We start from the raw sequence: 224,815 nt of genomic DNA on the forward strand, positions 1-224,815 counted from the left end.
CTCAATGACGTCATCCATCAAGGCCCAGATCTAACAAACAAATTAATAAATGTGCTGATTCGCTTCCGACAAGGTCCTGTTGCTATAATGGCCGGACATCGGGGACTTTTATGGCAGACTAAGAAGTAGTCAGACCATAACATATTTCTACCATCTACAATTAATACAGTCTCAAAATTTGAACCGCTGTGAAAGTGATTTTTTTAAAAGGTTTAAAATGTAATCAGATTTGGATTAGATGGTTTGATACATGGAAATTATAACCACACATTCACACACATATTATTAAAGTACTCATATCATCTGATCGTAATATAAAATCCACTGGGATTTTTGTAATAAACCAATACAAATTGAGAGCAACTATATTGAAAAGTTTAAGGAAAATTAATGCCAAAGAAGTCTTGGTATTTAGCTCTTTATTCTGATAATAAATAAAATTCAGGGCAGCCATTGTCCTGGGAAGTCAACCTATCCCTGACCACAGTTCATCTGAGTGAAATTTGAACTCAAAATAAATAAATGTTAAGGATTTTCATCTAAGTCACTGCTTGCTATCACACTAGACAATTAAATCTTAATTGTTTTCAATCAGTGCACGAAGAGATATATTTAATCTCATCTCTTATAAAAATGTCATCAACTGGTTCAAAAAAACCCTCCATCAAAATACGATCCAGGTGTTAGAATTTCGGTAATTGGCTGGGAGATGTTGAATTAGATTATTTTATTAATTCCTTTCTTCTCCATGTTCTACTCTACAGAAAAAATAAGTCATGCAATTTCTCTAGTTGTGGGGCATAAACAACGTTCTGAACAACCTATTCGCCTTATTCTGGTTTCAAAGATTAGGTGTGGATGAATCTCGTAACTTTAAATGGACTCCAAAGTAAAACAATGTGAGGAGTAATTAAGTCGTCTTTCTGAAGTCCCCAGGGTTCGTTTTCCACGCTAATCCGTACAGCTTGTTCAACAGTAGGATACAATGTTCCACTTAATGTTATGTTGTCCTTAAGGCAGTATGAATAATAAATTCAGAGCAGCTCATGAGAAGAAAAAGAAAAACAAGCCGATTTTGCTTTTAAATAGAGTAAAATACACATATATACCCATGAACTGTGCACTGCTCAGAATCAGAATGTTGTTGCCTGTACCGGATCTCTTTTTATTGTAAAAATTAGTTACTAATTTTAGCTAATTTCAATTTCTCTTTAAATACAATTTGAATCAAAAATATGTATTAAACATGTTTTTTTTTCTATCCTTGCTGTAAGTGGTCAAGAAACATAAATATTATGAGGAGAGGTGATGCCACGTCCATGACAAAGCAGTAAAATAGGGCTTCACTACTATTTAAAACAAAGACGTCTTCTATTCAAAATCTAACATATTTCAGTCAAATCTTAGTGACAAAATGTCTAGTACACCTCAACCCTAACTGAACTTATGTTTAATTATAAAGAAAATGTGATTTATTGGTTTTTCCAACAAGTGTGAAGTCGATGCTGCATGTTGGAGAAAATGCTTTAAACTGTTAGGACCAATTGCAATGAAGTGATCGTTTGTACAAAACTGAGGTATAAACAAATGCACTGTCTGTGAGCTGATGAGTAATTTGATAGACCATAGGCACTGATAACACTCATTGTGTTTAACAAAGTTCATAACCATTGGTTATGACAGAGATATAAAGGTTGGATGATCCTCCGAAACTGTAAGTAGTTTTGCGCCTAAGAAAGATGTTTAAATTTAGACATTTTGAAATCCTGTTTTCTGAGTTGCTTTATATACCATTTACCTTTTCGCTTGACTCTTCAGTGAAACCTTCTCCCTAGATAACTGAGATTAATCTGACCTTTGCAACAAGTTGAGATGTGTTTCCTCTACAGAAATATTCCTCAGTTAACAAGGTAGCTTAGATAAGATAAAATAAACATTAAATGTGTGTGGTACAGTCACTGGCCCCTGCATAATCCAAAGAACACAACAATCATATAACATTCACACTTAAAATCCATTGTATAGTAAATCATCACACACACAGCAATAGAGCTACCCTAGGGCAAAGTTTTTTGATGATAATTTACTTTAATGTTAAATTATTCAGCAAGAGTAATTGGTACATCGTATGAAACCCAGTGAAAAATCTGTTTCACACGGTTTACATTTAAATACACTTATGAAATAAGCTAAACTTTGTGGAAATACCTCAATTCAACCATGTATCTTTGCTTTCAGTGCACACCAAAGTCATTTCTGGAAACTAAACTGGATGTGATAAAAAAAAGAAAATTTATATAAATTTATATTTATGTAAATGTAAATTAAAACAATCCTAGCTCCCCAGGATTTTTTGCTGTTTTTAACGAATTTGAAAATTGGAAAAGCAATCATGTAGCTGTTCCCATGCTGCCAGCCGCTTGATGAGTGTGTCCTTCAGGCTTTAGCAAGTGCAAATATGTGAATGTATCAAACTTTCTTTTACAGAGTGTAACCTCTGTTGAATAATAAAAATATAAGTGCAGGATTATAATGTCAGCTGGAGATCTTTCTGTTGTCATCTGATGTGCTAAAATGACAAGTAGCCAGGAGAAAAATAAATATTTAAATCATATAAGTAATGTGAGAGAGTCATTGTTTATAGATTTATTGCTCAGATCATGTGAGCATTAAAAAGAGCCTTTTTTCTGTGTCTTAGACACTCCTCAACTGAACAAGATATTGTGATTTTGGTAGTTTGTTTAAAATCCTTTCCAGTTAAATATATTTACATAGTGCAGGCATGTACAGTACTTAAGTATCTTTTGAAATACAGAAAGTATTTCAAAAGATACTTAAGGTATCTTTTTCGTGTAACCAACATGAGACTATTCCCTCTCCTACTTTTGATAGTTTTACAAAGCAGCTACGCTCCTGCAGTGGAAGACAGGTTTTAATTGGATTCATTACACTCAGTTTGAAAATAGCACGACTCTGATGTTCAGGTTCCTGAAAAATAAGACTGCTGCTTAAAGTTATTTGAATCTGGGACATTTGGTGGTTAAAATATCCCACTCTTTAATTTGTGATAATAAAAAGCAAATGATCTGTATTTCTACATGTTTGGAAGAATGGTCCTCCACAAAATCTCACATCTTACTCAGTCGTAGTTTAATTTTATTTTAGGTTTTTTTATTATCAATTATGATAATTATGATTCATTATTACAATTGACTATCCATCTTTTATCCATCCATGTTCTAACACCCTTTGTGAGTTCGGGAGGTCTGTCGCCAGGTCGCCAGTCTGTCGCAGACAATTGACTATTAATTTAATATTAATCTAGTTATATTGGTGGTGTAGTTATTTCTTTTTGCTTTCAGACTTTTTCTTTTGAGAATAGAAAATCTAAACCGCGTATAAAAGGCTTGATGCTGCAGTAGAGATAAGCTTTGTGGCTTAGCTGTGTTTGCTGTTTGCCTGCTGCTACCACCTCAAGTCTTTTTCATGCCGACTCACTGCTGTTTGGCCTCAGACAGAACAACAAAAGCAGATTTTATATTTCATATTGTGTGTGTTTATTTGTGTTTCCTGCATATATGGTGGTCTAGAACGGCCCGATTACCTGAGATGTTCTGGGTTTCCTGGTAAATGCAAAGCAAAACGTGTAACTTTTGACATGAGAAATACCATTTTAGCTTAGGTTACAGTTTCTGCCTCAAGGAGAACCTGGTGGCAAATCATCACTGTGACTTTGCTGCCTTGTAATTTTGTCGTAAACAGAGACATTATTGTTTCTACGGTAATAATAGTGGCTGCCTTTGCCCAAAGAAGTTCATGAATCTTGTTCTGTCAGCAGTTAGAAATCACTGATGGCATCTTTGTGATGAATTGCCCTTCTGTTTCACCATCAGGTAGCCTTTTTGTGGATTCTCACTGCAACGAAACAGTCGTCATCAACCTGCAAGCTTCCTCTCAGATTTTCTGACAGTGAGCTGCTATACTGACACCTGGGCTCAATCAGACATTATTACCTTCATAACTGAGAGTTGGCTGGGTAAATGTGGAACACTGCCTGATGGCTGTCGATTCAGACAATGCACCGAGGCAAGGTTTTATGGCTTAGTTGGCTGTGTTGAAGTGAAAGTCTGAGTTTTCTGTATCACAAAGGAGAATCTCTTTGAGCCTGGCTAGATCACCAGGGAAACACAAGATGAACTCCTAACCTGCCTTGTGGCGGGTTAGGAGTTCACTCTCTTTTTAAATTGTCTGGAAGAAGATAAAATAGATGTTTTTAGACAGGTGAATAAGATCCTATCAACGCACAACAAATAAAACAGTAAATATAAAAGCTTTTTTTGTTTGTTTATTAAACGAGAGATTATAAGTCTTCAATTTAAACATAATTTCCATCACCAATGTAATTCAAAGATATATTTCTTTATAATCTGTTGCTCTGATATAACTTACACCTTGCATGATTTTAATTGTCCTTATCTACTTCTTTGAACTAGCTGTCGTTCTCAAACAAATGTTTAGACAAATAAACTTGATTGATTCTCAAAATTTGCAGTATGTCAGACTAAATTGGACTCATAAATAGAGTAGGCTGTGTTTTTTTACACCATCTCCAGATCGGACAAAAATTTCCAAAACCTGTTTTTGTTTGATCTGTGGATCCTCAGATGAGACGACATTAAGTCATTCCAGTCTGTAGAAGTTGCTCTAAATGTTGTTGTTCCCTGACCTCTTCCTCCACTTTGTCTTCCCCTTGTCAAGCAGTCTATTGCACATTTAATTGAATAAAATCAATTATGGAACAGGCAATATTTCACCCCTCCCGCCCCCCGTTATTGCTGGGGCAGAAAAAATAATGTCTTTCTGTTTGTTTTAATCCTGAATTAACAAATTGATCTAAACTTTATAAAGGAAAAATAAATCAAACACTTAGTGAGGAAAATAAAAAGTTAGCAATTTTACTTTATTCAATTTAACCTTTATTTTCCTAGGATAAAAACCACATCAAGATTAAAAACCTCCTTTTTTTTAAGGGAATCTATTTAACAAGTTTTTCCAACAAACATTTTTCTTCAGCATTTCTACATTCTCCTAATTGTATCTGTAGTATTTTAAACATCTCTTTCCACTCATTACAGATAGGGAAAGTGAAGTGTCTAGTTGAATTGCTTTTTTTTTTTAAATTTAAAAATATTGGTGATATTTACACACTTTGAACAGAAAGATTAATATGAACAAGCACGGTTCTTACTTACATTTGTATATTTCAGAAATGTATATTTCAGCTAAACTGTATATTAATTATTTCCACAATTTGTCTAAATAAACTGATTCATATGGGTTATGTCCATAAGTTCAAAGTGGATGCCGAGGGAAAGAAAACAGCAGCCAGTGTGCATGAAATACAGTTTAAAACCAGCAGACCTGCAAGGATTTAATAAGTATGTTGGTTTGGACCCAATTCTTAGGCCATTAAAATTATACTTTAGTTTTTCCCAGTTTCATCTTATTCTTAAAATGCTTTTTATGAGGCTAGGTGAGAGTGCTGATTTGAGGTTTCTTTGAATATTTAATCAAAGTGTTACAGAGTCACAGTGAATGGTTGAAACTATCCAGGCTTGGATGAAACAAGTTATTTATTTCATCATTAAGGAAGGCACCTCAGCAATAGGATGATCAAGGAGAATCCAACTTACTGACAAAGGACATTAAATTGGAGGAATCGCTGGGAAACCTCCAGGAAGAGAGACAAGGAAAAATATAAATAAGAAGAAAATGGACTTCTTGGCACAAAGGCGGTTAGAAAACCAGTTCATCTTCAAGAAGTATAAATAAAACTGAATATTAACAGGACTTAGTAAAATAAGAAAACAACTGAAAATATCACCATGACATCAGGTCAGTTTTCCCTTGTGTTAATAATATCTGTCTGCTAATGTGGTCATACTTCGCTCAGGTTCAAGTTTATCAAACTCACAGCATTTCTCACCTTTTGCCCTTGTTTATTTATTTACTGTGTGAGATTTTGATTCACACGCAAAGCTGGCAGAAACTCAGACTGAGCTTTCCGGGGGAAGCAGAGGTGAAATCCACCTTTTGTGTCTCCTGTGTGTCCTCACTAGAAGACATTAACTGTGTTTCTTGTGTAAACAGTGGCGATGCAGTCGGCCTTGTGGACTGCGCTGTGCGTGATTTGCTTCCAACCAGCAGGAAGTGTGAGCCAGAGCAGGATATAGAAGAAACCTTTCATTAAAACACCAATAACAATGTATCCTTTCTTTAAAATGAGTTTTAGATGTGAAATACACATTTGAAGAAGACCTCTTCCTTTTTCTTTGTCTGTGCTTCATTGAGTCTAAACAGTGTATTATTTTTTTTATTCAAGCGGTAACTTTACATGAATAAATGTAACATATCACAGTCCGATCTAATAATGGGGAAAGTCTTGCATTGATTCATGTAAAATGTGGTTAATTTAGCTGAGTGTGTGTAATAAATTGACAGCAGTGCATGCATGCTTGCTTCTTTCTCTGCTTCCTGGCCCAGTAATGGTCTAGCTGCCTGTCTAGAATGTGTCCCATTTCTCAGTCTAGCCCAGATCCGTCTCAGCTATCATGATGGGATATGATAGCTGAGAGAAATGTCTCTGGATGAGACATTTACCCAGGTGGGATAATCTCTTTCATGTCCAGTACAGATGTTTGATTTGTTTTCAGTTTATTTTTCTTTTTAATCCAGAATGTAGCTCCATGAAAAATATTGCAAATGTATGACAGACTCAATGACTCACCTTAATCCACAAGATTTGAGCCTGCAGAACAAGTGCAGTGCTGTGAAAGAGGTTGTTTTTTGTTTTTGTTTTTGTTGTCAATTTTTTTTTTTGTCACACTGAAATGTATCAGATCGCCAAATGAATTTTAATGTCAGACAAAATACAACTTGGATGAGGGTTTCATCATCTTTTTAATTTATTATTTGGTTCATAAAGGGTAAAGCTATCCAGCCCCCTAAACCTAATGCTTGGTTGGACAACTTGTGTAGAAACAAAGCAGCACCAGACAATTCACACAACCACCACCATGTCTGACTGCTGGTCTTCTGAAGTCTTCATTACATGCTGTTCAGTCCAGTATCTTCAATTTGTTAAATCTTGAACACTGACCCTATCTAAGGCAAGTGAAGCTTGCAGTGCATTAGCTGATGATCATGTTTCTTCATGACCTCTTACACTAGTTATTCATGCCTTCTTGGAGTGATGTTGGTTGGCCAGCCATCCAATGGAAGGTTCATCAGTGTTTGATGTTTTCTCCATTTGTGGATAAAAGCTCTTTCTGTGGTTCCCTGGAGTCCCAAAGTCACAGAAATGGCTTTGTAACCTTTTCCAGACTGATGGATGTCAGAGACTTTGTTTTTCATCTCATCTCCACTGACAAGAATTCAATTATGTTCGACTTGACTGGTAACCAGATTCAGATTCTTGGCCTCGTGGTTCTGGTTGTTCTGCTATCTGCTCTCTCTCTCTCACTGCTGCATTCTGGAAAAACACTTTTAGAGTCTCACTTTTCTTTTCCATGAGAGAAACCTTCAGTTTCATGCCCGCCTTTCAACCAGACCAGCCTGCAGTAATATTTAGAAACTGCTTCTGTGAGTGTCTCCCTCTGTACTGGCGCTCCTGGTAAAGTCCCAGTGCATCTTGGTCTTCCACCCACACTATCATCTCTACTGATGCTACAGAATAATTTACCAGATACCTGGAAAAGTACTTATCTACCCCCAGGAGAAGTGCCTTTAAAAATGTAACTTCCAACTCACCTTCTCGTTGATGCTGTCCGCCTCTTGGAAATCCTGCTGGATCGCTGCTCAAATCTCAGCTTCAGAAGAGACACTTCTGTGTTCACTGCTGCAACATAAAGCTATTATTAACACTGAAACCACTTTGAGGCGTGTTTCATTTATTAATTTCTACACAAAACTGATTAAATCCTGACAGTTACATATTGCACCAAACTGTTGGATGTTTAGGAAATTGTTTTTTGTTTTTTTTTTAAAATCCTTTTCTGTTTTCAGTAAATACGTAACCTGTCTGGTACAAGTCAGTTTATGTTCAGATTCATCAAATTATTCAGAACCAGACAAACCTTAGGAAAATGGAAACAAGACTCCTTTCACTGTCATCAAACATTAGAATCATTTTTCGTTTTCCCCCATTAAAATGTATCAGAAATTTCATTCATTTCAATGGAGAATATGAGTCAATTTAGATACATTCGCAGGGATTTTTTTGTTGTTACTGTTGTGCTTACAAAGAATAAATCAATATGTTGCTTTCCTGGTTTTGCTTTATTGACACGCAATGCTTGTGCACTACTGAACTTGTGCGAACCAATACTGAGGTTAATGCAACATATCAACCCCTAAGATGGGATTCATTGGGGACCCAAGTTGTCTAGATTATTTTCCAACACAGCACAAATTGAGTGCGACCTTAAGGTTACCATAATCCACACTCGATGCACACACTCACGCACTTCTATGATTTATCACACATTAGTGCTGATACATTTATTTTTGCTTTTAGTCTAAGGTTGAATGGTGTGATACGATGGTCACAAATGGACGTAAATGAGGATGATAACGCTGCGCCGTTTCCTGTCTAACCCAAGAACTAATGACACAATTTGTAAATGTGGTAAAAAAAAAAAAAAAAAAGGAATGAGATATCACTGCATTACCTGGCATTCAGCAAAAACGTAAACAGCCTTAACATCCGGCCTGCTCACAACAACAGCTGCAACACAGACGGCATTAACGTGTGTGATTCAAATCAACCACCCACCATGCCCTGCAGGTAGAGAGACAGCTTCATTCCCACAACTCCATATTTATCGCTCGCTTTCTTTCAACTGGGAGATGTAGAAGCAAAGGTCTCTGGTGATTCTGGTTTTTTGGTGCTAGTTATTATCAAAAGCTTTTTTGGGTGTGGTGTGCAGGGAAATCCGTGTCGGTGCAATAAGTCACTTTATTCATCCGAGTGGCTCAGACTCTGTGATTTCTGTGCTACAGAAGCAGTGGGGGATTTGTTTCCTCCATCGACAATAAAGTTCTTTGATCTCCTGTCATGCTATTCCTAAATCCAGTTCAGTAAAGGGTTTACTTAATAAAATAAAATAAAACAGTAATGGACAAAAGTATTTTTAGGTAGCCTGTAAGTGGACACATGTTTGTATTCACTGACCTGTTGCAGGGCAATACTTCAGCTTAAGTGGGTCAAATTGGAAAAACTCCTGATAGGAATGTTGGAGCACATCTACAAGGTGTAATTTTACCTTACAAAATAAAAAAGTTGGCATGTGAAAGCTCTCACTGATGCTCACTGGAGCCGCAGCCTCAGAAATGACTTTGCAAACATTTCCAAGGCTGATAGATTTCACTGACTTTGTTTCTCTTCTATTCTTCCATTTTGAGATCTGTAACAATCAGGCCTTGGTGTGACTTTTGAAATTAAACTGGAAAACATTTTAAAAGTTCATTTTAAGCAAACTTAAGAAGGTCAAAGTTAATTTATAATCATACTAGTGGGATAAGAGTTTTGTTCCCTCGATGAATGCTTTTCATATTTAGTCAAATATTAGTAAAAATAATTTTCATGAACTGAAAAATTTAGATGTGACAAAATTGTACGTGTGGGCACGCATATGTGTGTGTAGATGTGTGCGCTTGTGTGCAGGTGCGTGTGTGTGCGTGTGTGTGTGTGATGAACCAGTTTTGGCCCATCTGTTGTGCACCAACTGCTGCAGCTAGACACCAGCACTGGGACACAAACTGCAGACTGAAGTTTTTGTTTCCCTTCACTCTTTGTGAAAGTGGCAGGGCAAAACCGAAGCAGAAAGGAACTGAAAAACAGCTCCACCATTCAGAAATCACCAGCTGGTCCATTCTGACATTATTTCAACATCCCTACTTTGTGGATAAGGTTTCAACGTATATTTCTTTTCTTTCCCAATTGTTTTTTTTTTTTGTTGTTAAATATCTGTGTTGGTAGATGTCAGGGTTCCTTGCTCAAAAGGGGAAAATTAACAACCAACTCTGTACTTGTGATGTTTTAGTATGAATATTAAATAACTGAAAGTGTTTTCAAAAGGTGGTTTTAATCTGTTTTACAACTTCAACACATCTCAAAGATCTTAGACAGTCATAAGAAAATGTCACATTTGGTGAAGCTACTTTTTCTGGTTCAGGTAAATTTAGTTCATACTGCTCTGAAAAGAAGCACAAGCAGTTAAAAATTGTTCTGTATTATATAAAGTTATAATTTCATATTTAACTACTTTTTGAAGTGATTTACCTCATGAGAACGCTCCAGTCTTAATGAATAATTTCTCAACTCATAATGAGCTGCATGGTATGACCTTCCTTCAAAGTGTGTGCTTTTCCACATTTATGCACAGAAAAACATGAACAGCTCTCACAATAATGGCGTTATTTAAAACATCACTGTATGGAAGGTTAAAGTGGTGATTAAGTCCCCATGCATGGGTTTGATTTAAATTCAAGAAAACCTCTGACACTCATTATAATTCCCAGTAGCAGAGGACATGAGAGGTGACCCCAAATGCAGTATGACACTTTCTCCTGCATTCTTCATGTCTCTCTCAGGCTCTAGCTGTTTAGGTAACTCTCTGCCACATTTTAAAAGGCTTTTAGTCACTCTTCCATGGTCAGTGAGGTCTGATTCTCTGTTAGTATGTGTAGGCATGCAGATCAAAATTCTGAAAAGCTAAGAGACTGAGCTGCATCTCATTCAGATGCAGCTTCACGACTCAATTTAGCATGGCCACACCTCAGTTGTTGGAGAAATCAACTAATTTAGAAGAATGCAGAGGATAAACCAACTGTTTTAGCTGCATATTTGATCCATGATGGAGTTATAAATTCACATTTTTACGATCATTATTGGAAGTCGAACCTGCCTGAAATGAGATAATCCAGAGGGATTTTACTGCATATTCCCATTTAATGATGGTAGATGGACCCAAAATATTTCACGACAGAGCTTTTCTGTTTCAGTAATAGCTTCTCTGGATGATCATTTAGATTAAGAATCTTGCAGTCTCTCAAAGAATCTGTCCCGAAGCTAGCACAGCAAGAAATAAAGTCATTAATACAGGATAGAATATTGCTGAGTCAGTCCAGGGGTAGTGAACATGAAAATGCTTCCCAGGCAAAAATCTGTTGGTGTTGAAAGGGTTTATAAAATTTGTATGTGAAGAATGTGGCTTTACTAAAACCTTGTTCAAATCAGACTTTGCCTCAAATGGCAGGGAAAAGAATGGTTACTCTTTATGGGGAAAAAGAAACTGATGAGATTGCACGCACTAATGCTCGGAGACGGAGGCTGGATGTGACGAATTACAGGCTCACAGGAAGCACATCAACATCTGAAAAAAAAAATTTAAACATTTCCATCTATTAAAGAAACTGTTGCATTTAATAAGTGAGGATAAAATGTAAAAAGTAACATCAATTAGCTAAAAATAGTTTCTAGGCATTTCAGTCATTGGGACTCATTCATTGCTCAGTCATTGTTGTATTTATCAGTATATCAGTATCTATTACTTTCCCCACAGGAGAAAAAATATAAACCCAGAGACAATCACACTACTACATTGACAAAAGAGTAAAGAGAAATTGTATAATCATCTGTGTAAAACAATCAGACTAAATGACAATCAAGTCCAATTACATTTTATATTTATCTGAGGAACAAAGTTTTATCGATCTGTAGGTTCTTCATTTAGGCCATCTGGATATCTTTCTAGATGGTAAGAGCTCAAGTTCCCCATCAAAAATATGATTTGGAAAGCAGAGAATAGAATGATCCACTGGAAAAATGTAAAGAGGAAACAAAATCAACCTAAAGATGGACCCATGAGGAACTCCAAGACTAAGAGGGGCTGCTGAAGAGAACTTGACCATTCAAACACAGTAGGAGATAATAGATAATAGAAAGTGAATCACTGAAAGATAACACACTTTCCCTCGACCAGATCTCACAGATGACATATAAGGATGGTATGACCAACCTTCTCAAAACCTGCTGTGAGGTCTAACAAAATCTCAGCTGCAGATGTGCCACTGTTTGAGGACAGGAAAAGGTTCCTGCAGATTCGTATTAAATCAGTCGCTGCAGTGACAGGTACAGTTTCCACACAATTTCTCCATAAAGATATCGCGCTCAAAAAATACAGATATGTGCATAAACATTTTTCTTACTGATTTTAGAAAAATGGCAGCTTAGAGACTGACACAATTTTTTGACAAGTATAATGTTTGTGTTGTTCTGTATTATCCTTTTAGTGTAGAGCCAGTGATTACTAGCTGACTGTGCACAGTGACATTGCGCAATTATTATAATGAAGTCCCAAAAACACAACCATCTACCGTGAGACAAAAGTAATGCAAAAATCCACAACATAGACATCATTTTTGTTTGTTTTGTAAATTTAGACAATTTTATGTCATAAAATTGAGCTCTTTTTCTACATGTTATCTGCTTTTATTTACCATATTAATAATCTTCTATCTGCTGCAGGTGTGACACTAATCATTCATATGTATTTTACACAACCCATTGAACATCATTTTGGAGTAAAATATGAAGCTTTCATAAAAAGATACATTTAAGAAGCATAAAGGAAATAAGAGGGAAAAATCTGATGTGAAGAAACTTAAAAAAACAGTCATCGATCTTCCAACTTTAATTTGCAGTCAGCATGACAAGACAAACTGAAGTACTTAGAGAGGTGAAAAGTCTCACAAAAAAAGAAAGAATTATGTTCATGTAGGCAGATGTTGTCAGTTTAGTTTTTTTTTTTTTTTTATGTATTTCCCTAATTTCACCAAGCCATTTATTAATCAAAAGTAAAAGTGAGTTTGACTCAGGTCTGTCATTATTTTTACAGACTGCTCCTGAGCTGCTGAAATTCAAGTGACTAGTGATATGAGAATCTTGCTGCAGCAGCGTATCCTGCAGATCATTCTCTGGGATGGGAATCTGCTGCATATGCAATCCTAATGGTGATCAGTTCCTACTCTAAAATAGAATGTGGTGCATTCAGTATCAACAGCAGCAAGCCTGTGTCGATCAGTGATAAACCGTTCCACACAACTTGAACTTTCCTCCTTTTTTTCATTTGCTCACAGTACAACAAACTGAATTGCTTTTAATATGAACTTCAGGCGAACAATGAAGAGCATTACTGTGCAGTGGAAGACAGTTTTCAGAATTCTCTCCAAGCGAATATCAGGTGAGCTCATGCTGAAATTAAATTACACCAAGGTGGATTTTGTTTGCCAGGTTCAACTGGTCACACAAAATTTTTATTAAAGGGCATTTACACTCATCAATTATCCACTGTTTTTGTGTTGTCTCCAACACATGACCCAAAAAAGCACATTTAAGTTTGTGGTTGCATTTTTGGCAAACTGTGAAAAAGGCGTATGAATACTTTTGCAAGGTGCTATAACCTTTGATGACAATTTCTTAACAGTCCTGGTGTTGAAATATCCAAAACATGTTTGAAGAAAATTTGTATATCTTTTAGTCCCTTCAGTGTTCATAAAGGCAGTGCAATGTTGACGATCAGATTGCTATAAATAAAAATTGCATGCTTTCAACTATTGCCTGCATTGTTTATTTATGTATTCTAGCTTTGAAAGAAAAATGCTTTTGAAATCTAATTTTCTCTCTGGTCAGTGTGTTTTTTTTTTTTTCTTGTGAAATGTTTTGCTATGAAAATTTCAATAGATCAATATAAATATTTCATCAGCCTCTTGCTAGAACTGTACATCACTCCACCGGTTCCTAATATCTGGACATTGTCGTTGAATTTTCACACAGACAATTTGGTCGCCAGTCGTAAAGCAACACCTGTCTGTGGGAAATGATTTGCGTCAACATTAACATTTTGCTGTATAGTTAACGATTGTCACTGGACCAGTTGGAGCAGCTTCACGGCTGAAGAGTCACTGCAAACTACGAGTTGTCGACTTTTCTGAAACACATGATCAATTGTTAGTCTGCAAACAAGAACAAAGCACAAATTCACACATTCTGCAACACCTCCCAAATGAAATGTGAACACTCACCCACTTAGTGAGCACACACAAGCGCAGACAAAGACACGGACTGCACAGGACACACAGACGGGTCGCTGAAGACATCATTCATGTGAGGACACTCTTCAGTTCCTTTTAGCAGCTGTGTAAATTCATTCACCCAGAAACAACCTCAGATGCAGATCAAATTTTAACAGGCAGCTTACATCATAGCAGCCTTTCATTAGCTCTGTATTATATCAACCGCACCTAGTTTTTTTTCCTCGACAGATCTAGAGCTGAACTGTTGTAGATAAAAAAAATTTAAAAATTAGGAGAAAAATTACAGAGCGATTCAGAACCCTTATGAATAAAATAACTTGTGAACATCACTCACGCATACGGAAAACAGAAAAATAAATTATATATTTTTTTAATTGCAATATGTTGATGTTTAACTGCAGTAATAAAAAACATAGCATAATGCCCATGTTTTTTATGGCCATTATGCCAAAATGGGCAAGCAGCCAAGGCATGTAACATGAAGATCTTTTTTGCAGCCGTCCCTAATTTGCATCCTGGCCTCATCACCCTTTGATGGACGTCACTTCTGTCTCTTTGAAGTTGCATGTCTCTCACCTCTCAAATGAAATCCATAGAGGCTGCTAACTTCTTGGAAAAATAGCGTACCTTTGCTGTTGTGTACTCATTTAGAAGAAATCTTTGTAACTTTTCAGGTCTACGTAAAAAAAATAATTGCAAAAATATTGTTCATTTAAAGTTGTGCTTTATTTGATCATGAAAACTGAAAGTGCCTCGGTACTCAGTTCTTTATTGAGAAATGTTGACATTTCTAAGTCTGATCTATACTTATCTCTGAAAAAATTGCTATAATTAAAAGGTAAAGATTCTAATGTTTTACTCATTTGTTTCACCAAAAGATAAACAAAACGTGTTTTCTTCAGGGGGGAATGTTAGGACACTATACACCCTATTAGGAAGCGTTGCCCCCTGGAGGAAGTGAAAAGAATTGCACACCAGTTCTTAAATAAATAAAATCTGTGGAAATTGTACAGATTTTTGTCATATTGTGATTATTAATGGATATTTTGATGGCTTTAATCCTCCTAAAACATGCTGAGAAAGCATAGAAAAGGCAGCTTTAGCATCTGTCAAAATAACAGTTTAATGTGGTTGAAAAGATGTCTCTTGATGTCTAAATGTGGTTGAAAAATTTGTTAGCTAAATTTAGATTGAACACAATGGTCAAGCAGAGTCTATTATTCTTGACAGCTTTATGACTGAAGAGGACATTTAAACATAATAATATGCATTTGGATAGATTGAAGGCTACACCTTATGACAGCTGAAACAAGCTGAGCCGAGATAGCATTACATATTGACTATTATTTGACTTCAGAAAAACACAAAAGCTTCTCTTTTTTCTCCTGGTTTGTTACAAATTTCAGATTTTCAAAGGACAGTACAAAATCCAGTTTGTTGTTAGTCCAACTACAGTGGAGTACTGTTGCACCTCTCCAAGCCTTTTAATTTAAAAACCGGCACACCTGGTCTGATCTCTTCCAAGCAGTCCAGAACCGGGTTATTGTAAGCCAGCTGTTCTTTCTTCTGGGACGACCCGGACTCATCCTGCGTTCTGACAGACATTGTGTGTGGTGAGATTGGGTCTTCATCTTCCTTGTCTTGGTTCTGACCCGCCTCGCAAGTGAAACTGCAGCAGACAGTTGCCTTCACTATCAAGCGGTCAAGAGGTTTGAGAGAATGCATCCACTTGGGCAGGAAGTCCCAGGTTTGGAGTTTGGTGGGCAGATGCCGGGGGCTGTGAGCCTGCATCGTGTTTACTACAGCAATGAAGAGAATGATACCCACAAAAGGACCCCCAACTCCAGCCATCACCTGCCAGCCAGCCAGAGAAAGGCCCAACACGAGGGATGGAAGGAGCAGGAAACACAAGAGAAGGTAGAGGATGGCAAACCAGCGGTATTTGGCCGTGCGTTCCCCCAGAACATAAGCCATCCTGATGGGCAGCCGCATGAACGGAACAGGATACCACAGCAGGATGCCAAAAACATTGAAGAGGAGGTGACACAACGCAATCTAGGTGGAATAAAGGCAAACAGTTGAAAAGCAAGGACCAGATGTTTCCTCTTTTTTCACAGACATGTAAAACAAAATCCTACCATCGTAACATTTTTGTTTTGTTTTGTTGTCTCTAATAAAACAGAAGCAAACCTGAATGGAAGCTACTATTTTGTTCCCAGGACTGGCCAGAGCTGCCAGTAAGGCGGTGGCAGTGGTGCCGATGTTGGAGCCCAGCGTGAGCGGATAGGCCCGCTCCAGACTGATGACACCAATTCCTAGCAGATAGGATAATAAAACATGTTGTGGAAATACAGAAAAAAAAAAAAATTGCAGAAATTGTGTCAGTGATGTCTCATTGCTCTTCATTTGGTTTTATTACATATTTCTGCATCGTGTTAGACAATGATGTCACTGGGAGCCAGAGCTGAAATCCAATATGCAGGACAAGCAGAAATCTATTTTTGTATTAAAAGCTGTTTTTGCCTTTTCAGTTTAAGCTTAGTTAATTACCTCTGTTGGATGTGGGGATTATTCTGATCTCCCATTTATCACTATGTAGCAGGCTGATGACTCAGTCGTCACCGATTTTATATGCTTCCTTTAGCCGTCCACTGACTGTGCTGGTGACGAAAGGGGCTCTTACAGACTTCATAAGACTCTGTCAGTGGATTTATGCAGTCATATGTGTTTATATTTATCTAAGAATCAAACATAAAATAAAAAAATATGATATTTTCTTATTCAGGACAACCTCTGAGTCTTATTATTCCCAGTAGCAGAGGACAAAATAAATAATAAATAAATAAATATTTCATAAGTAGCAAATACAATATACCTGTATGTTGGCAATTTATTTCTTTTGTAGTAAATGTCCTTTTAGAGGCCATGGTGTTAAAATTTATTTATGTACAGGAAGCTATGGCAAAAGCTCAGTTTATGGGCTGGCATGTTTCAGTACATACTTCAAATCCAAATTACTTTAGGAACCTGTGTGCCTTTATGTTGTTGATGTTCTACCTATTTAACCTCTCAAACTGAGCTATGTTGTTTTTGACTCTTACAGGAGAGACTCAAAAACTGCTCAACAAGTTATATGACTTTACGTTCTTTAATTAATGTATTACTACTATAGTAACGTACTCAGAAAATACTGAGTAGGAAATCAAGATGTATTTAATAATAATAATAATAATAATAATAATAATAATAATAATAATAATAATAATAATAATAATAATAATAATAATAATAATAATAATAATAATAATAATAATAATAATAAAGATTAAAAAGATATAATAATCTTGACTCCAGGTCCAGTCCAGCCCTGATGTAAGTGTGAACAATTCTAGTCAAAAACAGCTTCACTTGGGGGCAGGGTAGCTCCAGTTTTGAGGTTTACGTGGGAGGAATATGAAAACAAATCATATGCTCTAATATCTTACGGGTTAGGAGCAAATATGCAGCAGGGCAAAAGAAAAAACAGAGGAGCGTGAAGAATAAGAGTGAAAAACATATTTCTGACAGACTTAGGCTCATAGAAACAGTTTTTTGCCGTATGAGTGGGAAAATTATTGTTTATGTCAGGGGTACATAAGGTAAAATGTGTGGTGTGAGTCTTGGTTTACTCAGTTCTTTGGAAAGTAAAGAGGAGTTTGGTGTAGAAGCGATAATATTCCAGCCCCACCTTCTAAAAAAGCCTACTTAGGTTCTCTCTCAGGTCTTTTTTGTTGCATCACATGGAGATTTGCTGCATTTCTTATCTCATGCTCCAAATTCAATTTCCATGCTTCCACTAAATTATAAAATCATATAATTTTGATTGTATGTAATCGCAGCAAAAGCAATACTGTTTTCTTGCAAAAGGTTTTTGATTATTAGCCTTCCAATAAATATCTGTCATTTCTTTTGGCATATATTCATTTCTGATTCATGATGTGCAGATGTCTCACTTTAAGTCCTGCGTTGCTAAGCACATCACACGTCCGTTTCCATAATTTCTATCATTTCACATTCCCAGTAAATTTATACTAGTCTCACTTAGTGCTATGACTACTCCAACACACCATACTGAATCAGGCAAGCAGCAGCTCAAACACAGATGTTTGCATGTGACAGATAACTTTTTATAGAGATTAATAGTGAACTACCTTCAACTTCAACTTGTAACTTCAAATGAATCATACGGCCAGCAGATTTAAATTTAAACTTATTTTTACTCAGTGAAGGAGTTTGTTTCTCCAGGGTTCAGTGGCTTAGGAATCAGCAACTCTTTCTTTCCAAAAGATGTTTTAGGCAAAAAAAAACAAAACAAAACAAAAAAAAGACAAAAACAATAAATCACTTTTGGCAAAAAAATGACTCAGAGCTGTATTTTAGGCAGGTGGCCTAAAATAAAGATATTTACAATGTCTTCAAAGAGTAGCCAAAGTCAAATTATTTTATTCAACTGACAATTTTATTCATAAAGGGACAAAACCCTTTTCCAAGCTGGCCTGTACGTCTGGGACAAGTTTTTAAAAAAAATCAGACCTCAGACTTTGGGACTCCAGTGAACCACAGTGTGAGTCTTTGTCCACTAATGGAGAAACCGTGATACCGTGGTGAACCTTCTCCAAGAGGCTCCGGCCAACTGAAATTACTCCAAGATCCAGACAAATCGTCCAGAAAACTGCCAAATAGCCGAAACACTGACTTCCTTTAAATCAGGCTAAAAGTCCACCTGCTTAGAGCTGCCTTTGATGAATTGTAAGTTTAACATTGTTCAACGTATTGGATGTGTATTTGCTTGATGATTCATTATATAATGCTTCTTGCCTACTTCATAATTAGTGACTGCATGATGTTTTTACTGATGTAGGATTTTCCTCAGAGTATTATAAGCCTGGCGGGTCACCAGGCTTTACGTGGACCCCCACAAGGCTAACTATCACCTACTTCCTTTAGTTTTTATTTTAATGTTTGCATTTTTTAAGACTTTATTAATCTTCCAATAACACATAGTTATCCAGGGATATTTTCAAATTTCCTGTCAACTTTTAACAGCTTTTAACTCAAAAACATGGCAGTTTATCTGGGGGAAACCCTGTAACGTAAAGCAGTCGTCCCCAACCCCAGGGCCATGGACCAGTTGGTACCGGCCCGCACAAGAAATAATGAAATATTTCCGTTTAACGTATTATCCGAGTCTGGAGGATCTTTTATTTTGAAAATCCTTCAACCGGATTCTCTCAGTTACGTCTTGCGCACAAGCGTGGAGCCATATAAGCAGCAAAATGAGTAAGAAACAGATCAGATGTCTTTGGAAAGTTTCTTTATGAAGGGAAAAGGCCCAGAGAAGAGCACCACAATGGAGCACCCTGCCACATTATAACTATGAACTTCAGTATGCCCTATTTTAGTGCATAACTTAGCATAATTTTTCACATCTTTTGGAAATAAAAATGATTTCCGATTGTTTTCAGCTCCCTCGCTGCAAAAACACTAAATCTTACCAAGTAGTTTTAGTCTAGTTTATTGTGCAAACATCTTAGTACACTTAAGATAAGCCACAACTAACTCATGAGTAACTTTTCAGGAGGATATAGGAGCTTGTTTTAAGTCAGTGATTCCTTAATATTGATGAAAAAATACTAGTTCCATTGGCAGATTATTTCACTTATAACTGGGGAAAAAACGTTTTGTTTTAAGTATCATATTCTGTCAATCGAACTAATAATTCTTCAGCAATTTTAAGGAATTATTTACTTAAACAAGCTTCTATATCTTGCTTAAAAGTTGCTTATTGGTCAGTTTTTGTCTTCTTATTAAGTTATTTTCACTAGAAACTGTACAAAAAGAGGAAAAAAAATTGCTAAAATTTTGCCTTAAAAATTCAACTTTACTGATCCCAAAGGGAAATTAAATGTTGTTGTAACTCATATAGTTTTGGTAAATGATAACATTACCCAAACCACGAATTTCAGTAATTACCATTGGCCAGAAAGGGAGTCGGAATTAGTGGCTTCCTTGGCATCATCTGGGTCAACAGGCCTGCCCGTTTCCCCTTTTTCTGTTTTCGGGCGCAATGTTTCCTTTTCACCATTGGTACCCTGCTGTGCCAGTCCATTGTCCTCAAGAGTCGCTGTCTCTCAAGTGCGTATTTTAGCCTTGGAGATATGTTACCAGCTCAACTGTCTCCAATAGCCATCAGATAATCCGCGCTGCATTCAGCCATAAAGTTTGTTTTGATTCAAACTTCAGCAGTTTTCTAGTTGTTCTGCTGAGGTGGTGACATCAATTTGTGACATCACACGAAATGATGTCACAAAGAGTGATGCACTGGAGTGCATCAAAAAGCTGCACTCTTGAAATCTACCGTCATAACCATTTCAGACGAGAGAGCGAGAGGAAATAGAAGGATTGTCTCCGAACTAAAGATTGAAACGGAAAGCTTTCAAGTCAACTCTTAACAAACCAATAAAGAAAAACATTTAGAAGTTTTTGGAATTGTCAAGAAAAAAAACAACAAACAATGAGTGAAAGCGGTATGCCGTCGACTTCTGCTTGTGAACAACAAGCCTTAGAAAGAGAGACCCTAAAGCTCCAACGGATCCTGAAAGAAGTCAATAGGATGTCAATAGAGAGACAGACTCTAATAAAATCAAATGAGGAGTTGAGGATCAAACTTACAAACATACAAAAAGCCACGGTTGAGAAAGACATGCTGCTTAGCGAGAAAGAGGAGGACTTTAAAAAGGTGTTCGACCTCAACAAAATTTTAAAAGAGGAAAACAACAAACTGGAGCAGAAAACTACCGACTTGGGCCAGAAAAACACTGCCCTGGAGAAAGAAAAAACTGCTGTAGGGCAGAAAAGCACCACCCTTGAACAAGTAAACGCTGCTCTGGAAAACGAAAAGACCAATCTGGAACAGAAAATCGCCACCCTGGAGCAGAAGAATAGTGCCTTGGAGCAAATAATCACCACGCTGAAGGAGGAAAACACCGCCCTTCAGGGTCTGGAAAACACTGCCCCAGAGAAGGACAAGACCACCCTGGAGAAAACAAACAGCGCCTTAGAAAAGGAAAAACATACCCTGACGCAGAAAAACAGCACCCTGGAGACAGAAAAAACTGCTCTGAAGCAGAAAATCACTGCCTTGGAAATGGAAAAAAATACCCTGGAGCAGGAAAAAACTGCCTTAGAGCAAAAGAATACTGCCCTGGAGCAGGAAAACACCACACTGGAGGAGAAAATTACTGCCTTAGAAAAGGAAAAACATACTCTGGAGAATAAAAGAAATTATATAAAACATAAAAATATCACCCTTGAGCAAGTAAAGTTCGCCCTGGAGAAGGAAAACTACGCCCTGGTGGATGAAAACAGGACCTTGGAGAAGAGAATGGCCACCCGGAAGGAGGAATGTATCGCACTGTCGGAGAACAACGCCACCTTGGAGCAGGAAATATGTGACTTAGAGAAAAGAATTGAAGCCCTGGAGCAGGAAAACTCCAGACAGTGGCACAAAAACACCTCTCTGGAGCAGGAAAAAACTGCTCTGGAACAGAAAACCACCACAATGGAGCAAATTACCACTGCCTTGGAGCAGAAAATCGCCGCCCTGGGTCAAAAAAACACTGAACTGGAGCACGAAAACACTGCCCTTCAGGCTCTGAAAAACGCTTCCCTGGAGAAGGAAATGACCAACCTGGAGCAGAAAATCACTGCCTTAGAAAAGGAGAGAAAAACACTGGAGCAGGAAAAAACTGCCTTAAAGCAAAAGAATAGAGCCCTGGAGCAGGAAAACACCACACTGGAGCAGGAAAACACCACACTGGAGCAGAAAATCACTTCCTTAGAAGAGGAAATCAATACTCTGGGGCATAAAAAAAATTATATAAAACATAAAAATATCATCCTTGAGCAAGCAAAGTTCGGCCTGGAGAAGGAAAACCTCGCCCTAATGGATGAAAACAACACCTTGGAGAAGAGAATGGCCACCCGGAAGGAGGAATGTACCGCACTGTTGGAGAACAACGCCACCTTGGAGCAGGAAATATGTGACTTAGAGAAAAGAATTGAAGCCCTGGAGCAGGAAAACTCCAGACAGTGGCACAAAAACACCACTCTGGAGCAGGAAAAAACTGCTCTGGAACAGAAAACCACCACAATGGAGCAAATTACCACTGCCTTGGAGCAGAAAATCGCCGCCCTGGGTCAGAAAAACACTGAACTGGAGCAGGAAAACACTGCCCTTCAGGATCTGAAAAACGCTTCCCTGGAGAAGGAAATTACCAACCTGGAGCAGAAAATCACTGCCTTAGAAAAGGAGAGAAATACACTGGAGCAGGAAAACAATAAACTTGAACAGGAAAAAACTGCTCTCGGACAGAAAAGCAACACCCTTGAGCAAGTAAACACTGCCCTGGAGAAGGAAAACACCGCCCTGAAGCAGAAAAACACTGCCCTGAAGCAGGAAAACAACGCCCACGGTCAGAAAAACAACTCCTTGGAGCAGGAAAAAACTGCTCTAGGGCAGAGAAACACCACCCTGGAGCAGAGAAACACCACCCTGGAGCAGAGAAACACCGACATGGCACAGAAAATCACTGTCTTGGAAAAGGAAAGAATTACCCTGAAGCAGGAAATCTTTACTTTAAACCAGGTAAACGACATCTTGGAAGAGGAAGGCAACTTTTTTGAGCGTGAAAAAATCTCTTTTGAAGAGAAATACCTCTTTTTGGAGCAAATAAACGCGGCCCAGAAGCAGAAATGCGCTGCTCTGGAGCAAAAAAGCTCAGCATTGGAGAAAATAATCGACGCCTTGGAGCAGGAAAAGGCTGCCGTGGAGGAGAAAAGCGCTGCCTCGGAGCATATGCGCACTGAGCTGCAGCTTGAATTAGAAAATCTGAACCATTGTACGAGGAAAAAAATGGAACAGCTGAACCAGGAGACATCAGAAGAAGAAACCCAGGAAAACATCCAGCCAGTTTCAGAACAGCCACAAGAGCAGGTGCCTATATTGAAACGTGCGATCGGAGGCTGTATTGACACTCTCAGATACTGGACTGAAATATTCTACTTTTAAGTAAAGAAGTGTCATAAGGGCTCCAGGCTTCACACTTGATTATCGGTGGCAGTGGAATGGACAACAGGAGGACAACAGGACTGCGGTGTCAGGGGAAGCTTGACACTAGGGGGCTGATAGCGGAAGAGCTTAATGCTTGAAAGATGTTGGCAGGAGAGCTTGAGGCCCGCAGGACTGCCGAGTCCATACCGAGTCCTGTTGGTCTCCAGGCTGACCTCCAGGGCTTTGTAGCGAGTCCTGTCGGTCTCCTGGCTGACCTCCAGGGCTTTGTAGCGAGTCCTGTCGGTCTCCTGGCTGACCTCCAGGGCTTTGTAGCGAGTCCTGTCGGTCTCCTGGCTGACCTCCAGAGATTCGTAGCGAGTCCTGTCGGTCTCCTGGCTGACCTCCAGGGCTTCGTAGCGAGTCCTGTCGGTCTCCAGGCTGACCTCCAGGGCTTTGTAGCGAGTCCTGTCGGTCTCCTGGCTGACCTCCAGAGATTCGTAGCGAGTCCTGTTGGTCTCCAGGCTGACAGTCCTGTCGGTCTCCAGGCTGACCTCCAGAGATTCTGAGTCCTGTCGGTCTCCAGGCTGACCTCCAGAGATTCGTAGCGAGTCCTGTAGGTCTCCAGGCTGACCTCCAGAGATTAAATGGCAGTCCTGTCGGTCTCCAGGCTGACCTCCAGAGATGAGTCCTGTTGGTCTCAGGCTGACCTCCAGGGATTCAGAAGCGAGTCCTGTTGGTCTCCAGGCTGACCTCCAGGGCTTCGTAGCGAGTCCTGTTGGTCTCCAGGCTGACCTCCAGTGAGTCCTGTTGATCTCCAGGCTGACCTCCAGAGATTCGTGGTAGCGAGTCCTGTTGATCTCCAGGCTGACCTCCAGAGATTCAGTGCAGTCCTGTTGATCTCCTGGCTGACCTCCAGGGCTTGAAGAGTCCTGTTGATCTCCAGGCTGACCTCCAGGGCTTTAGGCGAGTCCTGTTGATCTCCAGGCTGACCTCCAGAGATTCGTGGCAGTCCTATTGATCTCCAGGCTGACCTCCAGAGATTCGTAGCGAGTCCTGTTGATCTCCAGGCTGACCTCCAGAGATTGTGGCGAGTCCTGTTGATCTCCAGGCTGAGGTCTCCAGGCTGACCTCCAGAGATTCGTAGCGAGTCCTGTCAGTCTCCAGGCTGACCTCCAGGGCTTCGTAGCGAGTCCTGTTGGTCTCTCGGCCACTGCCAATGTTCCCCGAGGTTTCTACTATGTCGCGCATCCTCCTAGGCTCTCCAGCCATCGTCCTCCAGGCTGCTGTTCCCACTGTCCTCCTCAGATTCTTTTGGTGATCCTTAGTTGTTTCCATCTAATTCTGCCTTGTTTTCCACATCTGTTCTTCATTAGTGATTCTAATTATGTTTATTACTTGTTTCTAGTTATTTTTCTTTGTTCTATTTAGGTTCCTTTAGTCTACTTACTCATTTGATTTTGGTTATTTCCTTGTGTTCCTCCAGCAGTTGGAAAATAAGGGAATCTAAAATGATTGATTGTATATTGTAATTGTAAAGACATGCAATTTTACTGCGGGTGGGTGGGACAAATATGTCTGGAGAGACATATTTGGCCTGTCTCTCCAGGGCAAATATATTTATAAATAAAATATTTATATATAAATATTTTATTTATAAATAAAATATTTATATATAAATATTTTATTTATAAATAAAATATTTATAAATAAATATTTTATTTATAAATAAATAAAGAAGGTATCTATTTTAAATAAATAATTTTTTTTATTTATAAATAAATTTGATTATTTATTTTAAATAAATAAATAAATACATTTATTTTATATAAATAAATTTGCTTATTTTACATGAATAAAATAAATTTATTCATTTAAATAAATAACCTTTTGGCGACCATAAATAAATTAATTAAATTAATTAATTAATGTAATTTATTATTTATTTATTGATAAATAAATAATAAATGTATTTATTTTAAATAAATAAAATAAATTTATTTATAAATAAATTTAAATATTTATTTAAAATAAATAAATTAATTAATTTTAAAAAATCAACCAATCTCTACTTTGGAGTGGATGCTGGAAACGTCTGCATTGATTTAAACTATCAATATTTGAAAACTTTCTAAAGATTTGATTACTTATTTAATTTTTAAAAGTATAATTTCTCCAAGTTAGTAGTTGTTAAGATTAGACAGTGACACTGTGTCATTTTAGGGCTCATGCAAACCGATTTTGGACTTTTTGGTGACCATCTTCATTTTATTCCTGGGTCAGCTGGACCACAGTGTTCCACTCGTTGGCATGCAGTTCTCCCTCTGTCTCTATAAATGGAAACAATGTCCTCGTTTGTCAACTGTCCATTCAAAAGGAAAGAGGAGGAGAAAAATGCTGATCGACTTACAATGCAATGTAGTTTGTTTGTTTTTAGTCTATGGTTATATCTGCTCAAGTTGTGGGCAAGTCCAGTGCAGATTGAATGACGAACATACACTCACTACATGCTGTGATTTTTATTTGCTACCGCACCTATTCACGGATTTAATTTGTGCAACATAACTATCAAATCATTCAAAGAAAATCTGCCTATTTGCAGATGCAGCATATCTAAAATATTAGAAAGAAAAGGCATCTTGGGAAACGGAAACACAAAGCTCCTTGACATTGTATTGGCTGGCACCTTTGTAAAGCAGCCAATCCAGGAGCGCCATTCATTTTTCTTGGTGTTTATTGGATGTAACCCAACAGTGGAGAGAAGGAAGACTGTTGACATTAACTTCATGACCTCCAGTAGTGCTAAGACAGTTTCCACTGTGAATACTAATGTATATTGTAATATATATGGTGCTTAAACTATTAAAATGAAACATTGCAAGCATTTTTAGATGGGGTCTCAAGTACTTGCATATTGCAGATATTTGCAGGTGGTTGTGCTCGCTAACCTCTGTGAATTCAGGCTGTCCAACTCCACAGTAATGCGTTTTGTTATCTTTGTTAGAGAGGAACCGTGAAATGGTCTGGCAACCTGAAAGTGACAGTTCTATGCTTGGTGGCGGACATTTTTCGACGGCTGAATTCTAATTGATGGAACCAACTGCAACACTCTTCAGTGTGGATGGTTTTACTACATGAAGTTACCTGTATGAAAAAAATGACCTTCTGATATCAAGAAGGCCCTATCTGGAGAGAAAAATCATAAAGATCAATTTTGTGCAGAAACGTCACAGGTGATAAAGACATGCAATTTTACAAACCGCTGCTACTGAGACATGAAAACGTCCTTTATCTCTTAAACAATCGAACAATTTGGAAGGGAATTCACAGAAGGGTGAGGTCAAGCTGTGAGGCAACGATATTCTTTATCACATGTTAAAGATTAATTAGAAGCTTAACAATATGCTCATAACGTTCCTGCAAAGACAGGACATAAGGATAAATCACATTAGAAAACTATTTATAAACTGTACCAATCACTAATGAATTCGTGGGGAGAATAACACACTGCATATAAAAGCAGGATTGGAAAACGAAGACAATCTAACATTAACAACAGATGAAGGGGAGTTAATCTGTACACAATAGTGGACTACAACATGCGCCCCCTGGTGGAAGAATATGAATTGTGCTTTTTTTTTGAACACCAAGCCGAAAGACTAAATATTGACTTTGGACCGACTGTTGGAGACCGTGTGGACCAAAGTCATTATAATTAACTAAAAAGTAACCAAAACTGAAATTGGGAAAACATTTTCGTTAACTGAAATAAATAAAACGGTAATTAATTAACAGGAACTACAGTGTGCATTTATAAAACTAACTAACATACTGAAATTGTAGATATAATATGTTTTGCTTCCGTGTTTATGAATCCATTTATTAGCCTTCAAATCTTTCCTGGTGGCAATTATGTCAACTAGCCCATATAAAAAGACACCAGAGTCAGTCGGTTGATCAATAATAATTGAAGAATATTTTGAAAATAGTATCCTCTGTTGCATATTCATTACCCAAAGGATGAATATACAATCACAATATTCTATGTAGCCTAAGCTATAAAAAAATTAACCAAAGTATAAAAGAACAAACTATAATTAATAAAAAATAAACTAATTCTAATCAATATTTAACTAATAATAACAAATAAGAACAAGCAAACACACGTGAAAACTATTTAAAACTAGCTGAAGAAACAAAAAGGGGGAAAAAAGGGAACTGTTTTTCAAAATTATCTATACAAAATAAAAATCTGAATATTGTGGTATGCATTTGTATTCAGGCTCCGTTGAAAAATTCTTTGTAGAACCACTTTTTAATGCATTCTAGTTCTAACACCTGCGACAGACTGGCTACCTGTCCAGGGTGTACCCCGCCTCTCGCCCGGAACGCAGATAGGCACCTGCAACCCTCCCGACCCCATTAGGGACGAAGGGTGTATAGAAAATGGATGGATGGATGGATGGATAGTTCTAACACTTTCATATTATTATATGGATTTCGTTACTGTACTTAAGTACAATCTTAGTGTATCTGTACTTTACTTAAGTATATTTAATAATGGATACTCTTTTACTCCACTACATTTTACAGTAAGTATCTGTACTTTCTACTTACTACATTTCTACAAACCGTCCGTTACTCGTTACATCAAGTGCGCTTTTTTCCCCGTTAAAATATGAAGTTCAGGGACTTAACAAGGCGCTGTAAATCCAAGCAATAACGTGACCTACTAATTACTGTTTTCAGTCCTCCCAGACATGCGCAGTGGTTTCCACTAAGCGGGAGATGATGTCTGTCTAATCGTCAGTAATAGAATTTCGCAACATAAATCATAAGATTTGGCGACATGTAAAATCAGCAGCGCTTCACTTTCACAGACGGTGGAAACTTCGTCCGACTTTTAGCGTCACTTGGAAAGAAGCTTAAAGAAAGGTAAGCTATGTGGACGTGATGTTAGCAAAACTAGCTGTACAGAGACACATATGGTGCATCTGCGATGACAAAACGTTGTCAGCCATGCGTTTAATTATTGTGTGGAAGTGTTGTTTTATGTGTCGCATAAATGGGACAACGCTGTGACCAAAATCTGCTACATAGTGATAGTGATGAACGATCCGATTCTTCTGGACGGATTTTTACTAAGTCCTATAGGACTGAAGCCTCACTGAGAGCCGTTCTTTGTTCTTGTAACGCTCTGCATACACTGCAGTAGCTATTCTTATTTTATTTAATTAAGAAATAGATAGATTTATTTAATTGGCCAATAAACAAAACAAGAACGTGTAGCAGAGCTGCTCTTTGATTGTGTTGGTAACCTGTCATGGTGGCATACAGGGTGAGAACAGTCATTGTCCTTCTGCCTGGTTACTTCTTGCACCTTGGACAGTATTCATAGTTGAGTGTTGTTTACCATTGGGGCATTGCCTTAATTTCTATGTTTAATGGAGCAGACAGTTGTGGTTTGTGATATGGGTGATATATCTTTTAGGGATGGTAGGAAACCACTGCGGATTGTGCCACAGAGATGGAAGCAAAGCAGAATGAAGAAGAGTTTGAATTGATAATGATACTGGTTAAATTTATTTCAGCTCTCAGTATTTAATATCTAGGTGTTTTTATGGGAATGTGGATTTAAGATGTTTCCATCCCTGAAATTATGATGCATAGAATCACAAATCTAAATCTAAACTGTCACAGAGAGTAAACACACTAAAAACATGCTCTATCTGTGGTATTGTTAATTAAAATGGCACATATTTTATGTATTAAAATTAAATATGATAGGTACGCTTAATTATATTGTATTCGAGATTAAGTAATGCATTCAGGAAGTACTTTTACTTTTAATACTTAAGTATTTTTAAAAGCCAGTACTTTTTTACTTTTACTCAAGTAAAAGTGTTAATGTGGTACTTTTACTTTTACTAGAGTACATTTTTGTCCATGTATTTGTACTTTTACTTAAGTACATTTTTTTAGTACTTTCTACAACACTGTGCAAAAGTAACCTCGGGGGATTGAGTGACTTCAGTTCTTGAACTGAAATAGACTGCGCGTTTTCTTTTTATATGTAATGCAAAGTCGTTCCAGTTCACAAAAGAAGATACAATAATTTGATGTCCCCTTGATAAGAGCGTGAAAATAAAGCGCGATACTCACCAACTAGAGGAGTCATAGCTGAGGTGAAAACCGAGCTGCTCTGGACGACAAACGTAACCCCTGCGCCTACAAACATGGCGATGTACCCCGCCAGCCACCCAAATGGATACGGCAGGTCTGGTCGGAGAAAAGTGGGAGAAATTAAATGCACAAAAATGTACAGCCATCTAATGGATCAATTACACTCAAATCTGCCTGTAGGTCAACACGGCCTATTGATCAACAATGAAGCCAAACTGGAATAGAAAACCCAATCCACCTTGTATCCTTAGAAAAATGTCATTGTTTTTTCCAGGATTGTTAATAACAGCATGAATATAACAACATATGAAAGCCTGCAGAGTGAGCCCACCTGTATTAATGACTTTATGGATGACCTTTGCCATTTGACCTTGAAGCAGAGAATTGAGCAGTTTGACCAGAAGCAGCAGACATGTGCAGAGGACGGCCAGAGAGGCTGCCAGGAGAATTAGCCCCACTGTGAGGTCTGACAGTTCTGTAGAGGCAAACAAATGTCGGCCTACAGAGACAGATCCCACAAACTGTTTTATTGTACTGAATTTCATTTTTTAAAATACATATTAAAGAAATAATAATGTGTCACAGCAAAACTGCAAACCCACACTTGACATGTGTTGAGGATAAGTGAGAACCGAGACCACAGCCTCCAGCACTTTTATTGGCAGCAGACTACAGAAAGAAAGATGGAGCTTCATGAGAGCCACGTTTAAACCACAGAGTGTGTGTGTTTCAAACTAGCTATTACCAAGTCTGTGTTATTCCAGCACCACTGTTTCACCAGGCTCTGGTTCCTCATGACCTCATTTCCCATGGCGATCCCTGTGATCACACATTTGTCCAGCTGATGGGAAAAGGATGCATTTTTTTCAGCACATTTCAGGGCAGTAAGGTTAAAGAATGAAAAAAAATATATAGTTTTTTTTAAAACATTTACTGTCAGTTTGAGTTCATGTTGCTGTCAATGAAAACTTTGATCATCTTTTCCTCTTTGGGAATATCCAACAATTAATTCCAAAATTTGGAATTTGTATGTTAGTTTGGGATACTAAACATTGATCTAACAAAGTCCAATCTTGATAGAAAAGATTGTTTTTTTATTATTTCAATGGTTATTTGGTACAACTATTCAATACCTTTTGAAAAATTAGAGCAAATTCCTGTCTGGAAAACATGTTACAGTCTCAGTATATGGATTGATAGAGTTGGGATAACGTGTTTATTTGTATTTTTAGGGGTTTGTATCAGATAAATATAATGTCCATCCATCTACTCTCTGTTTGCTGGTTTGAATAAATCATGATCTCTTTAGTCTGGCTTTTTGTTTTTATATTCCATGTATTTGCAGAAAAACAGGGGAGAACTCAGATAAATTTTGTATGAAATTTTGGCAGAGAAAATTTGGTATAAACCTGCAAGCCAAATTTTCTTCTGGCAGTGAGTGACTTGATGAAAGGTTTTTTATTAGTAATGTGTAACGACGTAGCGAGATAAAACAATGGAAATCATTTTACCAAAGAAAGATGTCATTAATAATCATTTCCCTGCACTCCGTTTCTCTGGTGATTCATTGCAGCTACCCAGGAGTGAAGAACATCCTGATGCTTATTTGTGACTATCAGGATGTTCCCTACCTTTGTCCTCTTAATATCTCAACACTTTTGGCAAAAAAAAAAAAAAAAAAAAAAAAAAAACGACAACAAAGTACTCAACTAATGAAGGATGACGTGGCACCAACTGTTTTACTGAGCGGTTTATTGGACAGGATATTTACAAACACGACCAAGCGAAGGTTTTTACCTGTATAATGAGCTTGGTGACTGGCTCAGTGATGACCTTCAGTAGCTCAGGTGCTTCCTCCCCAGGCTGCAGTCTGAAGACACTGACCAGCCACTGGGACAGATGGGTAATGACCCCGCTCGCTACCTCCAAGGGCAACAGCACCAGCACCGACAGCCAGTTGAAGCAGTCGTGGACTGTTGCTCCGGCGAAGGCCCTGCAGAGGGTCACAGTCATTAACTCTGGTCACTCAAGGTCACTCGGCATCAGGCTGATCATCTACTTTGAACAATAGCTTGTTAAACTGATTTTTACAGTTGCGGTCTTCTAGACAAGAGTGATATAATGAGTGTTTGACTGTGATGTTGTTTATTGCAAAATGTTGGCATAAATAATTATTTAATAACGCAGATAAAATAATATGCCATCTGTTCAGTATGTTATCATTTCATGGCAGATTTTTGCCGGGGTAGAATTAGACTGGATGCGTGCCATTATTGTCACTTTCACACTGAAATAGAGCTTAGAAAGCAGCAAGCAGCTGCCAGTGCTTCCTCTTCCACCTCTTCTGCTTTCAGAAGAGGTGGAAAGAAGAGTTTTCCTCTTTATCCCCCTCCCCACATAGTCATTACTTGTCTTTTTCAGTTTCCTCTTTCCTGCTCCTGTGTTTCCTTCACTCTTTGACTCACTACGTTTGCTCGCTCACCGTTGAAACTCGTTTCTTTCCGCGGCCTGCATCATGGCTACGATGGTGTTTGTGACAGAGGTTCCGATATTTGTGCCCATGATAACTGGAACGGCCAACTTCACTTTCAACACTGCGAGAGAGGAGAGACAGAAAAGAGGGTTGTTGTTTTTTTTTTCACAGTCTGCATCAAAGTGATTACGATGCAGCACCTCACATGTACAAAAGGAGCTCTTTTGCCGTGAAACGTCCAAGTTATCAAGAAGAGCCATTTATGGCAGCAGTAATTGCGACACATGACCCACTCTTTTAATGGTGATGAGAGATGGCTGTGATTTCCAAGTGAGAGGAGGCAGCTTTACGGGAGAGGTTAATGTGGAGAGCATCTTTAATGGGGAGAACCGAGAGGACATACATCATGCAGGCGAGCATCCTTACCATCCTCTAAGTTTGGTAATTATCAGCAATCTAATTTTACTTAATTTTTTATCTTTTAAAAGGGGCAGAGAGCCAACTTCTGTAGTATGATGTCAGATTTTTACAGACTGATTGTGGAGCCCGAGAGCAAGAAACCCTGGACTGAATGAAAGAGAGAAAACTCACAGTTGGCATAGTGTGACATGACATCATGCAGAGCCACTTTTTCACATTCTCTCACCTTGTAATCACAAGCAACATGTCATTTGGGGACTGGTAGACCAACACAAAATAGTATATTTTTATGATGCAGTAGTAAAACGATACATTTAGTATTTTTTTCAAAGGTTTTTAATAATAAAATTGAGGCACGCTGTATTGATGCAATACTTTTTGCTATATTTACATCAGAAGATTTTTTTTTATATACATATATATATCTCTGCACCTTTGCACTTCTACTCAAATGCTTGATTTGAGACATCAGTGAGCAACAGTTTTCGGATTTTTAAATTGATTTAGGTCTGAACTTTAACTAGGCCATTAGAACACATGAATAGTCATGAATATGCCTTGATGCAAATCACTCCAGCTGCAAGGCAAATCTACGCCCTGGTCATTTGTAACCTCCAACAGGTTTACTTCCAGGATGGTCAGCATGATGCTGCCACCAGCATATTTCACAGTTGAAATGGTGTGTTCAGGAAGATGTTCTGCGTTAATTTTGGTGTCCACACACTCCGAAGAACGTCCTTCAAAACGTTCTGAAATCCTTGGTCTTTATCTCCGTCCTCCCTGACAAACCTTTTATCTGGTCTTTATGTTTTTCATAGAGAGCAGAATTTTATTCCTCCCACTTCTCTTCTGTTGTATCATTGTTGTCATACAGGAGTTCACCTCCAGCTACTGCGTTCAGCAGCAGAGAGCCTGGTGGAGGTCCTGTTATGACATTTTATGGATTTTGGAGACTTTTAGTATTTGGCCGTTTTCTTTCAGGGTGGATTTGCTTTGACAGCCAAACCCATGTATTGTGACAGCTGTGAACTATTTTCTAAACAGAGGGATGACTGATTTCAAATCCTTTAGAGGCATCTTTAAACCCCTCTTACTTTGCTATTCACTTTCACTTCAAAAGTCAAGAAAATACAAAACTAAGGTTTAAAAAGGGTAAACCTCATTTTTTTTATTATTACAGAAGATTTTAGAGATTTTATTTTTATTGTTTATTTACATTGCTTCCTCAACATTGCTAAAATTAATCTTAAATATTCATTATGTCCAAACTTGCAAGAAAAACACGTAACTATAAATGTTACTGGTAGAAATAAGTTTCTGCTGTCAGACCAATTTTCACATTTTATTTTTTTCTCTGAGTTTTAATACATAAACTAATTTATTTTTTTTTCTCTGTATGAGGTTACTGGATTTGTTACGACATATTTCTTGGAGTGAACCAACGTACATAAACATATATTTTGGTACAAGTACACTTTTACATTCACATAGCTTAAACTCAGACAACACTAATTTGGTCAAACTAATCAAAGCTTAATAAAGGTGCTAATAATGTTCATAACTAGAGATTTACTTGCCAGTTTATTTCCTCAGTTATTTTTCAAGATAGAAAATGTAATTGGCTCTGCATCTGCTTAACACCTACTTGTCCCACTGCATTCATGTAAATGTGCACAGAATCTAATCTACCTGTTTTACCTCATACATATTTTAACACGGGCTGATTTCGTTAAATTAATCTAGATTCCATTATCTATGCCAAAAGCAAATCAAACAACATAATGCTGTGTCGCCTGCAGTCAGTTGGGTTTCGAAGCCAATTTCTGAGAAGCTCTATTGTCGAAAATGTGCAAAGGGAGTTTTCAATTCCCAGGGTTCTTTGCTGTCTGAATATTGGTCCATTTATTGTAATATGTATGTATGCAAAGTATTTGCCTGGAGATAAGTGCACAATGCAGTAAACATGCAAAATATATACCAGGCTGGTTATCTTTCTCTGTTCCTTCCATTTCAAAAATCTTATTTACAGTTAAAACCAGCTCATCTTCCAACACACAAACATTTGCACAGGTTTTCATGCGCCCACTCACATCCTGAGGCCACCAGACTGACAACAATGGAGGTGGAGGTGGATGAGCTCTGAACGAGGACGGTGACCAGGATCCCCACCACCAGTCCTGCCACGGGGTTGGACAGCACGGCATTGTCCTGGAAAATGTCCCCTGCCACTTTACCTGGTTAAATATTGCACCCATGTACACAGAGGGAAACATACAAACACAGACAAAACACAAAATTGATTACTCTGAGGAATGGCAACACTCACACTGCTCATTTCCTCTTCTTCAAGAAGGTCACCAGATGATGGCTTGGCAGTAAATGATACAGTAGGATGGTGAATTGTCCCTCACTGAGTCACTCTTTTGTCACACATCAGCTAGCTGAGTCACACTCAGCACGCAGTGAGGGCTATACTTACCCCCTGCTAACTGGAAGGCAGAGCTCAGCGTGTCCAACGAGCAAATGAAGAGGAAGAGGAGGATGAAAAGGAGAGGGATCTTTGATAGATTGATAAGATGCTGCTTGATCTTGCCTGGACTCACAGCTGTAGTGTGCGGAGAGTTTTCTGTTGGAAACAAAGACCAAGAGAAAGGTTTAGGTTTGCATCAGGGCATAGATAGCTTAAGACTGGCCTATTTTCCCCATAAGAAAAAACAGAAAAATAGCAAGCTTCAAGTTAGAGTTTCTCTTTTTCATGTGAAATCTGGCTTCTGAATATAAAAATGTTGTACTTGTATGAGAACAAAGCGTTCACATGTACAACATACACAGTGAAGCACCTGCTGAGTTACCAGGGAGCCAGAAAAGCCCATTGGGATTTTGCCTCTTTCTTGTACATGTTCCTTATCTACAAGAATTCCCCTTTCTAAGGAAATCAAGCCAGCTGCCACACCAAGAGAGGAAAGTGTGAATCTCCTCTTGATGCCTATACCTTTTTCTGTGTGTACACTGCCTGCATTTATTGACAGTGCAGTAGAGAAGCGATTGGGACGTTCATTGTAGCACTCAGAGCTGCCAGTGAGGTCAAGAGTGGATCCGATGCCAGACTCCCTGTCCTCCTCCAGTGAGAGTTTGGGCTGGGAGGAGAGCTGAACCACATGCATCTTCAGGCCTGAGAGAACACGGGGTTCACATTTAGGTTGCTAGTGGTGACATTAAAGCTTTTCAAATACGTACCAATCAGATTCAAATACACATGCACATGAACATGGATGTTGTGTTGAATTTAGAGCGTTTTTTTATTATTTGAACCATTCTTTTTTCTCCGAAGGAAAGTAAACAGATTGCATTTCAAGTAATTTTTGAGAACAATAATTGGGCACATAGGTTTTAATTTATACATTTTTGTTTTCTTTCAATCCAGACACGGCCCAAATTAAACATATATCCTTAAATACAGAAAGTAATCTGCATCTTGATGACACACTTTTTGCAGTCATGAAAGTAAATCTGATAAATAACTAAAGCCAAAAATCCCCTCCACCATGAAAATATATTATCCTGTCCATGATGAGTGTATGTAAAACTGTAAAAGGCTGAAAGTTTCCACAGTAAGTGAGACCTGTGCCCCGTCCACAGGGCTCTGCAGCTGAGCAGGGAGAAAACATGTGGCACTCTGAGTGCTGTGCAAAGATGCTCAAGTAATTAAAATCACAGGATGGCACCACTGTAGAGGAAACAGATGAGAGTGAATGTGTTTATCAGCCACCTGCAGCAGTAAAAAGAAATCAGTGGAGACCAGCATTTCTTGTATATGAGCCCATCTCTCACAGAGGCGCCGAGACCGGCAGCAGACAAGCAATTACAAAAGAACAAAAGCCACCCACATTGTTTCTAAGTGGCACCTTTTCTTGATTTGAGGTCAGATTGAGTGCCACATCTCCTGGCAAATGAAAGCGTTTTCAGAATCAGTGAGATCAACATCGGTATCAGTGTAACTTGTCCCCCATTTCTACTTTCTCAAAGGCACCCTTCACCTCTCAAAGAGCTATGACTGCCTTTAAAGAATTTTCTATTTTAAGCATAGAGTGCCTACTTTTCCCTTTTTGCATATCAGCTTTATTTTAGAGCCTTCAAGGCAGGAAAAAAAAACAAAAAAAAAAACGTGTCCCTTAAAAGCAAAGAGGATGGAAGTAATTACAGCAGGCAAAATCACAGTAATTACAGTCACTGCATCATTAGCATTGAATGCAACATCTTCCAGCAGTTCCTAATGGGTGGAGATTAATTGTTAGCATATGTACATGTATATCTGTATGTGGGAGTGGGTGAAGCAGCTTCTACAGAGCACAGCTAAAATAGTCTCTGGTCATATTTTGTGTTGGTAACACTCAATGTTGTCTGAGTGTTGCTGGTTGTCTGGCAGTTCGACACTCAATCTTTTTCATCCATTGGCAAGTTTTTCTTTAAATCTGGTCAGAGAAAAGCGTAGAAATTTCAAACGTCTTCCTGCGGCAGGGATGCTACAGATTTGCTTGTCGAAAGACAAATAATGAGATACGACAAGTTTTATTCCCATACAAGTGTTATTATAAAACATAACAATTTATCTGAACTGATGGGACACGAGTCGTAAAACTGTCACCAGCAACAAAAAGCATCGTATGAACACTGTATCACAACTTTGCTCCTTCTGGACCTTGGACAACCACATATCTTGCTCTGAACCAGAAAGTCCTAAAGAAGAACGTCTGCTCATCACTCACTGACCTCGAGTTCAAGCACACTTGGATTATTCTGCAAGACAATGATTAAAAGCACCCCAGCAAATCCACCTTTGAATGGTTTCCACAAAGGAACTAGTTGTCTTGTCTAACTCTGAACTAAAGTTCAAATAAGATGTTGTGTCATTGCCTTAAATAGGCCATCAATGCACTCACTACTGGGCCTTAAATCCTCCTCGATGATAAAGAACTCATTGCTGATTACTCCAAATGTTTGATGGCACAATAAGTTATTATTTATAACGTCAAATATATTTTCACATAGGCCCAGATTGGTTGGAGTAGATATTTCCTTTAGTAAGTGAAATCATTTGAAAACCTCATTTGCATTTGCATTCAAATCTGCACATTTAAGTGCAACCAAAACAGCAAACACAAGGAACATGTAAGGAAGCAAACCTTTTCTTTCACACCGCTCCACATGAAAAAAAAAATATATAGATAAATCAAACTTGACACAAAGATCAGATTTATTGATATTGTTTCTCAAGTGCAGCCTCTTACCTGGTGTCAAACAGCATCTGTGTGAGACCTGGAAAGCAACGCATCAAGTTGGGGAGAAAATCATCTTTAAATACGCTCTCAGACCTGAAAGTGTTGAGAGGGGCACCTGTTCCTTTGGTGATTAACTTGAGACAACACTGTTAATCAATAGCACAAAGAGATAAGTTAATGATGCATTAGTTAAAAGGGTATGTAGTGCACTCGGTAATGATTGATGCTCTCTCAGACGGTGTAATTTTCACTTGATTTGGTGCCAGATAAGGGGATTTAAAGACGAAGCTGCCAGTTTGATTTGATCCAACATGAGAACACTGAGAGAAACCTGACACCTAGTGGTGAATCTGGAGGAATGCCGCTGACTGTTTTGGTCCTCGTTTTCTCACGCAGCCGTTTTCATCCTGCTGTGGAACATAGCAAAGATTAGCTGACTATTTCTTTTTCAAGATAAGCCAGTGAAAGTAATAAAATATTTTGGAGAGTAATCTGCTCTCAGCTGGTACAGGTACTCCCCTCAACTCCGGCCGCTTACGTTTAAGTATGTTTTGATTGGACAAGAGCTATCAGGGGAATTTTTTTGACAGCCTCACACAGAGATGCACATTTACCCTTACACTCCACTGCTCACACACGGTGTTCTTCTCAGAAACAGAGTTGGCCTGAGTAACTGGGTGATATAATTATTAATAATTAGTTCAGCTTGAGTTTTTCCCTGTCAGCAGTTCCCCTAACCAGATCTGGCGAACCTGCTGACCTCATGCCTGCATCCACAAACCCAGTGGAGCAGAATTCAATAACACCCTCAGCAACACTTTTACTCGCCAAATGATAATGAGAGCTGGGACAAAAAGGAAGGAGACGCAGAGGCAAGCTCTGTTGTTGGTGTTTTTCAGCCATTTGTTGACTACAGAGATGAATTCTTTCAGATTTGGTAACACTGCAGGCAGAGAAGGAGTGAAACATGGATATCCACACACATGCAGTCACTTCTAAATGCAGACACACAGCTAAAGCTGTGGAACATCTCTGAGGCCCTTAAAAAGCCCTCCATACTGCAGTTAATCCCCTCTCCAAATGCAGAAGTCGTTGAGAGGATGCCGCCACCTGTCATCCTGGGGATAAAGAAACCGAAGTGACGGTGTCTTCATCCTGCCATTCTGCACACACCTGTCGGTCAGCCATCAGTCCAGCTCCGCTCCTCTTCAGCTGTGGTCTAAGCTCACTCTAAGGAAGGTCAGATAAGGCTTTAGCAAAGAACACACCCTTTAGTGATTTGCTGTGTGTGATACTTTGCAGCATTACAAGACATGACATTGCTTTGGCTAATAAGTCATTGTGGATTGAGGAAGCTAAACAGTTTGCTCAAGTGCTCCATTTTTTTTTTTTTTATCCTGAAAAATAACTCAAGGTTAATAACAAATGAGACCCATTAATCAGAAGCAATACTGTGCAAAAGTTTTGCTCTAAACTGTTAACATTTGCATTGCATAATAAGCTGGAATTACTGTAATATTTTAAGTACGGTATTCTTAATCAAAGTTTATCATCTTCCAACTATACAATGTTTCAAAAAATAACAATCTTGAAAGTCTTGCATGCATTTTTATTGAGCTCCTCTTCTTCAATACCCTTAAATAGAATCCATCATAATTATTTGTCTTCAGAAATCATGTAATTTCACTTTAAAGTAAAGGTTGAAACAACAAAAAGGTGATAAAGTTCTGTCTTGTCTTAGACTTCCAATAGGATTTGAGCCTGGGCTTTGACAGGGCCATTCTAGCACATAAAATTAGTCCATTATAGTTCTGGCTTCATGTTCAGAGTCGCTGTACTGCTGGGAGGAGAACCACCTTCTCATAACCAATTGTTTTGAATAAAAGGATTCCCACAGCATGATGCTGCCATCTCCATACTTCATGTGAGGATGGTATGTTCATGGTAATGTGAGGTGTTGGTTTTCTGACACATAAGGAATTTTGCTTTCTAAAAAGTTTAGCTTTGGACTCACCTGTTGAGATTCCCTTCTTCTGTGTTTTTCTTGTCCCATGTATGGCCTTCCCTTCATCTTATTTGCAGATTTTCCAGCTGATCACATACCACTTTTATTTACGCACAGAAAGTTCACGGTTCTTGCCCAGCCCCCATAACACTGCACCAAGAGTTTTATCACATCAAGTCTGGAAAAGAGGCTTTAAGATAAAAGGTTGAGTCCCTAAATCGTTAAATTCAAATGTATTTGTACCCTGCAAGACTGTTGCAGTGAATAAAAACAGAAAAAAGCATTTATCCAACAACATCACTTTACTTTTACTACACATATATATCAGTCACAGCACAATGACACAGCTTCATCTTCCGATAAGGTTGATTCAGCATGAAATTCACAGCTTGAGTAGATTCTAGTCATCTATGATCATAAGTGTTCAGCATTTTCTTTGTTGACATATGTACATTTTATATGCGTAACTTTGTGGCTCGATGTTGATGCCATTTGTCACTTCAGCTCTTCTGTGGAGGACGAAGGCGTGTCAGAGCCATCGAGACACTCCTGCAAAACCAACTGAGAATTAACGCCTTGTCAGAATAAATGTTAATTACCACTGCAGTGGTAATTAGGCTACTGTAATGGTTAAAAAAAAAAGAGCAAGTGAACAATTACCAAATAGGAAAACAAAACCTACCTTCACTTTTTCCAGATCAGGCCTGCCTGGCAGTGACTTTTGTGAGGAAAATGCCTGTTAAAGAAGATTAAAAAAAGTAAGATCAGCTCTAACCAGGGAACAAACGTTAAGGCGTCCAGCTGCTGCTCACCTTCCTGGACTGTTGCATCTCCTCCGTGGATTTAGACCTGTTCTTCATGTGCTTCTGAGGAGAGGTAGAGGTGGGACACTATAGAGAGGAAGGATCTAGTTAAGACCAGGTCTGAATAACAAAATGCTGTAAGAGTCAAATTTTTTTTGCACACCTCATTTGTCTTCTGCTCCATGGCTGAGTGGAGATTTTTTCCACTTCAGTGCTAAAGAGTGGCCTTGTGCTTTCGAAAACAGTAAACAGTGAAGCTGGAAAAAAAGACAAATACTTTTTTATTCATCTATTCATTTAATTTTATTTGATTAATTTACTGTAAGAAGTGATTAAATGCTCAATCAAAAGATCTATAAGCGAGATGCTGAGTGTGTAGTTGCAGGTTCTTGCCACTAGATGGTCTTTCTGACTCAGTTTTTTATTGTCACTCATTTTAATCACTGAAGCATTACCAAATGAATTATTTCTGGTGGGGGGGTTTAATGCTCACAGTCACGACAGGAAGCAAACAGTTTTTTGCCTATATTCTTAATTTCACTTCAGTTTTGTAAGTAAAATTAATGCACACTTTATTCTTCATTGAAGTATGTTTTCAATTTAAGAAGACATCTTGCATTATTCTAAGTCTCCACGATGTCTTTTGAGTGAAGCTTATGGCTTGTGGTATGTGAAATGTATAAACAGCAGCACTTGAAAACACAGATCAAAATTTAACCCAAATGCTGTATTGAATGGAAATCTTCATTTTGAGAGGGAACAGTCACCATCCTGACTACAGAAAATAATTAAATTCATACATTTTATATACCAATCCAGCCTTTTCAGGACAGTGAATTCTGCCCTGACTTTAACATTCTGCAGAGGAACAGTAAACAACATGCACATGCTGCAGTTCCTCTTGACGTTTCAGCAGGGAATGCCGACCTTGATGATACAAGTCCAGCTTCGCGTGGAAGCTTCACAGCTGCATAAATGAAATAATGTAAACCTTTACACTCAGATGTCACCATTCATCATTTCCAGGGCTCTCCACAACTACTGGCACAAGTTAAGATGTGTAAAATAAACAAAACAAAACAAAAAAAACTCAAAATAAATTTGTTTTGCAGGAGCAAAATCTGGCACAGAAAAATCAAAACATCTATTTGAAGCATGTGAGTGAAAGATCTGCGAAGCAAAAACAAGTTTTAATAAAAACTGAATTGTCTACAGATGGATGGAAGGGGAGGTTTGTGCAGATGATCGTCTCCTTCAGCTTGTAGAAACTTTTCACAAAGCTTTCCTCACCACATTGAATAATGTTCCCTCCCAGCTCACTGGAACAACTCGCCTCCAGCATGTCTGAACACATTTTTTTTTTTAAGTAATCATCCAAAGCCTTGGGGCGGCTCGCTAACTAGGACCTTTTCCTGACACTTTTAATACTGCTTTGGATGTTTGTTCACTTTGTTAACAGCCTGCATGAGTTTAAATGTTTTCAATAAATGTTCTTTTGTCTCTTGCTCCTCTTCCTTCTACTTTTTATGTAATGATTTCATCAACATAAGATACAAAGAACTAGGCATGCAAGCCCCATATTGTTTTCTCAGTAAATATGCTGCTGCTTGTTGTTTTTGGCTCAGAATGAATTAGTTTTTCCAAACACATGACAGAAGACCAGCTGGAGCAGAACCTGAAAGTCCATGGTACCAAGGAAATGGAATCATCTGACCCCGTTTAATTTACTCCTCACTCTTTTAAAAAGTTTCAAACTGTCTTGTTTAGTAAGATTTTTCTTGGGAATCTTATTGATTTGCATCTCTTAAAACCCATTAGCTTTTTATTGTGTCCTACGTTGCCTTCTCTCTCGTTCATTATGACACTTTTGTTTTAATTTATTGCTACAGTGATTTGTGACAAATTTCTCTGTGAAAAACATGCAATAATAATTGTGTTGCTTAACTTATTTTTGCATTCTGAAGTTGTACTCAGAACCAGTTTTCTACACAGCAGCATGAATTGCAAACACTTGTATTTTTTCCCTTAGAATATTTTCCTCTGTAGCTTACAATGATCCTTTCTTTTATGCCAGATGTGCATCAAGCGTTTGTTTAAAAAAATAAAAAAATAAAAAATTAATCTTAGTCTCATAACTGAACCACATCGTTCCAGTAAAAGTATCAGCAACATTTAGTATCATCCCCAAATGTCTAATTGGCATGTTGTATCTGGAGACTTGGTGAATTTAAGATTGCCCTCCTAGCTGGAACTCTCTGCAAAAGTTTAGGGTTTTGTGTTTTTCCTTCTTTGCCATCTTTGTGCATAGTGGACAGAGACACATGAATCCTGGTTCCCTCTGGTTTGTCACACTTCCAGTTGTTTTAATTATTTCTCTGACTGCAGTTATGGGCACGTTTATACATGCAACATTTTTTTTTTTTCTTGTATTAGCTCTTGACTTATAAAGATTAACACATTTGTGTCAAAAAGCTGTTGTCTTTCTTTAGAGAATTCATTTGTAAGTCAATATCGTTGGTTGCCAATTAAAATTTCCTGGACACTGACCAGGTTATAAACAATTAATTGCAAAAATACCTTAGTCTTTCCCGGGTTCTGAATTTACTCTGGTTAAAGTTTGTATTTTTCAAAACGTTTCAATTCCTACTTTTACTACAGCAATGAAATATGACTTGGCTTTAAAGCTTTAAAAAAAATTGCAGGGGTTTTAACAATTGTAATAAGTTTCTGTAATAATTCACAGACAGCTTAAAACTTTATTTTATATTTTATTTTATCCTTTCACTTTTATTTTTTTGATTCACTTTTAGCTACATGACAATTTAATACGTTCAGACATTACTTCTTCTGTGTTTTTCTGTGAGCTCATGAATGCTAATAAACCGTCTGTGAACATTGCGCCAACAAAAGTTTTTGAACTGTTGAGCAGATTAAAAGGTTTCTGAGGGAGAACATTTAAAAGAGTCAACGCACTGCACAAAAACAAGCTGAACAGTGGCTGTAACAACGTAAAGCACAGTAATTTATTCCAAAGTTACCGAGGAGAGAATGTAATGAATGGATTAATCACACATTCAACTTTCCAATTGTATCTGTAAAAGAAAGTTTAAAATAACGCTCACATTTAGTTTAATTACCTCATTAAGAACCTGAAGTCATTATGCAAATAGGGAATGGAAATTCTTGAGATGCAGATTATAATTATTTTATTTGCTTTGGAGACATTTGAAAGGAGGAAAGGTTTTCTAAAGGGGAAAAAACAAAAAAGAACATTCGCTCATGCATACCAATGCAGCACAAACAATGAGTCACAGAAAAGCCAAAGTCTACAGTGAATACAAAGCAACAGTCACAGCCAGAGGCACAGCTGGCATCAGGAACCCTGCTGCCAAGGGACTAAACACCTTGGGGTTTAGGTCACGGTGTGAGAGACGGTTTCTTTATTTAAAAAGAAAAATAACAAAATATCAAACCGACAGTTTCTGTTGTCTCTGTCGGTTCTCGCATAGACCATCAAAGATGCATGAGTGAAATGTTATTGGCAGGTCTGAGTTCACATTTGAAGATGTGGTTGATTGCAGCCGTCTACAGCATATAGATCTGTCTTACTGATTAAAAAAAACTGTCAAAGTAAAAAAAAAAAAAAAAAAACTTCCAGTAAGTCTGTATTTCCACAGCTTTTCGTTGCAACTTATGACCAATATTAGCAGATGAAGAATAGCTTCTAAGCTCAGGTTCTCTGCTAAGCTGCTTCGGTGGAAAAAAAAAGCAAGCACTTTAGCATTCCTAAAAAGTACAAATAATGGCTTTTTCATCAAAGCAAACTACTGTGTTTTATGAGAAATGAGCTCAATTTGTGCACACAATTAGAGCATTTAAATCAGCCTTTTATTAGGTGCATAAAGTTTTACAGATGAGATGCATCTCTTTAAGAGAGACCTCATAAGAACATTATCGGAATAAAAGGAAAGGATTCGACTAAAACCCAACTATCACCCTGCTGCTCTGTTCAGGAGCTTATAAAAAATGAATGGCAACCAAACGACAGGAGTTCCTTCACCCACTGTGACGACTGACGTCAGTGGTCACAGCCGGTTAACATTCGATGCTGCAGGGAACCCCGACACAAAGGCATTTTTGAAGTGGAATATATACGGACTGGACCTGCCTGCCATCTAAAACATGCCAACACAAGTGACTCAGTGGAGTGCTCCGACTCTTTCTTTCATACGGGCTTCAGTTGGCACACCCAGGGGTAAGAAACCAGCAGCTGAGCTCTGCACACTTCCTCTAAATGTGCATTACGGGGCTTTGAAGGAGGCAGAGGAGAATCGTTTCAGCCTTGATGGAAGGGGAGGCATTCAGTAGGTCCTAAGTGCCGTCTCTGGCCAGCTCGCTCAGGGAGATGACCTAAATAAAAACGATTTGTTGGCTCGTTTCACTCTCCGTTTGGCTCAATAAAGAAATTCTCCATTGTATGTAAAGCAAACCTACACAGAGGTGAAACTGAGGGAAGGAAAGTTCTAATTTTTTTTTTTTTTTTTTTTTTAATAAATACAGAGAAAACATGTCACTGATGAAAGCATTTGAGCAAAGTACAAACATTTAATAATCTCTGTTAGCTTGTGAAGGGTTAAAAATTTAAGCAATGCTCTGCAGAAGTAAATAAGCATCTAATAATGTCACATTATAGACATACTTCTTCCAGAGATTATTTACATTGTTAGACTTTTATGTGACATCAGAGCATAATTTCGAAGTGGAAAGAAGAAATGACACTGTTTTTGAAGATTTGTTATAGTTACAGTCTAAAAACTATTTATTTCTATTGTGCCCCATTTATTCTGATTACTCTAGAAAGAAAATTCCCTTTATAAGTCACCTAATCCACCATCTAGTTCTGTGTTAAGTACCACAAGTTTCATGCATCATATATTTTAAACCAATCGAATATTTAAAGTGGCAACACAAAGGTGCAATTGGTAGCAACGGTGCTTTGCAGCTTTAAGGTAAGGAGTTTGAATCCCAGTCTGTGGTCTTTCTGCATGGAGTTTGCATGTTCTCCTCTTGCATACATTGGTTCTGTCTGGCTTCCTCCCACTCTCCAGACACATGCCTTAGCTTAATTGGTGTGTGTGGAGGGATGAGTTTGTGTCGCCCTAGCATGCACCCTGGCTCCTGTCTGATGAAGGAGACCCTACAAGGACAAGCGAATATAGACGATGGCTGGAAGGAATATTTACAGCTCACCCTTTGATAAAAATGCTTTACAAGTTTTGCACAGAAGCTTTGTGACAAGCTGCGGATGAACTGTGAGAATATGGAAACCTTACTGCCTCTGAGAGCCAAATATCTGAAATCAAACATCACTTTGATGTATTGCACTCTGCTGTCCAAGACAAACTCAGAAAACTTGATGCTGTCTTTGTCCTTGGTGTGTCTTTTCTGAGAATTAATCAGAAAGTTTTTCTCAGTCAAGAAATGTTTCCAAAATTTGACTTCTGCTTTCAAAAGCTGAAGATTATCATCAATGTCTCTTTATGACTGTGTTGCAACAACCTCTTTAAGGATCGTAACCATCTCCAATGACTACAGATTGCAACCGTGAGGCTTTTAACTAATAAAATAGAGAGGCAGCCCATTAGTCCTATTAAACTTGTCTCACATTGGCTATCATTTCATTTTAAAACTTATTTTATAATCTTAGTTCTCACTTTTAGAGTGAATCTAAAGCTAATATCTCTTGCTTTTTAGAGCTCCACACCTCTGAGATGTTCTGGGGAGAGGATCTAAGTGGTTCCACACATATTTTGAGACAAGAGGAGATAAATCTTGTAGAGCGGTGGCTCCAAGGTTGTGGAATGAATTGCATTCATCTTTCTGCCTGTGAAGAAGCAGCTAAAGACTCATTTATTCAGACTGGCTTTTAAGCAGATTGGGGTTGTATCCTTGTCCTGTTTTTGTGTATGCTGATTTACCTTTGGAACCTTCTGTTTTATTTTCCTTGTCATGTTTCCCTTGCTTTTTATTGTTATTTTTAAGGATGCGATGCTAACTACTATTCTACGATGGCCTCAAAGGTTTATTTTCCACAGTTTGTGGATTACTGTTCAATCCATCATAAAATAAAAAGAGTATGGCACAAATGCCATCCAGGTCATTACCGTCGACCTTTACTGACGAGGTGTCCAAGGAAAGCGTTAATTAGAGAAGCAGCCAGGAGGAGAAAATGTGTTAACAGGATATTTTGAAAATTGGCAAGACATGCAGCCACAAAGAACAGCAAACCAACAAGGTGCCCTGGTTAGATAAGACGGAAAGATTCAAAACTTTGTGTTGAAAAACCCCCGCACATCACCTTGAACACATCATTTCCACAGTGAAAGATGGTGGTGACGGCATCGTGCTGCAGGGATGCTCTTGGGCAGAGATATTGTTGGTGGGGATGGAATGATGGAAGGGTTTGCATTAAAATTTATATTCAGAAAAAAAAAAATCTATTTGAGCTTGAAATATCTCAGAGAAGAATTAAAATGTTTTTATGCTGAGCCCGTATATCCTTTTCCTCCCACTTCGAAATTCTGCACAAAAAAAATCGTGTTTCGTTACATAAAATCCCAATAGTCTACTTTGAATTTTATGGTCTTGACAGGTCAAATTTGTAAATGTTCAGAGAGCGAACATTTCTTTAGTGGCACCAAATGTTAGAAAATAGCAGTCTTTCAGGTTAAACACTTCCTCCTACCACCAGCCCTTCTTCACAGACGCTTTGAGGAAGTTAAAACTAAAAACAAAGTAAAAGCTTTAAGACTCTTAATAAAATTCTCGTAGGATGAAAACCTAAGCTGTTCCAGAGAAACCGTCCTATTTTTTAAAAGAGTAAGGTCAGCAGTAATTAACTCCCTGGCCACAAATTAAAATATGAAAGGAAGAGGTTGAGCTTAAAATGCATGATTAGCTTCCTGTAGTCATAAAACTCTATATTAAAGATCCTGGCGGCATGGAGTAACTTTGCCTTAAATAATTTTTCTTATGGGGGCTATAAGAAAATCAGCAAGAGTTCATTTTATTAATCAAAAATGAGCTTTAGAGGAAATTATCAAGAGAAAGAGCTCCCAACCTCAGTCTGATATTATTACTTCACGACGAACAGAGATGATGGAGCTCCAAGGTCAGAAGGTGGCCAGTAATTCTGGTAACATTGGAGTCATGAGAAGATAGAAACTGATCGTAACTAGACATCTGTTTTCCCACGTTCAGGTGAACACTCAGCACCCTGACCTCGCACCCCAACAGGACGAATTTAGTCAGTCGCCCAGCACAGCTGCTCCTTGTCCGACTAACAGCTGGGCCACGTGTCTGTCACCCGAGAACTGCTAAAAAGAATGTGAAATGATTTTAATCAGTTAGGCGTCCGTCACTAAGCGCAGAACAGATTTGTTTTCTTTGAAAGCCCTTCTGCAGCCGTCATTAATATTTTTAAGTGCTAACTGTTTTAAATTCAATCAAATAAAGCATGCAATAAACTCCATCCAAATAAAGCAGTGAAAAGAAAAGAAAAAAAAAAGAAATGACAAACCATGAGGGTCATCAGACAGGATAAATGCATTTCATCAAGCTCAGTTATGTGCTGTCTGACAGACAGGCAAGAAGGATGAAAGACGGGAGTGACAAGGACAAACAAATACACTCTTAAAGCAGCCTTTAAAAATCCTGTTGGAAATTAACAACAACAAAAAATGTCTGGGGAAAAAACTCAAAACGCTCACCTCTTTCTCTTCCCCTTTGTCTTCTTTCCTCTCAGCAGCACAGCAGACGTGCAGTAGAGTAGATGGCACTCCTCATCCCAGAGCTGTGACGGTGTGTGTGAGAGAACACCCCTCTCTGCCCATTCATAGCTCCACCGACGCACCACTCACGCACAATTAGACGTCCAAACACACAAACACGCAAATGCCAGGTGTGCTACGGTGTCTGAACCCTCTGCACATTAATGCAGTGCCGTTCATTCTCCCACGTTTAATTATAACCATAACAATTGCATGTAATGGTCTGAACAAGCGTGTTAGATGGGATGCATTTCAAAACCACGTGCTGCCACATACTATGAAATATATACACTGCTGACGTCATTCAGGGGGATGAGATCATCCATGAGTCATCTAATAGGTTTTGTAACTCACATAATGCCTAGCCGTCACGGAAACATGGCAAACCCCCATCCAGCAACAAGTCCTGGAAAATATAAAGCAGTTCATTGGCTACCAACCTATCCAAGGAACCAATCATAACTCTGCAAAGATCATCATCACTGACGTTACATGTAGGAGGAAGTTTTCCTTTATCAAGATAAACCAAAAAAAATAATAAAAAATGGATGTATAAAAAGAGTTTGCAGGTACTCAGACGGATCAGTCTTGTATTGTTGAGCATGACTCATCCAGTCACCCCACTGAGCTCTAGTCATCTTACAGTATGCTGAACGTATTAAACCAAATCACGAACCATTTCTTTCAGGCAGAAACCGACCTCAGATTTATTGAAAAATAAAATGCCTTTCATAGCAAACAAATTAACAGAGTCGGTTAAAAGTTTTGCTAGGTAACGTAACACTGAATCTGTCACCCTGTAACACTTTAGGGATCTTGAAACGCAATCGGAAGTGGCAGGGAACAAGGCATGACCAGAGCTTCACAAAGTGCCTTCACAACAAACCATGCAGAACATACATTACAAATAAACAAGTGCCCACACAAGAAAACATATTTCAAGTAACAAAAGCTCATCTTCATAAAATATTTAGAAATCATAAACACACAGACATGCAAGGCACATTTAAAAGGGCTACTCAGAACAGTCCCTGCTTCCTCTGCAGACATACACTTATGCTTTAGAGTTAACATTAAGACAGGACTGCAGGATCAAGGGTGAATTAATCTGTACATGTTTCAGGGTGCAATTTTAAGGTCAAACGTTTTATGCATTTATGGGTGCAGTATAGATCCATAGCAAACATTCTCCAATGAAGATCTGTAGTGTTTTAAAAATTACACAAATGTTTGCCAGAATGTTTTCACCCTTCAAAAACCCATTTGATCAAAGGCTGAGGCCAAAGAAAATACTGCCAAGTGTGAGCTTATTCATTAAAGAAAGTGCATCTGGACCAACAACTATCTTTTTTACAAAAATCAGATCACATTTCTGTTACATATTCAATGGGTTTTAATACTTTGTCTTTCCTCGCAATTCTGCGTCAAACTGTTGTTTCCCTCAAGTCTTTAGATTCAGATTTAGGAGCATCAGAACTTTCCTCAGATTTATTGGCTGGAGCCGGAGCATCTGCATTGTCCCCTGACTCTGTTTTGGAGCCGGTAGTGGAAGAGCTGGTTGCACTGGAGTCATCTGTATTCTGTCCCTGGTCTGAAGAAAGCTGCAGGAATGAAGGGATCTCTAGCTGTTCTTTGGTCAGAAGGCCTCGCTGGTCATCTACTCTGCAGCACTGAGCTCTGGTCAGCATGTCCAGAAATCCTGATGCAAATCAAGACAATCGTGTTATTTTTGCAAGTTATTTTTCAAATGCAAACAGTGTTGAGCAATGTGCATCAGAATCATCATTTGGTAAGATGTAAGTGATGCGAGTGGTAAAGCAATCTGCAAAAGTGTTCTGATGATAGCTTAGGCAATGGACAAACACAGCATAGTGCAAGATTTTGAATTGGGGAAAAAATTTATAAAAAAAAATATTTTGCAAATAAAATTCCAAAGTGTGCTTAATTGTATTTGCTTTCTAAAATGGCTGCTTTAATTACACCAGCAACACTTTGCCAACTTTCATGACAAGAGGAGATTTTTTTAATGCTACACATCACCTGAACACATCATCCATACAGTAAAAAGCTGGTAGAGAAATCAGCTCTACCAGCAGGAATCATTTATTCCAGAAAAACGATGGGATGTACTGCACACCACACCGTTCTCATTTCTAGTTGCACTAGACTTGGACAAAACATAGTTTGCCTTCAGCTTTAAAACACGCTCTATGTTATGTCGATAGATGTTTTTATCTGTAATGAGAAATAAGACTTCTGTAATCCACCGTACAATTTTTTTTTCAATGGATCTAATGTTGGTCTGACTTTGATTTAATAAAGACAGTAAAAATCACTAGCATAACACACTTGTCTATAAATGAGCTCCCGCGATCCAGGTGTGAAATCCTCTAACAGCATGTGGTGTAATACCCAGCTACACCAGACACTGGTGAGGTGCCCTACCGTCCATGTCGCTTAGATGTAGAAAATTTTATATCAAAGAAGAATCTTTAGAACATGCTGATATGTTACTACTATACTAAATATTATAAAAACAACTACAGCTTTGTGTGTGGTGGACAGAAGGACCTGGGTCTACTTTTAATCATCAGCGAGGAAGAAGATAGAGGATTGCTTTTTATTTATTGTTTTAAAGCTCGCTGTTAGTGAACTGCTGAACAGCATTGTGGGTCTCCAAACAACAGTCTGTGTTGTTTAGAGACAGCTTGACCCATATTTCCTGGGATGTTCAATAATTGTGAAGGAAACAAATGATTGCTCCATCAGTCAGCAGCCATGGTTCCTAAAACTAATCAGAACTTTTACCCACAACAAAGTAATAATCGGAAGTGGAGGAGAAAAAGTGGTTTATCCTTGTAATTCACAAAAAACGTGAAATGCATTAAAGCTCTGATAAAATTGTAATTACATTAATGGCAGTCTGACCTGTGCATTAGAAGAAGAACTCCCTCCTCTGGGAATAATGGTCTGCTCTTTACCTATTTTCAAAGAAAGATAAAAACTTGTAACACCACTTTGACGTAAAATCTCTTTGCTCTCCCTGAACGCGGGGAAAGACGCTGAAGCACAGATCGCGGCTCTGCTGTGATGTTGGGAAATGAGATGAGAAAACTGACAATGACACAGCGTTAAACAAACCAAATTCACTGCGACACATCAAACCCATAGAAAAGAGCAGCAGAGAAAAATCTCAGCATGTAGTCAGAATAAAGAGAAAGGGACATGTATAAAGGGATTTAGAGAAACCAGGACAGTAAATTACTCTACTATACTCAGAGAGTGAGAGGCAGAAAAAACACCAGAGAAATATAAGAAAAATAAAGAATCACAAGTTAGAGGAAAGAACATAACATGATGTGTGTTACCAATAACAAATGGAAACCAGTGATTCATTATCACTTTGAAGTAAGGTTCCTCGACTACACAGGCTTGTTTCTTTACCATTTTTCAGAAAGCTTAGTAGTGTACCCTTTAAATTATTGTAAACAGTCAATTTTGAAGCAAAATGATTGGATTTTCTGAAAGTAAAGTCCAGCATGTTTACCTTTGGCTTTTTCCAGCCGCAGCGTCTTATTGGCTAGTCCGTACACAGAGCAGTTCAGGCTCACAGGCTCGTCACTTCCAACCTGAAACAGACAGCAAAAAAGAAAGAGATCTTGTTGAACTTCCTCTGACAGTCAGCACTAGCAACCTCAACTAGTTAGTCAGTAAATTAGAATGTCAATGAAAGGTGGAGTCATTTCAGTAACTCAATTCATTAAATAGAAGATACTTAAGAAGATAATTACATTTTTAGTTAGGGTGATTAAAGATATCACTTTATTCATCCTAACTAAATGGCTGAAGATACCACTTTTAAAATTAGAATATTACACCAGACAAAAAAAAATTTATAAAAATATTTGAAAACGCAGAAATATGAACTAATAAAAATAAATTACTTATAAATTTGTTAAAATTCTAAATACATAATTTATAAAATAAACAAAAGAAAAATTATTACTATTATGAGTTAAATCTACAATTCAATTTTAACTCTAGGAATTAAAACTGAATAAAAAAATATAATTTATTTCAAGATTTATTCAGTTATTTGCTTCACTTTTTATTTACTCATTTCATTTAGTGACACTTATTTTGTAAAGCTACTTCATGTATTTCATGGACTTATTTCTTAGCTCCGTTTTTATTTCAGGCTCTTTCTATTTAACATTCTTATAGTTAAATCAGAGGCCGGACTTTGCTCAGGCTCAGGTCAGAGTAAAGCGAGTTGAGAGACAGCAAACTTCACCGTAACTGCATGAGGCTGAAAATTTCTCCTTCCATTACTGCACCGCTCACCAAAATAGAAGTGGCTTCTTTCGACAAGACAGAACGAAATATGCTGATGGACTGACTGTATAAATCTTTACTGTATGAGCTAAAATTAGATCTTGAACCTTTGGCATTATTACTTCTGTTTTGGTTTCCCATAGCACTAGAATATTATGCCAGAGTTCAATGTATAATGAATAACACTCAGTCTTTGGGAAAATGTTGGCTGCTTTGTGACTTTTTGAATGAATCAGTAATGGGGTTAAATTTGACAAAACATCTCAATAAAGGGACAGTCGTTACAAGAATGTTTCTTTGCATCTTATCAAAAAATACCCTCTTTTGAGATCTGAAGTAAGACAGGCATGAAATATGTTGAACAATTATTTGTCGCAAAAAAAAAAAAGTTTTAAAGAAATACATTATTGTAAATGTTCTTTTGACGTTTAAGTTTATTATGTATATGTAAGCTTCCAACGTCAAGCTGGACACTGCTGAAAGAGCAGACTAAACAAATGCATCTGTCAGAGCCAGGACTGCGTCATATGAGAGAAATTGCGATACTGATTCAGTATCGCACCATTTCCAGATGCGACACAGATCTGGAAATGGTGATGACAATATTTAGTACAATTAATAAAAATTTTCCAAGTTTTTTTCTTTGTCTTTTCACATATACAATGTTCCGACCTCTCCACAAGTTTTTGCATTTTCACCACTATAACTGTAGACCCAGTGGGGCCAGTAAGGGCAATTTATCACATATTCATAGTATGAAATTTTAAGTAGTACATACTACCAAACAGTGTAGTGTATTGCAAAGCACTGCTTATATTTCAGTGGCAGTTATGTTCTGACAACTGCAGAATTAGGGGAAACTAATTCTAGTAGATATCTATTTATGGATTTTTTTTATAACATTTAAAACTAATTGGTGAGACTGTTAAGCATAAGTAACCATTCCTAAATAAGACTGATTTATATATATATATTAAGGTGTCAGACATAACCACTTACCATGGTTACCGCTGTCTCTTGCGGCTTCAGATGGTGCTTTTGCATCACTGAACAGAGGGCGTCCTGCAGTGTTTTACTGGACTTCACCATGATTCCCACTGTTTTACCAGTAAAGGCATTCTCCAACCTGTGACATGTTTGCATTTTCAAAAATAACCCACACAAATCCTACTGAAAGCAATGCTGATAGATAAAATGAAAGTCAACACGTTACGACCTCTTCACATGGAGTGGAAATTTGACCTAATTTGGTCATGTGTCTGAAGAAATCCTAACTAGAAGGCAGATGATGCGTCCCAACAACATGAGGATTTCCCCCAAATATGGTGATATGCGACATGTTGTAGTGGTGGTGTAGTGGGTGTAAATGTCTGCTCATGGTGACTCAAACGGCAGACAAAAAAAGGAATAAAAAGGAAGTGACTGAGATGACTCACGCAAACGTCACCCTGAGTTCAAGAGAGACCTGTTGATCTCTCAGCACGGAGCAGTCCTGGTCCAGCGACAGGGGCTGCCAAAGAAAGAGAACAGTACATGAGACAGAAAGAAATGCCAGTGATTTTATTTGTAAACAACAGCACCAGTTTCAACAAAAGGTTTCGGAAACGAAAGGCCGAGATGAGACTGAGAGGATGTTGGAACAGGAAGAGGTTAATCGTCTCACATGTTACCAAACATGGTTAAAGATTGGCACTGCAGCGGGTAGCTTTATCTGAAACAGCAAGTGCTGCAGCACACAGAGGAGAAGCTCTCACCTTGTCCTTGCCATGAAGGTAAATCATGACATCTTTTAATGGGAAGCCCCTCTTCTCACACAGGCTGGCCAGCATGTCCTTGATGGGCTGCCCGTTACGTGTAGGGGCCAGGGAAGCACTGCCGTCGGGCAGGTAGACACAGCAGTAGCCCCCCTCCACCCCAATACGGCTCCCGATGCTAGCAGCCTGATCGCGGGAAGTGGGACCTGGCCGCCCGTTCTACACAACAGATGGAGAGCAAAAAGAGAAAATTCAGATGGATTTCCCAGCTTCAGGTCTACATTTTATTATTGTGTTCGTTCAACCACACGATAATACAAACACAAAGTAGAAGACTTTGTGTTTGTTTAACCATAATCTTACATAATTAATCATTTATATGATCTGCAACATTCCCAGAATGTTTGTCACAAATGTACTGACCTCCATCTGTCTGCAGAGGGAGACAAGCTCCACACTGCTGGTTGATTTGGTCGACATATTTGACTGCTTCAGAGGACCCGAGTCATTTGATGCATCTATAGTCAAGACAAAGAGAGAAAAACTCAACATACTGAATTTTTTTTTTTTTTTAAAGAAAAGATTTGACATATGATCACTACTACCTCCCCAGGATCCTCTTTTCTGTCGCTGTTTCTCCGAGATACTAGTACCACTTGGTAGACTATTGGAGTCAGACTTCCTGTTCTGTTTGACAGATTTAAAGAGATAAATCAAGGTTCAAAAGGAATAATGGGTTGTTGCCTTGATCTTTATGCTATTCACCTTCTTGTCACTTGATGGACTCTTGCTGGCCATGTTGTCCAATGACCCCAAGCGGACGGGTTCCGTCAAGAGCTGAGGTAGATGTTTACCTTCTACACTTGTCAAAGTGCATTGCTGATAGAGCGGAGAGCGCACAAAGCGCCGGTAGCTGTCCATCTTCATCAGTTTAAAAATCTGATACAAGAGACGCAATAGAGCTGAACTCAGAGTAAAGCAATAAATACATGTACCAGTGATTATATGGGAGTGTAAACGTTCTGCTAACCTGAGCCTGAGCTCTGTTAAACATCTCGGGAGTGGGTTGCTCCAGATCCTTCTCCTCCGTCTTGGCAGTGTCATCGATGTTCACGCTGTAGGGAGCGCTGTCAGACAGGTAAGTGTCATAGATGGAGCGAGCTGCTGCTTTCAGCTAAAAAAAACAGATAAACCACAATGAATCAATGGAGAATACACACACACCATTTCTCATTTACTGTATCCAAGCTGTTGAATATGAAAATAAATGTCTATGTAACGTGTTGTCTACTTTGTCAAATACAGTAAAACCAAAACATTTTCAGTGGTTTTACCTGGTAGAGAAACAGTAGAGATTAATAAACTGCAAAGAAAGTGTCATTTTCAAAGTTTTCACAAATAAAAATCAGAAAACAAGCATGACGTGCATTTGTAGAATGCTTCCTTTACTTTAATATCCCAAAGGATCTGCCAGTCTAACCAGCTGCCTTCAGAAGTAATTAGTAATTAGTATACAGTGCAGCTGTGCATAATGTAACATGTGTATAAACAGAGGTGTTCTGTGAAGGCCTCAGAGGTTTGTTCATGTATTATGAATGTTACGGCACACAACAGTTCAGGGAGACATTATGGAGAAGTATTAAGAATATTAATTGCAGAAACAAACCCATGATAAGGTCTGTTTGTCGTGTTTCACAAACTATATATAGGACACAGTAAACATGATGAGGAAAGTTGGAGATCAAAAGCTTAATTTTGGTCTCATCCTCTCATCAAGGGCACCATCTTACTGTGGGGATGCTTTTCCTTAGGAGTGACATAGAAACTGGAAGGGTGGATGAGGAGGTGGGCGGAGCTAAATGAAGGACTGATGGAGGTTCAACTTCCAGCAGGATATCAACCCTAAACATTTAGCTGTGTGTCTGAGTCCAGTCCTCGAGAACTACCATTTTGCAATGCATCACTTCTCCCTGAATCAAATGAATGGTGTACTACCAGGCCTCTGTGGAATTCAGCTATTTGACATTTGACTCAGGTGGGTTGGAGAAGAGATTCATCAAAAAATTGCAGAGTTGTAGCTCTGGAGGACTGTATTTGTGCATTCCTGGCCTAAATGATGTAGCAAATTTCTAAAAAAAGATGTTTACCGTCCATCTTTGCTATATTTGACAAATCATGACCATTGTTTTGTGAGAAGAATTGAGGATTAGATTCCTCTGTGGATGTGAAAAGTTGGTAAAAACATACTTTAAAAGGGCATGTGGTAAGTAAAGTGAAATGTGATCATGTAAACTATTTACATGATCACAGAAGGACTGAATACAACAACCACACACTTCTGATTTTTTGGTATATATTCTTTTAACCTAATCATTTTTTTTCCCCAAGGCAGTAATTATAGATTACTTTAAAACAGTCAATCACACAAACACTGAATAAAAATGAAAAGTTTGTGGTTATCAACTGATAAGGTTGGAAAAAATACTTAAGGGTTATAACTACTTTTGCAATGCACTGCCACAGCCGAAGGCCATTTCCTGTGTGAATTTTAAAATTAACCACCCTTCTATAAATAAGATGTGCTTTACTAAGAGACTTAAGCTTCCACAAAAGCAAAAACTTGCAATTTTGCTTACCAATTCAATAAATGCATTTCTCCTTGTGAGTTGGTTTTATCTGATTAATCCCTCTTAAACCTGAACTATGTGATTTTCTTTATTATAGTAGAGGCTCTGCTTTAACCAAACCGTTTTATTAAAGTGAAAGTAAAAGACAGATATTAGAAAACAGAGCAGTACACGCCAAAAGAAATTAGTAAAATAAATATAGGAGCTAAAGAGTGGCACCATACTTGATCCAAAGATGTGGCTGGAATCTTCCTGAACTTTTGACAATCTTGCCAGAATAAAATGTTCTCTGCACTCACTTCGGACTTCAAAAAGGCCTGTAGAGAAGCGAGCAAGAAACATGAACAAACATGCCTACCTTAGCAGGAATGCCTTCAACAAAACACCAGTGAATAGCCAAAGCGTTATTATCCAAACAGTCTGTCTCACCGTAAAGTAACAGACTCCATGGGGGTCTTCCAACAGCTTCTCAAAAGAGACGGCCCAGCTCAGGACACTGTTGGCGGAGTTGACGTCCCCTCCTGGGGTCCCTGGAAGGCTGGAGCTGCTGCCTCCGCAGCCCCGCGCAGTCATGTTCAGCTCTAAAAACACAATCACACCTACTTTATGAGAGCTAAACAGAAAGCTGGAGCTTGACGCTTAATCAGATCTTTTCATGCTCAAACATGTAGAGATATGTAAAAGGTTGGTCATGTGCATCCTTACCTCCATCTGACACTGCCTGACTCTGTGAACAAATAGAGAAGTAAGTCAGGAGACGTTATAAAGCAAACAAAATGTAGGACAGAATATGTTACTGTCTTAGACATCAACATCAACCAGTGTTAGACTTACGATCTGTTCAAAAACAATTTCTGAAACAAGCCTTTAAAAAATGTGGCTCCAATTACGGTACTATTATACTTATTTTCTTGCTTAGACAAAAATTAGCATTTCTGCAACACCTATAAAGTGATTTCAACTACATACAATAGACACATTTACAAAAGGAAATGTGAACAACAGCTGCATGGTTTTTCTGCATGTTCTGTCAGTGTAGCGCAATCAGCCAGGACAGTTTTCACAGGAAGTGGTTGCAACACTGATGACAACAGCTCTCATTCAGCTTTCAGAGCACACAAAAAATTCATATCTTGCAAAAGTTCTCCCACAGTAGCTGACAGACAAGAGTTTTGTGAAACTCTAGAATCAAGAAAACAAAGATTTGGCTAAGAAGTTACTTTTCAATTTTAAAGAAATAGTATTTCTATAAAAAAAAAAAAAAGAGAGATGAGGTGGATTTGTGAGGCATTTGTGTTCTCCCGTCTGGGTTTCCTAATGTGGGGTCTCTGCTTCCTCCCACAATCTACACATGTACAGGCTGGTAAATTAAAATTACTCAGAGGTGTGAATGTAGCCATGTCTACTCGTCTGTACAGGATACCACTCTAACAAAATTTAAAAAAAACAAACAAACTTCCCCACCGACTATAAAGGTTGATGTTCTAATTTATAAATACACTGATATAATTACCACATATTACATCTCACTCTCAGTTCCCCATCATCGTTTGCTAGTAGTCCAAGCTAAAAATCTCAAACTGTACATTCTCAAGAAAAAAAATATTCCGTTTGTAGTTTTTTAACATTTGCTTTAGTTTATCATATCACTTTAATTTTTAGTCTCCCGAGCAGCCACTTTTGTAAAAACACCTTGGTAGTTACAAACTAGATTTTAGACATTTAAAAGTGCCTTAATTCTTCAAGAAAACAATTCACCATGACATCTCAGATGAGATGTCATGGTGGTGAATAGATTTCAAATTACTCCTCTGAGAATTTGCTTAATCTTGAAATCATAGCATCATGCAAATGCTGGAGAGTCCACACCAATTTGCGATATTTTTTGTGTCATTTTGCATTTCATGGAAGTAGACATCATAAGATACCTACACTGTGGTAATGAAGGGATGTACCTCCCCAGCAAAGCGATCCTAATGCTGTGCTATTAGCATTAGTGACACTCGTCCTAAAACATTCAAAACTCTGAGCCCATCATCTGAATGTTGCAACCAAAACAGACCCTTGCTGAACCAGGTTTTTCAATATATTATTATTTAGTTTTGATGAGCTTGTTGTGTATGTTGCAGCCTGAGTTTTCTGTCCTTAGCTGCCAGGAGTGTCTGCTGCTGTACATCCTCTGTTCCAAGGTTTGATTCGTTGTATGTTCAGACCTGGACTTCGATATACGTTGATTGTACCGAATGGTAATGTGAGCTACAACTCCCAATATTCTTGTCATCCAAAAACTAATTACATAGTAGACATTTTCTTCTTTTTCCTGACCAGTGTGTGTGTGTGAAAAATTCCCATAGATCAGCAGTTTGTAAAATTCTAGAAATTCATTGTCACCTAAATTCATCTATTAACCAACAGGCTCCTCCTTGTGGGATTGCGAGATGTGCTGGTCCCTATCTCCAGCAGTCAAAGGGCGAGAAGCGAGGCACACCATAGAAAGGCCACCATTGAAGGGCAACACAGAGTCAAACAACCATGCACACACACACATTCACATCTAAGGAAAATTCAGAGAGACCACAGTCATGCTTTTGGACTGCGGGAGCAAGAAGGAGTACCCAGAGAGATGCAGAAAGAACTGTTGTAAATGTTTCATTCACACAGTGGTCACATAAAATGACCACAGTGTATTTTTTCCTTAAAAAGACATTTTAAACATTAGTGTTACTGTAATTTAGCAGCCTTAGTTCATGATGAATGAAGCTGGTTGAACACGGTGGTGTTTAATTTGAATCATTATCAGTCATTGTCCTGATAGTAAAAGATTAACCGAGGTGTGGGAGGATTTCCTTAAATTACAGCATTGTGTATTTTGTCTGCATCCTCGGTTGTTTTTATTTCAATAAAACAAAAAGCAGCTTTTTATATTAGTCTAAATTAAGTCTCTTGTCAATAAATAAAAGGCTAGAAAAAGCAGAAGGATTGAAACCAGTTTCAAGCCAATGAATTTAACAGGACATATTGCATGCAAGATGTGATCTAAATCACTTTTTGTGTCAAAGATCAAATTACCAATAGAACTGATCACAATGTGTCTGAGCTATTAAACTGCTTTTAAGAGCATTTTTCAAGAGTAACATGCTGACTTTTGCTCCTCATTGACTTCCCCATTTAAATTGTTGTCCTTTTTAGTCCGTTTGATCTGAAAAGCCATCAGTCATGTCAGAAGGAAGTCAAAAAGAAAAGTCAAACAAACGTAAATAAATTCAATCAAATAAAGTGACATTATCTGGCTCGCACACATCGTGTTTTCTGTACTTAAGCAGAAACAGAAATGTAAACATAGAAGGTGGTTGCCAAATTCTTACATTTAATGCAAAGCAGTAATTTGTGCTAAGCATCCAAGACATTCGAGAGCATCTACAAAAATACATTTATTTAAGAGCTGAGCCATTTCAGGAAATGGAGAGTGAATTCAAGCCAACTCGGCCTACACAGGACAGATTGGACCACATGCATGACTCGCTTTATGCTTCTGGCTCATAAACACCGGCCTGTCTTCAGCGGCAACCAACTGTAGCCACACAGCCTGATTGGTGCTGGCTTTGCAGGGAAGGGAAGTCAGGCAACACAAGCCACCATGGGACAACTGTTCATCAACCCGCTAAATGTCGACTGACTCTTGTATCAGAAAGTACTAAAATGAAGGCTAGCACTTAAACCGATAAAACCTTCAAATTAATCGGTGCAAAACACAAAAAGAACGAGGCACAGATAAAATCTACAGAAACCTGTTCAAACCTTAAAAGAGTTGTACGCGCTTACCATGTGGGCAAGAGGAATCCCTAAAGAATTGCAGTTCTTCGCCATTACAGCCTGGATAGCAGATTAAAAAAACACCAAAAACCTCTGTCCTCTCCGTCAAAGGGATACAGCGAAGTGCTCCACCCAAACTTGATGAGCACTCTTCATAACAATCACTCAGACATCACTTGGGTCTTCCTGTCACTTCCTGCCTGGAAGGGAAGTCTCGCCATAGCAACAAGCCACAGAAGAGGAAGTATGGTTACTATGATCAAACTGTTCTCAACCTACATCTTGAGAAACTCTGTGACGTGGCCTCATAAGCAGACTCACTATGCTTTTGGTGCAGTTCAGCTGCTGTGCACTTTGAGATGCATGCAGCTAATTTTTGGTTTTGACGTATGTCACAGTTATAGTTCCCCACAAGGCTGTTGTGTGTTTTGAGGAACTATTTCACTTCGAAAAGTCTGCATATCAATGTAAATACAAACAACTGTACACAAGCAAACGATCCCAGTTAAAATTAAAATATGTAGTTTATATTATCCAGGTATATTTTTATCCAAATATCAAATTTGTTTTAGAATAAGAGACCCTAGAACATTTTTATGACAAGTTTCATTTAAGTGGTCAAATTTCACCTGCTTTCTGGGTTCTTCTAATAAAGCTAAACTCACATAAGGAAAGTTGTGAGTACAAATAATGCTGAGGCAATTTGTATTTATATGGGGACACCTGTAATTAACTCACCTTTCTCCCCTCTCTGTTACAACAAACTAAAACACGCAATTTCTTGTACGTCCTGTGTTGCTTCAGAGAAACGCTTTTTGCCAGGCGGGAAAATTTGTGAAAAAGTCCACTGAGAGCCACCATTTTTAGTGAGAGGAAGAGGAAAATGTTTAACGAAACAACAAAAATGACAACATCCAGCACCTCCTCGGGACAACACCTATTCTCAAGTGCGCAACAAAACTACGCAGGTGACACTGACTAGTATTAATTAATGGCAGCCAATTTAGTCATTTAGTCAGTTTATTTATTTTTCTTTCCACAACACTGGAGTCTATGCTGTAAATATGTGGTACTATAAGATAAACTTATTTTCAATTATGCTTAATATTTCAGCAGTATCTGTTCTTAAAACTGAAACCTGGAAAATTAATGCCTGCACACGCTGAGCTGCGATCCCATTACCCCTGGAATCAGAACTCGGAGTTGGGTTTAGCGTCACACCACCGGTGGCAGCCTAACAGAGACGGAGAAGTAGGAATTTCAACATGGCGACGCCCATGTTGAAATTGTGGAATCTCATGGAACGTAATTTTGAGATTTAATTTCCATGAAGAAACACCACTTTTAATTTATTCTGTTTAGACTTGTAGGTGGTGCAAGTAATTTTGATTTTAGACAAACAAGACATGTGTGTCTTGTGAAATAAATACCTTTAACTGGGGTTAGTTAGTCAGAGTTGCTCTCGCTTTCCCAGTGGGAAATTCCAGTTCGGAGGACATTACAATTAATTTTTCCAACTGGAACTCAGCAATAGGAGTGGGCCTCTGTGTTACCAAATATAAACAAAACGTTGTCTAAATAATTAAAATTATGCATTTTATTTATTGTTTTTAAGGCAAAAGACAGAAATGTCTTCAAACTAAAAAGATTGGCTATAGAGAACTTTTGGACTGATACAGGCAAAAAGCTCAATGTAATGAAGCAGATAATGCCCCAAAGAATAAAATGAACACAAACTGTTGGGTTTGTTTTACATCTGTGACTCATTTGGGATCATGCAAATCTGCCAAAACAACTAAGAAAAGAACAGGAATGAAACTTCAAAATATAAATGGACACAGCACAATTACCTTCAAAGATTCTCAGTGACACAAAATGAAATGCTTACACAATAAACCCAAAAACAACATGCATAGTAAGAAAGGTCCTGGCAGCTAACCTTTTCCCTATGCACTGTGTCAGAACTAACTCCCAAATGGGGCACTTAGATCACTGTAATGAGTGAAATGAGCAGGATTAAAGGTCCCTCACAAGCAGCTGAAATGATTGTAATTAACAGAAAGCTATTTCAAAGCTTCTTGAGGCCTGTGCTGTCTCGATTTACTTCGTAAAGACTGACAGCAGCTCTTGATGTAGTTATTCCTTAACGCCGCTCATTATTTCAGCACTTTATTGTTCCCTGTTGCAGCATGGAAGATGATCATGAAATCTGACAGAGAAGTTTCTTTTTAATCAGCTTCGATGTAGAAAGAAGTAAAGCATCACACTTTCGTAAAACCATGTTCCCTCTTTTCTGTGCTTCCTTATATTGTGGGCTTTTTGCTGGTGAAACGACATGGATCGTGTTGGTGTCTTGACACGAGTTGTCACTTGAGTAGATTTTTGCTTTCATTTTAAAATGTCAGAGCACATAAACTAAAGAGGAAATGGCAACAGAGTGCAGGATGTATTCGACATGATTTTCATCAGATGGACCAAAGTGTGGAGATGTGGCTCACATGCAAATTGCAACACACAAATAAATGTCTGTTAGTTTCTGTGTGGTCACCTTCTCTGTGTTGTTTCTTTAAAACAATCTGGTGCTTAAATTGCATGTCAGTGAATTTTTGCTTCATTTCCACTCTTTTGAAGCTGTCTCTGTCTCTATTGTGCATACTTAAAAGAGCTCCAGAATCCTGTCCACTCAAAGAAGTAACAAGGAAACAAAAGATAATCTACAGCACTCTCTAGTGGCCACTCTATGAATAGATGTCTCACTATGAAGACCAAGTATGTCTTTGTTGAATGTGTACTTAAAATTAAGTTATCTTTTGTATTTCTAAGTAGGAGTATCCTTGATGTGAGTCTTTTTGTATGCTATGTGCTCAAGGGAACAGGCCTTTGCATAGAAAACCTTTTTTTCTGATAACAGGCTGTGCGTAAGTAATGCTTTGTGAGTGCATGTCTCACTTGACCTCACATTTGTCAAATTTTTTTTTTGTAAAAAAGAATACCGGATGAAACGTGAAATATTTGAACATATTTGCATTAATCAGCACCCATACTGCGATGGCTGGCTATCAGCTCCACCTTCGAAACAGATAAACAGTGGCAGTGTTTGTGATGGCAAGTTCCAGGAATGAAATAATTTGCATCCCTATCTGTGCTTATAATAAGTTCTTCCAAGCTTTTTCTATTGCAGAGACCTTTAGGCTAAGCAAAGCAGAGCAGGTCGCGAAAAAACCAGGTAAAATCAAGACATTTAAGCCTTATAATAATGTAATCTTGGGCAATATTTAATTATTTATGTCAATGTATCATAACATTTGCTAGATGTTCTTTGCACTTAAGTCTTAAATTGTTCACTTTTGGTTGACAGAGAATGATCAGAACAGGGAGAGAGCTTTTGCTTGGACTTCTTCTGGGTAAAAACTTATGATATTTGGTTATTCACTATTTTGGCAGTCTGGGTACCATGTATTTCTATTTGATTCTGTTTAATCTCCTCTGTATTCTATTTATTTTTTATTTTTTGTAGTTTGTGTCCTCTCTTCTTCTGTTGCTGAGGGATGTAATATCACAAAAGGTAAAAATAAAAGTTAATTATGGCCAGAATTTCATTAAAATATGACAGAAGTGTTCTAAATAAGTGTTTTTGATTTATTATTTCTCTGTAGATTGCTGTGAGAGGAAACTTAACGTCACTGAGTGTTCTAATGGTATATACACTCTTTCTTACTTGTTTATTTTAAGATAAGAGCTGGGAATTTTACATATGATTGGAAATGCTGTAGTCTTAATGTCAAGTTTAGTAAAGTCAGAGGTCAGCACAAACGTGGTAAACACAGGAGACTCAAAATATTAACTAAAAATGTGTAACTGTTGATATTCCTTATAAATATTGACCGCATAGACAAGGAATGAGCTGAATACGTTGGAATAGTAACTTTTTAGATCTTACTATAAACTGCTAATCAGAAGTAATATCATTAACATCCAGAAGTAAGTCAAACAGCATACCTATCTCTTACAGATCACTGGAAGTTATAAACTTTTCAGATCCTCCAAGACTATCACTGCTAAACTCTTTTTCTCCCCAACAGCCTTCTCTGCAAAGGTCAATAGTTCTGCAGCCACCATAAAGGAGGGTGATGACGTAACTCTAGAATGCTCCCACAACATCCCTGCTCTGAACCTGACCTATCAATGGTTCAAGGACAACAAAAATATTGATGGCAATAACAAAACAATTATTTTGAAACGTGTCCTTTCAAGCAGCAATGGCAAATATAAATGCGGTGTGATGACCTCATGTGGCAACTGTGAATCTGATGCATTTGATGTCAATGTACAGAGTAAGTAAATGTCACAATTCTACAATGACTCTCAATTTATTTATTTATTTTTTTTTTTTTAAGGAAAACAAAGTTAAAGGTTTTAACTTTTGATATTTTTCTTGTTTTTGTTCCCTGTTACTCTCCATGGGCTGTCATTCAGACGACTCAATGGTTATCTTAATTGTCTGTGGAGTTTCAGCTTTGGCCCTTGTCCTAGTAATGGGGGTGGGTATGAAGATTAAACTTAAAATGGACAAAGGTAAGAGCTTTATTTGGATTGTTTAAGTATTTAATTCTCTTTTCTTTTCTTTTTAAACGTTAAACTGACTGAAGGAGCTGTAGTCTTATTTATAGAAACATGGCTGTAGTCAGCAGTTGCTTAGCATAACTGCGCAAAGGCTAAAACATGGGTAAACACCTACCCCCCCTCTATGCAAACATAGTAAAATTCCCAGAGGCTTGCTAACAAAGATGTTTTAATACATTTCCCATGAATGGTGTGTCTTGGATTTACAGAGCCGTGTGGATTCAGCCATGCAAATCTGAAAACAACCCGTACACTCTGAAATTATTTAGAACTTTATCTAAAATAAATTCTTTGTGCTGGCCAGCAGAGACTAAATTAGGTGGACTTTGAATACTGCACAAAAATGTATGCAAATTTAGATGTTAACCAATTAGCAACATCAGTGGTAAAATAATGGATAATGATTTTAAAAACAGACATGAATAATGTTACTGATGATGCTATTGTTGCTACACAGACCTTTTAAACTGATCTACAACATCTTCCTCTTTTTTTTCTTTTTTTTTTTTTACAATTCATTCTGGTTCATAACAGGATTTCAAATATAGTTTTAGAATAGAAATCCACAACTGAGAGATGTTCAGACTCTGACCACTAGATGGCAAGAGTTTCTATTATGATCCAGTGTTGACCCGGTTCATCGTTAGCAAGAACTACAGTAGTTCTTAACGTTGGCTAAAATACACACATCGTAAAAAACACCTAGATTTTTGGACCTGAGCTCCTACACAAACTAGTTATTGTTCATTTGTCATATTCTATCTGATGCGTTGAAAAAATATAGGCAGATTATGACATCATTAAGAAATAAGCATATGGGTTATTCCACTGTCTCACACCTATTTTATTACGTCTTATTTTATTTGCTCACCTCAGTATTGCTTTATAATTGCTGCATTTCCAATATGGCTGACACCACGCACAAAAATAGAGCTATACCCACGTTCCACCAATTTAAAATAATACTGCTTGTTTTGCTTGTTTACCTTGGCTTTGTTTACCTTGGCTTTGGGAAGCCAAGGTAAACAAGCAAAGTTGATGTTTTTTTTCATGACCAAAGATTTTCTTTTTATGCTTCAGATTATTTATTTTACTGTTAATGTTGCTTTTTTTTATTACATTGTGTGATTGCATTTAAATCAAATACCTGCTAGCCATACCTCAGACTCCTTAAAACATTCCCTGTAAACACTATTTCTCAATGCACAGTGTTTCATCTGTGTTGTTTTTCATCATTATCAGTTGGTGAGCAAACATGTTTTTTATCAAAAGCAGCGTGAGAAGATTTATGACATTTTGGAGTTAACACTCATTTCTCTTTTCGCCTAGAGCTTAATTGCAAGATAAGGGTTTCAATCAGATTAGCACATGTTTTAAACATTAAACTGGAACAAGACCAAACAAACCAGATATGATGTGACAGTCTGATGCTTTTAAATGTCTGGTTGATTAATTCCTTTAGTTTTGGTCTCACTTAGCTTTGCTGTTTCCTGCACTTGTGAGCATTTGTATTTATTTAGAAGAGATGGCTATAATAATGATGCTTGGAGATCTAAAGCTACATATCATGAACTTACTCAGTGCTTATTAATCAGTGTTACCCTATGCCTATTGGCAGCTCAACACCAGGAGAGGATGAAGCAAAGGGCAGAGCAGAGGGCACAAGATGCACAGAATGCTGGTCCAACGTCAATTCCCCGAGGATACTGAAGAAAATGGCCTATTGCGCATAACTGTGATGGATTCTAAGCTTCCTGTCCTAATGTATTTCTACTATTTCCTTTTGTAAATAAAAAGTCTCCAGTTTCAGTCTGTGTCACTGTTGTCAGATAAGAAATTAAAAGTTGATCAGTTTTGGTATTTTTTTGTTTTGTTTCTCAGATTCTATATTTACTGTCAACATTCCCACTAGATGTTTGCAAAAACCCCAGTAGTGAACTAAAAATTGGTTTACGATGTTAATTGTTATGTATTTCTTATATTGTGTGTAAACTGTTAGACAGTTGTTTTAAGCATATGCACTGACTGATGGCACTTTTTAAATTTCATTGTTCTTGTGACAGTGACAATAAAGATTTATCTTATCTTAATGTACATTAAAATAGCATGTTGTTCAAATATTGAATGCAAGAGGTGCAAATATAAACAAAAAGCAAAAACTCTAACTGAAATCTGTCAAAAATTATTTTGATTTGTGTAACGTAATGTCAACTGGGTTAGTCCAAAAAATGGTGTCTCATTATCATGGTATGCCCCACAAGGAACCATGTCACTGATAGTAATAACAGGCTCTCAACACCCTCACAATATTAAGAGTTGCAAAACATTCTGATGTCTTTTGTTAGACACACTTCTGAACTTCTGATTGTTTCAGTCAGTACTGTCGTGGTCATAATCTAGATGTGGGAATATCTTTTCACCATAACCTGGCCCCAACCAGTTGATCTTGCAACGTTTCTCTTCAGACAAGAGAATCAAAATAATGTTTTCAAAGTTGTTGAGTTTTTTTCCTCAAAGCATACAATTAGTTCACTCAACCACAATGTCGTGGATGTGGAATAATTGTGCAAAAAAATCCACTGATTAAGAAAATGTATCCTGTTTAAATCTTGTTTAAAGTTAACAGTCGAAGATTTGGACAAACCAGTAAACTACAGAAAAAGTAGCACATCAAAACTGTCAAACCATCAGTGATGTTTGGAGGTGGAAGCATCATGTTCTGGGGTTATTTTTCAGTAAATGGTACTGTCAGACTTCTAATAGAAGGGAGAAACGCAATTAAACATTTATGACAAAAATTTGTTGCCATATACAAAGTGATGAAGACAATAATCCCAAATACTCTGCAAAGGAAACAGCCAGTTAGCATCAGAGAAAGAAAATAAAGCTGCCAGATTGATTGAGTCAGTCGACCAACTTGAATCTTCTTGAAAGTCTGTGGATAAAGGCAAAAATCGGCTTATTGGCGAGTTGTCCACAAAATGCTTAAGATTTGAATACAGCTTGTGTGGAAAAAATGGACAAAATAACTCCTGACCATTACATCCCAAATAGTCTGCTTTTTTTTAAAAACAGTTTACATCTTGAAACCATCATTGCTAAAAAAAAAAAAAGTAAAAATGATGGATAATAATTGTGTTTCACTAAGGTTGTTCAATATTTCTAACATCATTCCACTGTTCCAATATATATTTTGATGTCTGCAGGTTACATGTTTTTTTTTTTTTATCATACTTCTGTGGGCCCATTTGAAACACATAAAAAGTGTTAAATACTTATTTTCCCCACTGTATGAATATTTTTCATGATGTAACGCGCCTTCCACATTGCCCTGTTTGGTTGAGGAAAACGAGTCTAGAAATGTTTTAATCCAAATACAGGATAGAGATTCCCACTAATCCTCCTGGATGCTCTATTCACAGAAGCGCACTCTACACAGAGCAGCTTAACAGTGGCTAGCCTGTAATGGATATATTGAACAATAAATCCATCCAGCCCCCCTCTAAAAGGCAACCATGTGAGGAATCAGACTAATGAAAGCAAAAACAGTCTCCTGGTTCGACGCTCCGGTTTCACCCTTGAATATTTACATGTTAACCTTGTCCACACTAAGACCACAGAGTGTCTTGCATTGACAGCAGTCATATGAGTGATTTTTTTTTTTCTTCCAATCTGTGTATGTGAATGGGTCGGGAAGAGCTGTTTATTTAGCTGCCTCCTATAGCAGGTGGCAAACGGATAATCCAGGTAAAGCCACTGCAAAGTGGAGAGGGAGGGATGGACCAAGGTGCGGGGGGAAGGGAGGAGGATGGAGCGGCCTTTGCTTGGACGGGTAGGGCTAATTCTGGCCTCCTAATCCTAGTCCCCATCCACCCTCCCCCCTCTTCCTGTGGCACTAAGGAGCTGTTGACGCCCAGGTAGACATTATCGCTTACACACATAACACTTTACCTAGACAAGTTTTCAGAGAAGGGGAGAGGGTAAAAAAAAAAGCAGTATTTGCAGGTTAATTATCTGGATAGATACTCTGCGTGATCTGGATTGCTTACACACCTGTGTGAGTGTCACTGGAGAATGTAGCTGCAGCCTGTTAGCCAGGCCACAGGACACACAGCAACATGGGAGAAGCTCAGAAGGTAGGTGATCTGATTTGCCAGAGCAGGACATAGAAAGTCAAATGTGAGCTTATATGCATTGGTTTCTTTAGGTTGGTTATAACTCGTAGAAGATGAATCATTCAGGATATACAATTTTTTCTCACTCAGTGTTATTCTCAGTCAGAATGGATTATCCAAATTCCTCAGGTTGTCAGTTCAACTCTAATTATACCGTTACATTTGTCTCTGTGATGTGGAGTAAATCACAAGCGTCGTTATACTTACAATCAAGTGTTGAACTCTTGGTGCAAATTGTCAGCAATGTGGTGGTTCCTGCTACGCCAAATAAACTGTTGTGCAACCTTTCAGACTGATCACATTAAGCAAGGTTCTATTATATGAATGGAGCGTCTGATGCCAGCGCTTTTCTAAACGTAGCATCAGATTAATTTGTATCAGAATAGGGGTTGGGGGGGGACTGGTAGTCACAACAAAACCATGAACATGAGCTGGAAGAAAAGCTTTAACCACAAATCAGAGAGGATTTATTAGTTTACTGATAGAAGTCATGTTTGTTTTCTCATTAGCTGTTCAAGCAGTTTCTGCTCCTTGACTCCCATTACAAGTATTAAAAAGATGCGTTGCTGTATTACAGGTGTAAACACAATTCACTCCTTGCCATATCTTTTTCTGTCTGACCTCCTGCCCCTGTCACTCACCACCTTGCAGGGCTTACTCTCTGTCATAGAGAAACTGAAAGGATCCACGGAGCAGGAGGTCAGGATAGTGCTGCTGGGTTTGGACAACGCAGGCAAGACAACACTGTTGAAAAGCCTGGCCTCGGAAGACGTGAACACCATCACACCAACGCAGGTAGGAGGAAATGATTCAGAGCTAATAACATGCAGACTGCATGGCCTACTTTCATTAAACTAGGGGTGGGCAGTCCTGGTCCTCGAGGCCCGGTGACCTGCAACCCTTAGATATCTCCCTGGTCCAACACACCTGAATCCAATAGCTGAACCACCTCCTAAGTGCAGTCAGGTTCTCAAGAGTCCTGCTAATGACCTCATTATTTGACTTAGGTGTGTTGAAGTAGAGATACATCTAAAAGTTGCAGGACAACTCGAGGACCAGGATTGCCCACCCCTGCGTTAAACAGTCAGACTTTTTTGTGTATGTAGTAAAAGTATGACATGGATGTCATCTTCCCATCCTTTAATTAACCTTTCATAAGAACATAAACCATGTTTTGATTTGTATCTCCCCAGCACGCTTTCTTGCCAGATATACAAGACTGAAGCCGAGTTCTTTTTTTCTTTTTTTTTTCCTTTTTCCTTATCGTTTCGCTCTGATGCAATTATCTAATCTCTAATGTCATTATCTGATGCCCTTATCTGGCTTTCCCAAGAAAATATTTGATGTACTGCCAGGTCCTGGACCAGTGTGACAGCTCTTCAGGCAGGGAGGATGTCATCCAGTAAGACGCGGAGACAGTGGCCGTAGAAGTAAATCAGACTTGACACATCAGCCCATACTCTTGGCTTGATCCTTCTGGTCTTATCCTCAGATTTGCTCCTCGGCTGCCCCTCGGGATAACGTTGTTATACAACGTTGCCAAGTGAAACACGGGCGAGATGTTATGAAAATCAGCTGCGGATTAACTCGCCTGCTGTGTCTTTCTAAAGCACACGTCACTCTCTCACCGATGCATAACATGTTTGCAGCTAAGAACGACAAAGCAAAGGATACTTTATTAGTGATGTATATTAGGAAGCTTCCGCTCCGCTTTGCATATATTTTGAGTTATAGGCTGTGACACATTGCTTTCTGTGGTTTCTTCCAGGGCTTCAACATAAAGAGTGTGGCCTCTCATGGCATGAAACTCAATGTTTGGGACATTGGAGGACAGAGGAAGATCAGACCATTTTGGAAGAAGTATTTGGAAAACACAGACCTCTTGGTGAGCAATGTTGATTTAACTAATTTAACCCATTCTTACGTTTCCAACACCAAACAGTTTTTACATTATTACTTACAAAGGATCATGATGTCCAAATGAAAAAGAGTACATGCTTTGTTCCTGTGTGATTTTAGGATTTATGGTAAAGCTTGCAGTTTTGTAGATATTATCATGAAAGGGCGATCCACCAGCAGTTGCAGATTGAAATATTTCAGCAATGAATGCCGCATATAACACATTCTAGTTTCTTAGAGATTGCATATTTTTGACAATAAAATTCATGGTGATACTATTGAGAGAAAATACAACTTTTTATGTTTTCTTTTTTTTTTAGATTTATGTTATTGATAGCGCAGACAAGAAGAGGTTTGAGGAGACGGGATTGGTGAGCTTGGAAATTCATTTTGATTCCCACCCCACAAAAAAGAAGCGTCACAGTGTTTTATCATGTTTGACCTTTTCTGTGTATTTAAAATTCCTTGTTGATTTTCAAGCAGTTTCTGCAAAACCCGAGTAAGATAATCATCTCAGTTTGCTTAGTGAGTGGCCCACTTTTGAATTGAAATCTTGAGAAACCTGAAATACAGGAAAGAATATCACAACAACAATAATACATGTATTGTCTTGTCTTAATGTATGATGTCCTCATAATTTATTGATTAGGATGATAAGAAATAATAATTTTTTTAAAAATCTAAAGTTTACTGTTAGAAAACTGCAGCAAAATTGTTTATTGTGAGATCTTGCTACTGCATTGAATGGCGAAAGGTGGAAGATGCTGGTATCGTAATTACACCGACTTGAAAGGATCTGTTGGGTTGTTTTGAACTCTTAAAACTTACAATGACAGAACAGTTTCTGAAAGCAATATTTCAGTCATTTTCTGACTACAATACTATGTCATGTCTGATTATATAAAATTAACTTGTCATTTTCATGCATACCCTGTTCTGTTTGCTATCTTATAATACAAATCCTGAGTAATCCATCATTGAAAACTGTATATTTATTCTGACAGTTCAAGGTATTTTTGTAATTATTTACCAGGATGAAAGCTAACATAACTCTCATCCCTAACCAAGGAACTAAAGATAGTTATCTGTGTTTAATTTACCGCTTTGGTATTGGTGAAGTATTCTACATCAAACGTTTGACTTTGACAGTCTGCATGACTCACAAAAGCTGTTCGTGCAGGAGCTGTCCGAGCTGATCGATGAAGAAAATTTAAAGGGCGTTCCAGTGCTCATCTTCGCTAATAAGCAAGATCTGGCCACAGCGTCACCAGCCAGTGAGATTGCTGAGGGGCTCAACCTGCACACATACCGGGACCGCGAGTGGCAAATTCAGGCATGCTCGGCTGTTTCTGGGGAGGGAGTTCAGGTAAGGATCAGCAGTCACTTATTTAGTTACTCTTGTCACATTACAACCACAAACGTCTCTTATCTCAAAACATAAAGAAGTGAATATTTGTGAAGTGGAGTTAAAATAGTACATTGTTTTCATGATTGCTCACAAATTCAAATCAGGGATCAATATCAATAGCATTGAACATACTACTGAGTTCTTTTCAACCTATCATATGAAAAAGTGAAGAATATCTGCAAAAGCACAAACACATGAAATATCGCCTAGAGCCACAGACTGGACAGGAAGGGCATTAATTAGAGAAACATTTAGGGAAGAGAGCCAAGAACACTCAATTGACTGTAAGTCGTCTATAGAAGAAGAAAGTGTTGTGCTCAGATGAGACCAAAGTAGAACTTTTTCAACATGAAACATGGGGGAGGGTGCATCATAATGTGGGGGATACTTCAGCAGAGTTTTTTAGAGGATAACAGGGCAACTCTAGAAGAAACCCTGATACTGGAAAATGAGATGAAACTTTCCTTTCTAGCAACAGCAATTTTAAACTGGTAGGATTAAAGCACACTCATTACTTCAAACTTTAGACTTCAGTAATATTAGAAGTTTGTGATTAGACATGAACCTTTATGTTGACAGCGGCTTTCTGCCACATCTGACAGCAAATCTTAATTTGCAAAGCATAATGACCAAAAAAATATATATTTTTAGATGTGCAAAGTGGGTTAACACATTCCTTAAAAGACGTTTAGCTGATCGTAGTAACAGATGGTTCTGCAAAGAATTGACTAAAACAAGAATGAAATCAAATATATGCCACAGTTTTCAAGTTGCTATTGGTAAAACAATTTTGTTTCGTAAACTGTTTTATTTTCCTTCCACATCCCAATTTTGAACCACTTTCTATTGGGCAGTTATATAATATTCATGCAAGATATATCAAAGTTTGTGGTTGCAATGTTGCAAATGTATGAAAGTTTTACTGGTGTGACTACTTTTGCAAATAATTTTAGAATAAATATCTACTGAAAAATCAGGACAACTCTGTTCAGAGACTTGCATAAAAATAATTTGCACACACAATTACTGTCTTCATTTTACCAACAGGATGGCATGAACTGGATTTGCAACAACATTGTGAACAAGAAGAAGTGAAGACCAATCCCAAAATAACACTGACCAGAATGAATCAGCGCATCGGCATCACAGAATGTGATTTGTATCTTTCACTTCATTTAATTATGATGCATTCAGCTGATTTCATAGATTGGAATAACTCTGTTTTTATGAATTTTTATTTTTATGAATGTTTTACAAAGGTAGTCAATATAAAGATGTACCTAATTCTAATAAGTATCAGTATTTTAAGTATTAACATTGTTTTGAAATGAAACATTTTGGCTTCATCCCAAAAGATTCTGTTGAATCTGTCTGCGTTCCTTAATGGTGCAATGACCAAGGAAAGTGTGTAGCATTGCAGTAGCAATGTGGGTGTGTGTAACGTGCACATTTTGACAATAAAATTAGCAATTTCTGCTGTGTTGTTACTTGTTTTCAGATTAAATCCGTCCCTACAAAATCAACGTGTCTTTACTTTTCACTTAGCACAAAACGGAGACAGGAGCTACAATCCCGTTAAAAAACAACTGTCACTGATGGACAGAAACTGCATTAATGTCAATGTGCATACTTCATTGTGAGACAATTACAAGCTAATCTGACAAGTGCTAACATTTTGCTGTGAGATGGAGACAAACTGAGCAACAAGACTTGCAGAAAAGACGGGTTAAAATTACACACTTCAATGGCATAGCAAACAAGATATCAAATCTTAATGGCATAGCAGAACAAACAGTGCAGGAAATTACACACAGAGCGAGACTGAGTAATTTTGGCATAGGCTCTTTTCCATGAAACGTTTTATATGTTAATTTTGGAGCTATTTCGTCTCAGCACCATTTCTGTCTGTCGTCACCGGCTTTCACAGAGACAGTTTGCCACATGACACCTCCCACTTCTAGCTGTGAATGCTTTGTTCCTCAAGCAGAAATGCAAATCTTCTTACAAAATCTGAGCAACTGGGAAGGAGAAAACCTGTTTTTACGTTCTTTGTAAGATGCGGTCAGACCATTGATTTTTTTTTTTTTTTTTTACAGAGCTCTGTCTTTGTCAGCTGTCTCTCCTGGGAGGATAGTTGTCAGAGACCCTCCAGGCATTAGGGCCCACACACTCCTGTGATTATTCCTCATGTTGTGTTTTGTTTGACTGACCTCAGTGTGCTAAATCCTTCATTCATGCTCCCTTTTTTGGCTCTTCCTAACTGCATTTGGATGTAATGGATCCTTTGTTTCTATTGTGTAAAGCTGCAATTAACCACCTGAAACCACTCTGAAATTAGCGGCGTCCATTCTGTGCTTTTACACATTAAATTGTGCTAATGAATACTTTTATCTTTTTGTTGATTAAAATGATAAACGTTATTTCTTGAATCTTTTGATGAAGAGCTTTAGGTTTCTCAATAGATGTTCACAAATTTAATGATTTTCTTCTCGCAGATTTTAATCTGAGGCAAGACTGAACATTTTCAGTCCTCAGTTGCCTTTGAGCACCCCCTGGTACTTCACCGGGGGGTGCCGCACCAATTACAAGTTGTGAAAAATGGATCATTATGGTAGTCTGAAGGAGGCTGACAGCGAAGGCACTGGGGGGAGGGCAAGGGAGGTAAGCTGGTATTTTGCAATGTGCATTGAGAATTTTTTTTAAACTAACAGGTGGCTGCACCAAAGGGTCTGAATAATCTCTTAGCCACCAAGGAATCTGTTTGCTTTAATCCTGGACCTTCTGGTTAGGCAAAGCTTTAATTCCTGACAGTGTCAATAAATTATAGGCTTCACTGAAGGCCACATTGTTTTACCTTTCACTTTGTTTGTGCTTTAACTATACTCTTCTTTCTTTTGCTAAAAATAATATATATAACTGTATATCATGAATAGCAGCATGTTGAGGGGTTGTGATGTCACAGTCATACAGGCGGCCCCTAAGTCTGCGTTGCCATGGCAGCCCTATCTATTATTCTTGGTCCTCCAGCCACCTCTCATCTCTCCGTTGATCTCCAGCCCTCCCTCTCGTTTTTTCCTTCGTTTCTGATACTTCCCGACCTGTGCTCACCAAAAGAAAACCTCGAATCCTTTAACGGAAAGATTGAGTACGGCAGTACGGCTTCTGAACGCAACAGGTAAGCACAAAAGACAAAGTCAGTGCAGTGTTTTACGCAATAAATAAAAAACATTCTAAAATGAATAGTGTCACGTGTTAAGCTTAACATAATAAAATATGTCAAAGAGCTAAGGGGGTATAAAATTGTTTTATGCAGATTCTCAGCACTTTAACATGCGTCACTTAATACTAAAGTTAATGTTAATGTTAATGGTGTTTTTGCTTGAAGCTGCACATTCCTTGGGCTTCATCCTTTTCTCTGGTGTGTGAAGGATCGAGCAACTGAGCAAATGTGGCAACTAAAGTTACTGCCCACTTAGCTACCAGCTAGCATTAGCAATGAAGCTCAGCTAGCTTTAACCAGAAGTTAGAAAAGTATCAATTAAAAAGTGTTAATGAGTCATTTCTTCATACATCATGGTGTTGTTTATAATTGTTTATATTGTTTTGTGTCAATCATTACTTGGATTATTGTTGTAGTAACGGTGACTCTAATACTTGCACTATACTCAGTGCAACTAATAGTCCGTATTTAAAGGCAATACAAAAAGTAACTGTAATTCTGTACAACCATCTAAAGACTGTGTGCAGGGCTATGTCATTGTTCCTAATTTAGTGTCCAAAGTGGGTTTCTTATTGCCAAATTAAACCAGCACCCTTCTGTAGCAACCAGACTCTTCGCTGCCCTGTCCACTTTAAAATAGACTCTTAGTTCATCCAATCTTTCTCGATGTTTGTCTCTGAAAATATTGAACGTTTTTCTGACGTTTCAGACTGCATTATTTTGTTTGTACAAAACCCGTCTGCAGCTGTGCTGGACTAAAGCACTGCATAAAGAGTGATGATCATTGGGTTTCTGTTTGATTAACACTATCCATAATTAAGTTAGGTGCAATACTGAATTAAATGCCTTTTTGTCAATAAATAATCTTCTTTTCCTCCTTTGTGAATGCAGTTTTTTAACTTCCTTAAAACGTCAATAATTAATCTTCAGCTAAATTAACCTTATTGATAATCAATGTGATTGACTGGGTTTTGGACAGACAGTGAGACTGGTTGGTGTCTGGATATTGAAGCCATTTGAAGAACCTGATAGTTGCTACAGTCCACACTCCACTGAGTTACTTTCTAATGTGTCTGTTTGAAAGTGACTTCAGGTAATCGGGCCTTGATTCTGCACATAATTCTGTAAACTGAATTATGTGTGTTTTCTTCCTTAAGGTATCATCTACAGTAAGCCTGCCCAGCCTACAAAAGAAGCACCCCTTCTCATCATGACGTCTGTGAAGTCGTGGTTTCCCAGTTTCAATTCTACCCCAAAAGCGTTGAGCCTCGTGACCCCAGCCACACTCCTCCCTGAGGAAGGGCACCACCTGGAAATACAGACCATTGTGGTTATTTTCATTTTCTGTGTTGTCTGCTTGCTTCTCCTGGTGGCCTTCTTTTATGCCTCCTGCTTCCACTTTTCCATCGGTTCATCTCGGAAGGAGTCACATTCGGCTAACAGAAGCAGCCTAGAGCCAGAGGACACCACATATAGGCTCAGCTCATTTGAAATCCAGTCAGTACAAGACTGACTGATAAGAACAATAAAAGTAAGAACTATAGGCTTTCTTGTCATTTTGACTATAATCTACACCAAAGGAAAAACCTTGCGATAACTGAAAGGCACAGGTTTGACGTATTATAGAGCTGAAAGAAAATTACACACAGAGTTGTTGTGAAAATTTTCAAGGAAATTAACTTCACTTTGTTCCTGTGTACATATACAGCAATTATTTAACATTAATCTATAGCCGAATAGAAAAATGCAAAATAAAAGATATAAATCATATGAAAATGTAAACATGAGTGAATTATGTTGTTGCTGAGGATCAAGAAAAATGAATGCATCTATACAGAGATTCATTTCACCCTCCAATATCCTCAGCGAAGTGACAAATGATTTCCTTTTATGAGTGGATGAGCTTTTGAATAACACAGACATATGAAAGACAAGCAATGGAGATGGAGAGGAGAGATCCATAATGACGAAATGATAGCATCCACAAGGTGCAACAGAGCAAACAATAACATATTATTATTTGTGCTGTGCAGCTACATTACAAGGACATATAAGGAACATGTATCTAGGTACAGCCCTTTAAGAAAATAAATTATATAGGAATTAGTCCAGGTATCATAAAGCCCAGTGTCGCAGCAAACAAGTCAACGATTCTTTAAAAAGTTCACGTTGCTTTCATCACGATTCTGCAAATTGCCATCTTACTGTCTGGTAGTTTTTCAGGGTAATTTTTTTTCCCCCATATAAATTGAAGCCAATCACACAACAGCTGCTCATAAATGGTTTGACCCATTTGACCAAACAATTTCCGAGGGTTGAGGCTGGGGTACAGGGTTGGCCGTGACAACGGTAGGAGCACGCCATCACTCTCTTTCATTGCTAAGTGGGTTTCTCCTGTCCTTGGCGATTGTTGAGGTCCATTTTAATCAAGCAAGGCATGTTTGAGAATTACTTCCTGAAGTTTTTTTGTTTTTTTTGTGACACTGCAGGATGTGAAACTTTATTAATTTTGCTTGAAGTGATTAATCTACAATACATACGCTATTTATTCCACATGCTGTAGCTCACAGGTTGTAAAGTAATGATTTATTTGATGAGTCGAGTCTGATGCTAAACATCAGCAACCTCTTCTGTGAGGAGTTCATTTGATGTTCGTGAAGCTGAAGTCAAATGCCTTGAAGCCTTTGTTCTAGTTTTCAGCTGAATTTCTCCAGGTCCCCTTGTGTGGACTTTCATCCAGGCCTCCTCTAGGTGTATCTGGACTGCTTTTACAGAAACTATGTTAAGTCAAAGGTGTTTTATTAATATAAACAGTCTGGAGGGGGAAAATTTACCATCTATTACCCAGACTAGATGAGGAAGTTTACCCTTTCTAGGAGGTTTCTCTGGGTTTCACATCATACAACATCTTAAACTGTATATATAAGGCGATCCAAGTGACAGACAAAGTGCTGCGAAAAAGTATATGCCCTCTTACATATTTTGGTATCATTTTATTTGACGGGGTGTGCATAAGACTGACATGATTGTCATACACATGACATAACATTTGTCATTAATATGAAGGAGTCTTTATGAATGTTGTCATAAAGTGTCATTCGGTAAATGACAATTTAATGCAAAATTGGCATTTTTAGTAAACTTTTTGTTTCTTTTTCCCCCCACCACGTAAATATTTGTGAGCGTCAAACAAATTTCAATTTCAGACAAAGGTAACCTATATCCACCAAGCAGATTTCAAAATGTAATTTAATTTATTGAAGAGGAAAAGCACTTCAATTCAATCATCATTGGCTGGCAACAACTGCCATGTAGCATTTGTAAGCAGACAATGACTTTTTACAACACCGTCAGAGGTTTTGACCTATTCTTTTTGTCTTTTTTCATTTTTCTAAGTTTTCTGAATTTGTGAGTAATGGTTCTCCCTTTAGTTCTCACCATGTCATTCCAGACCATTAAAACCACTAAAACCACATTTTGTACTTATTCAGTTTGTCTTTGTCTGGTATGTAAATAGATCTAAAGCATTTTAAAACAATGAAGCTCGGGTGAACACTTTTTGACGGTATGCATATGAACATAAATTATCAGTAATAATTTAATATACAAAATAATATTCAATTAAATTGAATGACACATCAGATTTTAAGATTTCCTTTATTGACCTCCTAATAAAAATACATTTTCACCAAGATAAATATAAATTGCTGTGCACACTTCATTATAGGGCAATGAAATGGATTGCTTAGAGGAGCAAAGAAGACCAGGTTGAAAAACAAAACACCTGGATAGAAAATGAAGACTAGAACTGTCCAAGGGGGAAAGTGACCTGAAGCCAAAGCCAGCTGTTGTGAGTTAGAGCATAATAAGCTCATTATGAAACTGGTACTCAAAGCAGCAATCACCAGATCCAGTCATGGAGACTGTCCAAATTTTGGTGGGATTTGTGGAAGCAAAAGATGCAAAGATGTGTCATCTTGCCACAGTAATTTGTTAAGAGTGACAATAAAAGTTGCAATGTGGAAATGCTACGAGACTTCTCTATAAAAAGAGATTTCTTTCACATGGAATAAAATCTAAATTTTTAATACGATATGTTTCTCTTTTCTGGTGTCTTTCTCATACAGAGGGAACCTCTAGCAATCAAAAACTTTAAAAAGTTGATTTTAGGTCAAATGATACAAGGGATATCTCACTTGTAGCAATCATCTACATCATGTGGTGGCAGGACCTCGGAAAAATATATTGTTGATGAACTAGGTTTAGAGACTGAAAGTTATTTGGACAATATTTTTACTTCTGTTCCTCACAAGCCACACAACATGCAGTAGATATAAATACACAAGCTTAGATGCAAAATGCTGTGTTCGCTTTTCTATTCCCTGATGACAGATGGATCACTCAGGTGTTTCCTAAGATTGGCACCTGCAATCAGCTTCCTCCAACACCTTCGGGAGTCTCTTGGCGGTTATCGCTGAATGTACAGTCACAGGCAGAGTCAGGTCTGCTGATAAAATGTCACACTGACAACCAAGCTGCTCACACAAGCAAAGACTTTTAAGTCTACCAGGCCAAAAGATATCTAAATATTGACTTTAAAGATTTGGTTAGATTATGTCTGCAGATATGAAGAAAAAAAACAATGTAAAGTCTGAGTCATGGAATCATCCTGAAAATGTTGTGTGATTCAAAAATGTTACTAGCAGCTGTCCATGTTTTAAATGTGTCCAAGTACGCATAGGGTTTAATGTGTGTTGTCCCACAAAATGTTTCTAACCCTACATCTGTAAAAATGAAAAAATCTGCATACAAAATAAAGCACAATATATAAAAATATCACCCATGTTAAACAATTAATTCAAAATCTTAAGTCAGAGATCATTGATTGTAGTTAAAAGCATGAATCAATATCTTTGATTAATCATGGCTCTTTTTCAAGGATGTACTGCCTTCCTTGGGAGTGCTGCTGAGCAAAATATTCGTCGGGATAAGATCAGGTCTGTCGCAACTATTCACTTTAGAAACACATGTCACTAAATTAGAATTTCATCAAAAAGTTAAATTATTTCATCAATATAGTTGAAAAAGACAAACGTAAATTCACTAAACGGGGTGACATCCCAAGCTTTTATCTTAGCAAATGTTGATGCTTGTGGCTATGCTCATAAAAATGCAAACATTCCACTTCTCAGAAAGTTACAATATAGCCTCAAACCAACAAAAAAATCATTTTAATACATAAATTGTATGCTATGGTCTTACACAGTCCTGGGGAAGACTGCTGATTTCTCAGCTGTCTTGCAGACAGTCACTGACTCCCCCCAACAAAGAGAGCACTTCATTTCATTTTTAAAACTTTCTCAATTCACAGTTTATTTATTTATTTATTTATTTATTTATTTATTTATTCTTTTTCTTATGCTCATTTTTAGGATTGTTTCTTCATTCCTATATCTCTCTGCGATCCTCCAGTATTGTTTCTGTATAATAAGGATAAAGATACAATGCAAAACATTTAGATGATCAGATGATTTGGCACTGTAGGCAAAATTTAGCAGATACAAACAACAAAAGTGTCATCATGGCAACAACGTTCCTGTCTTCACGACAGACATGCCTTGTCTTTGATCTGGCTTTCTGTTAGAATTAATTTGGGCCAATTAAAGTCAACCATAAGGGTTGGCGATGTGCCTTTAATATTTTAGGCAAGAAAACTTGAGTCCAATGAAGACGACATGAGAAGAATGTTAGAAATTGTAACTTTGATCCAGAGTATCTATTATTAATAACTGCAGACTTCTGAAAAAAAAAATCTTCAAGAACACTGCACAATAGATATACTTAAAAAAAAATAATCCAAGGAACTTGGTTTGGAAAAAATTGCAGCAAGAGTATAAAAAACGCACAGCGTGCAATTCAGACCGTACAAACGTTGACAGAGAGTCAACGCATGACTTTTTATCCAATTTCACAGAAATCATCCTGGACTGGATTTTAACCAGATCTTTATGTCTTTCATTTCAACAGTTATGTTATTCACCCAGAATGAATGGTGAAACAACAAATCATTAACTTGGCTCTACAGGATTTTGGACTGCAAACAATCACAGACACACATGGCATTAAAAGCAAATCTAGACTGCCAAATGGGCTGGTCAGACTTCAGACACTGCACACGGTGTGTGGACACGCAGTTTAGCCACTTTTCTTTTTACGTCTCCCCTGAAGCCATGTATGAGCAGGTTATTGATGTTCAGGCTGGTCTTTAACACTTCAGAGAGCATTGACCCTACTATCTCACATCAGAGAGCACAACGAGATGAATCGATCATAAGTAACTCAGTTTTATAAGAAAGAATAAGGCAAGTAGAAATCTAATATAACAACAGAAGCTCTGCCCACAGCATGCCACGTATAAAAAGACAGATATGACTGACCACATCCCGTTTGGTGTGCTGCAGCATCGATAATGTAAAAAAAAAAAATAATGCATGCCTCTGTTAACATTTCTGTAGTCTGGTCCATAATAACCTTCAGAGCTGCAGAGATTTTTGCTTGCATGAGAAAATGTTTTCAAAGAGGAAGGAGATGTTTTGGTAATGTACTCTGAGGAAAACACTCTCACTTGCAAATGGGTTCCCATTAGGCTCACAAGAGCTGCACTGTTTGATTACAAGCTAATTAGCAGCTCATTTCATGCATGGTAAGTGCTGCTAGAATGGGCCCCTGATTTGATTCACTGCCCGGGCTTTTATTTCCCTGCTCCTAATTCACTTTAGCTCTTGCTGCATTTTTAGAATGTTTTACTTTTCATCCATAGCCTTTTTAATAAAGATCCGTATCACTATAGTGTTTGCGTGTGTGTGTGTGTGATTGTGCGCGCACGCGTATGTGTGTGTGTGTTGGGGTGGAGCGTACATACACAGCCGTTTCCAAGAAGATGATGGGTTCCCACTCTGGTATGTATCTCATTTGTCCTTTTCGTTTGAAGCCGTGGCTCCACTCGTTCCAGCTCTTCTAGATTAGGAGCTTTTACAGAAGCAAGCGAATGGAACCAGGACAATACTTTATGAAGTGTGCTTTTTAGATTTTAGCAGGTCATGATAATTGGATTGTGTTAAGAGAGCTTTTGTAGTGGATCTAGCTTTTTAAAATGAATGAACTGTGCTCAGTAGCTTGGAGCAGCTGCTCATTGGGATAGTTTAGCATAAAAATATATATATTTAAATAGCTGGACAGGCTAAATCAAACTGTGATAAATATCTTACAATATCTGAAACTTACCAAGCAAATGTATGCAATGGATTAAAAGAGAGTTTGATCAATTTTGGGATGTGGTCGATTTTCATAATGAGTGTGAAGCGTGTAAAATTAGGATCAAGTGTTTAAGATGGGTTAAATAGATACTGAGTACAGGGAATACAGATATGCAATCAGTTGTGCTGAAATTGATTTCTATACATCGTAGAAAAAAAGAGATCCAGCTACCTATTGTAGCCCCACACACGCACACCCAAAATTATCAGGTGCACCCAGTGGAATACTGTCATTCTATTGGCTGGAACGGTTGCTAGGCGACGGTACTCCTTGATCCATGAAGGGGTAGAAAATACTTTGCAACCAAGCAGTGAGCTTTGCGAGCGCAGATTTAATCCATGCAGAGAGAAAGTTTGTGCATGAGGAGAAAATCTGAGGGAGACCAACAGAGAATATTTGAAAGAAAGCAGAAGCTTGTAGTGCAACAAGCATTACAAGTTTTGAGAGCAGAGATGAAATCCTACTTTCAAACTGAAAAGGTAAGTAAAATTTCCCCGTAAATATGGGGTCGAATTGCGTCGAATCTATGTCATTAAGAATTAAATTAACTGTAAATGCAAAAGAGAATCAAAACCCAACAGCAGCAGAAACACGGCAGGTAAGTTAACCTTAATGCTTTCGTGGACATCTTTGCCAGGGATGCCAATAGTCATGTGCTGCAGATCCTTTGACCACCTAATGTCCAGGGGTTAGGGTTAGAGAACCATAACAATTTTCACTTAGTGAGTGAACTAAATGAAGTCAACTGAATCCTTCAACCCAGGAGGGTAAACAGTTCGAATGGTCGGTAGAAATAAAAATCTGGAGGGAAACAAACTTGAACTGTCTCCTCCTGTGACAGCAGCTCCACATCATTTTGTTTGGAAGAAAAAAATCCTTTAGCTCCTCATCAAATATTTTTTTTAAATGCATTTATATACATACTTTCTTCATGGTTTCTTTACACTTCTCATGTTAAATTAATTCTGAAAAGATTAGAAACAAGGAGCCCTTTTGCAGAATCACCTGCTGTACAACCATTCGACGTTTTTATTCATATTGACTTATTTTTTTTTATCTATGTAGCACACGCTTGGAAAGCACTGAATATTTTCCTTTTTCAACCCTATGAATCATTTTATAAGCAAACTTTCCTTTTAACCTGAGTAACCCGATTCAGCGGGAGTTCATTAGCTCATTGCAGAGTCTCTCTCGTGGCTGTCTTCGTGTTGCTGGAAATCAAACAGTTTCTGTACACCTACAGAGGAAAACACTTTGAATACCAGGGTCTTTCATTGAAAGAGTAAAATGAAAGTTAAGACGTTGCGTTGCCATACGGGGTTGTAGACACACATCAAAGAGATTCATATTCCATGCATGTACATTATATCATTTCTCATTGTGAACATTTTACCTGGTCGGTACCTACCTGTCTCTGACAAGCATGCAGACATCATCTCTGTGTGACTCCTTGATGAGACTCTCACACAGCAGTTCGCACATCATTCGGCTCCAAATTGAAGCTCAAACTGAGCACCGCCAAGCCGACTCCCCATCTGATTGACTTCCAGCCGTTCTCCCAAAGGCAGTGAGGAAAAGTTCAGAGTATGATGACTTCTTCAGTGCTGCAAAATGAATTTTAATGAGTTTAGCTCTCAATGCGAAGAGATAAAAGGCCCACTTAATTTTTCAGCTTTTGCTCTCTCCTGCTCTCAAAGCAGCCAATAAGGTCTTATCTCGTGGCCAGCAGGGCAAATCCTTTTGAAGGTGGTCTTATTGCAGACGCTTCAGTCTCATTGTTCTTGTGTCAGATGTCGGTGCCCGGTGGCTTTTCACTGCTCGCTGTGGGACATGAACACAGAGTCCTATTCATTTTCTATATGCTTATTCTCTGACATCAAACACATTGGCTTTCTCCACTAAATGCTGAATGTGTTCGGGTTTTTCTTTTGCTGGTACAGAGATAAACTGAAAAGCATAAGCTCTTTATTCTTTTTGTGAATAAATGCTATGCTAAACAGATGCAAATTTATTCAGGAACAAACTCTGTTTTATTTATTTTATCCTCTTGTGACAAAACATTGCAAACTCTCATCTATTGCAATTACGACCATATTTAGATGTCAGCCAAGTAAAGGCCAATGCTTCACAGAGCCTTGCTGAAGTATTCTGTGTGAATTTTGTCTCGTTGTCTCATTACAACCTCAACTGTCAATGGATTTTATTTGCAATTTATGTGATTATACAAAACAAAACAAAAAAAGTGGGAAGAGAAGAATTTTCTTCTTATTTTCTATCCGTCCACCCAACAGCTCCATTGTCTAAACTTGCAGGCCCAGGCAGGTTGCAGGGGGGCTGGTGCCTCTCGCCAGCCCATCACTTGACAACATAGAGACCCAAACTCATAGACACACATAAATATGTTTAACCATAAGGTGATTTTATCCGTTTTTATTTGAGGTTTTCATATTAAATGTGGGGTTTAAATAAAAAACCCAAAATATAGATTTTATTTGCAAAAAAATAACTAAACCTGATTCATTTACCATCTGTTTTACAATGGGGCTGCTTTGTGTTGGTCTGTCACATAACATTCCAATAGAAGGCACTACAAAATCCACAATCTCTTCTCAGCCGGTTATTTTTTTTGGTGCTGTCTCCGCAGTTACTCCAAACGTCAACCTTGAGTTTCTGCCAATTGCGTTCCAAGAGCTATGTTGGCTCCAGTGTCAACAAAGTACCTTTTTATAGCGTGCAGCGCGATGGTCAAGCTACATGTCTGTTAGAGGCTGTCAGTAAGCTGCCCCTCATTCGGGGAAATAGGGAACCTCCTCTGTCATATTTAGCATGACTGGCATGGGAATGTCTATAAAGCCGGCACTCATCGCCGTCAGTAAAGATCATCTTGGTTATCCCATGCTTCACTGAGGCCCCATGCAATATCTAGCTAGAATGTGATCATAAATATTTTAGTTTATAAATACAGAAGGAAATATCTTTTGAAGCAACTCGTCCTATTTTGTTTAAGTGTTACTTTGTGTTAGTATTGGCAATTATTAAGGCCTAATGAAATCATAATTGAAGGTGTAAAGAATAGCGGCATGCTAGACATCAAAGTTAATTTCTTAATAGCATGTATTGAATGTTCAATTTAGAACGGAGTCAGTGATTTTGTTCAAAACAGCTAATTTTAAGTGTTGATTTCTTCCTGTGTTAGTCAAAAAATAAAGTCAGTGTGGGATTATATCATTACAATAAAATGTTAATTTATTTTAAGGCTTCACAAATTTATCAGGAATGGGAACGAAATTTTTATATGCCCAATTTATGACGCCTGAGGTCAGTAACCTCAGGCAGTAACATTGGTGACACCAATGTTTTCAATTAATATTTTATCAAATACTTTGCTTTCTAGAGCCTTATAAATGCATTGGAACCCTTGCAGTGATTGGAAGAATGTGTGTTTTATTTTCCTCTGACTATCCCCTCACTGTCCTTCTAAGAAGTCGTTTTCTCAGACATTGAAAATTCAACAGTGATTTGTCGTGAACACAATAACTCCATGTGTCACGAACTGCTAAACAATGAGTCTGAATAAGCTGAAGAGGAAGTGACTGGTTCAGTCAAAGGCAGAGCTGCACAGAAGCTGGAATGTTCTTTGTCAAAATGCTTTCCCTACTAAACAATTCTCCTTAATAAACCATTAAAGAGCAGCCGCCTCTCTGCCTCGTTTGTGCATCAGCAGATGAACGTTTGTGACTGAGGATGACTTAACATTTACTTTCCAAGGCCAGGAGGCTTCCCACTGGGAGATAGAGGTAGGGAAGGACAAAATCAATTTCCAATCTCAGCAGAGATAAAGACAAAGTTGTTTTTTTTCCCCCACAAGGCTTCTGTTGAGTTCAGGGAATCAATTTGTGAGAAAATACAATGTGATGAAAAAAAACCTCACTTGAGTTAAACAAGGCAACCAAATGTAAAAGTCATTACTTAAAAGGTGAAGCTAAAGCAAACTTGGAGTTAATCTGCATTTGTTACATAGTGGCCTGTTCTGCTGCTTGACACCCACTGAACAACTGAGAGCTGCGTAATCCCAATAACTCACGGTAGGAAAGGTCAGAAAATGGAGGACCAACCTGCTGCTTAGTTCAACTTCTGGTCCTAAACAAGAAAACACAACAATGATGAAGATGATGATGATAGCTACTTCATCAGTTTCAAAGGTCCCTCCACAAAAATACTTGTCTGTTTGTTTGCATCTGTTTGCAGTGGGCATGCGAGATGCTTGGCCTTCCTTTGATAGGGTCCGGACAACTGCTGCAAACTCACACAAGCACGCGCACAGAGGAGATCCGGTTTTTACAATCAAAGCAGCCCGAGGTCAGGATGTAAATCTTTGCACTTGCCCCCACCCCCTAATCACCTTTTTATAACCCCACAAAAACACCCCCTCATTTTGTCCTTACAGCCTTAGCTATCTGCTAAAATAAACCCAGTGAGGTAAGCGCCAGAGGCATCCTGAGATGAGTTTTATACAGTCTGTTCCTTCAGGGTTGAGGAGTGTCCGAGTTGAGAGGAGAAGCATCCCAGACCCGTAGTGGGGCGAGGAACAAAACCAGAAGAAAACGAGAAGGAAACACGGGTAAGGCTGGAAATAAAGACTTTCTAATCATTTATACGCTTTGACATGAGACACGATTAGACTTCACAGAGTGTACTGTAGCAAGGGACACCATGTGTAATTTTTGACGCTATCTGATCAGAGAGATGATAGCTAACAACATGCATATGTCATTAAATAAAATTAAAACTGACATTTAACTTCATACCAGAGGCAAGTTTTTAGCACCAACAATGTCATTCTTCTTGAAACTGTTAAAAAGATTTGCTCTATTACTCATTATTTATGTAACACAAATTCCATTTTAAACATTTTAATTTGTGTGGGTATGTATATACATATATATATAATTATGTTTAAGGCATCAAATAAACTGTTACCTGAGCACATGCAGACCATGTTTTTGTAAGAGAAGGAGGTTATAATTTAAGGGGTTCCTCAAACTTAAGGATTTGTAACATGCACACAAGAAGGAGCTTTTGTATTTCAATTCATGGTGTAAAATCATGGAACAATTTAAATGAGGAGTTAAAACAAAGTCAAAAATTTAATACAATTTAAAAGGAAATATAAGGAGGTCATTTTTACAGGATATAGTAATTAGTACCAATGTGTGTATGTGAATTGAGGCATATGAGTATTTATATATATATATATATATATATATATATTTACATATATATATATGTATATATATATATATTTATATAGATATATATTTACATATAGAAATATATTTAGATACATACCTACACACATATATATATATATATATATCTATATATATATATATATATTTAGACATATGTAAACACTGGAAAAATGGAAAATTAATTAACCTATGTTTATTTTTATTTTTTTATTATTCAATTTATTAATGAGGGTCCATCTGAAAATATAGTATGAGTTTAAGGAGTAGGAATTCATAAGTTTCTTACGTCTTCCTTCTCCTTTCCGAGCATGTTCGGCTTATTGTGGTAGAAAAATATGTCTTTTGCGTTCTTTGTTCATGTGTGATTTTGTACTTCTATCATGTTCAAAATACGTAAATAAACAAATGAATATTTATTATATAGCTGATCATGATTAAGGGAAAACCATTGGAGATGCATTCCGGAGTGGATGGCTTGACCAGGCAGAGGATGTTGCAAGCCAAAGCTCTGTCTCAGGAGGCCAGAGGAGGTAAGAACTTAAAGGAGCGACACAAGGGGTTTATGTTCACTGTTGGGTTTTGGGACAATATGGCCAGGAGAGCAGCAGAAGCACACAAACACAAAGAAGTCCTCTCTCTGTTGCAGCTCAAACAACTTTTTAAGACCTTATGTCCACATCAGGTCAGTAGAAATATGTTATGCAGTTTAAAAACTTTCCCAACTGAGGATACATGGCTGTACATCATAGCTGGCTAAGATGATGTTGCTACTGGAGCTTAATTAATGGAAAATTACTTATTTTTTATAGAGACTGAACTGCCTATGATCATCGCTAATTCAAAAGTAAAAAAAAAAAAAAAATCTAAAAAACCAAAACTGAACAGGTCAACACTTTCAGTGCACGTAACGAGGGACTTGAAGCACAGCTGCCTGTGAGCACATACAACAACCTAACACTAAAAAGGCTACAATTTATTTAACTCTGTGTTCGGCCAGACATAAAGTGAGATCACAGCTGGGTGTGTCAGGTGCAACTGAACCAAACATCAAAGTGTGTAGCTTGTCTTCTTGGAAACAAGTGGACACTGATACTCTGAAATCCTTGGAGTGGTAATGTGTGGATAGCCAGCTGGGACTATCCCAGCTGGCTGCTTGCTACTCCCGTCCCGTCCGCTTGTAAGGCTTTGAAAATTATTCTCCTAAACTCAGCAAAACGTGACTCCCACTGCTGAATTACACACAGGCTGATCAAAGGCAGCTCCTCTAGGGTGGCATGGGCCCAGACTTCGCCCAACACTTATCATGAGCGAGTAAAAAGGACCATCTGCTCTGACACAAGTATTTCATCCAAAGATCCTATTTATATGCCTAGTTTCCCATTTAACTCTGGAGCACAACAAACATTGCACACCACTTGACATCATCTCCAGGCTATTTCAGGCCATCCATCATGCCGCAATACAACCTAAGAAGGGACCCCCTGAGCAAAAACTGCATGGATACTTAGTGACGGCACAAACGCTTTAGCTTTTAAATATCAGTCCCGCTCAGCTGTTTCATGGTGACAGACACAAGAAGAGCACTTGGGACTTCATGACTTGCCAAGTGTCTTTTTTTTTTCTTTTCTTTTTTTTCCTTTCTGCTTTCCTTCCCTTTGTAAATTATTGGAGTTAAAGCTGATTCAAATTTATGAATTTAAATTTGGAAGTACTGGTGATATGAGAAAAGTCTGACTTTTTCAAAGCTTTAAATGATTTCAGACAGCAGAAAAAAAAAGCATTTTTAATCCTGTCGTTTGATTTGTAACTTAAAAAAAAAAACAGTTTTGCTCATAAGACAAGCAACACCCTCCGAGAAAGGAAGTGGCAAAAAAATATACTACTCACATGGCTTATTGAGTAGTAAAAAAAAATCTGTGGACAGGGAATCTTCAACATATGAGTGAATAAATAAATAATGATACAAAAACATGAATCAAAAAAAATGAACAGGATTTCTACATATGTATTACTGTACAATGGCTATAAGTAAAACACTGAAGGAATCTGGAGGCACAAATAGAGCATGACTAAACTTAAAACCATTAGTTTTCAGCCCCATAACAAATAATGCATTACAATTATCATATGGACAAAGGATTAACAGGAAAACTCTTTATAAAAGGCAACAATAAAGACATAGATTTACATTAACTACCATAGATTTAATTTTGAAAAGCACATGTTCACCTTAGCCAAAGAATTAATTCTGATACATGAGGGATGGATGGACCATTAGATGAAGTTTAAAATATACCATGCTTGTTGTTAAGAGTTATGTGCCCACTTACTGTTTGAGTTCAGTGTTGGTTTAGGGGAAAACACATTACAGATTACTCTGAACATGATCATTTCTATTTATTTGGGGCAACCTAAGAGCTACAAATAAATTAATGTATGTATTTCACACACCGAATGAGTCAGTGAATCACTTACTACTGTGTTCCCTTCTGACAGGTCTGAACCTGGGGAAGAAGATCAGTGTACCAAAGGACGTGATGATGGAAGAGCTGAACCTTTCCTCCAATCGAGGCTCTCGCATGTTTCAGGAGAGACAGAGGAGAGCCGAGAAGTTTACATTAGAGAACGTTGCCAATGGACCTTATAATCCCAATGTAAGAACTAGAAAAGAACAGACACATTGTAAAATGCTAAAGAATACTTTTTTTTCCTGAGAGTAAATGTGATAAACTACACAAAGAGCATTATTATTGTGATTTGAGAGAAAAATAACACATAGTTTTCAGTCTTTTTGCTCAGAATAAAACAATTTTAAGTTAGTCGTTTACTCCATAAATCTGGTCTTTGTGGGAGAGGAGAAAGAAGACTAAAAGAATGGCTAAAATATGTATTTCCTTTACACAGAGAAAAATTTAAGAAATATATAAAATAGAAATAATAGTCAAACATAAAATAAAACTTTCTTATTCAGCTTGAAAAGAAGCAGGGAGAAGCCAATGCTTGCTAAATTCTGACTCATTCAGTATAAATGATGCATTCAGGGCAGGAATATCTCAGTATTTTCTACATTATTTACACTTACATTTGTCCTTCTTTTCACCATTATCCAGTCTACACTATCCACAACTGAACCCATTCAATTAATTCCTTTTTATATAGACTACATCTTCTCCACACAGTCTCCTAACAGATTGCCATCTAAAATCTAGCTCTGCCCTTGACTAGTCACCTGCCTCAGTGTAAAGATTTTGAGCTCCCTTCGGCCAAGAGGTAAGGTATAAATAAAGTTGCCTTGCCATTATTTCAAAAACATTTTTATATTTTTTGGTAGATTTCTTGTTCTATACACTATGTGACCAGTTTTGAATTTGACTTGAATTTCAAAATTCAAGTGGAAGATGTGTTTCTCCAAATCTCCACCCATTTAAAGTTAAGTATGATGAAACCAGTGAACAGTATAGAATAGAGCTGATGCATGGCTCAGGAGAAAACCATTACTCCTTTCTCAGCTTGTAGCTCGCTACGTCAGGACACAGCGAGCCCCAGTACTCCGGTCAAATTAGACCAAAATTGAACATTGTGGTCAAAATGCTATTTATGGTAGAAAACTAAGTCTGTCCATCACCCCCACCATGGTGATGGCTACGTCACACTGTGGGTATTTTTTGTCACAGTAGGGACAGTGAAGCTGATCAGAGTTGATGGAAAATGGGTGGAAGCAAGAGGCTGCAAATGATTTAAGGGTAGAGGTTTGCCTGAAAATGATTAGATCAAAGCTTAACCGTGTGTTAGTTTAGTCCAGTCAAGTCCGGACATAAATCCAATAGAGAATCTGCTCAAATCTTCAGAAGTGTGGCTTGCACTGGAGTGAAAATCATGTGTTATTTTCCTTTTACTTCACAATTGCAAACTACTTTGCATTGCTTTATCCCATGTAGCTCTAAATGTTGTTTGGTAGCTTATTATTAACAAAGCCGATTTTTTTTTTTTTAGCTATGTTCCAATCAATTATTCAAATAATACAAAAATCATACAAATACACATTAGACTGTATTCCCGAAATTAAACTTTTGATAAGCTTTCCCACAATTGCTGTCTCAGGCAGAATAGCATCACTGTCACAGTCAAAGTATAAAGCCGGTCTTGTATTGCCATTTGAGGGCTAGATACATTTAAAGGAACCTTAATCAGTGTGTATCCTGCAGGCTCATCTTGAACTCAGTCCCCCCCTGCAGTCAGTCTCCGTGCCGCAGGGAGGAAAAGAGAACCAGGTTTTCTCCATCCCCGGTAAGCACAGCCTGGTCATGAACCTTCAGAAGACTGTAGCAAAGAAGGGCAATCCCAATGTCCTGGCTCCAGGTAAATGGTAATACACTGCGAAGAAAGGACTGCCACAAGCTCAGACTGGCTTTCAGCATTGCCAGCGCTTGAGGAATGCATGGACACAGTTGCACCAGGATATGCCAGAACTCACCTTTCCAATCGCACTCCCAGCACATTAATTTGTTTTATTATAATCAGAGCCAGGGGAGCTGGCAGTTTGTGGAAAGCAATTATCTTGTGAGCATCTTTGCTGAGGGCTGTTGTATATTTGGCCTGGCAGAAAGCACTGCTTCCAGTCTGACTGATGAGCAACTAAGCTCCGTTTGTTATCAGGGATTCACACTGAGATCTCATTACTGTCATTCCTATTGCTGACAGGAGTGACATCAGAGAGATTTGTATGTAAATTTCTATCCCTATGCGCTTCAAAACAGCATGTTATTTTTATTCAGAGGGAGGGGGTTGAATTTAATTGAACAGTTTCTCAACTGGAAAGTACTGAGAATTACTCAAACACATCCTTAACTTTGCTTTGGGTTGGATCCTGCTTCATTGCTATCACGTTTTTTCTTGGCAAGGCTACTCTGGGCCCCTAAAGGAAATTCCACATGAGAAGTTCAACACAACGGTAATCCCCAAATCCTACTGCTCCCCATGGAGGGAAGCTTTGGGAGGCAGCGAGGAGCTTCTGAATACGCTCAACACCCAGCTGCCACAACCCCCACAGAGACTACAGCCTGCTAACTACAGGTGCTTCAACAGGTAAATCCTTTCCTCCATCACCTGATAGGTCTCTGCAAGTGAATCAAACACATAAGTTTTTAAGCATGGATGCTGAGGCCCTTCTATCTCCAAATAGACCCACAGATGACCTAACCAAAGAGATCCATTATCATCTGTTCCCCTGGCTCCGGTCCATGTTTCCACAGGTTGAAAATGAATCCAGTATCTGGCTTTCAGCTCCTTGGACTGTGGCAGCATGATGGTTATTTTCATCTCTGGGCCTTGACAGATGATCCACAGGAAGGAGGGGAGAGGGGCCTACAAGCTTTCTTGACCCAATAAGACATATAGCACATGAACAGGGAGTCGTCTTTCACATGACATACGTGCAAGACAGAGCAAATGTGAAGTCATGGCAGATGGGGAGATGAGGCCGGCAGGCGAGACAAACTGAAAGAAACGCTGTCAGTCAAACTGATTCAGTCCGCCTGTAAGGACCCCCCTGTGGAGAGATCCTCTTACATTTATAAGATTATTATGAAATTACAGCGTCTTAAAGCTGAACTCTAATCATTGGGAAGAGAGGTTGAGTTCAGGGCACACCCAGTTTTAATAGTGTTAAACCCTGGTGGGTTTAAAAAAGAAATAAAAACCTTGTCTGAAGCAGTGCATATCATGTGTCATGTAAAAGATTTTCCCTGTTACATCAAGGAGAGCTACTTGATATAACCCTCTTTTTTCCCCCCACCCATTTAACAGAACTCCGATGCCATTTGGCGGCACAATGGCCAGCAAGAGAGTCATCCCACTTATTGGCTTTGAGGCCGTGGAGCCCCAGAAGCTTCCCGGCGTCGCCCTAGACCGTATGTGTCGACGGCCAAACTTCAACAGAGCGCCAAGAGGATGGGGGATAGACTACAGCCCTGAATCTAATGAGCTATGAGAGTGACTTTATGAGATAAAACCTGAAGCACAAACCCTCTCTCCTTCAAACGGTCCCTCTGTTGATTGCAACAATCGAAAGGAGAAGTTGGAAAAAAAAATAAGACTCCAGCATAATAGTGCTTTGCTACTAATGAGTGTTGTGAGCATACAGAGGCAGGCAATGATGTGCAGAATCACAGGTTCACAATGCCTTGCAGAAGTATTCACCTCCATTAGGGACAGTTTGTGAAACTAAATCCCAAGTTTTTGTACGTCCAACAAAGCTCTGATCAACCCACCTTCTGAAAATGTAAGAGGTGATCTATCAAGACACGGCCGTCTACCTAACCCAACAGGCCATAAGAGAGAAGTACAATTCTGGGAAGCAGCAAGGAGTCTCATAGTGACTCTGGAAGGGCTGCAGAGGTGATGGCTCAGGTGGAAGAAACTATTCACGGTATAACTATAGGTCATGCACTGCACATCTGGCCTGGTCTTTAAAGAAGACCAGCAGGAAGGGGAGCTAAAGAAGCCAAGAATACATAAGAAACGTGTGGAGGAACATGCTCTGGTCAGATCAGGCATGGAATATTTTTTCACCTAGTCAAAAAGCTATTTTTGGTGGAAACCTAACCACTAATCCCATGCTGAGATAAAGCTATTTTTATCTGGGATATAGAAACCAGATAGATCCTGAATATTTAGCTTTAATGGTTTAGATTAAAGCGTATTCATGTGGGTATAACAGTCCAGTCAATGCTCAGGCCTGAATCTAGTCGACACTCTGTGGTAAAATTTAAATATTGCCATCTGCAGATAGTTTCCAGCTACTTTGACTGAGCTAGAAAGAGTAGGCAAAGTATCAGTATCAAGATGTGCAAAGCTAGTTTCTGTCATTGCACTACAAGGTGGTCGATCAGAAACACATGCTCCATTTTTCAGATTTTATTTGTAAAAAGAGCTTAAAACCATTTATCAACTTCCTTCCATCTCACACATATGAAGTGTTGTGTTGGTGTATAAAAATTGCATTACAATAAAGTTCAAGGTTCTGACAAAATGTAAACATGTTCAACCGAAATGAATACTTTTGCAAGGTACTGTATGAAGTGATCCCAACATATTTTTAACTCATCAAAACCCATCTGTCCTCGCTTGTTTTTACTTTGTGAATTTAATTCTGTGAATAGTCATAAACATGTAGTAATAAATGTACGAGAAGATAATTATTGACAAGGGTGTCATTTTAATGAGAAGTGAAAATATATAAAGAAAATTTTACAATAAAGTCATTATGATGTTCAAAATTGAGATGGTGTCCAATAAAAAAAAAATAAAATAACTCAAACTAAATGAAAATGAACAGATTTAAAAATGCTTCTCAACTCCAGGTGAAAAAAAAGCTAACAGACAGAAACAAATTTACTCCAAAGACTAAGTTCTTATATGTACAATAGTTCCATGTGGTCCTGGTCATATCGGCCTCATGCCCAGAGGCTCTTTTAACTGTTTGCTATTAGTTAATATTCCCTAGTACGACCAGAGTCATTGAGTTAAACTCTGACTGTCACTTCTCGTGGCACAGAATTCATTTGCAACTCTGTAGGTTGTATTAACAGGAGATAACCAATTCCTGTGCAGCGTGGGGTTTTTTTGGAAGCAGTCCTCTGGCCCATAGAAGCCTTGAACATGCACACAACCAACCAGGTTTGACATGAGAAAGCCAGAGAAATCTAATCACAGCCTAACGTCACTCCTCTCTCGCAGCTATTCGGTGTGGCGTGAGCCGTGTGCCGAGTGGGCACCCATGCGCTGGGGATCCTGGGACGGGTAATGGATTGTACCAGGGGGTCTCATTGTCATGGGAGGGGGGACAGGTGGGGCCATGGGACCCATGGGGTGAAACATCGGAGGGCCATAACCTGAAGAAGAATAAACAGTTCACCATCTTAGCCATCTGCATTCACTCTGCGTCAGCAAAACCATTCATGAACTTTTTCTACCTGGTGGAGGGGGGTTTATGCCTGGAGGTGGCGGTAAAGCAATGTTCATGATGGCAGGTGAGGAGCTTGGGTCTAGGTTGAAGTAGTTTGCTGGAACCTCTTCATCGAGAGCTGGTGGTGGAGGAAGTGCTGATAGAAAGAGGGGAAACAAGGGCTGTCACGGTCTACATGTATTAGGACTATATCTAACGATTACTTCAGTAATTGAGTGTTAATGATTAATCTGGAAAGAAAATTGCCACATTTTGTACAATATTAGAAATGTATTAAAAGATCCAAATAAAAAAACTCCTTATTTAAACAAGATGCCCAAAACGCTGTAAAACAACCTTCTACAGGCGTATGCTAGCAAAGGATGCATCTGAAGCTAAATAAATACTTCTACCATCAATGTGAAAATTTCAGCCCTTTTTGCTTGATTTATTAATACAGTGATGGGCAAATCTAATGAGTATTTTTGGATTAACTTGACAATCTCAAAGGGAAAAATGATTAAGATTTTTATTTTTTACAGAATTTGAACCAGATAAAGCAGAACCTGTGCCACTTGTTCTGGGTAGAACATATTTACCGACAAAGGTTTTATTTTTCATCTCAATTACAAAATTTGCATATTTTTGTAGTTTTTACTTAGTTACTGCTCTGACTATGTTGCTTTTTCAGCAAATGGCCTTTTTTAGAGTTTGTATACTTTAATGATTCATTTATTACTAAATTAGTGGACGATTACTTAAATAATCGATTCATCACAAGTAATCGTTTGAATCGTACGTATGTATTCAAATTCTTCCGGTGGCTGCACTCACCTCCAGGTAGGCCAGGCACAGGATCCAGTCTGGTTCCCATTTCACTCACTCCCTCCTTTACGCCGTCCTTCCCTCTGGCTGCCTGAGACCTAAAGAGTCACACCATCTGCATTAGACGCCCTTTTATTAAACACAGCGTGGCAGCTGAAAGCAGCATTCGCCATAGACAATCTTTGTCTCCAGCCAACTCTCACTGCGTCAGTAATAGTCACCTTTTAACAGCCCTGTAGTTACCAATTTACTGACACTTGTAACAGCAATGTCGGGATTAGCTTAGGCTCCTGCACTCATTCTCCTTGAAAAGCACCTGGCATTTAACAAGCACATTATAGCCCATCCCTCAAAGTGGCTCTGCTTGGTGCGGCTGCACGGGAGTTCAGAAGCGACTTACCTTCCCCACTTGACAGTGAGCCTCCGTCCGTTAATGATTAGTTTGTTAAAGGACTTTTCTGCAGCCATCTCTGCTGCCTGCCGAGTAGCGAATTGGATGAAGGCACACTGCTGCCTTTGGACTATAGTAATGGTGCGAATTTCTCCAAATTGGTAGAAGTGACCCCTGTAGTGATAAAGAAACAGTTTGCTTAACAAAAGACAATATAAGCTAAAGTCTATGAATATAAAATCCACTATTTGAAGTTGCAACAGCGCTTGCAATAAAATACTCACTTGAGATCTCCGTCTGTTACTGTATCTCCCAGGCCGCCTATGTAAAGAGTGCTAATGGACTTGTCCTCTGGTGGGTCCAGTCGGGGCATAGTTGAAGCCCGCTTCAATAACTTGTCAGCAACTGGGTCATTGATGCCGTAGTAACGATCTTTAATGTTCTGGTCAGCCAGAGGGTCATCGGGATCTGTAGGCTTCTCGTGCCTGCAGGTGAAAAAAAACAAAACAAAACAATGTACCACAAAGATAGAAAATAAATGTCAGACTGAACACTACACACAACAAAAAAAACAAAAAAACATTTATATTAAACCTTATATACAATGCTAACACAACAAAAAATCTTATAAACAAAACAGGACACAGATCGCTCAAATGAGTGATCAAGTTAAAAATAAAACAAAAAAAATGTACAAAAATTACTTAAAAGTGATAATGTAGATGATAAAAGTAGTGTACTTATCTATGCTGATCATTTTATAAGTGAACATGGTTGAAAATAATCAACATAGGATTGCTATAAAAAGACCAACTAAAAATGTGAATAGCACTATTATAAAGTGAAAATATAGAAATAAAAGTTATTTGTATAACAAAATAAATCAAAAGACTAGTTTCAAATTGACTAAGAAATACAGATCTAGAGAAAAAAGTAAAGCAATAAATGCATGTTATTTTATTTAGAAAATACTACAATGCTTCAATTTATTCTTATGTCTTCAGGAAGGTCATGCAAGCCCCTAGGTCAACAAATGCTAAACAAATGTCTCCCTGTCTGTATTAGTTTGAACTTTTGAAATGTTTAAAAACATGCTACCTGAAGAAAAGATTGTTTTGGCTATTTTAGTCCAAAAAAAAAAAAAAAAAGAAAAACATAAGATTATGCCATAAAGCCCACCTGTAGGGACACTCTTCTCCTCTCTTACACTCCCCCTTTACCCAGAAGGAGCAAATGTGAGGCCGGTTCCTCTTGTAATACGGTGTAGTTCGGGCCAATTTGAGCAACATATCACTGGAGCTTGGAGCCTTACCAAGCTGGCCTACTGGTCGGGTGCCATCAGAATTGGCTATCTGTAAACACATATTTAAACAGAATCAATCACTGGAAACTGAAAAGTCAGCAAAACAAATGATAAATTGTAGAATAAAGCAATTTTGACAAATTACAGTAACAGGAAAATCATTACTGAACAGATACTCCAAAGTGTCAGAATGTTTGCTTTTATATTTTTGCTTTTTTATAATTACTGCATTTATAAAAACTTGTTTTAAAGAGCAGTTATTTTGCAAGGCTACCTCTCTCTCCATGTTCTGTGTGTAGTATTCTTTGTTCACATCAGATCTGGGAATCTCGTCTTTAACAGTGAGGCCAGTGTCTCTGACCTGGATAGGCAAACCTGCCAGCCACAAGATAAAACAGAAGGGTTAAAACCAGCTTATTTTGTGTAAAGCATGTCACACTGGTCAAACTTAGAGCAGATAATCAAAAACTCACCATACTCCAGGTCAAGAAGGCATGTCTGACAAACGTTCTTCATTTTACTGCAGGTCTGACAGACCTCCGTCTTCTTAAAACGCATCCGTGTGCCTGGGCACCATCTGAACACGGTGAAGGGCCGAGCACAGATCTGATGGTCGAAAATGAAAACCTCAGGCATGTTCTTACAATCCGAATGTTGGTTTATGAAAATGTCTCCTTACATAGTGTAATACAAGGTCAGAGTTGCAAAACATACCTTGCATTCTTTTCCATATTTCTCCTTGGTCTGTAAAATGAAGCACAAACATGTTTACACCTCTAGAGCTATAAGCATGAGTTCAGTTAGCGCAACATCCAGAACATAAAATCTTACCATACGGATGTAAGGATTTTCCCCTAAACATGTCTGGCACAGAATTGGGAAATCCTGTAACAGAACAATCACAGTGGATCTTCTTTGTGCAAGAAAACAACCACATTTTCTATCTTTATCTCTACTATGGACCAGGATTCTGTCTTTAGCAAAGCTAGAATTAATGTGTACGTTGCACCTGTTGATCTATTCATACTTTGTAAATACTCTCGAGCTCATTTTTTTTGCTTCAGTATTGAGGCGTATTCAAATGTGTGAACAGAACGAGTCCTGATTCAAGCTCTCTCCCACTTTGCCATCTGTTGAAGGATGCTGTTTCAGTCAAAGTGCTTGCAGCTGAACATGACCAGGATTTAATCCATCCATTTCACACCATCAGTCAAACATCTAAATATAAGCGGCTCTAGTGATTTAAAACGTCAACTACATATTCTAAAGTTACACCCTTAATAGTCTGGTGTTTTTAAAAAAACTAAGATATCAAACACCTGGTCGTAAACAACGTATTTACTGCTGTATCGAGTACTGCAACAAGCGGGAAACAGGGTGTTGTTGTGTTTTATGCCCTAAACTGGCTTTAACAGACTTAAACTCTAGATCTTGCTTAGCTGCTTTTTCTGAAAAGTTGGTGCTAAAGCCAAACTGTTAGCTTAGGTATTTCCCTCTGAGGGCCACGCGGATATTATATTTACATTTCTATGTTTAAATTATTAATTCATCTAACTAAATTGTAATACCACTGCAAAGTTGTGAGGTCATTATTTCAAATACAATTTCTGAATGTAAGATTTTACCGGATTGCGGTTATTTTAGCCCTGTCAGCCTCTTAGCACTAACCTTTTTAGCTTAAGTAGCTAGCTCTAATACAGCCCGCGTTCATATGAATTCCCAAGATATTTCTTTAGAGATCGATCTGGGAAGTTATTGCTTTGCTTGTTTATCACTGAGACAAGTGACTCGTTTTCATCTCTATTCAGTTAACATTCACATAGCAGCCAACCGCGCGACATACAGATAGATGCTAAACATGATAGCAGCCACGCTACAATAGCTAGCCGACAATGGCTAGCGAAAACTAATACTCAAACTGAGGTGGTTTTAAGAGCTACTAAGTGTTGAGTTTTGGCTGCTACATATTTCATTCATTCCTACTCACTGTTGTAGAAAAACATGACATTGATTGAACATACCGCGTCTTCCCAGTTCTGTCTGTTGTAGGTGTTAGAGCCTAGGGAGGTCGCCATTTTGGAAAGTGTAAGCCAAACTTCACAGCTAACAGCTCAAAGCTAAAGAAATCACAGTACCTGACATTACCTTCAGGTGTCGCTCTGGTTCCAAAAGAATTGTACAAATATGGCTATTTGAAACGTTGAATTAAAATCACATTACATGTCAATTTTTATAAGCACGAATTTATAAACGTAACCGTATCCATTGTTATAAAAATGTAATACAAATAGGAGAGATGACTAATTCTAATAATTTTTCCTATCTGTCTGTCTGCATATTTGTATTTTGAAAAAGAGAGAACAAATGAGTGAGAGAAAAACCTTCTGCTACATTATCAGAGCAGTGTGTTCATAGGAGCTTATTTTTTTATTAGACCTCTTCTTTGTCTGATAGTGTACAACATTGCAGCAGAATTAACAGATAAAAATGACAAGCTGTCCATTGGAGACAAGTTATATTAGCTAACTTTAGATATTAGAGAGAAATCGGGCTAGTTTTAAATGCTTTTCTCAACTTATAGTTTAGCACTCACATGTTAACATCTTAATAAACAATTTATTGGTATATGTTGTTGCGTTAGTCAAATAAACATTTCACAACAAACACAAATAACTAAAATATAACATGACAGGAGTAATTCACATTGACACAACAGTTTACTTAGACAAAGAACGTGAAAGTTATTCTCACCATATGATTACATTGTTTTTCAGTTGCAATATTACAAGTATATATTTTACGTAATTTTAATGGGTTACTGTTAGGTAAATACAGGAGAAATACATTTAGCAAAGCCAAAACTAACATCCTGTTGTACAATTTCACATATCATTTGAGGCTTCTTTTTCCTTTCTTTCATCATGAAACTATTGATTCAACTTTCATGCAAGTGACAAGAGATGAAGATGAAGAGGAAGAGATGGATTCACAGATCCCTCAGAGGTAATGTCGTCTATTTTTAATATATCCATCCACTTGCCATTGATCCGTCCACTTGGCTTAATTCAGGTCAGAGTGTCTTTATTGTGTAAACCTCAGATTAGAGGGACAAATGATGTCAAAGATTACAGCCGCAGGGCATTAAATCCTGGAGGTTTACTTAAGTTTAGAGGAAGGTTGTCGAGTCAAGGGGCAGAGATTATTAGATACAAGCCCAGAGAGCTGTCAAAGTCTTCTCTCTGTCAAAATAGTTTGCAAAAGAGACTTGACAACTGTCGGTTTTACTGTAATAACACTATAATGACACAGAATAAATAGAAAAACAATTTTGGTCTCATTTTATCATGGCACCAAAAGAAAGGTCCTGGGAATTGCCTTCTCCAAAAGTCATGTGATGCTCTCCAAAGTGTCATGTGACATGGATGAGACAACCAGAGCTATTTTCAAGGAAGACTTTGTCTGGGATTTAATCTCTTCATAATGAAAAACACACTCCTCTTTAGTCACAAGGTTTGTTGTTTAGGTATGTTAGAACCTTGTGTTCATCTTCTGTAAATGAGGTTTATTTATATAACTCATTTCAGCAATGGGGCTTGATCTATAAAAACATTAGACCATGTACAAACCAAAAAAAATCATTACATTACAGTACCAAAATAAGGAAGAGCGATAAATTGTAAGTAGCTGCTATTTAGAGGAATTCAGGGTTCAGCAATTTTGCAGTTTTTTTTTAGTTTGTTCCAGAATATTGGACCTTCTTTGTGTATAGCTCTGATTCTGGGGATGCAGATTAGACTTGAATAAGAAGGCCTGAGTTATCTGGAATGACAATACAATGACAACAGGTCTTTATTGTATTTTGGTCATAAACCATTCAGTGATTTTAAAGTCTATTTTCCGAGCCACAGGGAGCCAGTGTAAGGACCTTAGAACTGGGGCAGTGTTCTGGATCAGCTGCAGCTGTCCGATTGACTTTTCAGGCAGACTTATGAAGACACAGGGTTTGGGCCTGTTAAGTAGTAGCTGTAATAACTGCAACTGTGCACTGACTCTTGCTTGTTCCTCTTTACGTCCAAAAATAATCATGCCATTTTTGTTTCTGTTCATAGGAAAGTTGCTATGACTTGAAGAAAAAAAAGGGTATTTTTTTCTTTTCTCTTTTTGAATCAGAATATTCTCTGTCATTGTTTCCGACCCTTTAACTGTCACCTATACTGTGAATTAATATTCTGCAGTCATGAACATAAACTTTCAGCTGAATAAAAGCACTGTTCATTGTAATTAAATGACATTCATTCTAACCTTATGAAAATGGACCAAAACCCACTTTCTGAGGTGGTCTCGGTCCGCTTCCAAATAAACTCTGGTGCGGTATGCAGTGAATACACACTGAACCATCGACAAGAAAAATAAAACTATGGTGAAAAAGGAGCCCTTCAGTGTTGCTAGCACTGCTACCGCATGACCTGGTTGTGCTGAAATCGTACCTCATCCTTGGTTTTCTGCTTAGCGATGCTGCTGCCAGCATGTTGTGGGTCAGGGCAGGCAGAGCATCTCCTCTCATTCAGCTAGCAGAACACATTTGCTGGCACTGTTCCAACATTAGATATATCACATTGCAAAACCTGCACTCAATGAGCTGCTCTTGACATTCAACATGGCAATGCAGTTGTAATTACAGCACAAATGTGGACAACAGAAATTAGGCAGTAGTACGTCCAGAATTTATGTTTTTTCCAGGTTTGTGCTCTCTCCCGCACCAATGGTCATCACCTCGCATGACTTTGTTTACAAATTATAGTCTGCTTGCAAAAAAGCACATTGTGAAAACAAAACAAACAAAAACAAATAAACAAACAAACAAAATAACAGATATAAAGTTACATCGATAAACTAGCTTTATAAATATTTTGCTGACATACAAAGTATTGGTAGCCCCCTTTGAAACTTTCTGGTGGCGCCCCTGACTTAGTCTGTATATTAACGCACTTTCAAGAGAAACACAAATGTAAAAAAAAAAAAAGCAAAGCAAAAAAAAAAAAAACCCGTTTGGGGTAATTCCAGCATTCATTTACGATAAATGCTTTCCCACAATAGTAGGACACACACCACGTCCAGGCCCCAATAATGTGAGCAGAGACGAGGAGCGGATGCAGATAAGCCAATGCTCCTGAGGACTTCAGTGTGCTTGCATGCGCATATGAAAGGAAAAATGTGCCGCGCTGGCGCCTCCTGAAGACAGTTATGGGCTACTGCCGGTGCTCAGAGCTGCAGAAAGACTGGGGCTTTCTCACATTTCCCGATCTCTCCCGGCCGAGATCGCCACTGTGCCGCTTCCACAACACAGCCGACAGCGAACCGAAGCGACGTCCTGCTCCCAGCGTTCTCTAAAGCCGTATTCAACCAAGCCAGCTCCCGCCCGGAGTAAAATCTACTTAAACAAGGTGAGTACATCGACACACAAGATGAGCCCTATCGGGGTTGCTCCTGTTTGGCTGCTACAGCACGGAGAAGCTCCGCCGCTCGGTCTCAGAGGCCGGGGCTCGTGTCTGGCGCAGACGGAGATGAGGCCAGCTTTTTTCGGCCCGACTCTCCCGGCTGCAAACACAAAGCCCCGGCGGCACGGTGGAGGCTCGGCGCGGCTTTCGGTTTGCCTCGACGGGCAGCGTGATCCGGTGGAAGCTAGCGTTATTGTTGACGCTTTCGTCGAGTCGAAGTGTCTGTGCCCCGGGATAGAGCTGCGTGTCCGGCTGCTGTGCTCTGTGATTTATCGTCGGAATTCCTCTATGGAGTCGAGTCCCCGTAGTGCAGCCCGGGCAAGGCAAAGCAAAGCAAAGCGACACCCGAGCAACTTGTTTTTGCAACTTTGTTGCAGCCTGGACCTGTACAGCGTTATCTGCTCGACTCAAGTTAGTGCTAGGAATCCGAGACATAGTATAACCATATAGGTGGAGAAACTGCTTTGTGTTCATATTAACATCCAGTTAGCCTGCAAATGAAAGAGGTGGACAAAAGATTAGAAAAGGAATGCAATGAGTGCTGTAACTTTCCATTAGGCTGGGATTGATCTGGAGGACTTGGCTCAATTATCAACTATGATAACAGAAGGGATGTTGGCTGCATTTTTAACAAGGTCTTATGTCAGAACACAATATTTAATTCAAAGGATTATCATAACTCCCAAATAATACTAAGATCATACAGTCCAACACTTAAAGATAATCATTAATTTGCAGTATTGCCTTTCAAATTTGTGTTTGCTTGTTTGCGTTGTAGAACAGCATCGTTTATAAATCAATTGGTTTTCTTCTTCTAAGGATTGTGACATCTACAAGGAGAAAAAAAAAATATCCTGTAGATTATGTGACATGAGATAGTTCTTGTTTTTACCACACAGAAAAATAAATAAATAGACAGATATTGCGGTATTGTTGGTGGTGGATGCTTTTATTGACTAAAAATACCGAAGTTTTTAATGCATTTAATGAAAGTAAAAAAGAAACAGGATTAGAGCTAAAATTTGCTCACATATCAAATTTTTTTTTCTTTTTTGTGGAGATGCATTGATTCGAGTTTCCCGATACCATATATAGATTTTTTTTTAAAACTGATAAATAAATGGGAGAAGAATGTGCTCCGGATTTTTTGAGGTTTCGATCCCGCAGAAAAGGAAGGAATTACAAGCATGAGAGCATGTGTCTCTAATCTTCATCGGGTCTCGGCTGCATCAGGTCACACGGGGTTGATTAATGTATTCATTAACCGAAAATGCCTCCAGTTGTTAGTTTTGAGGCATTTAATGAATAGAAAGCAAAGTGTCAGATTTTTCAGAACCTGATTTATTATCTAGGATTGTGTGGGGATACAAGACAAGGAATTTCTGATTTCCGTTTCATTTATAAGAGACATTAGTTATAAATACATACACTAAAAATATAAAAGAAAAAGCAGACTGATTGGTGTATCTCTAATTTCTATTAGTACAAGATTGAACAAACTATCTGATTACTCCTGGAAAAACGTGAACTACAGTGTACCTGAAGACCAACTCTGTGCTGCTGAATAATCTTATAGATGAATTATGAACTTTGAGAACTTTCACACATTTGTTACTTAGAATGATTGAGTTAAATTCCCTGTATATGAGCAAGGCAAAATAAGACATAAATGCTGTTTTTAGGACATAATTCCCCTTCATGAGTTTTTCATTTTCTTTTTTTTTAAAGTAGTGTTTCTCAAAAAAAAAAAAAAATCCAGTTTTAATATGTTTATTGCAATCTCTTTATGTCTGTGTCTCTACAGGTTGATAAATATCTGCAGCATGGCTTTTTTTGTGGTCTAAAATAGGAGCAAATGTTTGCCTCCGCTTAGAGCTGCATCTGTTAAACACTACAAACACTTGACTCTGCTCTGTAGGAGGGGAAAAAAAGGGCCGTCCAGACCTGCTTGAAATCTTTTGCCTTGGGGGTGTATGCGCATGCAAACGCGCGCACCCAAGTGAGTAAGAGATTACTGAGGAAGAATGACTCGCACTCAAAATGTATTTGGCAAAGTCACAAGGACTTTTCCCTGCATTTTTGCCCTCAGCTGCAGAGCAAATTTTTGCAACCGCAACGTGCTCGTCCCTCTGGTTTCATAAGATTTATTATTTGATCAGTGTTTCACATTATTGTTATCCTCCAGCCATGTGTCGTATATCACATGCTCCTCCCTGTATTTGTTAGTGTTGGGGCTGGAGGCGATTGAGTGGGAGGGAGGGGGGGCCGTGTGGGCTTATTCCATTTGGAGATTACTGTCATTCGTTTGTCAAATTTGCAGAGAGCCGAATCTCAAGTTGTGGTCTGTTTATTCGTGCCAACTGTTTGTCTGGTCGTTCTAAACCTCCATCTGACTGCACCCTCTGGCTGCCAAGCATGCTGTGGTCTGGCGCTATTAGTTGATGAAGGCTGCCACTGCTGCTGCTGCAAGCATTCGATCATATATCGGCATGTTCTTTACTTGGACAGACCCGCGATGTGATGCAATTGAGTTGCACCGTCTTACCTAAACATACAGGTTGTCAAACTCTATAGGCTTGTAAAGAAATTGATGTTTTGTTGCAGCTGAAAGGGAAGCAGAATAATGATTAAAAAAAAAAGCCTGTCATTGTTATCTCCACATCAGGATGTCAGTTTAATCGCGTGCAGGTGCAGTAATTCTACCATCACATTTAATGCTAAGCAGAGTAATTGTTGGGAGCTACAGGGCCCACAACATGCCAGCTCTTGTATTTTTCCATGTCACTGCCCCTTGTAGGCACTCTCAGTGTGTGGGGAGCAGACCTCTCTACAGAGTGTGGCTAAAGCCAGGCATCTTTCCAAAACTTGAACCCCCTCCTCCGTCTTCTCTGCTGGGTATAAGCGCGGCTTTGTGCCTCGCTACTCCTCTCCGATGGGCCGTATTCATATACTACTACAACACTACTTGCTCTGCTAGATAGTAGTATCTACAACTGGAAGCTCTCCCAAAATATCCCGCTGTTTGTCAGACAAACTCAGATGTTTCCTCATTAAAAATCAAACTCTTGGATTAATCTACCAGAATGCAAGAGGCAGGCTGTAATATTGTTCCCTGTGAAGCAGCTTGTATTTCAGTTCCTGAGCACGGGCTTAACAGTCGTGAGGGGTGCAGAGGAGTAAATACATTTCAAACAGCTCAGCAAAACCCAGTATTAGCCAATGATCCGATAGCATCTGTAATCCTCAGGAAAACCTGGAGAGTTGTCTTTTTTTTTTTTTTTTGAATGGTGCTAGTCTCCACTAGACAGTTGGCAGGCACTAAGGGGGGTGTCCACATGTGTGACCGGCTGGCCAGGCTAACGGCGAGGCTGAACGCCGCAGTATGCGGGCAGATCAGATTACTGAACGATTAGCTGTGGCCTCCTATCCGTGGCCCAGGGAAATGATTTTCCACTGTCATAATTCCCTAGACTGAATTACGCAGGCCAGTGACTCACAGATACTCCATACTATGGGCCAGAGTACAGCGTGGCATAACTGTTGCTCTCTGGAGAAGGAGAAATATGCACTGCCATTGTGGCACCAGAGAGCAAAGTAGTTTTCAGTCATTGTGAGCTTCCTTCAGCAGATGAGCAAAGGGTACATTTTAGAGCTGGAGCAACTAATCACAACTTTAAGTAAAAATGCAATTAAGATGTTATATTGATATTTACACTAAGGCATAAAACAGGAAGGTGTTATATTGTGTGATTAAATTTAATTGAAAAATAAAGTCTACAATTTTTCATGTTGTTAATCAGAGATGCTCTGTTCAGAATCCTGTTGCCATTTTCTGATGATCTGGTTTCTCGTAAAGCTTTGACCTGCTGTTACAGATTTTAGCCGATTCAGGAGCTGTAAGAAAATTTGCATTTAGAATATTTTTTTCCCCCGTAGCCTTCATGCTGTGAGTGCTCATTAATTATTTGCGTTAGCAGCAAAGGCATTCTCACATTGCGTGTGTGTATTTCTGAAATATGATTTATCATTACAGCGGTTGCTGAGTTGACTTGTTAAACTGTCTTTGGTGTCTAATCGTTGTGATTATTTCAGTTTTGATTGCTAGATCAACAATCTCTGTGTGCAGATGCTGGAGGACGCAGCTCCTTAACTGGAAATCCAGCATTCTTCATGACAGTAGTTAAAAAGTCAAAAGAATAAAATAACAAAGCAACTTTGCTGTGCTTAGGTCTGTCACAATTGTGATAAATAGTGATGTTGTTATTTTGAGATCAATTTCAAGTAGCGTAATGGTAATGGCATGTTAATACACGCACACCCTGTCAAAGGTCAATACAGTTTAATTTCCAATGAAAATTCAACATTGGAACTGGAAGATATTTTAATCATCCAAAATGAATAAATCAAACAACACAAAAAATGGATACTGAAATCTCTGTAAACAAACATGGACTAGTTGAGATCAATGCACCAGACTTAAACTTTTTGTCATCCAGTCTTTGATAGAAAGACACTCAAGAAAAACAGTCATGAAAATGGAAATTATTGGGCTGGTTTTAATTTATCATTTGATCAGTTGAGTTATTGCTTATTGTGACAGACTTAGCTGTACTCTCCTTAGCCTTCCTGTTATCTACTCGAAAGTTATGCTTGCTCTCATTCTCTCAAAGCTTGTATAAACTAAACTTTTCATCATGTCTTAGAAAATTCATTTTAGTTTAGCTTCTTCTTCCAAGCTTGCATTTCTTTTTCTCTTCCTGCCAGCTCACCGGCAGTGCGCAGCAAGATCCGGGAAAGCGACAACAATGTGGTGAAAACTCTGGCCACTCCACCAGTTTTTGTGGCATCATATTAAAGGGACTTTTAAATCAAATGAAAGGCATAGTATAACGTTTTAGCAGCTTTGCCGTAACATTAAGGATGGAGATGAAGAACGGGGGGGGGGGCATGACAACTGGGCGATGAGGCAGATTAAATCTAGCTGCTCTGTGGTGTTGTTTTGGTGAATGGAAGTGAGACAGAAAGAGGTGTGGATTTTGACAGGCTAGATGTTGGAGATGGGACCATGTTTCCAAGGTGCATATCCCCTCCCCGAGGCAGGAATCTGATACTTTCCACGGGCTCCTGTATCCAGACCAATAATGGTGACCGGGGTGTAGCGTTTCATCAGGTGCCATATGACTGGAGCTTAAGTGCTGGGAAAGTAAGCACTAAGTCATGGGGCTCACAGTTGGCCAGCTCTGGTTGCTTCAGAGATCAGGAAATGTGTCAGGAGAGGTTATGTGAGATATGGATTCATGTTTGTCAGAAGAGGATCTGGTGAATACAGCAGCTCAGCTTATCACATCCACTCCCCCTCAGCATTGTTAGGTGCATTATGTCACCCATTAAGGTGCTCTATTTTCAATATTTCTCTACCGCATTAGCCTCCATTTTGTTTTAATGAGGCCCTTAGTGGCAGCCACATTGATCAGTAATTCTCCAGCCAGTGATGTCAGGTGAATAACAAAAAGAAACCACATCACTGCACTTTATAGCTTCACCTGGTTTTATGTCACCATTTTCCATATAATTCTGTGCTTTGAGCAAAGTTTTCTTTGCTCCCAAGCTCTTGAGCTAAAGGCTATTTTTAAAGCGAGACAAGGAAAAAAAAGAAGAAAAAAAAAACGCCCCATTTTATTTAGCGGTCAAAAAAACAAGCTGTCGGGTGTTAATGGACTTCACCTCAGCCATTCCAACAGACCCTCGGGCTACTGCGCGTTCATGGGCTCGGCTAGGGAGCTCTCGGCTGTGAGCCCTGTTAATGAAGCCATTTTCAGAGATGGAGAGATGCGGTAATGGGAACACACCACTCCACTGCAGGATATTCTAACCCCGTCCTCATCGTAAGTGCCATCATTCAATGGATCCGATTAGATTCTTTTTTTTCTCCCCCTTTGTCTTTTAGCTGTTTGGAAGGGTCCTTTTTTCAGACCCAGACTAGGACATGCTTATCTGAGAGATGCTTGAATAAAGAATAAAGATTTCCCTAGCTTATATTTTGGCGAGCGTTAAACAAGTCGGATATTGGGTGCAGATTTTCCACTTTGTGGGAAAGGAAGCTATGATAATGTTGTTGTATCAGTGGATGAGTAAATATTTTCCACCACTGCGTGTTGGACTTGAACCTCGTATTATCAGACCTAAAGTTCAGTGAACTGAACATGGGGAGAAGATCAGTGGAGGGGCCTTTGTGTGTTTATGCAGTTGTTTGGTGGCCTCGGCCGAGTGCAAATACCACATGTGTTCTTACCTAGCTTCAAACTGTGTGCAACCTTTCCTGTCCATGCCTCAAGCTGGTGCAGTGTTATTCCAAATAGGATGTCCTGCACACACAAGATTAAAGTTTAAAAACAAGTGAGTTTTAACTAAACTAAAGTAATCTGGATGTAGTTTTTAATTTTATTAATGTTGATCCACTGATCAGCTGGCAACCAGTTGAGGTTGTTAATCATTGTTTCGGCTCTTGTTTGATTGCAGAAAATACAAAAATTAGAGATGTACTGAGAAATGGGCTGGTGACTGAAAGCAGATGATTTTGCAGGTTCTTTTTTCCAATTGGCGAATAAACCAATCATTTCCTGGTTCTGACAACACTCTTCAGTGTGGAACATATTACTGGGAGGAAAAAGACTCAGTGTTAGTTGACTCTGTCTTAGGTGTTTTAAAATAAAACTGTATGTAAAAAGAAACTATTTTAGAACATGTCAAGATATTCAGGCCATAAAGAGAGAACAAGACTTTCCACAGATAACATCAAGGCTGATGTAGATACAGCAAAGTTGCTCTGTTTGTGACTTTTGAGGGCTTTTCTTTTTAGTTGATGTTTTAACCTGTCTGTTGTGAAAAATGCATGGTTTGAAAATTTTGGCAGATATTTGAAATCTCAGAAGAATCTACATTCTCTAACGGATACATGTGAAAAGTGCAATTTTAATTATTGTTGCTGCACAGATCGGTAAGATAAGATGACTAACAGTGTCAAATGTCAATAATTTTGTCTTCTTTGAAAAACATATCTGTAAAACCTGGGAGGCAAGGCGTTTGAAAGTGCAGTAACATCCTTAGAATTTTACATCGGTGCACCCTTTAATGCTTTCAGTGTCCCAGACAGTTAGTTCATGAGCCATTCCTCTTGTATCCGAAAAAAAGAGGGTCTCACATGTTCAATGAGCAACTGGCCATAAAAGTGATCAAAGGCACACTGTAGAGTATGTGATACAATATTTACAATGCTTTTATTTTACATGGTTCTTTGAATTAAATCAATAACGAACAATGTGTTGTGTCCAAGGTTGGACTTCATCAGGTTCTTTATCCGCTGCGGCATACACACTCTGTTACACCTTGAGACTTACTAGAGAATTAACCCTTCAACAAATATCACATTTGATAATGGTCTGGAGGGGAAAAAAAACAAAAACAAATAAAAAATCAGAAAAGGTAACAAAAATGAAAACTTTCCTCACACAAATTTGGTGAAGTCAGCTCTGCTCTCGATAAAATAATAAATAAATAAATAATTATGGCAGGAAGGCTCATCTCGAATTTAAGTACAAAAAATATGTACATTGGCCAGGAAGAGCCAATACACAGTTTGATGATTGATGCAGTTTTAAAATATTTGTAGTAGTCATTTTTTGCTTTATAATGTGTTTTTTAGGTTGACCTAAAGATGTGAAATACATGTTTTATTTAAAGGGGAAGAAATCTGGTTCACTGTTACTCGACTGTTCATTGTAGAGTATACCAATGGATTTTTTTAGATGAAATATTTTCTAGTAAGGAGGAAATAAATCCTGTCTATATTTAGAGATTCTCTACTAGAGACATGAAAAAAAATGGTGTCTCAATATGCCACAAAAAATGAAAGCTGCAAAAAAAAAATACAGTTTCTGTTTCAGGAAATTCAACTTTTATGGCTTAATCAATAAAGAAAATGTATGAAGAACTACCAGCACATCTTATTACAATATTCATGTTTACATGTCTTTATCAATAAGCAAAATAGATTTTTTTCTTAATAACTTGTAATGAGGCATGTTTTTGAACTAAACTCTTGTATTGTATTCTTGTACACCAAGAAGTGCTTTATTACACTGTTTTAACCTCTGTGATTTTAATGAATTGGGTCAAACATTGTTCTTAGGGATTACACAGCACCACAAAAAGCAGCTGCTGAATGTAACCTTTTGTTATAGTCGTCAATAGCCTCAAAGGCACACTGTCGAGTATGTGATAAAAGGATGCAGTTCAGTGTTTGTAAAGTTATTGGATTCCAAGAACTGTACCTGATTTAGTTAGAAGTGAGAGTGTGACCAGTCCTCCTGTTTTGCAGTTTTGCATTGTTTGACTCTTTATCCTGAGGTTTTAAAGAGCTCTCTGATATGAACGAATGCTGCCTTGGTGGAAATTGACGCTCATTGTTTACCTGGCGGTTAGTTCGCAGTCATACTCAGAAGAAAGCCAGGAGCGGACGCCTACGCAAAGGTCAAGCAGGGTTTTCGGATTTCCTTTGTTAGCCTGCGATGACAGAAACTGATTGTCTGCAGGACAACTGCGCTTGTTTAAAAACATGCATGTCTCTGACCTCACTCAGTTTCTCATATGCGAGTGTTTTTACGGTCCCACCAGGGCTGTAAATATGTAGCTGAATTTCTCTCGCTCACCCTTTCTTCCCCTCTCTCCTGCCTCCTTGGGCCAAAGCACCGGCTAGCTGCTTGATGTCCAGTCAGCTGCCGTTTCTGAGTGAGGTTGGTTTGTGAACAGTGGGAGTCATCCTGGGATGCAAATGGACATTAATACATATGAAGAGCTCAGCCTTCAATCTAACCTAATTGTTGTGTTGCAAAGATAAGTGCTTAGCCAGAGATATGGATCATCTCCATTTTAGATTAGTGTATTTCATGAGCAAATGGACCTAAGCTGATGACTTACCCGCTTTCTAACTTGAGTTACTGGGGTGGAAAGAAGTGCAGATCCCAGGATGGAGGTTCTGGCAGCTTCCAGTGGACCCCTCCAGTAATCCGCAACAATGCTGTCTCATCCAGCCTGGGTGGTACTGGTGTGAGTGTGTGTGCGCTAATGTTTGTGCAGTGCTTGCGGGACAGGTGGCAACCTGGAGGTCAGTACAGGCACAGATGGGGGAGAAGGAAGACTGGAGACTTTGAAAGACAACAGCAGGATGAATGAGAATCGCTTTGCCAAGTTTTGAACACTTTTATTCAGAGGCGCGACTACAAGTGGGGTCCGTCGTGACAGTCGGGTAGTTTGACAGCCGGCTGCCCTGAGCGGAAGAACCCAACAGCAGAACCTTTCTGTCCTTACAGAGGAGTTCTTAGGCCGTGCAAAGCTTAACTAGAGGATCTTCAGTGAGCAGTACAAGCCTGCAAACACAAACAGCAGTCTACCCCCTCTGTGAAGTGTTAAGTGGCCGGATATAAGCGGTGAATGGAACACAGGTGTCTGGACCAGGCTGTGTGAGCCCAGCCAAAGGTCTGTGTTTGTTTTCTCTTGGTAATGGCCCCCCAACTCTCTGCTGCAGCCCAACCTGGGCTTATTGGATCTCAATGGGCTAAGGTGAAGTTGTGGAAGTGATTCAGAGATCTGACAAACTAATTCATTCTGTAATCCCACAGTCTACCTCTGTGGCTATTTGAGCTGTGTAATTTTTAGATTGTTTATTGTTACAGGAGGGAAAAATAACTTTTGTGATTACATTTTTACCAATACCAATTTAGATGGTTTTCATTCAAGTTTAAGAACAATGAGAAAGTAGCTACGGGTGACGCAGTTGGAACTAAAAAAGTTGAGTTCTGGCTGCATGGAACTTGCATGTTCTCCCCTGTACATGCGTTGGTTCTCTCCAGATTCCACACACAGTCCAAAAACACTACTGTTGGGCACCGCGCCTCTGACGCAATGACCACTGCAGATAGACACCAGCAAATGTGCAGCTCTGTTCTCAAGTCTAAACCCCGACACTGAAATTCATGCTAATATTCCACGACACATTGCTATAGCGATAGCATTTTTTTCTTTTAACATTCCTCTTTCTTTTCTTCCTTTATTCTGCTTTGCTGCTCATCTACCACAGTAAAGCAGCCTTTTGAAGTCGGAAAGACTGTGGCTTTACTGTTTTAGTTCTCCGAGTGCTTGTGTGACAGGTAGTGAAAAGCTAGAGGCGAGTAATGGGACTCGAATATAATCCACGACTGTCTCTATAGTCAACGCCCTTACTTCTTTCTTTTCTCCCCAACAGAGGCCTCTGTGCTGCCGTCCATCCACTAAGCTCCTCTTTGTCAACTAACAGCCCGAAGGTGCGCTGTGGGGTTTGAAGAACCAACAGAGCTCCATCCTGCGCCTCCCCCCCTGGGAGAGCAACAGGGTGAAGTAATGGCTTGTTAACCCCCCAGCTACCTCTCAGTTTGATCGTTGCATTGTGAGGAGCGGCGACTGTCCTCCACGCTGATGTGATTGTTTGAACAACCCCATGGCCTCCCCAGATGGCCGGGCCTCAGGGCCGGTTTATGATAACCACGCAGTTAATATCTGGCCTACATAACCGTCCTCCTACCTACTTACCCCCCACCCCTCTTAAACGCCGCTCTCATTTCTCCCAGCCACCCTCTGCGCCATTGTCTCCAAATGCCCCTGTTTTTATTTCCCTATTTCGCTCAACTTTTTCTTTCTCTTAAATTCCAGAATCTATTTCTTTTCGGGCCCCCAGGCATAGTGGGTGATAGCTAGAGACAGTGTAGCAAATTAAATTTCGTCTCACCCCCCTTCCTATTTTCTTTCACTCCCTACACAGTAAAAATGCCAGTGTTGAAATCTCAGGTGTAGTGTCAAATAAAGAGTGTGAGTGTTGTTTTCACACCACACAGCTTTAAAATAACACTGCCAGTGTAAATTCCGTAAAATTCGCGTTGTTAAATTCCAGTGTTAATTGGTTGGTGTTGCTTAAGCCCCGCCTTCGCGTAACGGCTGCAGAGTTCGTTCTACTTTCTGTCGTCACGCCAGCAGTCAGTCGATCGGTACGGCTTCATTTCGCCACGAAAGACACAATTCTTTCCTAAAGGTAAGCTAAATATTCATATATGACCATTGTTTCGTTGTAAATGTGCTTTTTAGTTTGAGACTTCAAAGAGTGCACGATATTTAACTAATTTTGCATGGAAAATCCACCAAATTCAAGGTCCCGCCGTTTTGCCTAATCTTGTCGAAAGGTAAATTTGAATTCTGTTATATTTGGTAAGTTCTAGTTGTCGTTTTAAACCATGGATAATACTTGTATATCTGTATTATTTGAAATATTGGCGATGTGTGTATCTAAAAAGCTAACTTTGCAAACGGCTAGCCTCTGAGAGGATATGGGGATGTTTTTTTAAATTCCTTGGCGAGGTTGTTCCTTACTGTTAAGGAAGCAGTTAATTTTCCGTAAAATAATAAGTTTTTAATCCAACATAAATGTCGAATGTTTTCAACTCTTTATATAATTTATGGACTCATTGTGGGTGTTGTCTGGTTCGTCAACTTTGCAATACACTTTTGAGAGGGGACGCAAAAGAGAGCGAAAAAAAAAATCCCCATGTCCACTAGAGGGCTCCGTAGACTGTACCAGTAGCAAAGCAAAAGTATAAAATGCCACGTTAGGGCTAGCTGATATGGTAGCAGATTCTGACTAGCTAGCTAGCTCAACACTCTAGCTTGGATGAAGTTTATATAGTTGACAGAGCTGATGTGTTCAAAGTGATAGTGGAAGTGATATATCTGAAAAAACATAATTATTAACATAATGATCATTCAAATAATTAGTAATTGCTGAGAATGGGTTTTCTGTTCATAACCTCTCCTTAATTGGTGTGAGTTTGTTTAACCCCTATGTGAAACAGGTATATTCTTTTTGAATTGTGTTTTAGGAGAGTCCCTCCTGTCAATGTCCGCATCACCTGTGCCCTGGGAATTGTCACCCGCTTTCCCAGTTTGAAAAATAATTGCTCACCAACTGGCTATGTGAGTACCTGAAGATCTTTTTCACAATGTGGATTAACCATGTAACTGTCCTTTTGAATACAATGTAATTGATATTTTGTGGTTTCTGTTCTGGGATAGGAACATTTCTACGATCCTCAAAGTGGACAGGGCTACCTGGCCTATCGATTGAAAAACGCTCAGCGTAACACTGCAAGTGACTTTAAGAGGAACTCCCTGACTGCTCAAGAACTACAAGGCAGACCTCAACATCTGAACAGCTGTTTGGTGATGGATGCAAAGAAGCAATGTCCATAATGAAGCATGCATCAGACCAGGACGTTGTTAAGGGGAAAATGAAGGCAACATTCAAGCATAGACAGAATATGCTACATGATCTGGACCAGTCATCACTCATCTTGGATCACTTCCCAAGATTCTTGGATACACCAGGCTTGGTGAGAAACTCCCAGATTTGATTAACTGAACTTTTGAATTGAGTTTTTTGATGGTATTTTTTCTTCTGTTAGATTGAGCAGGACTTCATCATGCTCTTTGGAGAAGACATCTTGGGGAAGTTTGTTGCAAGATGGCCAACGTTCTACAAACCAAAGGTCATCACTGTCAGCAAAAGCCTTGGACAGAGCGTTCACCTGGATGACCTTCTGTCTGCTCAGGAGGAATCAAGTGATTATGGTATGTATTGATAGATAAATATGTTCAACAGTCTTTTCTATGTATATGCATTCTAAGCATGGCTTGTTATGATTTTATCAGAATGGGACAGTGACTTGGCAGCCATTCTCCTGCTGGTTCATCTCTTGCCTCCAACCGTCAAAGGGAAGAAACATGTAAAAGTTAGTGCAGCTGAGGCAGCTGATCGTGTTGTGAAGTTCATGAAGGTATGTTTTTGACATGAATTATTGTGCTTCACTTACTGTAAATTGATCTAATTTTTACAAGACTGTAAAATGTAAAGTCATTATTTCGCGTTATTTGTATTGTAAATCTATAGTTATTTTTGGAGGGGATGGAAGAGATCAGGGTTAATTTTATGACAAAATGGAACAAAAAATTGGTTATGGGAAAATAATGGCACAAAGAATTGTATGAGCCCATTAGAAATTATCTTTTCACTTAAGCTCACAGGAGTTTCCTTGCAAGTCATATCCCCTTTTGTGGCATGTTCACAGCTAAAGGAAGGTGGAAAATGTTCTTAATTTGTTGCTAGTGAGGGACTAAAATCATTATTTCTAAAGTGCTGTCTTTTAATCTTAGGTTGGAACAAGCATGGCAACATTCCTTGGCAAAGTTGGATCTGCACAGCCCTTCCTCCTCTGCGTTGGAGAGAAGAAGAGCAGTTTTCTGAAGTTCTACATCATCCTGGATCAGAAGCCCATTCCTTGTGCGCACAGACTGCAGTGGCTGCCTTCGATGAACTTTTAAGGCACACTTTGTGTTTGCTGTGTCCTACAATGCAACCCTCCTCAACTTCTACACATTCATCCAAACAACAGTTTATGGGATTGATGCGGCAACAGCAAAGGAGAGCCTCAGAGTCACAAGGTTCAGCACAGAAATTCTTCAACTCTTTTTCAGCGTTTGAAATTTAGTCATGCTTTGTATCCAGGGCACAAATTGCATTTTAAACGTGGGGAACATAGCTGTTCATATGTTTTTTTACACATATTCTGGGTTCAAAAAGCACTAGATTCTGCTATAGATTCTTTTTATGTGGACAATGTTGGAGCAGATAATGCTGAGACTGATGATGTTTGTGCTGATGATGCATTGAGTAGTACTTCTGTTAGTCAACAAGGACTTCCTAAAAAGAGGCAGTTAATGGACATGTGTTGCTCTGTTATTGCCCAAGTTCAAACATCTGGACTTTCTGGAAATCTTGTGCAATCTTTAACTTGTTCAATGGAAGAGGTTGTTAATGATGTTCATATTCAAGCACAGGATGCTGTTCTTGCATATCTTTCATCTGAAGTGAATGAGCAAACCTTAAACAAAGTCAGAGAATGTTTTGAGAACATGGAAAATCTATTCACACACCTTAACACTGTTTTGTATGAGCTGTGCATTGAAGGTCTGTAATACTGAAATGGGTTTAATAAAAGTTTAACTTTCCATTTCTGTGTATTGTTTTGAATATTTTTTTACCACTGGATTTGGTTGATATTGACACCTTGTGGGGTCAATTATTTACCTTTTTAACACGATATTATATTTGAGGTTAACACTACACTAGTGTTACTTTTGACATTATATTTTAACACCAACACCGTTGTAATGTTAATGTGACACTCCATATTGTTGAATATTAACAATATCTGGTGTTAATTTAACAAAAAAATGGGTGTCAAACTTTTAACACTTTGAAAAGTGTTACTTTAACACCAGCTGACTTGGACACATATAGACACTTTGTGGGTGTTAAAATTAACACTGTTGGTGTTAATTCACCACCGCCATTTTTACTGTGTATGGACTTTGGCACGATGGATCAGTGGAAGGAGAATGGGAGTGTGCAAAGAAAGAGGAAAAAGCCCATTTCCACTGCATTACTGTCTCATTCCTCAGGGTCTAGATTCGAGCTACACTAACACTTCTATTGCTTTTCTCTCCCTCTTTAATTTTCCTTTACTAGCTCTATCTTGCTGCTTCTGTTCTTCACACGGGGCCCTAACCTGAAGGTCTCTGCGCACTCGCTACCACTGCCAACACACAGTCTGACCCACTTTATTAGTTTGGCTCTAGTGAATCATTAATCGAGGTTATCTAACTGTTCCTGTAATGATTCTGCGGCGACTCCCGTGTCAGCTGCTCTGTGTTCTTAACCAATCAAGCCGTACCCCGGCATGCTTCCCCCTCTACACATTTGTACTCCATCATAATATCTCGCAGGAAAAAGGCGGGAGAAAAGCATTGTTCCTCATGCTAGACTATATGTTTAATAGGTGTGCCATGCACTGTAATATGTCATTGTGTCAGAACACAATACGAGGACTAAGTGCCCTGAATGCAAATTAATCTTGCGGGATGGCAGCGGCTGAATGGAGTGTGGTTTTTGGGGGCGATGAGGAGAGAGAGAGAAGGGAGGGACAGAAGGAGGGCTAATAGTGGTGACAGGGAAGCGAGGAAGAGAAAAGAGCATGTGAGGAGGAGGAGGAGGAGGAGGAGGTAGGTGGAGGAGGAAGGGTGATGTGTGGGATGTAGTCATGCCAGGCCCATTCATCATGCAATGCCTGCTGGGATGCGCTGGGGTCAGTCCCGCACAACACAATTACAGCCTGTTCTGGTGTGTTGTGCTCAGCACCGCTGTGTTCTCACTGTGTTCTATTGCCTTTGTCAGGGATTTCTCTCTTCTTCTCTTGTTCCCCCCATTTGCATGTTTTCTTCTCTGCTCCACTTTGTTTGCGACCATTATTCTACCTTCTCATGTTTTCCTGAGCTCAAGTTATCGCTGAAGCATGTCTTTGAACTAAACGTCTCAATTAGCTGTGCGTTTGTTTTTTTCTCTTCAGTGTCCCTCATGCTCCACTTTCTTCTCGAAGAAAGTTAGTTTTTCTTTTGGTTCATGTACTTCCTGCAACTTGCACCATGCAACGCTTGGTCCTCTTTGATCCACAACCACAACCTTGTGATTTATGCATTACACGGGCTCTGGTTATGAAGGTTTGGGATGCTTGTAAGCATGTTGTTTATCCTTCCTCCCTGACAATCCTCCACAAATCCACAGATGTTTCCAGAAGGCTGTATATGTTTGTTGTGCGCTTTAATGTCAGTTGACAGCGTATCGCGATCATGAGGATGTCTCTCCTTTCCCCTCTATGTCAGTTATGAGAGCAGTGAAAGGGTTTTCTCCTGGTGGTAGCCTTCAGGTGGTCTGGAGGTCTGAATGAAAACATCCCTGAAAGGTCCAAAAGAGAAAATAAAAATCTTGAACAAAGATGTGTTACACGTCTTTGTTAACGCTGTGTGGAGCAGAACTTTGTTTTACTGCACTGTCAGTCTTCGTTTGCTGAAAACAAAAGCAGAAAAGAGCACAGACTTGGTGTGACAGGTAGATCATGTGGCTGTGTTTTTTCTTAAAGCATGTCTGTACATAATTGGTTACATAATACAGTTGCATTCATTCAGGGTTTTTTTTTTAGTATTCATGACTTGTTAGTTTTGAATGCTTGTTGTAGCCTCAGCTTGAAGATTTCAGGTCAATTATTTTTCCACTGATGCTCTTTTAATCCCCAGTACTGTTTCCCAATTGTCCTACAGTGACGTTTGCTCCGGCTTAGTATCGCACAAACAAAACAAGTCAATGCTAGAAAATTCTAGACCGATATAAAGCTACACAAATTTCTTTGACTGATTTTCCCGTCATGCATTCTGTAAAGCTCCGACCCCCTGATAATGATTTTTAGCAAATTCAGTCATTCATTCTTTAAACTTTCTTGACAAGTTGAGAATGTAACTGCTATAACAATGAGATGTTTTTTCAGATAAAACAATTTTCCTCCAAACAGCCCAAGGTTACAGAGCTGTCTCTGCATCACTGAAAATCTACTGCTATACTAAAACCCTCCAGGTTGTGGAACAGAGGGATCTGTGCAAATAAAACTCAGCAAAGAGAATTCTAGTAAATCTCCTTTTCTCTTAAACATTTTTTTTTCCCCCATAAACATGGACCAATTCCTACAAGTGTTGTTCATAGTAATGTGTGTTTCAAACAATATTTGAAAGGAAGAAGAGCTCCGATTTTTACAGGAGCCTGAAGAACTCTTTTTGTGATAAATTATTATTTTTTTCTAGAAGCAGAAGAGACATCCTATCTTGTGCGAGAGCAGTCAGTGTTGCACATTTCTTCATTTTATCATGATTTCATTTTTATTTCAAAATAAAGATGCAATGATTATAAGACAGATGGTTTAAACTATCTCTAGCATCTTATAGTACACATTTCTATGTGTATTTTGTAGAAAATGTGCCCTGTGTCCACCCACCATTACTGGTAGATTTTGTAAAGACTACCAACATTTCCACATCCAGCATGTCCCATTGGACTCCATTACAGCTGTCTGTATCAATGTGCAGCATGTGAACTGCATTTCAGGGTGCAAGTCCATCACCACACTCTGCTGAGGTTTTGTACAAAACTTCTATGACGTTTGTTGAACAGCTGTAGGGATGAAACTATTCACAACATACCTTGGATCCTGTTTGGATTCTCAGCCTCATGTGTAATTGAATTACCGTGAAATTACAAAAATTCTCACTCTGGAGATGTGTTCACTGTCTTTGAAGAAACAGCCAGGTTTTGCTATAAAGTTGAGCAGTGTGAAGATTGTATTTTATTGTTGGTGTTTTTTCAGGCATTTGATGCAGAGCATAAACTGTGATTCAACTGTGCTTTTTTTTTTATTTTTATTTTTTAAATAAATGACAAAAGTACCCAAAGTTTCCAGTGGTGCAGTCAGTCCCAGAAATGCATTGGGTGGTGGCTTGGCAGATGAGAACTAATAGGAAGCCCAAAGATTGAAAGAATGGCAAAATAGGGCCAAAATATGCAAGGCAACTGAGCATCTGGAAGCAATTTTAAACTATGGATTGTTTTCAGCGGGATCCGTATCAAACTACATTATTGCCTCTCCTTTCTGACTCTTTTAGGTTTTGCCCTACTCCTTCAAACATTGGAAAGTCTTCAAGTCTTCAGGCTATTACTTATTTTAATTAGAAGATGAATAAAAGGCAAATCATTGAGTCTTAGTCGTAGTTAAACTTGATTGGGTCATAGATGTGGCTGTAACCATTTTTCTATAAGCTGCTGAATCTTCCTAAAGTACTACAGCAGTCTAAGGTATTCAATAACTCCCTGGAGAGCCGTCGATTGTTACATTAAAGATGCACCACATGCTTCCCCAAACCCCCACTCAAATTCCATCAGAGAACATGTTGATCTAAGCAAACGATAAAAAGGTAAAGGCTTGGTTTTGAGATTCATGATATTGGAGTAAAAGGGTTCTTGTTCCATATTGACCTACCAGTGCATTAGACTCATCAGATGCCAGCTGGGGTCACAGCTGGTGGCAAACTTTCCAGCTACTGATCCAATCCAGAGATGGTTTTGTAGCAGAAGTGGAGGGAAGCTGGTGATGAAACACAATTCATTGTTTTTCCTTTCTTCTGTGTAATTTACCACTTCTGCCACATTTATTATTATTATGATTTTTTTTTTTTTACATTTTGCTAACATATTCAGGCTTTTGCTTGCACTGTAATCCTTTAATTTTAAACCTCTGATGGTAAGTTTGTAATGGTGATAAAAGCTTCATTGTGATCTTGTAATGAAGAATTAGGCTTGCACAATTTACTGAGGTTCTGTTATTAAAATTACTTTAAAGGGATAGAGTAGAAATGTTGATGTGAAGCTATGTGAAGTAACCATTGCCTGTTTCCTCGCCTTTTAGTAAAAATAGGTGAGTTTGTAGAAAAGTAAAGAAATCCTCAGAACAGTAGGCTTTTTAGCCAAATGGACTCCCTTTTTAAGCCGTTTTGCCAGCTTATAGCAACTAACCACAAATGCTTTGGCAAAAGACTGTTGGTAAGCTGGAAGCTGTTTCCTGAGCCCCAATCATCTGATTGTTAGTCAGTTTGGATAATTACCAAAGAACTATGAGATTATGCCTCAGCAAGAATGACAGCCTGGCACAAAATTTAAATGTTTATTCTGTTCGACTTGAAAGTATTTGGATGTGGAGACATTTGGATGTGTATTTTTGACTTTCATATCCTTGATTGAGGCAAGACATGACAGAACCTGCTCTCAACCTACAGTTTGTGCTCTTGTATGTAACTGTGTTTTTGTGGAGACAAAACCAGTGAGTGTAAAACCAGTTGTTAAGGTGGCCTGATGAGTTGCAGCTGATTATGTAGATTCATACAGCCAGCAGCGTAATGTTGTGCAATAATACCGACCTTGTGTGGTTGGAAAAAGTAGACACAAACTTAAATGTTTAATATTCAATAATATAGCAGTTTGCCTCACAAATTGGAATAATTTCACATTGAGTAGGTTTAAATGCCTAAAATTAACCACCTAGGTAGCACCTAGTCTTCCTCTGCTCTGAATACTTGTTTCTTTGACTAATTTGTTTCTCAATTCCTGTCCTCACACCATCTGCCTGCATGTTTTAGGTGTTTCCCTTCTGCCACACACCTGGATTGTATCTGTGGGTGATTATCAGGCTTCTGCAGCACTTAATGGTCATGCAATCATTTGAATCAGCTGTTCTGGAATAGAGGTACATATAAAACATGCAGAGCAGGGGCGCCTGAGGACTGGAATTGAGAAGCACTGCATATAGCCTAACTGTGACATGATGTCTTTCTGTTACAAGTAAGGAATCTTTTGCTGACTAAAGACTTCCTAGAAACTATTGAAACAATCTGAGTGTTTGGATACCAGGAAATAGTTGTGCAATGGCAGCTAACTAGACTAACTGGAGAGCCAACATGGTGTTGACTATACTTAACCATTACTAACTGGAGTCTCATCTTTTGAGGTTAGGCTGATACTTGAAAAAGTAACACACCTTCACAGCAGGAATGGGTTCATAGTGAATTTTGACCAGGAAGTTAACACAAATTTATCGTAATTGTAAATTGCTTCCTTAAGTTTAACAACAAATTTGATGCAATTTTTAAAGACTGTACATAAAGCACTAATGTTGCATTGTCGGGACACCCTATCTAAACTCTATTATTGTCCAGACCCTACTGGAGGAAAAAACCTTTCGTTTATGGTGGTAGACATTATGATGCCACTGAGGTCAAACCACTGGTAAACAAAGCCAAACATTGTCTGCATCTGACATTAACAGGTCATCCTGCTCCTTTTTGTAAGTCAACAATAAGCCCAGTGATATTGTATTATCTAGGACAAGCTTTACCTAGGTTCCATAGTAACTGGTTTGTCAAGTACACCTGCTCAGGCTCCTCCCAAATCTGCACACACAGTGTTCCATCTGTCATTTTCTTGTCCTTTTGCGAGGCCTGTTGAAGCTCTTGAGATGTGACAACGTGCCTCACATTTCTCTCTATGCCTAATTGCATTGATTTAGAAGTAAACTTTCTTTTTTTTTCTTTTTCCTACGATGGTGGCTCACCTATATTTGAAGAAACAATAGTTTTTGATGAGTAGAACACTGATAAGAGGTGACTGGGATTGCTGTCTTCAAAGGTATGGTTGGGGTGTGGTGATATCTTTGAAAAAAAAAAATGCAGTGAAAGAAATGACTTTTTTTCTTTATGTACAATTTTTGTAAAGTGGTACAGAAAGTAATTTCAGATTCTAGTCTCGAATGTGCCATGTGTTTAATCAAACCATCCATTTCTGACAGAAAGCACAATGGAAAACGGCAGCATTCATTACCACCCTACATGCTCCCTTCTCAGCAAATCATCCTTCTGAATAGTCTGAAATTAAACTTGAGCTAATTACCTTATAACTCCTTTTTTTTATTATTATTTCAACATCCTCCAAAAGAAAGCTGTTTTTGGGCTTCCACTGATCTTGAGTGCTCTGGTTCACAGTTCAGCTAAAAACAATAGCTCCAACCCTTGCTTCTGGAAATTTCTTGGCAATGAATTAATGATAAAGGTTTTAAAGGCAAACACCATTAGAGAAGCTGTTAGCAGTGGGCAGGCTGCTTCTTCATTGCATTTTGCAGAGCAGGTAATTTGATGTGCCAAAAAAAGTGAAATGCATTGCACTCACTCTCCGTCCTCTCACTTTCTTCTTTCTCCTTCCCTCTGGCTACCAGTAACAGTAATATTAACCTCATCACCGCTTCACTGTCCTCACATGACCTGAATGTCATTTCATATGAGAAGTGGTCAAATGTTTTACTGCTCAGGGTCTTCAGCCTCACTGGAGTTCTTAATGCATTATGGCTCCATTACTCGAGGGCGCGTGGATCAAATAATATATTAATATCGTGTTGCGAGCTGTCGCACCCCACTTGGGTTGAAAAGTACTCTGCCAGCAAAATTTTCTGCAGAGTAATACCCTGATAGACTTTTTTTTTTTTTTTTTCAAAGTCAGCCCTAGGGCTTGTTTGATTTTATTTCAGATTCCACTCCATTGCCAGCGACATCCACACCACTCATCCCAAACGCTGACCGCCATCAGCACACACAGTTCCCATACTCATCCATCTGACAGAGCCATCCTGACGGCCTGCGCTCATCTCTGTCGCCGAGTGGAGCGCGGACTTGTCACCTGAGGGATAAACTGTATGATGGAAACTTGTATCCTCTGCGGTATGCGGGCGATGCTTAGGCCCCACGTTGCCTCGGCTGACGGCTCCTGTGCAGACAATAAACCCGAAGCATGTCTCTGTTACTGGAGGAGTTATGTGGCTGGGAAGGACGCTTACTGTTTGCACAGAGCTTTTTATACCTCTTTAAATCTAAATTTGGTTTCTGGTGGTTCGCTCACAGTGGCAGTTTAATGTCACTGTATGTAAATGTGTTTGCATGTACAATTATCCAATTTAAATCCAGAGCTTCTATCTCCTGTGGAAAAAAAAAAAGAAGGGGGGGACGGCAGGGAGCTCATCTTCAAACTCTTGCTTTTTTTTTTAAAGACGCTGGTTAGTGGTCATGGTTTTAATGACTATGGCAGCTTGTCTGAGGTCAGCCTCTTTGTAATGTTTATGGCTGGGTGTCAGTTTTTTTTTTCCCCTCACTCCCTGAAACTCTAGGCTTGAATTTCTTCAGTGCAGAATCCAGTCGAGTGCATTGCAGTTGACACAAAACATCATATAAATATACATTCTGTTTGTTGTGCCAGCATTTTCTTTGGCCAGTATCCACGACGGGGGGAACTGCCAATAAGTGTCATTTATGATCGCACAGATGTAGATACAATTATGTTAGTCAGATTTACAAACTAACCACAAAGTAGTTACATCATATGCACAGTCAGACAGGCTGCAGCCTACCAGCCAAAGACTACTGGCAGCATTAGCCCCCAGACAGAGAAAAGACAGTCAATATATGCTTTTACAGTAGGTTTTATGAGCCAATAAATTGTTTACCTTCATGCATCTACAGCTTAGATCAGGTATTAAGTATAACCAGGGGCGCTGCCAGTAATCTTGGCGCCAATTAAATTGGGCCCCCCCACACACCTGCTGTTACAATTTTATGAGTCTGTTTGACCTATCAAAAGCGTCACAATTTTAAAGGCTTTCAACGGCCTTGCTTTTTTTGGTCCAATACTGATAACTAGCACAATATTTACACAATATTTTACACCCAACAGTCTACATACAGTATGCAGGAAGGTTGCTTAAATTCTTTCTATTAGTTTTAGCGTACTGACATGTCTCTCCCCACGAGCAACAGTCAAAAGCAACGTGCAACATTCACATACAGGAATCCAGACGTCTCAAAAAATGCTATGTAGTTGCATTTTATTCAAGCTGCAGTATGTAATTTTAATAAAAAAATATGTTTTCTCCATATTTGTTAAAGCTGTCACCATGTCGTGACAGTTTGTTATAAAACAGATAATCTGTGAAAACAATCAATCTCCTCCACCTCCTCCCTGAACTACTATTGGTAGGTAAAGTAATGCAACATTCTGGCCAAAACAGGCAATCGGAACCAGGAGGAGGGACTTAGCGCTGTCAATCAACTTCATTCTCTCACTGCTAAATGTGCTAATGGTGGAGAAACAAATTATTATTACTGGAAAAATGTTTATCTGCCGTCACTGGTAGCTATACTTACTAGACTAAGCATTTACAACAGGCTATGCTAGCTGCAGCCTAGCACAGAGCAAGGGGGAGGAAGGATGAGCAGCCACATGAGATTGTGATTGAAAGCACTAAAACTCTCCTGCCACTGACTGGTTGTTTGTAGCACTTTGAGAAAGCAGAGGAAATATTTTTCACAGATTATCTGTTATACCATACTGTCACAACATAATGACAGTTTTATCAAATATGTAAAAAAAAGTTACATACTGAAGCTTTAATTTCACTTAGGAGAGGACGGGTCAGGAGGGACATGGGTTAGAGCTGCTGACTGACTCATCTGTTGCTAAGTGTGGTAAGAGGTACAAGGATAGGTTACATATATAAATATCTTGGTAATTTCTTTCCTTCATTCATAGAATGCTAGTGAAATGGAGGCAAACGGTAGTCTGTAGCTAAGCTAACTATGCTAAATGGTTGATAATCTCACACAGTCTACCCACCTCTCTTGGACAAAAACTGGGTTATAAATTGACACTCTTACTTTTTTTCTCTCTCTCCTCTCTCTATTTTTTTTTTTTTTTTGAAAACCTAATTTTATAATTTTTCTTAGCTGCATAGCAACAACCACTGGGGCTCTTGTCTTCCACTGACTGCTGCTGAACACCGTTGCCATCAAGCAGGAACGAACCGTGTCATGAAAATCCAGGGGGGTTCATTGCAAATATGGATGTGTGTTTTTTGGTCTGGGAGTGGGAACATAAACTTTTTATTGCTAAAAAATAGTCTTCAAAAATACAATATGATTAATTTTTTAATTGACAGGGCCCCCAATTTTTTTTTTTTTTTGTGGAAGGCCCCTGTTGGGGCCCTTAGAATTGTCATAACACCCCCATCTCCCTCCCCCCATAGGCGCCCCTGAGTAAAACCTGTCCTGAAGCATGCAGATTTACTATCACTGAACAATAATCTGCAATTGTAGGTTTGGTTGAAAATCAAACAATCACTGAAATACAGCTGGGGGCTCAACTACAAATCCCCATTTTTTTAATTTTATAAATTGAATAATTTCTCAAAAATTAGAAACTGTGTTTTAAAGAATCTGCTATGGAAAAATCTAATTCCAGTTTGAGTTAGACATAATTTTCTTCTTATAATCTCTTTCTAAGAAGCTGGATCTCTGGCACACCTGCCAGAGAAAAAGAAAAGAACATTTCTTAATCTTTCCAATTAGTTCTTAAAGGAGCAGATTTATAAGTTGCAAGTCAGAATTTCTATATATAGTAATAAAGTTGCAAATGTTATTATTATTTTTTTTTTAAGATTTGGAAGATATGTCCTGGAATTGAGTCTAAAACGTTTTGGTTATTAGTGGAACGTCACAGCCTGACCAGTATGTTGCACTTCTGTCTGTGTAGGTCATGATGATCTTCAATTTGCAGTTTTACCAATCACTGTGGCAGTGAAAGTCTTGTTCCTCATTTAGAACAAATCCCTGTGACGAGACATGCATACTTATCTTGAACTCTCTGCCCAACTGTGCAAAGCTTACTGTTGGAATTACAGGGCAGTAAGTACAGTTGACGATAAGGTGATGATTAGGTCCACTGGCACGCATACGGTCCATGCTAGTGGACACACTGCAAAGGCGTGTGCTCATTACAAATTAGAGATCTGTTGTTCATACAAGAGCAAAATCAAAAATTAATAAACATACAACTTGTCTTGCATAAGTTATTTGCCAGTTAAAATTGGTGTTAAATGTTTTGTTTCTTGCTACATTTTGTGATATTTTATGTCTTGACAAACTTCCACGTTTAGGTGAATTCAGCTTATAGCAGACGTTCCTTCTGAACGTCTGCTATAATTATATTCCTACTGAAACTGTTGATGACTTGAATATGAATACTTTGCAGTCTCTTAAAAATTTCAGGCATTGCCATTAATTTACTTTAATTATAACACAATCACCTTACCTGACCTTCTTGTTCCTGACCTTTCAAATTAAAAGATGTTAAAAAGAGAAAAATGAATTGGAGAAATGATTCTTAAAATTTATTTTGGATTTTCAGGAGCTAGGAATTAGGCAGTGTAAAATATGATACATCATGCAAAGACACTCATTTTTCATACTTAAAGAAATCCGACATGTTAAACAACAAGCTTGATAATATTTTAGGTTTGCAAGCTGGCTTTGAGTGCATGAAAATGGCTTTTTAAAGCTTGATTCCATATTTAAATGCTTCATCTTTCAGAAACAGTGAACATGGCAAGATGTTCTCAGTAAATAAATGAAGTCTGGCTAATTTGTTGCGTCTCACTGGAGTGCAAAATACAATTAAGATGAGTGAAATGTCAGAGCAAGGCATTCATGGTACAGATTTTAGAGTACTTATCTTCTTCTGGGAGAAGGAGTGACAGTGAGACAAATGGTGAGACGCAAGGTCTCTCCAGCCACTCTGCGCAAGCAAAGTGTCACAGATGGACGGTGAACATCACCCTGTCACTTCCCTCCACCTTTCCGCAGCCTCGCCCGTTCAGCAGATATGACTGTGACATCGCCTCCGCCATCCTCCATCTCAGCTCTCCGCTCTCATCAGCTGCTCAGCTTTAATTAGATGAGGATGATTTCAATAAAGTTACTGCCGTCTTCACTCCCATTAGTTATATTAACAGTCGGATTGCAGCTTCTGGAGTCTCCTATCCTCCGCATTTCACCGGGGGGCCGATCCTGCTCTTTTCATGGATCTGTGTAACCTAGTTACTGAGGCCCAGCAGGGGAGGCCAATCAATTAATGAACAAAAGGAGCCCGCTCAGTGAGCAGCAGCACAAGTCTGGATCTATAAACAGGGCACTCCCAAAACATGGTTGCTGTCAATTCAGTGCTCATCTGATGGATGTTGTTTTGCTTTGTTATGTTCCCTATGTGGGTGTGAGGCACTGTTTCACCAGTGTCGAATAAAACTGGAGAATATATGTGATTTGAGTGCAGTGCAAAAATGAGATAAATGTGGCTCTGCTCAGTTATGTAAAGAAATTAGAATCACAATTATATTGATTAGTATTGAAATCATTGTTGTCCAGAATGGTCACACAAAACAATGAACAGTCAGTTGTCTTTAAGCATATTGAAGCATGTTATGCAAAATTATAAAACATAAGGTTATTTCGATATATAACATTTTAAAAATATATAATAAACAGTAAATCAATTGTGCTTGCATATATTAAGTAACTGCTGGAGAAGAACATTATACTTGTTAATCCTTATAGAGCAGGTGTCAAACTCCAGTCCTGGAGGGCCGCAGTCCTGCAACTTTTAGATGTGCCTCTGCTGCACCACACCTGAATAGAATAATTAGGTCATTAGCAAGGACTCTGGCGAACTGATCTACACAAGAAGGAGGTAATTAAGCCATTTCATTCCAGTGTTTTGTACCTGTGGCACATCTAAAAACTGCACTACAGCGGCCCTCGAGGACTGGAGTTTGAGACCCCTGTTGTAGAGTAACCTTACAAACCCTTTGTTACTAGTACCGCTACAGCACAGCTCGACTTGACTCAACTTTGTGGTTCGAGTGGTTTTTCATTACAATTGAGTAACAACACTCGGAGGTGGGGTCATGATATAGTGGGCGGCAGCTGACTCCGAAAAGTAGCTCAACTTAACCTGTACGCGACACAAGCGCAGCACAACAATGGCTACTTGGAAGCTACGTTGAACCGTCTGTGGCTTTTTGTCTGACTCAAAACAGAAGAGAGCCAGAAAAGACTCAGAAGTACAGGAAAGTGTGAGAGTGGCTCTTATGGCAATACCACCGACTCCACCTCCCAGCCAATTGGTGACCAACAGCCTCTGAAGTATTCAGCCCATCTTGACTGAACTCCAGTGAAATAGGTTCTCAAAAGAGGCTGATATCTTGTAGTGGTACCACATAGTAGGAAACCTTTACAGCCAAGTAGAGTCAAGTCGAGCCTTGCTGAGAAGGCACTATTTTGTTCCTTTCTTTTTATCTGCAGGCAATCCTTTAGTAGTAAATTTGGAAAGAATCACTGTGATTAAACCTTCAAGCTTCTTCTTTCAAATTGATCCTGAATATAATAGGAGCTTATGCTATTTGTATGAAAAGCCAGTCTGCAGCCTGACTCCTTTTGTTGTTTTCTATAATTAGAAAAAATTACAAACAGTTGAATTTGTCCGTTTCATATTAGTGATAACTGCTAATGGTATTACTGAAAGTGTAGGCTCCCTTCTTGCTGTATGCAGAGCATACAGCAATTTTCCCAAAATTTTTTTGAAGAATTTTCAAAAGACTCCCAACATCCAGATCTTCACGCCCGACTGAGACCTTTCCAAACAGACTCCATGCTGTGAAGCCCAGGGTGCTTCTACTAAACACTGACTTGAAGGGCTGAACGTTTATGTAATCTTATTTAAGATTCACATATTTTATTTTGTAAAAATCAGCAACTACTTTGGTATTAAAACTTTTCACTTTGTCACAAAAGAGAAACTTTGTTGATCATGGTTGATTTGTAGAAATAATAAAAATAGTAAAACATCCAAAGTAGTATTTACTCTGCAGAGACACTGTAGCTTTCCGTCTTCTTAACTCAGTAACTACAACAAAGGTGACTTCACAAATATGAATCAATGGTTATTTGAGTTAAAGCTGAATATCAGGCTGTTTTAAACACCTGCATGTTTCTCTAAGCTACATCTCTACTCTAAACTGCCTGAAAAATTAAGTAAAATTTCAGCAGTTTTAATTGTTTTTATTATTATTTTTTTATTTCTGTAACATGTTAGCTGTTAGGTTAGAGATAGGGAGTTAAGCTAAAGAAACAGAAATGTGTTCACAGGTTAAATGTCTACATTAAGAAATTGCCTGGGGGCAACAAGCTCATTTTGATGGGCACCTCTCTTTTGTGTGTTACCCACCTTTGCTTGCATGTTATCTTTCACCACTTTCTCATCTTTTCTTTTCTCAATACCTCTTTTCATACCAGTGAGTCACATTTTTTCCCCCTTTGCAGCTCACCTCTCTACCCCCCATCCCTCAAGTCCACCCCATATTCTGTGCTATCTTTTGTCTCTCTACCCTCCTGGTCTCTTTATCATCTCCTTTCTTAATCCGGCTTTCGTCCCCAGCGTCCCCCCTGTCCTTGGAGTTTCCAGCTCTATCTCCTAGTGGGTGAGATCAGGGAACAAGCTGTTGTAACAAGCTGCTGAATAATGTAAGCTCAGGCTATAGGCCAGAGTTTCAGTTAACCCTTTGATCTCTGATCACACGATGGGTTAGGTAGACGCGTCACAGACGAAGCCAGACAGCAGAGGAAAGCTGCCCGGAGGACTTTTTGCTTCCTCCTGTTGGTACCAAGAGGCTAAAGTTTCCCCATCCGGTCTCTTTGTTGACGCCTTTGTAAGCAAGAACGCGCTGAGTATCCCCATCCTTTGTTATTCTAACACTGATGTATAATTAAAGGGTTAGAAAAGGCCAGGCTAAATAATTTATACCACTGCAAAGAGGCTGTGGCTTTCTGAACTTTATTGTACTTTGTATTTTTACTTGTAGAGCAGATAAAAAAAAAAAAAAAAAAAAATCACCAGTTTGCTTTCTTTTTTTGTATGGTCAACACTGATTTAACATGGAGCTGTGTTGCCATTCTTTCATTATCTTTAGTAAAGAAACAGATCTCATCATTTTTATATCCTATCCCTTTCCAATTTGGTCAGGTCACAATAGTAAGAAACGGAAAAGTAATAGCTGAAATCTGCCTAAACATGAAGATTGGCATCACTGGCTTGGCCCTGTGGGCTTAACGCGAGGTCTCTAGCTCCAACATGAGCTCATGTAATGAAGTCTTGGCAATTGGTCTAATGAGGGGGAGGAAGTAGTATCCTGGACATCTAATATTTCTTCTGTTTAGAGGCTCATGGCATGGAAACTACAAGAACATTAGCCGTTATTGTTGTTAAAGTAATGTTTTCTCAACAGTACAGTTAGTTTGCTAAGAAGCAAATGCAGCATGTCTGTCCAGCACCAGATGACTGAGTTGCTATGTAAGTAGGTAGCCTGGCTAATTAGCTAGTATCCGTTTTATTCTATAAAGAGCAGAATAACAAAAAAAAGGACAATATTCTGTGCCAAGAGCTCTAATAAAAACTTACTGTGGAATTACTCTAGTTAGTATTTTCCTTGAATTTTGCAAAAGACTCCATTGTCCTTATCATTTATATCATGCACACTTATTGTTTTGTTTAATGGCTGGCTACAAAGACGTTTTGCAGTTCAAAAAGAAGATTTGAAATTCTTCTTCTGCGTTGCAGAACACTAGAATTCAACTTATTCATTTGGTCCATTCTCTCAATATTTACAGATTCCGTGGCTTTAAAATGTTGACCATTTTATTCTAAGATTTTAGTGTTTCGCTGTAAATCTTTAACTTTATTGGACCTGTACACTGGTTTGTATCAATCAGCTGATCGAATTATGCGTTTCTAGTCACAAAAGACCCCAGCTAGCACATAAGGCCTCATTAACTCTTTGTAATCAATACAGATCCCCCTCTCCTTAAGTGCTCCTAGTTAGCTTTCAAGCCTCATGTCCCGAGGCTAGGGTGTATTGATCTGTCGCTCTGATTGGAAGTTTCCCCTGAAGAGGTGAAGGATGACATTGGGACAGAAGATGTCTTGGCAAGATTGGAGACTTCAGGACTGGATCGGCTTTCTTCCTCTCACCCCCCCCACCCCCCTCCCGCTTCTGTCACCACACCTGTTACAGCCAGGAGGATGAAAAAAAAAAAAAAGTGTCACAAATCTGTCTGCCTGTGCAAGTCTGTGTGTGTGTGTGTGTGTGTGTGCGACAGACTGGAAATGACTGTTTGTGTGCTCACAAGAGCGAACGGCTGAGAGGCGTATCAAATGAGAAATGTGTTACATGGGGTTTATGGTGACGGCTTGCGCCTCGGCGCTTTGACTCAGGAGGCTTCCAGCCCCGTCATGGATGGCTAAGAGGAGACGGATTTCAGATTTTACAAGGCTAACCCGCGAATTAACCGTCTGCTTTAGCGATCAGGTGGTAGGACCCAAAACCATCCGCACGCACATGCTCGCACGCATACGTTTGTGGCTCTCCACACATGAGAGCACCCATACATACACACCAGTAAACTGTCAGGGATGATGTGTGTCTGTGCGATGCTGCTCTGCAGCATTTAATCCATAACTCTGACAGGCTGCTTCCCAGCCTTGAATGGGCTGGGTAGTGGATTGCTGTCTCTCCACACTTTAATGCAAGAAGTTTTGCTTCTTTTGTTCCCTGATTTTTACTATTTTGGTTCCAAAGCGTTTCAGGCCAACACGTACACCAAGCATGCAGCCTGGTGCGAAGTTTGACCATTTGCACAGCCTCCAGCTAACACCCCCCTTCTGTAAACTGATACGTGTGTGTGGTGTCACAGTTGGATACACAGCAGCTGTAGAGGCGGCAATGAAGAGGGAAAAAGGGAATAGCCAGCACAGTAGACAGAGCCCAGATAGACCTGTCAGCTCTGTGACACCCACGCATACCTCACACTCTGTTCCCAGAGCGGCAGCACAGGAAGGGAAAGCAGGGCTCAGGTAAAGAGCTTCGGAGAGTGCCGGTGGTAAAGTTTAAAATAAAACTATGAAACAGAAAAAGGTGGGCTGAGGCAAGGCTGTTTATTTCAGGGAAAGGCTTGAAGGACCTATGGGAAAGGGATTTGGAGACCTGCCATAAACAACCTCTTCAATTATTCAGCATCTTTTAGCTTTATGTTGTTTATTGTTTCCCACAGATTTTAAGGAGACGTTCCCTTAAAGTTTCAAATTTAGTTCTAGATCTGATGGACTTGAAAGACTGATGTAAAAACAGATTTGTCTGTGAGTCTGGACCTTCATCCTCTTTTACAATCCTCGCCATAAACACCAAAGTTGCTGCTCTCTGCTTCGTTCACTTCACTGTTGTAGTGTAAACACCGACTAATTATTGTACCTCTTACTGAGCTTGCCTTCTCAAATATAAAAGTAAGTTAAAGTTAGGGATTCTTTGGTACATTTGAAAATACTTATGCTCAGGAAGGCAAAAAACATTGCCTTTACTGGCAATATCTTTTGACAGATATTTTCTTCGAACGCCGACCTTAGTTTAAAAAGGATTACCGTGGTAAGGTCTTCCATCTCAACATTTACTAGAACAGTTATTGTTTTTCTAAGTGGTTGTGGTCTATATATCATGAAAATGTGTACTGAACGCTGGGGAAAGTACATCATATTTAGCTGTGTGTTCCAATGATTTTTTAAGAAATAATTTTTAGTTTTGTTGTGCCTTTAAGAATTGGCATTAAGCTGATGCAGACTCAAAGATTGATAATTAATTCAATTTGCAAATCAGAATAAACTGCGTAACCTTGAAGGACAGAAAAATAAATTCTTAACTATTGGACCTTACTTATCTGGCGCTATGGCAAAAAGATAATACAAAGTCCGGACAACACCTGAAATTTAGATAGAATTTATTTTTACTTCTGAAACACGTTGCAGAAGTTGTGAGATGAAATAACTTTCTTCTGTTTTTCTCTGTTCCCCATTTCAGATACATTTATTTAAATAATAAATGTATCTGCTCCTAATGAGGCTATGAAATGATTTAAATCTAATCTGTGTTGCAACTAAGCTGCACACCACAGACCCTGATCTTGTCTCTCTGTATTCCCCAAGGATTAAACCCAAAATGTCTAAGAAATACTCTCAAAACCCTAGGAAAGTAAAAAAATTAATTGGTAAAACCATAAAATTAACTCTCTTGCTACAGGTAGACTACGTTTTGACTTAATAATTCAATGGTTGTGAGACCAATGATAGCATTTAGTGACACAGCCAGTAAATACAAATTATGAATCTAGTTCTCATCGCCTAACAGATTGGTGAATCACCCAGGCAGCACTTATTAAATGCTCAGTCCAGAAACCATGTCGACTTTTGGCCTCTTCATTGCAGAGGTAATCAGGTTTTGATGATGGCCTTCTGTAAGACAGATGCTCCTCTCACTTACTGGAAAAAAGGTATAATTTAGATATTTTCTGTGCCACTCTTCCATACATGAACAAAAAAAGCATCAGATATTGTTTTTCAGTTATTTGTGAGCTTATTTTTAGCACGCAAAAATAATTTCTGACTGCTGAACACACTTTGTGATGTTGGAAAATTGTTGTGATGACACTCTTGGCCCATGCTGTTAATTATTTCTTTTGTTATGTTTTGCTAGTTTCTGGCTAGAGTATTAGCATAGAAAATAACAGATTTAGTGGAAAGTTGAAAAGTGAAGCTGTACTGTTGTTATCTGTAGTTTGTGAGAGAGCAGAAAAGCTTCAAAAATACACGATTATCTGTGGGATTCATTCTGGACCTACAACTGGGATTGTAATGGTGTTACTGCAGTAGGCCAATGATGATACTGGTCCTTCCTCTGCACTTGAATTGTTTTTATGTATTTAGTGTCTGTGCTCTGTTTACCTTAGGCGGGGGCTGTATCAAGTGTGTGCTGTTTGTGTAGAGCACACTGTGGATAAATTTGCACTTTCATTTGGTTATCTGTTGTTCTTGATTGTGCTTTGAAAGGGAGCCGATGATTGGGAGTGGTGTGCTTTTCATGGTGGAGGAAAACTCCTTATCTGCTTGATCTCGCAGGCAAAAATATGGGCGGCCCAACAGAATATCATTTCTTGTGTCAGCTTTTCTTCCGCGCCGGGATGTTCTCATGGGAACGTATTTCTGCTGCGCGAATCCCAGACGGATCAGTGCGGGCCGTTTCTTATCTGGACATGAAAGCAGGGTAGATGGAAGAGGTAGGCGAGAAAGGGAAAAGGAGAGGAAGGGCTCCCCTGGGTATGATGGTACCTGAATTTTGCACAGCAGCCTCTTGAATCTAACTCATCATCGTTTTATGAGCACGTATTATACTTATCTGTTTTGCATGGCAGCATTTGCCTGCATCTCTGCTGTTGTCCATCAAACAGATTGAACAGATTAGACACTTTTATATTGTTTATATCGCCCCAGCAGCCTTTGTTGCAGCTTGCCTGGGGGTTTTTATAATTAGTTTAATCATTTTCAGCTATTCCTCTTGGTTCTAACAGCTGCATTTCTGGTTCAAATGAGGGCTGCAAATTGGCTACTGAAGCAAATGTAAGAGTTGCTCTCAAACTATGCAGAGCTCTTCACTGGTTAATCCTTGCAGGGATGCACCCCCCTTAACTTTTTTCGCCAATTTCCATTACCTGGTCATTGCCAAGCTTTGATCTGCCAATACAGATCTAAACAGATTCTGATTTCCCTTAAAGCTCCCTTCAGATTTTATTTATATGGGATATCAGATATCATCTCAAGGCATCGTACAAGACAAACGATACAATTTTATATATACAACGATATATATATATATATATATATATATATATATATATATATATATATATATATATATTTAATTAAATACATTCCAGTTTGATCTTAGTTATAATACAATTCAGTCAAGTCAAGTTCAGTTTGTTATGCCAAAAGTGTTTGATTTTGTAGCAATACTTTCTCCTTAGGGAGCATGTGGCGACAGTGAAAAGAAATAACTTCTTTTTAGCAGAAAAAAATCCTCCAGCAGAACCTGGCTCAGTGTGAGAGGCCACCCGCTGCCAACAACTGGGGGTTGCAGAAGCACTGATCTATGTCGAAGAAAAGGTACACAAGGTGAACAGAGGCAGTAGCTGCTTTAGTGGCTTTCTTTAGAAAAGAAACACAGCTAGCAGATGAGATCTGAGCCAGTAGTACAATCTATAGGGTAAAAATGAGTCATTTAGTCACAGCAGTAGCTTCTACAGTGACTTTATTAAAGAGAACTACTGCAAGAAGATGCAACATTGTTGTACAATTTGGTTTATATTCTTTAGAAAGTGATTTAATCTTCCCACTGTCTTATGAGGGGTTGAGTGGATCCCACATGAGCGTTTTACCCTGTGTGTGGTCCTCTTGAGGTCACATTGATTCTACATGCGCTTTTATGGGGTTTGTGGTTGTAGAGTTTTTGGGAACTGACAGGCTGACGGGGGAAACCCCCATCACTTTCCCATTGTTTGACCGTGATATCTGCTGCTCCCTTCCCGAGTGTCGCGTTAATACTGTAAGAGACTAAACCAGTCTTTAGCATCACATATTATTTAGTAGTTCAGCTAGTTTTATATTTCTGTATGTATTCCTCAGAAAATATAGATCCTTATTTTAATTTAGAGATTTCTAAAAGACTGCCAGCCTTTTCAAATCCCAAAAGTCTCATACCAGATGGTTAATGCTCAAAAGGATCACACAGTAACTTTGCTGCAGTACGCAAAGCCTTGCTGTTATCTCCTAGAAATCCTGCTCTCTCTCATAGCCTGGACAAACAGCAAAATGATGAACATGTTAAAGATCATAGTTTCATTTCTTTAGCTTTTGGACATGTCTGTCCTTTATATGACTTCATTTTAAATATCACACCAGAATAAAAATGAACAACTTGGGGTCTCCTTCAGTAACAGCTTCCACAAAGAAGAGTGTTGTTAACATTACCCATTAACTCTTAATGCAATCACTGATCAGGATAAAATTTTGAAGTTCCTACCCAGCATGTTACTGGTTTGCGCCGGTTTGGTTTCTGGTCTTTTTCCAATGTCTCTGTATATCTTTACACAATCCAACTAAACCACCATTTGGTCTAAGTGACTGCATAAAACTACTCTGACAAGTACTGTTCTTTGCCTTTGCCCTCTCCACCCAGATCCCAAACACCTACGCCAGCGCTCTCATTCACAGACAGACACGCCTTATCCGCGACCAGTTTGACTTTCACCTCTGAGTGATGTTTATTATCTACATGAGGAGGGGACCCATTATGATTCCTCTGTCCCAGTGGAGTCATTGTACTGCCCGCCATGCTCGCTTGTCCTTCAGTAGTGTCCTGAGATGACGGTGGATAAACAATGGAAGCAAACAGTCACTCCCTCCAGCATTGATCTGGCTCTCCCTCGCCCCCCTTTTCCCTGCTTTCACCAGCAACGCCACATTGATTCCACCTACGCTCAATTTATATGAAAGCAACCCCCTACTTCCACGCACACACTTGGACTTCTTTTTTTTCTTCCCTTTTTACCAAGACTGACAAAAATGATAAATGACTAGCCCATTCGTCCTGCTGCCACCACCTCCCTCTGCCTGATGTCGGCTGTCCGAGTCACTACAAACCTATTTGAGTCTCTTGGAAATCCAGTCGAGTGAGCAGCATTTTCTTTTCTCTCAGGCAAGAGTCTGAGGGGCCGCCCTGTAATTTCAACACAAATAATGTCGCTGCCATAATTTCATCCTTGCAGGACATCCATATTCATGATGTCTAACACTTTAAAGAAAAAGACAAATGGAGGAAATGATAATGCATTTCACTGTAGGGGTCACTCATTCTGTGGCTGCTGCCTAATGGTGCACAGTGTCACTCAAAGATGAAGTCATGTGCACCGTCTCCAAAGCGAGGTCAATTATTTCCGTCCATTTGGCTGAATCGGTTCGTTCTTTTGTTGCGCCGTCATTATCTGCATGATTTGTCCACTGTGTAATCAAATGAATTAAACTGTTGTTAATTTAGACATCACCCTGCATAAAACAATGGTGTGACTGTCCATCTCCTGATGATTTTTACTGCACACATCCAGTGTCCCCATGCCTGTAAATGGGCCACAGAGGGCCTATAAATAGAGAGACTGTTGCTACAAGCAGACAGCATGAGAATACGCAAATGTTAAATGCAGCCATCGGCCATTTTCGGATGCCGAGGTATACAAGAGTTAAGAAAAAAAAAATCTTTTAGTCATTCTGCTCTTACTGGTTTGTTCTTTTTTTACTTGAAGACTGCCCAAAATCAGAATGAGCAGGTCAAACCTCAAAGGAAGCAATCAGTAGGGATTGGTCAAGAAACGATTGATTGTTGTAGCTCTGCTTCTAATGCCACAGGAAACATTGGATTAACTGGTGTTTTCCCAAGCTGTTTATTACGTAGAGTAGTGCTGTGGTCCTCCACCTGCTGCTGTAAAAGACCTCTACATGTCTCCCTCCGCTAGAAGAAAGACATTCTTAACAGTTTGGCAGAATTTCTAAACCTGGCTATTATATTTCTTAAAGAGCAGAACAGCAATCTGCAAAGTTTAGTGTTATTAAGTCTTTCTTATTAAAATTAGAATGAATATGACATATTTAGCAAATAATTGGCTGAAGACCGGTGACTGGCAGGGTAAATGTCACAAAATCATGAGTGCTTTTTTTTTGGCAATGTCTTTTTTTTTTTTTTGTTGTTGTTGTTTTCTGCTGGATTCAGAAATCCTATCTGTACCAGTATCATCCAGAATGTTTTACTTTGTTTCTCTGCTAAAAAATCCCAATATCAGCCTGCAGTATATACTTTGATGCACTTTTTTGAGTTTAAAATATTGAATAAAGTTCATGGACATATGAGTTTATGATGGGATGATCCTGTAATTTTTAAATTGGTTGCTACACACTGCTGGTGAACTGGCTAAGAAAAGTATCCTTTCCTTTTTCCTGTGTAGGAATGTCTAATTTTGTTGCAGAAGCAAAAAAAAAAAAAAAACTTGAAATTATTGGTTGAGTTTTGAAACATTCTTGCAACAAAATTACATTTAAGCACTAGGTTTGTAACAAACCGGGATTATGTTTTTTTTATGTTTTGAATAAAAGTAATTGGATTCAACTGTATATTTTTGTTTTAGACTTGTGTCCTTGTACCACACAGGCCATAATGGACAAAATATACAAACGTTTTAAGATGCTAGAACTCAAAAATGTTTCATCATATCACTTCTAAGGTTAAAAATAATTTTAATGAGATAGCAGAAGAAGAGCCAGAGTGATTAGTGCTTTTGTCCTTCACTCAAGGTTATTGTACTGTGAGAATTTCACACTGACCATTTAATAGAACTACATGTTTCTGCACGTGGAACGGGGTATTGATGAAGTTGCTGCTTCTGCTCTGCTCTCCAGTCTTTCTCCCTCCCATGTTCTCCTGTGGCTCCTAATACTCATCCGTGCTGCTTTTCCCACTCTGAAATAATCCGTTCTCCACTTCCCAATGCCCTCTGATCCTTCTGTTCGGATACCACCTGCTTGAGATTTAAAGAAGACGGCAGGTTAGGGAGCCTATTCGGGATTAAAATAGCTCAGCAGCGCCATGTATATTTTATGTCCTGCCCTCCCTGTTTTTATTCATCCTGGCCCTAATCAGCCTCACATGATATGAATGTGTAGTCAAACCATTACGCCTGAGCCTGCGCCAGCTACCTTTCCTGAGGACGATATCTATGTTGATGGATTGTGGCATGAACCCTTTAATGAAAGTCTAAAGCTGGGATCTTGCTCTGCCCTTTGCAGAAATTACAGAACAGTTGCAGTGCAAAGAAATGTCTCTAATTGCCATTGGACGCAGTTCTTCTGTCTTCCCGTTCGCTTCATTATTGCTATTAGGAGAAGATTGCTCTCCCTTGTCTGTGTTTGAAGATGATTCTTTCACTCTTTGTCCCATTATTGTGTCAAAGAATAACATTGCAATCATTTCAATTACGACAGTGCTGGGATCGCGCTCTTCAAGTAGGGCCTTGAGATGTAATTGGAGGGGCTTTGGCGAATAGAAAGGCATTTCCCCCCCTCCTCTCCTTCCTCCTGTGAAATTGCCTCAGTCCTGGGGACAGTAAATTGAGTTGCTGAAAAATGATGTGATAATTCTGCCACATGGCTCAGTTGGGCAAATTGTCTGAAAGTCACTTTCTCGAGAATTAGAAGGCAAAACAACATTTCCCTCCTGAGTCTCCTGTCCTTCACGCAGCAGCATGAAATGAATTGATGAGACAGAGAGAGAGGGAAGTGTCGCTGTAAATGTTTGCAGCTGAAATGAAGCCGCCTGCTTGTGCATTCAGATCGGGTGGGAGGCAGAAGCCGGAGTGAAGACACGGTGCCTCTTTTCCTCACTATTTCACAGCCTAAGCCTTTAATCACGGCAACCACAATGGGTGCATAAAATGGAATTCAAATTTCAGATTGATTGATTTTATATTGGTGATTGCCAAGGCTGGCTTAAGAGGGCAGGAAAAGAAGAAAAAAGGGAACACGACGGTGGCTTTTAAATGCACCCTCTTTAAGACGACTAACTCTTGCTCCCTTCATGCGCTTGTTTGTCGTCTTAGATGTGCTTCAAAAGAAAAAAAAGAAAATTCTTGCTTTTTGAAGTTTAATCTCCCGCAAGACAGGGTAAGAGTCTGAATGCAAATGAAAAATGTATTTCAGCTTTGCTTTTTTTGCTGCTTTTTGATGGAAGCTCAGCGGCTTTAGGAGTTGCGGACTGCCGGGATCACAAAAATATAAGTTTGTCGTCTCACGTCTTATGAATGAGCAGAGCGCAGAAACAGAATTTAAAACAATCGAGGGAATTAAAAACTTGTTTTCAGGAACGGTCTGGTAGGAGACTGTGAGAAGTAAAAAATATTTTAATTTCATAGTATTCAAATAAGAATGGAAGATGTCCACCAGTGTTTAATGACTTTTTTTATTCGCAGAAAAATACTGTTTCTTTTTTTAAATTATTGTTGTGTAGAAGTAAGCCTGTTACTGCTAATAATTTAAAGTCAGACTGGTTTTTGCACCCAGGGGAAATTTTTTGTGCAACTTGATTGTTATAATTCAGATTTTCTGCCCCAGTGAGTAACAGACCACCAGACATGCTAGCTCTTGTAGCTTGTTGCTAATGTCTTTTTTTCTTTTCCAATCTGTCATGAAAAGATAAACTGTGGAGCTCTTTTGATAGCCAAGCCATGCCGGTCTGTATTTTTTGTTGCTGCAGAAAGAATTATTTTTTCTTTTTCTTTCTTAATGAGAGAAAACGTTCAGTCGTTCTAGATAGCTGATTGACAAGTCACTGCAAGAGATGAGGAAAAGGGACGCGCTATGTCCATGAAATCCATGCTCTGCCTCTGTTATCACATTAAAATATAGTTGACACATCAGGATTGGTGTGACTTAAATTTTTTGTATTTTCAATATTTATAAATTAAACTATGACTTCTCAGGACTTTGAAAATAAACACCAGCCCATGCCTGATTTTGTTCAATCTGCGCCCTTCAAGTCATCTTCCACACTAGCAGAGCTAGCATAAGAACATTTAGCACTGTTTGCAGTGTCGACATTAACAGGATTACAGATTAGGGATTACAATTGCATCTTCCTTTAACCTTGTCCTTTGCCTCGTTGAAACATTTCAATGGTCAAACTAAACACATTACCATCTTTTTTTTTTTTTTAAGCCCTAAGCGTTTGAACGAATTCTCAGGAATAAACAAAAACAAGCAGACCTTCAACTAATGAGTCTCCTAGGTCTGACTCTTTTGCAGTCAAGCCACTCTGGTACATCCACATCAATACACAGAGACAGAAAAGTGATAACGGCAGCAGCAGCAGCCTTTTGATGAGTGTCCTATGGATTACTGCCCCCTTTCTGTGCCGTTTCCATCCGTCTGATCACGATGCATCTCCAGAGTTTCCATGGAGAACGTGTGGTTGCCAAGGCCTGTAGCGGGTGATCACAGAGGGTCATCGTTTATTTCTGTCAGTCAGCAGCAAGGGGAACAGATTGGCAAGGAGAGATGACAGGAATGAGGGGTTGGGGGAGGGGCGAAGGCACTGGCGGATCCTGAGGGGGCAGTGAGGGTCTGGCTCTCCTTTAGAAGTTTATTTGTCCAGGGGATCACCAACATGTAGTCTGATGGCGTTAATGTACTGACTCTCCTCGCAAATCCCCGTGCCACTTAGTCTTATTCACACTTTAAACAAAGTGCAGCAGCAGTGCAGAGGTGGGAGGGAGGTGAAGTAGGGAGCAGGACGCGCGAGGAGGCTACATATGGCCAACTGCTGCGTTGTTTATTCCAAGAGTTGTTACAGCTGAGGAGCAGCCTCAGTCTCCCTGCTCCTCTTCATCTCTCATTAATCTAACAGTATGGTTCTGGCCCGCTGCCCGTGCTGTCGAGCGAGCAGGTTTGGAGTGACCACCCACTTCGAAGAAAAGCATTATTCCGTCTTCTCGTCCGTCACCTGCTATTGTTTATTCTCTCCGCGTTTCTCAGCTGCCATAAAATAATGAGGGGAACATTTGAATTTTTCAGATTGATGGTCGCCCTCAGGGGTCATTCTTCTTCTTTATTTCCTCCCCTAAATTAGATTTTCCGTCTTTTTGCTCACTGTTTTTCATTCTCTGTCCTTTACTGTTTTCCTTCCTTTCATCTTGTGGTTCTTCACCCCCCTCCTCCCTCTCTCTCTCTCGCTCTCTCTCTCTCTCTCTCGCTGGCCCTCCTGCCAGACTTCTAGTCCACGTGTGCAATTACATAGCTCACATTCAGTCACGGCTCTTTCCATCACAGAGAATGAAAAGGTTTGTTAACACACGCGTTCCTCTTCCTCTTCTTCTTTATGCATGAGTTAAGACTGAGTTTCTTTGGCAGTCTGAAACACTCCGTTGTGTTGAAACCTTTTGGCTGGTTCTTACCTCCCCAATATGTCTGCCGGCTATACCTCTCATTGGCTTCTGCAAAAAAAAAAAAAAAAAAACATGAAATATTCATGCTCCCCTTTTCTCCTCTCTCTCCGTTCGTGAATCAATTATTTTGTAGAAAGGGGATCTCAGACTTTCACGTGGCTTCTCCGAAGGTACCTGCGGAGGGTAAAGTGGAAGACGCATTAGGTGAGGTGGGCATGCAGACATTTGAGATCCATTAGCCATTATTTTGTGCAGTTGATCCAATATTCTCATCATGTCCTAAAGTATTCTGCTCTCTATTTAGCCTTCCTAATATCACTGCCTCGCTCTCTGGGCCCAGAGGTTTCCATTAACTTATCCCCGCGGCTCTCACCCTCTCGTCTCATGCCATCGCCCTCCATCTCTCACACCGTCTTCGTCCTTTTCTTTCAGCTGCACATCACTTTCTGAAGGTCAACATCGGGAGGCAGTCATGTCTGCTGTGAACTGGGCAAGAAGCGAGGCATCGGCTCTCTGCGTGTGTTTTGTCACCATTAAGTCTGCTCCCAAGTCATGTCAGCAGGGTCATTAGAGTCGCAGTGGAGCTTATTGGGTCCCTGCGGACATCGGCCAAAGATAGCACATCTTGAGCCTGATTACTCATGAACAAAATATAAATAAATTAGAGACTTTTTCCTAACCAACCTAGACAGGAAATGAAGAAATTGCTTTAAAAAAAAGCAGAAAAAAAATAGATGTGTTTTACTGTTTTATTAAATAATTAGACATAATATGCTTATAAATATAAAGAAAGAGTTTCAGGTTACTGTTGCAGCTTGTGCATTTTCTGTAGCTTATCCTCTATTATAGACATTGATCTCCAGCTTGTTGCAAAAAGCAATATGACCCCCACTTCCATACTATAAATTTGTAAAACAAACACAAAAATACTAATTAATATACAAATGTCAGAGGAAGGGTTTCTGAACTGTCTTCAGAATACATAATATTAAATAGGATTTTTTTTTGTATTCTGTTTTAATGGGCAATGTAAAAAGAGTTTTTTAATTATTCTGTTGTGTATTTTTAAAAATGTTAATTTGCTGAAAGGTGAAGATGATCTTTAACAAGTCAAGGGCTGATTGTCAGTATAAGAAAATGACAAGGTTTCAAACAGTTATGATTTTGAAACGTGTAATATCTTTTATCATATATTTTCTACAGTTTAAAGTCCTTAAATTGTAATACCAGTAGAAGTGACCAGAGTTTTCCCTCTAAAACTCTGCATGAAGCAGGACATGTTTCCGTGATGGTTGTTGAGCACTGCTTTTCAGCAGGCTGAAAGAAGGCTGGTGCGTTTCCTTGTACCCAAAAGAATACAAGGAAATGTGGGTTGCACCTCCCTCTATTCCATAACCAAATTATTGACTTGCAACCTAAAAGAGTTCCATTCATCGGTAATATCATGACAAAAGTTGATTTTAAAGTTGCACTTGCAAAGCTGTGAGTTCTCAGTCTGTTCAGTAGCTGACTAGCAAAGTAATCAGAACAACTAAATTAATAAAGCCATCTGTTGTCACTCTGTAAAATGCAAACATCTGCAAAGCATATATATAGAAATGCACCAAAAAAGGCTATTTTGCCTTTTTTGTATAATTACTTGAGCATGTTATACATTTTCTGTTTTAAAATTTTCATGTAAATACTGTGAAACTGGTATTTTTTACCTAAGGTTAAATCTGAAAGCAACCCGTGCTTGTTTGCTACTCTCTCTCATTTTTGCAGCTGTATGAGTTTTGGTTTCCTTTTAGTAGATTCAAGCCCTCTTGCCGGAGAGGTCTAAGAAACATCTCCTCGGCTTCCGTGTCATGTGAAGTTGTCACTCTCACGTGGCCGTCTGCTTCGCTGTTTCCAGCAGGAGTCACTTCCTGGGGCTAATCAGACTTTGATATGCTGTGGCACGAACCTCGACTGCCTTAGAAATGAACAAACAAACAAGGCGCCCCGGGAGATCTCGAGGCGACCGGAGCTGTTGGTTTTTGTCTGTTGCACCATGATACGTCCTCTGAACACCCACCTATTTTTTCTTTTTTTTTTTTTTTTTCCTTTCACGGTCTCTCTCTTTACATTAGTCTCTGTATCTCTGTGAAGAGGAAAGTTGGACACCAGTCAGAGAAACTGAAGTGTGATTTTTGCCTTTCTACTCGCAGCGAGATTTAATGCGTCTTGTTAATCTTGGCTGGAAGCATGGAGGCTGTAGAGAAATGCCAGAACGAGTCTCAACTGCATTGGACATATACAACCGTTTTCTCTTCTCATGTCCTGCTGCGTCTGTTTGAATTATTATTTTGGTAATCAATAGATTACCTGTAAAGAGATATTAAACTTATATGCTTAATGTTATTCACCTTTAATTAAACCAGAATACCATTATCGCATCCTTTTTATGCCTATTTGTGTCAGTCGAGAAGAGTTTTGGTGGTCAGTGTTTATTGCCTTGGAGTTAAGAAGGATGCGACTCTAATGTGGTGTCGAGGGTTTTATAAAGAGGAGGCGTTGCACCACAATAGCTCTCCAACTTAATGGTCAGAGGATTTTCTATGCAAAGGTAATGATGCTCCGTCTTGTTTCTCCCACCAGCACTCTAAATGGGCAAAATATGTTTTTCTAAGTGCCGAGCTTTACACTGTTCTCACGCCGCATCCTGGGTCTTTCACACATGGCTTGATAGAGATAGTCTAAAAAGGCTGAGGTATTATGTTCGGTCTGCAGAGAGTATGAAAATGTATATCGAGTGCGCTGAAGGATTTTGCTACAAAGGAGAGGGTCTGATTATTGCCAGGTCTGTCTGTCACTGTTCTCCACGCCTCTGCGCTCGGATTGCTTCCCCTCCTTCGGCTTGTTTTTTGTGGTGCTGGTTCTGTGTGGGGGTTTTTAGGGCTTGATGGCTTCACTCGTGTGCTGTCACACGTTTTCACTGGATTGAACTGTGAACAAGCTCGTGCTGGATCTCTCTTTCTTTCATTCCTCCTATGAATTGTGTCGTGTCTGTAAGAACCGGGATATTTGATTTATTGGTGTGTTCAGGGTTGCAGGGTTGCTGCATCGACTTGCAGGATTCTGTAGTAAAAGTGGAGGAGCTGGAGAGAACTGCAGCTCAGGTGGAAATACCTGGCAACAGGTCAGCTATTAATGGTGAATTCCACAAATCAATCAAAATTTATGGAGGAGTGGCTCGAAGAAAAAAAAAGTCATGTTTGTAATTGGTCACACAGCATCTCCCATTGAAACATGGTGGTGGCAGCACCATGCTGTGAAGATGCTTTTCTCCACTTGTGTACCTCCTTCTTCAGTAACTTTTCTTTCTTTTATCCTTCCCTGTGTTTACTGCCTTTCTTCCTTCTGTCCCACAATCCCTATCTCGTCTTTAATGCCTTCATTCGTTCTTTTTCTCAGTTTTTAGCTTCATTTTTACCTTCTGTCCTTTTTTGTGTCTTGTCTTCCTCCATTCACATTTTCCTTTCTCCGTAAAGTCTTGTCCTTCCTTCCCCCTGCCTTCCATCCTCACTAGTGTCCATTCTTTTCTTCTTTTCGTTTTGTCCTTCGTTCTCTCCTACATTATGTCTCTCCACCCATTAATTCCTGTGTCCTTCCTTTTTGTTTTTCTTTCTTATTTGCTTTCTTCATTCCTTCCTAATCTTCTGTCATTTGGTCTCTGTTTTTTTCTTTTCGTTTGCAGGTTTCATATGCAAAGTGAAACCCTTACATTGAAATTCGCAGCAAACTTTAGTGTTTATACTATAAAAGTAGTTAAATTGACTGAAGAGGGATCAAATTTCTTTTTTTTTTTAAATGTGTAGGAACCGTTATTGAACCGTTGTTGTCGTGACAAGACAAAAAGAGAGAAGCTGTAGGGGTGTAAATACTTTAGGTATGTGTGTGTGTAGGGTGAATCTGGCAGCTGTTTCTATGAGTAGGATTACTTCAGAGTGAACTTTCTGATAATACACATGCATCTCCCACACGCCATCGAACCCACACAGCAGCCTAACGCAGCCTGCTGTTTGTTCTATAGGAGTTGGTATCGTGCTGCTGGATTTCAACTGAACTTTTTTCTCTTTTTCTTTTGTTTTTTTCCTAGGAGTGGAGTGCACCCCGAGGGAGCGATGCTGCTCTGATGACCTGCTCAGCCTCGGCTTCCTCTAGAGATTATTCTCCGGGCAGAAGAGCGGGGCAAATTGCCGACAGGATATGGTTGGAGGATTCACGTGATGGATAGGTGATGGACTCCTCCACCACCCGTCTCCCCCGGTGACTCGCCCTCTTCTGCAGCTCGCGCTCTGGCACGAGTGTGTACCGGCGGCCCACGAACCCTCCACTTCTTTGCCATGGTGACATAAGCGGCACTGCAACATGAGGGAGCGCCAACGTGACCGTCTTGTTTCCTTTCCCAGTAGCTGCTGTCGCTGCTACCTCCATTCTTAGCTCTGTAACAATCCGGACTCTGCTGTGAGAAATTTCTGCCTGCCTCTTTGTTTCTTTTTGTTTTTTGTTTTCTTTGCCTGCGCTGAGAGGAACTGTCCCCTTGGCGTGTTGGTGGGGCGGAGCAGTGCGGCGAGAGACGATGCTGGGATGCGTGACACGCCTCCGTCGGCTGGTCCGCCTCCTTCCCTTGCAGACCTCCCTGCTCATCCTCTTCCTATTCTGCACAGTCAGCGTTTTCATCTTCTCTTACTTCCTCTATGGCGTCAAGCGAGAGCCAGAGCCTTCGGCGGTGGGCTTGTCTGGCCCCGAAGGAGCCTCCGCGGACTCGGACTACCCAAGGGTGGTTCCGTCCCGGCTGCTGCCCGTGCGGAGCGTCCCGGGGGGTTCTGGGGTGGACCTCGGAGGGACCAGGACAGATCCTGTGGTTCTGGTGTTTGTGGAAAGCCAATATTCTCAACTGGGGCAGGAGATCGTGGCCATTCTGGAGTCTGGCCGGTTCAAGTACCGGACTGAGATTTCTCCCGGGAAGGGGGACATGCCCACCCTGACGGACAAGGAGAGGGGGCGTTTCACGCTGGTGATTTATGAAAACATTCTCAAGTATGTGAACTTGGACGCTTGGAACCGAGAGCTTCTGGATAAATACTGTGTAGAGTACGGAGTGGGCATCATCGGCTTCTTCAAGGTTAGGACACCGCCGCACTCCCTGTGCCTCTCTCACCTCCCTCCCCCCTCTCCTTTACACCTTCTGCCCTGTCCATCTGGCTCCCACCATCTCCAAGGAGATGGGATTTACAGAGTTGGAAAGACCTGCCTTGTTCAATATCACTCAGCTGCTTTGCTCTATCTTACGTTTCTCTTCTGGTTTCTTTATATCTGTTTCTTTCTCTTTCTGCAATCTGGCATCCTTTGCTCCTCTCTAGCAGTCTGTTAATTCTTGTTTTCTACACTTTGTCTTTGTAGTGTCTCTTGCCTTTCTCTCCTTTATTTATGTTTCAGTCTATAACTCTTATTCCCGCATTCTTGCTCTCTGAGTTATCCCCAGAGGCCTCTGTTTGCCTGAGGCCATCTTTCAGGTCTTATGGTTTTAATCACCCTTTCTGAGCCATGGAGAGAATATAGAAGTGTGGAGGCATGGATGGAGATGTTTGGGGGGCGGCAGATGAAAGTTATCCTGGTGGGATTTTACTGCCTGTTGAGAAAGAACGAAGATGTGCATCTTAATGGATCTGTCACATAAAAAATGTGCTTTCTGAAATGTTTGCACGGAAACATTTCCTATCACATTGCTATAACATGAGCCCATATATATATATAGCCTGGCGGCCCCCCGACTGGCCCTCCCTGCCCCCGCCAGGCTAAGCGTTGCTTGTTTATGTTTTTAGGAGAATAATCTATTATTTTCCTAAAAACATAGCTTTAATAACATAAAGCTGCATAATTTTTAAAGTTTAATCAGTAACACTTTTATAACAAATTTCAGTCAGATCATGATTTCTGGGTTAATGTCAAGTTGTCATAACGAAGGCATTTTGAATAATGTCAACTTTATATTAAAAGTGTCATGATTTACAGTGACACTTTATGACAACAGTCATAAATATTCATGAAGACTTACTCATGTTCATGACAGGTGTTATATCATGTTTATGACGGTGTTATGTCATGTTTATGACGGTGTCATGACAGTCTTATTCACAACCCGTCAAATAAAGTGTTACCAAAATTATTAATTCATGTATTCTGAAACCATTAAATCAAATTTAACAGCATTGATAATCTCAATAAACAAGTGTTACATTTATGTATCTGTGGTCTGTGTTAAAATATTAGCATTTATGGCCCCTTGATGGAGCCGCTGACGTAATTTGGATTAAAATAATTCATTATAATTGGATTTTTTAAAATTTGTTATTTTAAGACAAGTTGTGGGTTTAAATAGCGGTTCAGTGACGATGTTTCCCTGTAACATATACATTTCCTGTCAACTTAACATCTTTTAATGCAAAAGCACTGTGGGCCACCGGTGGACTGCTTCGGCGCCCCGACAATATATATATTCTTTTTTTACTTTTTACAGATCTAGACTGTATAACCCCTGGATCATAATATGTTATACATAAAGGCCGATTGGTAACAACATCTTAAAAGATTTTTTAGACAGTTTAACCCACATTTGACAGAAATGCCAACTATACCCATTAGATTGTATATGTTGGAGTTCAAATGTTTAAAACAAGCCCTCTTTTCTTCACGCTTTCTTCTAGCCGCCAGACTTTCTTCTAATCTTTTGAAGTTGTTTTGATCAATATTTCTCCAGGCTTTCTGAAAGTCTGTCTTTTCTCTCATTTCTACTTTTTTTTTTTTTTAGACACTTCCCTCTGACCTATGAGTCATTCATGCATAAAAAGTCTTCTAAACTGAAAAGGGTGTCATCAGCACAGAACAGACATCTTGACAACCAGCAGTCTATCACACAGACACAAACCGATCTCAATTCTTTAGATTAATCCGTGAAAAGTACCACAGATTTCACAGTTTGGCAGACAAAGATCTGTGGAGCCCCTTCTCTGGTTTTTGATCTGAATTCTTGTATTTTAGTGGGATTTGTTTTACGTGATAGACCAGCACAAAGCAGTGGATGATTGTGTAGTAGAAGGGAAATAATACAGTTTTCAAATGTTTGACAGCTCTGACCATTCTTGGCCAAAGCTTGGTAAGATTAAATACAGAGCATCCGTAAACATCTATCAATAAGAGGACCAGTGTCGAAAATATTTTCCTCTAGTCTTTCCGGAGCCGTAGTTATTTATGTTAGGAGCAGAGGTGACGTCAATCTGCATGGGAAGGAGAGAAGTTGTTGTCAAATAGGGTTTCAGAAATATAAAAAGCTTAAATAATTAGAAATATCACATATTTCAACTCTTGAACTATATTCAGTTTTTTTATATTATTCCTATGTTTAATCAACTGCATTGGATTTCTCTGGTCTGTTTCACAAGCAGGTTGTTCCTCTTTAATTCTGTGACTTACAAAATACTGTAAATATTTTCAAATCCAATTTCATAGAAAGGTTGAGAGCCAACCAAGCTGACAATTGTCAGATATCGTCATTGACCGATTTCTCTGTGCATCTCTAGATATAATATTTCAGAATTGCTGAAAATGTGGCTTACAATAGATGGTCACCCGAAACACTGGGTCCTGTTTCAGATCCCTGCTTGATTGTTTTTCTGTTTATTAAATACAGGGCGACCAGATATCCATGTCAAGACTTTTTTTTTCTGATTCCAACCTGAAACCCATTACATTGGACACCTAATCCCATTTGAATACTAAATTAAAGTTAAGAAAATTTGAATGTTTATTATTTTTTTAAAGTTTTTAAAAGTTTAGCACAGGATTATTTTTGCATTCCCTCTTGGGTCAGGTTCCCCTCTGCGTGCTCGGAGTTATGCTGAACATTTCTGTTGTTAAGTTTTGGCTTTCATTTATCTTTCATAGGAATCTGATATGCTTCAGGAGCCTCCTGTTGAGGCACAGGCATCCTTTATGTTCAAGGTGTCAGACTTGAGCTGTAAAACTAAGTGAAGGCTCGTTGCCTTTGTTGCTTTGCTTTGGTTGTGCAAAGCACCTCTTCTCTTTTCATTGTTTCAAAATCATTTGTTAAAGTTGTTACTTTTCAACTGTTTCAACCTGAAAGTATATATGAATTGAAAAGATATTGTTTGAAACAGAATCGGTTTTGTTCAAATTTTAAGATCAAGATTAAGACAGTGACTTCAGCACTGATTTTCATATTTAGTGTCACGTCAATCTACACATCTTGGTAGATAAACAACAGCAACTTTTAGCTTCATCCTACAACATCATATAGAGCAGGGGTCTCAAACTCCAGTCCTCGAAGTTTTTCGAAGTGCACAGGTACAAAACACTGGAATGAAATGGCTTAAGTACCTCCTCCTTCTGTAGATCAGTTCGCCAGAGTCTTGCTAATGACCTAATTATTCTATTCAGGTGTGGTGCAGCAGAGGTACATCTAAAAGTTGCAGGACTGCAGCCCTTGAGGACTGGAGTTTGAGACCCCTGATGTAGGGTGTGGAGGTTCTGGCTGTGCCTTGCTAACGTAGTAATAATATTTACCGTAAATCTTTACACACTCGGTCACTTTACGACTGAATGCGAAGCAGTTTGATTGTGAAGTAGAAATTTGGACAGCTTTTTAGTCAAATAGCTGGAGCTTAGCAATATTGTTTGTTTGGGACAATCAACTTTCTAGTCCTTCTAGAAATTCTCAAATGGATTTACATCTGGACTTTAGCTGAACCATTCGAACACATGAATTTGCTTAAAGGTAAACATATTCAGGTTGTGCGATTGTTGTTATCCAGCTTCGCCCCCGTTGTAGGTGTTTTGCAGCCCCCAGCAAAGATCATCCAGTATTGCCTGATAGTTGGCTCCATCCATCTTCCTATTAACTCTGACCAGTCTCTCTGTCTCTGTCACCACCACCATGTTTCATCATGATGATGGTATGTTGAGAGTAATGTGCAGGGTCGGTTTCCATCGCCCTCGTGGCTTCCTTCTCCAATTATTGCTCTTCTTGCCCATCCTGTCAACAAACCCCCAAGACCTCCACAGTACAGCTATAATCATCCTGAGTTTAAATCACAACTCAGTTTATTGGGTGACTTTCTGAAAGCTATGAAAGGTTTCACTGGATTTTATTCAGAATTATCAGCGCAAATGAGGATGAAAACAAACACATCACCAAATATGTTTGCATATCAACCCTGTCATGATAGCAAATTCTGCTGTTTGCTAAATTGTTCCAGAAATTATTGTGATACAATTGCATAATGTTGCAAGTTTACCCTAGTTTGGTTATGTGATGAAATATTGACACAATAAAGGGCATCAAGTATTGCAGTGCGTCTTTACATGACGCACGGCAATTAGCACAAAGAGCGAACGTAAAGAAAAGACAACAGTCAGAGAATGATTTGTTTGTTGCCACTAATGCGTCAATCTGAGAGCCGCAGGAGCTTTTTCATTGTAGCACAGCAGATTGAGTGTTAGCAGGTCGGAGCGGCTTAATGCCTTCACCGTTGAGTAGGCCTGACACGCCTTATTTCACACACGCGACTAAAGAAAATAGGGAGTTATTTGCAATATGTACAAGTAATTGTTGTCGTTTCTGTCTTGTCTCTCTGTGTCAACCAGGCCAACGAAAACAGTCTGCTGAGTGCGCAACTCAAAGGCTTCCCCCTCTTTCTCCACTCCAACTTGGGTTTGAAGGACTGCACGGTCAACCCTAAGTCGCCGCTCCTCTTAATCACCCGGGCGGGCCAGATGCTGCCCGGTCCCCTGCCGGGGGACGACTGGACCGTGTTCCAGTCCAACCACTCCACCTACGAGCCCGTGCTGATGGCGAAGACCCAGTCGGCCGAGAGCGTGGCGTCACTGGGACAGAACGCGGCCATGCTGCCCTCGGTGGTGCAGGACCTGGGGCTTCACGATGGCATCCAGAGGGTCCTGTTTGGCAATAATTTGAATTTTTGGCTGCACAAGCTGGTGTTTGTGGACGCCGTGGCTTTTCTAACCGGGAAGAGGCTCTCGCTGTCACTGGAGCGCTACATCCTGGTGGATATCGACGACATCTTTGTGGGCAAGGAAGGCACCCGCATGAAGGTGCCTGATGTAAAGGTGAGTTGCAAAACAAGCCTCGCTTATCTTCTAATCTGGCTGCCTTTTCAACAGCACTTTGCTATGATTCAAAAATAAAATGGCCTCACACAAAGCATGTCCTATCCTCTGCCAGTCACACAGAAACCCCTTCTTCTCTCTCCTCTTTTCGTTTTTGAATGGATCCATCCCAGCAGGCTGCTCAAAGCTGACAGGCCCCGCCGCTCGCGCTGTCACAAAACCTCTGCGACGATGAATATTTCAGGGACTCGGAGGCATACAAAGAATGTCGAAAAGCTTCTTGCTTTCGTCCCCTCAGAGCAGAAAAGCCTCCCCTCGCATGCAGAGACGGCGGGTGGAAGGGGGGGAAAAAAAAAAAACTTACGGTGGAGGCTTCAAGGCCTCCACAGCAGCAAGGTTTTAGGAACGAATCCCACTCCACGACAAGATTGAGAAGTTTGAAAGTGGCGGAGGGGGAGTCGTGTTGCGTGCGGGGAGCCTCATCCAGCATTTAGATCAAATGAAACAAACACCCGAATCAGAGGGAAGCGAAATATCAAACAGAATGGGGGAGAGGAGAGGCGGCAGCTGGGAGTGGATGTTGGATGTTTACCGAGAGAAACTCTCAGAATTAAAGATATATGTGGGCACACGTTGCTCATTAATGTACTCATGCGCCAGTTTGTGCTCATTATCTGTTGACTCATTCTTCTTCCCCTCCCACCGTTTCAGGCCCTGCTGGAGACGCAGAGGGAGCTGCGCACCCATGTGCCCAACTTCACCTTCAATCTGGGCTTCTCAGGGAAATTCTTCCATGCTGGTAAGATGCTAGTTAGCTCACACGGAGCCAGAAAACATCCTAAACTGAAACACTTTTAAGGCTTTTTCTGCTCTTGCTCTTTGCTGTCCTTTAACCTTTGATTTCTTTTCTTGCTGTTGCTCATCCTTCACTCTAATACGTGAACGTCTCTTCCTTTTGCTTCACTGACTTTCATTTCCTTCCTTTCTCCATCGCTGCTCCCACTTTACCTTTGTCTCAACTCGTCTTGCTTTATTTTTATTTCTTCAATTTCCTCCTAAATCCCCCTTTTCCTGCCGACCCCCTTGGCTTGTTTCAATCTCTTGTCTTCCTCTCCCACCCTCTGACTCACTCAGGATCGGATGAGGAGGACCTGGGAGATGACCTGCTGCTGTCCCATGTGAAGGATTTCTGGTGGTTTCCTCACATGTGGAGCCACATGCAGCCCCATTTATTCCACAACCAGTCTGTCCTGGCCGAGCAGATGTTGCTCAACAAGAAATTTGCCATGGTGAGTCATAATGGGGGGGGGAGGGTCAAAGGTCACAGCTTTGACTGAAGGCTGTGAATCAGAGGCATCCTTGTTTAGCCCTTTGTGCTGGAAGTTTCTTTGATTTTTGTTTAAACGAAAAGCGAATCTGTTCCAGTTGAGTTTTAGTTTATATGAGTCACTGTGAAAGGAAGTATGATTTTAATTGTAGCAGTCGACGATTAAAATCAACTGCTACAGTTGATTTTAATTCAAATCAAACAAACCAAAAAACTAGTAAAAAATTCAGATTTTTTTTAAATTCATCAGTAACATTCTTGGTGGTCTTAAAACATACTTACATTTATGCATCTCCGTTTTATCCTATAAAAGGTCTGAAATACAGCAAAATTTTTAAAAATAGGTCGTAGAGTTATATTTATTTTCATTTTCACATTCATTCCTTCAAACTTTTGCTTTATCTATATGTCATTTTTGGTATTTGAGAATTGCACTGAAAACTGTAATTTATTTAGTTTCAAATAGTTTTGGCAGAATAATTCAGCCGTTTCATGCTGCAACAGAACTCCAGAACTATTTCAGCTTTTGAAATGGTCCTTTTTATGTTTGTTTAGGGAACTAATATAATATTAACAATTCTGTTTTTGTTTCCTAATGTTTCATAGTACTTATTAATTAAATTAGGGTTTTTAAGTTAACAGAAGTTTTTATAGTTTTTAAATTCTTGTAGATCTTAAGTTGAAATCATGAGGAACAAAGTTTATAATTACAAAAATATCTTGAAGTCTCAAATTTAACTAAGTGAAATTTTCTCACACCATGTCTTTTCTGTGTATGCTGGCTCTTAGAACCATAATATTTTCAACAAAGAACAAGTGTGAATTAATCTCTCGTTAATGGACTGTGAATAATAGTAGCTTTGGATAATTTAGCCTTCAACTGGCTGTAAAGATCCAACTTCAAAGTCTAAGAGTTAATCACCAAAGGGAAAATCTTTAAAAAAAATACCAGGGGAAACATGCAGGTTGCAGTTTAGAAAGTTATTAATCATTTTGACATGCAGTTGTAAAACAAATATAAATAAAACCATATAAATGTTTCTACTCCTCTCTTATTATTTTACTGATTTTCAAGAGATATGGGTCTCATTTCCTGTCAAAAACAATTTGCTGGTTGATCTAAAGTGCTGTGGGTTTGACCTTAACTGTAGGTTTACCTAAGATTAAATGGCCAAAGCCTATGTTTTCACAGTCTGGGGCAAATAAACAACAAATGTTGGTGTCATTTTCTGCAGCTGAAACATTTCCTTATTCAACTTGATTTTTGCAGCGCTGTTTTTCGTAGTTAGGCACAACCTGACTAGAAATAGATGCAGAATCGAGAAGGAAAATGCAACATTTTGTGGTGGAGAACATCAGCTTCTAACATGACAAACATCTATTATTTTGTCTTCTTTTTTTGACACCCATGCATCCATGGTAAATAAGAAATGCTACACCCTCTTTTATTTGCAGAGCTTATGCACTCAAATTTTTTCCAAGGTCTACATGTATTCAAATTTAACCTCATTGGTGCAAAAATACACACCAGATTCCACACTCTCGTTATTTACTAACCTGAAATGAAGAGAATTTGGGAAAAGTGATGTGTGAAAACAATGTTGCTACTTTCACTGGATTTAGCTGATTAGCTGCCTGGTGCTGCTAATCAGATGTAGACAATTAGGTGATCATCAGTAGCTTGTGGCCGTCTCTTTACAACCAGGAGGTTTGGCTGTTTGTTGCTGTGAAACATGAATGTTTGCCCCGCATAACGTCAAGCAGGAAATATACTAACCGTGACTTTAAGCTGAGTTCACACTGTCCAAACATTGACCTTGAGAAAGGAAATCTTTTGTTGGAAAATAACTGAGACTGCACAAAGGAGAAGTATTAAACTGGATATGATGAATTCAGTTTTTATAGACACTTATTTCTTTCTCATTTTAATTTTTTTCTACCTTTATGAGCTTCTCACCTGCTAAAAATTCACACATTTTTCTGAAGAGTCCAGCCCTAATAATAATAATAATAATAATAATAATAATAATAATAATAATGGTGGATTTAACACCCGCGACGTTCGAGAAAGTTTCCGAGGCAATTCCACTGTTCATATTCTCTAACATTTTCCATGTTGAGAAACACGTGTTGCCTATTTACAGGGAAATGACAGAAATACTGACTCCAAAACTATTTCAAGTCAGACTTTTCAGTAGAAGCATTATTCATAAATGGTATGTTAATCATCCCAGGTTTGGAAGTCTTTCCAAATTCACCCAAAGGTCACAGCTGTGCAATGCTCAGAAAAATTGCAACACGCACAAAATTGAGTTGAGTTCTGAGAAACCAGTGGTTCAGTGATTCAGAGTTTTCTCTTTGTGCAATCAAATAATCTTAAACAGTTAAATATGCAAGTATTTTTCTCTGCAAGCCCAAATTCATCATTTTAAAGTCGTGTTTCCACACTCCATTACAAGTGTTGGTTACTTTATTAAACAATTAGGGATTTATCTGATTAAAACTCAGAAATGATGTTTCTTGTCTCCTTAATCCTAAGCAGAAAAAATAAAATCCCCGAACAAACGTCTAAGTTCATTTATTCCGAATAAATTCTTTCTGCACACACAGCAGTTTCATCCTGCGCTTCACTTTACTGCTCCTCTGTAATGGCTTTCAAACCTGAAAAAGTAAAGTAGGGAATGTGGGTGTGAGCATTAAATAGAAAGCTTTAGCTAATACTTGATGTAAATTATACTTAGGTAATTCTTAAATCTGCATAGTTTTTTCTAGTTTTTTAATATGGTGGTGGGACTCATCTGTTGTATCATTTGAAGCTCTGTGTGAGGAATACAGCACTTATAAAACTGACACTGGGAAACAATGAAGGATTTATCTTTCAATGCAAACAAGTTGTACGCCTCGAACTGACCTATTGCATGTTTTAACTGTCTATTTACTCAAGCTTGACTTGAAGATAAAGATTTTATTACCAAGCTGTTTAATGAAATATCTTGGTGTCAAATTTAGCTGTAAAAGCTCTTAAGTCTCATGCTGAAAAAACCCCCCAATGTGTGATGAGACTGAAATTGAGCATATTAAGTAAATATCTTAATTTTTGGTCATAAAGTTGCTGCATTTAAAGTTTTTATGCGTTTCTGAAATATTTCTTGCCCGTTTCTTAATAAAGATGACAAACTCATTCACCTCCTCTTAACAAGCTCCTGATTTGGTTAAAAGCAGAAATTCAAGGCAGCTGTGTTTTATGTGTTTTACTAAAGTAGCCAGTCGACAGACGTTTCTCTTGTATAGTTTTTTTTTTTTTTTATGTCTTGGGAAAGCTCTTAAATTCCTTCATTCTTGGACGGCAACACACAAACGCAACTAAAAGCGAAAAGCACAAATATTGTAAATACTCCACATTCGAGCTGAATCATTTTCTTTACCCTTCTTTCAGACAGGGTCGTGTCATCTCGCATCACTCATTTTCTAATGATTAGTATTAGTATCGCCGACTCTGTGTTGAAGGCAACATGAAGTGAATGAATACTTGATTTTCTTACACTACCTCTCTTTCTTACTGTCCAAATAAGCGCTATGGTTATCTTCACTCGGACGACGTTCTCTGAATTGCACGCCTCAATGTGTTTCTCTGAGCGTCTCATGCATGTTTTAGGCGCCGCGTATCCAGCTGATGATTAAATTTCTGCCGTTTGCTTCAGAGAAAAATCAGAGTTTCTAATTTTAACTCGGACATGGATGTTCAGGGTTCTCGAAAAGTCTGGAAATAGATGAAAATGTTTTTCAGATCTAAATAAGCATAAAAGGAGAACGTGGCTAGAGAAAAAAAAATTATGTGTATTTCTACAGTTTGTTCCTCATCTAGGTCTACTTGTTTTATCCATTTCTCCGTTCATCCATCTGTCTGCCAGTTATCCAACCATCGACCTTCAGTCCTTCTGTTTCTGTCCCTTCTGTCTATACAACCATCACTACTTGCCAATTTATCCCATGGGTTTGTCTGGGTATCTATCCATACCTCAGTCAGTTTTGTATTTAAAGCCTGCCCTCAATCAAAAGCGAATTTCTGCAGTGACTACAAATATAACGTTTGCATTCCTGTTTTTAAAATGTATTATCTGTGAAAATCAAAGTCTATGTACGACTCTACATGCATCATGCACGCTATCACCTGCCCTCACCTACTCGTGCAATTTCTTCCTCAGGAGCATGGGATTCCCACGAACATGGGCTACGCGGTGGCCCCTCACCACTCTGGGGTCTATCCTGTACACATGCAGCTGTATGATGCCTGGAAGAAAGTTTGGGGCATCAAAGTGACCAGCACGGAGGAGTACCCTCACCTAAAACCCGCTCGCTTCCGACGGGGATTCATCCACAGCGGCATCAGCGTAAGACCACTACGACGCTAGTAGCCATCTTTGAAACACTATTATGTTTGCGAGAATCTATATTTTCAAGAGCGCCTCCTATTATATCTATTTTTTGTTGCAATATGGTGATATTACACTCTGTTACAGTCACCTACTCAGTGTGTCTCCAATATCAACAAGTTTTAAGCCAAATAAGAGCTGTAGTGTTTTGCTTTTCTCTGGCATTGCTCCATCAACTGTGTCTCTTTGCTCTCCTATTTTAACCATCGCTTAAAACACTAATAGAGGAATAAGAAAACATCTCAGCTGGATTGTTTTCTGTTTCAGACCTCCCCATTTGAACTTTTTGTTCCTCATTTTCTTGAAAATCTCATGTTGATTGGCAGAATTGTGTGTTATTTTACCGAAAAGCAACAGACTTCCCCTAAAGAGGCAGCCCATTCGTCTGTGTTGTTGGGTTTTGCCTCCTTCCACTGGGAGAGAGATGGTAATGTGGTCGAAAGATCCAGCATTGCATGAGACACCAGCAGGCAGGCCTCGGCTGCAGGAAGAAGACTGACATTAGAAAGCAAGTGTCTGGAAAAAGTTAAATGTCAACAGCCGACTAAAAAGATCCGGCTTAGTTGGTTTTCGAATAACTTAGTAAATAAGGTAAAATGGATTTGAAAATATTCAAGAGGTTCAGAAGAAAACATATTCATTTCTTCCCAAGTTGACCTTCAGTGCTAATAAGCCTCAGTCCACTCTCTTTGTTGCGCCTGTGTTCTGGTCTCAGAACTCCCTTCCCGTCCTTGAGATATCACAGCCTGAATGGACAGCGTTCACCACGGACTGATGATTGATATTCGGCTCCCCGGATACCTTTCACTGTACATGCATTTCCATGAATTACCATATAGACTCAGAGCAAACGGGAGGTTTGCTTTGGCGTGATCAGCCGAATAATAACAACATTATTGTGAACAAACAATGTGTGTGGGGGCAAACCGCCCGGAGGAGCGGCGGCTCAGCGGAGAGCCGGCGTCGCGTTTGCGTCAGTGCTTCCAGCTTTTGTTGTGATGCTCTCCGTGTGCTCTCATTGCAGGTGTTGCCCCGGCAGACTTGTGGTCTTTTCACACACACCATCTTCTACAAAGACTACCCAGGCAGCCCAAACGAACTGGACAAGCTCATCAATGGGGGGGAGCTCTTTCTCACTGTTCTGCTGAACCCTGTGAGTCAGCCGCTCTCCCACACAGAGCATTTGCCTTTGTCTTGCGCACTTTGAAGCCCATTTAGATGCTGGTGCAAATTGAAATTTAAACAGGGTGCGGGAAAATGACTCAGATATATTTTCATGGACACAATGGCGCAAATGCCTCCTATTCTTCACATATGTTTGTTGGAGACTGCAGAAAAAGGTCACAGATGTGGCCCCCTCTGCATAGACTGCAGACGATTTTATTCACATCACTGTGACTTTCCCCAAACAAAAATCGGCACGGGTTGTTTTTGCAGTAGTTTTATTATTGTTTGATCCTAATTGCTCTCAGACGGCTCATCTCTAAATGGGTTGCACAAAACTGCTGTGCTTTTATCTTTTAGCAAAAGGACAGCGCTTTAATGTTGTTCGTTCATTACTGATTGATGTGTTTGGTTTTACTTGATTTAATGCGTTTTAATCTAGGCCTTAGCTTAGTGTGTTATGAATAAAAGCACAAATTCTCTCTTAAACTCCTGAAATCTTGGGCATTTTCAACAGATGATTCGAACAATTTACTCAGCTAGTTGTACATTTTAATCAAGGGAGGATTCTCTTATTTCCTGGTCCTTTCTTCTGTTTCAGTAAACTTCTCTCTGCTTGGTGTTTCCGTTCGCAGATCAGTATTTTCATGACCCATCTATCCAACTATGGGAACGACCGTCTTGGTCTGTACACCTTCAAAAGCTTGGTGATGTTTGTGAAGACGTGGACCAACCTGAAGATGCAGACTCTGCCGCCTATCCAGCTGGCTCAGAAATACTTCAGCCTGTTTCCGTCTGAGAGAGATCCCCTCTGGCAGGTGAGGTCATGGTTTTTCACCATGCACCATTTATTTTTTTCTATCACCTATTAGCCTGGAACAGTCTCCACACATTCCTTGAATATTCTCAACAAATTATGTACTTGAAGTCAGGTCTTTGTAGAAATCTGTGCAGTTTTACATTTTAAAACAAAGAGAGAGAGAAAGAGAGAGAATTAAAGTCTGAAAAAGTAAAGAATTTGAGTATAAGACATATGTAGAAGCCCTGTTCATTGTTTTTCTGTGGGTGCAGATGGATGTCATCGTCATCATTTAACTCATCTGCATCTTCTTTTGATTTCTACACATTAAAGTGAAGTTTAATTAATCCCACTCATGTCATTGTGTCTGTGTGTTTTTGTGTGACTAAAGGATCCTTGTGAGGATAAAAGACACAAGGACATCTGGTCCAAAGAGAAAACATGTGACCGCTTCCCAAAGCTGCTTGTCATTGGGCCTCAGAAGACAGGTGAGTCACAGCTCTACAGCGCCCTCTGCAGGCCAAGTTAGAAATGCTAATACTAAGAGTTTGTTTTTCAGAGCAGACCTCTTACTCTGAATTATAGCTCTATTTTTATCCTTTAGTTACTACATTTTGGATTTTAAATGATGCTGTTTGGTGGAGTAGATTTATTAAGACATTGCCATAAAAGATTTTGTTTTGTCTTTTTATCTCTTCCCTTCCTCCAGGGACAACAGCACTTTACCTATTTCTTGGCATGCATCCTGACTTGACCAGCAACTACCCCAGCAAGGAGACGTTTGAGGAGATCCAGTTCTTCAATGGACACAACTATCACAGAGGCATTGACTGGTGAGACACGTGTTCAGATGTTTCGTCTCCGACCTCCACCTGTTGCCTCCACTCACTTCCTGTAGCTAATGCTGAGTTGGTTAAAATGATGCTCGCTTTAGAGGTGTCTGGTTTGTCTGCTTAACTTGTTTAACAGACAAGTTAGATTGATTTATTGACCAAGTATCATGAACGATTAAAGTGTTTCATTTTGGTCGATGTCGATCATTATTTATTAACTTTTTGTTTTAAGTATCTGAAATAGTGCTAAACTGGTGCCATAACTGTAACTCTTTTTTTTTTTCAGAGTTTTCACCGTATGCCGTTGTTTTTTTTCTTTTTAACCAGTTATAAAGCAGGCTGGTGAAGCCTTAAACTGCAGCTGCGCAAGTTACTCAACAGGTTGTTGCTAGGTAACCGAAGAGTGACTGAGTTAGTTTAACTCCTCTTAGCTGGCAATGAGAAGTTGAGCTGCTAAAATCTTTCCTCTGGCAATATCCCCCAGAATGCTTTGTGGTTCTGGATCGGAGTTGAATGAAATTATTGAAAATTCTATCTGCTAATACTGATCATGTGTCTGAATGTGTATATAAATTGTTATTGATTTATTGTCCAGTCCTGCTGCAGGCATATTATCATAATGGCAGCAATTGACTTGAAATATTGTTTTGGTCTTTGACTTGGTCTGTAGAAAGTCTAGGCTACTGGACAGAAAACACCAGACACTGAGGTGTATGAAATAAATGCATCAACACTGCAAATCATCACTTGGTGTAGAAAATTCACTCTGGAGCTCTAGCAACTTGGATTCTGTGCCTCTCCGTTCTTCCTCCACACTCTGGGACCTTTAGTTGTATTTAAAGGATAAAGGGGATTTTGGACAACTGAGCAACAGTTCAGTCCTTTTTCTCTTTAGCCAGATAAGACACTTCTGACGCTGCCTGCTCAGGAGTGTCTTAACACTAGGACTGTGACAGTTGTAGCCCAGGTAGTTGGGACACAGATTTCTGTGAACCGTCAACGTATTTTACAACGAGTTTTCCTGTGAAAGGTTCCAGTGACTGAAACCTGTGACTGGACAGCTGTCAGGCCAGCAGTCTTCCCAGTGACTGCCGAAGCTGTAACAAACGTTATTTGTATAAAAAAAAAATCCTCTGTTCATTGCTCTTATGCATTATTCTACTTTTCTGAGAAACTGAATTTTGGGTTTTCATTAGCTGTTAGCTGTAATCGTCAAAACTAACAGAAATAAACCCTTCATTTACACATTGCTGTGTGTAACGATTCTTAGCATGCGTTTTACTTTTTGATATCAGATTAAAGAAATGAACAAACTTTGTATTGATATTCTAATTTGTTGTGATACACAAGAAAAATGCTTAGAATGGCAAGTCTGCAAATCGATAACCTTTTTGTTATTGAGACCAACATTTCTACAAAACAAGGGGATCTATTCAAGCTTTATTTGTTTAGTTTTAATCTCTTTCAAGTTGAATAAATATAAGGCATTGTATTTTCAAAGGCAATGGGAAAAAAATACAACAGTGATTTGTTTTATTGCTAATGGCTTTGCATAACACCACACGGTGTTAGCTGTTTTTCCACCAAGAACCACTTTATCAGTAGTTGTGGCTGCTTCAAGTCCTTCGCTTTGTGTTTGCTGTTTGCTAGGTACATGGAGTACTTCCCTCTGCCCTCCAACACCAGTTCAGACTACTACTTTGAGAAGAGTGCCAACTACTTTGACTCTGAAGTGGCTGCTCAGAGGGCTGCTGCTCTTCTGCCTAAAGCTAAGATCATCACCATCCTCATCAACCCAGCGGACAGAGCTTACTCCTGGTACCAGGTCCGTCATGGTCCTCTCACCTGCAGCCAAGCTAGTCATCTTTCACAATGAACGCCATCACACTCAGGAAGTCATTTATTTTTTATTTTTGTTGCTGAAACCTGAGTCGCTCTCCCACAGCACCAAAGGGCTCATGACGACCCGGTGGCGCTGAAGTACTCCTTCAATGAAGTCATCACTGCAGCCCGCGACGCTCCAATCAAACTACGGGTTCTCCAGAATCGATGCCTGGTGCCGGGTTGGTACGCTGTCCACCTGGAGCGCTGGCTGAATCACTATCATTCCAGCCAGGTAGTTTGTTTTCCACGTACAAAGCGGTGATCAGCGTGTAATCAGCGAGCAAACACAAGACGACAAGTTTCCTTAGTTACTGAAGTCTTTATTAAGATTCCCTGCAGGGAGTTGGCGGTGAGGGGGATTATTCTCGCCTTTGGATTCCTTGAAGAGAGTATTCTAAATCCAGCTGACCTCAGTGGATGAGAACTGACCTTTACGAACACTCGCAGAGGAAAATTTAACCGTTAGCACTCCAGTCTGTCTCGATTCACAAGCTGTAAGAGCAAGCAGTGATTAGCTGTGGGTTCAGTGCTACAAAGCAAGATTCTTAGTAATACCGTGTTCTCTTTAAATTAAATGAACCACGTTAAGTTCTCAGTTCATGCAGCCTGATTTCTGCTTTCAAAGCTAAGCCCTCCACAATATGTGCACAGGATAGAAGTCTTTATACTGGCAGAATGTGTCCATCTTCAAACACACTGGTGGTTTTAAAAGCTTTGGGGGTTTCTGTTTTTCACTCTCTCACAAAAGTATGCAAAAATAAAGACAAAGGAATACACACACACACAAAAAAAATCCTCCCCAGAGGAGAGAGAGAGCTATTGAAGGCAGAAAAGTTGTAGACAATTGGGGAAAATTCATGTTTTTTAAAATAATATTTCTTGGCAAGAAATTAGCAATTAAATTTATAAAACCAGGACGGTCAGCCATTGAACATCTGGAGGACAGACTGCTCAAATAAATTTGTGAATCAGTGATTTATATTTCAAGACCTATACCACAGAAATGATCAATAATGCAATGGTGGGAGATATTGACCATTTGTTATTTTACTCCCCAATGGGATTTATTGATTCATTTACCAGGGATTGCACAAATTCCAGGGGATTTCTGTCAGCAGTTTCCACAGTTCAACAAAGATAGATGTGAAAACCTTGGGACTGCAGTTTGGCTACCTAATGAGCTGGTGGTTCTATAGGCAAGACTCTTAAAACTATTTATAGACAAACTTACAGTTACTGTATTTAGTCCAAGAGCTAATATCTGTGCTACATTTACTACTTGTTGCTCTCTCTCATTAATTATTGATCCCCTGTTTAAGGATTGCTTCCGACCTGAGTGCTTTAGGGGAATTGGTCTAAATTTAATTATAGAAAAGTAGTAAAAAGAAAATGGGGGGGAAAAAAAGGAAGATCCTGTGGGTGTAACTTCTTTTCTTATGTTGCACTGCTGTATACACAGCTGTCCCTCTTCTAATACTTGGCTTCCTGTCTTCGTCCAGTTGTTGGTTTTGGATGGACAGATGCTGAAGACAGAGCCTGCCTCGGTCATGGACAAAATCCAGAAGTTTCTTGGCCTTGCCAACGTCATCAACTACCACAAGATTTTAGCGTAAGTTTCCCCTCTTTCGTTTCAGATCCTTTTCTTTTCAAATCCCAAGATTACAACCTAATTTGCTTCTTCATATTGTGCTTTTTAGACCCCAAATAATGTTTTCCTGTAACTAGAGATGCTATGATCCAAATTTTGATTCTCTGCTTTTTCTAAATCTTTGACCCAATTTTAGCTAATTTTTGATTTCTCTGTTTAGGTCTGTAGGTAATGCAAGTTTGTGTTTAGGAATTAATAGTATATATATTTTTTTATGTTAACATTCTTAAAATAAAATTAGATTAATGTTTTAAACTTATTTTACAGTTTTATTGTCTTTTTGAGAGGTGCCCATCTAGGTTCCTGTCAGAATCAAACTACCAAGAAATTTATATCTGCCTGTGGTATACACAGTAAAATGTATTAAAGCATAACACACTACACTGTGTGAAAGAACAGTTGCTTCTAAAACAAAATCAAAATAATTGCAAAGTAGACATTTTAGACCATCTTTGCTATCTTGTATTAACATGGCTGGAATTACATGTTTATCTCCAAAGAATGTAGTTCCTTAACTCTTGACATTTCCAAATCCGTTGTTATTCTGAAAAGAGTCTTAAATCTTTAAAGGTTTAGACAGTTGTTGTTGTTCTGCTTTCTCTCACAGCCCAATAAAACCACAGATGTCTTAAAATGTGACAGGAATGTCCTTATCTCCTTTAAAAAAATTCCTACAGTTTTATGCTTCCTCAGACAATACCTCACATATATTCGAGATATCTAACTTCTTCACTCAGTAACAGCATCTACATTGAAGAATGTTTGTCAGCCTGATTATTTGATCCGAGCAGAATGATTCACTGTAAAAGTGTTTGAGTCTTGAGTGTGGCGCATTCATCTAAATCACCTAAACCTATTACCTATCTATAAGGGTAATTGGCCTTTTCTGATTTTATTAGGCACAAAATGAGCTTCACAGCAAAAGCCTCATTAACTCTTTATTCTTTTTTTTTTTATCTTGCACCCACTGACTCTGACTATGCAAAAAGAGCAATTGTGATGTTCACCTTTTATTGAAAAACAGTCGGACATGTGGAGTGGAAAGCCTGCTTTATATTCCTCACTTCCAACCCTCAGTTTCATTTGGTGTCATTTAAAATATTTCCGTTGCATAGACAACAAAAAAATCTGCATCTATGTTTAACTTTGTTTTGCAGTAGTTTCTGTAGTTGTGTATTTGATTTTACTTTTATCTTTATTTAGTATAGCAATATAATATGAGACAACTGTATCAGAGTTTCACAATTAAAACACAAAGAAATGGATACCATGATCACACTTTTTACAACAAACAGTTACATGTAATCGAATCATCCTGAGATGCTCTTAATTTGAGTTTGATGCTCCTTTTTTCCCCCTTTTGTTTTTGGACTCACTACACTTGAATAGAGTTTGATTCGATTCGTTTGAAACCTGAAAGTCGGACCTCAAACGGGAGGTCAGATTTTTGACGTTCAGGATTTTCTGTGTCCTTCATGTGTAGATTTGATCCCAAGAAAGGCTTCTGGTGTCAGTTGTTAGAGGGAGGAAAGACCAAGTGTCTGGGAAAGAGTAAAGGACGCAGGTACCCTGACATGGACCCTGAGGTAGGATCCTCTCCTCGAAAGAGCTGTAGTAAAAAGTCAGCTTGCTGTGAGTTGCCTACATTTAGTTCCATCCTGTTTCTTTCAGTCCCAGGAGTTCCTCAGGGAGTACTACCGCGACCACAACATTGAGCTGTCTAAGCTGCTCTACAGGATGGGTCAGCCGTTACCCAGCTGGCTCAGAGAGGAGCTGGTCCACACCAGGTAGCAGCACCGCTGCAGGGGAAAACCACAACTCCACGTTCCGAAACACGGCTCCACCCTGCAGGGCTCACCGATCTGAAAGCGACCTGAAAGATTGGAGCTCGGGCCTTGAGATATACCGAACAAGAACTCGAAGCTTAACTCTGATCTTCTTAGTGGAGAGCAGACTGGCTTCAGGGCTGCCCTGAAACCGTGTCCTGAGGATTTCAGTAAGGAAAGACTCGGGTGGTGCACAGAGGAGAGGGGAGGTTCCTCCGGTGTTCGATAATCCCGGTCCCGTTGATCGAAGTGTCATCACATAAACTTTGTTGCCCGAGACTGAAAAAGGAAACACAAATGAACTCTGAGCAGTTTTTCCCATCAGTTCTGTAAATGGGCAACAAATGTAAACACTATCACACGTCCTCTGTGATGAGGCGTGCTGTTTGGACAGCGGAGTTGGACAGTATTGTCTCAACAAACGGCAGCATGTTGGACGTGTCCAGTCAAACTACTTTTGATAGAAGTATATGAGCAGTAAGTGAGGATGTGAGGAGTCCTGACTCAGGCTGCATCTTGTAGCCTTCCTCAATAGGCCTTGGTAGAATCTAGTTATTGCATTTACAAGTGCCAGGACAGAATCTTCAACAAACTATCAACCCCTTGGATATCTGAGGGATCCTTCTTTTTTTTTTTTTTTTCTGTTTTGTTTCAATCAGCTCCTGTTTTGTTTTCTTCTGTCTGACTTAACATTTCTGTAGTGCTGATGGAAATGCATATTTTGTTAGAATGTACCAAAACTAAACCTGTTAGAGGTGTTGTTCCCACCCAAGCGGGATGAGCAGCGCTGTTGTCGGCCCGGCCAGCTGCGTCGTGACCCCCGTGCCGGCCGGGGCGGGAACAGGACGGACGGACGGACACAGAAAGCACAATGGCACTCGAACGAGCGTCGACCCTGATCATACAGGTTAACTGGAAAGCACACAGAGTTCATGGCTCCTACTACAATCTGTGAAGATCATAAGCTAGCTACTGTATGCATTGTCCTACAGATTCAGATTGTGTACAGAAGAAAAAAAAAAGTGCATTTCAAGATGTTATCAGCGTTTTTATTTGTTAAAATTGTATATTTTTTGTGTTTTATGTTTGATTTCATTTACAAGCGAGTATAGACCTGGGAAGAATAGAAAAAAAACTAAAAACTGACCAACTGTACGCCAGGTGTTTTCATACGGATGTTTGGGTGTAGGTCAAGGTGTTACCATTGCAATTAGGTGTTCATCGGTAACAAAAAGCTGCTTTTACTGCAATAGTTTTGTACGTTGTTCGGATGTAATTACAACGCACACGACGGTTTGTCATTTCCTGACTTTGTAATGTACATAAAACCCTTCGGTAGACCTAAATTATTGAATGTGTTTGGGTTTTACTCTCCCGTCAGCCTGTTGTCGTAGCGTTTAAAAACGTCAGTGCTGCGCTGAGGGGGAGTTTGGATCCTTTCATCATGCAGAAGTGTTTCCTCACATCCTCTCACTGCCAACTGTTGTACAAAAGTGCAGAGTTTCTCCGTATATAAAGTATTAAACACATAACAGCAATGATGGTACTAATCTCCTGGACTGTATGATACAGATTTGTAATTGTTGTCAATAATTTTTACAGTGTAACTAATATTGTCGGTGCTTTTTAATTTGCAAATAAAACACCACTGTATTTTTCATTATTTGGATCTTTGTTGCCTCTTTTCCTTTGGCGAGTTTCTGTACTTAGGCTTGGAAATACAGAGCCACCCACATTCATTGGCATGCCCTGTAAAGATCTGCAAAAAAAACCCTTGGAATAACTGCAAAAAGTCAGAAATATCCAGCATTTATTTCAAATATTTTATTTAGTCGGAGAAAATCTTACAAGCATTTTAATATCCCTTGAGCAAGTTGTTGAATTGCCACCACAAGCTGTATTTTAATGGTATGTTTTGTCATAAGCCTACAATCAGCATTGTATGAAGTGGATAGTAATTTTTTGATTTTTTTTTAAAGGTGGCATGCATGTAGCCCCCGTCAGTAAAGAACCACTTTAGCTGCAATTAAATTGTCTGCACAATTATTAGCCCAGTGTTATTTTTGATTTTAATAATCACCAGCTACAGTGCTTTCAGTTGAATCTTAATTTCTTTTTTTTTTTTTACATATTTGCTGAAGCTGTTGCTAGGTTACGGCAGTATTAAATGAGTAGGATGATCAGTGAAAAAATTGAGTTCCTCTACCTCCTCTCTCTGTTCCTATTGCCGTCTGTGGAAATGCACAACTTGGTCAGAAACAACCAATCAGAGCCAGAAGGAGAGTTTTAGTGCTGTCAATCGCCTTTGTGTATGTGCTGCTCACACCCTCACCCTTGCTCTCTGCTATGCTACAGCTATTTCTTCACAATACATCCAGCCAGGAAATGCTCAGGATATAAATTGAACTACACAGTACAGGCTCTCAGGATTTGGTCTGGGTTCCTTTTGCATTAATTTCTGCATCAATGCACTGGTGTAGAGATGATCAGCCTGTAGCTCAGCTGAGCTGTTATAGAAGCCCAGGTTTGTTTAATAGTGGCCTTTGGCTCATCCTGATTATTGGATCCAGAGACATTTTTCTTAAGACAATTGTCTATGGACTTCTTGATTTTTTTTCATTTTTTTTTTTTCATGGATTCTGTGCCTCGCCACTTTTCATCCTGACATTGCAACTTTGATTTCCAAATGAAATACAAACTTGACCTTCAGCTGAAACTACTGAGCCGCAGTTTTTTTTATCTACAATTTTTTTTATTTTCATAGGACCAATAAGACGTTTCTGAGATCTCTGAGTCCAGAGTGATTTAACACAAGCAGTGTAGCAGCTTTAATCCATCTCTGGCATGTATCTGTGTGTGGTGGCTCTTTATTTACTGGCTCCAGATCCAAACAAAGGCTTGTGAATTTCTCTTACATCAGTCAATGGGCTTTGCTGATGTTTAAGCCCGCTAGTTTTGCATTTTTCCCTCCTCTTAATTTTGCATTAAAAATAATAAAGCAGCTCTTTGAAGAGTTAGCTCAGTTCAAATTCAAAGTAGAGCTCAGCAATTGTCCAAATTAGAACTTTTACAATACGGAGATCAATGTAGTTAAAAAAACCTAATAGGCACCCTTCTGTCAAAATTTAATCTGAGGATGATTGATGAGGGATTAATGACCCTAATTAATTGCTTTTAATTTCCGGTCACATGATGCCCCCCACCCCCAGGATGTCTAATGACCTCAGTATGCTTAACATGTGTGACACTATATTCCTGGTCATTTCAATTCAACCAATAGAAACAGAGACAGGCTCCGAGTTTTATGAGTAATACAATTAAAGTATGAAAAAAACAATAAGTGTTAGATAATAAAGAATAATACAATATAGTACATTTACGGTAAATACAATGTCGTAATTAACTCCGGTTTTGCTCACCAAGCCCTGCGTTTGTGTGCGTGTGTCTGGACAGAATACTGGACAGGGAGAGGGTTGAACTTAGAACATGTCCCCAAGGATGTCTCAATGCCATACATTGTTTTGGTGAACTCCTTCCGACCTCTATGAGTTTGAATTAGCCAATAGAAGCAGGGACAAGGGGTTCGGCGTTAGAAAATCAGTAGTAATATACAATATAGTAAATTTAAATAGAATGTTGTAATTAACTCTGGTTTTAAACAGAAGGTCTTACTGATACATTGCCTGAAGCGGGGCAGGCCTCACCCATCAGGAAGAGTCTCATGACCTCTGGTCAGCATGCGTGACACGTGTGGCTCTCTATATTTCCGATCATTTCGATTGGGTCTCTATCAGGAGTTGATTGGTGTGATGTAAACGCCAGCACAGGATTCATTCTTGTGACTTTTGGGGTGTGGTGCTAATAATGCTGAGGTTAATGGTTCAATCCCCATACTGGTCAATAGAAATCTAAAGTCTTTCAGACAAACAATACTTCAAAATTAATAAGGGTGGAAAACAAAATCAATACTGGAAAATACACCTTTAAGCATGTTGATTTCGAAAAACATAACAGCATTTCTTCAAATCTTCATTGTAGTGAGATCATGTACGTTTTTCTTATATTGACGAAAATGCAAGATTATGTGTGGCTGGTTAGCTCAGTTGGTCGGTGCGTGGTACTCATAAAGCCAAGGTCATGGGTTCAATCCCCACATTGGCCAATGGAAACATAAAGTGTTTCATGAAATCAACTCTTCAAAGTAGCAGGAGGCTTTAAATTAAACCATAATTCATGTTGATTTTGAAAAACTTTAGAATTTCACTGCTTTTGTCAAGATCATGTAAGTTTTTCTTACATTGATGAAAACTCAACATTAGGTGTGGCTGGTTAGCTCAGCTGGTCAGAGTAGGGTACTTAGAATGCCAAGGTCATAGGTTCAATCCCCACACTGGCCACCTGAAATATAAAGTCTTGAGGAAATCAAGTCTTCAAAATAGCAGAAGGCTATGTATTAAACCATTATGCACATTGATTTTGAAAAATAATAGAATATGAGCTCTTTACTCAAATCGTCTTTGTGGTAAGATAATGTAAGTTTTCTTAAATCCATGTAAGCATGCTGAGGTCATGAGACATCCTGGGGGAAGCGGGCATCATGTGACCGGATTGGAGGAGGAGAGGGATTCATGTGACCGGAAATTCAAAGGAATTAATTAGGGTCATTATTCACTGATCAATCATCCATCCATCCATCCATCCATCCATTATCTGAACACCCTTCTTCCCTAAATGGGGTCGGGAGGGTTGCTGGTGCCTATCTCCAGCTGCGTCCCGGGCGAGAGGCGGGGTACACCCTGGACAGGTCGCCAGTCTGTCGCAGGGCAACACAAAGACATACAAGACAAACAACACACTCACACACACACTCACACCTAGGGAGAATTTAGAGAAACCAATTAACCTAACAGTCATGTTTTTGGACTTTTGGGAGGAAGCCGGAGAACCGGAGAACCCACGCATGCACAGGGAGAACATGCAAACTCCATGCAGAAAGACCCCGTGCCGGGAATCGAACCCAGGACCTTCTTGCTGCAAGGCAACAGCTCTACCAACTGCGCCACTGTGCAGCCCTGATCAATCATCCACCAATTAAATTTTGACAGAAGGGTGCCTATATGGTTTTTTTTGTAGTTCATAAATCAAATGTAATTCAACAGTTTTAGGGTGTTTTCCTGCCAACGACTATGTGTCAGAGCAAACCATAACATCTTGGTAAGTTGAGATATTCCACAAATCATTATGAGTACAAGACAAAAAAAAAAATGGTGGAATTCGAATTTAACACTAAATCTCTATTCATGCCACGTATCGCTTGCTCACAGCATAAATAACAGAAAAAGACACAACAAACTAAAACTGGCAACACATCAGAGGATGAGAGCAAAGGATTGTGAACATGAAAAGTATTTTAAATCATTTTTCAAATTAATTTTTAACATCTGATGCTGCCTAAAGACTGAATCCCTTCACAGAGATTTATAAACTATTTATTTCCAGTAGGATGAGAATCAATCTTGTGAAACCCCTGACTCTACTTTACACTAGTATTTATTAAAAACTAGAATTTTATTTTGGTAAACGGATTCAATAACAGCTGTGACAGATATGTTATCTTAGATGTCACAACATATGAAGCTAAAGCAGGCAGGACAGGTACGACTGCACATGGGGGAAGGTATTTCTTGAATCTTGACAGCTGGTTTAAAGGAAATCTAGTTTGTCTTTTGTTTTCAGTTCCAGCTCAGAAAACTTTAAGAAGTAGACCCAACTCATTTCCTCAAAATCACCCAAGAGACGTCAACACCAGACAACACAAATTAGCATCTTACATTTTGAAGTTTTTCTATCGGCTCACTACAGTAAACACTCTGCAGGAAGTTTATACTCTGTAAGTTTGATTCCTTTTTTAGGGAAAAACCCAAAAGCAGGCAAAAGCAGAACAGTGACATGAAAACATTTAGTCAACCAGGAAGTCCCCTGTAAATACGATCACTTTTTGAAAGAGATCCGTCACAAATAGCTTCAAGCAAATCCAATAAATCTGCAATACTGTGCAAAACGTTTAAACCACCACTGATTTATTTTTTCTTTGCTTCCAAGAGTAAAGCATTTATGTAATCTTTTAGAGGAGTCTGCGTCACTGGTTCTGATTCTCTGGAAGCCTTCCATAATTTTCAGTAGATTTTTTCACTCATTTTTTCTATACAGTCCCCAATGATGCACTTATATTATGCAGATCTTTTTTGTTGAAAGAACAAAAGAAGGCAAGTGAAGAACAAAATAAAATAGATTAAAAAAAATATATATAGTTCTGTAAAAATAAATTTACGGAATGCAAGTAGATCCTGAAAGTCACAGCTTTATGATGTTATAATATAAAAATGAGGCTAAGATGTGACACAGGACCGGAAAGAAACTTCATCCACTCAACAAGATTCTCAAAATGGGAAACAACTTCCTCTGTTGGTTAATTGGATTTCATTTCGTGGTAACCAGAGATTTTACTAATATTATTCATATCAAAAGGATATGGATATTGATATTCATATCTAGTAGTTGTTGAACTACTATTTTAAACTAACGTAGAGGGTTTGTTGGAACTTGTTTACAGATAATCTCAAAATTATTCATTTCAATGGAAGAATTAGGCTGAAGTAATCTATTAATTTTCCCAAAAATCTTTCTTCTGGCTGGAAGAATATCAGAGTTTTGGAGAAACCAACTCTGAGTCTTGGCTTGAAGCCACGTTCTCTGAAGCCAGAACATGGATCTGGTAATGACCCAACTTAACCACCTTCCAGCTGCATGCTGAAAAACCAGTGCTAATTGTTTTAGTATTTCAGTAACAAAGTAACTAATGCTGGCAAAATAAGTTAAGCACAGCGTATAGATTCGCATTTTATGTCTTTAAACATTAGAGTACAGTACATTGCATATGATCAATTTAGAGAGATACAAACAATCAGAGGTGCACTAAGCAGTTTGTTTCTGCGCCTCAGACTAAGTTTTAGGAGCATTCATAATTGAATTTTCAGGCTGGGATTGGTGAGAACCATCCAACTTTCCCACATAGAAATCAGATGATATTCATGTTTACTGGACCCTGACGACCTTGCAGAATTCTAATAGAAAGTGGAAGTTTGTTTTTCATTTGTTTATGTCAGAAACGGTTGGGAAAAACTTTAAAACAGCTTGCGATAGTCTAAGAAACTGTATGAAAACCACTTCAAAAGATTAATAGAAAGTCTGGCTGCAAGTATAAAGACATCAAGAGTGACTGTGGACTTGTACACATAGTTTTGGTTTCCAGCAATTGCTTTATATCTCCGTTTCTAATATAGAGCGCTAGTTTTGATAGCAAAATGTCATAGTTGTTATGATATTGTCATATTACAGGCATAGTTTCATTTTTATTTGCTCTCTGCTGCCTTTTATTTTGAACATTCAGAAATGTATGACTAAATAAAAGGAGTGCATCATAGAAACGTCACCAATTTCATAATTTCTCCACTATTCAAGTGACATTCACAATACTAAGCTATTCTATAATAGCTCTAAAACTACTACATGTAATGAGAAGTAATAGAAAGCTCTAGATCTGAAGACAAAACCACCGTCCTCTCACTGATGTCTGCCTCTATCAACTGGTGATGATGTTGAACGACCAATCAGAGCTCACCCCACTGATCCATCCCACAAGTTTTTTTATTGTAATTTTTTTTTTTATATCCACAGTGGCACTTTCTTACCTTCACTGGAACTCGTTTAGTTTTCCTTCCTCATTCTGAGAGCAATTTATACTTTAGAGTTCTTGGATAATTCTTCAGATTGATTCTCTGAAGGAGCGCAGACATAGTCCCAGAGAGGATGGCCGACAATCAAGAAGATGCCCCCCTGGCTAGAGGAAGTGTTTCTGGCAGCCACGAAGTCCTGATTAACAATGCAGGACCCAGAGGGTGAGATGAACAAATCATGCATTCATTTTTATTTGTAACACAACATTTTTGTTTTTTATTTTTTAAATTAATTACTATTGTTGTTTAGTTGAGAGGGGTATTTGTTCATTTATCTAAACTGGGAGGATTCATTGTATAATATAACAATGAAGACCCAGTCTGCACATTTCCCTTGCATTTAGAGGGTTGCATACAAGAGATACAACACATTTCCTTTAATTTAACGGAGTTTATATTGCACTAAATAGAAAGTGTAGGTTTCTGATTTACTTTTCAGGTCTTAAAAACAAAGAAGCCCCTTTTGCTCTGTTGACATATCCTGGAAAATCTGTATGTTTTAAAAATCTTTGCAATATTTTAGATAATTTTTGTTCCAAAAATGATCTTTGCTGAAAGATTTTTCTAAATACGAAACGGCCTCTCGAGAAATGACTTCTACCAAGTAACTAGTGACGCTGTCACTCGGATTGGCAAGACACTCTTTTTTCACTATTAATATATTTTTATATATAAAAAGGGATTATTGAACATTTAAAATATAATCATTGTCAAATTGAATAAATGTTAAGAATATTTAATAAAAAAACAACTATCCATCCGAGGTAGACCTTCGAAAATAAACTTCCGTGTTGTACCAGAGAAAGAAATCTGCCTAGTAACTACTGATGGTTACCTGCTATTGGCGGACAGTGAAAAAAGACAAACGAAACAGAGACCCTACGTTTTCATTTTTCTTTTGTTCATTTTTGTTTTTATTGTATATAAACCACCATATTGGTAATAGTAATAGTTTTACTGTTTATTTATTTATTTAGTTAGTTAGTTAGTTAATTAGTTAGTTAGTTAGTTAGTTAGTTAGTTAGTTAGTTAGTTAGTTAGTTAGTTAGTTAGTTAGTTAGTTAGTTAGTTAGTTGTTACTTAGATTGAGAAGATGCTCTTCAATAAAAATTCTTTTAAAATAGAGTAGTACAATTGAAAATGTATAAACAAATGTATAAATTAAACCATTAAAAATACCCATAATTTAAACAAGTATGAGAGTAATAGAGGCAAATCACAGAACTAACTAAAAGTTTCTGTTTGGGTTATTTTTAAACAGTTTTTTTTAATTATTATTTCTTAGCTTTACTTAAAGTTGCTTTGCTTGTATTTTATTTATTTATTTACATTTGACACACATTTCTCTCCTAAAGTTAAAGTTAACAAAGAAAAAGCTACAGTCACATTAAAAAAAATAAGAAAAAAAAGTTTGGCTGACTCATGCAATGGTTTTTTCCTATGTATTCTGGACGGTCCAAAGTTCCAATATATCTCTTGTGAAAGTGTCTTCTCATCTCCCCAGCACTCTGAGCGGTCTTTTGGAAATCCCTTTGAGTAACTTTATTAATATGTGGGCGGCTAAAATATGTTGTGTGTTTTTTCTTTATTTGTTTCTTGTTTTGTTTTTTTCTTCTGTCATGGTGTGATCCACTTTTAATGATCAATATTTGATTTTTTTTTACATTTGTTTTGCAGTGGATCCAACAGCCGTGCCTTGAAGATCGCTGGCCTGACCACGCTGGCATGCCTGCTGCTGGCCAGCGAGGTCTTCACCGCATACATGGTGTTTGACCATAAGCAGCAGATCCACAACCTGGTGAAGAACTCTGAGAGGATGGGCAAACAGATGGCTCGCGTATCTCAAGGTAGAAAATGACTATGTGAAATTTCTAATAGTCAGACAGAGTGAGGAATCAATAGCTGAAAAGGGAAGTGAGGACGTTATTTGGAAAAGCGTTTTTTGTTTGTTTTTTTAATGTGGCACAAATAAAATTGGCGTGATGATTCATAAAGGGGAAAAACCAACTGCGCTGTAAGCCAAGTCATTTCATATATGATGTTATACTAATACTTTTTTCAGCCATTCTAGGTAAAACTCATTTGTTTGTAGTTAATAGGAAGACTAATAAAAACCGGGTCAGTATCCAACAGTTTGACTCCTGGCTGCAAAGCCTTTCTCTTCCTGAATAATTATCATTTTATTCATATCTATCTTCTGATTTCCATGTGAGCTCTGTAGTAGTTAAGATTGTGTTTCTGGGTTTTATTTTTTTTGTGTGTGACCCCCTGGAGTTTTTAATGCCTTCTTAAAGAAGGTTTGATAGGCTGACCACTCCTGAGACCACTGTTCTATGTTTTCCTTATTTATGACTCTCAGTGTGGTTCATTGGAGTCCCAGACCCTTAAAATGTCTTTGTAACTCTCCTGACAGACAGACGGGAACAACCTTGTTTCTTAGAACAGATCACAAGTTTTTACAATTTCAGCCCTTTAGCCTACTTCATGTGGTCAAACTGGTTCCATTCAACTGATTTTATTTAAAAAAAGTATTTGTTATCTTTGCTCTAACTGGAATGGTTTTGTCTTGGCTGTTCCTCAGGTGTTGCCCCATCCAGGATGGCCATGCCCATGAACAGCCTGCCTCTGCAGTTGGACTTCACCGAAGACGACACATCTTCCAAGATGTCTGTGAGTTCACGGCAACATTACAGAAAACAAAACAAAACTGTTAAATATGACAGTTATTAGAAAATTAAAGTTATTAGATACTTGAGTTTTATACATGGACCCTTATTCCCCACAGAAGTTGGAAGACACTGCCATGGTCAGTGTGGAGAAACAAGTCATGGATATGATGAAGGTACGTCGCACTCAGAATCTTGTGGTTCCTCTCACTGTTTTAGGTGTATTTTTAAGCGCATATTTGTTTTGAGCAGGACATCAGCCTGCCACAGTTCAACGAGACCTTCCTGGCCAACCTGAGGAGCCTGAAGCAGCAGTTCAATGACAGCGAGTGGAAGGTGACGCTTACTGCTTGCCAATGGGGAAACCCTCCCAAAAACTGTGGTTATTTAAATTAAACAACCATTTCATCCTGCATTTTGGACATGTTGTCCTCTGCAGAGCTTCGAATCCTGGATGCGTTACTGGCTGATCTTCCAGATGGCCCAGCAGGAGCCTGCAGGCCCCACCCCTCAGCCAGGTTACTGCAGCTTTTATTGCATTCAGTATCTACTCAAACATCCATTTGACGCACAGTGTTTAATAATAATAATTATTTTTATTTTTTTTTCAATGTTTCGACAGCCTCTATGATCAAGAGCAAATGCCAGATGGAGGCCACACCTGGAGTGGGAAAGATCGGTGCATACAAGCCCCAGTGTGACGAGCAGGGCCACTACAAGCCCATGCAGTGCTGGCACGCTACCGGCTTCTGCTGGTGTGTGGATCAGTCCGGCAACCCCATCCAGGGCACCACAATGCGCGGCCGCCCTGACTGTCAGAGAGGTAGCAAACTCAGATCAAAGGTCAGATTCTTATGTTGTAATTTCGAAAGATGACATATTGATTACCTCCTCTTTTCGTAAACTAAACGTAGCTGCCGGATTTCGTCGCATGATGGTCCCACCAAGAATGATGCAGAAGACCTTCATTGAAGACGGTGCGGCACTTTGATGAAGTTGTTTTATCTAGTCACCCTGATGTTTTGCAAGAATGTTTGGTTGTGATAAGCTGTGTATTTTTTGTCTTTCAGAGGGAAAAGAAAATTAAGAGAAAGCTGGAAGCAAAGCATTTCTTCTTGCTAGGACTATCTCTGCAGACTCGTGAAACTGGTTATTTTAAATTGGACGCCATTTTCCAAATTGGAGCAGTTTAACTTTGAAGCGAGCTTCCTTTTCGTGTAATCACTTCATGCTACACATTTTACTATCTGCTTGGAATAAAATCAGTAGAGGCCTGTTACATTAATGCTTTTAATATCTTTTTCTTGGGTGCCTTGATTTACGTAGCAGAAAATTTATCAAATCCTGTGAAATGTTATGTGTTTGTTTGAGATGAATGGTTAAATGGATGGTTCACCCAAATAAAATGAATAAATAAAGAACATATTTGATTTATAGTTCCAGTTTCACCTGCCTAACACTGAGTCAAATGTTTAGTTTTCGTAATTTTGGTGAACCTGCCCTTTAACAATTGGAAATGGAAATGTTTTTTTTTTTTTCTTTTAAATGTATAAGAACTGGCAATAAAGATTTCTCCCTACAACAATCACATTATTTGTCCCAATGTCTTTAGATCAGACAGCTGTTAAAGGTATTAATGAAATAAGGCCTGAATAAACATATTAGTGATTAATTGCAATTGCATCGTTACATCCTGGATTCTGTGTTGTCTGTTTGTAGCTTCTGTGTCGATTTCAGCTCACTTAAGACTTAACATTGCTCAACTGACATTATGCAAGCAACATTTATCCATTAAATCTGCATTTCAACCTGGAAAGACTCCGCACAGAGAAAGAGAGTGGTAATAGAAAGTTTAATTGGCAAATGAAAGTCTTTGGCGCTCGGACTCAGGAGGAAGACATTTCGCTGGTATCAGCTGTCAGAGAGAATGAACCAAATGAAAGATTTGGCTGTGTAGGAAGATTACAGACGTCTTTCCCCACCTTGGGCCCGGACACTGGTGGTGGAGAGGATGGTGAAGACTGAATGGATGTCGAAGAAAGCGGAGGAGGGGTGGAGAAAGGTTGAAGCTCAGCCAAAGAGCGGAAGCGGATGAACAGCTGGACTTTATCAAGGGAGCGACGCTTTTGGAGGAGGCCATCACAGACAGGTTGGAATCGAGGCGCATGGTGAGATGTTTGGCTGAGCGGGTGAGATGACAAGAGTCTTCCAGTTTGAATTTACGCCTTGGTTTCATATCTAAATTTAGCCATAATTTAGATTAAAGCTCCACCAACTACCATTTCTAAGAATACGCAAATTAAACCGTTTCCTGTGCCGGAGCTTCCTCTGCTGTTGACTAAAAGAAGACTGTTCAGCTACTGAATGAATGCTCACATTTCACCTCCAAACAAGTTCTTTGTCCTCAATTGTAGTGATTTTTACTAACGTCTGGAGCAGTGCTTAAAAATACTTTTGGAGTTGAGAGACAACGTTCTCACTGCATGCTTAAGTTATCTACTGTGTGGAGAGGAGCCCCAGAGTCAACAGATCTGCAAGAGAAACAGAAAAGAAAACAGAAAGCAGCTTTGTTTCCATAATGAGTGATATATATATGTATATATTTTAAATGACAGATTCCTGCCCATTCTCAATATTGCCCTTAAAAATGTATCTTTTGAAACTGCAGTCCCATGATTTAAGCCAGTGAAAGTAGATTCTGTCTCATTAATAATTCACCCTGCTGTAATAAAATCCAGGTCAGAAAGTGGCTGTGCAAAAGCCACACATTCAGGATGGCCACAGCAGTCATGAACACACCTGTAAGTATATATTTAATGCAGTACTTTAATAAATTGTATAATTTTTTTTAGAGGCATAGAGATATTTAAGATTAGCAAAGACTGTATTGACGTATTGGTTGAATTGTTACTCATCTCCATCCACTGTTAGATGTGTGGGGGAGTAGAGACAGTGAGAGTGGGAGTTGTACTCACGACAAGCCCAGGTAAATAAACTACTGGAATATGTGCATTTATTTGGTTTTGAGTGCTGAGTTGAAGAAGGTTCACGTGTTCTTGGACTCACAGAATATAAAGACTGTGTAGCTTTAGCAGTTGAAGGATGTGAAATTAACCACAAATCTGCTGCCAATGAGGTAAACCTATTCCTACAGCACAGTATTTAAGATGTTCTCTAGAAGGTGCCACAAATCAGACTTGTTTTTTAGGAACCAAAGTCCTTCACATTTGATCAGGTTGTAACAGCCGACTGTGTAGAGGTAAGGTAAAACACTTTCTAATCTGTTTTCAGACACTTTCTGTTTGCTATTAAATATTTTAAGTCTTAGAAACTAACAATCTGAACCGAAACATGCAGAGTCTTCACTCTGAGCTCCTGCAGCCTCTGACCGAGTCCATATCGAATGGCTATAACGTAGCACTGCTGATGTGTGGAACTCCCACGGAGATGGTTGGAGCCGTGACGGACAAAAGTATCCTCAGACAGGTGGACAATAACATTTTTACTCTATGCATTAGAGCAGGGGTGGGCACTCCTGGTCCTCGAGGGCTGGTGTCCTGCAACGTTTAGATGTATCTCTACTTCAACACACCTGTGTCAAATAATGAGGTCATTAGCAGGACTCTGGAGAACCTGACTGCACTTGGGAGGTGATTCAGCTGTTGGATTCAGATGTGTTGGACCAGGGAGACATCTAAGAGTTGCAGAACACCAGCCCTCGAGGACCAGAAGTGCCCACCCCTGCATTAAAGGATGTTCTGTTTTTGCTTTGACTGGATCCTGAGACTCCAACCTTGCTTTAGGTCCTGACAAGTCTGTTTAGTTGCACAACATCAGAGGAAAAAGCTGAGTCCTTCACCTCTGTATCATTTCTTCAGGTCTGTCCTTGTGTTTAAAGGTAGAACCCCATAGCAGCTTAGACGTGACATGACTTGGAATATTGTTTCTCTGACAGTTTTACCCAGATGGGAACGCAGTGGATCTCCTCAGCCTCAATAAAGAAACTTTGCAGCTCGTAATCCATCCTGTACTCGGAAGGTATATTACTATTATGTATTGACAATGATTTAGATTTTGAAAAGAAAATCTAATATTTAGTTTCCCAGTGGCCAAAGCTTCTTGGTATTATTTAAAGCTGCCTTGATCAATAGATCTTGCAGATCTGACGTATAATGTTTTGTGTGTCCATCAGGGATTTTATCTCTTTTTCTGCTGACCTCCCATGGGGGAGTCCCATGGAGTTTCATTTTACATCCTTTTTGTCATAGTACTTGATGCCTCTTGGGCACTATTTTTCAGAAATAACATTTTCTTTCATGTTTATGTAGTAGATTCTCATCTTTATTTCATACTGAAGCACACTGGAGAGCGTTCTGTCCTGAACCTGAAGTCCCTTTGTTGATTGTAGGAGATGGATGGCACAAAATGTTCAAAATTCTAGTGAGAATAAGAAAGAAGTTTTGCTGTGTAGACACGACAACGCCAACAAGATCACCTTTTAACTTTCTTAACTTCTTGTTCCCACACGAGAAAATCGTGTTTAGATGTGAAAAATGACTCTCATCCTAAAGATATACACCCAATTATGGTTAAGAGCAGAACATTGGACTATTCTGAAGTGGCCTTCTATAAGTCCTGATCCAAATCCTGTTGAACATAGGATGCAGTAAAAAAAAAAGAACACATTTAATAAATTCTACCCATTCTAGGCCATTCTCCAGACATTCTGGAGACATCCTTCCAAACTTCTCCACACAAACAAGTGGAGAAGTTTGTTCACAAAGAGTACTTGTGCCAAAGTACCTATGGCAGGTGCAGCAGTCTGTTTGATAATCAAAGGAATCACTTGATTCCTTAGTTGCATAACAAAATCTTGTCATTTTTGGCCTGTTTATATTCTGTTAACCCTCATTTCAAAATCAGTGTCTGATTTTCATTGGTTAAATTGTATTGCATTTTTATTAATCCTTTCTTTTGTCAGTTTCTAGATCTTTCAGTGACCATTGTGGCTTTTTTCAGTAATTAACAGAAGTTTGCCAACAACTTTGTTCATATGTGTAATAGTTTTGTAAAAACAAAAACAGAAAAATCCAGTTTTTTTCCACAGTCTAAACAGATTACAGAAATCTTTGCTACATTGTCAAAAGGCAACCTTGAGAAGCTAAGGGATGCTTTAATCACATCTCTCTTTGTTTGATTTAACCTTCCAACAGGGACAAGCAAACAAGAACACATTTTTCCAATTTTGAATTCCTTTTACAAATAGCTTTGAAAATAATTTTAATCACTTTTGCATCCTCTCGGTAGTTATGCTGCATTTCACCTGCCTGACTTGCTGTACCTGTTTGTACTGTTGCTTTGTCTCAGGTCAATGTGCCAGATGCTTTTACCTGCTCCAAAGGCTTGCGGTGAAATTTGAGGTGATAGAGCATTTGTTGTCCCAGACTCAAAACTGTGGAATGCTTTCTCACTGCCTCGGGCAGATTTATCTTTTTATATTAAGGAAGCCTTTTTGAGCCCACTGCACAACGTAGTCATGGTTAGGTGACATAAAAAAGGAAAAATAAAAAAAGACCTTCAGAAAGTGTGGAGAAAAATCGATCATCACCACTTTAAAAGATTGCAAGAAATCTTGGCCTGATGACGGCAAAACATTATCAAATTAGTGGTTGTTATATATAGCAACCACTATATATATTTTGTTCCAAATTACACTATATACTGAGGTACAACCATGATTAAAAAATCCTTTTATCTGAGGCTTTAATATATAAATGTTCTGCTCTTTACCAAATCTTAAAGGTCTGTCGGTGACATACAATGATGTCAGATGTACAAATGCACAAGTGAGAGATTCCTTTGCCCTTTAATAAACAAGATGGAGGCAAGGAAATAATAAAGTGCTCCCTAAATAATCATATCTACAAAATATATAATGCCCAAGAATATAAAAGGATGCAAGTTTAAAAAACAACTAATGCCTATGTGGCTGACACATAAACCACATATCTATCTCTGTTTTGTTTTTCAGTGTTGTAGAAGGTTTATCTGAGGTGTGTGTATGTTCAGCAGAGGAAGCCTGTGATGTTTTTAAAGCCTGCAGGGAGTCAATGAAAACCAACGGAGGAAGCATTTCCAGCCGGTAGGTCATATTTCATCAAGACGCTCCAAAAGGCTTAAACACAGAGGATAGAACCAAACATCTTGCATTTACTTGATTTTCTGAATTGTAAAACAGTCTCAGTGAGGGAACCTGCTTTCTCTCCACGACATCTGAATAAATAAACGCGCTTGTTGTCTGTGTTGCATGTTTTCCTCAGATGCAGTTTCCTGTTCTCAGTGACAGCTGAGTGGAAACTCCATCCGGAGCAGGCGGAGTCGGATGTCTGCCGCAGCAAACTGCAGCTGTTCGGCCTCACAGGAGGAGCCAGTAGGACTGACCTCAGAGGGTCGGTGACATACAATCCAAACCTATCAGTTACACGAGTCTGAGTGGCTGATCAAATATTTACCTACCGATGCTCACCAAACTGTAACAACCTGTCCAGAATACATGTGACACACTAATATTTGCCGCAATTGGTACTTTAATATCTCTACATTGCAATCCAATTTATGCTGCTAAACTGCGTCTCATATTATGTATTATTTCAGTTGACTTTAGCTTTAATAACATAAAGCTGCATAATTTTTAAAGTTTAATCAGTAACACTTTTATAACAAATTTATTATGTCAGATCATGATTTTTTGGTTAATGACAAGTTGTCATAAGAAAGACATTTTGAATAATGTCAACTTTGTATTAAAAGTGTCATGATTTACCGAATGACGCTTTATGACAACAGTCATAAATATTCATGAAGACTTACATGCTCATGACAGGTGTTATGTCATGTTTATGACGGTGTCATGACAGTCTTATTCACAACCCGTCAAATAAAGTGTTACCATAATTTCTTTTGTAAATTTAATCTGAGATATATTAAACGTTTAGTCTAAACTAAGAAGTGTGCTGAAAATCATGTACATAATTTCATGCTTGAGTTTTCCCCAAAATTAATAACCCTTTTGATTGAAACTGCATCTTTTAGGCTTTCTGAATTAATTTCTCCAAGATTTCTTAGCTTTATTATATACATTCAGTGGCTCATTGCCATCTGTCCAAGAGCAGAGTGTGTATTTACATAAAATGACAACGAAGTAAGTGACATAAATCAAGACAATGTGTTAACAGCGTGAGCTTTCTTCCAAGAAAACCCTCCTGGCTTGTTCTCCCATAAGGGCTGTCATGTTCCTGCAGCGACTCACAGATATGTCATTGTCTCTGACAATCATACCTCTTCTTAAACTTCATTCATATATTTATTTTCAAAATAACCAGCACAGGGATGAAAACCTTCAGAATAAGCAGCCATCTGCCATGTTGGGGATTTGGGGGAACAAGAGTATTTTTATGGGGAAGGTAAACAAAGAGAGGGGGAGTTAATGACAGAGAAAAAATTCAGTCGATAGCATCGAGGAATGAGACATTGCTAAGCTCCAGGGTATTTCAAAAGGAAAATAAGCTATGTTTATTGACTATAGACAGTAAATACACAGAAACACTGGAGCAGGAGCTCTTTATATGGAAATAAATACAGTATAGAGAAAATGAATGGTGTCAATAGCTACATTTAGGGCTTGGTCTAGGAACAAAACACAACTGAGCGCAATAAAACACTGAGCAGGAATACTTTCTCATGAATAAAGACAAAACACAATTGTAGCTCCACCGACTCTGTTCTATATTTATTGAAATACTGACACGTATTTTTGCTCAAACACACAAAGAACAATAAAACAGATATATTCCATCTATCAGCCAAAACTTGAATGGACATCGATTTCTCTGCGGTAGGGATTTCTGTGTGCGGTCAATAACATGGTGATGACAAATTGGCAACAAAAAATTCCAACTTGCTGTTCCTTATTTTCACATCAGATTTACTAATATAAGCATTTTTTTTTTCCCAGAGTCATCCCACTGTTGAAGGTCCTAGACCAGACACTAAACTCTCCTCCTGTAGTCGGCGACAGCCTCCTTCATGAATTGCTTAAAGATGCACTTACAGGAACCAACAGGACATTTCTCATCTACTGCATCAACCCTCAAGGTAAGTGAAAGGAACATATAAGTGGGAGGTGGTTGAATTAAATCTGACTCTGACTCTTCTTCTCAGGTTTCCTCGATGATGAAACTCAATCTGCTTTACATTTGGCTCAGAAAGTGAGAGGATTAGTTACTAAACCCACTTCTGTTTGCTGGAATCCGAGGACAGTTGAGCAAGAGCTTCGTGAAAGGATCATGGAGCTACAAAACGTGGTACTGCTAGGGGAGAGTGAGGTACAGAGCATTTACAAGTTAGCTCAGCTGACTCAGAATCTGAAGGTAAGTAAAGCACAATCAAAACTACAGCATTCAATACAGCAGAATTTCAGCGCAATAAAAATGTATTCTGCCATCTCTAAAATAGATAGTGAAACATCAGTCGTGGGAGAAGAGGAGAGAGGAGTCAGAGAGAATAAAAGCCAAACTTAAGGTCTGGTGGTTGTCCACCATAATACAACGTAGCTAAATTCAAACTTACACAGGTTAATATTTGCTTTTCAACGTGACAGAAATCATCAATCAGCAGTCACCAACTTTCTGTAGATTGTCTCATGAAAGAGAAAGGAAGTACAGAAACAGCTAAATATCTGCAGGAAAAGTTGAGACAAGAAATGGAGGAACACATCAGAGGTAACAGGATAAATCTCACAGTATAATTTATCAAGATATTCTTGAGTATTTTGTACGTCTCTGGTGTTTCCAGAAGGTAAAGGCAGCGCAGAAAAGGTCCAGGAGAGGGTAACCAGAATCCAGCAGCTGAAGGAAGCTCTGAGAGAAGAAACACTGAAGGATGGGAATGTTTCAGCAAAGTCCCAATTCTGTCAACAAGTAATGTACATTGTCTCAAATATTGCACTGTTTATGTTGTCCACTGATCAAGCTCAGGTACTCAATTTCTATTTCCAATTTAGATGGATTGTGCCATTTATCTTAAAGCTAGAAATATGAACGGAAAACCAGAAATTTGTCATTTAATGTTTTGGTGACTGAAACACAACATTTTCAATTGCTATTTTTGATCTATTCTTGATTTCTTTCAGAAAAATCTAACATATTTTTGCTGTTGTTACTCAAACGTTTCTGTTGAGAAAATGTATGCACTTTTGCCACAATAATTTGTGGTAATTTACAACCTCACTAACTTTTCTGTCTGACTTTATGGCTAGTCTTTGTAGCATCAAGCTTTAAAAACTAAAACCTCCATATTACAGGTATTTCTAACATTAAGAAGCATAAAATGGCAACATGTTTTCCTGGAGTCTGAGTAAAACAGATGTCCTTGTGAGTAGGCTACCTCGCAGCATGACATCACCAGCTTTACCAAAATGGAGCACCAGTATGGTTCTGACAAGATAATCATTTTCTGGTGTAAGGGTTCTTTCAATCTGCTCTGACAGACTTTTTACATGGTGTATCATTAAGAACACCTTCCACATGGCCACTTTGTCACATTACCTAATTTTAGAGGAATGGATCCTTTTTGGATCTTACTCAAAAAGGTGAGGTTGACTCATAAATCGTTTAGTCTGGTTTTTACACGCCTATAGTGATCAATGCTCAACACTGTTTCACTGTGACGGCATAGATAACTTTGTAGCTGTCACTCTAGCCTGGTTACTTATTTTCTTCTTTCACCAGGAGTGTCTTCATCCTGCCTTTAGCTGACCTGATTGGGGCATCTCCTTAAAAATAGTTCTTAATGCCCCAAACTTTCACATTTTAGTTCATATTTTTCCCCATAAACAGCTTAATTCTTTGATAAGAGCATTAAGGGAGAGATGGGTGAAAATCCCTATGAGCTCAACTTCAAACATTAACCCTGAGCAAATCTTCATTGTTTCATTTACTCATTTCCTTTCCAACACTATTTTCTCTACTTGAGAAACTCTTAAGCCTCGCAAATGTCATCCTCGCCACTCCTGTAAGTAATATCCCTCCTCAAAGCTTTGTGAAAACCCCCTCCAGCAGGATCTTGTTAGAAATCCACCGAGAATTTTTTTTAGAAAATGCTGTAATTATTGCCTCCCAGGGTAACTCTTTGCAGAAAGCTTTACGTACACGACCGCCGGTTGGACAACACATTTACAAAGCTTAGTCCAGTCTTTTCAACATCTAAACAAGATTTATGCTTGGATTAGTGGGCAACACACACTAAGACGTTAATTTTGCCATTTTAATGATTAGTCTCAGTTGGAATACAATGAAGCGCAGGAGCGGAGGAGGCAACTTAAGGAGGATCACACGAGATTAATTCAGGAGGAGGTGGCAAAGATGGAGAGAGACTTGGCGCAGGAGCAGCCGCCGGTGAGATAATGAGATACCCTGTTGTTTAACATTCTGTTTGTGATCTATCTCAGCCGAGAATGCTGAGTCAGTTTGAAGAAGTGCAAGGCTGAATTTATGGTGGGCAGAAATGGCTGCACTTCCATATTAACTCTGATATTTCCTTGAACTTTTTTTTTTTTTTCTTTTTCCATTTTATCCACTGTTTTTATTCATTGCTCCATCAGACAGAAAGCCCTCAGAGGGAGCTGCTGGTGCTGAGCAGAGAAAGGCAGGTCCTGGTGATGCAAATAGAGGCGCTTCGTGCTGAGGCCCAGCAGGCAGAAGGCGACCTTCAGGATCAGCATCACAGACACCAAACGGAGCTGCATTGTTTGAGGGAAGAGAGCCTACAGGTGGGAATTAATTGGCTTTAAATCCACACAAAATATAGTTTCTTGGTTTGGAAAAAAGATTTGCATAAAAAAAAGAGAGAGAGCACAAAAAACAACATCTTAGGCTGAGAAAGGAGCGAGTGCATAGTTTAGGAAAAAAAATACACTAAGTAATTACAATGCAGAGTAACATCGAACTCTTTTTTCCTCAAGATGTGCATGAAATTGAACCTAAGAACCAAAATCTAATTCTTAAGTTAGAATTTTGTAAATTCTTCTTTTGAATTATTTTCCTAAGGCTTTTCTTTAAGAAAGTTCAAAGACATGCATATCAAGATAAATTGATTGTGAATATGTTGTGGTTTCAACTACTACCAGTCTCCTCATTAACTTTAGAGGATCTTGGGTGCATGTTACTAAACCTAATCTCAGCCATTATTGTCTATAATAGGCTCGAACTCTTGGACTTTTGCCCTTACTGTACTGTATTTATTCAGTTTTAGGCCCCATTATGAGCTGACCAAAGCAGATCTGGTTGTCACTTCTCTTTATTGTGAATATAGTTTATTACTGTCATAGCTGAGTAGATTATTTGTATTAAAATCTTAAAAATAAACAAGCATAAGCTAACCCCAATGTTTGTAGGCTTTTGAAGTGCCTAGTAACAATATAATCTTACAGTCAAGAATCCAATTGACCCAACACACATTTATCTGCATCACCCAAACAGGCTCGTTATCAGTATTCCTGCTCTGCAGGTGTTCAGGGCGTTTCGTCAAGTTAGCGAGGAGCAGAGGAAGATTTCAGAGGGAAGATATAGGAGTGTGTTGCTGGAAGCTGTGCAGGATGCCATCTACCTGTCGGCTCAGAATCAGCAGCTGCAAGCTGAAAACAAGGAACTTCGAAAAGGTCAATGTTTCCCAGCAGCTGGTCACCTCACTGGAAAGACTCTTCACAATGTTCTCATGTTTTTCTAACTCTGCAGCACTGGGGGAGATTAAAGACGCTCTTGCTGTGCGAGGAGATCCTGTGACTGACCTGATAAACCAGCATCAATGAGTCTCATACAGAAAACACGTGTTGGTAAATGGCTCAGAAACTTTATTGGTCATAAAACGCGACATGTAACATTTATCCCCGATGTTGTGCTTTAAAGATGATCTGGTGTATGATTATGGATCCTTGCAGCATGTCTCTGCAACAATGTAACTGTGTGGCAAATAAAACCCAACATTTGATTCATTTTGCCAGCTTGTTCTTTGAGACACTTCAGCACCTGCAGTAAATAAAGTAAAGGACTAAAGGAGTTCAGTTTAAGGAAGCAGATGACATAAAAGCTAAATAAAACACAAACCAGACAATGCCCAGCAAACGTGCTTGTATCCCTTAAGATTCTCCACATTTTGTCACACGTCAGCTTCAATGTCTGTATTTTATTAGGATTTTAAGCAATGGATCAACCTCAGTGTGAAGATTAAAGTTTTGGAAGTCTGATGGAGCAGAACTTTGATCAGAAAAGCAGTTAAGAATCCCATTCTAACTCTGGAGGAGCTACAGGGATCCATAGTTCAGGTGTAACAAACTATTAAAAGGATTTGCCATGCACTTCACAAATCCGGCCATTTTGCAAGAAAGTTTCAGAAAGAGTCATTGTTGAAACAAAGTTATAAGAAGTATAACATAAGCCACTTGGGAGAGAGAGCAAATGTGTTTAAGGTGCTTTGGTTAAATGAAATTATTTGCCAAACACCATGATTGCACATCAGCTTTAAAACAAGATCCTCATGGTAACCCACACTGCTGGTGATGCTTCAGTAGGAGCAGGGATGATGGTTAGAGTTTTTGTGAAAATTAAATGGAATTAGATAATGTACCTGGCCTGTCAGAGGCTTTACAGTACCTGAGACTGAAGAGGAGTTTCCCAGCTGGACTATAATCTCAAACCTACGCATAACACTGTTCTACAAATGTATATGTTATAACGGTCCAGTCAAAGTCCAGACCCAATTTGTGGCAAGCTCTGCTTCTGATCTGAGTGAGTTTCAACTAGAGAAGAGTAAAAGTGTTTCTAACGTAGCACTGCTCGATAACCCTAAAAGATCTGCAGCTGCCCCAAAATGTGATTCATTTATTGAATCACGTTTCAAACAAAAGTCCTACCTTTCATATTTTATGTATATAATAACATTACATCGTTTTCCACTCACTTCACTCATTTGATAAAAGGTGTTCGAGAGAAATGGATACTTTTCCATTGTAAAATAATCTCAAATGTTAAGGACTACAACTGGCAGCCTTTGTTTGAAGCTCCTCTGAAGCCAAACACACAGGTCTCTAATGAACCCTCTGCTATCTGTAATAAAGGTAAGCTGCCAATCCAATCAGAGTACAAGGTAGAGGAAACAAAGGAGTGAGCTGTAAGCCTAAGATGGCCCAGGACAGCAGCGCATTAACCAGCATGGAGCAGGAAATGACAAACAGTCTGGTGATGCCGCTACCGTGTTTGAGCACCACAGACATCAGAAGTCCATTTGCTGCCTGTCCTGCGATGATAGCCCACACCACCCCCGAGTAGCCCTCCAGAAACCCTTGGTCACTTCCTATGGAGGAGAGAGAGGACAGCCCGTTGATTGCCACTCCAAACATATAGAGGTAGAGGTTCTGTACGCTGAGGGGCAGCCTTTGGCTCTTCAGCACCCTCTCTGTGTAAACTGCTGCCAGCCCCGACACACCGGCATAAACCAGCACAAGAAAAAGACCCCAAGCAGTGATGTGAAGCCTGGGACCCTCATCGACGTCAATCCTATCAGGGCCTTGTAGATCCAGGCTGCTGTAGCTGTGGAAGCCCCCCGCAGCCGTGAGGAGCCCCAGGGCGAACCACTGCTCAGACCGCAGCCTCTTCCCCAGACAGGCGGAGTACAGCAGAGCGGTCGAAGCTATTTTCAGATTAGAGAGTATTTGAAATGAGCTCGGGTCCATGTAGGCCTGCATGACGACAACCAGGTTGTTGTTTAAGGTGTACAGCACGGCGGGGATCGCGTAAGGGGCAATGAGACGTGGAGGAGACCGCGGTATCGACGTTACGCCTGTGAAAACCAGGCTCAGCAGGGAGATGAGCAGCTTGGCCAGCTCGATCATGAGGACGCAGGAGGAGGCGTTGAATGGGACTCGACCGTCTACTTTGGTGAGAGTGATAAGCGGCGCATGAGAACCATAGATGAGCACCATCAGGCCCAACAGGAAGCCCCACTTGATCCTGTTCGCCCGCTGTCTCTTAGTCCTGACCGGGGTTTGAGACTCCACGTTCTTGATTACAATCATTCTAAATGACACAAAACAAACACCAGCTTCAACAAGTACAAAGGATAACTTCAGTGCAAAAAAAAAAAAAGAAGTTCAATCAGTTTTCTTTAACTATTATTTTCTACACATTCTAAGACAGAACAGTAAAGTTGTGGGGTACATGAGGTGGGGAAGGTTTCTGCCTGTTTTCCATATTAAAATCCAAAGGCCTTAATATAAATATAGCTGCTTTAGTTAAAGCCCTAAGCCTTGTAGGCACAACGTCATGCAGGTGCAATGTGTTAACAGTGGACAGTAGAAATTAAAGCAGAATCAAACTGAACCCAACGCAAAAGTAAAAGCGAATAAAGTTTCTCTCTTTAGGCCCCAAGTGGAATTCCAGTCAAAAGAATGCATCCATAATCTTCCTTACTCTGAAAAGTTCAACTCCAGTCTGCCGTGGACCAGTACCTCCAAGAGCACTTCTTCTTCATTTAGCCCAATTTACTTTGGTCCCTTTTTCATTGTGCTCATATAATCTTTAACGGTCCTTTCGATGTTAGGCACCTGATAGCTCTGGGCTGCGTAAATGCCAGTGGCAGTTCCCAGCAGCACTCCCAGGAAGGCCGAGGAGCGCAGCTTTGCCACCACATAACCGGCCAAAAAGCCCTTCAGGAAGGGTGATCCCAACACCGTGCTTCCCTACAGAAGGAAAAAAGATGCAAAGACGGTCGTTAAAATTTGTTAGCATGGTTCAGTTACCAAGATGATAAGATACAAAACGTTTTAAAATGTTATATTTTCAAGCCACCTTTAAGTTGCCATGGTACGGCTCATTTGCTTTAAATTAATTTAAAGCAAATTACTACTCCAGCTGAATGGAGTAGTAATTAAAAAATGAAGTTGTTACCAGTAAATGGTTCTCTTACCAGTACTAGAAGGACATTGCTGCGAGTTTGTATTAATCAAAATGCTCCTCTAACCTACTGGTGGCAGGCCAGCAGCTTGTCAAACAGGGCAACAACTTTAGTTGATTTTACTTTGACATTAAAGGATTCTTTTTTTCTTTAAAAATAAAATAAAATCTAAATTTGGTGGATTATGACTATTTTGCAATAAAGCAATAAAAAAGGTAAAACATTCTAAGAGGTGAATACTTTTCATAGGAGCTGTAGTGCTACTGTTACAAATTTTGCTATGCTACCCAACTTTATTAGAGATACACTAGGACAATTACAGCCTAACAAGTGACAGGAACGTGTGAACCTCAAGTATCCAAACTATTTTAAAGCTGTGCATGCACAGAACTAAATCAAAAACAATAGTCTTTGATGTCAAAGTTGATAGTAAGAAAAATAAACTATCAACGTTTAGACTGTATGACTAAAACTATTTTGAATTTCAGGGAGATGATTTAAAAGTACATAAAGTGCCATTTCAAGGTAAGTTGATTTTTCTACAGCTAGAAAACAGTCCCTGTAAAACTTTGTTTTGCTGCCACTGCTCTCACACCCATCACTTATGAACCTAGTATAAGCTGTCAGGCTATGGCAATGTTTTACACACTGTTAAATAGTTTTACTCAACTAACAAGAAATCAAAAAAAGTTGAGATCAGTCGGAACAAAACTAGAGATCGGAAATCAATCGCGAATCTCCAACCTGTTTGTGCCGCTCTTGATTTAGAAATATATGCAATTAATCTTTTGAGGTACTGTTAAGTTTCAGAAATATATCTTACAGAAGAATATGTAAAATTGGACGAAAATGCCCTGCTTCAGAGGCACGTGCCTATTTGACCTATATAAGCTCACCTGAGGAAATTCTGCGGATACCTCGGTCTCCACTCTCCTCTGAATCGCCTCCAGTTGATTTTTAAGCCGAGTTAGATCCTTTAACTGTCTCAGAGGATCCTGAAATAAGCACAGCTCATGTGAGATATATTTTTTTTTTAAAGAAATATACACAAACCATATTGAATCCACAATACGTATGTGATTTTAACAGACCATGACGTACAGTAAAAGTACACTAGCGATAGTTTGCGTCATCATCATATACATACATAAGTTTCTCTGAAGTTTTTTTTTTTGCATGTTTACAGGGTCGGCTCCTTTCTTTCCTCTCTCTGAGAGCCTCCCAAGTAATTATAACACAGAACTAACATTTTCTGTGGGACACCATATTTTTGTGCTCCTCTAACTATTACTGTCATGAGCAGAAAAAATATTATTTATAAATTAGAAGCCAGACACATCTCACTCACCTTGTCATCCGCCATTTTTTCGGTCAGTCTACTTCTTCTGGAACAGACGCAGAAGTAGCATTACCGCCACCTGCTGGACAGGAGATTGGTAAAATAGAGGAGCAGATAAAAGCAGGCTCTGTTAGCTGTGAACTCTTTAGAAATAATGTTGTTGATGAATATAAGGCCTTGTTAAATGTAACTGACACCACCGTTGGTAAAGCGTGGTTTTCTTCTACTTGTAAGAATAACAGAACTCTTCGTAAACTGTTTCAACAAGATACTATTTCTGTACCTTCATCTGTTTTCTATTGGAAGAATTCTGTCCTGATTCACCATGGAAAAAGGTGTGTACTCATCATCAAAAACTTTTCAGAAACAACTAAATGAAAGATGCATCTTTTAAACTGTTACATCGAATTTATCCTACTAATGAATACATGATGAAATATATATTAACACAAAAGACCCCAACGGTAAGTTCTGCAAAGAGCATCCAAAAACAATTAGTCATCTATTCTGGAATTGTCGTATCACAAGAAAATTTTGGAGAGTGAAATAACTTTATAAATTGTAATATTGATACTAAATGTTCCCTGAGGTATGAGCACATTATTTTTGGCTTTCATGGTAAGAATACTAATGCAGACAAAAGACTGGCAATCAATCTAATTATTATATTTGGCACATTTTATATTCACAAATGTAAATTTTCATAATCTCACCGTTTTTGTTTTTTTTTTACAGTTTCGGTTAAGGAAATCGAACTCTGTTTATCCACTATTTCCAAGAGTATGAACAAAAAAAGCTGTAAACACAAACGAATGTTGTAGTTCTCAGAATATTTTTAATTTGTCATGTCTGTAATATCTTCTTTCTATTCTTTTCGTTTTTCATACCAATGTATTTACTGTTGAAAGCTACACCCCTGGCATACTCGAGTCTAGTCTATAATATATTGTGTTCTGAAACAGCGCCTCCGTGTGACTGCAATGACAACGATATTCGGGACGCAAGAGTAAATTTCACGTGGTAAAAACGTCTTACGTGATTGGATCGGTCATGTCTATCGCAAAATTTGATTGGACGAAGCCCATAGCAACAAATCGCCATGTTTATTCTCGCCAGTCGTTTTGTCAGCTAGGACTATTTAGCTTTTGCAGTCATTTATACGTGGTAAATCTTTGCTAAAGCATAAAATGAACATAGAGGTGTTCCTCACCATTTATGCAATGACAGGCTTCTCCCAGTAGATGTTTGGAACAGTTTCTTAAAGGTCGGAAGATAGTAGGTAAGGCTTCAACAAGACGGCATTTCATTGGATAGTTGACTAGGCGTGCAGGCAGTATGAACACACGCCATTAAACCAGTGAGTTTCACATGCACGTTTTTTTAGTGTGGTTAAGTTGGCTATACTTTTTTTCTGCAGAGCTATGTTCAGTGTTACGTCGGAATTATGAGTCTGAGCTTATTTGTTCTGCATCATTTCTTTCCTTTTTGCAAGCAAATACATGGACTGTAACGTTGCATAAACAGATCAAAATGCATTCTGAATGTTTAAGCAATTAAGCTGTAGTTTCATTATTCTAGTGTTAATTGTAATTGTCGATAGAGGGAGGTGAAGTTGCACAATTATCCTGCAAATAAAGCATGTATTTGAAGGTTTGATAAACTAAATCCATGCGTTTTATTAGCAGTGTCCTTGATCCATGGAAGACATGGACAATGTGGAGGTGTTAGAGGTTGTGAAAGTAACTGAAGAAGTTGAAGATGTGTACAGCCAAGTGGATATGACGTCCCCCAAAAAGAAGAGGGGCAAGACTGATGAAAACAGTCATGAAAGACCCAAGAAGCCCCGGTAACGTAATGTGGATAACTTGAACTGTCTTTTTGTGGACTTTATGGTGTAATTCTTTTTATGTATTAATTTGTATGTGTGATTTATCATCTATCCCAGATCTGCCTACTTGCTGTACTACTTCGATGTTCACCAGGTTATGCAACTCGGAACCCCGAATTTGCCTCAGTCTGAAGTCAACAAACGAATCAGTGAGAGCTGGAGGAGACTGAGTGTAGCTGAGAAGAGCTACTACCTGGAGAGAGCCAAGTTGGAAAAGGAGGGGACAGACACAGTAAGTTAGACTGAATAGCAGGGATAATCAGAATCAGAATTCCTTTTATTGCCGTTGTGCACAAGGACACACAACAAAATTTAAATAATAACACTAGAGAAGCTGGAATTTTTTTCCATAATTGATGGAAATGGAAGCTGATCATCAACGCTGTCAAAAGATTGATAGCAGCTGCAGAAATTTCTTGCAATCTCTGATAGTATTCTATATCTCCTGTATTCTCCATTTGCCTGAACTCAGGAGCAGGGTTTTTTATTTTTATTTTTTTAAAGGTTTTTCTCAAAACCTAATGGGTGAATGCTTTATGTGAGACAAAACACAACTTGAAACCACCACAATTGTAAAATGCCAAAAAAAAAACACACTATGAAGTCTGAAGTAAAACATGTTGTTGGCAGCATCATGCTCTGCATTCACCTTACTTTTCCCGGAACTGTTTCTTCCCCTTTTTTATATCTTAAGTTTGCTACCAGCTGAATGAATGAGACAAAACTGATTTTTTTCCCCATCTTTTTCCTCTGATGTGCTTTCAGAAGCCTTTAACAACTTCATTACTTGTAATTTTTTCCCCCCTCAGACATCTCACAGCTCCAATAAACACCTGCCGGGCTTCCGCAAAATCCTCCCCAGAGCCAACTGCTTCCTGGTGCCCAACAGCGCCTCCTCTAACTATCAAGCTGTAGGCTCTCAGTCAGAAGTGTGCATCGAATCGATCGATTTTTCAGCTGAAGGAAGCTTGTGCTCGGTCGCCCTGAGGGTCCCCAAGTCCAAGGTAGCACCTGTTGACTTGGCCGCTGAGGTGGAAATTTCAGATCCCTCCACCGTCCCCAGTGATACAGCAGCAGAGGAAACGGTGGTGTCTTCTTATGTGACACCCCAAAGAACTTCGCCATGGTCTTCATCCAAAACCCTGACATCCACAGACACCCAGGGCTCACAGGGTTCTGTTGATGAGATGCTGAATGATGTCTCACTGAAAACAAAAGCCAGTGGAGTAGCAGTGCAAATGATGCAACGAGAAGCTACGCAGATGGTGACCATTGTGCCCTCCCAGGTGAGATCTTTACGTAAATGATTTATGACAGGAATTTAAACGTTGAAACGGAAATAAAATGTTTCAGCAAAGCAGTTTATTTCAGTAAGTGTTTCTCCCCATTATCCTTCATTCAAGAATCAGCTGGAGCCTCAGCCTTTAGCAGGCATTAGTTCCCTGCAGCCAGTCATGATGATATCTGTAGGGGCCAAATCAGACCAGATTCCCAAACCTTCATATAAAATGGTAAAAACCCATATTATTATTATTATTATTATTTTTTTTTGCAGAATTTATTCTAAAATAAATTTTGAAAAAAACAAAAAAATAAGTGAGTTATTTCTTCTTTACTGCAGTCTGTAAAGACATACACAAGGAGAGGTCGGGGGAGGTGTCTAAATCCTGGCTGCTCTTTTGTTTACGTCACTCGACACAAACCACCTACCTGTCCTGAGTGTGGGAGCCACTTGGGAGGAAAATGGATACCTGCTGTAAAGGTTAAGTTGCTTTTAGCAGGCAATATTTGATATAAAGTATTCTTTACAGCTCTGATTCAATTGACTCAGTTGGTTTTGACTGTATTTGTGTTTCTTCTAGGCTAAAAGGACACAAGATAAAACTGGTGCTTCCAAGCTAACAACTGACAACAAGAGTGACGAAAGCTGTCTGGCTGCACTGCATGTTTCTGCAGACAACAGTGAAACAAAGTCTGGCGGCGATAAGAAGGAAGGACAAGCGCATCGGAGCAGCAGTAAACAGCCTGCACTATCAGCTGCAGCACCACCAGAAGGCAGCAGCACCACACCTCTGCCTCAAATATGGTAAACGTCATAGTCAAGAGTCTTATCAAGGGGTTGGTCATTTTACTTCTCCACAGTTTGGTATCTTTGTAATTTTTAATGTAGCGTTTTTAGCTATAAAATTAGACTTACAAAATAACAATAGCTATAATAAATGATTTCAAGGATTTCTACTGTCCTCAAAACTGATATGAATTCTTGCATTGGAAATCACAAAACTTGAGGAGAATGTTACAGACGTTGCAACGTTGCGAAAGAAAGATAGAGGTGAGGGAAATGTTTAATATTCTGTTCACAGTTATCTGTAAAGAAATACAGTTATGTGACTACTATTGGGAGAATGCCTAGTTATTCTGATTAGCTCAGGTGTCAAGAGCAGAACTCAAATAAAGGAAAATAATGTGTATTGCAGAGTCTTAGAATCTGATTAAATTACAGATGAGATCTGGGACTGTCTATGGCTATAATTCATAAAAATATTTAACTGTAAAGAGGAAAAAATGCACAGTGGGTTAACGACATGGTTATGTACAGGTTTCTTTACGGGTGCAGAATGGAAAGAGGAGGTGATATAAAACTTTGTCCAGGATCAAGTTGACCATGTTACATATTACATAAAACAAGCTGACCCTAGGATTAGACATTTAGAATGAATATAGAACCTTCAAGCATTTTTATTATAAGTTGTTCAAAATCTTTAGAAAAATTGTTGTTTCATTTGAACTTGAATATCTCGAAATATCTACATATTTTTGGTCATTTCAAGGAATTTATTGAAAAAAAGCTATTGTTTTTTTTCTATCTTAGAAGAAATTAATCAATGTAATTGGTCTTTTCATGTGTTTTTCTAAATGAACATCTGACTGCACTCTTTATTTTTTTCTTCTAAAGTAAACAAATAAAAGCGAATGCTAAAAGCACGCATCAGAAACCAGTGAAGAGCTGTGCTGTTGTTCAGAAGAGGCCCGTGAGACCCATCCTTCCTGCCGTCTGTAACACAGGTAACACCAGACAAGCATCCAGTGGCAGGTAATAAGCTGTTATTACCTGGGTCAACATATTCGCTTGTGTTTGTGTTGATTCACAGGCAGCGCCGTGATTCAGATCTTAACTGTTGCACCCGAGAAAGAAAAACCTCAAAGTGTCTCTAAAAGCAACCATTCAGCAGCAGGTACTTTTATTGTAATTTCCCACTTGGTGCTGTGAATGTGTTCACAACACATTAGAAATGCGTGAAGAAGAAATGTCATTTCCAGATGTACTAGGTGTTCATCTGACTTGGTTGTGCTTGTAGCCACAGTGCCTCAAGAGATTCTGTCAGGTCTTAAGCCCAGCACTTTAAAGCAGCTTGGCCAGACCGTCCCAACAACAACAACAACCCTCCAGGTGAAAACACACCCATCAATACTGAGAACATAGAGTGACAGTGATGAGGTCAAGTTTCTTCACTCACTGCATCCCCTTCTGCAGGATTCCTCCGTCTCAGCAGACAGAAGTAAACATGTGACTTCCACTCCTGACACAGGTGTGAATGTTTTGTCCCTAGTGCCTTTCAGACACACGGTTTCCTGTTTTGTAAGTAAACCCCGTGCTTTTTACGGAAAATTTGTTTCTCTGTGGTTTCTTTTCTGTGTGCGTGTGACAGATTTTGTATTTTTTTTCTGCGTGTTTCAGGATTTGGGGCTATCCACAGCACGAGGCAGAGGCCGCTGTAAGAACCCGGCTTGTGACTACATGTATAAGAACCGCCACAAACCGGCTGTGTGCCCGAAATGTGGCAGCGAGCTGACCAGAAAGGACACCAAACCTCCAAAGGTAGGAGAAACACACCATCCAGATGATTTGTAAGGTGTACATGGTGCACTAGTTGAAATGGAGCTCAGCAGAACGACGGCTCAGTGACAGCTGCTTCAGTAGACCTATGATGGATAACAGATTTTTTTCTCTTTGGGGCTTTCACGCAATTTCCATTTTTTATGACTTAGTTATTGACCTTTTTATTGTTCATCACATTGTGATGCCATAAGGTATTGCCTCTTCTTTCCCTCAAAAACAACTTCCACACCAAAGAGTGTTGTCTATGAGTAACTGATCAACAATCTGGTTTGGTCAAGAGCTAATCAGCCAATTTCACAGCACTAACCAAATTATTTATATGCAAACACGGTTTGTTGATGCTGACCGCTCTGTGCGTGAATTCCTCTCACTGACTTACTGTTTTCCTTCCTCAGTCTGAGATTTTGCTAGATCCCCATCAGGAGCTGAGTCCTGCTCAGAGGGACGTCCAGCGCCAGAGCACTTTGCAGCTAATCCGCAGCACCCTGCAGATTCCTGAGAGTGACACAGAGCTGCAGGAAACAATGAGCCTCATCCAGGAGCTGAACAGTGTTAAAATAGTCTTGGTTAAGAACGGCGAGGGAAGCGATGCAGAGACTGAGACACTGTTGGAGACTGGGTGGCCTCAGTTTTATGAATCAGCAGCTACACACTGTGGCCTGTGTAGCTACCGTCTGTTGAAAGGAGGGCGGGGGTAAGGCCATACATGATGACTTTTCCCTCGTTTTGCCTCATAATTTTTACAACGTTGCCTCATGTTGATTTCTGAGATTTAATGTAAACTTGTGTACATGGTTATGATTGGACCTTGTAGTACTGTTGCCGGGCAGGAGGACTGCTGGTTGCTCACCGAGACTCTGATGCAGACGGCGTCTCTGCAGCTCAAAGTGTGTCCCAACCTTCGATGTTTGGCCCTGCACAGCTTTGCAGATCTGCATCCAGGTAACCACAAACACTCTACAGCTGTTGCTGTAAAGCAAATTTGTATAATTCTGAGCATTACTTTGTTTTGAGTTCAAGGAAAAAACTGTTTTAAAATGTGCTTTTTGTGTAATCGGCTGTTAGAATCTGGACCAGTTGTGAATGTTTCTCATTCACACTGTTTTACCAATTGGCCTCAAGAGGGCGCGAAAACACAACGTAATCTGTTTCACAAACTAATTGGATAATGTAGTATAATTAGCCTTTCTACCATTTATTTTTCTCTGGTTCATTCAGAGTGAGTGTGTTACCAAAATCCTTATCATGTTTAATAGTCTGGTGATTGTTACACAATAAATGGTTTGCCTGTTAATTTACTTTTTCTAATTTTAGCAATCTTATGCAGCTTCTCCATTTAGCTATTATCCCCATTTCAGCTTTGATTTTTTTTTTTGTTTTAGGAGCAGATCAGTGTATAATAAATAACACTGCTGCTGTATGTTGTTTGGCAGAAAAGAACATGTTTAATGTCTAAGCAACACATGTTTCTGTTTTCAGATTTTTTTTTCTCTGAAATGTGATTCTAGATGTCTCATTCTTATGAATTACAGTTTCTAAGAAGCACCTTAGGTAAATTCCTTCAAAACTCAATCATTATCTGAGGATCCCGGCCAACAGGACAACCTGAGAGGAGCTTTTATTTCGCCTGGCAGAGTTACCCTCAGACCACATGATTAAATGGATATTGTATTAGCTGAAGGTCTCTCCATCAGTATCTTGGCATATTTTGCTTCGTTCCTGTTTTATGGCATCCATGAGCCACATGCTGTGTTCGTACAGGAACCCAGCATAACCTGTAATACTGTGTTAGAATAGTTGATCATTTCGGTCTAATAATTTGTTTACTGGTTTGTTCAGGTTTGTTCAATGTTGGGAATCGACTTCTTGTAAGTCTTGACTTGTTTCTGAAGCTCAGAGCCAACATCAAACTGGGCCAGACACCATCTCTAGCCGCTCAATCTGTGTTTGACCAAATCCAGAATCATCCAAGTAAATTCCAGTTTTCCTCTTCATGCATTTATTCAACAGTAGATTTTTTATTTATTTTTTAATCAACCTTTTGATGTGTTTGCTCTTACATTAGTCCATAGTCTTTCTCCAGAGGAATCATCTCAAGTTCAGGAGCTTTTCCTGAGCGGTTACTGGGCCTTTGAGTGTCTGACGGTGCGGGATTACAACGACATGATCTGTGGCATTTGTGGTGTTGCCCCAAAAGTTGAGATTGCGCAAAGACACAGAAACGACGTACTGGAGCTGAAGAATGTGGAGGTGACGGAGTGTTTATGTAATCTGCAGCATACTTATAATTTTTCAGCAGATTCGGGAAGGTCATGCGCCTTTTTACTCTGCAGTTTACCTGGCCGGAGTGTTCAGTCTCGGATGAAGTTCATGTGGATGACTTCTGGCTGACCATGGAGGGGGAAGCGATCGAGCAAGCGGCTTTCCCTGCAGACATCCCCATCACACGGGTGGATGCTTCCATCATTGCTCCTTTCGCGCCGCCTTTGATGAGGAGCCCCACTGTCATCAACACAGAGAAAGACAAGCTCATGCCACAAATACAACAGCCTGCAGGTACACACACCTGCTGCATTATGTTGCCGTTATGGCTTGCTTGTAACAGCCTCAGACTTGAGAAAGAAACAAATGTGTTAATAACCCAATAGCTATTTGCTTTTTTTATAGATTTAACAAAATGGATCATGTGTTTGCGCTTATGGGATCTTTCTTTCAGTGGGTCGTTTTGTTGGCTATCAGAAAATTTTCTGATGTTTTCAGGAGATCCGTCAGCTTTGGTTCGTCTCATCCATGACGGTCAGCTCAGACTCGACAGGGTCGAAGATCACAGTGAGGATGAGTTGAGGACCATACTGGATAGCTGTGGAGTGGGCCTCAGCCCTGGCTCCACCAAGGTGTGTGTTTGTCTGGGAAGGAAACAAGTGAGCCACAACAAAGGGAGCCTTTTACCAGAGTTTACTGCAGCCTTTGAACAAAACAGTTTACACCCTTTGAACTGTTTCGTATTTTCCTTCCTAATAGTCACAGACTTCAGAGTTTTTATCGGGATCTTATCTGATAGACCAAAACAATGTAGTGCTTCTGAATTAGAAGGAGAAGAACAATTCTCTTATAAATGCATATCATATGTTCATTTGTAATTTGGCTTTTTAATTATTCTTAAATTGAGTGTTCTTGTTGCAGTAAGTCATGTTTTCTGTGTCTCGCTGCCAGAACGAGCTTCTGGCCTCCCTGGTCAACCTGTACACACATGTTCACAGTGGCCCTCCCACGGCTCCACAGCCGCCCCCACATCTCACTGCAGGCAAGCTGTCCAAGGTGTGCCCCCACAAGGTGAAACACTGCTTCTCTTATTTGTACATCTTTTTGCATATTATTGTGTTTAACTTGCACCCTGCCCCTCCTATACCCACTTTCATTCTGTTTCCATTTATTTTTTTAAATTACAAATCCCCTCTGCCATAAATGCTGGATGTGATGTTGGGATGAGCTAAATAGGGCAGGTCAGCTGGAGTGAATTTAGGTTCTGACAATCTACTGCGAAGATGATAAATTCAGTTGCCATCGTTGTTGTACATTTCTCTTAGCTGTTCAGCCACGAAATTAGTTTCAGAGAATCTCAAAATGTCTATGATTAAGACAAGCCCATAAATGTTATCATGTTCCCAGACATAAATTAAATCAGTCAATTCGTACTGCAGCCATTATAACTGTGTGACATTTTAAGCCTCCAATACAATCCATTATATACACATGATCCATAAGCAGTCTGGAAGTATCTTCTATGTCTGGATAGGCATTATGTCCATCCATCCATAACATATTAACTTCTTCATTAGTTCCTCCATCCAGTTATCGGTCCATTCAGAACTTGCTATGTTTCTTGTGATTTTTTGTGGCCTAAAATTACAGCTTTTTGTCGCACCTTTTTCTAAAAGTTGCACATTTCTTAAGGTTATTTGTCGTATTTGAAATAACATCTTTAGTGCAAATAAATTCCCATCGTGAGGAGTTGTCAAAGACAGTAATACTCCTTGTGTTTCCAGACTCGGAGTAGATACATCTAAAGTTTGAGATCATGAGCAGAAGAACAAAAAATAGCAACAATTAAAGAAACAATGGTTAGAGGACATCTGCTGTTTTTTCCAGTGTGGGCAGTTGTTTTATGGTCAGAAAGGGTACAAATCAGCATTTATAGCAAGAAAACAGTTATTGTTTTTAGGTCATTTCCTTTATCTCCACTTCTGAGTGTGTAGTGTATGTACTAAACCAGTGCATCATCACTCCCAAAGAGGTTGTTGTTATAACTATTTTCTTTAACTGTATCATGGTTGTGTACTCGCTCACATGAAGACAGAGCGGTGAAAACGTTACGGTCTTTGGGTTTTTTCAAGTTTTACATTGAAAGTCTGACCTTTGATGAAATGATCTGCTATTGATTCAATTTAAAAGTGGAGAAAGAGTTCAATTAATTCAATTAAATTAATTGACAAATTAATTATTGCAATAGGCTTAATTGCATAAGGATTTTTCACATTTCTGGCTTATTTCTGGTTGTGTGTCATGGTTTTAGAACACTAGATGTTGTTTGCTCAACCCGCCTGTAGGTGGTGTGTTCCTCTAAGTACTTGGTGAGAGGAGAGACGGCTCGGGACCACGTGGATCTGCTCCTCTCCTCCCGTTACTGGCCTCCAGTTTACGTTTGCGACTGTCCTCGTCAAGTGGCGCTTTGCACTGATCTGCAGTATCCAGAGTTGGCAACACAGATGTGGGGCAGAAACCAGGGCTGCTTCTCTGACCCCTTTGAAAAGCCAGAAGTAAGTGTCTCCAGAAAGTCTACATCTCAGAAACCTTATTCAATTGGCATTAATTCAATTAAGTCAATAAATTTACAGAACCAATGTTCTACACTGATTACACAGACAAAAGCTTTGTCTATTTACACAGCTCAGCTAGATGCAGATTTGATTTAAATCTAGTGAATAAATCCTGTATATGAAATGTTTTTTTTAATTTAAATTTTTATTTTTTTAGAGCATTTTGTGACTCTTATGTTTTTGGTATGTTTCTGCCCAGACAAACTTTAGTTTCTGTTTCAGTTTGTGACATGCCCTGAGCTACAGGACCAGCCGTACACCGCTGACCTCTCCTTGGTGGCAGAGAACCAGCTGGTTCACCCCATCACAAAATCCTCCTCTTGCTGGCTGGTTTATCCTCCAGGAGCAGCGCGGGACACTCCTGCTCAGGAATACCACCGCATCACCCGCTGCAGAGATCTGGAGCCGTATATCAATCTGCTAACAGAGCTGGACTTAAAGAAAGAGGAGCATCACACAGAGGGAAATATAAAGGAGCAGACCGTCATACCAGAGAATGACTGTTTAAAAGAACTAGAAGACAATGTGAACACAAATCCCATCATTTTCAACAACACGGCTTATTACTACTTGTACAACCGACTTGTAGACTTCCTCAGCAGCAGAGACATAGTAAACCAGCAGATCAGCCAGGTTGTGAAGGCTTGTCAGCCTGGAGAGGTTGTCATCAGAGACTCTCTATACCGACTCGGAGTGGCACAGATAAACACAGACGAAGATGAAGGAACGAAATTAGACGCACAGGCAGAGGAAGGAGGAGAGAAACAACTACTGGTTCTAAGCAATTAAAAAATAAAATCTTGGTTGGACTTTATAATGCTATAAAAAGAGACTTGGGAGCAAGGATTTTAGAAGCAGCGTAGGACTAAAAATAACTTTTGTATTACGGAGGAGACAGAATAAAAAATCTACATTTGATACGGTGCTGGTCACATGTTGAAGGGTGATTTGAAATCTGTAGAAGTGAAAGCCGTCACAGACTGTAGAGATTACTGTTAATATATTGAGTTTTATGAAGTTTTTAATACTACTGAAGACTTTAAAAATGGATGCTATTTATGAAAGTGTCAGTTGTAAATGATGAATGTAATTTTGGTTTCATGCCAAGATGTTTATGGAATAAGTTAATATAGTGACAAAGCTAAGGCCCAAGTTTTGACGTCAGCTGATAATAGATTCCTATAATATAAAGCTGCTTTGCTTTCACTTTTTTTTTTTAAGACAAAAATATAAAACATAATCTGCTTTTGTTTTAAACATAAAAGTAGCAATTTCTTCTGCTTCCAAAATAATGCATTTACATGTAATATTGGTTATTACATGTAAAGTTTATTTTATATTACACAGTTGTTTCGCAGGCATAGACATAGAAATTATTGTGATACAAGCAGAAGATATAAACATGCTAAATTTGTCATTTTTCACAGCATATGGTCCTTAGTCTTCCACGTCATGACAGTTAAAAAAAAAATTTATTTCACAATCCACTGAATTTGTTGTACTTATTGCAGGAACAGTGATGTAGCTTTCTTCCAGTCAGCTGATCGTTTGCAGAGAAAACTCTTTGGTCGTTTCCTTGACGTCTCAGTGAAAGTACATTTAATTATAGAATTATAGTGTGATGGAGAACATTCGTAACTTTGAAACCATAACTTAAAAACGTTGGTACAGTGTACTGTGGTCCCACTCTTCAATCTCCTTCTGACTAAAGGAATGTAAACTGAACTAGTGCAAACCTTGTTCTGCGTCGTTATCCATGTGCCATATTTACAGGCTTACCTCTCTATAACCTTGTGAGCAGATTTTTACAGAGATATTGCGTATCTGCTTTTTTTTCCACTGGGTTATTATATAAAAATGGACCTCAGAGAGTAGTGTTGAATTTGCATGATGATATTTTGTGAAAAATATATATTTAATGTGGGCTGCTGTATGAATTGATTTAATATGTATGAATGCATTGGCCTTTAAGAAGCAACAAAAGTTATGTGTACTTTTTCAGATCTTCTTGCTTGGTGCTTATTAAAGCAGAGCAAATGTACATTTACCTGCCTAAGGTTGCTGATGTTTGTACACCTGTATGTCAAAAAAAAAATCTTCAGGTCATTGACCTTGTAGTTCTTCTCAGGAGCATTGATGTTCCATAAAGTGAATTTTTTCAGGAAATCCCACTTCAAGGGAGATTGACAGTCATCTTGACTTTATTCCAGTTTCTTATAATTGCAACAACAAGCGTTGCCTTCTCACCAATCTGTCTGGCTGTTGTTTGGTACCCCATCAAAAATTATCAAGCAGGTGCGGTTAATAAAAGGTAATCAGTGGAAGGTTAGGAGGGATTCTTAAACACGACTGGTTTGTGAGAGCCACAGTCCTTGCTGGTTGGTTGGTGACTAAATGCTTATTTCATGCATAAAAAATGTAATTTATTAGATAGAGATCATACAATGTGATTAGCAGATTTTATTTTCTACATTCTCTGCCTCACGATCGAGGTGTACTTGAGAAGAAAATTACAGATTCGTGGTGCCTTTCTCTGTCTCTTTATCTTGGATGAGATAAATTAGCAACAAGGAAGCATTGTCCTTCTGTGCAACTGGTTGACAATTTCAAATATGTATTCACTAGCATCGATAAACTTGTTCAATTTTGAAACTGTGCATCCAAGAATCAACATGGTTGTCAAGATCATTTGTTTTTCTCTCATCAGCAAAAGAAAAATGAAATTGTTTAGATATTTGTTTTGGACATAAATCATTTAGCAGAAAAGAAGATGAATAAATAAATAAATGACTTGTTAATTTTAGTCCCTGGTAAAGCAAAATAAGCAAATTGTTGGTACTTTAAAGTCTGAAAATGGTATAAAAATGAAAAAACCAAACTAGAACATCATTTATATTTTTAGATACATCTATCAATACAATTTCAGAGTTTGGCAATATTCAGGGTTATTGTGGGAAACATTCCAGATGAAATTCAGATTGGATCAAATCCAACTGAAAAGAGGAAGTGGGGAGAGAGGAAGAAGAGGAAGACAAAGGCCACACAGTTTCTGTCTGCACAGGAAATCAAAAAACACTAACTGCAAAGTTCTTCTGAGGTTTACCAACACTGAAGTGGAAGCTGGACTTTTATTGGTAAGATTTTATTCAACAACTGCATCTGCACTGATTTAAACAAAAACACGCACTGAAATACCGATGTGCTACAATCTACAACATTTCAGTGAAAATAGAGATAACTTGAGTTTGTCTCGGATATATACAGTATGAGACATCTCATTCAGACGAAAACACGTACAAAATGCCTGACGTCGCACAAATTTCCTGTCTATATTGCTCACATAGCTTATAGATCATTCTATAAATCATCATACAGTTGGCAGTGTAGGCTGACTGCTACATATACAGACATTAGTGAAACGTTTTTTTATCCAAACATTCATCTAATGCCAGAGAATGAAAAGATCCAGTTGTCACGTAAAAAATGTAGATAAAAACAACAACAAAAAAACGATAACAAGAAGTTCACATTGTCAGACATGAAAGGCCCAGAATAGATTCACAGATTCTTTCTGCTACTAAACTACGCTGAACACCGCTAAATTAATTAAAGTGAAGCAGAACAATCACATGTTACTAACCACTGGCGAGCATTGTAAGTGTGTCGTAAGAGAAAAAGCCATGACCGAGGCACAGAGAAAACAACACGGTCATTCTTTTGCCTTGTCATTTCAGTTGCTTTACCGTGTAGAGATTAGGAAGGAGCCTATTTTTGAACCTCCACTTAAAGAGTGAGAAGAAATCCTGACTAACTTTGAGAAAATCCTAAATCAAGTTGTTTTAATCCAGTGTTTGCAGTTATTATTGCACATACAGTAAACGCAAGCTCATATTGCACGTGCTGGCAATAAAACCAATAAAAGGAAGTGATCCTGCTGATTTCAACCTCCACAAAATCAAGACTGTCATCTTGTTACAGTAACCAATGTAATAAAGACGATGTAGCTACAGCAGGTAACCGATAAAATAAACATGTTATGTAAGACACAGACTGATGAACAGTCCACCAGTGGCGATGTTTTCAACAGAATAACAGCTCTGGGAGCTTGCATGCTTGTTGACATGATTCCTCCTTTCGTGTCTCCAGTCGAGGTTAGAATAGGCAGTTTCTAGTCATGGTCTGCACAGAAGCGAGTCACATGCTTCGCAGCAGCCGGCTGTCTGTCTGGCGAACAGGCACAGCGGAGCAAAAAATAGCTGAGATGGTAACAGTCTGCAGTGCCGCAAAATAATAATAATAATAATAATAATAATAATAATAATAATAATAATAATAATAATAATAATAATAATAATAATAATAATAATAATAATAAAAAAATACTCAGCCTTGAGCTGCAGCAGTTTTTTTTATCGTTATATAATTTTTTATTAATGTTCTGTGATCATTTATTTATTATTATTTTTTTTTTTACAAATGTATTGTTGTTTGGGACTCTTTCAACAAAACTGATAGTTGTTTGTCTTCATCAGAGGCTGCTCCTCTTCTTCGTGGTCACAAGACTGGTCACAGGGGCCATCATGACACTTAGGCTTGTCATATGCATCAGCCTCTGTGACCTCCTGCTGCATATTCTGGTAGATTACCTGAGGAAAGAAGCATTTAATGGTTTGATAGGTGCAACATATTTTATTTAAAATACATCTGCTGATTCCATGTTTTGTCTGTGACAGAGACATCAAAGATAACCAGAGCGAATACAAAAAACATTCTCAAAATTACAGGACTTATTCAAGGAAGAAAACTGTCCAAACAAACTCTACCTATGTAGAAACATAATCTATTTTTATTGCGTACGGTGGCCTTAGAGGTTATCAGGGATTTACATCGCAATGGAAATATTTTTACCACATGCTTCATTGTTAATTGTTTAAGTAAGACATACTAGAGAGGTTTTGAGATTTAAAAACACATTTCAATTATTTGTTTTAAAACAGCCAGAGGGAACTTGCCTCAGATCATTGTATTGTGGTGCAACACAAGCACATCCAAGGTGGTGTCACAAACAGATGACCAGATATTCTCCTTTGTGATTTTCTAATTGAGAGTGGAGCTCATTATACTGATCTGGAATCAGTAAAAATAGCCCCTGAGTATCATGCCACCACCACTATGTTTAACTGTGGGTATGATGATTTTTTTCATTTAAATTTTATGGCAGATGTAATCGGATACAGGCCTTCAGTCCTGTTTTGGACTTGTCAGTCCACAGAATATTTTCCACAAGTCTTGGGGATCATTATTTTGTTTCTGACAAATCTAAGACAAGTCTTTGTGGGGTTTTTTTTTGTTGAAACATGAACCCAAACCTAAACTAAGTCAGTGGAGCCCTGCAGAGCTCTGGATGTTGTTCTTGGTTCTTTTGAGACATCTCAGATGGGTCAACACTCCTTTTGATGTTCAACATATTAAATTTTTTTTTTTTTTTGTGGATATTGGTTCTCTGTGAGGCTCACTGGAGTCCTGTAGCTGTAGAAAAGGATGCAGTGCCCGTTGAGATTATTAGCCTACTGTGTGCTGCCAAACAATAGATAAATGATTTCTGGAGGTATAGTAGTGATCTGATCTGGGCATAGATAGTTTATGATTTAACAACTTATACTTTCACAAAGGTTGGTTTGGACGGTCGTTTGCTCTTAATGAATGAAACCATCATTAAATATACATTTAGAATGTTCTGTTTATCTTTCAAATTTTATTAGAAACTTCATCTAGAAACTGTAGTTGTTGAATTGAATTGTTCAAGTGGTACAAAATCTGTGAGGGAAACAAAACCATGTGATGCTCCAGACCAAATGTGTTTACTTTAATTTCATTTTCACAGAGACATAAGAGTTTGCTCCTTAGCCTAATTGATTTTTTTTTTAAAGGACAAACAGAGGAAATTTGTACAGGGGACATTGTGCAGATGTAAAGGTTTAGAGAGACTCAAATGATCGGAATGTAAATAAATTGCTTGTTTCTCCAGGAATCACTGAATTTCAAATGCCAAGCAGCAATTTTTGAGGTTTGGGTTGGTAGGAAACAAACTACTATCTTTTCTTTTAGGGATTCTGGGTCTGGTTTAGAGGGTCTCCTTGCTCGTTTTTCATTTTTAAAATTCCAAAACTTTCTTCACACATATAGCACAAATGAATAACAACATTCCCAGTCTAACTCCTGTTACATTGCCAGTTTAAAATGACAGCCTAATGGTACTTGGACCAATTGTATTTAGTGAAGTGATACTTGATGAAAAAGGTTTGTGAATCGCTAACATAATCAATTAGGCTAAAGAACAAGTTCTTTTGTCTCTGTGAAAATTGAGTTGAAGTAAACACGTTTGGTCTGGAGCGTCACATGGTTTCACAGATTTGATCCATCCTGCCTGGAATCACACTAACTCACCTGCTCCTCCTCAAGATGGCCCCCCAGTAGCTTTTCTATCATTTGCCCGATTTTGCAAAAGGTCGGACGCTTTGTGGGTTCCAGATTCCAGCACATTTTCATGATGGCGTACCTGGAACAGAACAGAAAGAGGGGTCTCGGTGTGACACGAGCTAAACTATAAAGCCAACTCTGGCAACACTCGGCGGGACCAGTGAAGGTAGTGATGCAGTTCAATAAGAGAGGCTTGTTCATAAGAATCATCAGCCCACAATCCCATTTTGAGGCCGTGAAATAGCAAGTTACACGGCTTCCTGGCGCTGCGATCATGTGGCTAACAGGCAGAACCGAGGCCTGACTCACAACAGGACAACAGATGATCATGCCCTGACTCTGATTCAGTCCCTTCCATTTCCACAGCTCAGCGATTCCGACTCGTGTGACGACGGTGCTAAATTGGTGTACACAGATGCTGCGGCCCCTCCAGCCCCAGGACACAGAGCAGAAAGGTTTTAGTTTTTCACTCCTTCACTTTGCAGTTTAAGCTCGCTGAATTTGAGAATGAGCGAAGTAAAACCTGACATAAAGGAAGTGTTTCATCTGGCTATCTCCTGTATCAGTAATTTCAGATATGAGACAGGCCCAAGGACATCAGAACGGAGAGAAAGAACCTCTTTGTTTGGCTGCGATAAACATTTGCACAGTTGGCTGCTTCGTCTGTGTGATGCTGTACTCGACTTAGAATTAATCATCAATATTAATGTTATCATCTTAAAGTCACTTGCACATTATTTCATCAGTTACATGCAAGCCAGCAACAAAATACTATTATCACTGCTCATGCACCGATGGGCTGAGTGCTGGGAGGCAAATATCATGTCTGAGTTAATTGTAAAAACCCTGCTGATAGTCACTTGATGCCCCACTCAATCCCATCTGATAAGGAGCTCGGCAGAGCTTTATCATTGGAAATTGGAAAAGAGGTTGCTGAGCCGGTTTCTATAAGCAGAATCCTGCAGACAAGGTGCAAGAGCTTACATTTGTAGTGGAGCAAAGTCAGGCTGGGACATCTGATAGCCGCGCTTCACCATCTTGTAGAACCTGGTGTCCACAGCCATGCTGGGATATGGACTCTGGCCTGAAAGAAAAGCCAGAGAGCTTGACACGTTTGCACGTGCCTCATGAGTGGAAAGGTGAATACGAGGTAAGCTCTGAGATTATTCCTACCTAAAGAGAAAATCTCCCATAAGAGGATGCCGTAGGACCAGACGTCACTCTGCACAGTGTAGACACAGTCAAAGATGCTCTCTGGGGCCATCCACTTCACAGGCAGACGGGCCTTCACAAACAACAATATGTTAAATCAAACAACTCAGAATGAATAAAATAATGACTCTTACAAGTGAAAACAGATATGTAAAGATACAAACACTTTTTTTTGTCTGACATGAAGGAACTTGTCTGATTTCAGATAATGCAGAAATACAGCTGTTTTCATTTGCTAAATTCCAGAATAATGAGATATTACATCACTTTCTTCCAATTCAGCAGATTACAAAGATTGGTGCAACAATGTAGTGACTTTGTAAGTTTCAGATTAATTGTCAAACTTTAAAACAACATGAGGATGTCAAGCCCTTATACTATTCTGGAAGGAGACAGGTTCTGAGTCCTAGAAGATGAACATGTTTTGGAGTGAAATGTAAATATCAATCACAAATAAAAAGCCTCTGTGAAGATGCTGGCTGAAGCCAATGTCATTATCCACATGGGCTGAAAAGCCACTCTGACAAAGAAGGCGTTACTCTAAAAGCCACACAGAACCCTAGAAGACTGTTCATAAATACCCTCAGGAACAAACACCTCAATTTTTGGACACATCTAATGTGATGAAACTTAAAAACAGACATCATAGACATGTTTGTGTATGATGAACAAACATGCAAAACATTTGACTCATGTTCAATAACTATGAGAGTTATTGAACACTAAGGAAATGTATGGCAACTTCTGAGAATAAAAGTAAAAAGAAAATCTCAGATTTTTTTTTTTTTGTTTAGAAATTATTTGGTAATCCTGAGTGACCATTAACAGGGGATAGAATAGAATAGAATTCAACTTTATTGTCAATACACGTTAAATGCTAAAAATATCTGTTAACATTTCAGTTTGCACAATTTATTTAGGAACTCAAGAACTGTAGTGAAGATTTTTTTTTTTGACCCAATCTAAAAATTGTAAGTTACTGGGTCTTATTCAAAAGAGCTAATCCTACTTTAATTAATGATCATCACAGAACTTTTGGGAAAGCCAGGCATTAAATAAATATCTCTAAGATCTTTGATAAAATTAGGATTAGCTTATTTCAACAATTTCTTTAGCCTCCTAGTTATCATAAATTACATTTTTAGAAATGTTTAGTACATTTCAACTAATGTTTCCAGGACAATATGGCCTCATTTACTCATAATTCAGTGTTGCCATCTTAATTGTCTTTTTTTTTTTCTTTTTTTTTTTTTACTCAAAGTTTATCAAATTTACTCAGTTATTTTATATGATACTTTTTGCTATAAGTCTTTCAGGAACTCTTAACAAGTTGTTTCACACTGCCGGTAAGCTGCCTGGAATGAAACTACTTTCTATTGTTTTTGTCTGTCCTGAAATAAATCAGGTATTTCAAAAAAAATAAATAAAATGAACAGTCGTCTTATGAAAACTAATATTTAGCCAAGACTGGTATGTCTGCTAAGCTGTGGACTGCAAAACCAAAACCAAGTATAATATGCTGACAGGAAGTACTCAAAAGTCATTCTTGATTCAATGTGTTGAAATGAAAATAAAACCGGATAAGACAACATTACGCAACACATTTTTGTTTGAGCATTTTGGTGAAAGGTGTGACACCATCAGTCTTTTGCATATTTACTTAACGTTGTCTTAATGTGAGACTCTCACTGCATGGGACAAGGTTAGGTAGGGTTACGGTTAGTCAAAGTTAGCACTTACGTTGCCCTTCACAACATAGTTGGAGTCATTCATGATGTCTCGTGCCAAGCCAAAGTCACAAATCTTTGCCTCTCTGCGGCTGGTCAGGAGGACGTTCCTGGCAGCAACGTCTCTGTGGATACACTGAAGAAAGACAATGCCACACAGTTTGTGTCCTTTTATAAGGTCTTGAAATATAAAAAGCAATCAGCTTAGTGTGTTTCCCTAATAGAGCAGCAATTGTATGATGAAAAGCTTCAAACTATTACCAGTAAATGGATATAAGACATGCAAAGAGGGAAATTCCCACTCTTAACACCCAGCGAATAATTTCACACGCTTCCTTTTACAGTGGAACAGTCATCAGTGGAAACGCCCTCGCTAATGTCTGTGACTCTGTCCAGGAATGGAAACGGAGCTGCTCCTATTTATATTTCATGTCTCATAAATTTTCTATATCCTTACATTTTTAGCAGCAAGAAAGTCAAGGCCCTGAGCGACTTGAAGGGAGAATCTCAGCAGGTCGTCTATGTCCAGTGGCCAGTCACCAGTCTCCTCGCAGTCCGTTTCTGAATGAGAATCAGAGAAAGGTGATATTTAGTGAGTTGTTCTCTTTATGCTATTGTTTGGATACAATCTCTGGAGCTGCTTGTACCTCGAGATTGTTCCGTATTTGGCAGCTGACTGGGTCTCATCTCCAAGTAGCTGCTTGAGGCGAAGCTTGAGATCCCGCTGTCACTGTGAATCAATTATCACGATAAGTGGGTTTTTCTTCGAATTCATCCTTTGCTATTAGGTCCCATGTTTGGTGACGAACCTTCTGACAAACTGCTTCTGAATGCAAATGTTTTTATAATCAGTCGAGCTCTCGCCGATCTCGGGAATATTCATAACGAAGTTTACAAAAGTCTCTGCTTTCTGGCGAAGGAAGTTCAGTAGGTCACCGAGGCTGCAGTACTCAGTGATCACAAGCACTGGTCCTGGAGAGGAAACACAGTTTAAAAGGGTTTTCATGCAATTTACTTTGTAACACTTGATTTTCCATGGATTCAACAAAGTTTCATAAGCATTTTTTTTTGTGCCATCTGACCTCCGTAAGTGCAGGCCCCAAGCAGATTGACTATGTGTTTGTGATGCCCCAGGTGACTTAGGATCTTCAGCTCAGACATCAGAGCCTCCCTCTCATCTGAATGGGCGCTGGCTGCAGATAAATAAATTTTTTTTAGTGGTATTTAACCTTTATAGAGATTTACGTGGAGTAAAATACAGTGTCTCTGACATACAGCAGATCTCACCTTTTAGCATTTTCACAGCCACACGCATGACATTGTCCTCCTTCCCCAGACCGTAAGCCGTCGCTTCAACAACTTTTCCAAATGCACCCGCACCCAAAATCTTTCCTGTTTAGCGACAAAGCACACAGGCAGATCATTTCTAATCCTTCTTGGTGTGTTATTCATGGTTCTACATCATTCATTTGTATTTTCCACTCCAATAACTATCTTTATTTATAGCTATCCTATTGCTGTAGGCTACGTTGGGTGTTTCAGATGATTATTTATTCTGAGTCTGGTTCTGCTGAAAGGTCTTGTTAAAAGGGAGTCATTCCTCTCTACTGTCTCCATATGCTTACTCAAGTAAATGACTTTTTTCAGTTGAGCTGCTTTTTTGTAGTGGCTCATGATGACATTTGTTCTAACTTGTTGATTTATCAATACACATTTTTCAAGTGAATTGAGTTAAATCTAATAAAAAAAACAACATTTATGATTATGTTTTCAAATAAAAATAGGCACTTAGGTCACCTAGTTTTAGCTTGTCTCTTGGAAACTCCCATTTCTCGTTGTATGGCAGCTGTGTGGGGTCGATGAAAGTGTAATTGTTGCCATCCCTTGCTTCTATGATCTTCCAACGGATTTCGTAGCGGGGTTTCTGCAAATTAAAGTCAGAAAACACCTCTTCAGTTCAATTAAATCTGTAAACTTTCCCGTAGTCCATAATTCAGGATGAAAACCAATCACCATGTGGAGCTCTCAGTATACCTGCTTGTATTTGTAAAGCAGAATGGCCAACAGCACCAGGAGGATCGCTAGAATTCCTGCAGCTCCACTCAGGGTTGTCATAAAGAGCTTGTCTGTCCGATTAGAGAACAAGCAAACAAAATGAGAAACTGTGATTGCAATCTTTAAGACCTAGAAGAAAAGCCAGATCCTCACCAGACACCTCCATGGCAAGTGTGTCTCGGCTCACACCAACGAGGTTGAAGGCTACACACTCCACTGTCATCCTCTGGCTGGACGGTCCAACCGTAAGGACACTTTCCACCTCCACAGCTCCGTACTCTTCCCTCTGGACTTCCACAGTGGGAGCCTGGAGAGGGATGGCCAGTTGCAAGCCTGATGTATTTTCATTACACCTAAGCCACAATGAGAAAACAATGGAACATTGAGAATCTTAATGTGTAATGTTAGGATAAACTTAGTGACAACTTATTAGTCATTGCAGTCGGGTTGTACTCACGTGGGTCGTATCCCCAGACACTGATACCAGATGATCCTCGGAGCCGGATAGCCAAACGAGGTACAAGTCAGAGTAGTTACGTTTTCCCATCTGACCACTGCATTAGGTCTCTCTGGCATTAGTTAAACAGAGAGAAAAAAAACATTGCAGTTTCACACATTGACTTTAAAGTGAACCTCTCGAGCAACAGTGGAGACAATAAAAAATTCAAAGTAGTTTAATGAGATTCTAAGTTGAAAGTTCTTGCTGCGGTTTTCTTAGATCCTAAATTACTTTAGTGAGATGTAATAAATCTTTTCCAAGCTTTTGAGTTATGGTCGTGCATTTCACTATGGGGCAGTGGTTGGCACTTTTGCCTTGCAGCAAAGTGTCATGGGTTCAAGTCCTGGCCTTGCCTTTGATTGTGCTCTCCATGCATGGATGAATTCTTTCAGAGTACACCATGATCAAAAAACATGACTGTGAGGTTAATTGGTCTTTCTGAACTGGTCTCTGGACTGAGTGTGCACATTTTTTTTTTGTCCATCCGGACAAAGATCCTCCAATCATTTTGTGATATTACACAAATTCTTGTAGGATTTTTGACTTATCTGAGATCTCCACATCATTCTGACAAAAAGTGCAATGCAATCTATTGACATTTATTTATATTTCTTGTATATTTGCATACAGTCTTTGCACATTGCCAGCTCCACTGTTTACGGCTACCAGTGGTATTGCTGCTCTTGCCTGCAGTTATGCTATTTTAGACATTTTTATTGGACATCACAAGTCCTTTGATCTTTAAAACCTTTGCAGGATCTCTTAAATGTACTTTTTAAAACAAAATTATTCAGCGTAACTTGCAGGGTTCAATAACCTTAAAATCTATCAGGGAGTCACGGACATATTTTTACAATAATAATAATAATAAAAAAATTACAAAGTTTACTTTAATTTGTGTCACTTACGATACATTTGGACTTGAAATGAGATGGATGCATTGGTCAAGTCACTCTTTGCATAGAAAGTATATTGTCCTTGCTCCTGTATGTTCATTCTCTTCACCTGCAGAGTTGCGAGGTATCTGACAAAACAAAAACAAAACAACAAAAAAAGATATTTTGACTGAAGAACAGAAACATTTATTTGAGTAAGAAGAAGTGACTAATTCTGCGGTTTGTATTCAGACAGTTCCTATGCATCACTCCTTCGTAAGTCCACATTTTAAAAACAGAACTTTGTTCTTCCCTTTAGAAGGTTTTTTGACCCGAGTGGAGATATGATGACCTTCATGTTCCTGGTCAAATTTACACAAAAATGCACTGACAGCATTTCAGAACAATTTCCTCTTCTGCAGTACTGTCCAGCAGTTGGACAAAGCTCTTTTTATTTCCAGGCTTTGCACCTGTTGTTGTATCGGATGAACTTGTGCTCCTGTGTAGATGTGTTGGGCGGTGTCGGAGTCAGCCATCCTTGCTCTGTTATATGAGGGTAGGCTTCAATGAGCAAGCTGAGCTCCAGGTCTTCTCCCTCTTTCACCACAACAGAAAGACCCTTGAGGGTCAGTTTTGGTGAGAGCTGGGGCAGCAGCCTGATGTAGGGCTTATCTGAAAAAAGTTCAGAAAATCAGCAACTTTGTGCATAACAGAGGTGAAACATAGGAGACGAATCTGTTTTGTTTCTTACCCACAACCAGCAGGTACGTAGTTGTACTGTTCACTCCGGCTTCGTTAGTTCCAATGCAGGAGATGTTTCCAGTGTCTGCAAGGTCCACAGCAGAGATTGTCAGGATGCTCTGGATGTCTAGACGATTTTCTCCATTGGAGCGAACCGTCTCTTCTACCATTGGGTTCTAAAACGAGAAACACAAATCTGAGCCAAAATCCAGATAAATGCTTCGGACTAGACTTCAAGGACGCTTCCCACTGACGGATTTGGTGGTGTATTTCCATGTGACGTTGTAGTTGAAGTTTGGATTGTGTGTTGTGCAGCGAATCTTAATTTCTTCCCCAACTATTCGTACATATTCATCTGTCTCCAAGAAGACATAAGGAGGGAAGCGAAGCTCTGCAGCAAAAAATAGATAAATAACAATAATAATACATTTATAAGTGCTTGACATTTAGAAGGTTTTAGTCAATCAGTTTTGCACGGCCAAGTGATCTCACTCTGAATGACGTTGATGGAAAACGCCTTGGAGGTCCTTTCCACCCCATTGACCGTGGCGGTGCAGACGTAGTCAGCGTTGAAGCTCGGGTGGAGGCTGTGGATGAGGATGCCTCGGTGCCTGTCCACAGTGAAGTTCATTCCGGGTGGCACAGTGGTGCCGTTATCCATGCGGAGGCCCAGATCGGTGGCTGAGGGGTCTGTTAGCAGGCAGGGCAGTAGGAAGTTTTCACCCTCTTTCCTCACCACACGCAGAGATGTGCTGCTTGTCCAAAACACTCGCTGTGGGTCTGAAATGGGGATCAAAATGCACGGAATCAGCCTTAATAACTACTGTCACACAATCATGCAACAATTCTCAGCTGATCCCACTCACCTTTCACATACACATGCAGTGAGGAGGTCAGATTATTGAAATTGGGATTAGCAGTGTAGAAGCACTTGTACGTTCCAGTGAATTCTGCCGAGGAGCGTTCCACCTTGAAGACGCGGACGTTTCCGTTGCCCCTGGATACATAACGCCTGTGTTTGGGCAGCCTGGGTTGCCAGTTTACAGGTCTGTTGCCTTCACACCTCAGATCCAAAGGCCTCCCGGCCCTAACCACCACCTCGGGGCCCGTCACCACCTTGGAATTGACTTTGATTACCGGCTTCCATTCCACTGTTTTAGCAAAATAACATATTTTTCTTTAGATCAATCAAGCTTTAGTCATTTTTTTTTTAGTTTGTCTGATCAATGAGTCAGAGTTATTTTGGAATTCAGCCTCCTTTTTGCTAAATTCTCACTTCTGTTTTTCATACCAAAAACCAAAAAAATCAGAATAAAATATCAGAATGGATTCAAGGACTGTTCCTGGTATTAATGTCTACGTTTTCAACAAAGAACACCAGAAGCACATTTAAGGAATTCATACATTAAATGAAAGCCTAACAGCTATATTTAGAGAATTGTGAGCCAGTAAATGTTAAAAGAGACCAATCTGAATGAATTATTTCGGTCTTTAAGAACAATCATGTCTTGGAGTTTGTTGATAGCAACAGTCAAGTATTATGAATCTAAAGAGGGCTCATTTTAGAAAGACTAAGTCACTTCTATTCTGGATTTTTCTTTCAGTGTCTGTACTTTCAGTAGGCTATGGTGTCAAAAGTTTCCCTTTAGAACTCTGTGTTATGAATCTCGAAGGAGAACTGAGATTCCAAGTTCAGCATTTCTCTATTCACCACAATATTTCTCACAGTAACTGGGATTCAAATGTTGTTTCATGGCAATCAGCAGTTCTGTGCTTAATTTACGTGTCTATAAACAACTGCCTCTTCAACCCTTTTGTTTAGTGAGTGAACTTTTCATCCAAGCTGAAAATAACCCCAATTAGATCTCATGAAGTGATCCAAGAGCAAGCAAAGCTATTCCATTCAGCTCCCAATCAGACCAAAATTAGAGGATTTCACATGTTCAAATTTAAATACTTTAATCTGCAAAATAATAGCTGGTGGGTGATAACCATTTATACCAATCAAAGCTGTGTTGAAATGCAGCAGGGGAAAAAAGAGAAACAATGTCAAGAATGGCACCACAAACAACTCATGATGTTCTTGTCAATTGTTCTGCTCATTAGAAACAGTATTGTGCACAATTTCTACAAACCACAAGCGAAAGCAAAAAAAAACAACAAAAAAAAACAAAAAGGCTCTCAAAGAAAAGTCTGTTATTTTGCATTTTATAAGTTTGTGGAGCAAATGGACATGTTCAATCTGGATTTGACTAACTGGTATACAGTTTTATGCATTAATCTACAACATCAAACCAGTGCCATTTAAATTGCCAAATTTAAATTGTGGAATACACACCAAAGCTTCAGCAGACAGGAACAGAAATAGGGCAGCAAAAAGTATTGTCAAGTAAATTTATCCTAACAGCGTTTGTCCCGTCTTACCTGAAACTGCAGAGGCCACAAGTGGCAGCAACAGTGTGAGGTAGGATTGCATCATGGATACACTCCAGACCTGCTGGTTAAAAAGTGACACTGGCTGCTAAACAATCCACATTTGACTAATGGGAAAGAGAAAGATGAAGAAATCAGAAAACTGTCTAGGAAGTTAGGTTATTACTGCATCCCTTCTTTTACTTCTCTTTTCCAGCCACTCCGAGAAGTTTTGTTACTAAGAAATAATTTTATAACTTAGCAAATTGAAAAAGCTAAATTTGACATTATTGAATGTTTATGTGAAATATTCTCACCTCTAGATGTCTTCAGCTTGAAGGAGGGATGGAAATAAGTTCCCTGTGTTTTGGAAGTTCCCAGCATCAAAGCACGGACATAAGAGTCCCTTCTGCCCTCTTCCTTTGTCTGTGCCCTTATTCCTCCTTTTTGCTTATTTACAGTCACACAGCAAACATCAGTGAGTGAGGGCTGGAGGGTGGAGGGAACTGTGCATGTGTCAAGGAGAAGGCGGTTCAACTTATCATGCTTGACAAATTAATGAGGCATTTCAAATTTGACAGAGAGAGACCCAGTAAAGACAGCAGTAGAGACGGGACTTTTCATCTGTTTCAGTGCTAACCAGTGGCTCCAAGGCTGTTTTGCCTGGTAGTAAATGGGCAGATATGATTGGGTCAGATTTCAGACTCTTAAAACATTTAGAAAATGATTGTGTGGAAAATCCTATTCAATGAAATTTACGTGATGCTAATTCACAACAACGTCCATCTCAATGCAAGTTGAATGTACAGAAGGCTATATTCAACTTGAATCAAATTCAGTCCAAACTGTAGTTAAGTCAATCAAATATATCTAGCACAATGGAATCTTATAGTTGGATTTAGACAAATTATATTCAGTCCAATCTACTCTGAACTGTCAAACAATAGACTCAAATAGACAACCAAGAATGCCAAACAATCTACAGTTAATTCCTTTTAGACCTGTGTTGCTTCAGCAACCAGAAAAGTGTGGTCTTTCTCTCCATCAGATACCTATCCATTTCTTCATGAGTGCCCAAGAACTCCTGAGGACTAAAAGTTTATTCAGTCCTCAGTCCTTCCATCATTGCTGGTGTCCATCAATAGGTTTGGTAGCTGTGGTTGTGACAGGCAACAATGTCTATTTGTCCACAACCTCCCTCTAAATATAGGAAAAACATTCCCACAGGAGTGAGTTGAAGACTTCCCAAACTCTCAATCATGGTATTTGTTATGGACATAAAATAAAACAGGGATAACCAGCACACCAAAATATTCGTAGGTTTTAATAAGGGAAAAATAGGATGTCCATAGGATAAGAAGTTCAAATAATTAAAAACTGCTTCAAATTAGATCAGAGAAATATGCCTGGTCTGAATCCTAATTCCAAGTTACTTTGTACTCCATCAGTGACAATGGTAAATGTCAAAAGTTGTCTAAATTGACCAAATATTTATCCTTACAGCACTACAGAGGGGGTCATATGAGTCTGCTTCTCTGCTCTATGTGTTTTAAGAATCTGGAGAAAGGGTACAACCTTGAGCCCTAAGACATTTTATGAGAGGTTCTTTGGGAATATGGGATATCTGGATGGCATTTAAGGGTTGGCCAATCCTTGCATGCTCAAAGCAAGAGCGATGTCTGCATTCTCGGCACAAAGTGGAGCCTGATTCAAGTGCTTTTATTGGTGCTGCCCCTTATCACTGGTCCTGTTTGTGCTATTCATGGAAATAATTTCAAGGCTCAGTCTTGAGAGTCAGCTCCTTTAAGTCTGAGGTCATGTTTCTTAGCTGGAAAAACTTGGATTGCCCCTTCTGGGTTGAAGGTCGCCCTCTGCCTCAAGCAGAGGAGCTGAAATATTTTGGTGTGTTGTTCACGAGTGATTATAGGATGTGAGATGGACAGAGAAAATTAAACTACCATATGTCTGAAGTAATGCAGCCACTACTGTGTGGTGAAGAAACAGATGAGCTAAAAAAAATAAAGCTCTCGATCAAAAGAGATCCATGTCTCTTACGGTCGTGAGACATGGATCATGACCAAAAAGATGAGATTCCAGATGCAAGTGGCTAAAATGATCTTCCTCCAGATGGTGGCTGGACTCAGAGATAGTATGAGGATCCCTATTATCAGAAAGAAGCTCAAAGAAGAGCCACAGTACGTTGATGTGGGGGGCATCTACTCAGGGTG

At 39.1% G+C, this 224,815-nt stretch overlaps 15 protein-coding genes, 1 long non-coding RNA gene and 1 other non-coding gene across 31 annotated transcripts; 11 read left to right on the forward strand and 6 right to left on the reverse strand.

Moving 5' to 3' along the window:
- Positions 1-14,890: 14,890 nt before the first annotated feature.
- slc34a1b (solute carrier family 34 member 1b) lies at positions 14,891-37,672 on the reverse strand. The gene is made up of 12 exons (XM_044127362.1): positions 37,610-37,672; positions 35,314-35,493; positions 34,801-34,947; positions 34,412-34,555; positions 31,911-32,022; positions 31,226-31,421; positions 30,174-30,269; positions 30,031-30,097; positions 29,760-29,927; positions 29,408-29,524; positions 16,348-16,472; positions 14,891-16,212 (listed from the first exon to the last, which is right to left on the reverse strand). Exons 2-12 carry the CDS (start codon positions 35,483-35,485, stop codon positions 15,607-15,609), a joined length of 1,950 nt encoding a protein of 649 aa, XP_043983297.1. The 5' UTR covers positions 35,486-35,493; positions 37,610-37,672; the 3' UTR covers positions 14,891-15,606.
- On the forward strand, positions 20,638-23,527 carry LOC122837194 (girdin-like). Its single transcript, XM_044127361.1, has one exon. It carries the CDS (start codon positions 20,711-20,713, stop codon positions 23,264-23,266), a length of 2,556 nt encoding a protein of 851 aa, XP_043983296.1. The 5' UTR covers positions 20,638-20,710; the 3' UTR covers positions 23,267-23,527.
- Positions 37,673-48,915: 11,243 nt separating the features above from the next.
- rgs14b (regulator of G protein signaling 14b) lies at positions 48,916-61,714 on the reverse strand. Its single transcript, XM_044127793.1, has 15 exons — positions 61,505-61,714; positions 57,659-57,680; positions 57,383-57,534; positions 57,178-57,270; positions 55,357-55,500; positions 55,092-55,265; positions 54,932-55,013; positions 54,750-54,844; positions 54,327-54,545; positions 54,009-54,082; positions 53,572-53,698; positions 51,785-51,866; positions 51,149-51,218; positions 50,683-50,693; positions 48,916-49,936 (listed from the first exon to the last, which is right to left on the reverse strand). Exons 1-15 carry the CDS (start codon positions 61,625-61,627, stop codon positions 49,662-49,664), a joined length of 1,743 nt encoding a protein of 580 aa, XP_043983728.1. The 5' UTR covers positions 61,628-61,714; the 3' UTR covers positions 48,916-49,661.
- Positions 61,658-67,198, forward strand: LOC122837594 (CXADR-like membrane protein). The gene is made up of 8 exons (XM_044128043.1): positions 61,658-61,734; positions 63,948-63,992; positions 64,125-64,170; positions 64,284-64,331; positions 64,423-64,464; positions 64,849-65,100; positions 65,243-65,341; positions 67,008-67,198. Exons 3-8 carry the CDS (start codon positions 64,128-64,130, stop codon positions 67,097-67,099), a joined length of 576 nt encoding a protein of 191 aa, XP_043983978.1. The 5' UTR covers positions 61,658-61,734; positions 63,948-63,992; positions 64,125-64,127; the 3' UTR covers positions 67,100-67,198.
- A 2,101-nt stretch (positions 67,199-69,299) lies between these two features.
- arl3l1 (ADP ribosylation factor like GTPase 3, like 1) lies at positions 69,300-74,390 on the forward strand. Its single transcript, XM_044128044.1, has 6 exons — positions 69,300-69,525; positions 70,216-70,359; positions 71,333-71,449; positions 71,784-71,834; positions 72,644-72,829; positions 73,919-74,390. Exons 1-6 carry the CDS (start codon positions 69,508-69,510, stop codon positions 73,964-73,966), a joined length of 564 nt encoding a protein of 187 aa, XP_043983979.1. The 5' UTR covers positions 69,300-69,507; the 3' UTR covers positions 73,967-74,390.
- A 1,477-nt stretch (positions 74,391-75,867) lies between these two features.
- On the forward strand, positions 75,868-77,634 carry LOC122837596. Its single transcript, XR_006371792.1, has 2 exons — positions 75,868-76,046; positions 77,249-77,634. It is a non-coding gene; the product is annotated as an uncharacterized LOC122837596 (long non-coding RNA).
- A 10,238-nt stretch (positions 77,635-87,872) lies between these two features.
- LOC122837600 (myozenin-2-like) lies at positions 87,873-95,853 on the forward strand. 3 transcript variants are annotated; one of them, XM_044128047.1, is made up of 7 exons: positions 87,873-88,029; positions 89,085-89,190; positions 91,157-91,314; positions 92,866-93,019; positions 93,562-93,745; positions 93,843-93,912; positions 94,466-94,667. In XM_044128047.1, exons 2-7 carry the CDS (start codon positions 89,091-89,093, stop codon positions 94,526-94,528), a joined length of 729 nt encoding a protein of 242 aa, XP_043983982.1. In that variant the 5' UTR covers positions 87,873-88,029; positions 89,085-89,090; the 3' UTR covers positions 94,529-94,667. The 3 variants fall into 3 exon arrangements, with proteins under 3 accessions (XP_043983982.1, XP_043983981.1, XP_043983983.1); XM_044128046.1 differs by lacking the exon at positions 93,843-93,912 and having other exon boundaries at positions 94,466-95,853; XM_044128048.1 differs by lacking the exon at positions 93,843-93,912 and having other exon boundaries at positions 92,866-92,947; positions 94,466-95,853.
- Positions 95,854-95,856: 3 nt separating this feature from the next.
- Positions 95,857-101,291, reverse strand: rbm22 (RNA binding motif protein 22). The gene is made up of 11 exons (XM_044128045.1): positions 101,146-101,291; positions 99,956-100,009; positions 99,839-99,868; positions 99,598-99,730; positions 99,399-99,499; positions 99,001-99,173; positions 98,106-98,306; positions 97,831-97,995; positions 97,440-97,528; positions 96,634-96,762; positions 95,857-96,552 (listed from the first exon to the last, which is right to left on the reverse strand). Exons 1-11 carry the CDS (start codon positions 101,197-101,199, stop codon positions 96,398-96,400), a joined length of 1,284 nt encoding a protein of 427 aa, XP_043983980.1. The 5' UTR covers positions 101,200-101,291; the 3' UTR covers positions 95,857-96,397.
- Positions 101,292-101,664: 373 nt separating this feature from the next.
- LOC122837601 (bifunctional heparan sulfate N-deacetylase/N-sulfotransferase 1-like) lies at positions 101,665-170,776 on the forward strand. Its single transcript, XM_044128049.1, has 15 exons — positions 101,665-104,568; positions 149,150-150,178; positions 154,717-155,199; positions 155,911-155,998; positions 156,334-156,488; positions 160,732-160,917; positions 161,984-162,112; positions 162,759-162,941; positions 163,314-163,410; positions 163,632-163,755; positions 165,406-165,580; positions 165,701-165,871; positions 167,139-167,248; positions 168,771-168,873; positions 168,959-170,776. The coding sequence occupies exons 2-15, from the start codon at positions 149,633-149,635 to the stop codon at positions 169,076-169,078; spliced, it is 2,670 nt and encodes an 889-aa protein (XP_043983984.1). The 5' UTR covers positions 101,665-104,568; positions 149,150-149,632; the 3' UTR covers positions 169,079-170,776.
- Positions 115,291-119,088, forward strand: LOC122837602. 2 transcript variants are annotated; one of them, XM_044128052.1, is made up of 6 exons: positions 115,291-115,741; positions 116,583-116,676; positions 116,776-117,092; positions 117,165-117,330; positions 117,412-117,536; positions 117,913-119,088. In XM_044128052.1, exons 3-6 carry the CDS (start codon positions 116,943-116,945, stop codon positions 118,078-118,080), a joined length of 609 nt encoding a protein of 202 aa, XP_043983987.1. In that variant the 5' UTR covers positions 115,291-115,741; positions 116,583-116,676; positions 116,776-116,942; the 3' UTR covers positions 118,081-119,088. The 2 variants fall into 2 exon arrangements, with proteins under 2 accessions (XP_043983987.1, XP_043983986.1); XM_044128051.1 differs by lacking the exon at positions 115,291-115,741 and having other exon boundaries at positions 116,100-116,676.
- Positions 170,777-173,436: 2,660 nt separating the features above from the next.
- Positions 173,437-173,510, forward strand: trnal-uag. Its single transcript has one exon. It is a non-coding gene; the product is annotated as a tRNA-Leu (tRNA).
- A 3,302-nt stretch (positions 173,511-176,812) lies between these two features.
- cd74a (CD74 molecule, major histocompatibility complex, class II invariant chain a) lies at positions 176,813-181,165 on the forward strand. The gene is made up of 9 exons (XM_044128066.1): positions 176,813-177,071; positions 178,587-178,756; positions 179,491-179,579; positions 179,695-179,751; positions 179,828-179,911; positions 180,015-180,093; positions 180,198-180,398; positions 180,490-180,552; positions 180,646-181,165. The coding sequence occupies exons 1-9, from the start codon at positions 176,983-176,985 to the stop codon at positions 180,660-180,662; spliced, it is 849 nt and encodes a 282-aa protein (XP_043984001.1). The 5' UTR covers positions 176,813-176,982; the 3' UTR covers positions 180,663-181,165.
- Positions 181,166-181,378: 213 nt separating this feature from the next.
- si:dkey-201i24.3 (kinesin-like protein KIF17) lies at positions 181,379-191,504 on the forward strand. Of its 6 annotated transcripts, none has more exons than XR_006371793.1 (19): positions 181,379-181,764; positions 182,314-182,376; positions 182,507-182,561; positions 182,644-182,711; positions 182,784-182,834; positions 182,933-183,061; positions 183,379-183,453; positions 183,531-183,613; positions 185,607-185,717; positions 185,896-186,024; positions 187,590-187,729; positions 187,796-188,004; positions 188,090-188,155; positions 188,235-188,355; positions 188,429-188,553; positions 189,910-190,029; positions 190,236-190,403; positions 191,113-191,291; positions 191,368-191,504. XR_006371793.1 is itself a non-coding variant. In XM_044128059.1 (19 exons), exons 1-19 carry the CDS (start codon positions 181,741-181,743, stop codon positions 191,439-191,441), a joined length of 1,962 nt encoding a protein of 653 aa, XP_043983994.1. In that variant the 5' UTR covers positions 181,379-181,740; the 3' UTR covers positions 191,442-191,504. The 6 variants fall into 6 exon arrangements, 5 of the variants coding, with proteins under 5 accessions (XP_043983994.1, XP_043983997.1, XP_043983995.1 ...); XM_044128059.1 differs by having other exon boundaries at positions 191,141-191,291; XM_044128062.1 differs by having other exon boundaries at positions 187,895-188,004; positions 191,141-191,291.
- Positions 191,505-192,731: 1,227 nt separating this feature from the next.
- slc35a4 (solute carrier family 35 member A4) lies at positions 192,732-193,703 on the reverse strand. Its single transcript, XM_044128065.1, has one exon. It carries the CDS (start codon positions 193,701-193,703, stop codon positions 192,732-192,734), a length of 972 nt encoding a protein of 323 aa, XP_043984000.1.
- An 83-nt stretch (positions 193,704-193,786) lies between these two features.
- LOC122837610 (SLC35A4 upstream open reading frame protein) lies at positions 193,787-197,271 on the reverse strand. 5 transcript variants are annotated; one of them, XM_044128067.1, is made up of 4 exons: positions 197,131-197,271; positions 195,930-195,999; positions 195,478-195,576; positions 193,787-194,366 (listed from the first exon to the last, which is right to left on the reverse strand). In XM_044128067.1, exons 2-4 carry the CDS (start codon positions 195,942-195,944, stop codon positions 194,169-194,171), a joined length of 312 nt encoding a protein of 103 aa, XP_043984002.1. In that variant the 5' UTR covers positions 195,945-195,999; positions 197,131-197,271; the 3' UTR covers positions 193,787-194,168. The 5 variants fall into 5 exon arrangements, with proteins under 5 accessions (XP_043984002.1, XP_043984005.1, XP_043984004.1 ...); XM_044128070.1 differs by having other exon boundaries at positions 195,930-196,002; XM_044128069.1 differs by lacking the exon at positions 197,131-197,271 and adding an exon at positions 196,204-196,269 and having other exon boundaries at positions 195,930-196,002.
- On the forward strand, positions 196,999-208,627 carry hmgxb3 (HMG box domain containing 3). 2 transcript variants are annotated; one of them, XM_044128054.1, is made up of 21 exons: positions 196,999-197,199; positions 197,603-197,766; positions 197,866-198,040; positions 198,618-199,094; positions 199,218-199,319; positions 199,430-199,570; positions 199,671-199,894; positions 200,765-200,874; positions 200,961-201,044; positions 201,168-201,259; positions 201,344-201,448; positions 201,548-201,688; positions 202,105-202,403; positions 202,524-202,651; positions 203,549-203,680; positions 203,775-203,959; positions 204,043-204,265; positions 204,470-204,603; positions 204,923-205,042; positions 206,317-206,526; positions 206,809-208,627. In XM_044128054.1, the coding sequence occupies exons 2-21, from the start codon at positions 197,618-197,620 to the stop codon at positions 207,373-207,375; spliced, it is 3,798 nt and encodes a 1,265-aa protein (XP_043983989.1). In that variant the 5' UTR covers positions 196,999-197,199; positions 197,603-197,617; the 3' UTR covers positions 207,376-208,627. The 2 variants fall into 2 exon arrangements, with proteins under 2 accessions (XP_043983989.1, XP_043983988.1); XM_044128053.1 differs by having other exon boundaries at positions 197,000-197,199; positions 199,212-199,319.
- Positions 208,628-210,956: 2,329 nt separating this feature from the next.
- csf1ra (colony stimulating factor 1 receptor, a) lies at positions 210,957-223,069 on the reverse strand. Of its 2 annotated transcripts, none has more exons than XM_044128057.1 (22): positions 222,905-223,069; positions 222,600-222,669; positions 221,042-221,326; positions 220,668-220,955; positions 220,430-220,566; positions 220,186-220,351; positions 219,905-220,106; positions 219,468-219,583; positions 218,518-218,629; positions 218,214-218,413; positions 218,040-218,131; positions 217,803-217,929; positions 217,293-217,397; positions 217,088-217,198; positions 216,815-216,977; positions 216,653-216,735; positions 216,463-216,566; positions 216,019-216,141; positions 214,240-214,351; positions 214,051-214,150; positions 213,034-213,145; positions 210,957-211,232 (listed from the first exon to the last, which is right to left on the reverse strand). In XM_044128057.1, exons 2-22 carry the CDS (start codon positions 222,652-222,654, stop codon positions 211,086-211,088), a joined length of 2,940 nt encoding a protein of 979 aa, XP_043983992.1. In that variant the 5' UTR covers positions 222,655-222,669; positions 222,905-223,069; the 3' UTR covers positions 210,957-211,085. The 2 variants fall into 2 exon arrangements, with proteins under 2 accessions (XP_043983992.1, XP_043983993.1); XM_044128058.1 differs by having other exon boundaries at positions 222,600-222,672.
- Between the last annotated feature and the right edge of the window lie 1,746 nt (positions 223,070-224,815).

Source organism: Gambusia affinis, linkage group LG09, assembly GCF_019740435.1.
Source record: "Gambusia affinis linkage group LG09, SWU_Gaff_1.0, whole genome shotgun sequence".
Classification (NCBI taxonomy): Eukaryota; Metazoa; Chordata; class Actinopteri; order Cyprinodontiformes; family Poeciliidae; genus Gambusia; species Gambusia affinis.

What these genes read in the sequence shown, in the direction of transcription:
- LOC122837194 (XM_044127361.1), top strand. Translation starts at nt 20,711, where the DNA reads ATGAGTGAAAGCGGTATGCCGTCGACTTCTGCTTGTGAACAACAAGCC.
- slc34a1b (XM_044127362.1), bottom strand. Translation starts at nt 35,485, where the DNA reads ATGCATGTGGTTCAGCTCTCCTCCCAGCCCAAACTCTCACTGGAGGAG. An exon ending in TGCCTTCCAGTTAGCAGGGG is followed by an intron (nt 34,556 to 34,800) that starts GTAAGTATAGCC and finishes ATATTTAACCAG; the next exon opens with GTAAAGTGGCAGGGGACATT. An exon ending in AGCTATGACTCCTCTAGTTG is followed by an intron (nt 16,473 to 29,407) that starts GTGAGTATCGCG and finishes CCTATCTGCTAG; the next exon opens with GAATTGGTGTCATCAGTCTG.
- rgs14b (XM_044127793.1), bottom strand. Translation starts at nt 61,627, where the DNA reads ATGGTGGCTCTCAGTGGACTTTTTCACAAATTTTCCCGCCTGGCAAAA. An exon ending in GTAACAGAGAGGGGAGAAAG is followed by an intron (nt 57,681 to 61,504) that starts GTGAGTTAATTA and finishes ATTTGTTCACAG; the next exon opens with AGTCAGGCAGTGTCAGATGG. An exon ending in AAGAGACAGCGGTAACCATG is followed by an intron (nt 51,867 to 53,571) that starts GTAAGTGGTTAT and finishes TGTCTGTTTCAG; the next exon opens with GTTGGAAGTGACGAGCCTGT.
- LOC122837594 (XM_044128043.1), top strand. Translation starts at nt 64,128, where the DNA reads ATGATCAGAACAGGGAGAGAGCTTTTGCTTGGACTTCTTCTGG. An exon ending in CGTCACTGAGTGTTCTAATG is followed by an intron (nt 64,465 to 64,848) that starts GTATATACACTC and finishes TCTCCCCAACAG; the next exon opens with CCTTCTCTGCAAAGGTCAAT. An exon ending in ATTTGATGTCAATGTACAGA is followed by an intron (nt 65,101 to 65,242) that starts GTAAGTAAATGT and finishes GCTGTCATTCAG; the next exon opens with ACGACTCAATGGTTATCTTA.
- arl3l1 (XM_044128044.1), top strand. An exon ending in ACACCATCACACCAACGCAG is followed by an intron (nt 70,360 to 71,332) that starts GTAGGAGGAAAT and finishes GGTTTCTTCCAG; the next exon opens with GGCTTCAACATAAAGAGTGT. An exon ending in GGTTTGAGGAGACGGGATTG is followed by an intron (nt 71,835 to 72,643) that starts GTGAGCTTGGAA and finishes CTGTTCGTGCAG; the next exon opens with GAGCTGTCCGAGCTGATCGA.
- LOC122837600 (XM_044128046.1), top strand. Translation starts at nt 89,091, where the DNA reads ATGATTAAGGGAAAACCATTGGAGATGCATTCCGGAGTGGATGGCTTG. An exon ending in GTCTCAGGAGGCCAGAGGAG is followed by an intron (nt 89,191 to 91,156) that starts GTAAGAACTTAA and finishes CCCTTCTGACAG; the next exon opens with GTCTGAACCTGGGGAAGAAG. An exon ending in AACTACAGGTGCTTCAACAG is followed by an intron (nt 93,746 to 94,465) that starts GTAAATCCTTTC and finishes CCCATTTAACAG; the next exon opens with AACTCCGATGCCATTTGGCG.
- rbm22 (XM_044128045.1), bottom strand. Translation starts at nt 101,199, where the DNA reads ATGGCGACCTCCCTAGGCTCTAACACCTACAACAGACAGAACTGGGAA. An exon ending in CCTTCTTGACCTGGAGTATG is followed by an intron (nt 99,500 to 99,597) that starts GTGAGTTTTTGA and finishes TGTGGCTGGCAG; the next exon opens with GTTTGCCTATCCAGGTCAGA. An exon ending in CATAAACCCCCCTCCACCAG is followed by an intron (nt 96,553 to 96,633) that starts GTAGAAAAAGTT and finishes ATTCTTCTTCAG; the next exon opens with GTTATGGCCCTCCGATGTTT.
- LOC122837602 (XM_044128052.1), top strand. Translation starts at nt 116,943, where the DNA reads ATGTCCATAATGAAGCATGCATCAGACCAGGACGTTGTTAAGGGGAAA. An exon ending in GGAGGAATCAAGTGATTATG is followed by an intron (nt 117,331 to 117,411) that starts GTATGTATTGAT and finishes TGATTTTATCAG; the next exon opens with AATGGGACAGTGACTTGGCA. An exon ending in GTGTTGTGAAGTTCATGAAG is followed by an intron (nt 117,537 to 117,912) that starts GTATGTTTTTGA and finishes TTTTAATCTTAG; the next exon opens with GTTGGAACAAGCATGGCAAC.
- LOC122837601 (XM_044128049.1), top strand. Translation starts at nt 149,633, where the DNA reads ATGCTGGGATGCGTGACACGCCTCCGTCGGCTGGTCCGCCTCCTTCCC. An exon ending in TCAACAAGAAATTTGCCATG is followed by an intron (nt 156,489 to 160,731) that starts GTGAGTCATAAT and finishes TTTCTTCCTCAG; the next exon opens with GAGCATGGGATTCCCACGAA. An exon ending in ACCCTGACATGGACCCTGAG is followed by an intron (nt 168,874 to 168,958) that starts GTAGGATCCTCT and finishes TGTTTCTTTCAG; the next exon opens with TCCCAGGAGTTCCTCAGGGA.
- cd74a (XM_044128066.1), top strand. Translation starts at nt 176,983, where the DNA reads ATGGCCGACAATCAAGAAGATGCCCCCCTGGCTAGAGGAAGTGTTTCT. An exon ending in AAGTCATGGATATGATGAAG is followed by an intron (nt 179,752 to 179,827) that starts GTACGTCGCACT and finishes TGTTTTGAGCAG; the next exon opens with GACATCAGCCTGCCACAGTT. An exon ending in TCAATGACAGCGAGTGGAAG is followed by an intron (nt 179,912 to 180,014) that starts GTGACGCTTACT and finishes TGTCCTCTGCAG; the next exon opens with AGCTTCGAATCCTGGATGCG.
- si:dkey-201i24.3 (XM_044128059.1), top strand. Translation starts at nt 181,741, where the DNA reads ATGGTGAGATGTTTGGCTGAGCGG. An exon ending in ACAAATCTGCTGCCAATGAG is followed by an intron (nt 182,712 to 182,783) that starts GTAAACCTATTC and finishes CTTGTTTTTTAG; the next exon opens with GAACCAAAGTCCTTCACATT. An exon ending in TGGCGCAGGAGCAGCCGCCG is followed by an intron (nt 190,030 to 190,235) that starts GTGAGATAATGA and finishes TTGCTCCATCAG; the next exon opens with ACAGAAAGCCCTCAGAGGGA.
- slc35a4 (XM_044128065.1), bottom strand. Translation starts at nt 193,703, where the DNA reads ATGATTGTAATCAAGAACGTGGAGTCTCAAACCCCGGTCAGGACTAAG.
- LOC122837610 (XM_044128067.1), bottom strand. An exon ending in TATCCGCAGAATTTCCTCAG is followed by an intron (nt 194,367 to 195,477) that starts GTGAGCTTATAT and finishes TTCCTTCTGTAG; the next exon opens with GGAAGCACGGTGTTGGGATC.
- hmgxb3 (XM_044128053.1), top strand. Translation starts at nt 197,618, where the DNA reads ATGGAAGACATGGACAATGTGGAGGTGTTAGAGGTTGTGAAAGTAACT. An exon ending in AAAAGGAGGGGACAGACACA is followed by an intron (nt 198,041 to 198,617) that starts GTAAGTTAGACT and finishes TTCCCCCCTCAG; the next exon opens with ACATCTCACAGCTCCAATAA. An exon ending in CTTTGCAGATCTGCATCCAG is followed by an intron (nt 202,652 to 203,548) that starts GTAACCACAAAC and finishes TGGTTTGTTCAG; the next exon opens with GTTTGTTCAATGTTGGGAAT.
- csf1ra (XM_044128057.1), bottom strand. Translation starts at nt 222,654, where the DNA reads ATGATGCAATCCTACCTCACACTGTTGCTGCCACTTGTGGCCTCTGCA. An exon ending in ACTGCATGTGTATGTGAAAG is followed by an intron (nt 220,956 to 221,041) that starts GTGAGTGGGATC and finishes TCCCCATTTCAG; the next exon opens with ACCCACAGCGAGTGTTTTGG. An exon ending in TACGTACCTGCTGGTTGTGG is followed by an intron (nt 220,107 to 220,185) that starts GTAAGAAACAAA and finishes AACTTTTTTCAG; the next exon opens with ATAAGCCCTACATCAGGCTG.